We start from the raw sequence: 285460 nt of genomic DNA on the forward strand, positions 1-285460 counted from the left end.
TCAAACTGTCAAAGAACTGTCAAACTATCCATGAAGTCTCAAAGGATGTTAGGTAAGTTGACTTGGAGAAGGTGAGGACAAAGGGTGGTGGATGGGACATGGGGTGGCATGAATGGGTACTGAATTGGCATATGAGTAATAAGGACCATGGAGGTTGAGTAGAGCAACATAGATCGGCATGGAAGTGTGATGGATCACAGATTAGCATTGGTTGGCATGGATGTGCACAGGGAGTGGGTGGTTGAATGTAGACACTGAGGGATGAAGATTGGAAAGATGTGCTTTTAAAAAAACTGACACACAATGCTGTAGCCCAGGGCCTTGCACCTAACCTGCCTCTGCACCCAGCAACCTCCACTCTCATTCTGGGATCAGCCATCCTGAATCCCATTCCAGCCCACACTCCCCTTCCCTGTCCCCCAGCCGAAAATCCGACGTGCAGGTAGCCATTTTTAAAGGTCGGGTTTGCTGAGCTGGAGTATCTTGAAACTTTTGATCCAGGAATGAAAATCCAAGGCTGAAAATCACAGAAAGTTCAATATTAGTTGCCTTATGAAAGAAAATTCTCTTTCAGTTTCCCAGCACCACTCTTTTACCTCCTTGTTGACAGCTTAAAGTCCTAGTCAGTCAACACAACACTCTTCCAGCAACATCATTTCAGCGTTTGATAAATGAATGCCAAGACTTCCTTTAAGCAGTATTATGCTGACCCTACTTATAGCAACTTGTTAAAATGTTGCCCATTTAAAATCTTGGAATGTTCGGTAACTTGAAAAACAAGAGTTGTGATTGCCAACAGCATGGTACCACTGAACCCTCACCCTCTCAGCACTTGCTGCCCTCCCCAACACTGATACGTGAAAATAATCATTCTCTCCAGAAATGTAGGAAAACACACACAATTGTATTGAAAACAGCCTTCGGAGAAGATGGGGCAGGCACCTTGCCGGTAAAAACTATAAAATTGCTGGAGACTGAGTCCCGATGAATCTCAGACATGGCTCCAGATTTTTGTTATGATGAGAAGTGTTCTCTTGTGCAAAAGTGGCGAATGCACAAGAAAATTCTAAGTGTCACCCTCCCCCCCGGACATTGCACTGTCTACTCTTGAGCGGATGAGACTGGAACCAGACTGGGGTTCAGACAGGCATAGTTCAAACTGGTGAGGCCAGCTGCCTCCATTGGAGTGGGATTTTCATAGGAGAGGAGTGTGAAACCTGAAGTGTGCAGAGTAGACAAAGTAAGAGCTAGCCTGAACTTGGTGGATTCATTTAGGTAGCCAGGATACCTTCTTGGAGATGAATTGTTAAATCTGCCAATGAACTGTCTCAAAGCTGTCAAAAAACTGTCAAAGCTGCCAAGTTGCACATCAGTCAGGAATGCAGTTTGTGAACTGTGATATGGCCCAGATTGCAACACGTGATCCCAACAGGAGAATTCATCCTCGGTTCCTTGTTAATATTTGAGCTTCCCTTTCTTTTCTTTTTTTTAACGTGAGTTGGCAATTCGAGCGATTCATGACAGAAAATTTAAAGTTCTCGTGCATCATTTTACCAGATAATGTGGAGTTTGCACATTCTCCCTGTGTCCACTGGGTCTCTTCCGAGTGCTCCAGTTTCCTCCCACAGTCCAGAGATGCGTAGGTTAGGAGGATTAGCCTTGGTAAATGCAGAGGGTTACAGGGATAGGGGAGGGCGGTGGGCCTGGGTAAGATGCTCTTTCGGAGAGTTGGTGCAGACTTGATGGGCTGAATGGCCTCCTTCTGTACTGTAGGAATGCTATGGATTCAATGGGTATAAATACTGCCACCCTATCATTTGTTTCTATTATTACCATTGATCACTTTGAATCCCTTCAGCTAGATAAAAACTGGTTTCACAGAAACCTTCACAGCAATAAGCAATGATATTACTTCATGCTGATCATCTTAAAAGTTAATACTGCATTACCTGACACTGCGCGTTCAATGTGACAAACAGAGTGGGTTAGTTACTGGCCCACTGTGAAAAATAATCCCATCATGCAGGGCCTAGACCAACCTTGCGTTCTCCACTACACCCCCACACCACCAGCCCCTCTCCCCCACCCCACCAACCCCAATCAACAGTCAACATTGCAAGTGTGTAAAGAAATCAATGCGAACAAAAATAATTTGTAATTACAGATTAATTTTACAGGAGAAACAAGAACATTATGACACTGAATGTATCAGAAGAAATGCACTTTATAATGAGAAACAGAGTTTTGTTTAAATGGTGATAGTTTGAGAAATGTCGATCTACAATGAGACCTGGGAGTCATACTCACCAGCCACTGAAAGCAAGCAAGTAGGTTCAGCAAGCAGTTAGAAAGACAAATGGTTTGTGGGCCTTCATTGCACGATAACTTGAGTACAGGAACAAGGATGTCTTATTGTAGCTGTGCTGAGCCTCGGTGATACTTGCCATAGAGGAAATGCAACAAAGATTAATTCCTGAGATGGAAAGATTGTCGTATAAGGAGAGATTTGTTCAATTGTGCCTGTGTTCACTGGAGCTTAGAAGAATGAGAGAGAATCTAATTGAAATGTATAAAATTCTGACAAGGCTGGACAAACTGGATGCAAGAATGTTGTTTCCTTTGTCTGGGGTCTAGAACAAGGGATATATCCAGATGTATAACAGCTTGGTATGGCTCCTGCTCTATCAAAACCGCAGGAAACTACAAGGGGTTGTGAATGAAGTCCACTCCATCACACAAACCAGCTTGCCTTCCATTAACTCTGAGTATACTTCCCGTTGTCTTGGAAAAGCAACTAGCATAATCAAGGACTCCACACACTCCAGATATACTCTCTTCCACCTTCTTCCATCGGGAAAAAGATACAAAAGTCTGATATCACATACCAACCAACTCAAGAGCAGTTTCTTCCCTGCTGCCATCAGACAGAATGGACCCAACTTGCATTAAGTTGATCTTTCTCTCCCTCCTAGCTATGACTGTAACACTACATTCTGCACCCTCTTCTTTCCTTCTCCCAAATGTACTCTGTGAACAGCATGCTTTGTCTGTGTGGCATACAAGAAACAATACTTTTCACTGTATACCAATACATGTGACAATAATAAATCAAATCAAAAAGGGGTCACAATCTTAGTTGTGCAGTTGACTATCATTGAAGACTTTGGAGGTCACTGAATATTTATAGGAAGGAAATACTTCCATTTCTGGGCTCTAAATTTGCCAAGGGGAATGGGGAGAGAGTGGGAGAATGGTGTTGAGATAGAGAATCGGCCATGATCATATTGAATGGTGGAGCAGGCTCAAAGGGCCAACTCCCGCTCCTATTTTCTATGTCTTTGCTTCTACGTTAATGCAATATTGTGTGTTTCTGTGACAGTTACTAGATGATTTTATGTGCAATTTGTACAATCAATAATTATTGCAAGAGGTTTGGCTAGGTTAAATTCGGTTTTTTATATTATTTACTCATTCGCAGTTTTGGGATAGTCATGTAGCTGTACAAATTTATAAAAGATGTTTTGAGAAAGACTGCAATGGAAGTACAAGGAAAGCCACATGTTGGTTATAGCAGCAAGTGTGTTAAGAAATCTGAAAATCAGTGGCTGAAAACAAAAAAATCGGCAATGTTTTTGTGCCGTGCACTTTTAATAATCTGTAGTGAAATGAAAGTACTTTCAAGTCACTTTTCATAGATGCACTTATAAGTCTTCAAATGGGTAGAAACATAAGTTTCCCTTTGTTTAACCTTCTAATACCGTCAAGACGGTGGGCTAATGCATTTGTATAAAATCAATAAAGTGACTTCAGCATTCAGTTAGTGAACTTAAACCTAATCCTAATAAATTCTACATTAACACAACATGGTTTTCCCAATGAGATTTGTTCTTCTGTGGGGACTCTCAGATTAAGAGGTTCTTGAAGAAGAGAAATTAATTAAGATGGGAGGAAGAAGCTGCACTTGAACAGAGAGAATGCAAGTTCCAGCTGTAAAGCTTGCTGCATCTGCCTTGGGTTGAATGACAAGATCACAAGTAATCTGCCAATACTGCATGGTGTCTCAGCAGCCACATATAGGTCCAGCCTGGGCTTCCTGATCTACTTGTTTGAGGTGTTGGAGTCTCTTATTTCATCCTGTTCCTCTCCCTGATATTTTGTGCAGATTGTTCTGGAGAAAGAGAGGGTAAAAGATTTTCCAGTCCCACTCACCATGGGAGCGGAGATCCCCACCGAGAGGTTGAGTGTGACATGTTATAAAAAGTTAGGTGAACAAGTGTCAGTCTTGGGTGTACAGAAGCTGTGTGAAAAGATGTAAATGGAATGAGGATGGGAAGACAATCTATATTACAACGTGTTACTAAATATTTATACCACCAAAGTAGACCATTCATTCCTCCTGAGTTCCCTGCGAGATTTTTTAATAATTACTTTATATTCATGGCTACAAATCCAGTCTCACCACAAATAGAAAAATCTAAAAAGATCTGTGCGCATTGTGAAGTGAGGAAGAAGTATTGGTATGAGTTGTTGGTGCAGATTCCAGAATGTGTGAAGCTGATTGGGTTACAATTTGTTATTAAGAGGGGATAATGAAAGGTCTATGTTCAGAAAGAAGTATTTTTGTATGGCCTTGTTGTGAGGAATGACAAGGAGGGGTGGTAAGAAGTGAGAGTGATGGGGGAGAGGGTGAAAGATGATGTTGGGCGATGTGGTAGAGTGAAGATCCGTGCTTGTTATTCATTAATCCTCCATCGACATCGAGCCAAGTCTGAGGGTTGATGCTGTTGGTGGTAACCCGTCAGCCAGTTCTGTGCAGCTTTACTTTACAGTATCCTTTGGGATGTTTTAGCATAATGGAATGAGTACTTCTTTCCTGTCTCACTCCCTCAACTAATCCTCCAGGAATGCATCAAGATGCAGGAATGGGGTGAGGAGAGTAACCCTTGAACTTGCCTCTGCAGTTGTGAACTGGAAACTGCCAGCGTAGATGTAACCTTTCTTTCAGATATGCTTGATTCATCGAATGATTCTCCATATGAAGAATTGAAGATTTTGAAGAAGATGCCTCATTTGACTTAAACAGCTGATAGGACAGTGACCTGCTGACATGTGTTACTTACTTTACTTTCATTAAACCTGAATGGCTTGCTTGATATTGACACGAACTGATCCTTACTGATCAAACTGTAATTATTTAATAAGGAACACTTATACTATTAGGATGGCAGAGGAACAAAGAATTTAGGGGCACAAATACACAGATCACTAAAAGTAGTAACACAGCTAGAAGTAGGTAATCTCACAACACCAGGTTAACGTCCACAGGTTTATTTGGTAGCACAAACTTTCAGAGAATTGCCACTTAATCAGGTGAGTCACAGGCTAAAAAGGCCATAAAAAAAAACAAACACCAGAGTTTATTTCTGGAAGGATAGAATTGAAAATAAGTCATATTAAACATGCACAGAACTGAGGTTAGGTCCACTTAGAGTGGGGCATTGGAAAAGGAACAATAAAGATTTCCGCTGATGATACCACAACCGACAAGTTATAACTATCAGGAAAATCTAAACAAACTGGCTTTCTTTTCTCTAGAACAGGAAAGGCTGAGGTGGTAAAGAGTTGGCAGGATTTCTGAGAAGGAAATTTTTCTATAGAGGTCATAAATATGATATGGTCATTAATGAATTCAGTGAAGAATTCAAGAGAAATTTCTTTACTCAAGGAGTGGCAGTATGGAATGCGCTACCACGGGATGTGGTTGAGTTAAGTAATATAGGTGCATTTAAAGGGAAGATAGACAAATACGTGAGGAAGGAATGTGAAGTACGCTGATAAGATTAGATGGAAACAGATGAGAAGAGAAACATGTGGGGCACAAACACAGGAATTGGTCAAATGTCTGTTTCCAGCTATGAACTCAATGTAACTTGATTAAGGTTTGGTAGAGTTTATTTAGACTTTAAAGAAAATATTCAGCTTTTATTATTACATTTTGAAACTTTTACATTCTGATGCTATTTTTAAGATGGAGTAATCGAGGGCTAGAAAGGGAGGAAGTGCTTCCATTGACAGTAAGATTGAGAACCAGAGGGCACAGATTTAATGGGCAGAAGAAGCAATGAAGATATGAGGGCAAGGGTTTTCATGTACCAAGTGGCTGGAATGCACTGCCTGAGAGTGTGGTGGAGGTAGGTTCAATTGCATAAATATCTGGAAAGGGAGAATATCTGCACGTTTACAGGGAGAAGGCCAGGGAATGACACGAGATAACTGCTCCTTTGGAGAACCAGCACAGACATGATGGGTTGAATGGCCTCCATTCTATGAATCTGTGGATCCAGCCATATGTGGTACTTGGGCTTTCTGGGGGCCTGAAAAGAGAAGGATGTGTGTAAAGATGAGCTTAGAGTATGATTTCAAGTTTGTAAAGCCTTCAGTCTGGAATATGGAACCCAGGAAGATCGTTTCATGTTGCACTTCTGGGAAACACATTTTCATACGGTGAAATATTATCTGAGGCCTTAACATCGCAAACCTGACACATTATATCAACAAAAATGTTAACAGGAGTGCAAAAAGACATGTTATTCTAATTCTACAGTCTGATTTAGCTACATGGAGATTAATTAATACCTGAGAGCAATATCATGATATAACTAAGTTAACATCTCTAACTAGGAGTGCAAGTTGTATGAATTCCAAAACTAGATTTCAATCACTCTGCGGTTATCAGTTATTTACATAATCTAAACTCCGAACTTCATGAACTGACGTTTCTTTTAAAAAAAAGCCTTTTCCAGAGAATACATACACAAACTTTGTGAAGTCATTGTACAGTTTTAACACATACTCTGGCACATTGGTCTGGCTGTGCACAAGGAATCTGAGGAGTGGCGGTATAAGCCATGAGTGGAAGTCATTTGAGCGGCATGATACGTGGATTGCTGGGATAATTAAGGTGAATGTCAGGAAACTTTCAAGGGCTCCTCCTACCTGCAGAATCGGGTTATTGTCTTTTGTAGCCACAGTAGTAGAAATGGACTTGTTAATTTAATGTGCCACTCTGACCATAGGGCGTATCAGATGTATAAGGATAATCACGTGGGCTATTGAATAGAGCTTTGAATTGCTTGGTTCTTCTTGAACTCTAAACAGAATACTTGATTGACATACATCTCACAGATATCTCACCCACGTGTAAATTATGGGAAGGATTTAGCTTCATTTCACTGAGGGAATTCTTTCTTTTGCTGCTGAGATGACACAGCTAGTTCAAGTACAGTAGGAAGGGTCTTGCTTTTCAGTAGGCAAGCCCATCGGAAATGGACCTGGCGCTTTAGAGAATGCAGTAAGAAGTCTCACAACGCCAGGTTAAAGTCCAAGCCCTGACTCTGATGCAACACTGTAGCATCTCTGAGAAGTAAAAGATGTTACAGTGGCTGTGAGATGGGTGGTAGGCTTGTGGCTGTGAGTTGCAGACTGGCCTCTGGCGGTGGGTCGCCCACGCTAAATTCTCCCCTAGTGTACATGAAGAGCAAAAGGCAAATTGATTGAAACAAATGATCCCGAGGGATCTTGATAAGGTGGATGTGGAGCGGATGTTTCCTCTTCTCAGGGATAGAATTAGGGATCGCTCCTTAAAAATAAAGGATTGTCCACTTCCTGGAATCCCTACAGTGTAGAAAGAGGACATTTGGCCCATTGAGTCTACATCGCTCACAATCCCACCCAGGCCCTAACCCGATAACCCATGCATTTACCCTAGCTAGTCCCCCTGACTCAAGGGGTAATTTAGCATTGCCAATCCATCTAACCCGCACATCTCTGGACTTGAAATGGAGGCGAGGATTTTTTTTTCCTCAGAGGGTAGCGAGTCTTTGGAATTCCCTTCCCCGAAAAGCAGCAGAAACAGAATCTTTGAATGTTTTCAAAGCAGAGGTGGATAGATTCTTGTTAAACAAGGGGAGGGGTGAAAGGTTGTTAGGGGTGGAGGGAGATTACAGTCAGATCAGCCATGGGCCAGTGGGCTAACAAATGGCAGATGGAGTTTAATTTAGACAAATGCGAGGTGATACATTTTGGTAGATTGAACCAGGACTTGACTTCTCAGTTAATGGTAGAGTACTGGGGAGAGTTACAGAACAAAGAGCTCAAGGAGTACATGTTCATAGCTCCTTGAAAGTGGAGTCACAGATGGACAGAATGGTGAAGAAGGCATTTGGCATGCTTGGTTTCATCGATCAGAACATTGAATACAGGATTTGGGACATCTTGTTGAAGTTGTACAAGACACTGGTAAGACCACACTTGGAATACTGTGTGCAATTGTGGTCACCCTATTATAGAAAGAATATTATTAAACTAGAAAGAGTGCAGAAAAGATTTACTAGGATGCTAACAGGACTTGATGGATTGAGTTATAAGGAGAGGCTGGATAGACTGGGACTTTTTCCTCTGGAGCATAGAAGGCTGAGGGTTGACCTTTTATAGAGGTCTATAAAATAATGAGGGACATAGACAAGATAGATAGTCAATATCTTTCCCCAAAGATAGGGGAGTCTAAAACCAGAGGGCATAGGTTTAAGGTGAGAGGGGAGAGATACAAAAGTGTCCAGAGGGGCAGTTTTTTCACACAGAGGTGATGAGTGTCTGGAACAAGCTGCCAGAGGTAGTAGTAGAGGCAGGTACAATTTTATCTTTTAAAAAGCATTTAGATAGTTAGAGGGATGTAGAGGGATATGGGACAAATGCAGGCAATTGGGATTAGCTTAGGGGTTTTAAAAAAAATAAGGGTGGCATGGACAAGTTGGGCCGAAGGACCTGTTTCCATGCTGTAAACCTCTATGACACTACGACTCTATCTTATTGAATGGTGGAGCAGGCTCCAAAGGCTGATTGGCCTACTCTTGCTGCTTGTTCATATATTCGTATTAGCATGTGATTAGGGTGATGGATCTGCAGGATGAAATGTTTTGGCAGGCCCACCAGAAACCTGGATTGATAGTCGGAGAATGAAGGAATCCAGCCTGGTATCAGGTTTTGCTCAGAGGCAGGCAATCTGCTCCTACCCAGTTTGAATCTATGATAAAAGTAAACATATCCCCACCCCAACCCTCCCAGCTACATAGTTTCATACTGTTTAAACAAAAGGTTTCATTTTGTGGTCTGGGGGCAGGATTTTCTGGCTGTGCTCACCCCAAGCTGGAAAAATCCCACCCGAGCTCAACAGACCTTCGCATGGTCCATGTCTCACCCACTAAGATTCCTGTGGTGGGCAGAAAATTCTGCCCTGAGTCTCCATTCAGGATAAGCATAAATTCAAGTTGATTTCCAAAGAAAAGTCAAAACCTGTGGCAGCAACGTACACAGCAGCTGATATTCAGAATGAAAAGCCTCTGGTATAATTCCTGGATCTCAATCTTGTTTGCCTCAATATCAGGAGAGGAAGGAATACTCAGATTGCAGGGATGCGTGGCCTGCTTACACAATTGGCCAGTTATGTTCAACCTTAGCAAATATCAAAAGTAAACATGTGACAACTGATTCATTGGAAAGTTAGGGCCAATGATTCCTCAACTCACCCAAAGGAAGACTGTGTGCAGATTTTGTTTGGACTCATGGTGATGTGCAAAAAAAAAGAGGAGTCATTGATTCCGTGTTTGGAGGTCTGTGGCATAGTGGGTAGCGTCCCTGGCTCTGAAACAGAAGTTCTTGGTTTAAATCTCATCCCAGGACTTGATGGCCAAGGAAATTCGTAACATGGCCGGACAGGTTGAGTAGCAACCTTCAAGTCCTTCCAACACGCCAATTTCTGGCAGCAAGAGAGACGAGACTCCTGGTCAGCCACGTTTGATGTGGAGTGGTGCCTCTCAAACTATAAGCCCCTGGTGACTGACTGGCGACCTGTTCCAGGAATAACCAGCTATGGGTACAAACAAAAGGCTGCTTTATTGCACCACGAGGTGTGGGAAGTCAATTGGAATTCCTGGTCTAATTTATAAGGACAGGCTTTATCAATTGTGCTTTTGATGGAGAACATTGCAAGCATACTCCAATAGTCTTTCATCTTTATACGGCACAATAGCTACATCCAGTGGTACAAATGCACGACAGCATCTCCTGCATTATTTTGCTTTTAGCTTTTGCTTTGTTGGTCATTCCAAACTGATTCAGATTGGTTTCACTTGGTGTTGCCTAGTTAGAATCCTAACTTAAAAGAGGAATTCCTGTAGCAAGGGCGTCAATCGAGGTCTCATTGGTGGCAGCAGCTCAGAGAGGGAAGTGAAATGAAACAATAATACAGACATTAAGAGGGAACAAAATCACCTAAATTCTTCTGCTTCTGGTTCTTGTCCATGGAAAATAAACCCTTAAGTTTATTAGATTTTAGGGCAATCTTGAAGAGGGTTTAGAGAGTCCTTCGTCAATGTTTATATCATCAACGTGCTCAAAATAAATGTTACAAATTGCTTTGACATCTGACCTGTGAGCGAGCTGCCATGTGGCAGCCATTTATCTTTGCATTTCAAACGGGTTCTCCAAGGAGAATTTTGTAGTCATTGATCAGACAGTGCAGAAAAGGCCCAACGAGTCTACACCAACAGTAATTACCACTAACGGCGCACTAATCCTGCATCTGTCCCATTTCTTTGATTTTTGAGGAAGAGATGAGTAACCAAGGGATGTCAGTCTGGGTTGACAGCAGCAGAGGGCTGCAAAGCCCATCCCCATCCCCAGTAACTCCATGCCAGAGTATACAGACTGAAACATTCCTATCAGCCTCTGTCTAAAGACCAGTGCATCCGATGGCCCTGCTTCACAAGGAAACTGTCCTCCAGTTACGTTGCTGCCAGTGACTGAGAAGGTCATAATCAGCCTTAGCTGTTAGATAATTCACCGTGGGCTGCTGCTGGGTTCATCCGGAACACGAGGGAAATAGCAATGCAGAAGTGTAGAAACCTTGGCTGCCATTCTCGCAAAAGCACTGATTTGGCGGGAAAACTGTTCCAGATCCCGACTGTTTTGTCAGTTTAGCCTCTCATCTGAATCTCCGCACTCGGTGCACTGAAAAGATCCCAGTTGTGAATCTCATTAAAAACCCAGGGGGTGGGGCCTATTTGCGCCGGAGTTTGACAGTTCTGGAACTCTGTGCGAGCGCAGTGGTCCGGATCTGTCAGACGCCCCGTTTGCTGGCCAGCTCAATCACTAGCCAGCCCAGGACACCCACAATGCTGTCTCTCCAGCTCCCCGCCCCCCACCCCCCCCTCCCCCCAACCCCACCGGGCAGACCACCTCCACCCAGCCCACCCCAACCGCTGCTCTCCCTCCATCCCAGACTGATCCTGTCTGCAGAGCGGCAGCAGGATCCCCCAACCCCACCAGTTGCCCCTCAGCCCTGCCCACAATAGGCCCCAGCCCCTTTGCACTGCCCGATGCCTGATAGGCAGTGCCAAGGTGCCCCCTGGGCACGAGCACTTTGCCCCTTGGGCAGTGCCATGGGCACAGGCTGGCACTGCCAGGGTGCTCATACCCAGGAGGCACCACCTCCCTGCCACCTGACCCCTGCTAGGGGGCCCCGATTGCCCCCCCTCATTCTAGTGGGGTCTCCCCGAACGTGGGGAGCTAGTCTGAATCCCACCAGAATGAAGTACTTCTGGCGGGGTTGGAGATTCAATAAGTTCCCGATAATTACTTGAAAACATATTTAAAATACATTTAAAACAGATTTAAATTTCATACCTGCCTCCCCGTCGGTTTCCAGCGTGGCCTGACCGGCGACTGTTCGATGGCTCTGGGAGACGCGCGTGCATTCCCAGTATGTGCGCAAATCCCGGAACAAGGCTGGCAACACGCATCTCCTCCTGCGAACTGCCAGAAAAGTTACGGGTCGCGATGGGACAATCGCGGTCTTTATTCACCGGCAATTTCATCTCCTTGCAAATGGACAACTAGCAGGAGCAACTCAACCACTAGGGTACTGCATTGCACAACGCTGGCAGGATTCTCCATTATTTGTACACTATGCATTGCCTCTTTGGTCAATAACGCCACCCGCCAGGATTCTGTTTCCACATTGGGCTGCTCATTTGCAGCTAGCTAGCAGAGCTATTACGCAAGTGAATGCTCACTGGCCTGGGGACTGCTGCAAAAACTTTGACAGAATATTATGGCACTACTGTTTGAGCCCGGATCAAGAGTGACAAGACTCAGCAGGATCCTGGAAGAACAAGCCTTTTCTCAGGAAACACGGTTGCTCACATCAATGCAGCATCCCAATGTGTACAGTAAAATGGCAACCACTTGTCCATGCGTGTGGTCACTGAACATACCAGTGGCATGTTGAAAGTATGCCTCTGTTGAAACGGCTGGATTAATCCAGAGGTGTCCTGCAGTGTGGCATTTAAGAGCTAATGGTTGAGTGCTGTATGTTTAAAAAAGAAAGCCTCACAACAAGGCTTCCTTGTGGAAACGCCAGAGGAAGAAAACCTCTGGCAAGAGAAAGAGGAGCCACAGCAACCTGAAGAGGATAGAAAGGAGGAATTCCTGCAATCTCCTCTTGGCCACAACAAGTGGCCAACAAATATGTCGTCCTTTCCTCCTCTCCCTGGCCTTGCGTAGATGTGGAATTTGAGATTGCTGCATCCCTATGAAACAACTTTAGTACAACCTAAATTTAATGTGTCACTCTAGTGTCTACACGACAAGTATTTCTTACCAGTTTTCTTCATCTTTGTGTCAATGGATGAATTATCTGCTTTTAGCATTTGTGTTGTATTATTGCTCAGTGTTTCCTTATGGAAAGAGCATGAAACTGGTGGGTGCTGGAATAATATGAGATCGAAGTGGCCCTTATCCTGTTTCATGGTGACTCATTTGCATTGGTGGATTGGCATCCTGACTCTGTCACTTTTTGGACACTCGTGCAGAAACTGGAGGTGGTGGTGGGGGTCGGGGGGGGGGGGGGGGGGGGGGGGCGGGGTCCTTCATGTGATGCTATTCTGACAGACACTATCATCATCCACATCATTCCCACACTGTTAGTATTACCGATCTGCAGGAAGCGAGTTTATCGTCGTGGGATGTTTATCTGCAACCAAAGTCCAATCCTTTCTGTGCACAGAGGGATGGTTCTCTCGAATTTGGCACCACTATAGCAACAATCTCAGCATCTGTTGTGGAATTGTAAATTGCCAATTGGATTTCATGTAATCTGGGAGCTGGGTGATGTAATCATGTAATCTGGGAGTTATTTAACAGGTTTATTCTGGCGCTCAGCGTCTTCCCACCAGGATTTCATGTGGACTTAAATCTATCTTTTGGTGATTGTCATTCTCGTACTCATTAGTAGCAGAGGTAATGCATCTGGATACTTCATTCCTGTCTCATCGCACAGTTTGCAAGTTCAACGTGCCATTATTCCATTCTACAATACAGGCAGTGTGGTTTCTGTTTGATGTCCAATGCTTTACACAATTCCTTTACTACATTTCCTGTGAAGAGTGTCCCTCTTTTGCTATTTAAATGTTGTGACAGTCCATATCTACAAATAACTTCTTTTATTAAAATTTTAGCAACTGTTAGCACGTCTGCTTTTCGGGTTGCAAAAGCCTCCATCCATCTTGAGAATATATGTACTGTTATGAGAATATATTCCAATCCATTTACTTCTGGCAATTGTACAAAATCATCTTGTGTATCTACAAATGGGCCTGCAGCCTCTGGTAACACTGCGTCTGTGGTCTTTGTTGCTTTCCCAACATTAAATTTTTGATGTTTTGTATCCTGCGCAATATTTTGTAGCCATTGGTGCAAATCCAGGTGCAGCCCAATATTTCTTAATGATGTCTATCATCCCTCCTTGGCTCAAGTGGGTAATATCGTGAGCAGTACTTGCCAAATATGGGAGTAGATGCGGGAGTGTTACAAGACGACCATCAGAGGCACGCCAGACAGTTTGTGAGTCTGGGGTGCAATCTGTTGTTTTCCATTTAGCCTGTTCAGTTTTTGGAGCTGAATTTTGCACTAGGACTAATGCCTCTAATTCTATTAGGGGTTCACTAACAGGTGCCAAGATTATAACGGGACATAACTGTGGTGGGGGAGTTAACAACACTCCTTTGGTTGCCTGGTCTGCAAGGTATTTCCATTAGAGATATAATCGGAGCTAGACGGGTGAGCCTGACATTTATAATCGCAATCTGAGAGGGTAGTTGCACAATGTTTAACAGGGCTTTAACCATGGGCCCATTCTTAATAGGAGTGTCTGCAGGGGTTAAATAGCCCCTCAATTTCCATAAGGTACCATAATCACGAGCTACTCCAAACGAATAACGGGAGTCAGTAAAAATATTAATAGATTGCCCCTCCATGAGGGTGCATGCCTGGAGTCAAGGGGAACTGGGGGGAAATCTCTCCAGTGATTGGAGTCATACCTAGTAAAAAACAAAAATGTTGAGGTGGTTTGAGGTCAATCACTGCAGGAGTACTCGGGATATTGTCCTTGGCCCAACTATTTTCAGCTGCTTCATCAATGACATTCTTTCCATCATATGGTCAGAAGTGGGAATGTTCACTGACGATTGCACAATGTTATACACAGTCCATACCCATATGCAGCAAGGCCCAGGCAACATTCGGATGTGCGCTAATAAGTGATAAGTAAATTTTAGTGCCACACATATAACAGACAATAACCACCTCCATCAAGAGAAAATCCAACTATCTCCACTTGACATTCAAAGACATTACCAAAGCTGAATCTTCAACCACCAACATCCTGTGTATTACCAGTGCCCAGAAATTGAGCTTGAACAGCTATATAGACAATGTGGCTACAAGAGCAAGTTAGAGGTAGGGAATTCTGCAGAGAGTAACTCGCCTCCTGACTCCCCGAAACTTGTCCACTATTTACAAGGCACAAGTCAGGAATGTAATGGAATAAACTACACTTACCTGGATGAGTGCAGCTCCAACAATACTCAAGAGATTTGACACCATTCAGGACAGAGCAGCTGGCTTGATTGGCACCAATCCATCACCTTCAACATTCATTTCCTCCATCACTAACACACAATGGTAGCAGTGTCTGCCATCTACAAGAAGCACTGCAGAAACTCACCAAAGCTCCTTTGACACCACTTTCCAAACCTACAAATTCTACGAGCTTGAAAGACAAGAGCATCAGGGTCATGGGAACACCACCACCTTCAAGTTATATGCTGTCCTGACTTGGAAATAAATCACTGTTCCTATAGTGTTGCTGGGTCAACATTCTGGAACTCCTTCCCTAACAACACTATGGGTGCACCTACACCTCATGTCGTGGTTCATGAAGGCAGCTCACCATAACTTTCTCAAGGCCAATTAAGGATGAAACAAGATATGCTGGCCTAACCAGCACTCCCACGTCATATGAGAAGAACCTGTTCACAGATCTTCAGCTTGACCTTCTCGAGAACCACTTACAGACCTGACTACAATGTTAGACCAAATGCAGCTAAGAAGGAGGAATTCCGGGGGCGAGGTGAGTGTGACTGCTCTTGATATCAAGACACCTTTTAACCCAATGTGATATCAAGGATCCCTAGCAAAAATGAGGTAATTGGGAATTTAGGGAAAATTCATCCCTATTTAGAGTCACACTGAGCACAAAGGAAGATGTTTGCTGTTGTTGGAAGTCAATCATCTCAATCCCGGGGGATTGACGACATTGCTGTGAGAATTCCTGAGGGTCCTGTCCTAGACCCACCCATCTTCAGCTGCTTCATCAATGACCCTCTTTCCATCAAAGGTCCATAACATCTGAGCTTCAGGCTTTCATATCTGGGGGCGTACCCCAAAGATGTGCTGTAGGTCCCATTCCCATCCTGGGGATTCCCACATAAGGATTGCTTGGTAATTGCCTGGGAAGATTAAACTTCCACTGGGGAATTGGCCTGCAATGGGAACTATCCAAAATGCCATGTGTGGATTGTTTGACCTGTCAGACAGTAATCGTTACTCAGAAAATGTTCATAGAACTAAAACCACTGTTAACTTCAGAAAAACTAAAGTACTGAGCCATCCCACCCCATGGCACTTCCCCCACACCCCCACAACCCTTCATGGAACCCCCAACTACCCCATCCACCTCCTGCCCAACTACGCACCTGAGCACTGATGGGATCTCTGACTACCCTCATGACCTTCACAGGATGCCCTGAATACCACCCCCCCCACCTAGCTAACCCTCCACCCCATCTAACCGTGCAATCCCATCTGACTGCCCTCCTCATCCCCCCAACTTCAACACCCCCCCCATCCCAAAGTTTGAACTTCTCCATCTTGTTCCTCTGCTTTGACTTGTCAGCCTCTCTCCCCATGGCCACTACTGTGCTCACTATGCAAGCATGGTCCCCAACCACAGCCCGGGCTCAACCCTGAAGCCTTCCTAAGGGACTGTAACATTCCCAGGAGTGGCTGTCATTTTCGTTGGTACTGATGGGACAAGAGAACTACTGGCCATTTAATTGTCTGGCCACTCATTACTACTTGGGTAGTTTGTCACCTTGTTGGAGTGGGAAGGGGGTTGGTGGAATGCCTGCTCAAAGGCCTGGATATCAGGAGGGGATTGCCCACAGTGGGGTAACTCTGTCCTTGCCTCCGACCCCAATTTAATTTCCTTATGTTTTTATCTCTAGGTTACTCAGAATACACTGACAATGCCACTACGCCATTGCTTCCCAACTCATTACTTTAGGGGTCGTATTCCAGGCTCTGCTTGCCAGAGAATAAGTGGTTAGAATTGTTTTTCTTTCACAAGATGTGGGCGTCACGGTCTAGGCCAGTATTTTTATTATCCATCCCTAATTGCCTTTGAGAAGGTGGTGGTGAGGATTCCTCTTGAACCCCTGCAGTCCATGTGCTGTTGGTACACCCGCAGTGCTATTAGGGAGGGATAATTCACACTTCCATTCTTTTTCATGGAGAAGGCAATTCATAACACTTGAGCTAAAGCCATTACAGATGGTAACCTCCAAAACTCCAGCCGTACTTCCCAAGAGGAAGAAGTTTGGTAGATTCTGGGGTGGGAGCCCATGGAGATGGTCAGAGATAAGAAAGTAGAAGGGTAGGTGCCAACTGTAAAATTTCTTCTTTTGCATCCAATCATAATCTGCGCTGACTATCTCATAAAAGACTTTAAAATAGTATTGCCCAATAGAAATCACTGGTTAGCTACCAGTGACACCATTTTAGCCACATGCCCCAATTACATGCGAAAACACGAAACATTCACACTATCAGGTGAATGTACTTCACAGACATATTTACTTAGCAACCACATTCTGCCATTCAGTAATAATGGAAGTAACATGTTCGCATGGACCAGAAAACAGTCCCACACTTTGCTTTCCCCATTTCACCAACAAACATACAAAAATCCATGTGACTATAAGTATTGAGATTATGGGCTGAATGTTAAGCTGTGGCTGGGGTCCCTGTTCACTGATGTGAAAGTCAGTGGCGCGTCCACCTGCGCTGGGTTTGCCAGGCTGTTCAACCTATCAAAGGTCCTGAAGTGGCTTGAGTGAGGTTTCTGCCCAATTTCAAGAGGAAGTTCTGCCCCATGCACACTGCATGGTGACAGGCCTGCCTTTGAGAAGGTGGTGGTGAGGATTACTCTTGAACCCCTGCAGTCCATGTGCTGTTGGTACACCCACAGTGCTATTAGGGAGGGATAATTCACACTTCCATTCTTTTCCATGGAGAAGGGAATTCATAACACTTGAGCTAAAGCCATAACAGATGGTAACCTCAAACTCCAGCATTACTCAGCCGTACTGAGTTAGGGAACAATCATTCACAGGTCATTAACTGTCCACATAAAGGCATCAATTGATTGCGGGAAGGAAGGCTGACTATGGGCCTTGCTCCCAATAACTTAATTCTGGTGGAGGTGGAAAGGGTTCAGGCGCGCCATCTCCTGGCTAAGCACTCCAACCTCCAAGCTCGCCACTGGCAAGTGCATAAAATTCCATCCTACATTTCATGTGAGGCTTTCTGTATGGGTGAATGAATGGAACGCGAAGGTTGGGGAATCAAAGGCAGCCATGTTTCTTCATGGATTTTGAAGATACACGAATCAAATACAGTGAAAGGGGTTTATTATAAGTGGCAGAGATTTGTTCTGTTCCCTTAACTTGCTTGGCCTGGTATGGTAAACAGACCTCTTGCTTCACTGCATGACCATATGTAGTGTGCTGCAGTAAGAGTTCATTACCCTGAATATTCACACCGACCAATACAACTTCCCTTCAGGCCCTTTGGAAATTTGTGTCAAAGAACTGTTGGAGTGAAATCAAAGTTCAAGGACACAAAATGGTTAGCTGGCACAAAATGGACTCTGGGAAAAGACATTGAGAGGCACTGACTTTGGGCACAGACAGTACACAAAGAGTTAAAACCTGTAATATTTAAATTACTGCAGGGAAACACCTTGAGGCACCTTAAACTTGAGATAAAAGCAGACCCAAAACAATGAGTTTAATAACGAGATCAGCCACACACGGGGGGACTTAAATACATAAATCTGTATAACAAGGTCACCCATTGATAGGGACATAACTACATAGATGTATCTACTCCAGGTACAACGATGTGATAACTGTCAGTGTCCGTTCTTGTATATGTATAACGATGTGCTAACGGCTATTGTCCGTACTGTCTATTATCTAACAATGTATAAAAGATGCTCAACTACCATTGTGTAGTTGAGAAGGTGACTGCCTGTACTGCGGAATGCCAGCGCTTCTCCCAAAGCTTTGTCCAAATAAAACTGTTCGTTAAACCTCCAAATCTGACATTGAAGTGGTGACTTTCCCATAACAGAACAAAATATACAAAACACCAGAACTTGAAGTTGCTGCTGCTAGGTTTTTTTTTTAAAAAAAAGCTGATACTGACCACCCCCTCCCCACCTCAAAAACTGACAACTCAAAAAAAATGTACTTCTGAGAAACAGCCTGAGTAAAGGCCGATGGCCAATGTTTCTGCAGCACGAGTTTTATTTGTGTTTTAAGATCATGTTTACAATCTGTTTCTTTTTCTGTGTAGACTGAAACCAGTAAGGCTCACATATTGCTTGTGAAGAGAACGCTTTTAAGTACAATGGGACAGGAATTTACTGTGGTTTAAGCTGTATTTATGTTGATGCTAGCGAGAGAAAATAATTATTCACAAGTGCAATTTTCTCAGTGGTTGTTTGAGAATTATTTAAAATGCACTAAGATTTGCCATTGTTTTCTCCATTGGCAAAGTTAGCAACAAGATTTGCTGCTGAATGCTTTTCTTATCGAGTTGAAAATTGGTTATATTTCTAATGCATTTAAACAGTTAACAAGTTGTGTGTCCAGCCGGCTTGTTTAAAAGTTAATGATTGCTGCTAAACAGTTTGCACGAATGCGTGTTATAACTGATCCACCCAATCTTTCCATACTTCCAAAGCCAAGCTTTCATCTTTGTGTAACAATTTATGGCAAACTTCCTCAATACAGAGTTCAACAACTGTTTGCTATTATTTAATGCTGTGATTGCCTGGTGTTGCTGAGGACTCACTTCTGATTGCTTAGTACCCTGGAAACGCATTATAACAAATTAATTTCTTAATAAAATTGTGATTTGTTTCCCAGAGCAAGAAGCCAGCCCTAAGCGTTGTGTAACTGGAGGAAATTGGAGTAATTAACTTTGCAATTGGCTATAATTGTCAGCGTAGCACGCTGAGTGGTGTGTCTCCAAAAACCTGAAATCAGTATTTTGACTGATATTCCAGTGCAGTACTAAGGGAACCACAGAATCCCTGTAGTGCAGAAAGAGGCCATTCAGCCCAACTCTTCGAAAGAGGATCTCACCCAGGCTTCCCCCACCCTCCAATCCCTGCCCTCCCCTCTTCCCCCACTCTCCCGCTCCCCCTTCCCCTGCCTCCCCCACTGACCCTTAAACCTCGAGAGTCCGACAGCAGTGAGCCAGTCCTTTGGCCACTAATTGGCCAACTTGGGGGAAAATTAGAGATGATTGACTTGACTATTCCCTGTTTGGAGCAGCCTCATGACTCACTCAGTTTGAGTGTGTCCTGCCCGTGATTGGGCAAGCACAGACTGGCAACACTTGATGGCAGATCAGTGTCAGAGAGGTGGGAGGTATTCAAGGAAAAGATGGCAAGGGTTCAGACCAAATCCATTCTCAGTAAGGGAAAGGAGGGAACCCACAAATCTAGACCCCACTGGATGGCAACCAGCACGCTGGCAGGTTAAGGCAATAAAGAGAAGCTTCAGAGGAGCTCTCTAACAAGGGCAGAGAGCCGAACAAGTTGAAGCTACACAGCTGAAATTAAAAAGGAAATTTGGAAAGACAAGAGAGGGCAGGGAATAATATCAGGAAGTAAAATCAAGGAATACCAAAAGCGTTTTATTTCATACATTAAGAGCTCAAGGATTTTTGTTAATATTTCACGGGATGTGGGTGTTGATGGCAAGGCCCATCCTGAATTGCCCGTGAGGGGGTGGTGGTGAGCAATTTTCTTGAACTGCTGCAGACCACATGCTCCAGGTACACCCACAACACTGTTATGGAGAGAGTTCCAGGATTTTGACCAAGCAGCAATGAAGGAAAAGCGATTTATTTCCAAATCAGGATTTTGTTTGTCTTGGTGATATTCCCAGGCATCTGCAGCCCATGTCCTCAGTGCTCAAGTTTGCAGGTTTGGAAAGTGTTTTGTGAAATGTTGCACTGCATCCTGTGGATGACGCAAGCTCTGGTGCTTTATGGCGATGATGGAGGAAGTGAATGCTGAAGGTGGTGGAAGGAATGCCAACCAAGCGAGTTGCTTTGTCTTGGGTGGTGTCAAACCTCTTGAGTGTTGTTGGAGCTGTTCTCACCCTGGTAAGTGGCGAATATTTCACTATGCTCTTGACTTGCGCCTTCTAGATGGCATGAGAGCTCTGGGGAGTCAGGAGGTGAGTTACCCACTGCAAGATTCCCAGCCTCTGACCTGCTCATATAGCTGCAGTATTAATACGGCTTATCCAATTCAGTTTCTGGTCGATAGTAACCTCCAGGATGTTGATAGTGGGGAATCCAGCAATGGTAATGCCATTGAACATTATGGAGACATAGTTGGATTCTCTTTTGTTGGAGATGGTCATTGCTTGGCTCTTGTGTGGCATGAATATTACTTGCCACTTATTAACCCAAGCCTCAGATATTGCCCAGCTCTTACTGCATATGGGCACATGCTCTTCAATGTCTGAGTGTGAAAGGTGCTAAACATTGTGCAATCATCAACGATCATCCCCAAGTTATGATGGAGGGAAGGTCATTGATGAAACAGCTGAGCACGTTTAGGCCTCAGATATTATCTTGAGGAATTCCTGTGGTCCTGGGACTAAGATGATTGAGTTCCAACAACTCCTACTGCCTTCCTTCATGCTGAGTATGACCCCAACTGGAGATCCCCAAAGCGGAGATCTTCCCTCTGATTCTCATTGACTTTAATTTTGCTACCTCGCCTTGATGTCACACTGAGAAATGCTGCTTTGATATCAGGGGCAGTTACTCTTACCTCACTTCACCTGTGGCATTCAGCTCTTCTGATGATGTTTGAACAAAGGCTTTAATGAAGTCAGGAGCTGAGTGGCCCTGGGGAACCCAAACTGAGAGTCAATGAGTGGATTATTACTAAGCAAGTACCTGATTGCTTGATTGAACTCTTGATGATCCCTTCCATCACTTTACTTATGATCGAGAGTAGACTGATGGACAGTGTTGGGTATTTATAGTAGTTATAGTGATTTATTTTTTATCAGCAGCATCAAATCTGAACAGGACACTGTAATAGGGTGGAACGTTGGCACAATGGTTAGTACTGCTCCCTCAGAGCTCCAGGGACCTGGGTTCAATTCCCGGCTTGGGTTTCTGTCTGTGTGGAGTTTGCATGTTCTCCCAGTACCTGCGTGGGTTTACTCTGGGTGCTCCAGTTTCCCTCCACAGTCCAAAGATGTGAGGGCTAGGTTGATTGGTCATGCTAAGTTGACCCTAGTGTCCTGGGATGTGTAGGTTAGCAGAATTTGCAGGGTAAATGTGTGGAGTTGTAGGAATAAGGCCTGGGGTGGGATTGTCGTTGGTGCAGACTCAATGGGCTGAATGGCCTCCTTCTGCATTGTGGAATTTCTATGATTTCTATAATGCATGGGTGACATCCTTGACAGTTTGCATGGGTAACTGGGCAGACTAGGTTTGCAGCCTATACTGAAAGCATCGTCTTTATAAAACTCCTTAGTTTGTTGAACACCCATGGCCTCCTAACCTCAATGCTGCCAACACCACAGGCAGTAATTGGCCGGGATGTATTTGTATTGCTTTCTTTTGTGTACAGGACATACCTGAGCAATTTTCCACATTGTCAAGTAGATGCTAGTGTTGTCATTGTACTGGAACAGCTTGGCTGTGGATGCAGCTAATTCTGATTCTATTGCCAGAATATTGTCAGGGCCCATTGTCTTTGCAGTACCCAGTGCCTTCAGTTGTCTCTCGATATCACGAGGAGCGATTGGCTGAAGACTGGCATTTGTAATGCTGGGACACTCCAGTGGAGGTTGAGATGAATTATCTACTCGGCACTTCTGGCTGAAGATGGCTGCAAATCCTTCATCCTTGCTTTTTACACTGATGATGCTGGCCTCCTCCATCATTGAGGATGGGGATATTTGTGTAACCTCCCCCCCTCCAGTGAGTTGTTTATAGCCATACACTCCTGCACTCTGCACTGAACCAGCATTGATCTCCTGGTTTGATGATAATGGTGGAATGGAGGAAATGCAGACCATGAGTTTACAGATTGTGGTTGTACACAATTCTGCTGATGCTGATTACCCACAGTGCCTCTTGGATGTCCAGATTTGAGTTGCTACATCTGCTCAAAATCTATGTCTTTTAGCATAGTGATTTGACTTAATTTGATTTGATTAATTTGTGTCACATGCATTGGGATGCAGTGAAAACTATTATTTCTTGTGTGTTATACAGGCAAGGCTTACTGTTCATAGAGTACATGAGAAGAAGGAAAGGATAGGGTGCAGAATGTAGTGTTACAGTCATAGCTAAGGTGTATTAAGATCAACTTAATGTAAAGTATGTCCATTCAAAAGTCTGACAGCAGCAGGAAAGAAGCTGTTCTTGAGTCAGTTGGTATGTGACCTCTGTCTTTTGTATCTTTTTCCTGATGGAAGAAGATGGAAGAGAGTAATTTATGTGCCACAGAGCATGATGGAGGGTATCTTCAGTTTGAAGATGGAACTTTGTTGCCACAAGGACTGTGCAGTAGTCACTTAGACTGACACTGTCATGGACAGATGCATCTGTGGTAGACAGGGTAATGAGGAAGAGGTCAAGTAACCACAGTAGCTATATCCTTTAGGACCTAGCGAGCTTATTCTAATTGACATTGAAGTTGTTCCCCACAGTACATCCTGGGAGCGGTCTTACCAAAGAAACTCTAAGTGCCAAATGAGCATGGAAATGGGAGAAATTTGTACAAAAATTTTTAAAAATCCAATCCTACCACACTCTGGTAAAAAATTGACAAACTTGAAATTCACCAGTAGGGGGAGTGAGATCTAAATCACCTGAAATCTGGTTGACAGCAGCAGAGGGCGCAATTTTAAAATAAATTGAAGTATTATAATCAACCTTTTTTTGATTTGATTTATTATTATCATATGTATTGGGATACAATGAAATGTATTGGTTCTTGCTCACTATACAGGCAAAACATACCATTCATAGAGTACAAAGGTGAGAAGGAAAAGAGAGGGTGCAGAATGTAGTGTTACAGTCATAGCTAGGTTCAAGAGAAAGGTGAACTTAATATAAGAAAGGTCCATTCAGAAGTCTGATGGCAGCAGGGAAGAAGGTGTTCTTGAGTCGGTTGATATGTGACCTCAGATTTTTGTATCTTTTTCCAACAGAAGAAGGTGAAGAAAATATGTCTGGGGTGTGTGGAGTCATTGATTACACTGGCTGCTTTTCCAAGACAGCAGGAAGTGTAGACATAATCAATGGATGGAAGCTGATTTACATGATGGACTGGGCTATGTTCACAACCTTTTGTAGTTTCTTGCAGTCTTGGTCAGAGCAGGAGCCATATCAAGCTGTGATACATCCAGAAAGAAAACTTTCTATGGTGCATCTGTAAAAATTGGTGACAGTCAAAGTAGATATGCTGAATTTCCTTAGCCTCTTGAGAAAGTAGAAGCATTGATGGGCTTTCTTAACCATAGTTTGAGCATGGAGGGATCAGGACGGGTTACATAGAAACTAAAAGCAGGAGTAGGCCATTTGACCCTGCTCTGCTATTCATTTTGATCATGGCTGATCACTGAATTCTATATCCTGATCCCCTTCCCCCCATATCCATTGATTCCTTTAGCCGCAAGGGCTATATCTAATTTCTTCTTGAAACCAGACAATGTTTTGGCCTCAACTACATTCTGTGGTGGTGAATTCCACACATTCACCATCCTCTGGACGAATACATTTCTCTTCACCTCAATTCTAAAAGGTTTACTCCTTATCCTCAAACTATGACCCCTAGTTCTGGACTCCCCCACAATGGGAACATTCTTTCTAATCTACCCTATCTAATGCTGTTAGCATTTTATAATTTCTGTGAGATCCCCTCTCACTTTTCTGAGCTCCAGTGAATATAATCCTAATCAACTTAATCTCGCCTCATAGGACAGACCTGCCATCCTAGGAATCAGCCTGGGAAACCTTCACTGTACTCGGATAAGGACACCAAAACTTCACATAATATTCCAGGTGTGGCCTCACCAATGTCCTATACAATTGCAACAAAACATTCCTGTGCCTATACTCAAATCCTCTCACTGTGAAGGCCAACTTATCATTCGCCTTCCTTACTGCCCGCTACACCTGCACGCTTACTTTTAATAAGGACTCCAAGGTCTTGTTGAGCATCCACCTCTCTCGATTTACACTCATTCAATAATAATCTGTCTTCTTACAATTGCTATCAAAGTGGATAACCTCACATTTATCCACATTATGCTGCGTCTGCCATAGAGATGCCCACACACTCAGCCTGTCCAAATTATGCTGAAGCACCTCTGCATCTTCCTTACAGCCCAGTTTCTCACACAACTTTGTGTCATCTGCAAATTTGGAAATAATACATTCGGTTCCCTCTTCCAAATCATTAATATATAATGTGAACAGTTGGCCCTAGCGCAGATCCCTGCGGAACACTACTAGTCACTGACTGCCAATCAGAAAAAGACCCACTTATACCAACTCTGCTTCCTATCTGCTAATCAGCTTTCTATTCATCTCAAGACATTACCTGCAATCCCACGCACTTTAACTTTACATAGTAAGTAGTCTGTTACCTGAGACCTTGTTGAAAGCCTTCTGAAAGTCTAAATAAACCACACCCACTGGTTCTGCTTGGTCAACTCTACCAGTTACATCTTCAAAAAATTCTAATAGATTCGTCAGGCATCATTTCCCTTTTGTAAATCCATGCTGCCTTTCAAATGTCAAGTTATGAAATAATAGATACCAGCAACTTCCTCAGTACTGACGTTAGCTCACTGTTCTACAGTTGCCTGTTTTCTCTTTACCTCCCTTTTTGAGTAATGGGGTTACATTAGCCACCCTCCAATCTGTAGGAACTATTCCAGAGTCCAAAGAATTTTGGAAAATAAGCACCAATGGATCTATTATTTCCAGGGCCACTTCCTTAAATACTCTGGGTGAAGATTATCAGGATCTGGAGATTTATTCCCCTTCAATCCCATCAATTTCCCTAAAACCATTTCTCTACTAATGCTGATTTCCTTCAGCTCCTTACTAACACAGGTTTCTCGCAACCATTCTGGTACATTACTCATGTCTTCCTATGTGAAGGCTGAAGCAAAGCATAAATTTAATTCCTCAGTCATTTCTTTATTCCCCGTTATGAATTCTTCCATTTCTGCTTATAAAGGGCCTACATTTGCTTTCGTCAATTTTTCTCTTTACGTATTTATAGAAACTTTTAGTTAGTTTTTATGTTGCCTGCTAGCTTACTTTCATACTCTATTTTTCCTTTCTTAATCAATCCCTTGGTCCTCCTTTGCTGAATTTTAAACTGCTCGCAATTCTCAGGCCTATTGCTTTTTCTTGCCAATTTGTATGCATCTTCTTTGAATGTGATACTGACTCCAATTTCCCTTGTAAGCGATGGTTTGGCCACAACTCGTTTACAACTCTTGCATCAAACAGGAATTAACTTGTGGAGTTCACCTATTTGTTCTTCAAATGCCTGCCATTGTCTGTCCACTGTCTTTTTCAGTAATGTTTCCCAGTCCATCATAGCCAATCCATGCCTCATACCATCACAGATTCAGGACCCTGGTCTCAGAATCAACTATATCATTATCCACCTTGACAAAGAATTCTATCATATTATGGTCACTCGTCCCCAAGGGTTCTCTCACAGTTAGATTGCAAACTAATCCTTTATCATTGCACAACAGCCAGTTAAAGATGACCTGCTCCCTTGTTGGATCCTCAACACATTGCTTCAGAAAAACAACCCAGATGCATTCCAGAAATTCCTCCTCTGTTGTACTGTGACTAATTTGACTCTTCCAATCTATATGCAGATTAAAATCACTCATTAGAGATGTTCATTTAACACATGCTTCTCTGATTTCCTGTCCAATGCTTTTCCCAACAATAGCACTTAAGTTTGGTGGTCTTTATATCACTTCTGCCAATGTTTTTTGCACCTTGTTGTTTCTTAACTCAACCCATGCAGATTCCACATTGTCCGTGCTAATATCTTTCCTCAATATTGTGTCAATATTAACTTTAATCAACAATGCAACTTCACCACCTTTTCCTTTCCATCTATCCTTCCTAAACACTAAATAGCCTTCATATTAGTTCCCATCCTTGCTCACCTTGAAGCCATGTCTCTGTAATGCCAACTATATCCCTTTACATCTACATGTGTAACTAAGTCATCCGTTTTGTTACAAATGCACCGAGCATTCAAGCACAAAACCTTAAGGTGGACATTTGTAACATTTGTTAGCCCTTTCCTTTTTTTCACTTGATCCTTATCTGATTTCTCTGCCTATCACTTTCCTTATTCTCCTGTCTTTTCCCCTTGCTCTTAATTCCTCTTGCTCTGAATCCTTGCAAAGGTTCTCATCCCCTCCCATATCCATTTAAATCCTATCCCAATCACTCTAGCAAGTATCCCCTGCAAGGATATCAGTTCTGATCCTGCCCAGGTTGTAGGTGATCTGGACACCTAGAAACTTGAAGCTCTTGACTATTTCCACTTCATCCCCCTTGATGTAAACAGGGACATGGCCTCCACTATGCTTTCTGAAGTCGACGACTATCTCCTTCATTTTACTGACGTCGTGGGAGAAATTATCGTCGTCACATTATTTCACTAGATTCTCTATCTCTTTGCTTTGTTCCATCTTGTCATTGTTTGAGATCTGACCCACTATGATGGTGTCATTGGCAAACTTGAAAATGGAGTTGGAGGGGAATTTGGCCAGTCATAGATGCATAAATATAGTTAGCGGCTGAGGATACAGTCGTGTGAGGCCCCAGTGCTGAGGATAATTGTGAGACAGATGTTGTTGCCTATCCCTTTTCAGGGGCAAGGCTGATTGTAGCGGATATCTGGTGACAGGCACGAACCTGGTTTCTCGGTTCTCTCGCGATCTTGCCGGCTCATCCCGCCTATCTGCCAGCGAGCCGCAATGGTAAGATTGCCCTCTCTGTCTCTTGCCACTTTTAGTGCTTCTTCCCAGTGAGGTTCAGCATGGAGCAGCACTGATTCATCAGCTGAGTAGGTGCTTTCAGTGGTAATCAGTGGGAGATTTTCTTGCCCACGTTTGACATGATATCCAGGGATGGTGACAGTGATGGTGGTGTCTGGGGCATTGTAAGGTATGACTCTGTGAGTATGAAAATGACAGACTAGTGTATGATGAGTCTGTGAGACAGCTCTCCCAATTTTGGTACAACCCCCCCAGATGTTTATAAGAGGACATTGCAGGGTGGGCATGGTGGGATATGTCCATGTTGTTTCCGGGTTACCAGATCAACGTTGGGTGATCTGTCCACTTTCATTCCTTTTTTCTAGACTTTGTAGTCATTTGATACAGCTGAGAGACTTGCTGGGCCATTTCAGAGGGCACTTAAGAATCAGCCACTTTGCTGAGGGTCAGGAGTCACATGTAGGGCAGACCAGGTAAGGATAGTAGATCAAAGGCTTGATCCAGAAAGATCCAACCTTATCCAAAATTAGGCACCATTTGACAATGAGTGATCAGGTGCTCAGGGATATTGTCAGATACTGTTTCCTTTCCTAAAGGAGATTGCGAACCAGATGGGCTTTTAGGATAATTTATTACAATTACTAAGAGGAGCTTAGTCTTTTTAAATCCCAGATTTATCAGCTGAATTTAATTTCCATTCATTGTCGGGATGGGTTTCAAACCATGTCCCCAGAGCAATAGCCTGGGCCTCAGGATTCCCAGCTTGATGGTGTTACCACCAGACCACCACCTCCTCACAGCTTCCCATTAGAGATCAGAAAGGTAACCCCTGTGTGGAGCGGCATGACTCTTAATCAATACTGTCGTAGTTCAGCCACACACTGGTTTCTGTCACCAACACTCTTTATTGTGCGCCAAAGGAAAAGGTTGTTCCTCTGGTTCACAGTCAGGCAGCCTTCACCTCACAATCTACAACAACTCTGGTCTGGGTAAAGTAACAGGCGCCAAACTTCTGCCGGCTGCTTCCCATTGGGTGATCCTCTGCTCACTCAATAAGGCAGCTCATACTTCACGAAGCCCATAAGTGGATCGATCGATGATCCTCCGTGGCTATCAGTCCCGATCCTGCTCAGGTGATCTGTACACCTAGAAACTTGATGAGCTCCTGTGCTCATCATAACATCCTTCTCCCCTTGGGTACATGTCTCTCCCAGCACCTCAGCTGCGAGGATGTCCTTTTTGGGATTTGGCACTGGTGGGGCTGGGTCAGGCAGCATATACCGAAAAGGGGACCTTCTTTTTCAGAGGGAGCTTGGCAGAGTTATCTATGTGGGTTCCTCCTGGGTTCCATTCCAGCCCGAAGGCCCACTTCTTCAGCCTTCATTTCAGAGTCCATACCTTCGCTATCTGGAAGAGCCAATACAGAGTCAGCTTCAAGCTGAGGGCGAGCACTGGCAGTGGCTATCTCCCTGGCCCTGAGGAGGTCAAAGTGCTTCTTTCGGATTTTATCCTGAACTTTGATTTGTAAGATACTTGTCCTGTTTTCTCCATAATAATCCCAGGGACCAATCCAGGACCAGCCCCAGAGTTCCTTACGTGAATCAGATCACCTATTGCAGAAGTTCTTTCTGCCCTTGTGGAATCAAAGTTTCTTTTTGGTTTTCCTGCTGAGACTCAACCCTGTCCTAAGTTTGGGAATAATTGGTCTGATCTGGTACAAAGCATTATAATTCAGGTCAGAAACTCCAAAGTGTTTAAGAACTCCGCTTGGATCGTAGATTTTGCAATTTCAATTTGGCTACACTGAGCATATGAGCCAAATGATCCACTAGGGAGTTTTTGTCAAACAATGTTTATTTAAGAATACAGTTAACATGTATCAAAAGTAAATTACCGATAGCTTTTACCAATTACAAACAAGAAAAAAAGCTTTTTAACAGCTAAACACTGTTCCAACCAAACAAACCCCATCAACAAAACCCTTGCCACAGTTTTAGGACAGAAAATACAAATGCTCATATGATGCTAGAACTTTGTCCTTTCGTTAGATGTTGCAGTTCTCTTGATACAGACAGATAAGCTTCCCAAAACACCAGGGAGAGAGGCTCTAGGTACTAGCTAGCAAAAGCATCAACAGCAGAATTTTCACTCCAGGAAGGCTAGAAGGCCCGCTTCCAGCTAACCACAGAATTTCTATTACCAGGAATGAGAAAAATGCTGCTTTCAGTCTGACGTCTCCACCTCTTCTCAGCTAAAACAGCTGCTCAAAACTGACAATGAAAGAGCTCCTATTAACTGACCTGTCAATCAATCTTCCCCTAACAATGCAAAGTCATAAAAAATTTCAGAAAATACCTGAGGCCCAGAGTAAAAATAAAACAAAAACAATCTAAGCCACTGAAGTAGCAATCAAAGGACTTTTAGTAGACCGCCCGGCAACACAAAAACAAGGCTGTTTAACTGTATGTGTGTTTATGCATGAGTGTGTGTGTATACGTGTACGTGAGTGTGTGTGTTTGTATTCACGTGTGTGCGTGTCAGTGTGTGTGCTTGAGTATGTGTGTCATATGGGAGTGTATGTGAATGTTTGTGTCAGTGTGTCTGAGTGTGTTGTGTATGCATGTGTGTGTGTCTGTGTGTATGTGAGAGTGCGTGTGAGAGAGCGTGACAGTGTGTGTGAGAGAGTGTGTGTGTTTGTGTGAGTGCATGTGTGTGACAGAGTGTGTCTGAGTGTTTGTGTGAGTAGGGTTTCTATGAATGACACCGGTTGTTTCTTCCCTACCATTTTTGAAAGTTTGAACCGCCCGTTCTCCCAGTCCGTGTGACAATGTGATCAGAGTCACCGGGCCCCGGATCCCCGTGTAATCACACACACCGGGCCCCGGATCCCCGTGTAATCACACACACCGGGCCCCGGATCCCCGTGTAATCACACACACCGGGCCCCTGATCCCCGTGTAATCACACACACCGGGCCCAGGATCCCCGTGTAATCACACACACCAGGCCCCGGATCCCTGTGTAATCACACACACCGGGGGCCCCGGATCCCTGTGTGATCACACACACCAGGCCCCGGATCCCCGTGTAATCACACACACCGGGCCCCGGATCCCTGTGTGATCACACACACCGGGCCCCGGATCCCTGTGTGAACACACACACCGGGGGCCCCGGATCCCCGTGTAATCACACACACCGGGGGCCCCTGATCCCCGTGTAATCACACACACCGGGCCCCTGATCCCCGTGTAATCACACACACCGGGGGCCCCGGATCCCCGTGTAATCACACACACCGGGGGCCCGGATCCCCGTGTAATCACACACACCGGGGGCCCCGGATCCCCGTGTAATCACACACACCGGGCCCCGGATCCCCGTGTAATCACACACACCGGGCCCCGGATCCCCGTGTAATCACACACACCGGGGGCCCCGGATCCCTGAGTAATCACACACACCGGGCCCCGGATCCCTGTGTGAACACACACACCGGGGGCCCCGGATCCCCGTGTAATCACACACACCGGGGGCCCCTGATCCCCGTGTAATCACACACACCGGGGGCCCCTGATCCCCGTGTAATCACACACACCGGGGGCCCGGATCCCCGTGTAATCACACACACCGGGCCCCTGATCCCCGTGTAATCACACACACCGGGGGCCCCTGATCCCCGTGTAATCACACACACCGGGCCCCGGATCCCCGTGTAATCACACACACCGGGCCCCGGATCCCCGTGTAATCACACACACCGGGGGCCCCGGATCCCCGTGTAATCACACACACCGGGCCCCTGATCCCCGTGTAATCACACACACCGGGCCCCGGATCCCCGTGTAATCACACACACCAGGCCCCGGATCCCCGTGTAATCACACACACCGGGGGCCCCGGATCCCTGTGTAATCACACACACCGGGGGCCCCGGATCCCTGTGTAATCACACACACCGGGGCCCCGGAACCCCAAGTAATCACACACACCGGGGGCCCCGGATCCCCGTGTAATCACACACACCGGGGGCCCCGGATCCCCAAGTAATCACACACACCGGGGGCCCCGGATCCCCGTGTAATCACACACACCGGGCCCCGGATCCCCGTGTAATCACACACACCGGGCCCCTGATCCCCGTGTAATCACACACACCGGGGGCCCCGGATCCCCGTGTAATCACACACACCGGGCCCCGGATCCCCGTGTAATCACACACACCGGGGGCCCCGGATCCCCGTGTAATCACACACACCGGGGCCCCGGATCCCCGTGTAATCACACACACCGGGGCCCCGGATCCCCGTGTAATCACACACACCGGGCCCCGGATCCCCGTGTAATCACACACACCGGGGGCCCCGGATCCCCGTGTAATCACACACACCGGGGGCCCCGGATCCCCGTGTAATCACACACACCGGGCCCCTGATCCCCGTGTAATCACACACACCGGGGGCCCCTGATCCCCGTGTAATCACACACACCGGGGGCCCCGGATCCCCGTGTAATCACACACACCGGGCCCCTGATCCCCGTGTAATCACACACACCGGGCCCCGGATCCCCGTGTAATCACACACACCAGGCCCCGGATCCCCGTGTAATCACACACACCGGGGGCCCCGGATCCCTGTGTGAACACACTCACCAGGCCCCGGGTCCTCAGGTAAATACATACCTGCGCGCGCATATGGGGCCCCGGACCCTGTGTAAACACACACACACACACACACACGCACACCGGGCCCCGGACCGTGAATAATACAGTTCCAACAGTCATGCTGGTGCGTGCTGACGTATGTATGTGCGTGTTGGCGTAGTGAACGGTCCCTCAGTCGGTGCCGGAGCCGCGGAGAGGCGGTGGTGGTGGGCGGGTGTACAGTGCCTGGCGGCGGATTGGGGATTGGATCCGCTGCACGGAGCAGGTAAGAGAACCCGGGGGAGAGGAGGGCCTCGGAGAGGCGCCTCACTCACACAAAGAGATGGGTAGAGTTTGGCAGCAAGCGCACAGGGACTGCTGCGGGAGGGCGGCGAAGGAGCAACCCCCCCCTCCCCAGAATAACCCCCCCTCCCCAAAGAATAACCCCCCCTCCCCAAAGAATAACCCCCCCTCCCCAAAGAATAACTCCCCCTCCCCAAAGAATAACCCCCCCCCTCCCCAAAGAATAACCCCCCCCCTCCCCAAAGAATAACCCCCCCCCTCCCCAAAGAATAACCCCCACTCCCGTGGAATACCCCCCCTCCCCCAGAGTAACCCCCCTGCCCCCACCCCCCTTTCTGGAATAATCCTCCTGCGCACCCCCCCTCACCCCTCTGGAATAATGCCCCTGCCCCGTTCACCCCCCTGGATTTACCCGCCCCACGAAGAACCCCTTCTGCTCCCCTGGAAGAACCGTGCCCCCCCCCCCCCCCCCCCCTCAATGCTTGGGAGTAACGCCCCATCACCCTGCACCCTGGAGTAATGCCACCCCCCCCCCCCAGCACTGGAGTAATGCCCCATGCCACCCTGGATTAGTGCCCCCCCCCCCACCCTAGGGAAGAACCCACTCGGGCACCGAAATAACGCCGCCATGTGTGCACCAGAGTAACGACCGCCACGGCTCTGGAATAACACCCCCTGCCCCAGGAAATAACCCCTCCAAGCCCCTGGAATAAACACACCCCTCCCCCCAGAATACCCCCCCCCTGGAATATCCCCCACCCCCCACCGGAATAACTTTCTCCCATTACCCCCCCCCTCATTGGTATAACATCCCCCCCATCCTCCAGAAAACATTCCCCCCCTTTCCACTTTGGAATAATATCCCTCCCCCACTGGAATAACCCCTTCCCCAAGAGCTTGAGATACTCAGTTGCATCTTCTTCTGCACCGGATCTGGGATGAGTCTTGTGGTGTCTGACTTCAGTATCATTCCCCCAAGGCGGATATTTTACTTTTGAAAATGCATTGTATTGAAGCCATTCTGGATTTTTGTATTGTGTATGATCCATTTTAAACTGGTGCCTAAAGCAGTAAGAATTTGTGAGCAAGCCTGGTTGTGAGATGTTGCGAACTAAACATGTTGCTAATTAGAGTGAAGCAATGTTTGTCCCTTTTGTTTTAATGATGAGTCTCTCACCAAGTTTTCTTAAAGTCAGTGGTTCAGTATGCTATTTTGAGTTGATTGAACACAAAATAATTCATGATGTAACATTGGCTAAGAATGAGACAATTTTATTTGAAGAGTTCAAGTTTGAGCATTGTTTGCCGAGCATCTCTCTGTTTTGAGTGTGTTTAAAGTTTATTTATTGGTGCCACAAGTGGGCTTTCATTAATACTGCAATGAACTTGCTGCGAAAATCCCCTAGTTGCTGCACTCCGGTGCCTGTTTGGGTACACTGAAGGGTGCGTAATGCTTATAAGAAAGAATTCCATTTGTAATACATCTTTCACATCCACAGGACGCTCCGAAGGGAGTTCTAAAGGAGCTGCCACTTAAGCAGGAGCCCATGTAGATCATTAAGCACAGCACTGAAGGAGAGTTGGGATATAGCCTCAAGTTTACAGAAGGAGAAATATGGGAGGCCAGCCAGAACTGCAGTGGAATAGTCAGGTGCAGTAGTAATATAGGTCTGAAAGAGGGTTTTAGCTGCAGATGAGCTGAGGCAGCGTTAGAGGTGCAAATAGAGAACTCTTACCATTGCTTTCAAATCCCTTCGTGGTCTTGCCCCTTCCTGTTTCTGTAATCACTGGCCCTGTAGTGCTTTGAGATGTCTGCACTCCTCCAATTCTGGCCTCTTTAGCATTAGTGTCTGTGTTGCACCCCCCCCCCCCCCCCCCCCAAACCGTGTCTGTGTGTTCTCTCCCCCCCCCCCCCCCCCCCCAATTTTAAGCTCTAAAATTCCCATCCTAAAGCTCTCTGCCTCCCCACCCCTCATTCTTCAAGACATTTCTTAAAACCTGCCTCTTTGATCATGTGTGTTGCTATCACGTTATGTGATTTGGTGTCAAATTTTGTTTACACTGCTACGAAGTACCTTGTTCAAGGTGCTATATGGATACGAGTTGTTAAAATTGGAAGTTCTGTGGTGGACCGGGTATGCGGCACCGGAAGGGGCTACTGAGATCATGACTGTCCATGGAGAAGTTTTAAGACAAATATGAGAATTTAAAATGAGGTGTTTGGAGATCAAGTCAAAGCAACTTATTTCTTCCATTAACCTACCTTTGTCAGGCAAGTGAAAAACATCAGCGGCTTTAAGGAAAGTTCATCAAATAGTTTTACGTGCAGTTTGTGTTCTTGTTGTAGTGCCTTGTTCATATAAAATGTGTGCAATTTAATCTGAAGTTCTATCACATTATGAACTCTGCTTGAGAGGGTATCCTGCAGTTTGTGGTTTGTTTTTTCAGTGATCTCATGAGTAATAATGGTATTTTGTCTTGAGTTACACCCAAAAATACTTTATACTTCTGTGAAAGTGGCAGTTTCACTACTTAGCTACACCCTTTGTAAGAGTTCAGAGAACTTTAAATAGTCAGCCATAATTAACAGTTAGTGAAGATGTTTCATTAGCTTCCAGAACTCAGGAGTATTGTATTGAATGTTCTTGCATTGTTGTTGCTGGCCTTGAAGTAGTTCAGTTAAACCTAATGTTGTATGCCTTTAAGATCCATTCTAGGGATGTGGACCTTGCTGGCAGGACTGTCATTTTGCTGCTTAACTGGATTGAACAATATATGCTTGAGCTGGTGAACTATGTACTGAAGTGCAGTGTCCCAGAATTTTGACCCTGCTACCATAATGGAATGGTGATAAAATGCCCAAGTCAATATGCTGTATGACTCGGAAGGAATCATGGTGTTCGCCTATGCTTTGCAGCCTTTGTCCTTGTACATTTTGGATATTTGGATTTATGATGTCATAACCATTCTCAAATTTTCATGCAATATTTGAATTTTTCTAAACAGTTTGCAAAGAGGTGATATACTTAGTGGATCCTTTTCCGGCCTGCTTTAGTACAGATCAGTATTACTTTATAAACCTGACTATTATTGCAAAGAGAGACATGCTACCAAAGCTTTTCATCTTGCACTCATCAGGACAAACACAATAATGCTAACTTTCAGACTACCAACCATTTATACAACAGGAGAAAAGAATGCTGATTGGTTGGCAAGTTGACTCTGGCTGAGATGTTGCCATGGAGAAAGCAGTAGGGAATCATAGCTCCCCTATATGTTTGTAATTTCTAGCAACCATAAATGAGCCATGTTATGAACTTGACAGTTTCGTTCTTAGTGTAGCCATAGCACATTGCTAGTTGTTCAGCAAGTGCTGCCCAACTGTGGAATCACATTTTACAGTAGATGTTTTGCTGTAGATTTTGCACCATGGTAATGCCTTGCCAAAGTTGACTTGCCAAACATCATTCTTTTCTGTCATATAAATAGTTGTGATTATTGTTGGCATTTGTTCTGATGAGAGCACGATGAAAAACTTTGGCAGGATGTCTTTCGCTTCAGCACGTTCAAGTTCTATACCACCAACTCCTAATATTATCAGACATATTAGGAACAGCTGTATGCATTGCATTCCCTCAAGCTTGTTATTCTGATCTGCACCTCAATTCTGTTTGCTTGCATTTGCTATATCTTGATGCCCTTAAGCGAACAAAATTCTATCAATCTCACTTCAGGAAAATTTCAATTGACCAGACACACCCTCTCCCCCAAAAGGTGATGTATTAGATTTTCCTCATATCGGCATTGGCTCTTTTGCTAATCACTTTAAATCCATGTCCTCTGGTTCTTGATCCTTTCACCAATGGGAGGAGTTTCTCTACTTCTGTATAGAGTCCTTGTGATGTTGAACACTTATGAAATCTTCTCTCAACCTTTTCTTGAAGAAAAACAACCCCAGCCTTAACTTATCCTTGTACTTGAAGTCCCTCATCCCTGGACTCTTGAGTCTTTTCTGTGCCCTCTTTATTGCCTTCAAATCGTTCCTAAAGTTCAGTCTTCGGTTGGATATTGTACTCCAGTTGAGGCTGAACCAGTGTTTTTACAGTGTTTCACTATTCCTTTCCTGCTTTTGTACTGTATGCAGAGTACAGAATACTGTATGTTTTCTTAACTATCTCAGCATGTCCTGCCACCTTCAACAATTTGCGCATACGTAAATCCAGCTCTATTTGTCCCTGTACCACCTCAAAATTGGAGAGGGGAATGTGAGGAAGACTAGGCGACTGAGTCAAGGAGTGACTGACTAGATTGCTCTGTGGGGACTTAGCTTAAACTTAATGGATCAAGAATGATATGCATGTACTGTAAACCTAATTTAAACCCTCGTCTTATTGAATTTCCTCTAAGTTTGGCCCCTAGAGTTTTAACTTCACTTTCCTGGCTGTTGTTCATATCCCTTAGTTCCCTGAGAAACCAAAAAATTGTCCATCTCACCCATGGGTATCCACAACACTTTGGCATAAAAAAAATTCCAAAGTTTGAATAAAGAAATTTCTCCACATCTCCATCCTAAATCATCAACCCCATATCCTGAGGCTCCGTCCCCATGTTTTAGATTCCCCGACTAATGGAAACGATCTCCAGGCATCCACCCTATCAAATTTCCACCCTATTGTGTGCCTTAAAATTTTCCAATGAGAAGGTTTCTCGAAAATTTTGAAGGCACCCAATAGGGTGGAAATTTGATAGTTTCTCATTCTTCTAATCTCCAGAGAACATGGGCCCAATTACTCAGCCTCGACTGTCATCCAAGGGGACAATTTAATGAACCTTTGTTGTGCTACCTTGTTGTATCCTTTCTTAATGTGGAGATCAAAACTGTGCATCGTACTCAAGATGATCTGGCCAAAATCCTGCACACCTGTTGCAAGACCTCTTTATTGTATTCCAATCCCTTTGCAATAAAGGCGAGCATGCCATTTGCCATCCTAATTGCTTACTGCATCTGCATGCTAACTTTGTTCCTTTTGCCAGAATGTCCAAGTCTTTTGGCAAGTTCCTCACCTTTTAAAAATATTCTGCTTTTTATTCTTGTGACCAAAGTGGATAACTTCACGCTTCCCGCTTCAACTTCACGCTTCTGCCATAGATAGGTTGCATAGTAACTAACATCGTTACTCACCTAATCTGCCTCTATCTCCATGCAGCCTGTCTATCCTCCCCACAGCTTGCAATTCCACATGGTTTGGTATCACCAGCAAACTCAGAGGCATTACTCTGTCTCTTCATCTAAATCATTAATATAGATTTAAATATCTGAGATGCCAGCATGGTTCTCTGTGGCACTCATGTATTCTCTGTCTGTCAATTTGAAAAGGCCCAGCTTATGACCACGGCTTTCCATCTGTTAACCAATCCTCTGACCACAACAATGTACTACCCCTAACTCAGTGACTCGAATTTTGCATATCAACCTTTTGTGTGGTACCTTATTGAAAGCCTTTGGGAATCCATGTGTGCTACAATCCAGACTCCCCTTTATCCTACGAGTTACATCCTCAAAAATAAATTTATCAAACAGAACTTCCATTTAGTAAAATCATTTTGATTTTTTTTCTAAGTCTGGTGTTATGACTTCCTTCATAGATTCCAGCATTTTCCCAACAATTGATGTTAAGTTAACTAGTCTGTGATTCATTGCTTTTTCCCTCTCTCCTCTCTTGGAACGTACTTTAACATTTGCCAACTTCTGATCTTGGGAAATCATTCTTGAAATTAAGGGAGTTTGGAAAAATCATAGCTAGCATGTCCCTTATTTCTACAGCTATTTAATTTGTAACTGTAGAATGCAGGCTGTCAAGGTCTGGAGATTTGTCAGATTTTAATCTATTAAGTTTCTTCAATATTTTGTCTGATGTTAATTACTCTAATATTTCTCACCTTTTAGATCCTAGGTTATTGTCTGTTGCTGATATGGAACTTGTGTCTTTCACTGTGAAGACAGACACAAAATTATTGTTCCATGCCTCTGTCATTTCCTCATTCCCCATGATAATTTCTCTTGCCTCTGCTTCTAAGAGATTAATGTTTACTTTAGCTACTCTTATCCTTTTTATACACTTGTAAAAGTTTTCCAGTCTGTTTCTGTATTTCTGGCTTGTTTATCTCCATTCTAAATGTTCTGTTTTAATCAAAGTTTTGGTGGCTCTTTGGCTTCTAAGCCACTTCCAGTCCTCAGACTTGTTACTTTTTTTGTTGCAGCATTCTTTTAATCTATTACTATCCTTAATTTCCTGAGTGAACCACAGGTAAGCCCACCTTGCTAAGTTTTTGTTCTTCAATGGAATGTATTCTTTTCTCTTTAAATGTTTTCCACTGTTCATTTACTACCATACCCTTTTAGTCTGTTTACATAATTAACCATAACCAGACCTGCTCTCATATCTATGTAATTGGTTTTGCTTATGTTTAAGATTTGTGCTTGCAATTGGAATATGTCATTTCCAAACTTAAGTTAAGTGGTATTATGGTCACTATTTCCCAGTGGATCTTTTACTATGACAATTACTAATTAACCCTGCTTCACCCCTTGTTGGTTTTACTACCTATTGCTCCACGAAACTGCATGAAAACATTCTACAAACTCTCCTTCTCAACCAGTGGTTCCCACCTTTTGTAAATCGTGGCACATCTTTTATACAGTAAAATAGAGGCATAACTTCTCCTTTCTCCAACTGAACTGCCCTCAAATAAAAATCTCAAAAAAAGGGGGATTAACAGGATAAATAGGTGGGGTTATGAAGATGGGGCATGGGTGGGATTGTTGTTAGTGCAGGCTCGATGGGTCAAATGATCTCCTGTACTGTAGGGATTCTATGAACTTCTCATTCTAAAGTCAAATCACTATCTAATACAATTTTCATTTGTTTAAGCAGTTTACAATGAAACCAGTTGCATGCCAAATATAATTTGTTAATAGAAAATGTAAACAATTTAAGTGTTTCCCATTACTGTTTTCAGTTTTAAGTCTGTAGTTCTTAATATGGAGCACAACTTGAAAAAAAGTTCAGTTTCTTCTAATACTGTGAGCAGCATCTCTAGATCTGGGGAAGAACTGATAAGAGGGCAACTCGCAGGTCTTTTAATGACAGCTTTTAAGGAATTATCCAAATGGATCACATACCTGTTCAAAGTCTCCCATATTTATGGTGGGGAGAAGTGGCATTTGAATACCTCTTATAGAGTTTTAAGATGAGTGAAGATGAGGCTGAGTATCGTTTGGCCACCAGCATTTGCTGATGCCAGCTTTTTAACGTTCAGCTCTTTCAAATAATTGAATATATTGAAGAGATGCAAGCTTAGCACATCAAAAATCATGCATGGTAAATGTTTGGCAGTTTATACAGAGCAAAAAACACTCTCCTGTCTGCGTATGAGCTTCGCTTTCTTTCTCCTGAGGTTGTGTTTTTATGGCCACCTTTGAATCAGAGCAGAATTCTTCACTTCTCTACAGAAACTTATCCATGGCTGTGTATATCATGTATTGCACGTGAATCTTCATCTAGCACTGTTTCCTTTTTATCTGAGTGTGCATTTTTGCGTAAAATGAGACAATGCAAAACACAATCAGTGACCACACCGATTGTAGTACAACGACCTTGTTTCTGAAGCAGCATTGTCCAAGAGCAATTATTTTTTTAAAAAGGGAATTGAATAAAGGTACATTGTTTTTAAATGATGTCTCAGTATCATTTTGGAGCAATAAAGGCGGTGTGAAAGCTCAATGCTAGGAAAAGAGCAAGATAGAGGGGATGACAGTTTGGAGTAATAAAAGTAGCAACTGAGAGCGAGAGTTTAGGGTTCTCTCTGATTAGCTGGCACACTTGGGCAGTCTTTGACACACCAGTGTGCTGCAGCAGACTAGTTGGGAATTGCTGTTCTAGACCATTCTTGCCAATTTAATTGTCCCACTCTATATGAAGATTAGTGATCCCCATAATGATTACAGTTCCTTTGTTACAGGCTGTAATAATTTCTTGTTTAATGCTCTGCCCAATGATATGACTATTCTTAGAGGGCTATTAACTTCTCCGACCTGTGTCTTCTAAATCTTGCTATTTCTAATTTCCACCCATATGGATTCTACTTCATTGTCTTCAGAAGCCAGATCCTTTCTCTCGTATAAAAACAGAAAACGCTGGAAAAGCATCGCAGGGTTTAAAAGTTTAAAGTTTATTAGTGTCACAAGTTGGCTTACATTAACACTGCGATTCAGTTACTGTGAAAATCCCCTAGTTGCCACACTCCGGTGCCTGTTCATGTACACAGAGGGAGAACTTCACATTGCCAATGTGCCTGACCACATCTTTCGGACTGAGTGACTTAGCCGATGAAGGGGCAATCCTCTGAAAGCTCGCACTATCAAATAAGCCTGTTGGACTTTAACCTGGTGTTGTGAGACTACTTGTGTGCCTAGCCCAGTCCAACGCCGACATCGCCACATAATGTGAATTGTGTCCTTATGTCTGGTTATTGTAGTTTCATGTATCTGCGTTTACCAGATAGCGGAAAGCTAACCCTGGCCTTGCATTTCTTTTTGGAATCAAAGTTGAAAATCAAAGCCCCCCCTCCCACTCCTCTTTCAATGCACAGGAATAAAAGGAAAGTGGAAATCAGAAATTGAAATGGGATTGTAAATGTAGACCAAGATGTCATTATTAAAGCTGCCTCTTCGTTAGAAGCCTCCTTGAATGTAAGATGATTGGGAAAACTGCGTAACAGTTAAATTTGTCAAGAGAGTTGAAAAGATAAGGAGAACAAGGAAACATCCAATTAATATTTACATGACTTTGAAAATCTCCCTTCGCTGCCTTTATTTGGAGAGGTAAAATTCATCACGGGGACTATTCTCAACTATATCCAATCCCATACATTCCTTATCAGTCTGCTTCAATGAAGTATTAAACACAGCAATCCAGATTTACACTCTACTCACCGTAGAAATCATTGAATTAAATTCAACAAGAAAATGGAATTTATTCCATAACTCAAAGAAAAATTGTGCTTTGCATTGTGTTTATTTGAAATATCATTAGAAATAGTTATGCAATGGGAGGGTTGAATGACTTATTCCTATTCTTACATTCCTAGTATGACCATTGTGCCTGCTGCACAGTCTGTTTTAATCCTTAGAGTGGACGAATAACTGAGTAGATGTCTTGTTAGTATAACCAATATTTATTTAAGAGACACAATCAATAATCACCCATCCAACCAACAATAAGTTATCTTTACAGAAAATACTAGGGTTCAAGTCCAACGCAAGACCTTGACTTAACTTTCCTTGACTGGCAAGTACCCAAGCAGATATTGGCCTTTATCTGCCTTTGTTGTCCACTCTGGCTCTGGTTTTCCTTCTCGGGTACGGTGGCCCTCCTCGTGCTAGTCGTCACTGCCAATGGTCACCGGTGTGGTAGCTAGTCTGTGGGGTTAGAGAGAGAGAGAGATTCTTGGTTGTGCAGCACCCTTTATACCCTGTTGGGTTTTGCACTCCTTTTGGCCATCGCCAATCAATCAATCCTGATCAATAAAGTCCAACTGGGTGCTGTCACACCAATCTCTCGGTTTGTCCCCAACAGCCATGTCCGCAGGTGCTGGGGGCACATAGGGTTCACACTTCCCTCCCAAATAAGGGGTCATGGCAGCCCTTATGTCTGGTAAACAACCCAGTCTGACAAAGTCTCTGTTGTCCTGGAGATGACCCATATCCTGTGTATTCACCCGTCTGGATTGCAGTCTGTTTATCTCTGTCTTTTAGGCTGCAGCCTGTCGTTTTAGTTCTTGTCCAGTTGTCCCAGAGTGCTTTACACTTTGCCGTTGTAGATGGCCCGTTTGGCTACACTATAAAATAACAAAATAGCTCATTAAAGCACTTAAGATGCGTTTGAAAACATAGCTCTTTAGTCCTGATATCTTGTGTGCTTCTTGTCAAATTTGTTTGCTAACACTCCCGTGAAGCACCTTGGGATTTGCCACATTTAAAGGTCTTAGTTAACTATCGGTTGTTAATATAATTGAAGAACATTTTCTTCTTGAATGAAGACTCATTTTCTCCTGTATACAGTCTTACTTGGGATTCCCTGAAATTGACTGTGATTTTGCCGTCCAAACGTGACGATAGTATTCTGCCACTGTAGTGGAGCAGTGCATCAAATGACACACAGCATTGCATAGCTGACAGATGCTGAAAGGCAAACCTCACATTTTTAACCCTGGGGCAGGAGTCTCCTTCCCCTTCACTACGCTAGGATCTTTTTTGTCAATGGGATTTCCTGTTGAGTGCACCCCTCACCATCAGGAAATCTGCAGTAGGGATATTCTGTTGGCGAAACCATAAGATCTCACTGGAGAAACGGTATCAAGGTTTCGGTGTATATATCTAACATTTTACAAAATTTGACTTAAGATGTAAATAACTTTAAAAAGATTAGAAGTTTATAGTGCAGATGAAGACAGCCAAGCTCATCATCCTGTACTACCAATCCAAAACAACACATTATCTTCCCATAGCTCTGTCTTCCTGTGTATTATTAACTAGTATTATTAAATTATTGACTAATACTTATTAACTAGACCAATGGTCTCTATTCAAATGATTTTCTTCTTTTAAAACTTTCCGTTATCGGTTGGCTATTTTTGCTCTGAGTTCAATAGTAAATTTGCAATATTTCCTGAAGATGAAAGCATTTATTTCTTTATCTTCTATCTTTCCCTGTTATTTACCAACTTTTTATTTCTTCTCACATAAATTTTATAATTCTTGCTGAAGCTGTTGTCAGATGTGGCAATATCCAGGGAGGCTTTTTGAGTCTCCAGTGGTCACCGTGGAAAAAGCTGTTCATCACAATTATCCAGATCTGGTTTTCTCACCATTTTCAATTGCAGTGCCTGAGATCAATATCCATTGTCCCTCATCAGCATCCCCACCTGACCTGAGCACAAACATTAGTTCCTCTCAATAGTATAAAAAAGATGCTGTGAGCCCCAATAATGCAAAAAAACTATCAGCCCCAGACACATCTTCAATTCAATTAAAAATCTTGAATTGTTTGGACTTTCTAAATGCTGAAATTGGAATTTTGTAAAACTATGTTTGCTATGTGCTTTTCATTTGTTTAATTTTCTACCTGAAGCATGGTATATGAAGTATTGTAGTTCCACATGGTGGAACGTGGTGAAGTTGTATTTTCTCTGATGCATCTTTCATTCCTTTACTATCCCAGGTGAAAATTCTCAACGAAGCATATAAGGGAAGGCCTATGTAGACTTCTGAAGACAAGCCACAAGCCAATTTAATGGGTAAGTTTATAGTGTTTTTTTTGGAATGATTTTTGAAATTTCTGATGACTTATGCGTTAGCTATTCACATTGTCCTGGGTGGGAAAGGGCATTTGGTAGCTTGAAACTGTGAAGAAATTATTTGGTTAAATTTGAATGCTAGTTCAGGAAAGATAGAAATTTGATTGCTTGAAATTTGGCCGCTTATTCATCACTCCTTGCGCTTCTTTGTTTTGACCATTTTTAGTTAATCAGATGTTCATGAGTAACTGTTTCTTTTGAAATATTTGTGTTGCACTTTCAATTAGGCTAACAAATTAAATTTCTATAGCAATCCACAAGTACAAACAGTTCTTCCTGGTGGGAAAAGGAACTCTGGTCAGAAGGGCAGTAGAAAATGTGTGTTCAGGACCAAGGTATTTTTTTTGAAGACAAAGATTAGGGTGACGGTGACTGATGAGTGGTTTGTAAGAGAGCATCCCAATTGATGGACACAGACACCAGTGGTCACAAAGTACGGGTCAAGATGTGTAAAGTGAGTGGAAGAAGACACATTGTAGAATCCCTACAGTGCAGAAGGAGGCCATTCAGCCCTTCGAGTCTGCACCATCTCTCCAACAGAGCACCTTATTCAAGCTGTATCCCCTAATCCAATGTAATTATCCCAGTAATTCCCCTAACCTACACATCTTGGGACATTAAGGGGCAACTTAGCATGGTCAATCAACTTAAACTGCACATCTTTGAACTATGGGAGGAAACGGGACCATCTGGGGAAGCCTATGAAGACACTGGGAGAATGTGTGGTGTTTGCACAATCACCCAAGGCTGGAATTGAACCCAGGCCATTTGGTGCTGCGAGGCAGCAGTGCTAGCCACCTGTGCCATTGTGCTTATTGAGGCTGTAGAGGATGACTGAATTAGGATCAGATGAGAACATAAGGAAGCTGAAGGCATGGTTGTGAAGCTTAGTCCATTTGCTGAGTCATGAGGTTACAGTGAAGCTTGGTGAGGGAAGGTGAGTGGAATATAGACCCAGCTTGGGTACAATCTGTGGCTGTGCTATTTGGAAGGGTTCAGATTTTACATACAAGGTAGTAGATGACATCAGCAACGTTGTTACAGAGCAGGAATTGAACCTACATATCTTATTACAGACAAGATGCATTTTTGTTAGTGAACTATCGAGAATTTCCAGTAACCTTTTTAAAAAGGTAAGTTATTTGATGATGCTTCAAGTCCTCACATCCAGGCTGACACTCCAGTGCAGTACTGAGGGAGTGTCTCACCATACCATCTTTCAATGAGACATTGAACTGAGGCCCTGTCTGCTGTTTCAGGTGAATGTAAAAGAGCCTGCGACACTGCTTCGAAGAAGATTGGAGAATTATTTCTCAATCAATGTCACAGAGCAACAGATGCTCATCATTATGACATTGCCTTCTATACGAGCTTGCTGTACACAAATAAGTTGCTCCATTTGCGATGAACTTCTTTCACTGTGCAATGCTTTGGGATATCCTGAGGTGATGAAAAGCATGATGAAAGGCATGTTTCCTTACTAGCTAGGGAAATTGGAAAATGACGAATGGCTGCGCAATGAAAGAATACCTTCTCCAATGTTTTAGATCACATAGGTGAGAAGACCAAAACTGCAAACTTTTCACTCAACTCAAACTCGTTTAGTTCCTTTTTGTTGCCTGTGTATTTGAAATGCTCCCCTACCCTGGCTCCTGCCTCTTCCCTCCCTATCACCTGCGCTGCTATGCACTATCCCAGTTAGTGTTGTGGGACAAACAGTTTCTGGAATCCTGAGTGCTTTGAAAGGATGCAGGCTGGCGTTGACACTGAGTAAAACAAAGAAATCCCACAACACCAGTTTAGACTCTAGACTGGTGTTGTGGGATTTCTTTCTGTTTTACCCTAGTTCAACGCCGGCTTCTCCACAGATTGACACTGAGCACCAGCATTGTATTGCTTCCCCCATCACTTGGGTATCAATTGGGTTAAAAATGAAGAGGAACATGGTAAATGCTGGATAACATCAGCAAAACCTTGAGGAGAGCATAGAATGACTCCATTCACTGGCCATCTTTGCTTTCACCATGCGATGATTTTTCTTGCTGTTTGCCAAATGTTTCATCTCTCAGCGAATTGAGGAATATGGAAAGGCAGATTTGAGGGGCTGTATGGTCTTCCTCCTATTTCTGAAGTTCATGTAACATTATTATGGTTGCTATGGATAAAATGTTTGCATGCTTTTAAATTCTCTTACTCCAACAATGTCAACAAATTGTCTGATTTCAGTCCATTAAGATATCCTTCATGATTCTTGTGAATTTCAAGAGATCACAGTTGTACCCAGTACAAGACTTCACTTTCAAAGGACCAGGCAGCATTACTTAAGATTGTTATCCTCACTTGTAATTAAACCTAGTCGGCAAGATTTCCAGTGGTGCTGTCTAATTTGAGTCTGATGGCAATAGCTGTTTTTATTCTACTGGACTGAAGTTTAGAATAGCCCAAGTTCTGTTTCTGTACTCCAGACTGGTTGTTAAAGATACAGTTAAAGAAAATAAAAGTAAAGAAGAAAAGATTTGCATTTGTAACATTCCTCATCACATACCTGAAGCATGCCTTTAAAAATGTTCTATGCAAATTGATTTGAAGTGTAGTTGCTATGTAGGTTAATATATGCATTTGTGGAACAGAGATTCCCAATTACAGTGAAACACAACCAGTTAAGCTTTTTTAATGCAGTTGTAGTGACTGAGGGGAGGAATGCTGTTGAGGGCACCATGAGATCTCCCTGCTTCAATTTGAAAAGGGTCGTGAGTAAGCCTTTGCATTTGGTTCTGGAGTTAAAAATGGATATGTGCTGGTTTGAAGTCAGTAGTCTCGTTGTGAGCTGCATTGAACTTTCAAACTGTGATCACTGACTATTCCCTGCACCTGTGTGCATACCTGTGTTAATAGATAAACCTAAAACTCACTGGAAATGGCAATTTAATAGTCCTTTTGCCCAGATGTGCACCAGTTGTTTTGAAGCATTGCTTCATGATTAATTACATTCAATTTCATTCACATGAATTCAAGTGCTTCATATGGAAACAGTGATGATAGTCGCCTTGATCTTGGCCAGGTGTGTCAGGAGCTAGTGAATCCAACCATCATTTGTAATTGGCCCATTCTTATTTGGTAACCTAATCCTGAGCTTTCACCAAAAACTGATGTTGAATTTTTCTTTTAACTCAAAATTATTATATTTTGACTGACTTCAGGAATACTATTGTTGCATATTGGGCTGGCTTGTGCATCTTATTTTCGTGTAGCATTTTGGTACACACGATCACAACTCAGCCATCCAGTTTGCCCCCAAAATCTTTTTCTTAATGTATCATTGAATTATAGGATAATATAACACAGGAGGCCATTCAGTCCTATGATTCTATGTTGCTGGCTCTTTTGATGAGTAATCCAGCCAATCCCACTCTCAGGCCCTTTTCCCCTGTGTCACTGTGTTATTTTAGCCTTCAAATATTTATCTAGTTCCCTTTCGAAAGCGGCTATTGAACCCGTCATCTTATTAAGCAATGCATTTCAAATTGTTTTTTATCCAAAGAAAGATATTGCTGGAACAAAATATGATCACGCAGTTAGAATATGCTATAGCTGGATTCCTGCAATTAGTAAAACCTTTGACCAAGTTAAAACATGTGGCTTTGATATTACTTTAAGAGGGAGTTCACAGAGACAAAGTGGCTGCTCAAATATATTACTTAATTACATTTATTTTTAAGTGCATAGGAACAAGATCAGTCTATTCGGTTCCTCAAATTTGTATCAAAATTTTATTCTAATAGTTGATCTATGTCTCAACTCCATTTACCTGCTTTTGTTTCATCTACTTTCACCTCTGAATAGAAATCTATACACCACAGTGTGAAAAATTTCAGTGCACCCAATATTTCTACTGCCTTGTGGGAAAGAGTTTTCCATATTTTTTCAACTATTTGGAAGAAAAATCTTTCCTGATTTTGTTTCTAAATAACCTTGCCCTAAAATTAATCTAACTCCTTTGGTAAAAGCTAATGTTTCATATTTTTACAAATGTTCCAAATGTTGGCATCCACTCTTTATAAAAAGGAAATATATATGAATCCTTATGATAGCTTAAAAATGTTTTCTATGAACTGTCAAAAAAAACTTTGTGTAATGCAACCGTGTAGTTAATCATCTTGACAGATTAGTTGATCTAGTCTCATTCAATTAAATTTGATTGGAAGGAACTTGGATGATTGTAGGAAACTCCTTTTACTGGAGAAATGAAGGTAATTGAAATGGATAAAATAAATATATATGCACACCACTGTTCTGTGTCCATTCTTCTTTTGCACTTTTGCTGCTCATTAGGTTTCTGTTCCAGGAAAGGTTATTGAGAAAGTACATTTGCAAAATGAGAAAATGGATACCAGTGAGTTTTGAGCCTCTCTTGGGAATAGTATAGGAATCTGATTTCCATTTTGGGGAATGTTATAGGGTATTTCAGAGCAGTGTAATGAGAGCAAAAGATTTTAAAACAGAAGAAAACAACAATATAAAAAGCAAAATGGTGGAGAGGTGAAGTGGTCAAAGGGAAGCAAGCAAATATGAAGGAAGAAGAAATGTAATTTACAGATATTTTATTTCTGCGTTACAGAGCAAGAAGGTAAATGGGACCCGCAGAGACAAACTGCCTTGTAATTTCTTCTTTGGCGAATGTAGAGGACACTTGTGCACATTGGCTATAGATTGGAACAATTGGGCCACGTCAGGTTTGTAACAGCTTATTTAACAAGTTTGATTCATATCAACCACCTTTATCATAAAAAAATCAACACGAACCATTACTTCCTGATGATCTGTTAATTAGTACATATGTTGTTTCATGGAACCAAAGTCACAGACAATTGGGATTCCATGGGTTTTTCTCTCAGTTGCAAAAATAACTAGCTTAAATCTCACTTGTGATATTAGAAAACTAATGGTAAAATTGTAAGCAATATTAGTCACAAATCATTGATTGAGCAGTCTTTAACCTTTTCACCCTTAATACTAAAGAGCAAGCTGAAAATTTATTGCCCTGTAAGGCTTATGAGGTGCCTAAAATTTAGCTTTAAATCGAACTGATCCAAATTATATTAACTTGTCAACCAACCATCTTGCAGAAGAGACAGTGTACTATTGCACGAATAAATATGTTGCAGAATGGAATTGTGGAACTCACTTTGTCCCAGAAACAAAATGGAACAAACTCATGAGCCAACATTTTATAATTAACACATTTCTGGTGACACAATTAACATAACCTTAGGATTGTCAAAAGTATGCTCCAGATACTTGAGTGTATTTTACTAACCATACAGAATTACTTGCCCAATGAAAATAGGGGAAGTTCAAGTGTACTTTAATAGCTTCAGCTGAACTTCACTTTGTTCAAATTAACATTATGTTCAATGTGCAAGAACAACACAAGTTGGCAGGGTTAATATACAGTTGGATTTGTTGCATAGCTGACAAGTTAATAGCTTTACTTAATTAATCTGGCATGTTTAAAGTCTACTATGGTGTATTGCTGATTAGCTCGTAGCTGTAACAAAATAAATGATTGATCCTATACAATGCTGTTCTTTTCAATCAGCCTGGCCTCCCTCAGAACTGTAGCTTCTTGCTCAATCTGGAGCTCTCATTATCTGCCTAAATTTTTATATCATAAGGATAATATTTGAGGCATTTAATTTTACAAGATGAATTTATCTTTCCACCCTACTCAACTAATAAACCAGTCTGAGTAATGCCTTCAATAAAGGATTCACCTTCTAGTATCCATCACCTTAAATAAACACCGCAAAGAGGCAAAATGGATTCCAAGCAATATTTAAAAGAAGATAACAGAAAACCTCAAATTTGAGGTTTTGTTCACTCATGTTCAACAATGGGATGTTATAGTGATAAATTTCTTTCTGTAGACGTGATACAAGTTCCCTCCTGTGTCGTTTGACTCTCATCTTTCCTCTCATACACATCTATTATATCTGGACTGGAGCTGGTTCTAATTGATGTTTCCATTTTCTCTGGGAAGCTGAACTCTTGCATGCAAGTGATACATATAAATATTTTCCCATGTTTTTGGCTCAATTTCTGAAAGTTAAGGTCTTGCTGTTAATGCTTTCTCAGCTTAGAAGTCTTGTTTTATAAGCTATCTCTTTTCTTTAACCTTCTGAACCCATCTTCAGATACATCTAAGTAACTCTGAACTGTTCTCATGCTCCCGCTCTTGTAACTGTTTTAGTTTTGGCGTCAAGCACACAATCATTTATATACGTAATTCTGTAAGGTTCTTTAATTTCCAACTCATCAGATGGGATCAGTTTGAGTGATATGTTTTATTGCAGTGTTTCGTCTTTACCTTAAAACAGATCAGCAAAGCCTGTTGAGCTAATTATCATTAGGCAAAGAAAACAGGTGGCAGCTGCTGTTTCCTCCTTTTACTTAACCATTTTAAAAGAATAACAGATATGAAGTAGATTCTTAGTGCGTTCCTCCCAGTCTTGCTTATTTTGTATAGGCAGCACGTTCTTTGTTATCTCTGTGTGAGTGGCCTTGACAGCTGTGGTCACAGGCTGTGGTTGAGCTCTACTAGCTGTGGTTTTGAAAGCGGCTTTGCAGTCAGACTGTTGTGTGAACTGCTCACGAGTTACTTTGATTTTTTTCTCTGTTTTCTTGAGTTTGATAGAATTGTTGGAAATCCCACTTAGTAAGCTATTTCTCAGTGTCGATCCAGTCATAGTAATTGCCTGCAAAGAAGAACACGAAAAATATTTGTTTTTCCTGATCTTTGTTTTCAAAGCTAGGCGTGTACTCGTGACATATGACTGATCGGATTACTATTACTTCATTTTATCTAGCTTTGAAAATATCTGAAGAAGAGAAATAGATTCCAAACTGTGGTTGAAAAATTCTTGGGCGTTCATTTAAAACATAGACTTTTACAGGCCAAGAGAGATGAAACATTAGTCTGTAGTTTAGGGAGGGAGCTGCAGAGAACAGGACTGAGACTGTTGAAGTTCCAAGTCTTGAAGTCTTTGGGCGGCACAATAGCAGAGTGGTTAGCGCTGCTGCCTTGCAGCACCAGGTTCAGTTCTAGCCTTTGATGACAGTGTGGAGTTTGTATGTTCTCCCCCTGTCTGCGTAGGTTTCCTCCAGGTCCCCCAGTTTTTTCCCACAGTCCCAAGATGTGCAGGTTTGGTGAATTAGTCATTCACCCTGTAAATGTGTGGGGTTACAGGGATGGGGGTGGGTGGGTGAGTGAGATGGGCCTGGGTTAAATGCTGTTTTGGAGAATTGGTGCAAACTCAATGAGCGGAATGTCCTGTTGCACTGTAGGGATTCTGGGGAAGTCTTTGTCAAGAATGATGGTGTACTGTGGGTTTCCTTCATGTCCCTTTCTGAGGTTTGCACTCCCTCTGTGCACCACGTGCTCTAGAGTTCAAACTCCTACAAATCTCTACTCTGCTTCTGTGTTTAACTGTCTTGCGATGTCCAATCATTGATTCTTTTGTTCTCTCTTTTCCGCTTTTCGTATCGACACCTCTTGCCTTTGCTCGTTCTCATGCTGTGGTATCGATTGCTTCAGATTTACTCTCAGCTGAAAACTCAATCAGTGAGGAGGAGGCTATTTTAGCCCATCATGTATGTACTGACTCTGAGAAAGAACGCTGTACTTCGTTCCATTCCTCTGTTCTGGATTTTTCAAATATATATCCCTTTCTCTTTTTAAGAGCTATTTAGGTTTTCGTTTCTCCACTTGTTTTGGTTGCTACATCTTTCCAAAAAGAATTCTCCTTGAATCTCCTTGCTTTTCTGGTGATAATCTTAAATACATGCTCTTCTCTTACCAATTTACAAACCAGTAAGAATAGCTTATTCCTGATTAAAACCTAATTTTGAATCCCTCAGCATACTAAATTAGTAGTCTGTGGTTGAAGCTGTCATTTAAAATGTTGTTTCTGTTCCTTTAGTTGAAAATAATTTTGAAAGAGTATGAAGTTCCTTGCAAAATTTTTTTTCATCTTATTCAGTTATGTGCAAGAGGTTCTGTGGAGTAGTACCTTGGTTGTATTTTTTCAAATGTAATAGGTTATGACAAAGAAACATTGTCTACTTTCTACTGTTGCGTAGAACACGGAGTATTGGATTCTCATTATATATCATATAAAAATAATTCCACCCGTTGGAGCCATTCCAATGTTCCACTGCCTCACCTGATACTGATTTATTGCCGAGAATTAGTCCATGAACTGTTGCTGTGCCCCCTTGCACACTTTCAGGTTAAAATTTTGCCAGAAATCAGGCCTTGGACCCATTTCTGTGTTATTACGTTCTTTAACTTGAAATGTGCCGTCTTTCTTCTTCCTTTTGCCACTGCTCCTTTTCTCAAACTATTTTTTTCATTAACTAAACTTCATAGTTTGTGGTTTGCTCTCAGTCTCTCCCTGTTAAATATCCAGAGCTTGTTGCTTGCTTCATAATTATTGTACCAGTTCTTTTCAGTTTCATATTAAGTACATTTTGGGTCACCTCTATAACATTTCCTACTATTTAGTGCATTTTAGAAAACTGTTTAGCATCCACTTTAATAATACGTTTTAACGTAGCCCTGTTTTCATTTCCTCTTCGGCAATGGAGGCTGCCTGAAACCTTTTCTATTTCTTTCCTTTATTTACTGAATGCATCCTGGCAAAAGCACATTTTATTAAAAAGCTGCTTCCTTTTATTTAATAAACTCCCATAAGCCCATTCAATTACTTCAGAGCTTGGGGTAATTTTTGCCAGAACCGAGGAAATGAAAGGCTGATTTGATTTGATAGGTGTTTACAATTATGATGGAATGAGACAGAACATAGATTAAGAACAAAGAGGCTTGTTTTAAAATGGCATATCAGAGCCAGGACATTAGCCTGGTCTTTGACTTTTATTTTTGTCCAGAGCTGTTGAGAGTCCTACAGTGTGATTTATGTGTAGTGACATTTAAAACAAGTTGTTTTCCTTCAACTTGCTATTTTATCTGTTTAGTCACTTTGAAAGCTTGTATCAAAGACTGCAAAGATTTTTCAAATAAAGCCTGTTTGAGATTTTATTTAAATGTTGAGAGAGTTTAAAAAATTCTTCCTCAAGATGTTGACGCTGGCAAATAGGTCAGGCTTAAGCGCTCTTGAGAAGATGCTGGTGAGCTGTTTCCTTGAACTGCTGCTGTCTGTTTGATGTGGGTACACCCACAGTGCAGTTAGGAAGGAAGTTCCAGGACTTTGACCCAACCACAGTGAAGGAGCTGTGATGTAGTTTCAAGTCAGGATGATGAGTGACTTGGAGGGGAACTGGATGGTAGAAGTCGAGTGCTTTGAAAATGTTGTTGAGCAAGCCTTGGTGAGTTACTGCAGTGCATCATATGGATGATGCACACCACTTCCACTGTCAGTGGTGGAGGGCAAGAATGTTTAAGGTGGTGGATGCCAATCAAGCAGGATGCTTTATCCTGGATGGTATCGAGCTTCTTGACTTTTGTTGTAGTTGCACTCATCCTGGTGAATGGGATGTATTCCACCCTCATTTCTGACTCGTGCTGCTAGTCAGGCTTTTGGGTGTTGGGATGTGAGTTACTCACCATGGAATTCCAAGCTTGTCAACTGCTCTTGTAACCACAGTATTTATGTGAATGGTCTAGTTTGGTTTATGGTCAATGGTGGTCTCATCATGGTGATAGTAGGGAATTCAACGATGGTAATATCATTGAATGTCAAAGAGAAATGATTAGATTCATTCTTTTTGGAGATGGTCATTGCCTGGCATTTGTCTGGCATGAATGTAACTTGTAACTTACCAACACAAACCTGAATCTTATTCTGGTATTGCTGCAAATGGGCACTGACTTTTTCAGTATCTGAGGATTTGTAAATCATGTTGAAAATTGGGCAATCATCAATGAACATTTGCACTTCTGGTCTGATTGGTGGAGGGAAGGCCATTGATGAAGCAGCGTAGAACACTATCCTGAGGATCTCCTGCAGCAATGTCCTGGGACTGCGATATTTAACTTCCAACAGCTACAGCCATCTTCATTTGTGTCAGGTATGATTCTCACCAGTGAATAATTTTCCCTTCCAGTTCCCATTGACTACAGTTTTGCTAGGGCTCTTTGATGCCACACTCGGTCAAATGCTACCTTAATGTCAAGGGTAGTCACTCTCGCTTCATGTGTTGAGTTCAGCTCTTTTGTTTTTGTTTGAGTCAAGGCTGTTAAGAGGTCAGGAGCTGAGTGACTTGGGTGGAATCAAAACCAATTGTCAGTGAGCAGATTACTGCTGGGTAAGTGCCACTTGATGGCAGTGTCAGCAACACCTTCCATCACTTAGCTGATGATCTGAGAGTAGACTAATGGGATAGTAATTGGCGGGGTTGGATTTGAGTGCTGTTTTTATGAACAGGACAATTTTCTAAATTCTTACCCAGGTGCCAGTGTTATAGCTGTGCTGGAACAGCTTGGAGCACAAATCTTCAGTGCTATTGTCACAGTTTTGTCAGACCCCATAGCTGTTGCAGTATCCAGTGTTTTCAACTGTTTCTTGATGCGTGGAATGAATTGAATTGGCTGAAAACTGGTATCTGTGATGTTATGGACCTCAGGAAGAGGCCAAGTTGGATCATCCACTTGACACTTCTGGCTGAAAATGGTTGCAGTGCTTCAGCCTTGCCTTTTGCATTGATGTTCTGGGCTCTCCCATCATTGGGCATAGGGATATTTGAAGAGTGCCGCCTCCTCCTGTTAGCTGTTTTATTGTCCAGCTCACAACTGCATGAAGTAGGGCTGCAGAATTTACATCTGATGCATTGGTTGCAGTTTTGTTTAGCTTGGTCTGTTGCATGCTGCTTATGCCATTAGGCAAACATGTAGTCTTGTGTTGTAGCTTCACCAGGTTGATACCTCATTTTTAGGTGTGCCTGATGTCATCCCTGGTATGCCCTCCTGCGGTGTCCTTGGAATCAGGAATGACTCTAATGATAGTATGGTAGGGAATAAGTTGGGCCAGGAGGTTACAGATTGTGGTTGAACACAGTTCTGCTGATGATCCACAGTGCCTCATGGTTACCCAATCCAAGATCTATTCGGAATCTGTCACATTTAGAACGGTGCCACACAACGTGATTGAGAATAACCTCATTGTGAAGACAGGACTTTGTCTCCACAAGGAGAGTGCAGTGTCACTCCCACCAATACTGTCATGGACAAATCTATCTGCAACAGGTAGACGGGTGAGGATGATGGCTGCAAATGCAGCTTTATTTTGTTGGCTCCCTCACCACTGCTGCACACCCAGTCAAGCAGCTATGTCCTTGTGGGACTTGGTTTCGTCAGTACCAAGCCACTTTTGCTGAGTACATCCGAGTACATTCTGTGCCCTTACCATCTTCGCTGCTGCTTCCAAGTGGTGCTCAACATTGAAGAATATCGATTTATTATCTGGACAAGGGGGACAAGGTAGGGGGAGGCTGCAGGGTGGACTTCATGAGCCCTGAAGTCATTGTTATGGAATCCCAGAGTAACTGTCTCCTGATTATATACCACTGTGCCACCATCTATCAGTGGGATAGGACATATCCAGGAATGGAGATAGTGGTAACGGCAAAATACTGTGGATGCTGGAATCTGAAACAAAAGCAGTAAATGCTGGAGAAACTCAGGTCTGATAGCCTCTGTGGAGAGAGAATACAGCTAATGTTTCAAGTCTGGGTGGCCTTTTGTCAGAGCTGGCGTTATACCTAATTTTCTGTTAGGTATGATTCCATGAGTTGCTTGACTGCTCTGTGGGACAGCTCTCCCAGTTTTGGCACAGAATGTTGGTAAGGAAGACTTTTCAGAGTCGATAGGGCAGGGAATGCCATTGTTGTTTTTGGTGCATGGGCTGATGACAGTGATACATCCAGTTTCAGTCCCGGAGTCAAGCAGCTGTGGGGTCTGCAGGGCAGCTAAGGACAGTAAATTTCCTTCTCTAAAGGGCCAAATGGGGTTTTCATGATGCTGGGCAATGGTATCATGGTCACCATTACTGAGACAAGATCCCCTTCAGTTATCACAGACTTTAATAATTGTGCTAACTTTTTTTCAATTTGAATTCGAAATCATTGATTCATTTCCATAAAAAGTTTTGCCTCTTAATCCAGGAAATATGTCAAATGAACTCAGAGTTTTAAAGTCATTGAATGAAGTTGTGAAAATCTAAAAATTGAATCAAGATAGGAGGTTTTGAAGGGTTGTTTTACTTCAGGTGCATAAATTTTCTTTAAACTTGATAAACTGCAAGTAATTTGAAAGATAGACTTTGCTTGCCAACAACTGTTCATTATTTTAGTTCGCTTGTACAGGCAATAGCTTTCACAGTGACTAAATGGAGCTCACAGCTCTTTGCTGTATTTTGCAAGAGGGCAGTCTTCAATGATGAGTCATTTATCGGGGTGCACCACATCTGCAGCCCGAGTTCCCTGCAAGGCCCAGCTTATGCTGATTTGCTGCACAAAGGCCATGGCCAATGCGGAAACATTTGAGGACTACCCAGTGTAGCCACGGCAGATTGAAGCTGGGTGGACAGGCTGTGGGATCTGCAATGAGGAGGTGGTTTTTAATAGCGGTGTGTTCATTCTATTCCTGCTGCCGTTGGATCTCTTGCTTCCGGAGGACTTCTGTTATTATTCCTTTGCATGGTGGACTTAGCCATATAAGCTAGCCTGATGAGAGGCAAGCAGCAGGTAGACTGGTTAGATCCTTGTGCAACAACAGGCTTGGGTTGATGTAAACCTTCTCCAGGAGCTTTCTTCTTGTAATCTCCCTCCTTTTGTGTGATGGTGGGATGTTACTCAGGACTGGGAGCCAGGAGAGTTGAGTAGATAAGGTACCTGAGATAAAATGCATTGTTGTGTTGAACTGGATTTCTGCAAGACTGTTGTAAGATGAATTGTACCATACTGGTGCGCAATACTCTGCAGTGGAGTAGACAATGTTAAGACCCTTAAGGTTTCAAAATCTGCATCCCATGAGGAGTCAGAAAGTTTGCTGAGAAGGTGATTTTGTGTTTTGATCTTTGCTATTATCTTGCTCAGATGTTTTTTGTATGTCATTGTTTGGTCAAGGGATATTATTTATGATTCAATCCCTTGCCATTCAGCCAGCAGCAACAAAACAGTCTCAATTATATTCCATCCTCCACAATGCTAGCATCAAGAGGGAACTCAACATCTCTGGTTAATTTGATTTGATTTATTGTCGTATGTATTAACATAGAATGAAAAGTATTGTTTCCTGCGCGCTAGACAGACTGAGTATACTGCGAGAAGGAAACGAGAGAGTGCATAATTTAGTGTTACAGTCATAACTAGGATGTTGGCAAAGATCATCTTAATGCAAGGTAGGTCCATTTTAAAATCTGATAATATGGTAAACAATCTCATTAGTGCTAACTGATGAGGTGAGGCATGTCCAGGAACACTGAGTTTGCTGGTGCATTTTTCTCTTGGAAACATTCAAACTCATGTTGTTATATCTGTTCTCGCAATTGGCAAACTGAGAAATCCATGACATCCTTCCCACATTCCGTGAAGCTCTAGCTTCCCCTCCACAGAGACACCTGACCACAAATTTCACAGTTAATGCCAAATTTTGGGACTTATCCCGGGACAATTTTCCCAACACTACAAATGCCCAACATTGCTCTCTGTACTGCAAAATACCACTCTCCTGTACTGTTAAAGACATGTTGCTTGTCCCAAGTTACATACTTCTTAACTGTAGATTTTCAACTTTAAAGTAAAAGATAAAAAATCAAATTCATAGACCACATATATTTAAGAAAAGGCAATTTATTTATAGTTTTCATTGAATATTGGGTCATGAATGTAGTCCAATCCATCACGCAAACTAGCCTCCTATCCATTGACTGACTCTGACTCTGATTCTGTCTGCGCTTCCTGTTGCCTCAGCATAATCAAGGACCCCTCGCACACTGAACATTCTCTCTTGCACCTTCTTCCATTGGGAAAATCTGAAGTCACATACCAATTGTCAAGAACAGCTTCTTCCCTACTGCCATCAGACTTTTGAATGGACCTATTTGGCATTAAGTTGATCTTTCTCTACATCCTAGCAATGACTGCAACATTACATTCTGCACTCTTGTTACCTTCTCTATGAAGGTTTGTTTGTATAACATGCAACAAACAATACTTTTCACTGTATACTAATACATGTGACAATAATAAATCAAATCAAATTATAGAATTGAGTCTTCAAACTTTTTAAGAATGTCAAAATATCATGTTGTAAGAACAGAATTTTTGTCATGTCACCATTAGTTAGCCTTGGTGTAATGTGCTGCATGGTCTAACACCAGCATTATTATAAAGCAGCATCACCTCTGATTCCACTTTCTGTAAATAGCGTCAGATTTTATATTTTAAATTTTGTGTGTGTACTTTTTCTACCTGTCACATTATAGACATCTATGACATACACTGTGTAATGAGAATTTCTGTGTTGCATTCAATAAGAAATTTTCACTTGTATTCTCTAGCATAACTTACTGCATCCATCAGCTGGATTTTATCTTGCAACGTATTTGAGTGAGGGATGGGGTCAGAAACATCCTGACAGCTTGCTGGAAATCTGGAAATAAGAGCAATGTCAGCCGCTGCATTTCTGTATCATTGCTGGGTTTCCTGACCAGTGCGTGTTATTGGGCATTATTACTATTCATGAGGTTTTTAAAGGGATACTGCAAGCATGCAACTTAATGAACTTTGGAACTGAGAGCACAGCAGAAGGAATAGGCACAATAAAGCCCATATGCTCAAAACCTGCACCTCATTTTAATGACATCTCCTTAGATGTGCTGCTCATGGCTGAAAGGCCCATGGGTAGATATTCTTCATGATGAGAGGAAGACGTCTGCAGGTAAAGCATAATCAGATTGGCTGGAGGCTTTCCATGAAGTCAGCAGCCGGAATTTGATGCCACGCTCAAGAATTCAATACTGAAAGTAGTTTAATGACATAAACAGATCAGGAAAGGTGATCATAGGAACATATTCAGTACATCCTGATATCTCGGTGTGCATCACTCCAACCCCCTTATTCAGGCTTCTCAAGGATACTTCAGCATATCACTGTTCAGACATATGTCCCTTACAGATACACCTACTCTTCTCTGTCTGTGCATTTCTTCAAGTCCCCATCTATCCATCCACAATTGACACTTGCCCTTAGCTTTATACAATGTCTTATCTCTCACTTGTAGTCTTCATCAGCAAGTGTTTTCCATCCATTCAACACATGCTATTCCTGTCACTCATAGGCTTCTATCAGAACGATGTTGGGGGGAGACAGAGAACCAGAGGTCGTTTTCCAGCCATCTCAGAGGAGATGACGCTGGGCCACAGCCTAACTATCAGAAATGGGGAAATGGCTCCTTTCCAGCTACTGGCTGACAGAAGCAAATATCAGATAGTCACGCAACGTGCAATGCTCTCTCACGTTGACGTGATGTCACAATGAATGAAATATGATTATTCTTATAAGACAAACAATTAAAAATATTCTTATGATAATAGTTCTATTTTAATTCATTCATATGAAGTGAGTATTGCTGTCCATCCCTGAATGCCCCAAGAAATTTGTGAGCTACCTTCTTGACCTGCTGTAGGTACACCCACAGTGTTGTTAGGGAGGGAGTCCCAGGATTTTGATCCATTGACAATGGAGAAAAAGTAATTGAGTTCCAAATAAGCTTGGTGTGCATCTTGGAGGGAAACCTGCAGGTAGTGGTACTTCCACACATCTATTGCCCTTGACTTTCTAGTTGGCAGAGTTGCAGGTTTGGAAAGTGCTGTCAAAAGAGCTCGTTCCTGCAATGCATTTTGTAGCTGATGCACACACTACTGTGTTTGAGGGAGTGAATATCAGAGTTGCAGGATGGAGTGCCGATCAAACAGACTGCTTTGCTTTGTCTTGGATGTGTTGAACTCATTTAAGTCTCCCTTCACCAGAGCTGCTTTCTGGTAAAAGGAAAGTATTCCGTCATATTCTTGGCTTGTGCCATGTAGATGGGAACAGGATTTGAGGTGTCAGGAAGTGAGTTACGCAAAGCATTCCTCAGTCTTTCACCTATTGCTAAAGCTGCATATTTATACGGATGGTCAAAGTGGCCTTTGACTAGAGTTAGGTCTCTAGTCAAAGGCCACACCCATGATATTAACGTTGGGCAAGTTAGCACTGGTAATGTAATGGATTATTCTGGGGGAATTGTTACATTCTATTCTCTTGGAAATGGTCATTGTGCTTGTATGAATCAAGTGTCACTGAACAGCAGATCAGCCCAAGTCTGAATGTTGTCTTGCTGCATTCAAGCATGGAATGCTTCCGTATCTGAGGAGTTGTGAATTGTACCATTTACCCTGCAATCAGTAGTGAACATCCATACTCCTGACCTCATGTTGGGGGGGAAGTCCTTGAAGGTGATGGGCCACGGGTATTACTTTAAGAGCCTGTCTTTAAGAAGTGTAGTGATGTCCTAGAGCTGAGATGATTGGCTTCCAACAACCACGGCTATATTCCTTTGTGTCATGTATGATACAATCTGGTGAAGATTTTTTTACTCTGATTCCCATTCATTTTGATTTTTCTTGAGGTTGCACTTGGTCAAATGCTGCCTTGATATTCAGGACAATCACACTTAGTTCTTGAATTCATCTTTTTTGTCCATTTTTGTTCTATGCCTGTGATGAGGTGTAGCGGTTAGTGGCCCCATCAGAACCCAAACTGAGTATTGGTGAACAGGTTGTTGCTGAGTAAGAGCCACTTGACGGTGGCATACAGAGTTGGCAGGAAAAACACTCAAAATTTGGAGATATGGCCTCTCCAGCAACAAAAAGATTTAGACTGCAATGTTTGCAGCCTCAGGGAGCTATGTGTGAACTCATCCAGTGCTAACCACATAAGACTTTTTTGCCTTAGAACAGAAACTGCATTTTAGTAGGGGATAATCCTTCTTTGTATAATCTTATCTTTTTGCAGACCAATGATTACACTTGAAAATAAATGCACTTCACTGTAAAGTGGTTTGAGATGTCCTGAAATTATGAAGGGCACTATGTGGGGTAGGGCCTGGGTGGGATTGTGTTCGGTGCAGACTCAGTGGACCAAAGGGCCTCTTTCTGCACTGTAGGGTTCTATGACTCTATATACATGTACGTCTGTTCTTAATGAATAGCATATCTTCTAACCTACTCTACACAATGTCACAAGAGATGCCAAAGTATTTGATTTATGGTGACCGCATGACGATGGCAAGTTAACAATTTTCCACCTTGGGTTGCATTTGCAGCTTGTCAGTATATATCTTCCAAGATGGCTTCACTTCAAAGTAAAAGCAAGTCATAATACTTTCTGAATTATATAGAATGATCATATTCACAATGAGTCCTGCAATTAGTGTGCAGCACATGAACTCTGCAATCAGTATATAGTGCTGTTAACATAATGAAACACCCCAAAGTGTTTTGCAGGGGCACCATCAAACAAGGCACAACGCCAAACCACAGAATATGTTAGGTCAGATAACCAGAAGCTTTGTCAAAGAAGTAGGTTTTGAGGACGGTCTAAAAGGAGGAAAGTGGGGTAAAGAGATGGGGTGTACTAGGGAGGTATTTGAGAGTATAGGGACTAGACAGTTGAAGGCACAGCCACTAATGGTGGAGCAATTAAAATTGTTGATGCACAAGAGGTCAGAACTAGAGGAGTCAGTCACCTTGGAGGGTTATGGAACTGGAGATGTCAGAGATAGGGAGGGGACAGGCCATGGAAGTATTTGAAAACAAGGATGAGAATTTAAAAATCTAACTTTTGCTTCATTGAGACCCACTGTAGGTCAGTGAGCACAGGGGTGATAGGCAAACTGGTCTTGCTGTGCTGTAAGATACAGGCAGCAGATTGGATTGTCTCAAGTGTAATGAAGGCAGAACGTGTGAACAAAATAGGAGTGCATTGGAATAATTGAATCCAGAGGTAGTGAAAGCATGAATGATGGTTTCAGTGGCAAATGGTATTGAGCTGTGGCAAAGTCAGCTGATACAGAAGTGGAATAAGCATTCTTAGTGATAGCAGGAATGAGATTGGAAGCTAATCTTGGTCAAATGTACCACCAAAAACAATGGCATCAGTCTTCTCGATATTTAATTGGAGGAAATTTCTGCTTATCCGGTATTGGGCATCAACTAATTAGTTTTGATAAATTAGCAACAGAGGAGGTATCATTAGAGATGGTGGTGAGGTCGAGTTGGGCATCATCAGTGAACACAGATAAACTAAATCAGTGACTTGTATTCTGTCGCTGAGGGTCAGCAAGTGGATGAGAAATAGGGACCGAGGATACATCCTTGGGTGACACCAGAAATAATGGTGCAATAATAAGAGAAGCTATTGTAAGTGAGTCTCTGGCTATGATTAGATAGATGATAATGGAACCTGGTGGGACCACATTGAGATTGCTGTGTATAGTATGGGAGGAGTAAAATGTGACCTGGTCCAATTTGACAGAAAGATTAGAAAAATAGCTATTATTCAAATGGAACGCAATTGCAGAACTGAGGCACAGAGGGATTTGGGCATCCTGATACGTGAATCACAAAATTTTAGTGTGTAGGTACAGCAAATGATGAGGAAGGCAAATGGAATTGATATCATTTATTGCAAGTGGAATGGAATCTTAAAGTAGGGGTGTTTTGCTACAGTTGCAGTACTTGGTGAGACCACATCTGGAGTACTGTGTAAGGTTTTGGTCTCGTTTAAGACAGGATATAATTGCAGTAGAAACAGTTAAGAGAAGATTCATTTGACTGATTCTTGGGGTGGGAGTTGTTACTATTGAGGAAACGTTGGGACGGGTTGGGTACAAGTCCGTTGGAGTTCAGAAGAATGAGAAGTTTTCTTAATGAAACTTCATGGGACTTGACAGGGTGGAGCTGAGAGGGTGCTTCTCCTTGTGGGAGGGACCAAAGCCAGGTTAAAACTAAGGGGTCTCCTATTTAAGATGGCAATCAGGAGAATGAGGCAAATTGGGTCGGGGATGCAAGATAGTTGAGTTGGGTCACAATCAGATAAGTTTTAATGTTATCAAATGGTGCAGCAAACCCAAGAGGCCAAATGGCCTACGTCTGCTAATTTAGATGTCAAGAGTAGCACCACCCATGTTCCCACCCCCTTCTGAAGCTAGGTGCAATATCTGTTTTGTAATGCAACTGTCTTCCCTTTGCTCTTTCTTCATTCTTGGCTCAATGATATTGTGTCCTGGAAACCAAGTCCACCATTCCATTGCTCTTTGGACTCCTTGTTTTCATTACACATGCCAGATCATCTGAGTGCTGGGTGTGCCTTAGCTGCAGCCTAGAACGAACTATGTTTCAACCTGGAAATGGTGCTGGAAGGCAAAATCTAATGCTAACCGATCTGGGGCTGTATTCAGAAAAGCAATTTGAATATTTTCCCTTAATAGGTTAGGCTAGATTAATCTCAGATATACTTTCTCAGCAGTTTCCTACATTGAACTGCAAATATTACTTTTCTGTCATTACATATAGCATATGGCCTCCTTCTGTACTGTAAGGATTCTGTGACTTGATATTCTTCAGCTTACTGTGAATTTTGCCATGGGCAGGTTGTACATGAGTGAGGTACGCCGTGGCCTAATCCAATATTATTGTATTTTAAAACGAACTATGTAATATATTTATGACAAAATATTGTAAAATGGCTAGTTACTAATTAAAGTATATCCTGTTTTGCAGTGACACTTTCCTCATGGCCCACAGCAACACCCTAGCAGTTCCATTACTATTTTTGATATTGAAGATCTTCAGATGTGGAGCTGAAGGTATGTGGTGCACTTGTGTAGAGTGGTTCAACATTGGCCTTATTCCTCACTATTCATACCTTCCATACATACATTGGATCTAAAATCAGGTTACAGATGAGCAGAATTGGATAAGTCACACCTTGTGTGTATACATGGGCTTGATATGGGTAATATTATAATATTGATTTTGTAACTCCTGTACTGCACATCTTGACATTAGTTTTGATGGTCTGAACTCTGGCTTGTATTTTCACATTAAGACTTTCACTGTAACAAGAAGACTAAAAACATTGACTAATGTAGGAAGAAGCTATAAATTTAAGTTTCAACTTTCTTTGTGTGTTGTGAAAGATGAATCTTGTGTTAGGTATCATTTTTGAGATTCCGCAAAATAGAGCTGAGAAGTCTAAGCCCTGTTTTGTATATATGCATTTTACAACTTTGAAGTGAAAGACTGTTACCAGTAATTTAGGGAAATTTTTTAAAAAGTGGGATAAATAGTGCTTAGCAACAAGGAATCAGAGAATGACCTAAAGATGTAAAAGGTGATCCAGAAGGCCAAAGCAGTTTTACAAAAAGTGCTAGAACAGGCAGGATGAGAAAGGAACATAGAGCAAGTTCCAGGAAAGTCCCAAAATCAGGCAATGTGCAGGAAGGTCTCAAGATGATAGCTTAATCAAGGAACGAGGACGGGGATCGTTCAGTGAAGTTGCAGTAAGGAGCAGAGAAAAAGCTATGGGGAGCAGAGTCAAAACGTACGGGGTTATTGAGGAGCCAGAAGATGCAAAGAAACAACCAAAGATTGGTGACTGCTTAATATGGGTCTATGAGTCAGCAGTGTTCTATTGGTGTGGCTGAGTATCTGAGAGTGTGTGGAAGATGAAGCTTGAAGCATGTGGCAGTCTAGGGGAGAGGAACTTCAGAAGAGATTGGAACCCTGGGTTTGGATCCTTGTTGAAGACATCTGAGTAAGAGCATCATTTGGGAGAAGATTCCAAATCATTGTTATTCAAGAGTGGAGATTGGAAATCTGTTGATGAGAGATCCATAGAACTTTCTTTGGTGGTATATGTCACTTGGTTTTGGGGTGTACCTATTAGTACATGTTCTGTAAATTTACTGCAGATATCAGCGTGCAAGATGGAAGCTATAACTTAGGTTGCCTGATGATGAATCTGTATATATATTGGAAGGTATAGATGGGGTGAAGGAGTAGCATCATATAGATGATCTTTTCTAGTTTAATATTTTACATTGTTAAAGGTCACTCCTGTGATTCATGTTTCTAAACAAAAAGTAAAAGGTAGGATCTATCAAGCAAAGTTCCATCCCAGGATCTGACTTCTCTAGTCGTGATATCAACTGGGATCGTAAAGTGGGGGCTCGTCCAGGATTTATCGTAATAAGGTAGCAGAGAGACCATGGTCTCCAGGGGATGAATCAATTGATGTAATTGTAGGAGTTCATCAGGGTATTGTCCTAGGCCCAACTCTCCAACTGCTTCATTAATATCCTTCGTTCTGTCGTAAGGTCGGAAGTGGGGACATTTGCTGATTGGTCAATGTTCAACACTGTTCATGACTCCTCAGACTCTGTCCAAATACAGCAAGCCCTGGACAATATCTAGGCTTGGGCTGACAAGCGGCAAGTAACATTTTCTTCTCTCATGTGCCAGGCAATGACCATCTCCAACAAGAGAGAATCTAACTTTCATCCCTGGACATTCAGTGGCATTACCATCACTGAATTCTCCACTATCAAAATCCTGGGATTACTATTGACTAGAAACCGAACTAGACTATCCATATAAATGCTGTGGCTACAAGAGCTGGTTAGAGGCTGGGAATCCTGTGCTGAGTAATTCACTTTGTGATTCCCCAAAGCCTGTCTATTATCTACAAGACAGCCAGGAGTGTGATGAAATGCAGTCCATTTGCTGGATGAATGGAGCACCCAATAATCAAGAAGTTTGACACTATCTCGGACAAAGCAGCCTGTTTGAATGGCACTTCTTTTACAAACGTTCTGTCCCTCCATCACAGACAAACAGAGGTAGTCATGTATAACATCTATAAAATGTGCTGCAGAAATTCACCAAGTTTCTTTGCGCAACACACTCCAAACCCATGACTACTACCATTTAGAAGCACAAGGGCAGTAGATACATGGGAATGTCCCATTTGGAGGTTCCCCTGCAAGCCACTTACTATCCCGACTTGGAAATATATCACTCTTCCTTTACCGTCACTGGGTCAAAATCCTGGAATTCCTTCCCTGACAGCACTGTAGGTGTAACTGCAACAGTTCAAGAAAGTTGCTCACCAACACCTTCATGAGGGCAATCAGGAGTGGGTGATAAATGTTGGCCTAGCCGCAAATGCCTTTAAAACTTTTTTTATAAAAAATGAATTGGGTAAGGTTCAGTTGCAAAAGATGAAGCTTGAATTGGAAGCAAAGGAAAGAGAAGGGAACTTTAAATGAGAAAGCCTAACCTCTAGAAAAAGAAGTTAGCATGGGAAGAAAGAGAGCAGGAACAAGGGGCAAGAGAGAAGGGACAAGAAATACTGGCTTAAAAAGTTGGAATTTAAAAAGGCGGCCTTAGATGTAGAAGAAGGTTTTGATGATTAAAAAAGAACCTCCAACCCAAAACCCAGTTGGGAGTTGTTTGACTTTGTGCCAGCAGTCCCACAGTTTAAGGAATAGAATGTAGGGGCATTGCTAATTTCGTAGGTACCTTTTCAAATGAAATAGTGGCCAAAAGAAGTCTGAACGTTGCTGCTACCGAGTAGGTTGGTTCGTAGAGCTCATGAGGTATATGCGTTTCTTACGGAAGGGCTGTTTATAAATTATAGTGCAGTGAAAAAGGCCACCCTTGTAGCATATGTCCCTGAGGTTTAGAGGTGGAAATTTTGAAACGTGTGGAAACAGTCTAGGCAGATCTATAATCTTTTAGAGGGTAAAGCAAAGTCATTTTGACTATTGGATGTGGGCATTAAAAGTAGAAACAACATAAAAAGCTCAGGGAAATATATCTGCTGGGAGACTAAAGATTCACTTCCTCCTGTAGCTAGAACATATTCAAAACCAGAAGGTTAAAACAGCTAACCAGGCATTGGAAGTGGTTGATAATTATGAACTGGTCCATAGATTCAAACTCTTTTCACCCCTACAAACCCAAAAAGTTTAGATGCCTGGGAAGATGAAAGAAAAAACAGTTAGAATCCTACAGTTCAGGATGCCATTCAGCCCATTGAATCTGCATCAACCACAATCCCATCCAGGTCCTATCCCCACAACCCTATGCATTTACCCAAGCTAGCCTCTCTGACACTAAGAGGCAATTTAGCATGGCCAACTCACCTAACCCACACATCTTTGGACTAGCCAGTTAGCCAGGGAGAAGCTGGGATAGCTGCAAGTTCCCAGTATGTTCCTGCTCAGTCCAGAAAGGATGGTGTTGTGGATAGAAGTGACATTCAAAGTTTAAATGTTTCCGTTGTAACAAGCTGGGGCATATTCAAGCGAATTGCTAGAAACTAAAAAGGAGACCTGTTGCAGCAGTGGGAACCATAAAGGAATCCTCTGGAAAAGTTGCACAAGAAAAGGAAATGGTTAAAACTGTAACAGTATTACAGGTAAAACATGTTCTGTTTCAACCTACAGGAAAAAGAGGTAGATTCAAAATAGTCAAGAGAATTCTTCGATGACTTTTTCTAAAGGGAGTCAGTTGTTTAGAAGTGCCGTACGTTCTCTTTCAAAGGGAAGAGTGTATCCTTACTCCTCCAACAAAATAAGTAAACAGACCAAAGTGTTGAGAGATACTGGGGCAGCTCAGTCCTCGAATGGTGGCTGATTGTCCAATTTGTGTTTGGACAGTTTTATGAAAGAAAAAGCATTGAATAGGGATATTAATGGAATTTACAAATGTGTTTCTTTGTCACTTAGTTCAGGTGGGAATTACTCTTAGATGACCTATGGGAAGGCTAGATTTTATTCTGGGTAATGATTTGGCAGGTAGCAGAGACAAAAATGTGGTGACTACTGTATTGCAGTAGGCAGTTTATTAGACTGATCTTAACCAACTTTTAAAAATTACTATGGCTAACAATGAAACACTTCCTGCCGATAGCAAGTAATTGAAATAAAACTTTAATATAGAACTTTCGCGGATAAAAGAGGAGTTTGTGAATGAACAACAAGAATTGGTGAGAACAATTGAAAATCAGTCATGGTACAACATTTGACTGAGGGTTTGAAATGTCTAAATAATTAAACTTGTGGAAGCAAACCACACAAAGATCAGTTTTCACTTAAAACATGATGAAATTCAAGCATCAGAAGCCACTATGAATTATTGGGGAAAATGGCTTCTGCCGGAAAAGGAATTGTTGGTAAATAGAATAATTGGGTTGAAGGCATAATTTAAAAAACAAAACTGAACTATTATAATTTTGTTGTGAAGCGTAAAGGGGTTCTCGAATCTCAATGCAATTGGGAGGAAATTAAAGAGATTCACAGTTCTGAGGTTCTTGTGTTTAAAAATCATTGCCGCATTGTGATCTTGAGCAAAGAGCTGATCCAAGTAACATTACAGATGTCGCAACCTCTGTTATGGGCAAAAGGAAGTGTTTGCCGAATTGGAAATTAGTAAGTATAAATGAAAAGGACTGAAATTGCAAAATGATCCTTCCAGATCAATGACCAGAGACACTGACTTACAGATGCTTGCCAATGTCAATACACAAGGGACAGCAGCTGGAATCTAGGCAAGTGGGCAGTTTGCAAAAGACCATTTAAGATTTGCAGAGGGGTGGAATAATTCTTTTAATTATGTAAAAAATGTTGCAGGGTTAGAATGTATTATGGAACTCCAGATGGCGAAAGTAATTGACATGGCTCAAAGACCAGTGGAAAAGACCTGTCTAAAAATGGGATTGAGAGATACAACAAGACCATATAGGCGGCAGGCCGGTATGGTGGTTAGCACTGCTGCCTCACAGTGCCTTAGTTCAATTCTGGCCCCTGGTCACTGTATGTATGGAGTTTGCATGTTCTCCCCATTGTCTGAATGAGTTTCCTCCAGGCGCTCAACCACCCAGCAAAGATGTGCGCATTAGGTTGATGGGTTGTGGTAAGTTGCTCCTTGGCATCAGGGGTTAATTTTATAGGGTAAGGGTAAATTTATAGGGTACGGGGCTAGGCCCTGGGTGGGATTCTTGGTGCAGACTTGATGGGCCGAATGGCTCCCTCTGCACTTAGGGATTCTATGATTCTGTGGTAAGTTCAAAGCTCAGACCAAGCAAGAGTATGAAAACCTTTTGTGTGAACATAAGCTTCTTAACAACACCCTTGAGGTGCTAAAAGAGATTTTGATCAGAGGAAATCTGCTGAGAGAATGCTACCTTTTGGATAGATACTAAAATGTTTTTAAGAAAATGTAAAAGCTTTCATAGCACAATTTGGAGAACAGAAGGGAGTTCATGTGTCCCTCCACGTTTTTATGGGGATAGTGCCATGCTGTGCTGCTGGTAGGGATAATTTTTAAATTAAATTGTTCTCCACTTAATGTATATCCTAAGTCCTTCTGCAGGGATGAAAAGAACAGTATTTAGAACATAAGAACTAGGAGCAGGAGTAGGCTATCTGGCCCCTCGAAACTGCTCGTTGTTCAATAGTATCATGGCTGATCTTTTTATGGACTCAGGTCCACTTACCTGCCTGCTCACCATAATTTTTAATTCCTTTACTGTTCAAAAATTTATCTATCCTTGTCTTAAAAACATTCAATGAGGTAGCCTCAACTGTTTCACTGGGCAGGGAATTCCACAGATTCACAATCCTTTGTGTGAAGAAGTTCCTCCTCAACTTGGTCTGAAATCTGCTTCCTCTTACTTTGAGTCTATGCCTCCTAGTTCTAGTTTCACCTGCCAGTGGAAACAACTTCCCTGCTTCTATCTTATCTATTTCCTTCATAATCTTTTATGTTTCTATAAGATCTCCCCTCATTCTTCTGAATTCCAATGAGTATAGCCCCAGTCTACTCTGTCTTTCCTCATAACTGGGATCAGCCTAGTGAATCTCCTCTGCACCCCCTCCAATGCCAGTATATCCTTTCTCAAATAAGGAGACCAAAACTTTACATGGTACTCCAGGTGTGGCCTTACCAGCACCTTTGTGCAGCTGCAATATGACCTTGCTGTTTTTCAACTCCATCCCTCTGGCAATAAAGGACAAAATTCCATTTGCCTTCTTAATTACCTGCTGCACCTGCAAACCAACTCCTTGAGATTCCTGCACAAGGACCCCCAGTCCCTCTGCACAACAGTATGCTGCAATTTTTTATCATTTAAATAAGTCCATTTTGCTGTTATTCCTACCAAAATGGATGACCTCACATTTACCAATATTGTACTCCATCTGTCAGACCCTTGCCCACTCACTTAGACTGTCTATATGCTTTTGCAGACTTTCAATGTCATCTGCACACTTTGCTGTGCCACCCATCTTAGTGTCATCTGCGAATTTTAACACACTATACTTGATCCCCAACTCCAAATCATCAATTTAAATTGTAAACCATTGCAGTCCCAACACTGATCCCTGAGGCATATCGCTAGTCATTGATCGCCAATCAGAAAAACACCCATTTACCCCCACTCTTTGCTTTCTGTTAGTTAACTAACCCTTTATCTATGCTAATACATTACCCGTAACACTGTGCATTGTTATCTTATGAAGCAGTCTTTGGTGCAGCACCTTGTCAAATGCCTTCTAGAAGTCCAGATACATTACATCCACAGGTTCCCCACTGTCCACTGCATATGTAATGTTCTCAAAGAATTCCCCCAAATTAGACAAACATGACATTCCCTTCATGAACCCATGCTGCGTCTCACCAAGGAGACAATTTATGTCCAGATGTCTCGCTATTTCTTCCTTGATGATAGATTCAAACGTTTTCCCTACTATAGAAGTTAAGCTAGCCTGCCAATAGCTACCTGCCTTTTGTCTACCTTCTTTTTTAAACAGTGGCGTCACATTTGCTGTTTTCCAATCTGCGGGAACCACCCCAGAGTCTGGCGAATTTTGGTAAATTACCACTAATGCATTTGCCATTTCTTCTGCCATCTCTTTTAGTACCCTGGGATGCATTCCATCAGCACTTGTCTACCTTTAGCCCCATTAACTTGCCCAACACGACCTCTTTCGTGATAATTGTTTCTAGGTCCTCACCTGCCATAGTCTTCCTGTCATCAATGTTTTGTTATTTGTGTTTTCCACTGTGAAGACTGACACAAAATACCTGTTCAATGCCTCAGCCATTTTCTCACTTCCAGTTATTACATCCCCTTTCTCATCCTCTAAAGGACCAGTGTTTACTTCAGCCACTCTTTTTCGTTTTACATATTTGTAGAAACTATTTCCGTTCAACTTTGTAAATTTTGTCTAGTCCTCTTCTTTGCCTGTTGAATTGCCTATTCCAAATGTAGGTGACTTGGTAGGGCACAGGAAATACACATGATGCCTGGGTATTTGATGCCGTTTTCACACAGTTCTCCCTTGGCTTTGTCTGACATACGGAGCTCCTTCACAATCTCTTTCAAGTTCTGAGTTCAGCCAACTCAGCATTGTTTTCAATTTTTCTGGGAAGCTGGAACTGATTTTATTCCTCCGCAAAGGAAAAATGCTAGGAATCAAAAATGCATTAGGTATAATAATCTAATATTTCAGTTCACTAGACTCCCCTTTTCATTATTTCAAACTAATTTAAACTGTCTTGATCTTCTGAAGGAATTTATTCTTTTAGGTCAACAACAAATTTCCTTACAGAAAAAATTGAACTGTAAATGCAAGGCCTAAGTTAAGAAAAACATAGACTACACATTAAGTAGAAGGAATTTATCTTTCTCATAATGAGCCAGTTGTTGATATTTTAAGCAAATTAGCCAACTCATTGTGGCAAACTTGAAAATAATGTTCCATGCAGAATATTATAAAAAGTGATTTAGATATGAGACTAACACCCATGTTAAAATATTTATGAATCATTGCCACCCCATGTATATACTAAAGCATTTTTGTCACTTGCATAACCCTTCTTAATCATAAATATTGTGTACACTATTCACACGATGTGCACAATATCCGTAGATTGAAAGGAAGAAGACTGAACTAATTTTGAATTTGACATGGGGTGCAGTCATGCAAAGTTCATGATCGTTAGCAGTTTCTTTTGTATATTGACCAATAGCAGAGTAGGACCAATGTGTCATAGAATCTCTACAATGCAGAAGGAGGCCATTTGGCCCAAAGAGTCTGCACCCAGACCCTAGCGCCGTAATCCCACTTACCTACCCTGACACTAAGGAGAAATTTTTCATGGCCAATCAACCTAATCCACACACCTTTGGCCTGTGGGAGGAAACTGGAGCACCCAGAGGAAAGCCTTGCAGACACAGGGAGAACATGCAAATTCCATACAAACAATCACCTGAAGCTGGAATTCAACCTGGGCCCCTGGTGCTGTGAGGCCACAGTGCTGCTTCAAGCTGTGTCCATTCGTGAAACTTCATTGAGGACCTAATTTTTAATATTACATCTTTTCTTGAATTTTGCAGAAGCATCATGTTGTTACCAAGCACGAGAGTATCCGACTTGCAGAGACGCCTGTGATCAGGTATAACTTTGATAATTTTTAAGTAATCTTGATAAACTGGCTTCAGACACTCCTCTTCAACTGAGGTTAAGATGATATAGTGATAGTTATTAATTGATTTTCTTTTCTGTGCCTCTGATTTCCACCTGGCCTCTGCTGGCTACCCCTTCAATCCATATATCTTATCTTCCTGACGTGCATAATACTTGTAACTTTGTACTCATTGCTCTCAAGTTAGCAGCTGAACTCACCAGATCCTGTTGGGATCTTTGCAACCTCTCTTAATACCCTAAACCTGTGCCTCCTTCAACCTTGCAATGTTATAGAATGTCCTTTGCTTCTTTGACTCCGGCCTTTTACATCCTCTCTCAACTTCAGAGATAAATTCTCCATGGCCCCACAATCTCTAAGACTCACTAAATTGCTGTCATTTGCTACATCCCTTTCCGTGTTCAAAAATACCATTTTTATTTAACTGATACCTCTAATTCTCTACAATTGCTCAACATCTGTTTTTGTCCTTGTGAAGTGTCTTATGAAGTCTACCAAGTCGAAAGTTGCTATATGTCAAGTACAGTCACCTTGTGATTCTGACATGGCTTAACTACCTGTTGTGGCAAAGTGTAATTTATGGGCTAGAACCAGAAAAATCACCCTGCTGGCTGTGATTGTAACAAAAGCTAAAATGGTTCACTAATGCCCTTCAAGAAAGGACAATATCTGGTTGACTCTTGATGTTCTTGGAATATCCTAGCAAGCCTCTCGGTAATACCAGGGCAGTGCTTCCTGCAAATGTTAGAACGTATGTCAAAGCAGGGCATTAATAAGGTCACCCTTACCTTTATGGAAGTAAATATAATAATTGCTTTTTAAAGGATAATTTTCCCTGTGTTTAGGGAAGTGCAATCTGGTTAATCAGATTGACAATTTGGAATTTCTTTTCTCTCTTTTCCTTTCTTCAAATTCTGTATTCTAACAGCGCTTTGTGAGGGGGTGGTGGGGAATTCAAACTTTCCAATCATCTTATAATAATATTTCCCAATCAATAGAAACAATCTTCCATAATTTGGGAAAACCTCTATTGATTTCTCTTAAACCTCAGAGTCCCACCTTGGTGAAAGCAGTGTTTTGTTAGGTTTCTCTAAAGTCCCGGTATCACCTGAAAATCTTTCCCATAACTTTTCCATGATATTGATATCCTGCTTATAAATGTGCCCAGAAGTAGGTTATTCGGTCCTGCAAACCTGCTCTGCTGTTCGATAAGATTATGACTGATCTGTTTATACGTTTCAAGTTCTATATTCCTGATAAGGTTTGGTTCTTGTTAGGCAAGGGAATCAATCTAGCGCTGCCTTAAAAATGTTCCACACCTCCACCATCTGAGGCAGAGTTCCAAAGTTGCACAGCCTCAGATTAAACATGCTATCTAAAAGGAGTGACCCCTGATTTTAAAACCCCTAGTTCTGGACCCACTCACAAGAAGAAACATTCTTTCCACGTGCACCCTGTCAAGACCATTCAGGATCTTACACACATAAGAACATAAGAACATAAGAAATAGGAGCAGGAGTAGGCCATCCAGCCCTTCGAGCCTGCCCCGCCATTCAATAAGATCATGGCTGATCTGTTGTGGCTCAGTTCCACTTTCCCGCCCTCTCCCCATAACCCTTAATCCCCTCTCTTATCAAGAACCCATCAACCCACTTCTTAAAAATATTTAGCGAGGCAGCCTCCACCACTTCAACGGGCAGAGAATTCCAGAGATTCACCACCCTTTGAGTGAAGAAGTTCCTCCTCAACTCCGTTCTAAACTGCCTCCCCTTTATCTTGAGGCTGTGCCCCCTAGTCCTACTGTCTTTTTTGAGCGGGAAGAGTCTCTCCACCTCTATCCTATCCATCCCATTCATCATCTTATACGTCTCAATGAGATCTCCCCTCATTCTTCTAAACTCTAACGAGTACAAGCCTAGTTTATTCAGCCTCTCCTCATAGCTCAATCCCCTCAACTCCGGTATCAGCCTAGTAAACCTCCTCTGCACTCCCTCCAGGGCCAAAATATCCTTGCGCAGGTGCGGCGCCCAAAACTGCACACAGTACTCCAGCTGCGGCCTCACCAATGCCCTATACAGCTGCAGCAAGACCTCCCCACTTTTATATTCAATCCCCCTCGCTATGAAGGCCAGCATCCCATTCGCCTTCCTGACCACCTGCTGCACCTGCAAACTGGGTTTTTGCGACTCATGCACAAGGACCCCGAGGTCCCTCTGCACCGTCGCCTGCTGCAGTTTTTCGCCACGTAAGTAATAGTCCTTCCTACCATTCTTCCTACCAAAGTGGACCACCTCACACTTGCCAACATTAAATTCCATTTGCCATTTCCCGGCCCATTCGCCCAGCCTATCTAGATCCTTCTGCAGACTCTCCACACCCTCCGCACAATTTGCCTTTCCCCCAATCTTGACTTCAATCAAGTCACCCATCACTCTTCTAAACTCCAGTGAAAATGGTCCTTCGTAAGACAGCCCAATCTAGTAAACCTTGTCTGAACCACTTCCAATGCATTCATATCCTCCCTTAAACAAGGGGACCAAAACTGCCCACAGTATTCAAATGTGGTCTCATCAGGACCCTGTATAGCTGAAGCATTGCATCTTTGCTTTTAACTACATGCAAAGATCTCGGCTTCATTGTAAACAATGTGTTACACCAATTTAACATTAATTTCCTTTAGATTAAGCAGTCATATAGATTATAGATTCATAGAGGTACATAGCACAGAAAAGGCCTTTTGGCCCATTGTGTCTGTGCTGGTCAAAGACAAACCACCTAACTATTCTAATTCCATTTTCCAACACTTAGTCCATTGCCTTGTATGCTTTGGCATCTTAAATGTTATGAGGGTCTTTGCTTCCACCACCCTTTCAGGCAGTGAGCTCCAGACTCCTCCACCTTTGGATGAAAAAGTCTTTCCTCACATCCCCTCTAACTGTCCTGCTCTTTACTTTACTTTAAATTTACACTCCCTATCACGATCTATTACTTGCCTATTTATGGCCACTTCAACCTGTATTCTCACATTTAGTGATCTTTGGGCCTATATTCCTAGAGCACCTTGTTCTTCTGCTGGGTCTAATTATTTAAGGATCATTGTCCATTAAAAATGTTTTCCAGAACATAGTTTACATTGCTATGCCTTGACCCCCTCTGATCACTGCACTAATCTGTCTGTATTCTTCCATATGGTTCTTCTTAGTTTGATGTGTCCTGTAGTTTGTTGCCACCTATAAACTTCGACATTGGCCTTTGAAACCATTAGAAAACAAAAGATGTCTTTATAGAGAATATTGAGTGTTAAGTATAGTTAAAGAACCTTCTTGTTGCCTTTGGGGCAAAATGTCATGCAAATATACTGTGATTCTGTCTTATCTGTGAACAATTTAAGAACAAAAGCACATAAGAAATAGATCAAATGGCTCTTCCATTCCAAACAATCGTGGCTGATCTTGTGCCTCAACTCTGCTTCCCTGTCTCTTCCCCAGTTTCTTTGAAACCTTCGATCAAACATCTATCTATTTTAGCCTTGAATATGTTCGACAATGGTGCATTCTCAATTCTCTGGGGTAGAGAATCCCAAAGATTAGAACTCTTTCTTTCTATTCCTGCTTGAAACTTGTTACATATCTTACCTTTTCTGTTTATAACGAAAGATCATCAACCTGTAATGTTTCTCCTGGCCTGAGCATTTCTAATATTTTCTGTTTTTATTTCAGATTTCCAGCATCTTCAGTATTTTACTCGTTGCATCCAAGTTCCCTCATCTTTGTCAGATTATATTTAATTTGTCATTGCCATACTGACGGCAGTATCAGACACACAGGTTATTTTCAATTAACTTCAGAGTTCAGCTGGGCAATAAAGTCTGCTCCAGAGATCTTTTATTTCCTGTAGGTTCTGTTGTACGATTTTAGAGCGCTTACATTTTGTTTACCACTGTGATGCTCATCGTGCAGTCCTTTTTACTCAGCGCTATTGCATATGATCCCATGGGACATTTGATGTGGGTCAGTTTTACAGATTACTGTCTGTACAAGTTCTTTTGGGCCAAAGGTTATAGGCACATTCATGACTCATTTTCTAAACGCTACATTTGTTAGTATTTAAATATTTTCCAAAATACATTCTACTTCAAAGGATGATATTTAGAAGCAAAATGAAGTCCAGATGCTTTGTGAAAGCCATGCAAATTGTTGCACTATTTGATTGGAAAATAAAGAGATTGGGGGCTTTGTCCAGTGACAGAGTGAATTTTTAATCCCAAGTCTTTCTGTTTTAAATCATAAACATAAAAATTGCCAAGATATAACGTCTGTGCTCTTCATGTTCATTTTTCCATGAGGTTTCAGATTATTCTGAATTCATCTTGAGCTTTACTTAACCCTAACAGTTGCTTATGTCTGTACTGGCACCTGGCGTCCGGTTTCAGTGTTTGATAACTGGGTCTGGTGTCAGACCCAAAATCAAAGTAGGTCTCTTTGCTGATTTGAGTGAAGCAATTATCACAATAGTGTAGGTAGTAAATTAAGATCTAATTTTTAGAATAATCAAATTTCCATTCATTTTATAAATGTCAACATTTTCATAAAATTGGAACTTTTCTTGTAAATTTTTAGCTACCTTCCCTTTACTACTCCCTCACATTGATGCTTAGCATTTGTGCCAGCATGAATAAGCAATGATCTTCCATCATAGAGCTGTAAGCCTAATGCTCAAAGTGGAATGTGTGATGCATTTGTTACAAAAATTATTAAAGAAACAACAAGATAAACTTAGCTCACGAATTACTGGGTTTCAATCTGGAAAAGAATTTGTAGTATTTTCTACAGGACCATCTTGTGAGCGTATTAATAAAACTTCATGGAGTGTGGGAATGCATGTTCTGTTTTCTACATTCTGCTGTGAACCAGAGAATGAATGATCATTTCTCTTTTGTTCACTCACATTTTTTGTGGCAAACTAAAAATGATGGTTGCAGAAACTTAGGCCTTCCACTTTGACCACAGCTAAAGTGTCTCAAGAGGTGAGGGTTTTGTTTCACCCTTAAAAGTCTTTGAGATGAAAGAGCGAGTCCATGCATTATTTGTGCAACCTTTTTTTTACTATTTATTTATTGGAACAAGCGATGGATCTTGCAAGCTGTGTTCTGTTGATGTTTCAGGCTGAATATCTGTTTTGAAACTCTCATCCTGCACTTGACCTTGTTTTCTTTGGATACAATTTCCATTCCCTATCAACTGCCAGTATGGGTTTTCCACTTGCCAAACATTTCTAAGCCCTAATAAGTCAGCGTTTGAAGATTATAACATCTGCGTGTTTCTTTTGAAATGTTCATTGGTCTTGTAAATTGTTATTCTCCAACAAATAACTTATTCTCTTTGAACAGTAAAGTTGGCATATATTTTTCTTAACCCCTCGCTCATCAAAATTTTGAGGGGTTATATTTTCATGTCAGATGATATGTCATGCATGGAGGCAGATTCAGTGGAGGCATTCAAGAGGGTATTAGGTGTTTCTGTTCAAGTAATCAATGTGCAAGGTTCGGGGAAAGATAGGAGAATGGCATAATGCTCATTTGGAGAACCAGTGCAGACAAGTTGGAACGAATGGCCTACTTCTTGTCATAATGATTCTGTAATGCCTACAGAAAGTAATCGCCTTATTACATCTCAAACAACTTCAGCTTCTCAGGTTCTTTGTGCAGTCAGCTGTTGAGATATAGGAGAAAGTGTTTTGAAATTTTTTCGGGATATTTCCAGTCTGCGGTTCATGGGGACTGGTCTCTGGTGGCAGGAGGGCTTTGCAGCACTCTATTAGATTATTTCCTATGTTCCTTTCGATTGGGCTTTGCCCAATCTTTGTAAGATTGTCACTATATTTTTAGAAATAATGGATGAATACAACTGGAAATTTAAGGGAGGAAAGGGATCAAGTGTCAGATGTGTGATAGTGTTTTGGAAACTAAATTTTAATAATTTTAAAGAGCTCTTCCACTAGCATCTCCTTGTAACTATCAAGCAGTTGCTGATAGATCTTTGTTCATGAAAATTGCTAATCATTTTCCATGGACCAGCCTGTGGCAGTCATCTAGTCTCTGAAGTACAGGGCTTTTCATGGAACTTGCTTACAAACTTTCTGGTAACTTGATTATCATGCTCTTGCTGTTGACTCTGATTTTTGTATCAGCGTGATAATCAAATGACCAGATAAAATTTGTAAGCATATAGTCCTGCCATTTTGTAGTCCTGTAGCCCTCTGAGAACCCTTTGTTCTTCAACTCTGACCTCTCGTACAACATCAACTTGTCTCCTCACAAGGGAACCCAGATTACCCTGCAAACTTTATCTTCTATTTGATAAAGCCTTTCCTCTAAAGCCCATCTCTATTTTATCTGCTGTTGTGCTTGCTGAGAGAATTTTAAAGAGAGTGTTATACTTCCAGAGCACTGTTGTGTGTTAACAAGATCTTGCAACTTGCTTAAAACAAAACTTTTTTGTTTTATAATAAACAATCTTACTGAGTTTATTAAAAGAGGCCTGTGTTTCTTCCTCTGGGTACCAGTAGAGAAGACAACAACTGGCAATTTTGGTGAGTACATTGAATCACAGAGTAGTGGGGCCAGATGATGCGTGCACTCCTTCTGCCCTGGTCGTAAAATGCATAAAACATGCAAACTGTTTTGCTGCTGCATCGTGCTTTTGCCATGCTTGATGCCATTGCGCTGAACTTGCTTGGGAAATTGTCATCATTGGTAAGAACAATATGATCCACCATAAACTGAACCCACTCAAAACTTGTTCTTTCTATATACAACACAACTTTAAAGAAGTTGACATGATCTCAGAAATAGTGCCTGAAGAAGTCATTTGCTCCTTCAAGTCTACTTTGCCATTCTTTCATGAGGTAATAGCATTGCTGGAAACATCAGCATCTGTTGCCTATCCCTAATTGTCCTCAAAGATGACACAATGGTTTGCACTGCTGCCTCACAGTGCCAGGAACCCGGGTTGAATTCTGGCGTTGGGTGACTGTCTTTGTGTGGAATTTGTTTTAGGATTTTGTGATGGTGAAAGAGCAGTAATCTGGTACCATGACAGGCTGGTACGTGGCTTGGAGGGATCTTGCAGTTGTTGGTGTCTCCATATGTCTGCTGCACTGGAAGGTGTTGTTATTGGAGGGTTGCTAAGTTGCTGCAGTGTTATCTTGTAGATGGTATGCATTGTGCACCAGGGGGCAGCTTTGTCCTTGATATGCTTTTTTGGAACTGCACCCATTTAGGCAAATGAGAGTATTCTATCACATGCCTGACTTGTGCCTTGTAGATTGGATGGGTAGACTTTGGGGAGTCAGTGAATCGCTCAGCACAGAATTCCCAGTCTCTGAGCTGCTATTGTTCTCACAATACTGACTGGGTTAGTTTTGGTTAATTTGATGATGATGATGAGGGATTGGATTCTGTCTTGTTGGAGATGGTCATTGCCTGGCACTTACGTTGTGTTCAAGTTACTTGCTGCTTGAGCCTGAATGTTGTTCCAGGTCTTGCTGCATGTTGACACAGACTTCAGTATCTGAGGAGTCACAATGTTACTGAGCACAGCAGCCATGAGTGAACATCCCACTGCTCGTCTATTGATGGAAAGAAAGTCATTGATGAAGCAGCTAAAGATAGCTGGGTCTAGTACCTGAGGAACTTCTGCAGTCCTAGGCGTGAGATGATTAGGCTTCGACAACCACAACCATCTTCCTTTGTGCTCTCCAATCTGTGGCAAACTTTCCCTTATTCCCATTGACTTAAATTTTGCTGCAGCTCTTTGATGCCACGCTTAATCAAATGCTGTTTTGATGTCGGTGTTGTCACTCTTGACTCACCTCTTGAATTCAACTCTTTTTTGTCCTATTTGGGTTGAGGCTATAGTGAGGTTTGAGTGGCTCTGGTACTGAGCCTCAGTGAGCTGGTTATTGTTGTGTAACAACTGCTCGATAGCAATGTCAATGACACTTCCGTGGTAATTGAAGACTGATGGAGTGATAATTAATGGGATTGGATTTGTTTTGCTTTTTATGGGCAGGACAGATCTGGCTAATTTCTCTGGTTAATTGTTGGGTAAATGCCCATGTTATAGTTGTGCAAGAACTGCTTAGCCGAAGGTCAGGCTAATTCTGGAATACAGATCTTCTACAGCCATGGTATTGTTGGTGCCCATACCCTTTGCTGTACCCAGTGCCTTTTGCCATTTGTTATTACATGAATGAATTAAATTGATTCAATTAAACTGGCATTTGTGATGCTGGAGACCACATGAGGAAGCCAATATGGATCATCCGGTTGCACTTTTGATTGAAGATGGTTGCAGATGCTTCAACCACATCTTTTGCACTGACCATTGAATCATAGTATCCCTACAGTGCAGAAGAAGGCCTTTCGGCCCATCGAGTCTGCGTCAACTCTCAGACAGAGCATATCACCCAGAGCCAGTCCCCCACCCAATCCCCATAACCACCTGCATTTACCATGCCTAATCCACACAATCTACATATCTTTAGTCAGTAAGGAGCAATTTAGTATGGCCAATCCACTTAAGCTGTGCACCTTTGCACTGTGGGGGGGGAAAAAAATCAGAGCACCAGAGGACACACGCAGACACGGGGCAAATGTGCAAACTCCACATAGTCACTCAAGGCTGGAATTTAACCTGAGTCCCTGGAGCTGTGAGGCAGCGCTGCTAGCCACTGTGCTACCGTGCCTCCCTGGTCAACGCCATCTGCAGTGGTGATATACTGCCACTCTTCATGATGGGTATTGAAGTTCCCCAACCCAGAATACATTGTGTCCTTGTTACCCTCAGTGCTTCAACATGGAGGGGTACTGATTCATCAGCTGTGGAGGGAGCTCTCATGAGGTAATTCTTGGGACCTGGACTCAATTTTGGGGACTGCCAGGACAAATTCCTCCCGCCCCTATACAACTGTGTTGTAACTTCTGTCAGTGGAACAGCACATAACCAGGGATTGGCTGTAAGGTATGCTGCAATGCGTATGAATGTTTCGAGCTTGACTAGCCTGTGGGTCAGCTCTCAAATTTTAACACAAGCCCCAAATAAGGAGGACGTTGCAGAGGTTGCAATGGCAAGGTGTGCCATTGCCAAAACTGATGCCAGGTGGTTTGTCCAATTTTATTCCTTTTCAGTTTTTCTGTTGCAGTGTGGTACAAATGTATAGCTTTCTGGACCATTACAGAAAACAATTAAGAGTCAACTAAATTGTTGTGGGTGTGGAGTTATGCCAGACTGTAGATTTCATTCCTGAAAGAATATTAGTGAACTAAATAGGTTTTTGTAATAATCTGGTAGTTTCATGGTCACCGTTACTGAGACTAGCTTTTAATTCTAGATTTATTAATTAACTGAGTTTAGATGCTGCCAGCAGCTGGGGATCAAAATTTCTGATGAAAGGTCAATCTAAAGCATTGTCTATCTTTCTTCTAAAGTATTTTCAGCATTTTCTGTTTATTTCAGATTCCAAGCATTAGTAGAATCACTCGCTTTGTAAAGTTCCTTCAAAAACTTGACTTCTGCATGTGTTGGTTAGCAAACAAATACAGCTATCCTGCTCCATTAATGTTGAATTTTGTTTTTATTTCAAATTTTCACCTTCCACAGTATTTGTTTTTGTAAGCTATCCTGCTATTAGTGTTTAATCTGTCATTTTAAGGACTAGACTAGTAAATTGTTCCTCTGTAGGTTGTCCTATATTTCAAAGAATAGACTGGAGTATTTCAAATAGAGCAACAGTCTTAAAAATGGTTTGTACAGATTGAGAAGGGGAAGTTCCTGCCTAATAAACTGGAGCAGGAGTATGGCATTTGGCCCCTCAAGTCTGCTCTGCCATTCAATGTGATGGTGGCTGATCCTCTACTTGAACACCGTAGTCCCACTTTCTCCTGTACCCCACTCTTTCCCTATATCCTTGATGCCTTTAGTGTCTAGGAATCTAAATTTCCTTCTTAAATATATTCAGTGACTCGGTCTCCACGGCCTCCTTTTGTAGAGAATACCAAAGATTCACCTCCCTCTGCCGAAATGAGTCCTCATCTCAGCCGTAAATGGTCTACCCCACATCCTGATTTATAACCTCTTCTATCGCAGTAAATAGTGGAAGTCTTCGTAAAATTCAATCAGGTAGTGCACCAGAAGCTATTACGCAAGATTTGGACTCAGATTGGAGTAATATGTTAGCATGAATTGAGAACTGATGAACAAAACGTAAGTGGGAATAAATGGATCATTTTTGTGATGGAGGGGTGTGGCGGAGTGCTTGAGACACATAAGAACATAAGAGCTAGGAGCAGAAGGAGGCCATCTGGCCCCTCAAGCCTGCTCCGCCATTCAATAAAATCATGGCTGATCTTTTTGTGGACTCAGCTCCACTTACTTGCCAGCTCACCATAACCCTTAATTCCTTGACTGTTCCAAAATTTATCTATCCTTGCTTTAAAAATATTCAATGAGGTAGCCCAAATGCTTCACTGGGCAGGGAATTCCACAGATTTACAATCCTTTGTGTGAAGAAGTTCCTCCTCAACTCCGTTCTAAATCTGCTTCCTCTTATTTTGAGCTTATGTCCCCTAGTTTCACCCACCAGTGGAAACAACTTTCCTGCTTCAATCTTATCTATTCCCATCATAATCTTATGTTTCGATAAGATCTCCTCTCATTCTTCGAATTCCAATGAGTTTAGCCCCAGTCTACTCAGTCTCTCCTCATAAGCCAACCCTCTCAACTCTGGAATCAACCTAGTGAATCTCCTCTGCCTCCTCTCTAGTGCCAATATATCCTTTTCTCAAATAAGGAGACCAAAACTATACCACTTCTCCAGGTGTGGCCTCACCAGCATGTTATATAACTGCAACATAACCTCGCTGTTTTTCAACTCCATCCCTCCAGCAATGAAGGACAAAATTCCATTTGCTGCCTTAATTACCTGCTGCACCTGCAAACCAACTTTTTGAGATTCCTGCACAAGGACCCCCAGGACATCTGGGTGACTTCACATTTACCAACATTGTACTCCATCTGCCAGACCCTTGTCCACTCACTTAGACTATCTATATGCCTTTGCAGACTTTTGGTGTCCTCTGCACATTTTGCTCTGCCACCCGTCTTAGTATCATCTGCGAATTCTGACAACTCCAATTCATCTATGTAAATCGTAAACAATTGTGGTCCCAACACTGATCTCTGTGGCACACCACTAGTCACTGATCGCCAACCAGAAAAACACCCGTTTATCCCCATTCTTTACTTTCTGTTAGTCAACCAATCCTCTATCCATGCTAGTACATTACCCATAACACTGTGCAGCTTTATCTTATGTAGCAGTCTTTGGTGTGGCACCTTGTCAGATGCCTTCTGGAAATCCCAATGCACCACATCCACAGGTTCCCCATTGTCCATTGCACGTGCAATGTTCTCAAAGAATTCCACCAAATTAGTCAAACATGACCTTCTCTTCATGAACCCGTGCTGCGTCTTACCAATGGGACAATTTATATCCAGATGTCTCGCTATTTCTTCCTTGATGATAGATTCTAGCATTTTCCCTACTACAGAAGTTAAGCTAATTGGCCTGTAGTTATCTGTACAACTTGTAAAAACTCTTTACAAGTTGTATCAGTGACTTGGGGAGTTATATATAATAAAGTAGACGATCAACCACGTTCACACTAAGTGGTAGAACAGACTCAAAAAGCAGGATGACCTATTTGTCCTTTTTATGTTCAACTAGGAAATTTGAGAAAACATTTCAAGATCAATCCAACAAGAATGTTTTCTATGTTTGATTATGGGTCTGTAAATCCGTGAATCTGATTAGTCACTGCTTGTAACGTTGGTGCCAGAGGTTAACTATGCTCTGTGTGGATAATTTGGACTTCATCATAGGGAGCATAATGAAATTCACAGGTTAAACTAAAAGAAGGGATTTCAGCTGGTGTGGGGAGGAATGATGAGTTAAGTGCAGATGGAATATAATGTGGTCTAATATGTTTTGGAAGGAATATTAGTACGTGCTTGGTGGAAGGATGCAGAGCTGTGAAATTGAAATACTTCTCAAATTCTTTGTAAGTGTCATGCGGGTAGACAAAGCCAGAAAGGAGTATTGGCTTTGGGTTCTCATGATTGAAAGGATTAAAACCATAGAGAAAGGAGATTGTGTAGATTTGTGAGGATTATAGGATCCCAGGATATTGAGACTGAAGTTATGTGGAGACTAAGCATAGAGAATGAAATTACCAAGTGGGAGCAAAACAGATAATGGGCTACAGAAAAGTCACAATTTTTTAGATCCATGAGCTTTGTCAGAAAATCAGCTGTTTGTACATAATTAAAAATGTTGCATAGGGTATGCTCTTGTCCATAAACCATTCTTCCCTCTTGTCACTTGTGGATGTTTTGACACCATGTTAACTATTAGAAATTGCTGTGTTAACTTTTCGCATTTGCTTTGCAAACTTCTTCAGTGATTGCACTTTTGCTGCCTTCTTTGTACATCTTTGCTCATGGGCAGTGCTATATATAGGCAGTTTACTGGTATTATAAATTTGTGTTATAAGACAGCCTACCCACCTTCCCACCATTGATGAAGGAGTAAGTTGTTTACTCCATTGTGCAATACTGCAATAATTTTAGGATCTTTGCGTTAAGTTTCCATGGGATAACTGTCACTGGCCATTCCTGTAAATGGGTCTCATATCTTCTTCTACCTTATCCTGCCCAATATCTAGGTAACTCATGGTAAGACGCAGGAATTTCAACAGAGAACCCTTAATATGTACACCACCGATTTGGAACGTATCGAATAATGCTCCCTCAGAACAAATACACATTTTTATTAGGTTGTGACTATCAGGACCAACAAGAATTTATATCAAACGAGGTTTGTACGGTATTCAGATTAAAACTGTCCATATCATTCTCTCCTTGATAAAATAATAAAGATGCGTTTACTTTATCCTGTACTTATATGACTTTAACCTGCCCATTTTCTTTTTTTGTACCAAGCAAATTTGTAAAACGGATGAAAAGTTCAAACATAGGCAGAAGTTCCACTCTACTTTCCTGGGCGAGCTTATCCACAGAGATATGATTCTGATTCCTGTGGGCAGGTGGTGTTTTTCTGCCTGTCAACTTTGAATGTTTGACGAGGTTGAATTTTCATAGAAGCAAAAAGTGACTGATGACTGCATCCTTCTTAATAACATTAGATCATTAGCTGTCCATTAATATTCAATGGATAACCAACAGTTGAAAATAACAACAATATCTGATATCCATCACAATATCTGTGATGGCCCAGATCAGTTAAAGCCTGAGAGAGCCCATATGCACCTTGTGGTTATTTTGACCAATCTAGGATCATAGCTTTTCCATAGTGAAATGGGCTTCAGTGCATACCCAATGCAATCTTAGATATAAGGAGTCCAAATTAAAAATATTATTCCACTACAACAGCTTGCATTGATTGATATGCCATCTTTGCTGGAATATAATATCGCAAGGCATTTTGCAGCATAATTAGACAAAATTTAACACTGAACTACATAAAGAAACATTAGGAAATGTGACTAAAAGTATGGTTTAAAAGAAGTCCGTTTTTAAAGAGCATCTCATCGAGGAGGGAGCTGGCGAGGCAGAAATGTTTAGCAACACTAGGCAGGGGAAATGTACTATCTTGTTGTGTGCATAATATCAACATAACCATAAAGCAATTTATTTTCCTGGTCAGTAGGGGCCAGTACTATGTATGTTGAGTAGCTCTCAAAAATGTGCTTGATAAAGGAAAACTGGTCTTCCTATCATTTAAAAGCTCAACTTGAATAAAGGAGAACTGCTGTTACTATCATGAAAAGCTCCATTTAAGTGAAGACAATTGCTTCTTAAATACTGACAGAATTGTAAACTTCTAAAAACTAATTTTTCTTGACACCAAGGGCATGTTGGACTGACATATGCCCTGCATACTAAAAAAACATGCTTCCTTTATCAGGTTGTCTTCAGCTGCACCACTTTTGTTGGGCTTCATTTGAAAAGGCACGTTTGCAGAAAATAAACTCCAATTTAAATCATAGATATGTAAATCCTTGTATATTAAGTAAATGTACAATTTGCTTAATTCATTTCACAATATTATTTTGCCTTCAGCTTACATCCACAAAAAGTGAGTCTCGGCTGAAACATCTCCTGCAACGGTTGCCCGGCTACTGTCCGGAGTCCATGGTAAGAGGAATGTGATGTATTATTCTTAATTTAAAACTATTAATTTACTTGCTACAGGTTGTTGCCAGTGCAGGAATGTTGCACTGGTTTGAGACATCTTTTAGTTAAGATTAATGTGGAATGCAAGAATTTTGTTACACTGACCACATTGATTGTTGACCGCCAAGAGAAATTTTAAATTGATTATCTAAGTTACGTGAAGTCATTTGCAGCTGCAAACGCTTGATAAGTAACCAAAACACATTTTTTAAAGGCCTCAAAGATTTTTAATTTTTTTTCAGCTTGAATTCTGGGTTTGCATTAACTCTTCTTTGCCTGGTAAGTGATGTTGCTGAGTCACTTGAAATGAATGAATGAATGATCACATAACAATTTTTATTTATATGACACTTTTAACATAGTCCCAAGCTACTCCACAGGAGTATTATCAAGCAAAGTTTGACACCAACTTGGGTAGGAAAATATTCAGGCAGATGGTTTAAGAAATTTCCTAATGATAAACAGAATCTTAGGAAGGGAAATGCAGAATTTAAGGCACTGCTGGCTGAAGATGTGACCACCAATGATGGAGTGATTAAAATTAGGGCTGCTTTGAGATGCCAGAATTGGAGGAGTACAAATATCTTGGAGGGTGTGGGGCTAGAGAAGGTTAAAGAAATGGGGAGGAGAGAGGCAGTGGAGAGATTTGAAAACCTTGAACTTTTAAATCACAGCTTTGCCCAAGTGGGAGCTGAAGCAGGCTAGCAAGTAAAGAAATGATGCGTGAATAGGACTTGGTGCGAGTTCATACACGGGTAGCAAAGGTTTGAAGGATCTTCAGCTTATGGAAGATGGGAAGGCAGCCAGGAGTACATTTGCAATTGTTACATCTAAGAGTTACAATTGTTACATCTAAGAGTAACAATTGTAGAGATGAGCTGAGTTAGGAGTGAAGTGGAGTGACAGTATGGAAGGTGAAATAGGCAGACTTTTGGTGATAGCTCGTGGTCAGAAACTCATTTTGGGGACACTAAGATTCCAAATGCTTGATTCAACCTCAGATAATTGCCAGAGAAAGAGACAAAGTCAGTGGTGAGGAAACAAAGATTGTGACATCTAATATTTAGTTGGAGGAACTTTCAGTTCATTCAGTGCTGGATGGTGAACAGGGAGTGTGGCAATTTAGAAGCAGAGTTGAGAAATGGTAATACTGTAGAGCAAGGTATCGTTTCTATACTTTTACTGTTTTATTGGATGGTACCTCTGAGGGGCAGCATGGAAACAAGAATTGTGAGTGAAAGGACAAGGATGAATTCTGGTGGACACCAAAAGTAACAGTGCTGGACCAGGAAGAGACATCATTGCGGTGATATTCCGGGTGTGATTGGGTAAGAATGGAACCAAGCAAGTACAATAGCTCCCAGCTGGGATGCAGAAGAGCGAGTCAATGGAGAATGGTGTAATCAACAATGTCAAATATTGTCCAATGGTCCAGAAGAATGAAGGATAGTTTACTGTTGCTACAGTTTCATAGGGTGCCATTTGTCACTTTGATAAGAGCTATGGCAGAGGCAGAAATACATTTGAGGGGGAAAATGAGTCTTGGAAAAAATAGGTGATGACAGCACTTACAATGCATTTAAAGATGAAAGAAAGTAGTGTGCAATATCAGCTAAGATGGAAGTCTGGTGGAAAGCTGAATGGTCAGCAGTTTAGTGGGAATAGGATTCCGGGGGAGGGCGTGGATTGACAGGACAAAATGAATTCTGAGAGAACATGGATGGAGATAAATGTGAGATCAGACAGAAGGAAGAGGGAATTATTATAGGAAGCTTGGCCTGTTGGGCTGGGGAATAAAGCCAAGTGTCAATGAGAGCTCAATAGATAGTCTCAATCTTGGTGACAAAGAAGTCCAGGAGCACCTTGCACTTTTTGGAGGTAAGAGAAGGAGATATCTGCATGGAAAGGTAAAGTGAAAGGACCTTGATTTTTAATGAGCAATTGGGAGTTGTATCTGGTATGATGAATTCCAATCTTACTATTTATTAAGTTGAAACATTCAGCTTTAGAGCTTTCTGTTCTGCTGAAAGCTATGAGAACAAACTGTTCAACTTGTTTCATTACATGCTTCTTAAAATTAAATTATTACTCCTTTGAGTGGGTTTGCACTTGTTTCGCATCTTCATCCTTATGTGTAGATGGGACTTCACTTTGGTACTGTACAGAGTTGCAACTTTGGATCATTGTGAGATGAAATGTTGCACTAAAAGGCAGTGACCTGTGTGGTAATAAACACCTGTGATAATAATGCCTTGTCAAGGGGGATGAAGTAGAAAAGATCGGGAGCTTCATGTTTTTAGGTGTCCAGATCACCAACAACCTGTCCTGGTCCCTCCATGACAACACTATAGTTAAGAAAGCCCACCAACTTTCTCTGAAGACTAAGGAAATTTGGCATGTCACCTATGACTGTCACCAACTTTTACAGATGCACCATAGAAAGTATTCTTTTTGATTGTGGCTCAGCGTGATGTGGCTCCTGCTCTGCTCAAGACCACAAGAAACTACAAAAGGTCGTGAACGTAGCCTAATCCATCACGCAAACCAGCCTCCCATTCATTGACTCTGTCTACACTTCCTATTGCCTCAGCAAAGCAGCCAGCATAATTAAGGACCCCACGTACCCAAGACATTCCTGCTTCCATCTTCCTTCAGGAGAAAGATACCAAAGTCTGAGGTCACATACCACCCAACTCGAGAACAGTTTCTTCCCTGCTGCTAGACTTTTGAATAGACTTACCTTGCATTAAGTTGATCTTTCTCTACACTCTAGCTATGACTATAACACTACATTCTGCACTTTCTTCTTTCCTTTTCTATGAACAGTATGTTTTGTCTGTATATCGTGCAAGAAGCAATACTTTTCACTATGTTAATACATGTGACAATAATAAATCAAATCAAACCATATTAATTTAAAGTCCTAGGATTTCTTGGTGCAGTTGTCAGTCAAGTTGTGCAAGTTGGGTAGCACAGTGGTTAGCACTGCTGCTTCACAGCTCCAGGGTCCTGGGTTCGATTCCTGGCTCGGGTCACTGTCTGTGTGGAGTCTGCACATTCTCCTTGTGTCTGCGTGGGTTTCCTCCCACAGCCCAAAGATGTGTGGGTTAGGTTGATTGGCCATGCTAAGAAATTGCCCCTTAGTGTCCAGGGATGCGTAGGTTAGAGGGATTAGTGGGTATAATATGTAGGAATGTTAGGGGTAAGGCCTGGGTGGGATTGTGTTCAGTGCAGACTCGATGGGCCAAAGGGCCTCTTTCTGCACTGTAGGGTTCCATGATCAATGATCTACTTCAGTAATAGGGAAGGCAAGTTGTGCCTGGACAGAGCTTAGAGAAACACAGGAGCAGGCTGTTCATCTGCTTTAGCTTGTTCTGCCGTTCAGTGGGATCATGACTAATCTATTTCCTCTATTTTCTCTGTGATGTTTTGGAAACTTCAATCAGATCATCACTGAACACCTAAATTCCAGAGAATACAGCCCTAATTAGTATATTCACATCTCATAATTTAATGCTTGGATTCTAAGTACTGTTCTGCTAAACGTGTGCTGCACTTTGTCCAAGGCCAGTGTATCCTTCCAAAGATATAATGCTGACAACAACTTGATAGTATTCGAGATGTAATCGAACCAGGATTTTGTATCAGTAGTCGGAGCATTGTTTCCATCCCCTGGTATTCTAGTACTCTGCCTAATAAGATCAGAATACTGCAAGCCTTCTTTGTTTTTTGTTTTTTTATAACTCATGCACCTGAATTCCCAAGTGACTCTGGACTTCCTATTTGCTGATTGATGTCAGATCACCAATTTGGAGGGCAACTGACTTGGAAAGAACTAGGTATCCTCTTTTGCTGAGACAGCATCTTTTGGGATGTTCCTCTCCTATTTTTTCACTAAGCAATTCTGTGCTCAAAAAAAAGTGAAGGCACCATTGCATTTTGTCTATAAGATGATCCAGTGACATAAAGAATATATAAAAATTCCAGTGGTGAATTTTATTTTTGCAAACATGTTTCCCCTAGATTGCCAAAATAGTAACAACCTAAAAAGTAGGAACAGAATCAGAAATTGCTGTTAATACTCAACAAGTCATTTGATATTTGTGGAGAGAAAAAAAGCTTGTTTTGAATAGTTTACCTTTTGCCAGTTCATCCATTAACATTGATTTTCTTTCCACAGATATTGACTGACCTGAGTATTTCCTGCCCTTTCTGTTTGGTTTGTTTTCAGCATCTGGGCTACTTGCCTTTTATAAACAATGGAAATGTCCTTTTTTGGGTTTGAAGGTGTATTTGATGCATTGTAGGATGACATTTAAGTTCTCAGTTTGTAACTGTATAGTTCGTATTTTCTCATAATTATATAGAATTTTACAGCGCAGAAATAGGCTATTCAGCTCAGCAGGTCTATTCTGGTGTTTGTGCTCCATACAAGTTTTTTCCTACTTTACTTTATCTCTTTCCGTTTTTCTATTCCCTTCTCTCATATGCATATCTTTCTTCCAGGCACCAATGTCAATCCCTTCAACCACTGCACTTCACAGTGAATTTCACATTCTTGCCACTCTCCTCGGAACATATGAATTGCTAGACCAAAATAGACAACATCCAATCTAGTTCACCTACTATTATGCTATTTATACAATATTATGATAATGGCATTGTTGACTATTTATGATCATTGGTCTGTCTATCAATTCGTCTACAACAGATCAAGAAACAAGATGTGAAAACCAGTTGTGGAAGCTTTGCTCTCGATAGGGTTCAATGCCATATGTTTCTCCCACATATGCATTAAGTATATGCCATAACTCAAGTTATTGATGCACTAGAGCCTGTGACTCAGTTGGTAGCATTGCCGGCCTCTGAATCAGTGGCCCCAGATTCAAGTCCCATTCCAGGAATTGTTTGCCATGGAAGGAGCATTCACACAAGTGCAAAATCCTTTCAGTGCTCCTTGCTGTTTTTCAGGGGAGATAAGAGGGTGGTACGGTAGCACAGTAGTTAGCACTGCTGTCTCAAAGCGCTAGAGACCCAGGTTCAATTCTAATTTTGGATCACTATCTATGGGTTATCTCTGGGTGCTCTGGTTTCCTGTCACACACCAAAGATATGGGTTAGGTTGATTGGCCATGCTAAATTGCCGATAAGTGTCAGGGGGACAAGCAAGGTAAGTATGTGAGGTTACAGGGATGGGGCCTGGGTGGTGCAGGCTCAAAGGGCCGAATGGCCTCCCTTTTCATTGTACGGATTCTGTGAAAATGGTGTAAGATATGCAAAATAAACAAATACTTTATCCCAAAGGACTCTGCAGATATTTATCCAGAATCTTTTGTGGTTGCCTTCCTCATTGGCCTTTGTATCATTGTCCTTGATGCTGCTTCTCTGTTTTGCAATTCAGTTCTCAACCCATCCTAACCTCCTGAACAGACACAAGCTCCTGGCATCACGTGAGCTGAAGAAAGCTGCGTGCAATTCAATTTTCTAGTTTTATTTTGAGGCTTCCTGCTGGCTTTTCCAACCCTCTTGGATAATTGTTAATTTCCCCACTTCATGAACTCATTCTGTCTGCCTGGATGCTGATCCAGACAAGAGGATAACATAGCAGGGGTAGATTAAAGCTTTGTTAAATAGTAGCAGAAAGGAATAGTCATTTAAAACATTCAAAATAGAATCTAGCCAGAGTAACTGATAATCTAACTCGACCTAAATACAGGACAGTAGGATTAAAAATGCAATTTGACCCTGTTAACCATACATCCCTTGTGATCTGTTTTAATATTGCTGCTCCCTTTCCGCCTGTGCTGTGGTGTGTTGCTGCTCCTTATCTAGAAATCAATACATCCTGTGAAAACAATTATCAGTGTGTCAGCTCTTCAGTTATTCATGACACATCATATGGAGCACCACCCTTATGTTCCAGGGATCTGAACATTGTTTCAGAATCCTGAAATGTTTGTTTAATCAGGTTGCTATCTCTTCAGCGTGCCTCTTCTTAGCCTGGTCATTGGGGAAAATGGGATTTATGTATTAACATTCCAACCACAATTTGAGAAATAGCCTATATCCAAGGAACCAGCTATGAAATTGCTAGCAGTGAGGAGCTTAAATTCCATTAAAGGGCCTCTGTTTGAGACAAGTGTTCTCAGTTCTAAGAAAATTGACTTCAACAGAAGTATTCACATTAATATTCCTGAATAGATGCATTGGCTGAATCTAGGTTCTCTGGCTGGCATGAAGGAATTTGAGATCGCTGTTAACTAGCTTGATATATTTTTGAGCGTTCAATCAGGGACTGTAAGACTCTTCAGCAAAGTTTCATTTATTCAAAATTTCATCCTCCTGATAAGCTAAGGTTACAAACCAAACAAACTTAAATCAGGAAAATTATATCTAGTGATTACACTTCCTGAGTTTAATCTTCCAAGGTGAATCCAAATTCCCATTACAATTTGTTAATTTATAACTTTCCTGACCGCAGAGGAAGTGACTCCTATTTCAAGAATTTCCTCAGGCTTCTCTGCTAATCTGGGTATAGTACTGAGCAAGTAGATATTTCAGTTGAGTGCTTGTATGGTGCCTTGGCTGCATATTAACTACAAGCACAACCATGAATAATGAATAAGAGCTCTAATTATTCACCCTGATAGTTGTGTCTCTGATGCACAAATTATTAAGTTTGTTGTTTGAGATGTGTTTTGCACTAAAATATCTAACCAGACTGAGGTGGCATTACTAGATGTCCAAAGTTGAAATTTAAGAAAAGAAAAACCTGGTATACAGGAACTGCAGCCAACCTACAATCATATAAAACATAAATTACACGAGTTCGGATGTGGCAAAACCAACAGAATTGGGCTTGCAGTTCATTCAACTGCTGGACGGTTTGTGGTTACTACTTTCCTAGTGTAAGTATATTGATGGGTATACATGATGGACACACTTTTTAATAACTTGAGGTTGAAAGAAATTTTTGCTCGGAGCGTATACTCATCCAAACCAAAAGCTTTGTTTGTAGTTGGGCCGTAACATTAATTTACAGTATTAGGGAGGTCTACTTGTGTGTTCCAAGTAGGCTCAGTAAGTCAAATCACTGTGATTGGGCATTAACCAGATATCGTGCCATGCAACTAGATGATGTGCCACCAGACCCCAAATTTTGGAAACACAGGCCTGGGCAACACCAGTGTCGTTTAGCAATGAGAAAAGAAACATGAAATACTAAATTGGGTCCCACAATAGTGTTCCTGTGTTTGTCATTGTGTTGCTGCATTCTCAAAGGGATGGCAGAGGAGCACCTGTGCACACACAGGATGCAGGAGGTACTGGGACAATGGTGCCTATGCGTCTGGGTATGCAGCATGATCAGGAGATGGAGCAGAGGCTGCAGCGAGAACATGTTCTGTGTTATCTCTTCTAAATTCGACCCGGAATCCTACATGTGAGACCATTAGATCTCCTGAGGCTATGCTGCCAGGTCCTCAAGCCCAGATTCTAAGAACTAATCTTTGCGGCCACCTCCTGCCATTTCTTTCTGAAGGTGGACCTCAAGATACCATGGTGTCTCTCCTCCAACTCACCTACACCACTAATTCTTGCAGTGTTGTCTCTATCACACTGGATCTATCTGGCCAACAAAATTACAACTCCTGCATGTCCTCAGTTATAGAAAGTCTTTGTTATAATCAAACATGAGCTCATGTTCCTTTTGGCATAAAACTACAGAACTTGCCACAATGTTATGATACTTTATTTCAACTGTGACGTAAATTGAAACTAACTACTTACACTAATTTCTACCATTACAAAACCCTATCCCTGCAAGGTCTGGTAGTGAATGTCGGAGGTTTGTTTCCCCTTGAGAGGCAAAGGCTGAGAGATTTGATTTATTATTGTCACATTTATTAGTATATAGTAAAATATTATTTTTTGCATGCTTACAGACAAAGCATACTGTACATCGAGAATGAAAGGAGAGAGTGCAGAATGTAGTGTTACAGTCATAAGGTGTGTGGAAAAATGAACTTAATGTGAAGTAGCTCCTTTCAAAAGTCTGATGACTTCAAAAGTCTGATGACAGCAGGGAAGAAGCTGTTTTTGAGTTGGTTGGTGCATGTTCTCAGACTTCTGTATCTTTTTCGGGACGGAAGAAGGTGGAAGAGAGTTTGTCTCGGGCCCTTGATTACGTTGGCTACTTTTCCGAGGCAGTGGGAAGTATAGACAGTGTCAGTGGATGGGAGGCTAGTTTGAGTGATGGACTTAGCTTTGTTCATGACCCTTTGTAGTTACTTGCGGTCTTGGACAGAGCAGGAACCATACCAAGTGGTGATACAACCAGAAAGAACGCTTTCTATGCTGCATCTGTAAATGTTGGTGAGAGTTGTAGCAGACATGCCGAATTTCCTTAGTCTTCTGAGAAAGTGGAGACATTGGTGGGTTTTCTTAATTATAGCACCAAAATGAAGGGACCAGGACAGGTTATTGTTGATCTGGACAGTGAAAAACTTGAAGCTCTCGACCATTTCTATTTTGTCCCTATTGATATAGACAGGGGCATGTCCTCCACTCAGCTTCCGGAAGTCAATGACTATCACCTTTGTTTTGTTAACATTGAGGGAAAGATTATTGTCATCACACTAGTTCACCAGATTATCTGTCTCTTTCCTATACACCTTCTCGTCATTGTTTGAGATCCAATCCACTACGGTGCTGAGGACACAGCCTTGTGGGGCACCAATGTTGAGGATGATCACGGAGGAGGTGTTGTTGCTGATCCTTAACGATTGCTTTGGTTTAGGGAATTCAGGATCCAGTCGCAGAGGGAAGAGCCAAGCCCCAGGCCATGAAGGTTGGAGATGAGTTTTGTAGGAATAATGGTGTTGAAAGCTGAACTGTAGTTGACATATGGGAGTCTGGCATAGGTGTCTTTATCATCTAGGTTTTCCAGACTTGAGTGCAGAACTAGGGAGATGACATTTGCTGTGGACCTGTTGCAGCGGTAGGCGAACTGTTGTGGATCCAGGCAATCTGGGAGTCTGGAATTGATTTACGCCATGACAAACCTTTCTAAGCACTTCATAATGATGGATGTTAAAGTCACCAATGATCGTCATTAAGGCACACTGCCTGGCTTTTCATTGGTATGGGATGATGGTCATCCTCTTGGAGCAGATAGGAACCTCAGATTGTTGTAAGAGAGGTTCAAGATGTCTGCAAATACCCCTGTCAGCTGGTCCACACAGCATCTGGGTGCTTGTCTGAATACCCCATCTGGGCCTGTTACTTTTCAGGGGTTGATGTTCGAGAAGGCTGATTTGACGTCTGTGGTGATCTCTGATATAGGTTTGTCTGAGGCTTCTGGGGTGGAGGGCATGCTCTCGCTGATCTCTTGCTCAAAACGGGCATAGAGTGCATTAAGCTCATTGGGAAGGGGTGCACTGGTGCCAGCGATTTTACATGCCTTCTGCTGATAGAAGTCTATAAAATTATGAGGGACAAAGGTAAGGTTGACAGTTAAAATCTTTTTTCCTAGAGTTGAGATATCTACTACTAGGGGGCATGCACTCAAGGTGAAATGGGGGAAGTTCAAAGGAAACGTGAGGGACAAGTTTTTCTTTGCATAGTGGGAAGTGTCTGGAATGCACACTGCCAGGGGTAGTGGTGGAGGCAGATATGACGGGAGTTTAAGGGGCTTTTAGATAAGCACGTGAATATCGAAGGAATAGAGAGAAATGGATCTCGGTGAAACAGGATTAGTTTAATTTAATGTCATGTTTGGCACAGCATCATGGGCTAAGAGGCCTGTCCCTGTGCAGTATTGTTCTATGTTCTATGTCGGTATGTCAAAAGATATTAGTGCCTGTATGAATCAAAAATTTGCAGTGTTGTATGTACATATCTATTGCAGTTGATCTTCCATTTTAAAAAAAATTTCGACCAACAGCCTGAAGTGGCACCTGGCCCATGCAGTTCATAGGATTGCTTAATAGCCTTTGTTGGTGTTTTTGTTGCATGCATTATTGACATGATTGAAATTTGATTGGACTTTTTTCCCTCCTGTTTGAGAACTGGTTTCGTTTTTGTCTTGCCATCTAACATTCCCTCATCCACCATGCACCACTGGATGGTGATCTGGAGACCCCCTGGTGCATGGGCACTCCTGCCAATTGTTGTGGCCTCAGTAACTCAGCATAAAGTTGGACCTTACTTAATTTGTACACTTCAACACCACATTATTTGCATCTTTGTCGAGCCATTGGTTGATGCAACTTTTGAATATTGCAAAATGCATTGTTCTTAGCTATACTGTATTGCACAACTGTGCCACCTGCATTCTCGGAACATTCGCATCTTTTATTTTCATCTGATGTTTTACATCAAATATTTCAATTCTTTGTCATTTCAGAAGTTATCAGGCGAGAATTTCCAGTCTCGCTCATGGGGCATGGTTTTACAGCCTTGCTCAAACAAAACCAGAAATTCCCACCCGAGGTCAATGGTGATTTCTGTTGTCCACCCTTTGCTCTCTCGAATTCCGTGGTGGGTGGGGTGGTAAATTCCAGCGATTGAGTCAACTGCTAATGCTGAAAAACAAGCACTGGAGTTAAAGTACCAAGAACACCATTGTTTATCTTATTGTGTTTCCAAAACACACGCGTCAGTTGTTTTTAATCCTTTAAGTTACTTTGATTCTTTAAAATATGAACAGCAGTCATCAAATTTAAATGTTTTTTGGATTCAAATTATAGGAGCACCAAAGAAAACTGAAGGTTGGGTTGGCCTGGGGTGTTGTGAGCTGGCCATTGCTGGAGAATGTCGACGTGCATGTAAGCAGGTAATTTGTTTCAGCTGTTTATGGATTTAGCATTGTAATTCAGGGAAGAACAAAAATACTCTCTCTCGATTTAGGGAGGAAGTATTTGTATTTATGTACAACAAGACAACAGTTTATCATGTCCTCACAACATCCAAAAGTGCTTCACAACCAGTGAATTACTTTTGAAGTTAGTCACTCTTGTTACGTAGACAAGCGTAATTTGCCATAAAAAGCAGATGTGATAGATGGTCAGTTTAGAAGATTTTGCGCTTGTTTGTTGAAGGACGATTGTTGATAAGTACGCTGAAGTTGCGGGTGGTGATCCACCTTGATGTCAGCTGACAACATACGTATTTGACTTGTGCTTTGGTCAACACACACCAGTCATACAGACACACCCAAGTTGGTTAAGGCCATTGAAGGGTACAGTAGTGTGGTGTCCAGAAAAAGCTGCCTCAAATACCGCTCTAGAACTTTAACAATTTGAATTCAGTTTAATAAAACTAGAAATTAGGATTTTCTATCAGCAAGCAATGACCATGCAACAACGAGAGTTTTCGAAATGCATTTGGTTTACTAATCTTCTTCAGGAAAGTAAACCGCCCATCCTGCAAGGTTTGATGCCAGTCCTGCATTAATGGCTGACTCTTAACAATCTTCGGAAATGACATAACAAACCATTCATTTAGGTCATCATGTGGTTGGGGAAACTAAGGATGGAACAATGAATGCAATTTATCCACCTTCCAAGTATTAGAAAATAATAGATATACTCAGCAGATTCAGCAGCATCCTGTGGAAAGAGAAACAGTTAATGTTTCAGGTCTTTGAGCTTTCATCGGAAGTCCTGCCCTGTTTCCCCATTCTCCTGGAGCACATCATCAGGTGATTAACTTGCACCAATCAACACCATTACTTCTGGTAGGAGAAGACTCCATTTTCACCAAAATAAACCCCACCCCCCAGGATATCTTCTGGAACTTTGAGACCATTGCACTTTGTTTTGTCATCCTAGATGGCACAAAAGTGAGCTCAAAATTCTGGTCCCCTTTGTTGGCAATTCCCTCAGAGCTTAGGTACCTAGTCTGGGGATTCATAATATGGAGATGACTGCTATTGATGTGAATGGTTCCATGATGTTGTTTACCAGGTCCTGGATCTCCTCTGAGCTCCCCAGATCTGCACTCTAGTCCTACTCATGAATTTATAAAAGATGTATGGTTGTGAGGAAATAGATATAGTTTTAAGAAATTTGTATTTGTTTTGTGGCTATTAGAAATAAGGTATAGCTTTATGTAAGTTTAATTTTGTGTTTCTGTATTTGTGTGTTAAGATTCAGATGCCTGCATTGTAATGAGGGCTTTATGACATTAAAACAGAGTTTTAAAAAAACTAGGTTGTTACTGAACAACTAGAGACCACATTGAGATAGCAAGAGCACTTGAGTGAGTTTGGAACAAGTTAACTCAAAGGCAAGGAGATTTCCACAGCTATTGCCAGTACAGGCACAGTACATTGTACTGTATAATACAGCGGAATGGAAAGAAAATCCCAGAAATTAAAGTCTCCGAAATTTGGGAATGGGACAGAGCAAGGTCACAGGAAGACAGTGAAGTTGAAAAAACAAAGAACAAGAATCTGAACAGTGAAGTCGAAGTTAGGTGCAGAGAAAGGGCTCTGAAATAGAGACAGTTGCAGGAAGCAGATTTAAAGTCTGCTTGCGAGAAGCCAGACATCCAAGGTAATCAGAAGGTTAGTGGCTCCTTATTGTGGACCTGTGAAGTAGTGGTGTTCTGTTGGCATGAGTATCTGAGGGAGTCTGTGGAAGGTGAGGCTTGAATACACATTGTAATCAGGGCAGAGGAATACAGAAAGGAGAGGTGGAAAACCTGGAGGTGGATACTTGGCAATCGAGAAATTTTGTTTGGGAGAAAAATAGAAGGCATGTTCGTCAAGAGCAGAGATCAGAAATCTTTGCGTGAAAGACAGAGTTCCAGTCAGACCAGTTGGCTCACAGTGTGACAGATGTCCAGGGAGGAATTGATGAGAAATCCACAGAGATTGCGTTCAGTGACATCTGTCTTAGTTTCAAAGTAAAGGGTGTCTGACCACATTTCACCTATTTGTATACATGGATTGTGTATTTATCAGAACATTAGCGTATAAGATAAATTTTGTAATTTGTGTCATCCTTAAAAACCTGTATATATCTGTAACGGTATAGTTGTGATGAAGGAGCAGTGCATTATAGTGAGTCTTGCATAATAAATGTTTTATTCCTTTGTTAGAAGTTCACCAGCAGTCCTGCGATTCCATGTATTTAAACAAAAATCAAAGCTAGGAACTAGCAAGCCAGGTTCCATCCTGGGATCTGACTTGCCCAGTGGTAACATGAGCTTTTTTAAAGTGAAGTATTGAATGCACAGAATTCAAGTTCTGCCAGCTGAATCCTCTCCACCCTTGCTGTAATAAGTCACAAAATTTGCCATCCTAATCAAGAAGCCCTGGCAAATCAGTACTACCCCTCTCCTCTTGTTCTGCTTGGTCAGTAACAGGACCATTTCTATGGTACAGTCAACAAAGCAAACGTATATGAAGTTTTAATGGTACAGAAAATAAGTCTACACGGAGGCCTTTGCAAGCTCTCGACTAGCAAATTCCAGTGCCTGAAAACATCCTATCCTGCCACCTTAGAATTTATCCTACCTCCCATTTGGGTTGCTGGCATGGGAATGTGAACTGATATGTTCAATTAAAAAGGATTAGCTTGTGTTCTTTAGTGATATGTGCTGATCATCATGTAGTTGTTTTTCCACTGCTGTTGGGACGTGAAAATAATGCTCTGGAGATTAAATGTGAATGTTCTGATGTATTGTTCATACTGGTTATGAATATCTCCCAGAAGAGGTCAGTGTAATTCTGTGCTGTTTGATACCAAATGCACTGGTTTGATGTTTAATCAAAGACTTCGCAACTGTTTGCTATTGAATATTCAACATAAGTTGTTCTGTTGATCCAAGCTGGACTCCAACGCATTTTATAGCAGCAGCGGTGTGCATTCCGGACATAGTGCAGTGCCTTACAAAGCCTTCCTTTGCCAAATTGGCATTGTTTGTGGAACTGCCACAAGAAGCATTAGCTTTTTTGCATAACTTCTGGTAAAACATAGTTGAAGAAGTAGGGAAGACCTTGAAGCTTCACATTTGAGTAAGTTCTTGTAAAGTTTGAACCTTTTGTCTGGATGACATCCTGGCTAGTTAGCAACAATTCTTCTGTTCCGACTGGAGCTTCAGCCTTCAATTCCAGGCTAGGACTAACTGCGTGGAATTCTCACTGTAAAATCCTGTGGACCAGACTTCAACCATCCAGCATTGTCTTTGCCTCCCAGACACCGGAATAACTGGGTGGCCATGCTGTTAAAATGGTTTGGAGCAAGCAATGTTTCAGAACAGGAGATCCAGGCCATCAGCGAGGAATATCCTTCATGTTTAGAGGATGAGCAACGGTGACTTTGATTTGTGGTCATTAATGGGTCACAGCTGTTCACCTACCTGTTCACTGCGGCCCTCCTTAAACTCGCCTATGAACAAGCTTTTAAATGCTGTTGCACTGGCAAATTTGGACAAGAATTGGTTGAAATGAAATGTTTAAGTCCATTTTGATTAATTGCACATTACAGTGGGATTTTGTTTTGGGTGCATGTAAATGTGATTGATTAGATCCCAGATAGTAAGCTGTGGCAGTCATTAATTGTCATATTTAAACAAACTAAAACTGTGTGCATGCCAGAATATGAAGCAAATGAGTTGTTGTTTTAAACATGATGTTATAATCTCTGAAGCCTGTTTAGACTACAGACATTTTAGCTTTAGACAAACATTTAAAAATCAATTATATAACATATGCAGTAGCATCTGTCATGACCTTGGGCCATCTTAATGCACCCAATATGCTCGTGGCGTTATGTTCGAATATTTTTCATGCAAATTATTGATTTGTTTTATCTGCAATGTATATTATTTGTTATCATGTACTATTTTTGTTTTATTTTAGGCTTCTTCAAAGAATGACCTTAAGAGCTGCAGGAAGGAATTTGAGGTCTGTATAACAAAATACAGGATAAATAATGCATTTCCTTTTAAATTTAGCAGTGAACGTGTAGCTTTCCCAAAGCTTAGCAGCCCTGACAGAAATGGGGATAGCAACTGCCAGCACAAGAAGTGTCTTTTATAGTATTCTTGGTGGACCAAATGGGAATGGAGTGGTCTCTGCACCCTCTCAGGGATGTTTGAATTCTCATCTGCTCTCTCTATCTTGCCCTAAGAGTGTCTCACCCCATGCTTCCCTCCACCTCTTGCCCCATGCCTGCCCCACCCCCTCTTCATACACCACTGCACCCTGTCCTAATCTTTCTCTCAATCTCTTCTGGTTTCCTGGGATTGCTCCAAATACTTTTGTAGCTTGGAAATTGGCTAGCCTGTCAGAGTGACTGGGTGTCAGGTAGGAAATGTTGGTCCTATGTTAATTCAGCAGGAATTTGTGACCTTGCTGTGCTTTTTCACACCACCATGTTTCCCCACATCTTCCCTATCTGCAGATCAATCCTGTAATTTTGCATTGGACCACTTTTTTGATCTATAGATAATACTTAACATTTATATGGTACAAATGGCATCTGTTATTTGTCTGCCCAATTGCAAAACCAGTCTAAATTATTTGAAAAATATTTCTCTGCATCTTGTGTCTCCCCACTGCTTTCTCTCTGTTACAGTAAGTCTAAATAACTACAATTTGGTTGTGGCTCCCAAGTTATTTATGTAGAATGCAAACCACTGAACCCAAGTAGTGATCTTTTACTGTGCTGCTCAACTCTTCTCTTGCCCTCCCATTTGTCCTCATTGTTACTGGAATACTTAGCTCTTTTTAATCCATTTCCTTCCCGATTTAGTTTTATACCTTGTATTCCTGCAACTTCTAGTGCTTTGCAGTCATTAATGTGGAACTTTGTCAGAAACTTTCTGGAAGCCCAAATGCACTTTGGCTTGAGGAATGACATTTCCTATTTTCAAAATAATAAGGAAGTTGATTAGACAATTCCATGCCTCCTAACTCCATACTGGCTACACTATTCCATTTTATTGCTTGTTACCGATGATCAGCTAATGGGTAACTAGCTATTTGTCAGTTTTGTGACCTTTTAGAAGTATAGGTGTATGAAGCCCACTGCAGGTAATCACTTTGAATTTCTTACTCAGAAGTTCTGTTACACATATAATAAATGCAGTCTACCACAGCATGCAGATTTGAAGGGCAGTTCACAGAGGCTACAAATGTACATTCACTAAACAGAAAAGTGCGGAGAAGTAAATTATAATGTGATTGAATTGTTTAACAAATAAAGTGCAACAGTTGCCCAATTATCATCTTGTGGACCTTTGTTACAACTTTCCAGAAGATGGAGGTTGGTATGTATGCATTTCTTCATGTAATTCCTTAAGGGTGGCACTGCTGCCTCAGTGCCTGGGACCCAGGTTCAATTCTGACCTTGGGTGACTGTGTGGGGTTTGTACATTCTCCCCATGTTTGTGTGGGTTTCCTCTGAGTGCTCCCGTTTCCTCCCACACTCCAAAGATGTCCAGGCTGGGTGGATTGGCCATGCTGAATTACCCCTTAGTGTCCCAAGCTATCTAGGTTAGAGGTTTAATGGGTAAATACATGAGATTACAGGAAAGGGCCTGGGTGAGATGTTCTTTTGGGAAATTCGATGCGGACCTGAAGAGCCAAATGGCAGCCTCCTGCACTAGGATTTCTATGATTCCATTGAAATAAACGAGATCTGCAATACCATGGCAACAGAATCATCTGCCTCACTGCCCACTGAGCTTTCTATTGTGAATTTGTTTCACCTAAGCTTTGCATAATGTCAGATAACTCCTGTGTTTCTACATGTAAATATTAAGTGTGTGCCAACAGTGTGCATTCATTCAATAACCTATTAATTGCCCTTTTTACTCCAGATGCTTAAGCAATATGAAACAGCAACTAGGCCACAGAATTGCTCAGTTCCGGGATCACACTTTATGAAGGATGAGGAAGTAGAAAAGATTTATCAAAATGTTACCAAGAGATGAGGGACTTCAGTTATGTGGAGAAACTGGGAAAGCTTGGCTTGCTCTCCTAAGGAGCGGGTTCAGTAGTAATATTCAAAAAAGAATTGGATATGTACTTGAAGATAAAATGTTTACAGGACTCTGGAAAGAGCAAAGGAGTAGGATTAAGTGGATAATTGAATAGTTCCGCAAAGGAACAGGCAAAGACACGATGGATCAAATAGCTTCCTTCTGTGATGAATGAAAACATATGTGAGGACAGTGAGCAATGTGCTTTTTTTGAGTATTTTTAATTTGACTGTTTCTCTGAAACAGAAATAAACTACAGCCTGATAGAATGAATTATATTTTGTTTCTATTCTGATAATGCAGAATCTGCACAGTACCCAGTTGTTTTGTAGTCTTGGAAAAAACCTTACTGAGGCTCGTTAGTCAGGGTTTGACTACCTGTACATTCAAATCAATGTTCTCTTTCATTCCTTTCAGTATATCCCTGGATTTAGAGAGTTTGTCCCAAGAGAATTATTAGTTTGAGTTAACTCTCTCCGCCAATCTTGAGTTCAGAATCAAAGAACATACTGGTGATATATTGAAAATAGGAAGAAAAAAGTACATGGGAACTCTCTTGTGAGATGACTTGGATCCTCAACAAATCATCTAAATCAGATGTAACTCTCCCAACAATATTTCAAAACAAGGATGATGAGTTAATAGTTAATCCATAATACTATTTGGCCTATCAATCTTTAGGCGAGGGGAATGTTTCTTTCCCCATTCCTATTATTCACTGGATCAAAGAAGGAAATATACCATTATTTTTAGCCATTGGTTCACCAAGAGATGATATTGGTTGATACTTGCGGTGTCTACAATCCTGGGAAACTGACAGTTCTGCAGTATATTGTTTAATCTGTCTGAAAGAAGTGCTGGTTAGGTGCATTGGCCATGCTAAATTCTCCCTCCGTGTACCCGAAAAGGTGTCAGAGTGTGGCAACTTGGGGATTTTCGCAGTAACTTCATTGCAGTGTTAATGTAAATCTACTTGTGACAATAATCAATCAGCAATGGCTCCACAACCAGATTAAGGTTTAATTGCCTGAACAGATTTCACTGCTTTGTTTCAGGCTCTCTCAATAAATTCCATGGCATTTTTTATGCTCTTCTGTTTGACTTTAGAATATCTGTTTCTTATTAAAATTGTACTTTTTTGTGCAAAATTTGTAATTTGTTAACTGGTCTTGTTTGACATTCAACAACTGCAGTGGTGAATGCATCTCTAAATACTGATTTCCAAGAAGTCTCAGTTGGCACTATTCCAGGAAGTAGTTTTAGTATAGAGCAGCAGCTCTACACTGTACAACAAACAGCGAACACCTCCATTTTATGATGCAGGGAAGGTCATTGAAGTTTCAGTTTGAACAAATGCTCTATGGTACATAACTTCCAGTTAGATTTCAAAAAACAAGAGGTACTCTCCTAACAACCCTTTTGCAAAAAGTTATGGACGACAAAGTGCCATGAGATGAACATGGATGGAGCAGAGTTTAAGATATTTCAGGTTATCAAAAACAGAAGGAAGGTTTACAACAGCTTTATTGAATGAACTGATTTCACTTCACATTGTACGTCCAGCTCACAAATGCCTTCTACAAATCAAACAAGGTGTCCAACAATTAATTCTTCCTCTAGTCATAATTCTCTTGACTGACGTGTGGAATCCAACCTTAACTAATGTAGGTTTTCCTTGGGGGATAGTAAAATCAGACAAACAGTATTTAACACAGGATATGTAGAAACAAGTTTGTGAATTCAGTAGTGGATACTAGAGTCAAATTCAGTCCTATGTTCTAATTTTCCAAGAATCAGAGGAAATGCCAGAAAGAAAATATTCATCTTAAAGGTATATTAGTTAACCTCCATTTTGATTTGTTCTCTATAGTTGTGTTGAAAAGGTAGAAATATACGTCCGATCTCAATGGTGTTCATGAGGATGAACCATTTAAATGGGAGATTGCAGATGAACTCTTTGCAGGGGTAGTCACAAGCAAAAGAAAGTTGAAAGAACACCATCCAAGACAAAACAGCCAACTTGATTTACACACTAACCGCCACCTTAAACATTCACTCCCTCCACCACTGGCGCACAATGACAACAATGTGCACGACAGCAACTCATCTTGCCCTCGGCAGTACATACGTGTGACCTCTGTCACCTAGAAGGACAAGGGTGGCAAGCATATAGGAATACTACCATTTGCAAGTTCTCCAGGCTACACACCATCCTGAGTAGGAACTCTAGTGCTGTTCCTTCACTAGGTTTGAAATCTGGAACCCCCTTCCTAACAACATTATTGTATACCAACAGATGGACTGCAGCAGTTCAAAAAGGCAGCTCACCAACGTCTTCTCAAGGACTTTTAGGAATGAACTATCTTATTAGCAATTCTTGCAGCCTATGAAAGAAAAAAAAACTTCAATAGTTGGTGTGCATTTGTTGCTGATGTTTTAGCACTTCGAAACTTTCGTCATGGATAGCTACCATTTTGTTCAGGTCATACATGCAAGAATTATCTATACTTAATTAGTTCTCCAGTACATGAGAAATACTAATTTCCACTATAAGCTTATATCCTATTTTTGATTGGGTTTAATTTTATTCAGCTTATTAAGATTTCGACTGGAATGCGATTTGCACTGGGAGCATTTTGATTTTGTGTAACATTTCAAATCTGTCTGTTGGATCCAATTTTTTTTGATGGGGGCGCGGGGAGGAATGTGTTTAATGTCTTGCCAGTTTACTCCCATCTCTGACTCCCTTGAAGGTGTCAGTTCCCTTTGGGATATGTTTCCAGTGGTAATTCTACATTGCTATGTGGAAAGGGCTCTGATTGCAGCATCGCCACTGAGTCAGAAGATTAAGAGTTTAAGGCCCATTTCACAGACTTCACTGTGTGTTCTATATTTGCACTTCAATACAGTATTGAAGACAGCTACACTGTTGGAATTGTCCTTCACTTTAGACATTAAACCAAGGCCCTCAGTCAGATGTAAAAGATCCCATCATGCCTTTTGAAGACGAGCAGGGAGATTCTCCCTGATTTCCTGCCGACCATTTATCCTTCCGCTAACGTCTAGAATAACAAAGTCTGACCATTTAATTCATTGCTGTGTGTAGTTGGCTGTGACGTTTCCTACATTATAGCAGTGACTTTTTTCCAATAAACACTTAATTGGCTGTGAAGCACTTGAGGATGTACTGAGGTTACTGAATAGCCCAATATAAATGCAATACTTTTTTTCAAATGGCTACTGTTGACGTGAGTCTTTGTTATGTTGACAGGATTATTCTACTGTGAGGAATCACAGCTGAGTTGAGATCAATGTGGATCAGGAACTGGCCAATTTCCTCTTGTTTTTTCTAACTGAGGACTGCTGAGTCCAATTTTGGCACATATGGCTAGCTGAATGCATCAAGAATTAAGCCAGGGATCTTTGTGATTGATATGACTCTCTGGATAAACCTTTGAGTCATTGGAAGAACCTGCTAGACCAGTTATGGTCTCTAATCTTTTAACAACTGCTCTAAGCCAGACGTAGTCAGTTGGCTACTTGAATGCATTCTGCAGTGGAAGGTGCTGCTTTGTTTCTGGAAAAGGTAATTTTGCCTGTTCCAAGGATACCACATTGAATTAATATTGATAATGTGGCTTCTTGAAGCTGTCATTCACCTTGGCTAAGCATTACCATTGGTCCATCATAGCTACAGATGGTACTATCTTTGCTCCGTGTTTTAGGAATTAATGTCTTTGTCTGAAGCTTAGTTCCCATGAAAGGGCATTATTTTGAATAATATTGCGGAAGTCTCCGGTTGGAGAGAGTGATAGCCATTTTTCTTCATTTGGCATACTCGTATTGTGGATTCCTCTTCACTCTGGACATCCTTCACCCATTGTGCTTTCACTCGTCTGTGCTCCCAGGCAGGGACTACATGCATTCATGTCTTTTTCTCTTTGTCGATATATAATATGACTGAGAAAATTGGTCCAAAATTGGTTTTCTACCCAGCATAAGCATGAGATATCACATGAAGGGATGCGGCGAATGTCAACTGACATTGAAACATGCTGATAGCCAAATTTTTCAGTGTGGTTACCTGTTTACATAAAAAGCAAACTATGTGGCTGCTGGAAATCTGAAATAAAAACTGAAGATGCTGGAAACATCAGCTGTTCAGTAGGAAGAGGGAAAAAGGATTAATGTTTCCAGTTGATGACCTCTTAGCAGAAATGCAGTTTTCCAAAAACACGGGGTGGAATTTTCCCAAAAGATGGCTCTCATTTTGGGCAAGGAAACTGGTGTGATTCGCGCCAGACATGTCGGTGCAAATCAGATTGTAATTTTCCCACCCAGGCATTTTCGGGGGGGTGGTGAGTTTTGCACTGGTTGAGAGGGGCAGGGCCTAAACACACTGGTGAGCCCACCTTCACAGATCAGTGCTGTAATCTCAAATTAAAATTGAGGAACCCCTCCCCAACAAAGGTTGCCAGCATCATGGCCTTCCCAGTGGGTCTCCCTTCATGACGTTCTTCATGAACCCACTACTCCCTCCCCCCCAGTTTCATGGCCGCCCCCATCACTTCATAACCCTGCTTCCTTCATGGCTCCCCTACTTTGTGCCCCCTTTCATGACTGCCTCCACTTCATCTCCCCCCCCCCCCGCCCGCCCCAAATACTGCTGCTGGCACCCTGCTAGTTGCTCAGCACTGCCAGGCTAGGACAACCAGTGGGCTAACGCAGCCATGTCCCCAATCACCGGGGGCTTCAGTGGCCTCTGATCTCGCTGCACCCAGGGTCAGAAAATCCCAGGAGCAGGGAAGATATGGCCTTGAACGAACTGTACGTATTTAAATTCTCATTTAAGGGCGGGAACCAGATTATGTCTGGGAGTGGTAATTAGGAAGATACTGACTATGTTTGGCACTGGCGCAGAATGCACTAAACGATCTGCAGTTTTCCAGCCCCATTCGAACGCATTCTGTTTCGGGCATGACACGGCTGGAAGATCACAGCCATAGTCTGGTCCTAGCTCAACTCCAGCCATGCATTGGGAATGTTCACTTCATAAAATAAAATGAAATAACTTCTTAAAACTATACTGGCAACTCCTATTTGTGATCAATTTGAACATGCAGCTTCTTGCAGTGCTCTTTTAACCTCTTAACTTAATCATGTTTATTTTTATTTTGGCTTGCATGGTTACTAGATTTCCTGATAGGGTGACACATTGTTGGTTTCACATTTTGAACAGATATTTATAGGATCACCATAACAACAGCTATGGAAAAATTTGATTTTTTGATTAACTTCTTGTAGCTGATATCTTTCCCACCTTCCCCTCATGCAATGGTACTGAAGTTATATACCTACCTTTTGTGAACTTCATCAATCTTTGTGTTCAGATATATCTAAAGGTGCTCACTAACCTGGGAAATTGTTCATCCTTTTTATCAGTCTTTGTTACCTTGATCTGTTAGTTCAAGATTGGAACTATTTTTACAAAGTAATGCTTGAACTGACCTTGATGTCCCTAAATTGCTTACTTTGCTAGTCATATAGAAGTTACAACTAAGGAAGGGTATTAATTCATAACCATTGGTATAGTTTTCATACAAGTTTTGTAGGTGGAGGTTGAATTGCATTCAAAGTTCTCTTGTTCTTTGTTCTCTTTCTGATCTAACACATCTTGGGCTTTGTCACTGTTCCTGTCTACAGTCATGTACTTGTTCCAACATGATTGCTCCGTGGCCAGTTCCAGTCTGGAGCTGAGGTCACAACAAGCCTCTTGTATACATGCTGGGAAGTAAAGTCTACGTGACAAAACTGGTTACTTAATGCTAAATTTGCACAAGAGATTACTCACCTCTGTGTGGAGATTGAACTCTGTTCAAGATAGTAAAAAGTCTCACAACACCAGATCTATTCAAGATGATTAGGAAGACCATACCTGCAGCAGCTCTATCTATTTGGTTATGTTTTAATGCAGTGTTTTCCTCCTCTTGATCTTGTTCTGGGGCTTGCTGGTACCTCAGTTTGTATTTTATTATCTTGCATTTAACATAAGGAAGATTTGAGGGTAAGGAAAAGACCATGTGGCCCACCAAAGTGCACACTTCTGGAATCCAAATTCTCCCACCTCAATATCCAAGTTCATTTGATCTATCCTAATCCTGCAGAGATTTAGTAATTCTTCATCAAGCATTTCTGATTTCATGCGTGCTTTGGATAAATGTGTAATAAATTCATCTCAATGTTTAAATTCTTTTTTAAAAATTAGCTTGTCATCCTGCAGTCTTGTTTTAATCAGTAAATAATTGAGGATCACTTCCTCGATGTACTGTTTTATGGGGAGGAAAAAGGGAACTGATTCTAGTAAGATTTGAAGTGCAATGATTGTCGTCTTCTTGGTTATGTGCAGGATAACGTAAGTTAATGAGCGAAGAGACTGCAAATAGTAAAGCATCTTTTTCAACATAAATTTAGTTCAGTTAAAGGTAAAAAAAAACTAGGTCAGAAACTCCAAGGTGTTTTATGAAGTCAGCCGAGATCATAAGTTTTGCACCTTGAATTTTGGCATGGGTAAGTATAAGATGTTCCACTCCAGATTTGATTCAAGTGACCCATTAGAGAGCTTTCTAACAAAGTTTATTTATGAGTATAGTTAACATAAAGTAAGACAATTAGCAATAATTTCTACTAATTACAAACGAAAAAAAAAACCCATGATATTGTATAAACCTTAACAGCTACGAATACTGTTCCAACACAATATTCTTACCAACATACAGCCCAGGTTTCAGTCTAGCACAGAAAATATGTATTCTCATGTGAATTTTGCAGCTCTGCAACACCTGAGAATTAGTCCTTTGGATGGAGAATTAAAACTCTGACTTCCCTGTCCTGCAACTCCCAGTACTCCTCACAGCAGAGATAGAGCCACTGCTGGCCTCTAGCTCGCAAACCATCAACAGCAAAATTTTCACTCCAGAAAGGCAAGAAAGACTGCATTTAACTAGCTAGTAGAATTTGTTACCAAGGACAGACAATGAAATACTGCTTTTCAGTCTGGAGTCCAACAGCTTCTAACTAAAACTGAAAGTGAATCTTTGGATTTCTCTCTGAAGAAACCATTTGACCTTGACTTGCCAAACAATCTTGCCACAACAATTTAAAAGGATTGTAAACTCGTAACACTCCAGGATATTGCATTAGGCCCAAATTAAAAATAAATACAAAAGCCCATTATACATCTTCAACAGACATCATGGCAACGATGCAATAAAAAACAGCAGTGAAACAGAATTAAAATATATTTCTTAATGCCACAGTAGTGTCACACTATACTTTTAAAGACCTACTTTGCTTTCCTCCTGGCTATTTCTTTTTAAGCAGTGATTGGGAATGAATGATGATGCAAGCGAATTTCAGAAGCAGTAATGAAACCAAATTAGCATCAGTGAAAAGATGATAACAGACACCTTGTAATTCAAATTGTTAGTTCAGCTCCCTCAAGAGTGGGCCTAGTATTTACCACTGCCCAGCACAGAGAAATTCAAAACAATGTGTAGAAACATTTATTTCTGTCATTGTCCCATGTGAATTAGAAACTTCAGTCTCATAGTCAATCCTCTTCAACTGTAAAAGGAATTAAAGAATTATTTAAACAATATAAATTTGTTTTGTTGAGGCTAACATGGAAGCTATTTTGTATATTTTTGAATTATGTGTTAAATGTGGTGAAATAGTTCCATAATATTCTCTTTTTCTGAAGTAATCACTTTTAAACTGTTAATGGTCAAGGCAAATGTGAATGTTTACACTGATTTAAACTGGTTATATTTTTTATAGGTGTTGGCTGTGACTGCTTCAAGATCTCCCCTCTCTCTCTGAGGTCTTTTATCACTACTTTCTCCTCTAGTGCAGTCCTGTCTTTTTATCAAATAGTTACTGTCCTTACTATAATTTCTGCTTCTCTTTGTTCTTACAACCCAGGCATCTGTTGACACATTCCTATGTTCTGCTCAAGCTGCATTTGATATTTTGGTTCTCACATAGCTGTGATCATTGTTTGTTTTGTAATTATGTTTAACTTTGCATATATTACATTGACATTCACTTCTAATGTTTTCATTTGAAATAACGGAGTTTTAGTTAATGTCTGTAAAATGTAGTTTAATATACCAAATATTTATTTTGTTGGGGAGGTGGACTTTATATAGTTCTTAAAAGAATGGCTCATCATTTTAAAGTTTCATATGTAATGTTTATATACGTGGCACAGTGTTAGCACTGCTGCCTCATAGTAACAGTGTCTGAGGTTCAATTCCAGCCTTGGGTAACTGTCTGTATGGAATTTGCACGTTCTCCCTGTGCCTGTGTGGGTTTCCACCGGGTTCTCTGGTTTCCCCCAAGTGCTTGGGTTTCCTCTGAATGCTCTGGTTTTCTCCCACAGTCCAACGATGTGCAGGTTAGGTTCATTGGCCATGATAAATTGCCCCTCAGTATCAGGGAGATTAACAGGGTAAATGCATGGGGTAACGGAGGTAGGGTCTGGGTGGGATTGTTGTTGGTGCAGGTTTGATCGGCCATGTGGCCTCATTCTGCACTATATAGGAATTTGCACTTGAATTTTTTTGTCAATTTTGGAAATTTAAAATTTGTCCAGGTCACTGCAGGGTGTAAGTATCCGTTTTGGCTGAAGCGCTAAGGCATTAATGAAATGAGCCTTTTTTTTGGAAGTGGTGGGGGGCGGGTGGTGAATTGGAAATAGGAAAGAGGTAACAGAGTGAAAGCTTCATCCATCCTCTGTTACACATCTCCAATGACTGGCTTGAAAATAGAATTGCTAATGCCATGGCAACATCCACCTCGAAGGAGGTATTGGTAGAGAGATTTTAAGAGACAGATTTGTGTGTGAAACTGATCTTTTCAGATGATTACTGTGATTGCAATTATTAATTTGTGTCTCTTTTTTGTATTTCAGACTGCTTTTTTCAGCTGTGTGAACAGAAATGAAAGTAAGGTCATTTTTACCCTAAAACTAGGAAATGATGCTGATAAATGAAATACTGAGTTATTTTCATATTTCTTTAAATATATTAAAGTAGAATGCACTCAAATGGTGATTTAGTTAATTTAGTACCCTTAGAAGTCAACAGTAGAGTGGTTAGCACTGCTGCCTCAGAGCACCACAGACCTAGGTACGATTCCCGGCTTGGGTCACTGTCTGTGCGGAGATTGCACGTTCTCCCTGTGTCTGCGTGGGTTTCCTCCAAGTGCTCCAGTTTTCTCCCACAGTCCAAAAATGCTTGTTAGGTGCATTACCCATGCTAAATTCTCCCTCCAGTGTACCTGAACAGGCGCCAGTGTGTGGTGACTAGGGGATTTTTACAGTAACTTCATTGCAGTGTTAATGTAAATCTATTTGTGATGCAAATCAGTAAGCTTAAGCTGTAATGTTTTGAAATCTGATGTATTAAATATTGTAAAAGGCAATATATGAAAGATTATGTCATGAAAAAACATAAGGGGCAGTGCTAAGTTTGCGAAAAAGTGTAATATTTAGAATAAGGAAAGATAAAAGCAATGAAATCTTGTCCTGATTCTGTAAATCACAAGAAAGAAAATCTCATGAGGTGTACAATGACCCTGCAACTTAGATGACTGTAGTAGATTATACCATAGAATCCCTACAGTACAGAAAGAGACCATTTGGCCCATTGAGTCTGCACCAACTCTCTGAAAGAGCATCCCATCCAGGCCCTCCCCTCTGCCCTATCCCTATGATTCCATACATTTACTATCCTAACCTACACATCTTTGGACACCATGGACTGAACTAATGTCAAGGTGAGATGGGTTTTGTACCACAACTGGATTTTTCTGAATTTTCTAAGTTACTGCCAGCGCATCATTCACTTAGGTAATGCATAGTACAGCATAACTGTAGCAATAATTAATCATTTCTCTCAACTGTTGGCTTGTACTGCAGAGGGATGACATGAAGAGTAGATGGCAGGATAAATTATTCAAACTCAAAATATTGTTTCCTAAGTAATATTGCTCAGTGCACTGATCTTTGAAGCACTATGGTTGATTACAACCTTAATTCAGAGATCATTGAACAAAGAATATAGGACCTTTAGCTTGATACATGAATTAATATTTGCCTTTATTATATTACAGAGGGATCCTTGTGTTGCAGCTATGCAGGCCGACACACAAATTGTAGAGAATATTGCCAAGCCATTTTTCGTACAGATTCTTCTCCTACACAGTCACAGATTAAAGCTGTAGAAAACTACTGTGCATCCATTAGCCCACAGCTTATTCAATGTGTTGACAACTACACTCGCTCATACCCAATGAAAAATCCGATTGATAGTAAGTATAAATCTTTAAAATTACTTCAGTCATTCTTAGAGCAGATGCTGTCTAGTAATCACTTATAATTGCCTTTGTTTGGTGGAGCGCATGCATGTCTGTGTTATCACCATAGGGGCCCTCCATTCAGATGGCAGCTGCTGTTATTTCTCTTCCATTTGCTCAATAGCCCATCAAGCCCTTACTCTTTTCCTGAACCCCCTTCCGTGTCGAGATTGTCTCTTGTCTCTCATGGATGAGAGACACCTCTTTCCTTGATCCCACTTCCATTTCTTACATTGTGTTGCATTGCAAATGTTTTTTTTCTTGAACCATTGTTTTCTTCCATTCCTCAAAGACTCAACTCTTCTATTCTTTAAATTTATCATTCCGTCTCTAGCTTCTGTTTCCTTTACATGAATAGGAAGTCACCTCCCAATGCTTGTCTTATCCACAATCTCTTGTTTTGAATCTTTCCAATCAAGTATTATTCTTTCTCCAGCGTAGAAATTGCCATAAACGCTCATGAATGAAATGATATGTGACTGTGACCTTGTTGCAAAATTTCTTTTCAATTTTTCTGCAGCCTTTGTGATCGATCCCACTATTCTCCTCCAATATTTCCTTTGTTGCCCAGCTCAGTAGGATTTGTTTCTCTTGCTTCCACTCTTAATTGTCTAGTCATAGTTGTTTCCATTACCAGCCCAGCACTGTCACCTCATTAGACCCAAGATCTGGCTGTAGATTAGCCAGAATTTGCTCGAAATTTAATTACAAAGACAAGTGACATTGCCCTTGTCCCCACTGAAAATTCCATACCATCACCACCATATTCACTCCTGGCCACTGTCTCAAACTGAAGCAGACTTTCAGCAATCTTGGCTTCCTATTTTGATTCCCTCATCCTTACCTGTCGCAAAGACCTCCTTGATAATATCGTCCACTTTTCTCACTAACTTAGCCTATTGCAACTGTATTCCCCCACTCGTGCCTTTGTTGCCTCCAGAATAAAATATGCCAGAGCCCATCTTCCAGTCTGTCAGTTTCATCTTAATGAAAACTCGTTGTCCATATCACACCTTTGCATCAAGTCATGCTTTCCCATCATCTTCCCCCTTGTTGACCTACATTATTTCAGTCTAAGGTGAAATAAAGCCTGAAGACGTGGCTGATGTTTCGCCACTGCTCAGAAATAACTATTCATTTCCCTTCTCCAGCAGATTGTAAAACCTTTTGCAGGTTAATGTGAAGCAGGATAAACTTGTAGCTTCCCAAAGGGGAAAAAAAACAGTAAAACGATACTAGTCCAAACTGTTTTTTCCTTCTGGGTTATAAGGCTTGTCCAAAGCAATGTTCTCCCTCGTTTGGAGCTTCTAGCCTCACATAAGAATAGCTTTGTTTAGTCCAGTGTAGGGTTCAGGATCCAGCTGTGAAATGGCTTCATGGTGAAAAATGGGGAAACTTTGGAAGGAGAGAGGGAGGGATAAGAAGCCATTTCCACCAGTTATTCAACACCCTGTAAGGGGATACTGCTTTGGCATTGCATGCCAACAAAATCATGACGACTGACTGTCTCACAGGAAAGCTAATGTCTGTTAAGTAAATTGATGTTTCTGAGAGGTGCTTACTGGGACTGGGTATGCAAATACATTCGTACATGTAGCATTTGATGTTTAGCTTGATTTGGATGCAGAGAAACAGGAGTTGCTGCTGAAGGTCTGCATTCCTGAATCATGAGACTACAATTTGATATAGCATTCTATGTTCCAGCTGTGATCATGAAGATAGTGATCATGTACTTGCACCTTGTTGAGTTATGCTGTTCATTCCTCCTTTTGAAAAGAGGACAACTCAGCAACTGCAGTTTGTCCTGCGGAACTCTAATCTGCTTAATAACTGACTAGTGATTACTCCCCTTGGAGGTGTTGAGAAGTAGTAGAACCTCTTCTGACATCAAGTTGGTCTGAAAATAACAGTCATTATTTGCAAGGAAACCTTGCATTTATTTTAGCACCTTATCATGCAATGTACTTTGTACCCAAATAATTACTTTGCAATAAAATCTAAGCAATCAAATCAATGCAAAGTGGAAGAGAATTCAATACTTGAGCCAGATACTTCAGTGTCCAGACAGCTATTAATAACTGACCACACAGCCTCTCATTAATCAGACCTGGATTAGTACACAAATCAATGGTGCCAGCATTGGCTCAGTGATAGCGCTCTCACCTCTGAGTCAGTGCTTCTTGGGTTAAAGTCTTAATCTGGGATGAGCATATAATCTAGCTGGCACTTGGTATAGTACCAATGAAGAACCTACACCATTAGAAGTACTATGTTTCTGATAAATCAAGGCTCCAGCAATTGTCTTGGATAGATATTAAAAAAAATCCCTTGACACATTCAATGAAGAACAGAGCCGCTCTCCTGATGTCCTGACCCAAAAAATCCTTCACCAACCCCACCAACAAAATTATCTCATAATTTGTAACATTGTTGTTTGTGGAAATTTGCTATGTGCAAATTGGCAGTTGTGTTTCCTACAACATTGACTACAGTTCAAAAATACTTATTTGGTTAAAACACTTTGGGATGCCTGGAGTTCATGACAGATGCTATATAAATGCAAATATCCCTTTCCTCGACTGGCAGCTAACTCCTTCCTTTTTACCCTTTTCTCCCTTATGTAACCATGCAAGCCCAACAAAAAGATTATTTTAGCTGGACAAGTAGGGGACGGCTTACCAGTATTCTGTTGGCTTTAGCTGATCTAACTCCAGCATATGTACACACACTTGGACATTTTGATTCCTTAGTCTCAGCTCTTGCCAATTGGGCTCTGTGGGGTTATGCCCCTGTCAGCACATCCCACATCAGTTACATGAAACCTATTTAGTAAATCTTAGGCAAGTTGCTGAATTAAAATTAAAAAGTTCTTCTGTTCATTGTCAGTATTTCATGGTTCTCTGAGAACATTATTCCAGATATCCAGGATCCTTCATATAAGGTGTGTGCTGTATCACTTGTAATTTAATACTACTTTATTGAGAAATGTAACATAAATATCTCAATAAAAAGTGCAGTAAAGCTAAATAGTACTAATGAGTTTCTAACTGTTTAGGTTTATATTGCTGTGACAGAGCAGAAGACCATGCTTGCCAGACCACATGTCGAAGAGTGCTGATGACAAAGTCTACGGATCAAGAAATTGTTGATGGACTTATCGATGGGTGTAAGAAAATGCCACTGCCTCAGGATCCACTCTGGCAGTGCTTTCTAGAAAGCTCTGGACCAGGTAACCCGGATAACAGCACAAATGGGTTGCCTGCTACAGCTGTTGATGGTGCTAAATTGCACTGTTGTTCTAAAGCAAATACTTCAATCTGCAGGTTGGTATAGTAACTAAAAAGTATTTCATTTTGTATGTCTGGGCAGCTTTGATATTCTAATAGAAACTGTTTCTCAAGAAATATAAGTTTGAAGAAGTACGAGCCTTAATTCCCATTATTACGTTTGTCTCAATGGGCAAAGTCAGATTTGGTGAAAAAAATTCCTTGTTTGCAGTCCTTCAATTAGCTGGAAATTTTATGGACCCAAAATTTGTGCAAATTAACGTCAATCTCTAATCTGTTTTTGGGTGTGACTTTAGTTTGGCTCCTATGATGTGTGGAGGCTGCCTGAATTAGAGAGGGAGTATCTGCCTCATAAGGTCATTTTCATTCTTCAAACAATGTGCATCCTTCAAACTTCACAACCTCTTTCAAACATTGATTTGAGCCTCTCTAGGGATTTTGTTGTGAAATTTATTGTAGATCGGCACAAGGTTGTGAGTTGCTTTGATTTATTATTGTCACATATTAGTATACAGTGAAAAGTATTGTTTTGTGCATGTTATACAGACAAAGCATGCTGTACGTTGAAGGAAAGAGGAGAGTGCAGAATGCGGTCATTGTTAGAGAGTTTAAAAGAGTTAAAATGCAGTTTTAGAAGCATTGAATGAGAGTAAAAGATAGAAGTAGAGGGTATGTTGGGCACAACTTGCAAGAAATCACCTCGCTCTGCGCCATCTTCTTGGAAGATCTTCTCAGTTGTAATGTGGACACACATTTTTCATTGCACCCCAGTGAAATTCCAGGATGTACATTGGAGCAGGCTTCAAAAGCCAATTGCCAGATCTAATCCAACTTGGCTAAGTTTCTATAGTGTCTGAAGAATGAACACGCAATAAGTAAACTTTTCAGTTGCAGGCGATGGTAGCCTTAGACGAGTGTAAATCTCAGTGTATTCTGTTTTGTAACCCTCACAAGAAGTGAAAGTATTAGACCAATTTTGTACCATAGAGCCTTGAATTTCTCCATTTAATGATCTTAATCCAATTACTTTTCAAATATTATGAGATTTCTGCCTCTACACCTTTTCAGGTGGTTCCAGACTCCCATTCCTCTCTGTGTGAAAACATTCTCCCTTTTATCCCCTCTAACCTCCTATCTCTTACCCTAAAACTGTGCTCTGGTTATTGGCCCCTTCCAAAACTGGGGGAATCGTGCCCAGAAGGTTTAATCTCTTCACAAGCTGTTTTCTGTCAGACCAGTCAGATAGTCTCAAAAGCAGAATGTTGCGTATGCTGAAAATCTGAAATAAAAACAAAAACGTTGGTAATACTTAGCAGGTCAGGCAGCATCTGTGAAGAGAGAAACAGAGGTAGTGTTTCAGGTCAATGACCTGTTTGCAGAATTGGGTAAAGTTAAAGATGTCATCAGTTTTAAACAAGGAATGGGTAAGATAAGGAGGACTTGTGATAGGATGGAAGACAGAAAAGATGAAACGACGCAAGAGTTAATTTTACATTCCCAACCAGGTGATGGGGCAAGTAAAGAAATGGCGAATTGACTCATTTTTGGAATATTGTGGGTTGTTTGATTTTTAAAATGTTATTGACTGTTTTAGTAAGTAGTGGATTGGCTCAGCTGCTATGTTGGAATTAGATGTAGCTGTCAAAATATGAGCAGTTTTCAGAGCAGGTTGTTGGATGTAGATTAGTCTGAAGCCTCCTCAATGAGATGGAAGTTCTTTGTGAAATATTTATTATTTTCACTTTATAGTTACAGAATATCAACCAGGCAGTGAAAATCTCAAAGAAGAACCACGTCATTGTAATAACATTGTGTGAACATTGAGGTCCGCATTCTCCTGAGTAGCCTCTTGTTTTTTCTTAAACTGCTCTGTCAGTGCTGTAGTGGTTCTCATTCTCTTGACCCTCTTCTGCAATCACCATTTCCTTCACACTGCAGTGTTTCTAACCCCTGATGATTCATGAAGTCACTGATTTGTTACATTATGCTTCTCTCAATTTTTTTCAAATTGTTTCTTCATCTTTTTCCTGATTGTTAAAGTGTAACGAGACAAGTGTGAAGACTTTGTACAATGAAGAGCACAAGGTCAATTAGATTTTGACCATCCAAATGTCGGCTAGTGTTTTGTTAGAATATTTTGAACTGCATAATATTAGGAGTGGTAGTTATATGTTTATCACAGCAATGATAAAAATGGATCCAAGGTTGGGATTATGGGTACCACGCAAAGTTTATTCCTGTGAGCATCAAACTCAATTAGTTACTTCAATGTTAACACAAAGTTACTACAATGATGTCGTTCTGCCTGGTTGATTTTCTATAACTACAAAGTGAAATAAATAAGTATTTCATTAAGAACTTCCATTTCACTGAGGAGACTTCAGGCCAATCTACATTCAACAACCTGCTCTGAAAACTGCTCATACTTTGATAGCTGCATCTAATTCCAACTGAGACAATCCGCTGCTTAACTTTTTCTCCATTATGCTGTACTGATACCAATATGTTAAGTCCGAAATTGACACTTCTGCGTTTGAGGTGAGCAATTGAGTGATTCATGGAAGAAACATAATGTGCAGTAATGTGTATTGGCTTAAGTGCAGATTTTCAAACTTTAAGATCATTTTTAAAGAATTATTTTTCTTATTTTGGCAGGGACCTGTGTATTAAGTTGTACAGCACCAGGTGGGGAAGCACAACTCACTGGCAAGAATTTGATAGGGTCTGTGAATATAACCCTCTGGAAGCTGCCATGTTTACGTGCCTGGCTGATGTCCGAGAACCATGTCAGCTGGGTTGTCAAGGTCTCAAATACTGTACTAATTTTAACAACAGGTAAGAATCTCCTTTTGGTGACTTTTAAATCTCCAAGCGTTAACCCTGTTTATACGTCTTGTGACTCTTTCTGAAGTAAGTCGTCCTAACAGCCCTTAACTACATTTATTTTTACAAGCGTGTTGTGAAAAAATTTTAATACTGGAATGGGCAGAGAAATAGGATTATATGGAAAGCATTTCCAAAGAGTTTTCTGCACAGCAGATCCTGAGGTTCTATGCAATCTGAATGTGCCTAAAACTTGTTGACCCTACAAATGGTTCCATGTGCTCCAGATGGTGCTGCAGCATTTCTGCTCATGCGGTATAGTTAAAGATGAAACTTTGATGTGGATAACATGCCAAATGCACTCAACTTAAACTTTTTGATGAATTAATGCTGGCAAGTACAAATCAGTGAGTTAACCTTCTGACTTGTAAATGTCTTAATCAGAAGGCAGATTGTAGCTGTTGTATTTTCTATTTGGCTGGAACCTTGTCTGCAAACATTCTCCCTCATTTGTTTAACTCCATATGTAGCTGGAAATTGTGGAAATGCCATAGGTTGGGAGGCAGAGGCGTGCAAACGGAAGTAAACCGGGATTATTGACCCTGTCAGAAGGTCATACTCTGGGCATCTGGTGATCTTCCTCCAATTTCCTTTGTTAAAATTTGACTTTAAAGCAGCCTTCAATTCTGATTATCTGTTCTCAGATGGTGAATTGTTTCCTGTTCCTGCCCCATTCAGAGTCATTTTGCTCCGTTTTTCAGTATTTCTAGTTAGTGAGTGGAAACTTCAAAAAAGTCTGCTCCTTTTTGCCAGACCTGACCCAGGGAAAATAGCCCCTGAATTTCATGCAGAAGAGCTTTGCTACTAAAATAGCTTCATCATCTGTTCAGCTGCTTGGTCTTTGTTGGCTGGTGACAATGAAGAGAAGGCGTCGTGTGGTTTGAGCAGCAATCAAATGAGGACATTGGCTCCAGTGTTATGCAGCCTTTGACGTTGTACAAAGAAGTTGTTTGAACATCAGAGACTGCTTCAAAAGAAGCTGACTGATGCTGACTGTGGCTCTGGCTCTAGTATTGATCTGCCAATGCCAGAAAACTCAGACCTGAAGATTCAATTAAAGTGCTCCATCCAGGGATCAAAATAAACATCTGCTTTCTTCAGTTGTCTGGGTGGTTGAGGTTGTGAGGCAGAGACTGATAGCCAAGTTCTGCACACATGAGGACGGTCTCAACAGGGATCTTGGGTTCATGTCGCACTATCTGTAACCCCTGTGACTTGCCTGGGTTTGCAAAACCTCGCTCACTGTACTGTCTGGAGACAGTACACATCTCTTTCACCTGTGATCAGTGCTCCTTCCACTCACATTGTCGGCCACTTTAGGACTTGAACAGCAGGTTAGGTGTAGAGATTCGCATTCGAATCAGTAATCTGTAAACTGCCTGTGCTTTGTATGCTCTGTCTGAGACCAGAACACTCCACTCACCTGACGAAGGGACAAACCCCGAAAGCTTGTGAGTTTACTATCAAATAAATCGATTGGACTTAAACCTGGTGTGGTCAGACTTTTTACTGTGTTCACCCCAGTCCAACGCTGGCATATCCGCATCATGGTTGAGGTTGTGTCACAGATTACAGTGACTACCTGGTATTTAGAACATCACTCAAACAGACCAGGATTCCAACATAGTATTAATATAACTGTTCAGTCATGCAGGAGTTCAGGTGCTACCTTGTGAGCATGTGTGAATGAGTGACTGAGTGTGTGGGTGTGTACTTAACTTTATTTTCCCATCAAGTCCTTACACCTTCAATGGCAATCCTGCTACTTCACATAAACATGAAGGCCTAGGTACCAGAACAATGTTGGTTAAGTTTGCTAACAACCCTAAAATAGCAAGTGCTGTTAACAAACAGAAAAAATTACAAAAGAATTTAAATTAGTTATCCAGCTATGCAGTCAATAGTAAATAAAAATTGTAATTGGGAGGCATGCCTTATGAAGATAGGTTGAGGGAGCTGGGACTCTTCTCCCTGGAGAGACGAAGGTTGAGAGGCGACCTGATAGAGGTTTATAAAATGTTGAGAGGAATAGATAGGGTGGATTCTCAGAGGCTATTTCCCCGGGTTGAAATGGTCGCTACGAGAGGACACAGATTTAAGGTGCGGGGAGGCAAGTACAGAAGTGATGTTAGGGGTAAGTTTTTCACTCAGAGGGTGGTGAGTGAATGGAATCGGCTGCCGTCAGTGGTGGTGGAGGCGAACTCGCTGGGGTCTTTTAAAAGACTTCTGGATGAGTATATGGGATTTAGTGGGATTGGGGGTTATAGATAGGTCTATGGATTGGTAGGTGTTGATGTGATCAGCGCAACTCGTGGGCCGAAGGGCCTGTTTGTGCTGTAGTGTTCTATGTTCTATGTAATTAATTGCTATATAAGTGTGTATATATATCAGTTGGAAATGTGTGCTATTAAATTTACAATTGAAGGGTTAGAATCAATACATGGAGACTTGGGGACTAATCAGTAATGACATGTCAAATTAATTGTCTCTGTCATGTTCCTATTACTATTCCGTGGCTTCATCCATGTACTTGTTTCTTCAAACAAAATCATTCACGTGATGTGGGTACTGCAGCCAAGACCAATGTTTATTGCCAAACTCTAGTTGCATAAAGAAGATAGATGGACTGTCTTTTTGGACAACACAAAGGTTTGATCCTGCTGAGTGACTTGTGTGGCTACTTCAGAGGACAGTTAATAATCAGCCACACTAGTGTGGTAATGGAGTCATCTACAGGCCAGACAGGGTAATGGTATGTTTTCCTTATCCCTTGTACTCAGTGCCATGGTCTGTTGATTGTATAACAAATGGGATTAGTTGTATTCCAATGGACTTTGATGGGGACTCAGAAAGAGACAGAATGTGTGGTTGTTGATGCACTGTGTGCAACGTGTATTTTAAAATAAAAGCAGTGAGTTTGGAAAGGCTAAGCTCCAGTGTTCTACCCTTCACTTTTAAAAGCTACCATGTTGGAACTCAAATAGGTAGTGAAGAATAGGACACTGAACCTAGTCTTTATGTGGTTCACTCCCATGTTTTGTTCTTACTTGCTATGTACTGAAATATGACTTCATCTGCAAAATATTTCGTAATATTACCTGAGTTCTTTGTTACTCTAATGACATTCTACAATTAATACGAGCTCTTTTGCGTTTCCATTTAGGATAGTAGTAACAACTTTATCAGGCCATGAGATTTGAATGAGTTTATTAAAAGGAAAATGAAACCATGGTATATGGTCAATATAGCAGATTTCACTTAGTTACAAAATTTTCATCTCATTCTTTTTAGGTACAAAAATATACACATTAGAATCATAGAATCCTACAGTGCAGAAGGAGGCCATTTGACCCATCAAGTCTGCACTGATCACAAACCCACGCAGGCCCTATCCTTTAAGCCCATATATTTACCCTAGCTAGTCGCCCGACAAGGGGCAATTTAACCTGCACATCTTTGGAGTGTGAGAGGAAACCAGAGCACCCGGTGGAAACCCACGCAGACACAAGGAGAATGTGCAAACACCGCACAGACAGTGATTCAAGTCGGGAATCGAACCTGGGTCTCTGGTGCTGTGAGGCAACAGTGCTAACCACTGTGCTGCCCAACTAAATTATTTACCAACACTAAACGCGGGTCACTATCCGTAACCAAGTTATATGTAGGTTTCATCACATTACTACAGGATATTCATCAGTACAGTGGGCCAAGAAGAAATGAGGACACTGATGCTTATTTTAACCTTTAGACATTCAAAATTGATGTTCAGGTGTTTTTCAATGTTGAATAAGTATATCAAAATACACTGTTCACTCTGAACTCTAAACTCTACCCAGATATCCGACCCAAACCAATTTGTAAGTCATCAAACTCTATCTTAATGTAACAGATTTTGGGACATAGCCAGGAGCCTAGTAAATGGTTTTGATTTGTTTTGTAATCAAAATATGTTTGATAGGCTATTACACTGATGTGTATGCTCTTCATGTAGACAATAACAGTCAGCAGAGAGCCAGACAGCTGCAAAACTCCCTCAGCAGGTAATACTGTGGCCAGTTAATTCTCATAAATGAATATCAAAAACAGACTTTCTTTGGATTTAACTCCCTCTATTTCACAGTTGTGAAGAATTTTTTTTTCATTTTCATGGGACATGAGTGTTGCTGGCTGGCCAGCATTTATTGCCCATCCCTAGTTGCCCTTGAACTGAGTGGCTTGCTAGGGCATTTCAAAGAGCAGTTAAGAGTCAACCACGCTGCCGTGGCTCTGGTGTCACATGCAGGCCAGACCAGATAAGGATGGGAGATTTCCTTTCCTCAAGGACATTTGTTAACCAGATGGATTTTTCTGTCAATCAGCAATGGTTTCTGATAATTTTTATCAAATTCAAATTCCACCATCTGTTGTGACAGGATTTGAACCCAGATCTCTAGAACATTAGCCAAGATCTGGCTTAATAGTTTTGTGATAATACTACCAGACCATCGCCTCACCTGCAAATTTGAATAAGTTTAATTGTAAGAGATATAGTCACCATGAGATAGGTAATCATGCACTAGAAAGGATGTGAAAATGAACAATTTTTTACAAGTTAAAAGGGATGAGTTCTGAGGAAAGATTGGAACACGAGAACTGTTTTAGATTAACCCATGGTCTCAAGGGCCTTGAGTTGGTTATAGAACTTTAAGGCTATTGCCCCAATTCTTTGGAAAGTCCCTAATGTATTAATATTTTAGCTTTATGTTGACATGATGTGCCATGTCATTGTTTTACATTCTGAACTCCTATGCCCATATTTTTAATGAAAATTTCTTGTGTAATCTTCTCATGCTACGCGCACATTCTTCTGCCAGTTAAGGTCCTGGAGCGCCAGCATTGAACAGGACAATGCACAGCCAGTGTTACATGTTCGCAAAGGCATTTCTATTGTGAATATAAACGTAGGAATTTACAACAGAAATATGAAAATACGAACAGTAGTGTAGAATTCCTGCTTTGAACACAATCAACAATCTGGGTGCAAATTGCACCCACAATTGTGCTGCTTTTGAAAAATGTTTTATTTGCCTTTTATGCTCATTTTCATTTGCATTTCATCAGACACACAATTTGCCTTGAATTAGTGAATTGAACAATGCTTATAAATGTGGCTTTAAAAGTTAATATATTTGTGTGGTAATTGGGTGCAATTTGGTTAATACACATACATCACAAACATCTGTGTATGTCACAAATATATAATCACTTTCATAAGTCAGCCCAGTACCTGTGAATAATTCAATTTTTAATGACTGAAAATTACTTCAAAAATTCATAGCACCATTTACCAGTTATATTAGGGTGTTGTAACCAGTTTCTTAGCAAACTTAAGATTACATTTAAAAGCTTTTAAAACATGTCGATTAGAACCCTGCACTCAAAAGAATTAGTTTAATTTAAGAACCTCCTCAGAGGCCTTGCAAAGCACAATTAGTGAAAACTCCCAAGAGTGTGTAATTCAACTGGGGACATGGCCAGATTGGTAAGACAATATTTTTAAAATTAGTGTAAAAGATTGTGAAAACTCGGTATACATTGAATAGAATTTGTGCTTAAAATTCTGGGATGTATTTTTGTGTGTGGCATGTGCTATTTTCTGGAGAATTGTGCCAGAATAAAGCCAGTGCACTCAATTCTATCCCAGGGTGTATGATTTTTGCAATGAAAACTGAATTGAGTTGGCAGATCCTGGTCTAATTCTCCCTCACCTTCTCAACTTATTTCTACTAATGATCACACAGTCTCTACTCCTCGTGTAACAATCCAGGAGACCAATGAATGGGGCATTTTGATTTAAAATAGGAAATAAAAGTCAATTGTAAACCCATACAAGCCGTTGATTCCTGCAGATAGATGGGTATTTAATTTTTAAAGATGTGATAGCTTACCTGTCACAGTAGCAGTTGCATAATAGCTGCTGTGTTAAATTTGTTTAACAATACGACTACTTTACCTGGATGTTAGGCAGTTTTTATTCACAAATCATTCAAAATGCTGCCTGCAAGCTTTTATTTTTCACAGTAAATAAATTCATAGGGCGGAAAATATATTTGCGTAGTGTTAATTACAGCGACAGACTATATAGATTGCACAGGGCATACTGTATCATGGGGCATTACCTGTGCCATGCACAGAGGTGTCATCATTGATATTGAGAAATGTGGCGCAAAGCCTAGAATTAACAATTTGAGGCAGTATCTGTCCTGGGGAAACACAATCTGCTCAGCACTGCTCCATGCACCCTAGTGTGTAAAGTAAGGGTTTAAACAAGGTCCGTGTTTCCTAGTAAATGTATTCATTGAATTGCTTCTTGTGACTTTAATGTTTGGTTAAGGTTTTACTTGAAGGACTGTTCTCCCTCAAAAGCCTGGAGTTTAGAATCCATATTTTAAAAACCCATTTTCTAAAATCTCTAATGTTATGAGCTGCATTTGCAATCTGAATATTTGCAGTGCATCATTTCCAAAGGTGTGTTAGTACATTCATCTGTCTGTGCTGAAAAGAATAAAAGGGAGGGTCCAAGGGGACAAAAATGTAATCTTGTATTCTAGAATGAAGAATGACAGAAATATATAATATATTTTGCCTTGGTAGAGGGGACTGAAGAACTGTAGACAAGATCGTTTAGCAGTCAGAGCAGTAAAAAGATAAACTTTATTGATTATTAGGTGATTGCATTGCTGAATACTTCTAATCTGTTATTAAATGTGGCCTGAGGTTCACCATCTTAATTTCCTGCTCTGATCTTTTGGTATCCTACAATGCTGCAAAGCAGCTCAATGCAAGATTTCAAAACCGAATCTCCCTTCAGCCTGACTCGCCTTCAACTTGTTTCATCAAACTCTTGCCATAACTGGCTATCCAATTCAAAACTGATGTTACCCCAGTTCTTTGTAAGGAGAGGAAAGGCTTGTCAAGGTTTCTACACTAGATTTCTATCTGATGGTCATTGTTGGGAAGTGCATGTGTGTGGATGTTGAACGAGAACACTTCAACCAAATTCAAATAACCAGCCATTGCTCACTGTCCACAAAGACCTATTAAGAGAGGCATTAAAACACTTTGAGACAAGAGAGGAAAGTTGTTTTCAAAAGAAAATAACTGTTTTAATTAAATTGGGATTGTTTGTAACATTATTTTGTTTCTAACATAGCTCCTTTTTTAAATACGCACAGCTGTCCCATCTTGCTTCCATATTAAAATGTACAGCTGGTAGTTTGATGATTCAGGTCAGTATTTACAACAACGTCTAATCTTACTCAATGTTATCATTTGTTAAAATCCATAATATAAATTTGAGCCGTACTGCATAAAATTAACACAATATTAGGAGTTGTGATTGGTCTAGCTTAATTGTACCTTCTGGTTTTCTCCTGTGTTTCTCATCATTTGAAAGAAGCAAATTCTACTCTCTGAATATTTTTAAAGGAATGCTGTATTTATTTACAAATTATTAACAAAATAATTTCAGATATTTCAAACGTAGAACAGCTCATTCAGAGAATGTCAATAAGGCTGGCGAACTGGTCCAGATTGTCATTGAAAACATAACTTCAGTGTGGCACAAGAAAGGATCTAGGAGACAATGAAGGGGTTATCATTGGAGTTAATAATTGGCTATTCTGGAGAGAGCTGGTGAAATTTTATGTTATCTAGACCCACAGAATTATTCCGTAGTTGCAATACGCAATCGGACCAAGGAGCCAAGAATGACATGAAACTTTGGGAGAAAGGGACCATAAAGATGCCATTTATGAACATACCTGTGAAAAATATAAAGACCTGTCAACCAGAAATGTGGAAAGCAGTTGCCTGTTCATTACAAATCAAGCCTTGCCACAGCAAGTCTGGAGGAAGTATCTGCAAGTAAGTTCTATTTTACTGGAGCATTGAAGTGGAGTCTGACTAGCCACTCTAATATAATGATGTGTTTTTTTCATTGTGCCTTACAGATTCCTCATTTCCCGTTATATGTTTTACTAAGTTGAAGCAGCTAAACGCAAGCGGACAGTTAAAATAATTAAATAAATACCAGTGAGTTGCATGAGAGAGTTTCTGTTGCCTCATCATTTACCTTTTCAGAGCAGTACACAGTAGTGTTACTACTCCAATTGTTGCATCAGTTACTGCTTGGGAAAAGAAATAAGGCCACATGTAGCAAGCCACAGCAAACTGCTATCTTTTCTGGAGTAACTAGTATTCTGTCACTTCCAACTAAAGGCTAAAATGTAATTACTGATTATTATTAGAAGTGTTGAGAGCATAAATTACAATAATATTCAATGTAGAATTAAGACAGGCAGCTCCTTTAGTAATGTATATTTTTTAGACTGATATTTTGATATTGATAATCTTGACATTTTAACTTGGAATGCTTACTCGTAAAATTTGTGTATTTTTTGATCTTATGGAACCCTTCATCTGCGTGTTTAACCACAACTTCCTGTTGACTGCTTAATTACAACTTCCTGTAAATGGGCACTGTCCCTGTAATTTGGAAATCTGCAGCTTTGATATTCTGTTTTCACAGAGCTATGTATTTTGAGGAATTATCAGTGACCCATTTACTGCATTTTTTGTGCCAAGTTACCAAATTATCTTCAAAATATCAGTCCAGATGCTTCAGACATATGGATCAAATACATTTAGTAACAGTTAAATAGTTCAAGGCAGAAAAAACAGGCAAGTTGGAACAACACTAGAAATACTGCAGAGTATTGGGGCTCCCAAATTGTTTGCTCTAATATAGGAGGTTTCAAGAGTTGCAAAGTATTGGGGACTAAAGTACCAACAGGTATAATTTTAGAGCAGAATAGTGAGTCTTCCCTTAGCAGGGGCAAGAAGGAATGACCAAATGTAGCTGCGAGTCAAAAAAGGTAAAGAAGATGCAAAAGTTACCAACAGCAAAAGAATAGCTAGAATGTTTATGTGCTAAAGCAAGAAGAATAACGATTAAACCTAGGTGAGGAGAATCTATACTTTAGTGGCAACAAAATGTCACGGACTGAATTAAAACTGAGAGACACCAAGTTAAATACTTTTAGAAGAGTTAAGGAAAACAAAATGGGAAGCATGTGGTATTTACTTATGAGGACACAGATTTCAGCAGTGGAAAGGAATAATTTTACCAGTGGTAATGTGCAGATAGTGACTGTGGTTGGAGTCGCAGGATAAAATAATGCAGGCCATCAAATTGCCAGAAAGAAGCAAAGGACACCAATAATGGAGGCCTTGATTCGGAGTTCAATTATTTGAACATAAAAGGGAAGAATTTATGGATGTATTCAGTGCTGTTTTCTGAGTTAGTGCTTAAGTTGACAAGAAAAGATATAGTAATGAATCTGGTTCTTGAACATAATATCTGGAGCAGGTCAGCAACAGGAAGGGAGGAAAAGAAATGGAAACGAGCAGTCAAAATATAATTAGGGATAAACAATCAAAATGTATTTAATGTTAAAACAGCCAAAAAGAGACCTGATTATTTGGAAAAGAAGAAATGACAAAGGGATGAAAGACTTGACCTGAGTAAATTGGAGAGAGAAATTAACTGTAGGACAGTGGGTGAATGGGAAATATTTAACTCTGAGTTTAGTATAGCACAGCCTGCAGTTTGTTATGCTTTCCCATCAACCCATTGAAGCCTGATTTGGTCATTTCTGGTCAATACCATATTGTCTTGATATAAGAATTAATTTAAAACATCCCAGTGACTTCTCTCCTTCTCATCTGACCCTTTCAAGGGACAGAGTACAAAAACAGCATTGCATTAGTCTCCAGGACTGCCATTTGCAATGATGATGCAAGTTTTCTCATAAGGTCTCTTGCAAGTATTATAAACATTATCTTGGAAAAGGAATTGTCCATGATTTGATATGATTTATTCTTGCCACATATATTAGCATGCAGTGAAAAGTACTATGTCTTGCGTGTTATACAGAAAAAGCATACCATTCATTGAGAAGGAAACGTAAGAGTGCAGAATGTAGTGTTACAGTCATAGCTAGGGTGTAGAGAAAGATAAACTTAATGCAAGGTAGGTCCATTCAAAAGTCTGAGGGCAGCAGGAAAGAAGCTGTTCTTGAGTGAGGTGGTACGTGACCTCAGATTTTTGTATATTTTTCCCAATGGAAGAAAGTGGGAGAGAGAATGTCCAGGGTGCGTGGGGTCCTTAATTATACTGGCTGCTTTTCTGAGGCAACAGGAAGTGTAGACAGAGTCAATGGATGGGAGGCTGGTTTGCGTGATGAATTGGGCTACGTTCACAACTTTTTGTAGTTTCTTGCAGTCTTGGGCAGAGCAGGAGCCATACCAAGCTGTGACACAACCAGAAAGAATGCTTTCTATGGTGCATCTGTAAATGTTGGTGCAAATCGTAGCTAACATGCCAAATTTCTTCAGTTTTCTGAGAAAGCAACCTCTGAGGCGTTGGTGGGCTTTTTTAACTAGTGTCGGTTTGGGGGCACCAGGACAGGTTGTTGGTGATCTGGACACTTATAAACTTGAAACTCTCAACCCTTTCTACTTCGCCCCATTGATGTAGACAGGGGCGTGTTCTCCTCTACACTTCCTGAAGTCGATGACAATTTCCTTTGTTTTGTTGACATTGTGGGAGAGAATATTGTTCCCGCACCAGTTCACCATATTTTCTATCTCATCCCTGTCGTCTGTCTTGTTATTATTGAGATCATTCATGTACGTATAAGGAGTATAGTTGGGAGCTGAGAACACAGCCTCGTGGGGCATCGTGTTGATGATGAACGTGGAGGAGATATTGTTGTCTATCCTTACTGATTGTGGTCAGTGAGTTAGGAAGTTCAGAATCCAGCACCAGAGGGAGAAGTCAAAGTCCAGGCCACGGAGTTTGGAGATGAGTTTTGTGGAAATAATGATATTGAAGGCTGAGCTCTAGTCAATAAATAGGAGTCTGACATAGGTGTCTGTTATTTCAGCATTCCAGGACTGAATGCAGGGCCAGGGAGATGGCATCTGCTGTGGACTGTTGTGGCGATAGGCAAACTTTAGTGGATCCAGGTAGTCTGGGAGGCTGGAATTGATTTGTGTCATGACTAGTCTTTCGAAGCACTTTATAATGATGGATGTCAGAGCCACCAGACGATAGTCATTGAGGCACACTGGTTTTTCTTGGGTACCGGGATCATGGTCATCTTCTTAAAGCAGATAGGGACCTCAGATTGTTGTAAAGAGAGGTTGAAGATGTCTGCAAGTACCCCCGCCAGCTGATCCGCACAGGATCTGAGTGCTCATCCGAGTACCCAAACTTGGCCAGTTGCTTTCTGTCGGTTGACCTTCAAGAAAGCTGCTCTGGCATCTGCAGTGTTGACCCCAGATACAGGTTCATCCAGGACTTCAGGGTGGAGGGCATGCTCTCGCTGACCTTTTGCTCAAAACGGTCATAGAATGCATTGAGCTCATCGGAAGGTGTGCGTTGGGGCTGGCGATTTTACATGCCTTCATCTTGTAGCCTGTTATGTCTTGCAGACATAGTTGGTGGGGGGCGGGGGGTCTGTGTGGCTAGCCTGGGTCTCTAGCTTGATCCGTTACTGTCTTTGGACATCCTTGATGGATTTCCTTAGGTTGTATCTGGTTTTCTTGTATAGGTCAGGGTCTCCTGTCTTGAACACCTCAGACCTGGACTTCAGAAAGCAGTGGATATCCCTGTTGATCCATGGTTTCAGTTGGGGAACACATGGATTTGCTTCTTTGGCACACAGTCTTTTACACACTTACTAATGAAGCCAGTTACTGTAGTGGGAGTAATCCAGTGCAAAAAGATAGCAGTTCAGCATTGACTGTCCATTACACAGTTGACTGTCTAATATAAACCAAAAAGATCCTTTTGTATTACTCAAGAAAAATACCTGCATTTATATTGTGCCACTCATGACCTCAGGATGCCCCATGATACGTTAAATTGAGTGGAGGCCTTGTATCACAGAAAATGTGGCGGCTAATTTGCTGACAAGCTCCATCAGACAACACTTGAGATCAATGACCAGATAATCTGCTTTTGTGATGTTGGCTGAGGGACAAATATTGGCTAGGACTTTCCTGCTCTTAATATAATTCTGTGAGATTTCAAGAGGGCAGACAACTTTTGGTCTAAAGTCTTGTAGGAAACACAGCTTCATTGACCGTTCAGTACTCCCTTAGTACTGTTTTGCAGTGTCACTCTATATTTTGTGTACTGGGGTGAAACTTGAACCCACAACTTCGCATTCAGTAGTGGGAGTCCCATCTCTGAGGCAGGCCACCAGACTCTTTAAGCCTGTCCCGCCATTCAGTATGATCATGGCTAATCTGTGCTGGCCACGACTCCTTTTCTGTGCCATTTTCCTGTAGCCCTCTATTCCTCAATCTATCAAAGATTTATCCACCTCCACTATAAATACTTCTAATGATCCAATCTCCAGTACTTTTGCAGCAGAGAATTCCAGAGATTTACTATTCTCTGCAGGAAGAAAATTCTACACACCTGGGTTTTAAATCACCGGCCCTGTATCTTGTAGCTACATCCCCTTGTTCGAAACTCACCCGATAACGAAAACGTCTAACCGTCTCCCCTGTCAAGCCCCTTCTGGATCTTTAATGTTTGAATAAGGACACCCCTCGCTCTTCTAAAATCCGTGGAATACAGACCCAGGGTATTTAATCAATCTTGACAGGAATTCTCATCCTAGGAATTAGCCTGGTGATCTCTTTTGAACTACCTCCAATGTTACTATATCTCTTTTTAAGTAAGGGGACCAGGACTGTACGTAATATTCCAGGTGAGGTCTCACCAACACCCTGCACATTTGCAACTAAATCTCCCTGTTTTTAGACTCCACCCCTTTTCAGTGCAGGCCAAAATGCTATTTGCCTTCTTAATTACTTCTTGGATTTGCTTACTAGCTTTTTGTGATTCATGCACTAGAGCACCTAAATCTCGATGCATTTCACTCACTTGCAGTCTCTGTCCATTTAGATAATTTGCCTTTTGATTCTGCCTGCCAAAGTATATGAACTCACACTTCCCTACTTCCGCCCAGTCACCCAATGCAAAGGGAACTAAAGCGTGTGATTCCAGTTATTGCATTTAGGACATAAATGGTCTTGAACTTCAATCAGTTTTTTGTTCTGCTGATCTTCAGGAAGCACAACTGTAATGATTGGGATGTGAACAGATTAAGTGTTAGTTACATAGTCCTGCCTTGTGTGGTGGCACCATCCTGATGCAAAAAAAGTCTTTCGTGATTGAGACATTTCAGCAGGTTAATGGTCGAGTCTCTTGATGACACTGCCCAAGAATGCTTGCATTTGTTTCAGGAAATGTGACTAAGTAGATGTACATTTCAAAGCAAAATGTATTCCATTGCTGGTGTCAAGGCAGTAGAAATAAGAGCAAAGATAAAACAAAACTCTAAATCCTCCAATTTCTTCAGAGTTAGGGTATGTGTAATATGGAGTGGATCTGTTGGTGTCTAAGAGACGGAAGGCAAGTTGGAATTTGGGGTGAAGACCTTTCATCAGAATGCAATGTTGACGGGGGACCTCTTCTTTCTCCAGATGGCGCATCAGTCTTGCTTTGCTAACATTTTCTGCTTTAATTTCAGATCTGATTCTGTAGCTGCAGTATCACTATTCCCATATTGTCTCACTTTTGTTTATCTCCTATGACATCTTATCCTCCAATTTTTACACACTTTATTCTTTTTGTGTCCTTCCATCACCTCACTTTGATATCATCTATTATAATCCAGGTCAGAAACCTCAAGGTATTTTATGAAGTCAGCCTAAACCATAGGTTTTTGCCCTTTGAATTTGGCTAGGGTGAGCATGCAATGCTTCATTGCAGGTATAATTCAAATGACCCATGTGGGAGCTTTTACCAAATACAGTTCATTCAGGAATACAGTTAACATACTGAAAGAAAATTAGTAATAATTTTTACCAATTACAAACAAGAAAAAAAATTGTATAAACCTTAACAACTAAATGCATTGTTCTAACTAACAAATCCTGTAAACAAGTAGGATTAGCTCAGGAAGTTCTTATGCTCACGTTTTGCTGTTGGATTCTACAGCTTTTTTGACACTCACAGGCTAGCTTGAAGTCAGAACAGCTTCCCAAAACACCAGAGAGAGACAGACAAAACCTTCTTGCAGCTTGAAAAGTAGAACAACTTCTGACATTGAACCAAACTGAAAGTAAAACTTAAAAAAAAAACTGTCCCACCTGACTGGTCAATCAATCTTCCCACAACACTTCAAAAGGGTTTGTAATCTCAAGGTGTACGAGGCCCAGATTAAAAGTAAACAGAATCCCATTTATCCCATTTAAACAGCAATAAAAGGATCTCTAAATAGGCAGCCAGTGCCACAGTAAACAAAAACAAAGCTGCTTATCCCCCAATACTAAGGGACAAAGCATAGAACATGATTAAAAATTTCTTAAAGGCATGGTAGCGTCACAATCTAAAGGTTTTTTAATGCTAAGCAGTTTGCTAAATGTTTAGCTGTTAAGTTGCTCTCTTTGACAGGTGCATCTATTATAATCTCTTTCTCCACTCTTATTTTTCTTTTATCAATCTTACTAAAATACCTCTTTTAGTAGGCAGCTCTGATGAAAGGTGCACGCCAGAAAGGTCATAACTTGTCTTTACACTTTACAGATGCTAACTGACAGAAATAAAGCTGCAATTATATGAAGCCTTGGCGAGACCACATCTGGAATACTGCGTACTGTTTTGGTCTCCTTACAAAGGGAAGGATACTTGCCATCCAGGGAGTGCAATGAAGGTTCATCAGACTGATTCCTGGGATAGCAGGCATGTCCTATGATGAGAGATTGAGGAAACTGAGGGGCAATCTTATTAAAACATACCAATTTCTTTCAGGGTTCAACAAGGTAGATAGAGAAGAATGTTTTCCCTGGCTGCAGGATCCAGGGACACAGTCTCAGAATAATGGGTAGTTCTTTTAGGACTGAAATTAGGAAGAATTTCTTCACTTAGAGGCTGATGAATCTTTGGAATTCTCTCCACCAAAGGACTGTAGAGGCTCAGTCATTGAATATGGGGCAGCATGGGGGCACAGTGGTTAGCACTGCTGCCTCTCAGTGCTAGGGCCCAGGTTCAATTCCAACCTTGCGTGACTGAAGCACATTCTCCCTGTGCCTGTGTGGATTTACTCCCGTAGTCCAAAGATGTGCAGGTTAGGCTGATTTGGTAATGTTAAATTGTCCCTTAGTATCAGGGGGATCAGCAGGGTAAATACATAGAGTTGTGAGCATAGGGCCTGGATGGGATTGTTGCTGCAGGCTCGATGTGCTGAATGACCTCCTTCTACACTGTAGAGGTTCTGTGATTCTATGTTCAAGACAGAGATCTATAGGTTTTTAGATATTAAACACTATGGGGATGATGCAGTAAAATGTGTTGAGAAGGTCAGCCATGATCTAGTTGAATGGCCTACTCCTGCCCCTATTTCTTATGTTCCTAATTTGTTCAAATTATTCAAATATGTTCAAATTTCTTTTCAGGATACAATGTATCTGATAGCTCATGAATTTTATTTTATCATGTTCCCTCTATAGGTCAGACTGCATAGAAATTCTTACAAATTGTGGAGACCATAGTAAATTTCCAGCAGGACAGACTGCTGAAACTATTTGCACTCTCTTGTCTCCAAGTGATGATTTAAAGAATTGCATTCCACTCAAAAAGTACCTTGGTATGTATATTGGACAAGAATTTGATCACTTTTGTTTTTTTAAAAGAAACTAAAAGTAAGAGACAGCTTGCATTTACGTAAATGTTTTCTAACATCCTCAGAATGTCTGTGCTTTACAATCAGCAAATAACCTTTAGAAGTGCAGTCACTGCTGTTGTGTAGGCAAATGCAGCAGCCGTATTTGCACATAACAAGATCCTGCAAACAGTAAATACACTGTATGATTGGTTAACATTTTCATAGTGGTGATTAGATGAATGCTGGCCGGGTTCCCAGGAGAGCGTTGTTTTCTGGAAATAGTGTCATTGAATCTTCAATATTGATTCGGACAGCAACTTGTCTTTATGTAACACTTTTAACATGGTACAGTGTCCCTAGCTACTTCACAAGAACGTAATCAGGTTAAAAATGATATCAAGCCAGAGGAGTCGCTATTAGAATATTTAGATAAAAAGCTTGATCAAAGAGACTCTTATTAAGGAGGAAAGAGAGGTGGAGAGTTTAGGGAAGGGAAGCTAGTACAGATATGCAAATGGTTAGATTTTTGTCATGTTTTAACAATTGAAGAAATGTTTGCAGGCTAAGGCATAAAGCTGTTTCTCAAATACGACTTTGTCTAGAATAATATTTCCTTAATTTCTGCTTTAATAGCGAATGTACTTCAAAAATATTTCATTTTAAGCTATAAAATGTGTTGGGATATCTTGAGAGCATGAAAGGCCCTATATAAGTGCAAGTTCTTTTTTAATTTGAAGAGTTCTCCATAATACTGAAAATGTATTGGATAAAGAAACTCTCTTATTCGAACAAGCGATTTTTTTTTGTGCGTTTGTGGCTTGTGAATGCATGGCTTGTATGCACAAGTGTAGGGTTGGCAGTATTGTGTGCATGCATGTGTGGGTGGGTGCAGTGTGTGGGTATGGGTGGGTTGTGAGTGGGGGTGGGTGAGTTGAGTGGATTGTGTCTGTGGGATTGGATGGGTTGTGTGCATATGTACACGTGTATGTAAACCTCTGTGCTTTTAAAACCCCATGGTCGATCTAATGGGTTTTCCATGGGTAGGATAGAATAAGTGAACTCTTCCCAAAGTATATCTCAGCAATTCTCCATTATTGTATGTATTTTTGACAGCTCCAAGCCCATTTCATAACATTGTTGAAGAGGTGATCCATCCATGTAATCCAAATGCCTGCCCCAATAACCACGTATGTGAGGTAAATCGAAAGGGTTGCCAGGCAGGACAAGACTGTCTTCCTTATCTGTGTGTCCCCGGTGAGTAATACACTTATGAAGTAATTGAGTTTCTTTCTTTATGTTGAAGTTTCACTCTTGCAAAAAAGCATCTGAAGTTGGGCATTGTTGAAAACTATGTTAATCTCTCCCTTCCACCTGAGGTGTGTTTTGTAGCAACCTTAAGAGGTTTTGAATGTCAGTTGCTTTTCTGGACTTTATGCTCTTTCAAAGGGTTATTTGTTCACTCAGAAAAGATATGTTACTACTCCACTTATAGGTGTAGGAATCATTGCTTTTCATACAGCTGTAAAGGCTTTATGTATTAGAAGCTGAGGATGGAAAATTGGAGGAAAGATTTTTACAGGAAATTTGAGTTGGCATTGATGGGACATTTGCTACAGCTGATGTGACCACATCTGAAATATTGTGTATGGTTTTGGTCTTATTTAAGAAAGCACATTGATGCGTTAGAAGCAGTTCAGAGAAGATTCACTTGACTGATACCAGGGGTGGGAGTGGTTGAGGAAAGATTGAATTGGCACAGCCTGGATTCAGAGTTGATGATCTTGAAACATAGAAGACTCTGAGGGAACTTGACAAGGTGGATGTTGAAAGGATGTTTCCCCTTGTGGGAGAAACTAGAACTAGTGGACATATTTTAAAAAGAAAGGGTCTCCAATTTAAGACGGAGATGATGAGAAAAATTTACTTTGAGAGTCATTACTCTTTGGAGCCCTGTTCCCGGAGAGTGTTGGAGACACTGAATAATTTTAAGGCAGTGGTAGATATGACTATGGATGTTTCTCAGTTATTGAGTCTCATGTGAAATGTTTATAATGTTCAATAACATTGCAATACAAATTAAAACCTATTCCAGGTAAGCAGCAGAATTTAATCTGCAAGATAATTTACAAAGATAGTACAACTTCACCTAGTGCTCTGCTTGAAAGGTATACATTGGATTATAGTTCACTGAAAATGTTAAGTTCCAAGTCAGAAAGAGAATAGGATTCTATTTAGAATTTTCTACACTATATTGTACTCAAAATAAGGCAAGAACCATACTCCATATCAACTCAATGCCGAAAGTTGTTTTGTCCTCAAAATCTTCTAGTTCATTCTTCAACATTTGTTAGTTAAGATATCCTGTTGTCTTGGCTCTGGTTCTTTCCAGTATGAGAACCAAAGTTGCTCAGATGCTCGATGAGACACAACAATCTATACTGGTTGTTGATGATGTTCCACTCTGAGAAAGAGAGGATGGAATTTAGAAATAGTCCAAAAAACTAAGGCATCTAGAACAGAACATCACACAAGCTGAAACCTGTACTTCCAAGATACCTTTGCTTTCTTGGTTATCGAGCATATTTCAAAGTTTCTCCACTTCTTTGCCAAATGTGCACGCTTGTGAACGGCTGCATTATATTCTGACAATGTGTAAAATTCTCCTGTGGAGGGGAAGGGCAAGAGAAAGGCAAAAGGTCATAAGTAATCCTTGTTGTCCCCATTGGTTTTCCTTGCCTATCTCATGAATGTAAATCAGGTTGTTGGAAGTGACAGTCTGGAAAAACTGGGGAAGGATGAAAAGTGCTTCCCTTCAAGATCCGTGCTTTTAGTACTCCCAAGTCTTTGCCAATGTGTGTTAATTCATGTTGGCACCCACTAACATTGTTCTACTTACCTGGCACTTCTTTATATAGTGAGCTGCAAAGTGGTTCTATTTTTTTAACTTGCATTATTAATTATCATGTACTGGCTTTAATATATAATTTGATAGAAAGGTAAATTAATTTTACTAAAATTGTACTTTAAGTTGAAATATTGAATAGTCAGTAAATCCAGAAGATGCATTTCACTAAGCTTGTGAATGGGATCAGTGACAGATACTGAGTGTCAATACTGAGAGGGAAGATGATGGCCCAGATCTTCCCATCTGTAATGCTATGGAGGCTGACTGCGATGATAATTGTGACATTTTGCACCCATGGGGCTGGGTCTTCATGTCCTAGCCACATCAGAGATGCTATGTTACAGCCATTCACAGAACAATGGCAAAGAAAGGCAGTGGTGGAGTTATGCCTCCTTTTGATAACACCAGTTACAATGTTTGGGTAAGTTTTTGTAGGAATTGAGGGTGTCATTGGAGTTGATGGATGAGTGGGTGTGTGGAGGGTGAGTGAGTAGATGGGTGAGTGGGTGTGTTTGGAGAGATGGGGTGACTAATTGAGCAAGGGGTATGTGTTTGAGTGTATGAGCATCATTTTATATCATTTGAATTTTAGTTCTTAAGCAATAAGCATTTGTAAGTGGTGGTGACTGGTGGGTGAGTGGATGTTTTTGCGGGGGAGAACTAAGTGTTTTAGGGGGGACAGTAGGTCATGGGATGGTAAGTGGCCAGATCCAGCGATGGGTCATCAGATGGGGGAACATTGGGATGTGAGAGGCAGTGAGGTTGGATTACATTTTTATTCAGAGTTGCTCCGGAAATTAAACGGTGGTAAATGTCGCCTGTGTTTCCAACCCTGAGCTTGGTGTTGGAAAAATTCATGTTGTGTCTCAGGTAGTGCAGATCAGCTCATCGGAAGCTTAATTTACTGGGAAATCACAGCATCTAGACTTGCGATGGATCCTGAAGCGCCGCAGTTGGATGTGCCTCAGCATTCGCTACTGTTGGTATAGTGGGGCATTTATTTGTGAATCTCCTCATCCTCTCTCTCTCCCTGCACCACCACAACTCCCCAGTCTTTTCCTCACTTTCTCTGTCACCTTCAGTTTCTTTTAGCCCCCAGAGAAGAAAATCAAGCTTCATGCAACAATGTAATATATGATCAAGCTTGATCAGTCTTAAAGAATGCAAACAAGACTTTGTAATACAGCTGTGAATATGTATTACAGGGATAGTAAAGTCACCACTTTTAATTGTTCCTGATTTCAGTTTAGCTTCAAAGTGCATATGCAAATATGCCTTTATTTGAAATTTATAGTCATGTTTGTATTCCAAACTCCTTAATTACTGACTATCTGCGCATTGAGGGAATGTGAATTTTTGTTTCAGGATGCAAACTGGGAGAAGCTTCTGATTTCCTTGTCCAGCAGGATACCCTGATTCAGCTTCCTCTGGCAAGTGGAGAGATGGGTTGTTACAGGGTGTGCACTTGTGGTCCAAGTGGACGGTTGGAAAATTGCTTAGAGATGCCATGTATTGACGTGCAAAAAACCTGCATTGTAGGAGGCCAGAGGAAAAGTAAGTTTTTCGATTTATGTGGGTGCATATATACCATAAGTTATTTAGGAATGTATCACATGAACAAAACCGTGAAAAATAGATTTGCAGATGTGTTCAAGACATGATGCTGGCCCAGCTGAGTCCCGAAGCAAGCCTGGGATTGAATTTATGAACAACCCCATTGTTAATTTAGTCTGTGACCATCACTAACTACATTGCTAATGCTGTAAAGAAGCAGGGAGAGTTTTGTGTACAGTTCATATGGAAAAGAGTGCAATATTTGCACTTTTAACTTGGGTCTTTATAGTACTTAAATAAAGTGACGTAAATTAATGGCTTTGCTGGAGTTTGGTTACTACTTTCAGATATTTAGTGCAACATTTTCGCCTCACGGAGAGCAGTGCAAGTCAGGAAATTGCCTGGCTTGCTCTACCCCCCTCAGGAAATAACGCCCTATCAGATCCTATTCACTCTGGCAGGGGCAGGTGTGTGTATAGCCGAGAGTTGGGCCTTCCATTCCCCTTGTCCTCCGCCGCCCCTCGTCCCCTGCTGCCCCCTAGCACCCCCCGTCTTCCTCCTGCCCCACAGCTCTCTGGCACATTGTCTCAGTTGTTTTCTTAAATTTAGTGCCTCACACCTCCCATTCGCTCCCCATACCCACATGGTAGCCATGCTTTCCCGCCCAGCATTATAGTTCTCTAGACTGTCCTTTTGCCCACCCATGCCAGCTGTTAAGATCCAGGCCAAAAACTCCAAAGTATTTTGTGAAATTAGCCAAGACCCTAAGTTTCGTATTTGATTTGGGCTTGGGTGAGCATAACGTGTTTCACTTCAGGTATGATTCAAGTGACCCACTAGGAAGCTTTGATAAAAGTTTATTTGAAAACAGTTAAATTATATTAATAAGAATTAGCATAACTTTTACCAGTCACAAGATTTAAGTATGACACAATGTAATTCCTAACCGCTGCTGTCTGTGTTGTTCCAAGTTAAACACCATCCCACAGACATATACCCTTCTTCAGACTTAGCACAAAATAAGTGTGCTCACATGATGCTGGATTTGCAGCTTTTACCACCAATTTTTATTGGTCCTTTGAACGTTGGATCAGCTCCCTGAGACTCCCAGTCTTGGAACTTGCAATAAGCCTCGAGAGAGAGAGTTTCAGAAAGACACTGCCTTCTTCCACCAGCTTCTGACAGCAACTGAGATGACACTAAAAACTTGTAATGCTCTGTTTTTAAAAAAAAGCTTTCCCCAGGCATATCACATGACCTGTCAACATTCCCAAATCAAACTCCACTCAGCAATCCCCAAAGGACCTTTATAAACCCCAAACACTGTATTTGTCCAGATTTAATTCAACATGATATCAATTGTACTGCCTCAGTAAGAAGTACAGAAAACCGGTTACAGACATTGCAGTGCCAACAGCTTGCCAAGGACTGCAGAAATATCCTGCAGAGAAACATGATTAAAATACATTTCTTAAAGGCACAATAACATCACATAACTCACCTATCCACCATTGGCAGACGTCAGGAGCCATGTTGAGAAGAAGTAAGATATAATGGTTGCAAATATTTATTATAGCCTTCACTACAGTAATACAATTCCATTCATGAAAGCCCAATCAAACTTTTAAATCCCTTCAAGTACTTAATCCCTTATTAGAAGGCAAATGGAGTTTTATTCAGAGCCCCACATCACCACATTGAAACCAATCTTTAAAAACCTTTTAGACAGCTCAAACAGGTCATTTATCAATCTCTGAACATGGGATCTCTATTGAGATAATGAAAGGTTGTGGAAAGCGGCTAAGCATTAATAATGATTGCCCCTAGGAAAATATCAACAAACAGGTGTTTAACAACTCAAACAGGCCTTTTTTTCTAATTTTTAAAGGACTAGCGACTTAAATAACTTCACAGCTCGACAATTCTACGGACCTTGTTCGCTTATCACAAGCATTTACGTGTCTTCTAAAAAATTGACTCCCACACAGTGGTTGAAGCCTTTACGTAATGCAAGTTGGATGTTTGAATTCAACACTGAATTGAGATGGCCCTTGAGTTTGGCTTTCCCTAATGTGAGAGTCAAACCAACCACTCTTGTCCCCCTCTTTTGCCCTATTGTGGAGGTGAGACCCCTCAATCTGGGCCCCACCCAGCAACCATTGTTAAAAGTTAACAGCATCTCCATACTTCTGGATTTTAAGCCTTTATAAATTCTTAGTATTATTTGAACTTAAATTCTGATTGAGTTCATTTGAGATTTTAACCATTTAGATAGCAGCAGACAGTTTGATGAAGTAACTCAGGAAACCTTTAAGTTGTGGATCAATACCTATTAAAGAGAGGGTGGAACTTGACAAGAATATTACGACTCTTGCTTTTCAGCTCAAATTTGGGTGTAGGTTGATACTTGGTCTCTGATCTCTCCCCATAACTTCTGCTTCCTCCTGCACTGCAGGCACTTGCTATGCATCTTGCTCAGTGAAATCTGCATGTTAACTCAGTCCAGGCCATAGTGTGATTAATGAAGCTATTGCATTCTAATTGCTCTAAATGAAATGAGGCTATTTATTCATGGGCTTAAGGGTGCATGATTGATCTGTGATTGGTCCAGGTTGGTATGATCAGTTTCTAATTGGTTTCTTGAGGGTGAAGGTCATCGATTTGATGTCATTTTGTATTGTCGCCTGACTGATCCTCTTAGGTGTCAGTTAATTGTGGGACTATCCCTCCCATTAACATTTGTTTATGACTTTACTTAAGCTAAAAGAATGTTTCATGATGTCTTCTGAGCCTATTCGTTCAGGATGGAGGAATATGTTGTTATGCCCTCACAATTGAAAACTTGAGCTCATTGTCTCAAAACTTCACTTAATTACTAAAGCAACCCCCGTCAGTGACTGTTTTGTACATGTCATTTGAAGGTTGTGATTATTTCTGTCTGTGGTTACTTGGAATAAGTTACTTTTAAAACAAGGATAGAGTGGTAAAGCTGCTTAGAACCTTAAAAGTAAGAGGTTTACAAAGTACTAATACAAAATATCTAAAGCATACAAATGAGAATGTTTTTGACGTCTGCTTTTACTTGAGGTAAGACCACATGTGATGTCTGGGAACATGGTTTCTTTGGTCCAGATGTCTGATTGATGTAGAACTTTAAAACAGACCCATATCAATGTGTTTATGCTGAGACAACTGATTTACTTTGTTTTTGTTGCTTCTGTCAGTGTTTGGTACAAGTCAATTAAGCCTAAAGAATAGGTTTTCAAAACTTATAAAATTACAGGAATTAAACAAGGTCTACAGAAAATACATGTAAAATCCAATGCTTGTAAGTGATTGGTGTGCTAAATATAACACAACACATTCAACTAACAGATGTCAACATTTAAAAGATCTCTAAAGTCACAAAAGCTAATTACAGAATAAAAATGGTTATATACTGTGAAATAAAGTGACTTTCTTTGAACATCATGAATTAAACTGCTCTAATCTAATGCACAAGAATGTTTTAACACTTGTTTTTCTTTGCACAATAAGACTTTGAATTTAGAGAATGGAACTAATGATTTTAATTGTGAAGGAGGTGGATGATTCCATACCAATGGTTGTTCAACCTTGACATCTTGCATCACTGACTTGAAGCCATATATTCTTCATCCGTTGTCAGTTTTGATTTGAGATGCTAAACCCAAGTCACGTGATGAACTAGTTTCCCAGAACTCAGTATAACGCCATATTATTTGACTAACACTGTAACTAACCTACAAACTACAACTAATTGTAAATAGTTTTCTACACTTTGTTCTTTCTCTGCCAGTGACTTGAGGAATAATATTAATGGAGAAGCAAAACTGAAAAGAAATTGTATTTCTATCACCTCATTATCTTGGAGAGATTGTGATGACCAAAGTCACTGGGTTCGGTACAAATTCTAGAAAGAACAAACTCGATTAGGGACATGGTTCACAACAATGAATTCCTTTTTGAACAACAACCACTGTCGACATTTAGACAGTTTCTGCTGCTCTTTTTATGCGCTCACGTCTCTCGAGTGGACTTTGAGCCCACGACCTTGTGAACCAGGCCAGGATCGTTTACCATTGAGCTAAAGCTGACACCTCCCATCCCATAGCACCTCACATGCTCTTAATTAGAAGCGCCATAGCTGTTCTAGTATCTGTTGTCTTGCATATGTTTGAAGTAAAACTGAGTTTTTTTATCCCTTGTTAATTATATAGTCAAACCTTTCTGAATAACTGATAACACTGCTTTTGTTTCTCTGCCTCACAGGTCATGGAACATCTTTCAAAGTGGACTGCAACACATGCTCATGTTTTGCTGGGGAACTAATCTGTTCAAACCGTCAATGTTTGAGTGAACACAGTTCTCGGCTAGATCGGAATATGTTTACAGGTCAGACTTTTAATGAGGTCGTTATACTGTTAGAAGTTGGACTAAATAAAATAATTTATTACCATTAAGTTTTTTAGATTTCTTATGTGCATAATAAATCTAGTTGAGTGTAACTAAGCGAACCGCTGAATATAGTTTTTCATGACAGGAGCATTTTGCGGTTAACAATTATGCAGTGTCATTGTAAAGATTAAAGTAACTTATATGCTAGGTTCTAATTGAGGTAACTGTCCATGTATGCACTGTAAACCGGAAGCTTGTCTTGATGTCAGTGCATGTTGCAGGTGCACTAGTGCAATTCTCAATCAATTTACCAATCGCCAGTAAAGTTCCCAAAATCAAAAAAAAATCTTTTATGCTGTGAGGAGAAACTGAAAGAACTATCCAATAAATCCCACTAGCCTGTATTTTCCTAAAACTTTGTAAATTTCATGTTTGTTATATTCATCCTTATTCATGAAATAGTTTACTTTGTTCCATCATAGAATCCCTACAGTGCAGTAGGAGGCCATTCAGTCTATTGAGCCTGTGCTGACTCTGAGAGTATCTTACCCAGGCCCTCTTCCCTTGTCATATCCCCGTAACTTCATACATTTACCATGGCTAATCCATCTAACCTACACATCTTGGGACACTAAGGGGCCAGCACACCTAACCTGCACATCTTTGGATTGTGGGAGGAAATCGGAGCACCTGGAGGAAACACATGCACACAGTCACCCAAGGTTGGAATTGAAACCAAGTACCTGGAGCTGTGAGGCAGCAATAATAACTACTATGTCACCATGCTGCCCTGGTTGTAGTCTGCAGAGTATCTTCTCACTGTCTGGTCCATCTAGGCCTGATTTATCTCCCCCCTTTATTTGAATTGGATATGCTCTTAGAATCTACAAGACCTCTGGCACTTGCTCACCTATCCAAGGAAGATTGAAAGCTTGTGGCCAAAGTGCCTGCTATTTTTCCCTTGCATCCCTCAGCAAATCAGGATATCCCATTTGGATTGGATGAATTTTCTTTTTGAATGTTACATGCCTTTTAGGAACTTTCTCTTTATTTTCACCCTATTAGCTTTTGCTTTTCCTTTTCTCATTTACATTGGTAACATTCTCGCCTTTGGTAAAGACAAAGGTAAAGTACTTTATTTTAGTAGCTCATCATATGCTATCTGTCTCCATTTTTCTCTTTCCTATTTGGCCCCATCTTTCGTTTAACCATGTACGTACTTCAAGTTTATAAAATACTTCAGTGTTCCTTCCGTTTTGTTACCTGCTAATCTTTTCTCATACACTGACTTTACCCTTTATTTCCTTTTTCAATTCTCCCCTGTATGTTCTGTACTGTGTTAGGTTAATTGGATATAACTCTCAACTCACCTTTCTCTGTTTCATTTTAATCACAATTGTTTTAGTTATTCATGGAGAGCTAGCTTTGGCTGCCCTTCCCTCCTCATAGGAGTGCCTAGTTTGTACTCAGACTATCTCCTCTTTGTTAGCTTCTCGTTGGTCATTTTTTTTTTGGCTGATAATCTTTGTTTCCACTCCATCTGGGCCAGATTTCTTTACAACCCACTGAAATTAGCTAACTTCTGGTCACCTTTGTATTTTTGTGTCCTTTTCCCTAACTATGCTAAACCTTGACATTTGAGATCACTGTTTCCTAAATACAGTCAATGTTAGACATACTGCATTTTCTCTGCTTCATTCTCCATAATCAGATGAAACATTGATTTCTTTCTCATTTGATTGCAAGCAGTCCATATTAGTCTATAATCTATGTTAGAATAATTTAAGTTCTAACCTATTGTTACTTTATTGTTTCACATCTTTCTGAAATGTATCTGCAAATTTGCTGCTTCATCTCCTTCCCACAAATTGCTGATCTATCACCACAAGGCCCTCAGCCCAGAACTGGACTGGCCCCAAATTATGTCAGTCATCTATTAACGATATTGATTTCATACTAGGAAATGACCTCACTGAGATAAAATCCTGCTATTTTCAGACAATTTAAAACATGATGAAAGTTGTATCAAATACATCATGGTGCACAGAAATCCAAGACTATATGACCTCCCATTTGGGGAAATTACAGTTCCAACCAGACTGGTGTCTCTAAATCAGGACCTCAGACTTCTGAGATTAAAAAGACACTAAACATTCAGGCTGAGAACAGAGACTGTAAACCTCACATGTCAAAGCAAAATACAGCAAGGGTGTTCCAGGCTGATGGAGAACCAAAGAAAGACTGTCCTTGAAATCAAAATCAAATCCTGAATCTAATGCTGATACTGTGAAGCCATGAGGATGAATTTGAGTGTTAGGATGTAAATTAAAAATTCAGGATGAAGAAGCTCTTGCTCCTGTGAGAGAGAAGTTGAGCAAGTTTGTGCTGATTGAGGAAAATAATTTAAAATAATTTGTGAATTGACTTAAAAAGATATCTGAATTGTTGGACTTAATATCCATGGGACCTTAATGAGATTTTTAAAGCAGCGAAGGAGAACTGTGGTGCTACATTTAAACAGAGGGAAACTATTCTGTTTCAATCTAGGCAATTAAAAATCTTCAATTGTGAAAGGAGACTGGAGTTAAACAGTGTGGTTCATGCTGTTTAAAGGTCAACGTTCTGTTGAAAATGTAGCACTGATTTTGTGATACATTGAACTCACATGAGAAGAATTGTGACGGGGGATTTTGTCTCGATTTACAGTTTATACCTAATGGAATGTGAAAATTACATGGATTGTCAGTTAAGGCACCTCCACCAGTGTCTCAGCTCTCGTAGAACACCCTGATCCCCCACCTTGTCCAGACCTTCACGGCAGGCTGTCCAATAACTTCCTTCACGAGAGTTGGTCACCCTATTCAACTATCTTTCAAATGAGAATTCATTTTGTGTCTGGTTGTTTCACTTTCTGTAGTAAATCTCCTTTGTCTTGCTGAGTGAATTTCATAGCGTCTCTGTATCCTTTGTAAAATTTGGCAAGAAACGCATTGTCAGATATAAAACCCATGTGATTCACCTTGCCTTGGAAGTGGGCTTTCAAGAGGGAAGAATGCATAGGAAGCCAATGCAGGACACAGTTCCAGATTTTCCTTAAAAGAACATTGAATCTGAGAGCGAGAGAGCAGAGAGAAAGAGGCAGTGACTCTCTCTGGTTCATCATGTAAGAATGTGGATGGGAGTTCGTGCCTGTATTGAAGAGAGCAAGTTTGTGAAGATATAAACAAGACTGAAAGATTCACCTAACTTTGGCTAGAGGGATTTCCACAGATCGGAGACAAGTTGTTACCTGGCTGCAAAAAGAAAAGATAGGGAGCAAGCCCTTGTGAATTAACAATCAGTTCAGACTGGTTCCAGGAGGATAGAATGTCTACTCAGGGACAAAATAAACTGCAAGTGTGGAAAGAGATTTTTGATCACTTTAAACCAGGGAATTTTTATCTGGTTTAGAATGTAGGTTTTCTTTATAGAATCCCTGTAGTGCAGAAGGAGACCATTCAGCCCACCAAATTTGTACTAGATCACTGATAGAGCATTTTACCCAGGACCTGTGCCTGTAACTCCACATATTTTACTCCGTTAATTCCGGTAACTTATACATCTTGGGATACCAAGGGGCAATTTAACTTGGCCAGTCAACCTAACCTGCACACGTCTGGACTGTGGGAGGAATCTGGGGCACCCAGAGAAAACCCTCATAGACATGGAGAGAACATACAAACTCCACACAATCGCCAAGGCCAGAATTCAACCCTGGTCCCTAGAGCTGGAAGGCAGTAGTGCTAATGCTGTTGTTTATGAAATAGTGTTTACTCAATGTTGCTTTTAGTTTTTATTTACAGTAAAACTCTTATTTAAAATCTTGTCATGCAATTCTTTTAAATTGGTCACTGGGAATCTGAATTTGTTTTGTAAAGTTATCAGTCTCTTGGGGGGTTCATAACAGGTATCTGGTCAGTTTGAGGTGAAGTGCTTGGGTTGGTTTCATGGTACTTTGAAATTGTTCCTTGGATGCAGGAGACATGCAAAATTACTGAGCAGTCCAGCAGGTTGGAAGCAGTGAGCAATTTCTTTTTAATGGAAAATAATTTTTCAGAAATATGACCCTTGTTGATCAAATGCATGTCCATCCTGATCAAAGAAAAACCTGCCACAAGTATGGCTATTTAATATCATACAAACATTCTAATAGGAATGATTGCATAGTAGTTATTTCATTTCAGGTGCAGTTATAAACTCTTATGATTTATGTGGCTTCCTAAACCCCCTCAATGAGAATGCTGCCTTGTGGACTGTATGTGATAGCTGTCATTCTTTTGTTACATATCTTCATTGTTATCCATTAATTATCAACTAATTAAATTTTTATTAATTATATCACAGCCATCACAACAACGTCATGCTCAAGTTAACTTGTGTGTGTGTGTGTGTGTGATCATATTTTGTGTCAGTGAGCAAAGAATAAAATAATACATTTGGACAAATACCATTTCTGTAACAAGCATGAAAATTTATAACAAAGAATGTTCACCAAGCAAACTGTTCATAAAATCTTTTGTAGGTCTTCCCTGTAACTGTGCTGACCAGTTTGTACCAGTTTGTGCCCACAACGGACGTACCTATCCAAGTGCTTGTATTGCAAGATGTGTCGGAATGCAAGACAATCAATTTGAATTTGGACCCTGTAAATCCAAAGATCCATGCACTCCTAATCCATGTTCCAAAAGTCAAAGGTACCAACTTTTTGTTTTGATGATTTGGCTTTCAACCTATCAGTAGCTGAAGAAGATCCATGGAAGATTCTGAGTGTTGTAATTAATTTGATCAAGTTAATTACAGTACCTGAAATCTTCCATGGATCTTCTTCAGCTACTGATTGGTATGGGTTGAATTTTTGTTCTGCAGCTGCATTTTGGAAATGTGTGTTTACAATAGTTTACACAGCTACTACTTTTTGTGTTTAATCATTTCCAGTGATCTAATTTCCCTGATTACCATGCTCAAATGAGTGAATATTCAGTGTGATGATTTTTGGGGAGCCAAGAGCTACCGTGGGTGGCACGGTAGCACAGTGGTTAACGCTGCTGCTTCACAGTTCCAGGGACCTGGGTTCGATTCCCGGCGCGGGTCACTGTCTGTGTGGAGTTTGCACGTTCTCCTTGTGTCTGCGTGGGTTTCCTCTGGGTACTCCGGTTTCCTCCCACGGTCCAAAGATGTGCGGGTTAGGTTGATTGGCGGTGTTAAAATTGCCCCTTATTGTCCTGAGGCGTGTAGGTTAGAGGGATTAGTGGGTAAAATATGTAGGGATATGGAGCCTGGGTGGGATTGTGTTTGGTGCAGACTCGATGGGCCGAATGGCCTCTTTCTGCACTGTTAGGGTTTCTATGATTTCTATGATACTCTATGAATAGTTATGCAAGGGTTTTCCTTGAACGGGCCAATACACCTCGAAACTCTGTCACGAGTAGTGGGGCATTGAGGCTCAAGAGAGGAGTGGAAAGGATATCTAGCTATGATGATGCTTGTAGGGAAAGAATGTGGACAAGGCCACAGTGGGGTTCAATTTTGAATTTGAAACATTGAGAGCCAAGGAATGTCTGAGGTGATGGGCATATTGCTGTCTATGGAGGATGCCAATCCAGCAAGGGGAGTGTTAGAACATTGAAGTCATGCAGTGCTTAATACACGTATAAGGATTTGTGTTGAAGGCAAACACTATCTCAAATTCAAAATTAAGTAGTCTTGATAATGGCTCAGATCAATCCAAATAAAAGATTATGAACATTTGGGTTTAGCATGGGAGGGTGGTAGGGGAGATGAATGGAGTCCGTTTCAAGGGAACAGGGGTAAAAGCAAAATATTAAAAGTGCTGGAGAACGGAATTAAAAGCAGAAAATGCTGCAAAAACTCAGCAGATCTGGCAGTGTTGGTGAAGAGCAAAACAGAGTTAATGTTTAGAGTCCAATATGACTCTTCAGAGCTCATGGAAGAATCATAGAATCCCTAAAGTGCAGAAAAAGGCCATTCGGGCCACCAAGCCTGCACCGACCACAACCCAAACCAGGTTCTATCCCAGTAATCCCACTTATTTACCCTACCAATCACCCAACACTAAGTGACAATTTAGCATGGCTGATCAATCGAACCCGCACACCTTTGAGCATGTGGAAGAAACCCACACAGACATGTGGACAATGCACAAGCTCCACGCAGACAGTGACCCAAGCTGGGAATCAAACCCAGATCTATGGTGCTGTAAGGCAGCACTGTGACACTGTGCTGCCCAAGGGAACAGGAATTGTGACAGGCGAAAGTGTTTTTCTCATGTCAGCAACCTTTTGGCAGCTGAAGGAAGAATAGGTGCCGACAGATTTTTTTTTTGTGGGTCAGTGAAGATTTAGTCTAATTTATTGTCATTTCTATTGTGGCACGCTGTTGCATGTTGCATTTACGAACATGCATGAATGTGAGGTTGAAGTTCATCTCTGAATCAAATGTGAAAATAACGTTGAGAATATCCTGTCTTAATCTCGGACTGTTACTAGGGCGAAGGATGGGAGCCTGTAGTTTGAGAATAGAGCAAAGGCAGAAAACAGTGGTTTCCACTTCCCAATACAAAAAACTCTGATTCTTGTCTATCAGAAAAAAAAGGAAAACTTAGATTTTCTGTAATGCCTCAGTTTCTCATCACATCTTAAAATACCTCAAACCAGTGAAACATTTTGGAAGAGTAGTCAATGTTGTAATGTAGGAAACCCTGTTTATTACTTCCCGGTTTCCACAAACAGCACTGAAATAAATGACTAGAGAATCTCTTCTGTTGATGTTTGCTGAGGGAAAACTGATCAGGACATCAATGCGAGAATTCCCCTGTTCTTTGTTGAGTGAAGGCAAAGCATCCTTACATTGCTTAAAAGAGCTACTGTGGCTCACTCAAAGATTGGCATCTTTCAGTGTAGTGCTCCCTCAGTGCTAAAATGAAATGTCAGCCTAGGTTATGTGCTCAAGACTTGGAGGTGGAGTTGAACCCGTGACCACCTGAATCACGTGAGCATGGAGCCAGAGCTGAGGCTGACACTTTAGATTTAATGTGTCACGTCGTCTGTGTGTCTGTTTTTACATCAGTTCGGCAGCAGACTGAACAATCACTGAGAGTCTTTAAAAATTCAGGAAATGGTTTGTGTAGAATATTCCATCAGAGCAGAAGTGACTGCAGCCTTACTCACAATTATTGAAGCTACGCTTAATTTCCTTTCGTAACCACCTGCAATTTTATTTGATAAATTATTTCAGTTTTGTTTCTGAAATTGTAAAAACCCTGTGCTTTTCAAAAACATTGACATTTTGTTTTCAAAAGGTGTATTCCAAAGCCAAAAGTTTGTCTCACTAGCATTGCTTTGCTTGACTGTGACCAGTACGAGTGTATCTCAAGATCAATGAGTTGTGACCTGCTTCCAGTTGAACCTGTTTGTGATACAGAAAATGTGGAACACTCCAATCGGTGTGCCTTGCACCAAAGATCCAAAACTTTGTCTTACATGGGCCCATGTCAGGTATGAATACAGTGATTTCACACTGCACTGGTCCTTGGATTACTTTGCAATCATTAGGTCTGAACTTTTCCACAATCCTGTGTTTCTACAAAGTCGGAAATTTGGTCCTTGCCAATTTGTTGGGTCTACTTGGAGCAACTATCAACCTGCTTCATGTATGCTGAGTGCACCAGAGTTGGAATAGACTAAAACGCCAGTAGATATTTCATCCAATCTTGCCTCTTTTACGACATTCTTTGGAAAGAAGGCTGCATTAAAACCATCCTCTCCTTGGCCTAATGTAGACCAAAGCTGGTGGAATCCTGTAATTGCAATCATGTCCAACCCTAATTTTCATCCCATTCCTGCCTGGCTCCTTAGCAGTCATAGTACGTTAGGATCTATGTTACTTCAGATTTTAATATAAGTCATTACTTCCTTAACACTTTTCTACATCCATCAAACTTTAATAATTTGTTATATGTATCCTTCAATTTAATTGAGTTTACTCATTTTAATTTCGTATAACCAGAGATTGTCATGCCTGTTACTTTTGCTTTCTTAGTCTTAGCTTTTTCTAACTGGATTGCTTAAGATTGTCTGATATTTGCAGTCAGGGAAAAGGTGGGTTTGCATAGGCCTCTGTTTGAGTTCAGTGAATGGACTCCTTATGTTGTGCAGGAGCATAACAAATAGGAATCGGGTAGGTCATTTCGAGCCTAACCTAACATTCAACATCATGGCTGATCTTTTACCTCAACTCCACCTGTTCTCGTATCTCTTAATTCGTTTGATACCGAAAAATCCATCAACATTTTTCTTGAATGTATTCAATGACTGTCCATCTGTAGCTTTTGAGAGTTGAGAATTGCAAATATTCAGAACCCTTTTGAGTGAAGAAAGTACTCCTCATCTCAGTCTTAAATGGTTGGCCACTGATTTCTAGATTCCCCAGCCAGAGGATACACAGGTTTCTCAGTCTCTCACCATCCAAAATTAATATGCTTTTTATTTTTCTTCCCAAAGTGAATAATTTCACACTTTGCCACATTTTAAATATATTAAAATCAAGCTGACGCCCATAATGGCATGAACCTGATTACATCACTGACGAGGGACAGAGAAAATCGGAGGACATGTTGTCGCCAGAGAGATTCAGATCTTGAGCCCCCACTGCCACTCGCACACATGGAGAGAATGGGCTCAGGACCCTGCTGACGGTCTGACTTCTGTTGACCATGGTTAGACCACATTCCCTGTTGGGGTTGTGTGCCTTAAAGAAATGCATATTTGTTGCAGATTATTAGTTCTTTAAATGCTAGCCTTTGCTGGTAACTTTCAGTAGTTTCCCAATCTACCTTGGCCCAATTCACCCCTCATAACTAGATAATTTACTTTCTTTTGATTAAAGACCCTAATCTTGGACTTAACTCTCTCACAATGTGGCCACTTACCTTGAGACCCAATTATGATAAGGTTATTATTTGAATCTTTCTCTACAGACAACAGAAGATTCAAATGTGGACTGTTCCCTGCTTGGTTCCTCACCATACCACTCAAGAAAACTATATATTCCATGAGCTTGTCTTCCACTGTAGATTTGGTTTATTAAGCCTCATGGCTACAATAGTATTCTTGTTGCATATGCTTCTGTTTATTCGGTTTTGTATTTTGCTGGCTATATTTGGGTCAGTTTTCTTCACTTCTACCTTTTTAAATCACTTTCTAATTAAATATAATGATAGAAAAATTGCTGTCAGAATAACAGGTTAGTAGCACTTGACTGTTCAGTGTACCAATCACAGCAGCTTCAGATGAGGATAGATGTGTGAGATTAAATGCAAAAACCGAGATGTTGCTGCCCAGAATCTACTGCCATGTGACTCCTTCAAAGGGATTGAAAAATGTACCGTTCCTGTATTTGCATGGTAGATATGCAGTAAACTCACCACAAAAGATAAAATAAAAATCTCCTGGTGTTAAAAATTAACCAGATGTGAAGTCTCATTCCAGCTTTCTCCTTTTTTTTCTTGTTCTCTCTGTTTTAATCCAATCTTCCTTTTGCCTTGTTATTTCACTTTTGGTACCTATTATGACTTTGAATTCATCTATTCAAGTTCACACTTCCGTTTTTAGACCTTACATTGTTCGTTCACAATCCTTCCATCTGATTGGTGAAAATGGTGCACAGTTGCTTGTCAAATCCCAGGTGTCCTGCAAATGTTGATGGACCACTTCTCAAATGGATTAATAGTCCCCCATCTAAATTATAATCCCGTGTAATGCTTATGAGATATCAATGTGATGGGTACGTGCATTCAAATGTGGGTATTTTTTAAAACTCCTTGAGTAAGGCTGAAAGTAACTGATGCCCTTCACTGGTCTTGTAATGCCGATCCACCAGGCAATCTATACGTTGCTTCCATCACTCCTTCAACTCAAGCTCATCTTGGTGTGATAGCCAGTCCGTTCTGCACTGCATTCCACCTACCAGCTGGTGCCAAATGTACCTTTGGCTATTTGCATATGTAGCAGAACTCAGTTTGAAAGCCACTGTTGTGGAGGGCAGCATGCCATTTTCACCTCACACTTTGTGACATGCAATCAATCATAGACTTATTCTTGCTCATTCAATTTCTCATGTTAAGGTTTTGAGCCCATGTTTAGTGAGCCACACTAACACTATAAATTGGGTTCCACTATTTTCAAAGCGATCTGTTCGTGAATTAGATTTTGTGTGGGTAATTTCCAAGGACCTTTAATTGGTCATGTTAGATGCAAGATGAAAATGTAATTATCTGCATCAAAAAGCTCATATTTATTGAAAACTTTGTTTTTGGTTTTATGTTTTCTGTGAAGGATGTTTGTGGACAGCAGTCTGTCTGTGGTCACAATGGTGAGACGTATGAAAATGTGTGTGCTGCCTACTCTGATCGTGTGGCAGTGGATTACCTTGGACCTTGTCAGGCAGTAGGCATTCTCCCCGATTGCAATTCTCACCCGGAGTGTTCATCTGTCACGTGTCCAGTGCTCCCTAGCGATGGATGCAAGCCTGTCACCCCACCGGGTAAAGAAAAATCTAACCTTTTGTTGAACTAGAAATTTAATTTTTTTTATTAATTTCGACTGAATGTTGACCTAAATCTCAACTCCCAATAACAATGGATGTTGTATGTTAGCGTGTTTGGGACTAAGAGTTAATGTAGGTCTGGAGAAACAGTACCACCCACATTATGATCTACAGAGTTGCATGGGAGTAGTAGAGGGTAGTGATGAGTCTGGTAGAAGTCAGCATGAATTGTCAGGATTGTATCTAGTACATTTGTATATAATTGTTTTATTAATCAGTAGTCATTGTCCTGCCATACAAGCCTCCATACATTTTCATGAGACGGCAAACAACCATATAACGTGGTGGCCGCAGGTCCATGACTCCAACATCCCTAAGAATGCAGAAGTTAAACTGCAGTCTGGCTTCAGAGAAGAGTGTCTAACTTGAAGACCTTGAATACACAGCTGGAGATTGCCTAAGAAGCTTCATTATGTAGAAGCTGAGGGGCAGATGAAAGATCCGCTATGCAGCATCGAAGGATTCCACCAGAGCACATGGAGGCTGCGAGACTTGATTGAAAGTAGAGTAAAGAGCTTTGCCAGATCACAAAAAAGCTGAAATAAGCTTTTAAATTCAGCAGAATAATCGGGCAGCACTGGCTGGCCTATTATGTAACAAGCTCGGTTTGAAGAATGCTACAGCCCAGATCCAATGTTGGCGCAGTAACACATGGCACGCAAGATTTTTTTTTGAAGCAACAGCTTCAGTTCGATTCTGCAAAGATCAGCAAAGCAGTTAATTGCCCTAAGCAATTTTCTGAAGAATTGCTTAACTTTGATACTGCTCTTTGATCATGACAGAACACACCAAATCCTAATAAATACAAAAGAAAGTGAGAAAAAAATTAAAACTGTACTCCCCTGTACTAAAAGGAGCCATGGATGGTAAATCAACACTATTAGAACAATCAAGTCAGCTGGAAGGGCCAGGTCATGTATAAAGTTGGGTGTTTTTAAGTTATATGATAGCATCAGGCCTGAATAGGAAAACAGAGGCTAAATAGGTGAATGCACTATTATATTCAGTTGGTCCAATCGTTGACAACATCATTACCAAGGGATAAATTAATCTTCTGATAACTTTGAATAAACCATGAAGTTCTTTGACACCTAATTTAACTTGAGAAACAATAAAATTTTGAAGTGAGCAAAATTTGATAAGAGAGCCCAAAATCCTGGGGAACCTGTAGACCCTTTCATGAATGTGTTGTACAGATTGGCTGAAAGCTGTGACTATGTTGACCTTAATTCAGAGCTTATAAGGGACCGAATAGTCATGGGAGAGCCTGATGATGCTCTTCAGATTTACTCCAGCCGAAAGAAGATCTGACTTTGGAAAAAAAAAATCCAATCATCAAAAGCCCGCCATCAAAACTGTTCCCATTTTGTGTGGCAAAGTTAAACTGTAGTACAAAATAACCTAAATTGTCCAGCTTATAAAGGAACAAAAGGGCAAGGAGACTCCAGGGTGAGTAAAACAATACCCAAGCAGCACTGGGGCACCAAATGACCCCACAAGTGCAATCACTGTATAGTTTTTGCACTGCAACCACATTTTGGGAAGATATGCAAGTCCAAAACCTAGAGATATGTGGAGGATTCAAACATAGATAATAGGTGCAGGAGTAGGCCATTTAGCCCTTCAAGCCTGCACCACCATTCAATATGATCATGGCTGAACATGCACTTTCAGTATCCCACTCCCCCTTTCGCTCCATAGCCCTTTAGCTACAAGAGCCACATCCAACTCCCTCTCGAACATACCTAACAAAACTGCTCCAACGGCTTTCTGTGGTAGAGAGTTGCACAGGTTCACAGCTCTCTGAGTGAAGAAGTTCTTCCTCACCTCAATCCTGAATGGCTTATCCCTTGTTCTTAGACTGTGATACCTAGTTCTGGACTTCCCCAATATTGGGAACATTCTTCTTGCATCTAACCTAATACAGAACATCCATTAATTCACCCTTGTCCACTCTACTGGTCACATCCTCAAAAAGATTTGTCAAGCACAATTTCCCTTTAATGAATCCATGACCGATCCTGTCACTGCTTTCCAAATGCTCAGTTATTGCATCCTTAATAATTAATTTCAGCATTTTCCCCACCATTGATGTCAGGCTACCTGGTCTACAATTCCTGGTTTTCTTTCTCCCTCCTTTTTTAGAAAGTGGGGTTACATTACTCTCCGATCCACTGGAACACTTCCAGAGTCGATAGAATGCTGGAAAATGATCACCAAAGCATCTACTATTTCTAGAGCCACTTGAGTACTCTGGGATGCAGAGCATCAGGCCTTGGGGACTTAACGGGTTTTAATCCCAGCAATTTCCTGACTAATAAGGATTTCTTTTAGTTCCTCCTTCATGCTAGACCCTCTGTCCCCTAGTATTTCTGGAAGATTATTAGTGTCTTCCTTAGTGAAGACACTTGTCCAGCTGGTCTGCCATCTCTTTATTATCCATTATGAATTCACCTGATCCTAACTGTCTTCACCAGTCGTCTTCTGTCACAAATAAGGCCAGGAGGCAAATGAACCATGCCAAGAAGTGTCCAATAATGCTTCTTTGGAGAAATCAAAGATCCTAGACTCAAATTTTGGAATGCTGACATATCTGTAGGTAGTTCGTTTAAGTATTTCAAGTTAGACACATGAGCCAATGTGATGGTTCTGTCTAGAACACTTCTGGCCATGGATGTCAGAGACACTACTGGGTGGTCCTGGAGAAATCCAATTACTGGTCATAGACATGATTCAAGAGCTGCAACGAGAGCATGATTCAAGAACTCTGTGGTAACAAGCAAATAGGAATTCTGTATTTAATCTACAATCAACTCTTTTCTGTCCTGAGCAGCAATGCCTGTATTGCCTTCAATCACTGCAAAGTGGCAGAAGACATCAGAACAAAGCTGTAATCATTGAATTGTATACAATGCTGATGATCTTGACTGAGACTTCCGTATGGAATTGCCCTCACTCTGTGCAGAGGCAGTTGTTCCAGCTCCTTTACAAGCAGCAGAAAATACTCTTTGGTCAAACCAGCCATCTAACCTCCAGAATAACACCATTGCACTTAGAACAGAAGATACCGAGGAGATGGAGCAGAAAGTTGAACTCGAATTTGAATCAGTCACTGCCACAAAATCAGGAAAAACTACAGCAGCAAAAATTGGAGCTTCAAACTTGCACTCATAACATGAAGTCGATCCTGGAATAGGAGAGAAGTAACCACCAACTCACCAAGGCAAAACTCAGAGGCACAAGTGCACGTGAAGAAACAAAGCACAGTAGGTGAAATCAAACTGTAGGTTGAGCTCAAGGATGAGGAATGTACAAACATGAAGAAAGTAAAACTTCACAAACATGGTGGATCCCAATGAACAAGAAATCCCTAATCCATTCTTTGAATGAATGGAGCAGACATCCTCTCTGATGGGAGAAAAATAGAAGGAAGACAGATTGTTGACAAAGAAAAATACAACACTTAAGATGTGCTAGAAGCAAACCAAATGTCAACATTTAAGTACTACAACAAAGTCAGGCAAAGCAGTTGAGACTACCATTTCCCCAAACTTGAAAAGAACAAGACCTGGAAGAGTCATAAACCTCCAGTCTGTCTGAATCTGTAAATTCAAAGTTGGGGGAGAAGTGGTAGCATGTAAAGACTCGGGGTGGGGGCAGGGGAGCAAGGGGGCTGTAGTATTCATGTGTTTGCGACTGTAAGGGTTAATGTGGGACTGGGGTAACAGTACCACCTACATCATAGCACACAAAGTCACATGGGAGTAGTAGAGGGTAATGGTGAGCCTGATGAATTCTGGTATGAAGATAATATCAGTGCAGGACTGTACCTGGTATAAATGTATATTGTTACGTGTTATTAATCAATAGTTATTGTCCAAAATGCAAACCTGTCGATCTTATCATGAGACAACATACAGCGGATATCTCAGCTAGCCAAATTCCATTTTATCACATTGCATGTAAATACTGGGTGGAACGCATGGAGAAGTATTTTGCAAAGCAGATTGTACTTAGCCTGATTGAATCTATCCATTTAAATGAGCCCAGGTTTCTCATTCGTTCACACCAAAAAGCACTTTAGTAATTATTCACTGCAAAAGTTTGAATGTTATATTGGTACATAGACATAAACTTGTTGCTACCCTTTAGGAGCCTGTTGCCCACTGTGTGCTGGAATGCTGCGGGTTTTATGGAGCAAAGATCAATTGAACAGCCTTGCTAAGGTAACTCATCAATACAGAATTAAAGCAAATGCCTTCGTTTTGACTTAGAATATAATTGATCAAAGTGATTAGTCTCTGTTGCAGTGCCTTTCAATAATATCTGTATCGGAGAAGCACAGCAATTATCCATCCACGCTCACAGGATATCTGTGCCGATCAGGACAGAGAGAGCCCGGCCTTGCTATCTCCACATAGTATTTTCTTTACATCAAATGTTCGATTGGGCGAAGTATCCTAAATCTACAATGGATTTCTATTAGCCGTGTTATTAAAGAGTTACTTTGTCTGTGTGGGGAGTGTAAAACAATACAACAATTTATGTATAGATAATTCTGGGAAGAGTAGGGCCAGCTGGTTACTCTTAAGGAAAGTCATTCTGTTGTTCAACAGCTGCAATTATATAGCTCAGTGTAGGGTGGGTGTGGATTTTGACTAGCAAGGACAAGAGTAAGCTAAGTGAGCTGGACTTTTTGTATAAGATGTATGTACTTGCAAGTTAATCACATCAGAAATTCCCCAATGCTTTGAAATGTGAAATATATATAATGCAAATTAAGAGCTTTTATTGTGTGATCTGAACTGGGTTTTTGATATACAAATTACGTATCAACTGCTCACTAGAAGGAGCAGAGATGTCACTTCTTTCGTAAAGAGTGGCTAAATAATGTGTCTAATGAGAGAGAATGTGGTGGGTTTTTTAAACTTATTCTTTCATGTCAAATGTCAGTTGGGCTTATATAAATGAAGCCAATCCAATATATTAAACTTAATTCAGTGGGAAATGTAGTGCTGCCAGGACCTGTAATATAGATTTGGTTTATCAATGTGTCACAGAGTCACTGTCATAAAATCCTACTGTGCAGAAGGAGGCCATTTGGCCTATCCAGTTTGCATTGACCCCAATCCCACCAGGCCCTGTCCCCATAATCAAATGCATTTGCCCTAGCTAGTCCCTCTGACTGTAAGGGGCAATTTAACATGGTGAATCCACCTAACCCGCACATCTTTGGTTGTAATCAGAACATATTAAAGATAGCACGACTTTGGGATTTTATGCACTATTTCCGATTCCAGAGTCAATATTTTTGAGTTGGTAAATTGAACCTACAAATCAATTGACTAAGTAAAAAGGCGTCAATGAAGATGCCGAATGATAACTTTGTTTTGAGGTTTTTATTGTTTGAAGTGAGGAGAAAGAAAGTAAATTCTTCATTTAAAGAATTCCATTGGTGGTACTATGTTGATGCTTATATAAATGCTGTGTTACTGATTAAGCAGAATTTACTTCCTAATAGCAATAGGAGTAGGCTATTCAACTCTTCATGCCTGGTCCAACATTCAGTAAGGTAATGGCTGATGTCCACCACAGCCTCATTTACCTCTTAATGCTAGGTACAGCTAAATGTTCAGAAGCTTAGTGTGTGGTGTTCATTTAAAACAAAAATGGTTGATTGTTATGGGAACGTTTGAAAATTATTTTGCAGTCTATTACTGGAACGATGCACTTTTTCATATCGTGCATTTATTTTTCCTTGCAGTTAAATGGGGGCAGGCCAGTGTCTGTACACGACATCATTTATGCTTTGCGTCTCCATGTTTCAGTGCCACAGTGTGATGTTTTTGGATATCTGAGTATAGAATCTGACCTTGTGATCCTCATAATCCCGATTGATCAAGATCCAACAACACTGCAAGTATGTTTTAAATATTGTGCACTTTTTTTAACTTTTTGGTTATGTTTTATACAATGCAGACAGATACAGTTGTTCTAAGGCAATATCCATTGCATTTAAAATACTTATCTGTATAATTTAATAATCTTGCATTTAGTATGTGAGGTGTGTGTCTTTTTTTTTAATGGTAATGGCCGGGATTCTCCCAAAAATTTGTAAGTGCCGAGTTTGTGTGTAAACTGTGGTAAATCAGACTGATTTTTTTCAATTAGGTTTTCAAAATCTATCTCCCACAGTCTGAGCACTGCAGAATGTCCTTGTGTGATTCACACCAAAAATCAGGAGGTGGGGCCTTCTCCTGCTGGAGAAGCCAGTAGCACAGCACTGAGCGGGTCACTGATCAGTCAGAGCCAAGATTGGCACATGCGTAGTAGCCCCACACTGTCAACCTCCTGCATGCTGGCCAGCTTAATCACTGGTCAGCACAGCAATCCACAATGCTGCCCCTCCAATCCCGCACCTCCACCCCTGATTGCTGGGCTCCCGCATGTCTCGATTTCTCAAGGGGCGCTGGGGGGTGGGGGGGGCGGGGTGCAGAGGCTAGTAGGTCCAGACACTTCAGTCCGGGGCCCGCTGATAAGATTAAAGAGATCAGCTCCACACCAGTTTCCAAGGCGGAGCTGATAACACCAGAAATCCAAAGGCCGTAGCACCCAGCGGGAAGCCTGCTAAACAGCTTCCACTGATGTCTCCCAGCAGCGCAGCGAGCTGGAAGAATCACCCCCAGTACACTGGAAACTGTTAAGATGTCACAGCTCCAAACGTGGTAACGAGGAGGGCATTCAGTTATTTGAGCAGCTTTTACCATTAATTTGGGTTATGGCTGATCATTGTTGGCATTTGTGCCCATTCCATTTTGCCCTTGAGAAGGTGGTGGCAAGCTACCTTGAAACATTGCAGTCGATCTCTTGTAGAGAATTCCAAGATTTTGATCCAAGCACGATAAAAGGATGACGATGTATTTCCATGTCGGGATGTTGTGTGACTTGGAAGAGAACTTGCAAGTTGTGGTGTTCCTATGCATCTGCTGTCCTTGTTCTGCTAGGTGATGGAGATTGCAGGTTAAAAGGTGGTATCAAAGGAATCTTGGCAAGTTGCTGCAGTGCATTTTGTCATTGGCAAATAATGCTGCCACTATGTGCTGGTGGTGGAGGATGGTTTGAACGTTTAAGACGGTGAATGGGTGTACATCATAGGTTCATTGGACATAAGGCAGTGATGGGCTTAAATTCGCACTTCTCCATCAGCTACTGATGAGATATTTGGTTTACGAAACATGAATGAATCAAAAGTAGTCTGATTCATTGAAACTAAGACTTGGGGAGGCAAGGTCAAACAGGAAGATATAAAGGAGCCTTGAGAGATGAATCAAGCTTAGAAAAGTGCTTTAAAATGTAGAATTGTGATGACCCTATCACTGATAAAGGGGAGGAGAGTTTTGTGGAGTAATTCAGTTATTGAGGAGCACAGGGCTTGAGGTGGAATAGCAGATCTATTATTAGCAAAATAATATCTATAAATAGCAGATCTATTATTAGCAAAGAAGAGGGTTTTGAAATTAATGAGTTGAGGGATGGGGTTACGTAGGTGTCAATGAAAACAGTGATAATGTATGGATGGATTTTAAAGTGCAATGGTGTATAGACATCAGAGCTCTGTGTGAGTTTAAGTTGATGATGTGGAGATGCCAGTGTTGGGCTGGGGTAAGAAGTCTCTCAACACCAGGCCAAAGTCCAACCAGTTTATTTGATAGTAAACCCACAAGCTTTCGGTAGTAAGCTTTTTGATAGTAAATCCCCAAGTTTTAAGACTTGAATAGCAAGTTAGCTGTAAAGATTCACATTCTAATCAGTGTTCTGTAAACTGTGTGTGCCTTTATTTGCCCTTCTTTGATCAGAGTTTAAGTTGATGCAGGATGGACTTTGGGAGGTCTGTTAAGATGTTGGGGAAGTTTGAGCCTGGAGGAGACAAAGATATGAATTGTCAGCAATCAGTGACCATACAGTGAAGGAGGGAAAAGAAATCAGCCAATATTGAAAAAGCGGAAGAAGTGGTCTTAGTGATGATTATGTGATCTAAATCTCTCACAACTCTGATTGTGGTGCACATCTGGTTTAGCCTGAGTGAGGAGTCATAGAGGAGCGTTGGAATTAGGGATTTACAGTTAGAATTTGTCAAGAGTTAAATTTGTCCTTTTTTATAGTACGGAGATGATGAAATGCATCACATGCAGTATTGGTAATGTCGCTGATCAGAAAGGCAGTTCTTGAAAATTTAAATCAGGCTTGTTTGTAAGTATTTTCTTGAGCAGGGTTTCTCTGATTATGGAAACTTAGAGTGGAGTTCTCAAAGTCCAACAGTAAGCTCCAGACACAGTGATCCATGTATGCCTCTTTCTACTGTGAAGAAGTGAACCTCTTGAACTTATTGAATTTCTCACAAAAGTCTTTGAGCTGTTTGTCTCTCTGATCATTTGTATTATTTGTCCTCATCAATTTCCGCAATATTCAACTGCACTTGGGCTTTACTGCTTTTACTGTTCCACTGCATTTGTCATACAAACTCATTGATGTTCAATATGCCTTAGTGCAGTGATTCTCCAATTGTGGTCTGTGGAGACTTTCCAAGAATAAATAAAATTATATGAAAGTAATAATGAGGTGAGCTCAGTGCAAAATAGAAGGCACAAGTAGAGTGCAACAAACAAGTAGAGTGCAGAAAATGCAGATGTATGGGATTGTGGGTAATCTAGGAAGTTGGATCAGGAATTGGCTATCAGATAGGAGACAGAGGGTGGTGGTGGATGGTAAATATTCATCATGGAGTACAGTTACGAGTGGTGTGCCTCAGGGATCTGTTTTGGGGCCACTGTTGTTTGTAATTTTTATTAATGATCTGGATGAGGGTATAGTTGGGTGGATTAGTAAATTTGCTGATGACACCAAAATTGGAGGTGTGGTAGATTGTGAGGAAGGGTGTCATAGTCTGCAGGGAGACTTAGATAGGTTGCAGAGCTGGGCCGAGAGGTGGCGGATGGAATTTAATGCGGAGAAGTGTGAGGTAATTCACTTTGGTAGGAGCAACAGATGTGTCGAGTATAGGGCTAACGGGAGGACTTTGAATAGTGTGGATGAACAGAGGGATCTAGGTGTGTGTGTACATAGATCCCTGAAAGTTGGGAATCAAGTAGATAAGGTTGTTAAGAAGGCGTACGGTGTCTTGGCGTTTATTGGTAGGGGGATTGAATTTAGGAGTCGCAGTGTAATGTTGCAACTGTACACTACTCTAGTGCGGCCGCACTTGGAGTACTGTGTGCAGTTCTGGTCCCCGCATTACAAGAAGGATGTGGAGGCGTTGGAGAGGGTGCAGAGGAGGTTTACTAGGATGTTGCCTGGTATGGTGGGGAGGTCCTATGAGGAGAGACTGAGGGATTTAGGGTTGTTTTCGTTGGAAAGAAGGCGGCTAAGAGGGGATCTTATTGAAACATATAAGATGATTAGAGGTTTAGATAGGGTGGATAGTGATAGCCTTTTTCCTCGGATGGAGAAAGCTAGCACGAGGGGGCATGGCTTTAAATTAAGGGGGGGTAGCTACAGGATGGATGTCAGGGGTAGGTTCTTTACCCAGCGGGTGGTGAGGGATTGGAATGCCCTGCCTGCTGCGGTTGTAAATGCGTCTAGTTTGGGGGCGTTTAAGAGATCTCTGGATAGGTTTATGGACGAAAAGGGATTGGTATAGGCTAGTGGGTCATTGTTTTTGTAACTGGTCGGCGCAACATCGTGGGCCGAAGGGCCTGTTCTGCGCTGTTATGTTCTATGTTCTAAACACCCCACCAATAATAGAGAAGAAAGTGCACCCACCTCACTGATAATTGTGATTAAATATCTGTTTTCTCAAACGTATTGTTAAAACACTCTTTATATCTGGCACTATTATGTTATGAGTATTATAAATTAGGTGGGGCTTTGTGATGACTAATCCATTTGAAAGGGGCACTTCAACCAAAATCGGTTTATAACGGCTATGATTCTCAAACTGAGTACTCATCCTATATGAAACACCAAGAGACAATCAACTTTTCCTGCACCTTTAAATGGATTAAACTCAACATCTGCAGTGGACTTTTTTTAAATTGCAATGGTGCACTCTTAACCTCTACCCTTGTTGGTCATGCATATAACCATCTGAGCTCTCAACGCAACCTTGGTTATCTGTCCTAATACCCATGAAACCATCCAATTCCAGCCTTGGCTGTATTTAATTTGCACGTTCTCCCTGTGCCTGCGTGGGTTTTGTCCGGGTGCTTTGGTTTTTTTCCCAAGATGTGCCAGTTAGGTGGATTGGCCTTGCTAAATTGCTCCTTAATGTCCCAAGACGTGTAAATTAGTGAGGTAAATATGTGGGGCTATGAGAATAGGGCCTGGGTGGGATGCTCTGTTAGAGAGTCAGTGCAGACTCAATGGGCCGAATGGCCTCCTATTGTACCGTTAGGATTCTATGGATTAGACTTTTAATTCCATCTTTTTTATTGAATTGAAATTCCACCATCTGCTGAGGTGGAATTCAAGCCCATGCCTGCAGAGCATTACCCAGTGACAATACATTCATTGGGTAACACATTTTGTGATGTCTTGTGATTGTAAAAGCCATAATGAGCTATTTCTTCTTATCTGTGAAGCATCTTGAATTTTTTTGCATTAAAGGTGCTATATAAATGCAAGTTGTTGTAAGTAACAATTTGATTTATTGTAACATTAATAATTAGACTCAGCATCTTTGCCATGGTTAGCGTGATCCAAACTGTTTCAAAATGTAATCTTGGACATTTTTAAATGTTTGCCATTGAGAATGCTTGAAATGTTAATCAGCTTTTATTATTTTCCAGATTGAGGCTTGCAATAAAGAGGCTGAGAAGATAGACTCTCTGATACAATCCGGTAGTCCAGCTTTAATGGCTCATGTTCCTCTGTCAGCACTCACCACCTCACAGGTGCAAGTTTCATTAAGGGATTCATCTGACTCTGCAAAGACAATCCTCTCCCCAGCTGCACTTTTACTAACCCTAGTGGTTGCTATGTCGGGGTTCTTATGATTCAGATCGACATTGCTTGTTTTTATCAGGACAGGTCTGTGTTTAACTTGCTATTGAGCTACAGGTGGAATGAATGCTTAATGGCTGAACTACAACTCCCCTTACATAGTAACTATAGAGGAAGGGAAGCCAATGAGCAACATAAAAAATTAACTTTATCTTCTAAATGCAAGTAAAATCCAAAATATATCTTTATACAAGCCTTTATATGAAGGGATTTGTTTATTTTATTTAAAATGAATGCAGTTTAAGTTAATCAGTTAGTTCTAGTGCATTTAGTTTTTAAGAACTACTCGATAGAGTTTGGATCTTGATGTGCAGTAGTTCACTAGTCCAGTGTGTAATGGTCAACTTGATAAGTGTAAAATTGGTTGAATTTGGTACCTTTTTAAGATTTTCACATTTGCCTTTTCAATCAGTATTGCATAAGTTTAGATTTATTTTTAGTGAGTTCGGTAATGCACAGTTAAACCTCAACAGAAATAGTTTTGTAATTATGTAATTTTATAATCTAGCGTACAGAAGTGGACTCTTTGGCCTAACTGGTATGCAGAAGTGTTTTAAACTCTATACAAACCTAATGCTTAATACCACTTTTCCCTGGAAACATTTCCTTTAACCTTCTTCTTTATACATCTCATCATCTAAGTTTATGCTCCTTGTCATCAATTTATCCTCTTTCACCATTTTGCCTTCAAACTCTCTCAGAATTTTGAACACGTTGCTTAGACACTCCTAAGTCTTCTCTGCTGCAGTGAACGTGTCCCTAGGTTTTAATTCTATCATCGTATCTCTGGGACATTCTGCTTTCACCCTGCTTTCTGTCCTTCGCCATCTCTCCATCATTATCACCTAGTTTACCCCAAATACCAGGGGCCTTAATCATTGCAACATGTTTCTTAGTATGTGAATTTCCACATCCGGTGCCTCACTTTAGCCTATAGGCTTAATTTTCGAAAGAATTTGAGTATATGTTTGAAGCTTGATCTACCCTTAACAAATCCATCTTGACTATGCTTGACTAGCACTTGCTTTTAATGCTTTCCCTATTTAGGATCTCGAGCAGTTTTCCTGATACTGATGTGAGACTAACAGAGCTATAACTATGTTCATCAACCCTTAGTGCTTGGCACAATTCCTATTCCCAGAGGAACTTTGTGAAATTATCTGTTACTTCAGCACTTAATCGCCCTTTGTTTTCTGAAATGTACGGTATCTAGGTTAGGATAATTGTCAATTTGAACTCATAAATCTGTTTAATACAGTTTACTTAATGTTTATACATTGAGGGTCCCTCTGCCCAGATTTTGGGTATTCTGTTCTTTGTCCTTTACAGAGACCAAAAACTTAGTATCTGTGAAGATACTCATTGTCGTTTAGAAGCTCCGTTGCGTTTGGTTCTTACACAAGTTACTGCTGCTTCTCCCTCTTTCAAATACTTGACTTCTTTGTATGCCACCCATGGATCAGTTGGTAGCGCACTTGCCTCGGAATTAACAGGTTCTGGGTTCAAATCCCACTTCAATGCTTTAGCACAAAAGGCGAACACTCCAATCCAGAATGAGAGTGTACCATATTGTTGGAGGTACCATCTTTTCTATAAAACATTAAACCAAGGTTCCATCAACCTGCTTAGGTGGGTATAAAAAAATCGTATGGCATTATTTCTAAGAACAGGGGAGTTATCGCCACCCCACCCACTCCTCCCCAATTTTGATTTTGAAACAAAATTCCATGATTCCAACAACACAGGAATCAGTGCTTCAACCCTCTTAATATTAATCTTATATTCTGCTTAATTTCTAGCAATATGGCCAACAATTTGAGTATGGAACGAGGGAAAGCCCATTTGGTTATGAAATCTATTCCCTCCACAAGCCATACCCAAAGTTTCAAATTCTGACGACTTAAAACTGCTCATCATCCTGATGGAGCTCGACAAACACAGCCAAAACTTTTGAGTTCACGAGAGCAGAGATGTTTACGGGTGCAATATTCAGATCGTTGAATCTGACAGGACAAATTGAGAAGGTTGTTCTTTTTTAAATGGTATACTAAATCTTTGAGCTTTATATAGAGGTACTGAAGCCATGAAATTATGCTGCAAGTTTTGTAAATCACAGGCTATGACCCCACTAGAGTGCAATCTGGACAGGATATCATTGTCTTATGTTGCAGAGGAGAGAAAGTTCATTGTAATGGTGAGAGGAAAGGGAGACTTCTGTTATGTGTTTCCTTTTTGAGCAGAGAAGGTTATGAGGAGATTTAACAGATGTTTTCAATCTTGTGAAGGATTTTGATACATTAGGCATGTAGAAAGTGTTTCGAGTGGCAGAAGAGTCAGTAACCAGAGGGCACAGATTTACAATAATTGATAAAAGAACTATAGGCAATATGAGTTTTTTTATGCAAGATATGATCTGGAATTCACTGCCTGAAAGAGTGGCAGTTCAATAACAGTTTTTTAAAGTGAATTGGATAAACATTTCAAAGGAAAGTGTTTGCAGATCTATGGAAGAATGTGGGACTAATTAAATAGTTGCATCAGATAATCAGCAAAAGCACAATGTGCCAATTGACGCCTCTGCTATATCATTCTGTAACTCTACTCAGTCAGGTGAAGTTTATCCCTGACCCTAAAGTGTCCAAGATACTAATCAAACTTCCATTATTCGAGTTGTGTTTTACAGATGATCTATTCAGAATCCCCTCAGCACAAAAAAATGAGACAATGTTAGAAATTTGGACCCCAGTAAAGATCTTCCCACGTGGGGTGTCCACAATGCAGACTCAGACACAGATGTCAGTAGGCCCTGGAAACTTCAAATTTAAATGGATAGAAAAACTGCAGGTCAAATGACTGCACACTTAAATTCCCATTGTATGTTGCCAGCAGGTAAAGTAGCACTTTAGGGGTGGGTGTTTAGTAAACTCTATCCTTAAAGCCTTTGTGGATAAAACAAAAGCAGCAAAGTGGACAGATGGATCCACAAAGTTGTTTAACTTGCTTAAATGTGTGCGTTATAGTTGTTAATCAACTGGTACATGAACAAATCTTCAAATTTAAATAATCTATTCTTTTGTTAAGTCAACAAATGCCTGGTGTTAACACAAATTTTGATGCACTAATGTGGTATTTGATGGCTGTGATTAGGTTTTTTTTGCAATTAGGTTTTATCTATGAGCTGTAAAGATGTTTATTCATCTTGGGTGTAGGGAGTAGAGTGACTGGATTTTTAGCCACATTAGTCACATCAGGAGGAAAACAGTAGTATGAATCGTTTGTTGAAGTACTGAGGATATTTCTTGATCATTTGGTGGTAAAGGAACTGTATTTTTAAACAAAGAAAAGTTTTTAAAATGAAAGGATTTTGAGCCACATTTGTTTCCAAAAATGAGGTGAAAGTGTTTAAAAGATTTATGCTTTCATAGAAACAGTTAATCTTTTTCCCAGGTTCAGGGCTGCCCTCAGTACTTTTCCATGTCCAAGTTGGTTTATAAAAATTAGCAAAAGGAAACGCATTTTTTATAATCAGAAAAAACTGCAGAATTAAACAGAGTAAAAATAAGTTAATGAAATATTTAAATCAAGGTTGGACTTGGACTTTTTGATAATAATGGTGAAGGATTTTGAAACATTGCCAGAGCTGTGACTGAAGTAAATGGTGTCCAGCTTTCTGGCCCAGAGCACGGGTATGTTACAGAAAATGTGATGCAGCATCGGACAAGGCAGCATCCTCTCCTCCATGTAAATATCATATTTACAGACACATTTCCAGTCTTGACTTTGTTACATAATGGGTGAATCTTTTTCCAGGATTTAAAAACTTGTAATTTCTTCACCCAGGGAAGATGGTGCTGTCATGGTAATGTCACTAGACTCGTAATCCAGGAACACTGACTAAAGCTCTGGTGACACACACATTCGAATCCCACCATGACAGCTGGTGGAATTTGAATTCAATTAATAAACTTGGAATTAAAAGCTAGTCTCAGTAATGTGACAGTGACCAATTATCGATTGTTATAAAAGCCCATCTGATTCACAAATATCTTCTAGGGAAGGAAATCTACCATCTTATCTGGGTTATATGTGACTGCAGATCCACAGCAATATGATTGACCTTAAAGGCTCTCTGTAGTGGTTTGTTACCGCTTGCTAGGTCACTTCAGAATCCAAAAAGAATGAAAGCGGATGGACCACCTGGCGTCAATCTAATATGATGGTGCACCTCGTCTTATCAACCCTGCAAAGTCCTCCTTATTTACATCAGGTGGTTTGTGCCAAAATCAGGAGAGTTGTCCCACAGACAAGTCAAGCAATGGCCTGACATAGTAATGCTCACCAGATCATAATTTTGAGACGGTGTCTCAGCCAACACCATCACCGTCCTGGCATGGCAGACCTTCAGACTTCAGAAGTTTTCTCCATCACCAGGTTCAGGAGAGAGGCTCTGAAGGCTGACGAGAGATGAGGGAACCCGATGTGAAAGTGCACCATGATTACCAAAGTTAGATAAAATACTGAAAGAAATGCAGAAACCCCACTTGCCTGATGAAGGAACTCCGAAAGCTAGTGGCTTGGACTTTAACCTGGTGTTGTGAGACTCCTTACTGTGTTTACCCTGGTCCAACACCAGCTCTAACTGATAAACAAATTAAGCAAACACCCTTTAAAGGGGGACCAGTGGAATTGTAGAATCCCTACAGCACAGAAAGAGGCTATTTGGCCCATCGAATCACAATCCCACCCAGGCCCCATCCCCATACAAAAGACAGAATGGTAAAGAAAATATAAATTAGATTATAATTTTGTTTCCAAGGCAGATGATGAGCTATAGCCCCTGCAGTGCCCACAGGAGGCCTCAAGTGTACCAATGGACATTATGCGCCTCCTATCTCCAGGGACAGTCGGCTGTGCAGAGGGGAAGACAGTGGGGCTGGGTGACCTCATCAACTGGGCTGTCTGGACCTATTCATGGTCACCTTGGCCAGGCCCACACTCCTCTCCCTTCATCACCCTCAGCACTGGGTGACCAAAGGTCATAGGCAAGAAGTCTCACAACACCAGGTTAAAATCCAACAGGTTTATTTGGTGGCAAAAACCACTAGCTTTCGGAGCGCTCACTGCTCCTTCATCAGGTGAGTGTTCACAAACAGGGCATATAAAGGCACAAACTCAATTTACAAAATAATGGTTGGAATGCGAGTCTTTCCTCCATCATGTTGTGTGGCACCAGCAACATAGAAAGCATAAAAACCCAGCAGTGCAGAAGGATGCCATTCGGCCCCTCGAGTCTGCACCAACAACAATCCCGTCTAAGCCCAATATCCATAAATGTGGAGCTAAATGCGAAATAGAATAGATTTTGAACAGATTTAGCAACTCAAATCTAGGAATCCATGAGTTTCTGTGGGCCATCAACAGCAGTGGAACTGTATTCAACCATAATCTGTAATTTCATGACCCAGCATGTTCCCCATTTGCCATTACCATCGCGCCAATGGATCAACCCTGCTTCAAAAGAAAGTGCAGGAGGACATGTCAATAGCAGCATAAGACACACTTAAAAATCAAGTGTCAACCAGGCGAAGCTACAGCACAGGACTATTTGTGTGTCAAACTGAGTAGCATATGATAGTGCTGAGTGATCCCACTACCAATGGATCAGATCTACGTTTTGCAGTCCTGCCACATCCACTCACAAAGATGGTAGACAACTAAACAGCTAATTGAAGGAGGAAGCTCCACAAGTATCTCATTCTCAACTTTTAGCACTGATGCATTCTCCCATGCATCAGTGCTAAAGGCAAGGCTGAAACATTTGCAATCATCTTTAGCCAGAAGTGCCAAATTGGTGACCATCTTGGCTTCCTCCAGATGTCTCCAGTGACATGTAGGCCAGTTTTCATCTAATTTGATTCACTCCGCGTGATGTTGAAGAACTCACGTCCTGACTCCTGCTTGTCCACCATCAGCAAGGCTCAAGTGAGGAGTGTGATGCAAAATTCTCCACTTGCCTGGATGAGTGCAGGTCTGACTACATTCAAGAAGGTCAACACCATTCAGGACATAGTAGCCTGCTTGATTAACCCTCCATCCACCACCTTTAAATACCCTTTCCCTCCACCACTGACACACAGCGGCAGCAATGCATACCATCTACAAGATGCATTGCAACAACTCTTCAAACCTTCTCAATAGCACCATCCAGATCCGTGACTCTACCACCTAGGACAAGGGAACGAATGCATGGGAATACTATCAACTGCAAGTTGTCCTCCAAGCCAAACACCATCCTGACTTGAAACTGTATCACTCGCTATTCCTTCCACTGGGTCAAAATCCTGCAACTCTCTCTCTAACAGCACTGTGGCTGTACCTACACCAAATGGCCTGCAGCGGCTTAAGAGTATGATTCACCACCACCTTTTCGAGGGCAAACAGGGAATAGGCAATAAATACTGGCCTAGCCAGTGACACATCCCGTGAAAGAATAAGTAAAGCTGACAAAGATATGCAGCTTGCTATAGGAAGTATGCAGATTACCATGATTTTTCAGTTTTGCTGCTGAGATATGTCACATCTTGGCTAAGAATGATTTTGTCTTTAATTTCATTTTGTTCTTATTCATTCATGGGACATGAGTGTCACTGGTTGGCCAGCATTTATTGCCCATCCCTACTTGCCTGAGGGCAGTTGAGAGTCATCCACATTGCTGTGGCTCTGGAGTCACATGTAGACCAGACCGGGTAAGGATGGCAGATTTCCATTCCCTAAAGGGCATGAGTGAACCAGATGGATTTTTCTGACAATTGACAAGGGTTCCATGGTCATCAGTTGAATCTTAATTCCACATTTCTTTTATTAAATTCAGATTCCATCATCTGCCTCGGTGGAATTCGAAGCCGTGCCCCCAGAACATTAGCTGAGAATAGTCTAATATCACTAGGCCAGCGCCTCCCCATATATGAAAACAGTTCATTGGTTCTTGAGAAGTATTAGAGGATCATCGTTACAGGATCATTATTGTTCTGTGGAAACAGTGTTACGTTGTCCTTGGACTCCAAACCCTGAGTTGTCCCTATGGCTTTTTAAATACTTTTGTTCTGAAGATAGAGCATCCAAGATTGTTCACCATGTTATATATGTGCCTTAACTGACTGATTTTAGAGCACTCCTCAAGATGAATACTAAGATTAGATCTGTTGATGACTGCTTGACATTTTTTAATGGTTTAATTGAAAACATGTCAATTTATTTTGTGATCCATCTTTGGAATTAAAATAGAATCCATTTTATATTTAATATTTTTATTATTTGTTCTCGTAACAGGAAGGTCTGCCACATATTGTTCCAGCTGTTTAATTTGTCCAGTCCCCTTTAATGCCGTCAGTCTTCCTTACAATAACTATCCAGCTACTCAGATGGTGTTCACAAACTTCTGTATTAGAATACATCCCCTGTAGCATTCCACCTTAGCTGCTGTTCTTTTGGTTGGTTTGTGAGCTTTCTTGAAAAGGTATTCTCAGGCTTCTTTGGAGCGGCACGATGGTACAGTGGTTAGCATTGCTGCCTCAGTGCCAGAGACCCAGGTTCGATTCCACAGCTGGATAAGACGCTCTTTCAGCAAGTCAGTGTAGGTTCGATGGGCCAAATGACCACCTCCTGCACTGTCGGGATTATGTGGTTCTCTCTGCACAGGTTTGTCAGAGTGCTGTGACATAAATTATAGAGCAATTATCTTATAATTGTCTGAAGCTCTTAGCACCATTGGCATGTAATGGCAGCTACTTTATAGATTGGCAGGCCAGTTGATAAACTTGTAACTGATCAGAAGCTCAGACCTTGGTTCTTCTTTATCACATGTCTTTATTAGCGAATGAAACACACCAGCCTAATTTTTAAAGAGTTGAAATGTAAGCTTGCACCGAACCAAGCTAATCAGGAGCTGTGAGATGACACCACATTTAACTCCTGCAATCAAACAGTCAATCGCAACAGACGTTGTCTGTAAAAATTCTGTAAATTCACTCAGACATTGAACAATAATAGATCTCGGCAGAACTTCACCTAATCACTCTCCTCATGCAAAGCCTTTTCCATTTATCATTTTTAAATACATATAATCACACTCTTGTAAATGCACTATATAAACATATTTAAATGTAAGTGGCAATCATATTCAAGTATTAACAGGATTCTCTATGTTCTCATTTGATAAACCTGGATCTAGAGCACATGGATTTTTGTTTCAGCATCCGTTTAGAACTTGGTATATATCAAAATATTGAATATTTTACCCTGTCTGACCAGTATGATGATGAATTGTAGCAGGGTAGAGATGCTGGGATTGTGAGGAGCAAAGATTTTATTTAAGCGGAATGTTTTGAAGCCAAATTTACTAACTTTGGTCTGTAGTAGAATTAATGAAACTGAGAAATTCGATACCATTTCATCAAAGCGTTTCTGGTTTTGATAGGTATTCTGATTTAATCATTCAATGACATGGGCTATGTGCAAAAAGTTCAATTTTCAGCAATACCTGTTGTAGTTCAGCCATAACTTGACGGCCACTTAAGCTGATGTAGTTCAAGCGTGTGTGCTTTTGTGATCATTGTCTTAAAAACCGTTTACATCTTAAATCAGTATTACAGCAGAAGATATCTTTGAAGGAAATGGTAACACATATTTTAAAGGGCATGAACAAGCTTTTAATAATAGTTTATAATTAGAGCATGCCATTCTGCATGTGTGATATATCAGTCCTGATATAGTGCTTAATTTTGCACATAGCTAAACTGAGCACTACATCACACTGAACACCACAGCTGAGGTTCATCTCGGAGGAATAACATCAGTTTCTTACATTTTAATGTGGACAATATCCTTAAGAATGTGGATTGAATTTGCAGACAGTTTCTGTCTTCCATTTGCCCAGTTCCATGATAACCACAATAAAATGGAACAAGAGCTCAGCACACCCCTGCTCTGTAATAAACCCAGTGAAGTACAAGGTACAAGACTTTAGTCTTGGCTGAGTTAGTGCAACTCTAGTTTGAGTCAGAAGGTCATGGATTCAAGCCCCACTCCAGACACTTGAGCACATAATCCGGGCTGACACTTCAGTGCGCTGAAGGAGGTGCTGTAGTGTGTATCAACATTGAACTGGGATCTCATCTGCCTGTTCAAGTGGCTGTTAAAGTTTTCTGGGGCACTATTCAAAGAAGAGTAAAGTCGTGCTCCCCATGTCCGAGTCAATACATATCCTTCGGCCTTTACTGGCAAAAAGCACATTATCGGATCATTTATTGCATTGCTGTTTGTAGGATCCTGTGTTTGTAACTTGGCTGCCACATTTCCCTACATAACAGGGAAACACTTCAAAAGTAATCCGTTGGCTGGGATGTCCTGAGAATGTAGGTGCAATTTCTTTCTTTCAACATTACCCAACACCAAATTGGGTGCCCTATCTCCGTGGGAAACACATAAAACTACATCAGACAGGAATTATTAGTTATTTTTATCGCCAGTGCTCATTTTTCAGGAAACCTTTCACTCTCGCTATTTTTGCTGATTTAAAAAGTAATTTTTGAACATTGCAACTGACTTGTAGTGGATTCCGCATGTAAGAAAATGTGGCTCTTTCATTAGGATTGTCAGATCATGGGGCAAAGCTGACAGCAAATGTAACAAGTTCATTCTCTAATTTCACAACTTGCACTTTGAGAGTTCACACTAACCAGTTTGTTTTGATAGAAATTGTAATTCTATTTTAAAACTTTAGAAGTTGGTTTTGATTGGGAGCATTACATTTAGCTATTGTTATCTTAAATAAATGCATGCCTACCAATTGCGACCAAAATCAATTCCAGTACCTCATTGTGCTTTGAAGAAAGAAAGTCTATTTACAATATTTGCAAAGAACGTTAATCCATTCACTTACTTTATTCCAAGAATTGTTTGAATATATAGAGGTAATAACAGTCAAAATGATTGTTTGTATGTAGCACTTTAGGATGTTCCTGTCAGATATGTTAAGCCATTATGATATGCATGCCTTTTTTCAAGTAATCCTTAACTATATGCAACCTTTTGCTTTTGTTATCATTTAACTATCATTCATCAATATTTCTACTTATAATGCTATCTGTACAGAAATGTGTCTTTAAACATCAAGTTGCAAACTTGGGTTGTAGTTTTGTCAATAGTTCAGGTTTTCAAAAATTTTGGAGGAAATGTTGCCCTGTGAGCCTGCTTGGCATTCACCCATTTGTTTCACCTGCTAATCAACTTTGGTCCACTCCTTCAATAGAAAATTTCTTCCCCCAAAATCTTCACTTCCAATTTCCCATACGCTAACCCTCTCCCCAATTCTATCCATGGTTTGTTCGTGAATTTATTCCTACTGTATCAATATTTCCCCTTCGCCTCCTTTACATTTATGTTTAGTTCCTTTGCTTTTTCCCCACTCTGACTCTGTGTACTAACTATCCTTGTGCAACCAGCAATGCATTGCAAGCTTTTCAGAGCCAAACATTTGTGCTAAAATATGTGCAACAAATGCCAAAACCAGGAACACAAATCCTATTCACCTGAAGGTTTTTGTATGAAATCGAATTGTCTTGTGTGAAATTGTAGTGGGTGCTTTTTAACAAGGCTTGTTCATGCTCCTTTAAAGTTTTGCTGCCATGAAAATTTGAATTGTAGAAATTGATTAGATGGAAATACATTGTCTGCAAATATTTGAAACAAGAAGTATTGAAATTTAGTCGAACAGGAAATGAAGGAGTGATTTTGCACAATTATTCACCAGTGCTGCCTTTTTAACATTTAATTGATATTAAAACATTGCAGAAAATGTATTTTTCTAAGTAGTCAGTGTGTTTGCTTTCAGTGAAAGGAGAAGGAACACGAAGGTAGGGAGTTTGATATTTAAAACGTTTTAAATATCATATTGTTTTTCTGTAGAGTACTTTGAATAAGTAAACTTTGTGAATTAAAATTTGTACTGCAGTAGTGAATATAGTTTTATCATGTAAGTAATTGATGCTATGAGTCTTTTCAAAGACAATTATATAAATATAACAACACACAAATGCAAAATCTAGTAATTTTCTGGATTGTGGCTTTGTTTTAAATGAGCAATGTGTTTTTTTTCTAGCAAGTGTTCTTTTCAGTCACATCGTTGCTCTATTTTTGTTAACGTTGAAAAGAAGGAAGCCATTTCTACAGTATGACAATCATTTAAATGTATAAAGTAAACTGAAATGTATTATTTTAATAATCCTTGAAAGATTAAAAATATTCAATGAAGTGTTTAATTCATGGGCTGGAGCTGAAATATTTATAGTGTATAAGCTATTTAAATTTTTGAAGGGTTTTGTTATACAACTTTATAGAGAAAGTGCCATATGAAAGTATTAATGCATGATAACTAATGGATCATCTTCAAGATAAACTGAAGTCCATTTTTAGAATGTATGACGATGTATTGTTGAGCTGAATGTTGTGTGCCATTTTAGCTCTTTTTACTCTTTTATTTTTGTACTTTGCACACCGGCCTATCTTTTATATGAAGTCATTTGTATATCTTCAGTATTATGTTGTAGGTGCCTTCCACAAGATTTTTTAAAAAATGGAAGGTGTACAAAAATCAGAGATTTTTGTCCAGTTTTAGATTTTGTAAACATGTAGGCACTTAATATTTTAATGTAGACCTCAATTTATCATACTACAAGGACTTGTTCTCCTTGGAAAATTATTAGTATTTATATTACACATGTAAATTCTATTAAAGGAAAAGTTTTAAAAAATTGAAAAGTGGTTTTGTTTTGATTTGTGTTCTTCATGGTCATCAAAAATGCTTATTTAGAATACTTACCTGTTTTCTCTACACACTTGTCCACAAGAAATAATGCAGCAATCCATTTTCAAGTATTGTTTATTGTTAAGTTACAGATGACCTCGCTGTTTAGGGCCCATCACTGCATTTAGACCAAGCCACAACGTTACTGTTGCCATTGGTTTTTACGTTCCATGTAACTGCGATCCTAATATTAACTGACATGGGAAGGCAGTTTGCAAGGATGTTACGAGCTGTGAAACAGCAGCATTGCGTGACACGCAGGTCTGGCCAATTTTAAGAGCCATGTGCCATTTCAGAAAAGCTTGCAGGTTTTTCGGTGAAATCACCTGTTTGTGGGTATGTTATACACACCACAGCTGAAGGGACTTGAGGAAGGAAGGGAATAGGTGACCACCAGGTAGTTCAGGAGTCCCCTGGGGTCCCGCTGACAAATTGCTACTGTGGTCATCAGTGTGATTCCAGGATGGTGTGTTATTGGTCTGGTGCCAGGTTCTGGGATGCCATTGAATGGCGGCAGGGCATTATGAAGGAAGAGGGTGATATAGCAGTGGATGTGATACATGTTGGTCCCAATGACAAAGATAGAAAGAGGGATGAGGTCTTATATCAAGAAATCAGGGAATTAGGCAGCAAACTAAAAAGCAGGACCTCTTGGATTGTAGTCGCTAGATTACTCCCCATGCCAGAGACTATAGTAAATAATAGATGAATGCATGGCTTAAGAATTGGTGCAGGAGGGAGGATTTCAGATTGCTGGATCACTGGGATCATTTTTGGGGAAAGTGGGATTTGTATAAGTGGGGCAGTCTACGTCTGAACCAGAGTGGGACTAAACACACTTGAGTGGTTTTGCTGGTATTGTTGGGAGGTGTTTAAACTAATTGGGCAGGGGGAGGGGTAGGTGGGAACTCTACAAGAGGGATGGTCTGCACCTGAACCAGAGGGGAACTAATATCTTGGGGGGAAAATTTGCCAATGCTATTCAGAGGGGTTTAAACTGATTCCGAGGGGGGATGGGAATCTAAACTGTAGCTCCAACGTACAGGAGGATGAGAACAGGGAGGTCATGGATAAGGTATCTAGTACAAAGTCTGACAACACCAGGTTTTAGTCCAACCGATTTATTTGATAGTAAACGCGCAAGCTTTCGAGGTTTCCCTCTTCGTCAGGTGAATGGAGAGTTCTGGCCTCTGACAGAGCATATAAAGCACAGACAGTTTAGAGATTACTGATTAGAATGCGAATCTTTACACCTAACCTGCTGTTGAAGTCCTAAAGTGGCCGACAATGTGTGTGGAAGGAGCACTGATCACAGGTTAAAGAGATGTGTATTGTCTCCAGACAGCACAGTGAGTGAGGTTTTGCAAACCCAGGCAAGTCACGGGGGTTACAGATAGTGTGACATGAACCCAAGATCCCTGTTGAGACTTGGGTTCATGTCACACTATCTGTAACCCCCGTGACTTGCCTGGGTTTGCAAAACCTCACTCACTGTGCTGTCTGGAGACAATACACATCTCTTTAACCTGTGATCAGTGCTCCTTCCACACACATTGTCGGCCACTTTAGGACTTGAACAGCAGGTTAGGTGTAAAGATTCGCATTCTAATCAGTAATCTCTAAACTGTGCTGTTATGTGCTCTGTCGGAGGCCAGAACTCTCCATTCACCTGACGAAGAGGGAAACCTCGAAAGCTTGTGCGTTTACTATCAAATAAATCTGTTGGACTAAAACCTGGTGTTGTCAGACTTTTTACTGTGTTTACCCCAGTCCAACGCCGGCACATCCACATCGTAAGGTTTCTAGGTCACAGCAGAGTATTGGCAGGCGGGAGGGTGGTTTGAAGTGCATATACTTTAATGCGAGGAGCATACGCAATAAGGTGGACGAACTTGCAGCCTGGATTGGTGCCTGGGACTTCGATGTTGTGGCCATTACAGAAACATGGATAGAGCAGGGTCAGGAATGGTTGTTGCAGGTTCCAGGGTTCAGATGTTTCAGTCAGAGCAGAGAAGGTGGTAGAAGAGGGGAAGGCGTGGCATTGTTGGTCAAGGACAGTATTACAGTGGCAGAAAGGACATTTGATGTGGACCTGTCTATTGAGGTAGTATGGGCTGAGATTAGAAACAGGAAAGGAGAGATCACACTGGGAGTATTTTTATAGGCCTCCAAAAAGTTCCAGGGATGTAGAGGAAAGGATTGCAAAGATGATCCTGGATAGGTGCGAAAGTAACAGGGTAATTGTTATGGGGGACTTTAACTTTGCAAATATCGATTGGAAAAGCTATAGTTCAAGCACGTTAGAGGGGTCAGTTTTTGTCCAATGTGTGCAGGAAGGTTTCATGATACAGTATGTAGATAGGCCAACAAGAGGTGAGGCTACATTGGATTTGGTACTGGGTAATGAACCAGACCAGGTGTTAGACTTGAAGGTAGATGAGCACTTTGGTGATAGTGACCACAATTCAGTCACGTTTACCTTAGTGATGGAAAGGGATAGGCATATACCGAAGGGCAGAAGTTAGAGCTGGGGGAAAGCTAATTATGAGGCTATTAGGCAAGATTTAGGATACATAGGGTGGAGTAGGAAATTGCAGGGGCTGGGAACATCTGAAATGTGGAGCTTATTCAAGGAGCAGCTGCTGCGAGTCCTTGATAAATATGTACCTGTCAGTCAGGGAGGAAGTGGTAGAGTGAGGGAACCGTGGTGTACTAAGGAAGTTGTATCTCTGGTGAAGAGGAAGAAGGAGGCTTACGTAAAGATGAGACGTGAAGGCTTAGGGCACTGGAGAGTTATAAATTAGCCAGGAAGGGGTTAAAGAGAGAGTTAAGAAGAGCCAGAAGAGGACATGAGATGACTTTGGCGGATAGGATCAAGGAAAATCCTAAAGCTTTCTATAGGTATGTTAAGAATAAAAGATTGGTTAGGGCAAGATTAGGGCCAGTCAGAGACAGCAGTGGGAAGTTGTGCGTGGAACCTGAAGAGATAGGAGAGGCACTGAATGAGTATTTTTCAACAGTATTCACGCAGGAGAAAAGTCAGTGTAGTCGAGGAGAATACTGCGATACCAGGTAGTCGACCAGATGAGATTGAGGTACATGAGGAGGAAGTGTTGGCAATTCTTGAGAGTGTGAAAATAGATAAGTCCCCTGGGCCAGATGGGATTTACCCGAGGATTCTCTGGGAGGCTAGGGAGGAGATTGCAGAGCCTTTGGCTTTGATCTTCATGTCGTCATTGGCTTCAGGTATAGTGCCGGGAGACTGGAGGATAGCAAATGTTGTCCCCTTGTTCAAGAAGGGGAGTAGAGACCATCCTGGGAATTATAGACCAGTGAGCCTTACTTCTGTTGTGGGCAAAGTTTTGGAAAGAATTATAAGGGATAGGATTTATAATCATCTAGAGGGAAATAAATTGATTAGAGATAGTCAACACGGTTTTGTGAAGGGTAGGTCGTGCCTCATAAACCTTATCAAGTTTTTTTGAAAAGGTGACCAAAGAGGTGGATAAGGGTAAGGCAGTTGACGTGGTGTATATGGATTTTAGCAAAGCATTTGATAAGGTTCCCCATGGTAGGCTGTTGCAGAAAATGCAGATGCATGGGATTGAGGGTGATTTAGCAGTTTGGATCAGGAATTGGCTAGCTGATAGAAGACAGAGGGTGGTAGTTGATGGGAAATATTCCCATCTGGAGTGCAGTTACAAGTGGTGTACCTCAAGGATCTGTTTTGGGGCCACTGCTGTTTGTCATTTCTATAAATGACCTAGATGAGGGTTTAGAAGGATGGATTAGTAAATTTGCTGACGACACCAAGGTTGGAGGAGTTGTAGACAGTGAGGATGGATGTTACAGTTTGCAGAGGGATATAGATAAGCTGCAGAGATGGGCCAAGAGGTGGCAAATGGAGTTTAATACGGAAATGTGAGAGGTGATTCACTTTGGTAAGAATAACAGGAGTACAGAATATAGGGCTAATGGAAGGACTCTTAGTAGTGTGGACGAGCAGAGGGACCTCAGGGTACATGTGCATAGCTCCCTGAAAGTTGGCACCCAGGTTGATAAGGTTGTTAAGAAGGTGTACGGTGTGTTGGCTTTTATTGGTAGAGGGATTGAATTTCGGAGCCGTGAGGTTATGTTACAACTGTACAAAACTCTGGTGCGGCCGCACTTGGAGTATTACGTACAGTTCTGGTCGCCGCATTATAAGAAAGATGTGGAGGCATTGGAAAGGGTGCAGAGGAGGTTTACCAGGATGTTGCCTGGTATGGTGGGAAGGTCTTATGAGGAAAGACTGAGGGACTTGAGGTTATTTTCATTGGAGAGAAGGTTATGAGGTGACCTGATTGAGGCATACAAGATGATCAGAGGATTGGATAGGGTGGACAGTGAGAGCCTTTTACCTTGGATGGTGATGGCTAACAGAAGGGGACATAGTTTTAAATTAAGGGGTGGTAATTATAGGACGGATGTCAGAGGTAGGGTCTTTACTCAGAGGGTAGTAAGGGCGTGGAATGCCCTGCCTGCAGCAGTTGTGAACTCGCCAACTTTAAGGGCGTTCAAATGGTCAGTGGATAGGCATATGGATAACATTGGAATAGATTAGGTTCGAGGGTCATCAGATTGGTTCCACTGGTCGGCGCAACATCGAGGGCCGAAGGGCCTGTACTGCGCTGTAATGTTCTATGTTATACTTAAATATATAATACAGATGGACAAATCTGAACTCCGTGCAAACTGACAGATTTGGACTTCCTGAGACAAGACAGATTAGAACAGGCAGAGACTGGAATACCCAGCAGACAGACTCACCTGCCACTGGCACATAGAGTCCCTGCAGACAGAGACTAACAGATGGATGGACAGATTTTAATGGCAAATTTCTCTTATTACACACCAGTGATGTCTTGGTACAGTTCCTCAGGTAGAGAGTTCAAGGCTAACTTGTTTCTGCCTCTGTGGTTTAAGAGCAAATGTTCTTTTCCCTTTGTTGGTATTGATGCTTTTGCCAGTCTGTCTTTAAGAAAATTCTGGCCCACAACTTGCGTCCTGAATCCTGGCTATTGGAGTTGTGCACTGCACATGAATGTCAGGACAGTACAAGTCCTGACACACACACACGTGTGCTGAAAGCATGCGAATTTTAAACTTCCGGTTCACTTTATTAAAGCTCTGAGGATTGAAACACTGCACTGAAGTCTCTCCCTAACTTTGCTTACTTACCCTAATGATAGGTGAATTTTTATGCTTTTTTACTTGCACACTTTTTTTCTGCTCTAGCTGCAGTGAGTAGGGGCAACAGACATTCTTTGGGTGAGTTAACGTTTTTGTAAAATTGTCCTAAAGATGTACAAAAAGTAAAAGATTTGTTTTTTAAAGTTCATTATGACATAGTTAATTCCATTAAAAGGTATATTCATTTATAATAAAGTGGATTTGCGGTGTCTGTGATCAGTTTCAGCTGAAGTCCATTTGGATTTTATGTATTCTAAGCAGTGTTTGTCCCAATTTTAAGAGTCACCTTTATGCAACAGTAATCCTTAGAAACTTCTCACGATGTAGAGTGAAATGAGTTCCACACTTCCAATGGGAAGTATGCAATTTAGCTATTTCAAACAATTTCGGAAAGTGTAATCCTTACAATGACATATGTAAGCTGATATGAACTGTGTCTGATTGGTACTGCAGAATTCAGTGCATTATTGAAAATCTGGAATCATGTTCCACCACCAGTGGTAATCACACTTTTAGCTTGGCTTCTTGAAATCACTGAAGTTCTTTTGAGACTTCAACGTAGACACAGCACGAGAAGGGTCAGACTACATGTAAAATGTACGAATAGTATGTCCAAACCTCCTTCTCCCTTTCGCTTCCCCTCACTCCCTTACCTCCTTATTTACAGAGAGACAAGAACAGTTGTATTAACAATTAATAACTTATTTTTATGTCAAAGCAGAAAAATATATTTTACTGCAAGAAATTTGGAAAAGATGAGGTAATTACACAAAATGTCACACTGCAGCTGCTAAAGTAAAATGTTTCGTTAAATGTTGATATGAGATCAAAGTTTTGTTTTTAACATTATTTCTGTTTAAATGTTTTCTGTTAAACTTCCAAATTTCTACAAATACTTTATTCAAACATCAATATACAACATTTAAATATGAAATGCTACAAATGCTTCATTGAAACATTAAAACACAACGAGAGAATTATAAATAAACAAGGTGGTTTAGATTTTCCACAGCCCAAAATGTGGACTCTCCTTTGCTCAAATTCATGCAAAAAGGTGTCCAAATTATGGTCCGAGAAGTTCTAACTTTCCATATTTTCAGTTTCCATCTTTTACATTAAAATGAGGACTTATAAGCATGTCACATGTTAAGTTATATAATAATGTAATGCAGGTGTGTAGGAACACATTACACACAGACAGACACGTGGACACAAACACACACACACAGACTAACAAACAAGGACTCCCTGCACACACAACAACACACCACTGGGGGAATTTTATTTTAAAAAGAAGGCAGTGTATTCTTTCCAGTGAGAAACCAGCGTGTTTCTCGAGGCCTTACGACACAGTCTAAAAAAAGAATCGGGGGGGGGGGGGGGGCGTGTTTCATGCTGACATGCCGGGTTTGGGGCCTCAACATGCCCCCAAAACCCAACTGTGTTGAGATTGGGGGCATCATCTTTAATGGGTGTCCGGATCATAACAAATAAACCTCCCCAACCCTACCCTCACCCTCCACGGACGGCTCAGAGATTCCGCTCCCCATCCCGATCAAAGTCAGCACTTCTTTCCCCAGACCACCTCTTCCCCCACCCCCATCCCCCACCCCCCAAATCTGGTTTAGTGCATTGGCCATGCTAAATTCCCTCTGGTACCAGAACAACAGGCACTGGAGTGTGGTGACTAGGGGATTTTCGCAGTGGCTTCATTTCAGTGTTAATGTAGGCCTACTTGTGACAATATTCAATAAACGTCCCCTGCGATTATCTACCCCTCACTGCACCGCCCCCCCCCCCCCCCCCCCACCCCCTGGGCCCTGGTCATCTGGTCGTCAGCCTTTTCCCCAAATGTTGGCCCCTTCCAATCTCCCCAGATCATTAGAACCTGCTCCCTCTAGAATCATAATTGATTCCCCCTTTTTCCTCCGATTATCGGCCCTTTACCCCGCATTCCACCCTCCCCCCCCCAACACAGAATGGCCATTGCTGGCACCCCCCTGTACCTATGTCTGCTCCTGGTCCAAAGCCAAGTCTAAATGAATCTCCCCCTGCCCCTCCCCCATGAAGCTCCCACTGGGGCCTGCCACTTGGCACAGGTTGGCATAGGCATGGTGTCAACCTGGAAGCGCCAGCCCGTGTCAAAAGGCATGGCCATGTCCCCCTCCTCCCGGGGGCTATGTTCATCTTTACACCCCCAGAAGACCACCATGTCCAGGTGAACCTATTGTAAATGCTGCCAGCTTGACATTACGCCGGTGCCCACTGAGTATCTGGCGAGGGGGAAGTCCCAGAGAGAGTGCTCGTTAATGACATGCTAATATAGTAAAATGATCTTCCTCGGGGGGGTACAATGGCATGTTTCACATTACTCCACCAGTGAGGGAGCTGGAAGCTCAGAAACTCGCTGGTGCGAATCACGGTTCCAAGACACTCCGGACTTTGAGTGTGTGTCACCATTCCTGAGGATGGACAGCAAGGGCTCAAAATCACTGCCATTTGTCAGACACACAGACAGAGAGACTGTCAGACAAGCTGAACCAGACTCCCTGCAGACAGACTGACAGACACACATGCAGACACACAGACGGATGGGCAGATACACAAAGGCCAAGACTCCTTGCCTTCAGACACACAGATTCACCCAGACTGTCTGAAAAGAGACAAAGGCAGGAACACAGGCAAACAAATTCACAGTCTGATAAACAGACTAGAACTTCATGCAGACTGACTGACTAACAATCAACTGTTCGACCTGTAGACAGACAAATAAACACATTCAAGCACAGTTAGACAAATGCGCACAAACACACACAGACTGACAAAGGTACAGACTGACTGAAACAGATTGGAGATTGACAGACTGAGACAAACTCTCATTTTTCATCTTCAGACAATCAGACACACACACACACAACTAGACACACAAAGGCACACAGACATGAGCAGAGCCAAGCACAGACAGACAGACACACTGATTGAAACACAGACAGGTACACATATACACTGACACACAAGTATATATACACCCATGGTCTCGCGCACACATATGGACAGGCACAGACACAGATAGGTGTGCACATCCAGACAGGCCACAACACACAACTCCAGTCAGACACAAACACCCAGAAATGCACAGACAAACACATCATCAGAATTGTTGTCAACAGTCTGTAACCTCAAGGACCAGCATAACCCCACTCTATCATTACCATTAATCAGAGGCTTAACCTTGGCTCAGTGAAGAGTTTGCAGGAGGGCAGGAGCAGCACTATGCATACCTAAACACAAGGTTTTGTTTTCAGATTATTTTCGCGACACACCTCTAGCTAGGCCAGCAGTTTTTATTACCCATCCCTAATTGTTTTCGAGAAGGAAGTGATGAGCCAAGTTCTTGAAGCTCTGCAGTCCATGTGCTGTGGTACTTCACAGTGCTGTTAGAAAGGGAGCTCCAGGATTTTGACCCAGTGACAATGAAGGAATGGCAATGTTCAATAAGCCTGGAGCAGATGGCAGCATACCACACCCTCTCTCCGCACCAAGTCCCAGCACCGATTCTGGCATGTCAGTGGGCACATGGGCTCGGTTGGTAGCGCACAGTGGTGAGAGCACATCACGCTTGCTTCAGTAGTTGGTGGAGGCAGAGAGTGTTCAGCGTGCCAGCATTTGGAGGAGCGCTGGAGACCAGGACCATGCTGAGTGTGAGGCAGATGAAGAGTCTTTCTGGAGATGTCAATCTGGTGGATAATGCTGAATGCCCAGTGGGATGCTCAGGGGAGAGCTGGCAGAGTTCCCTGAGGGTCTGTGTGCCACAGCTGTATTGAGGAGGAGTCTTTGTTGAGTACAAGTGCCACATTGACCCTGAGCACCAAGTGCCCAGTCTCATCATTGAGAGGGTGGCGACATTCAAGGAGAGACAGCTCCAGGAACAGAGTCAGGGGTTCAGGCCTGCAAACTGTACACAGGCAATAAGCTCAGTGCCAGTGTGGGAGGTAGGTGCCCATCCACCAAAGGTCTCGACCCTCATCTCTGTGGGTTCCTGTCACAGTGCCCTGGACAAGGGCAGAAGCTCCTCCTCCTCTGCCAGTCACTGCGCCATCTTCATAGCCTGCGACAGTGGAGGAGTGCCCAGCCATGTCGCTGAGCACACACACTGAGGTGGCACCTACTCAGACCCTAGACCAGAGAACAACTGCCAAGGTCATCTATGCCAAGTGGACAGCACAGTCAGCAGTCTGCCTCTAATACCAGTCAGTGAGGGGGGCACCAAAGCATAGCACCCACAAACACAAGGGTAAGACACAGCTATGAATTTGCACAGGTGTCTTGTGACTTTCTGGAAGTCAGTTCTGATTGGATGTTTTTTGTTTGTTTCACTTAAATATTGTAAAGAAAAATGTCTATTTTGCTCACAAGGCCTGAGTGCTGATGGATTCAATGTTTCATCAGTGCCTGGGGTAGTATTACTGGGGCAGTAATGCAACACTGGGTTCAAGGCATGTTGTGTGTGAGATGTTTGGGAAGGAGGCAGTGCCCTGGGGCTCAGATGGAAGGCAAGCCCTGGCAGTCTAGCTGATGGCACTGCATCAAAGCTTCCCTAGGGACTGGCCTCTCTGAAGATCCCTCATTTCAGTCTCTCCATCCTCACCGTTTGCCTGCCCAGTTTCTGCATTCGAGTCATCAATGGCTTCCTCCTCTAAGGCTGGTGCACCTCCCTCAGTGTCCCAGTGGTCCCCCACTAAAGACAGAGCAAGATTATGCAGAGCACAGCAGGTACTGATGGTGAGCGACACTTTCTCAGGCGGATCTTGCAGGGTATCCCTGCAGCAGTGCAGGCATTGAAACCTCATGTTTAGCAGATCTGCTGTCCTCACTCTCCCGCCTTTGAGGGGACAGGACAGCGATTGTATCTTTCCTCAGCATCAGGTGCCTGAGTGGCATTAGTGCCACCTTTTTCAAGGGCAACCCCTTGATACCCAACAACCATCCGTCAAGGCAAGCAGGAGCTGCAAACGGCCTTGGCACTTGAATGGCTCAGTACGTAGGCATCATGGGTGCTGCCAGGCTACCTCGCACAAACCTGCAAACAATTTGAACGTTCGTGAAGTGAAACCCTTCTTATTGATAAGGGCCAGCTGGTACATTGATGGTCAGTCAGGGGAAACCCGCAATGGGCGGGCGCAAGTCTCAGCCTTGGTCTGTCTTGAAATGGATGAATGTTCTCACTTGCCAAATAGTCAGCAGCTTGATACTGCTTCCCGGGAGACTCTGCAAAGATCACCCACTGAGCCCTGGAAAGACAAAAGTTAAGAGGAAGAGACAAAAGTTAAGTGCAACAGCAACCTTGAAAGCCATGGGCAACGGGTGTCCAGCCATACAGTTGGAGGCTATCTCTGGCCCAGCCTTGAAAGCAGAAGCCTCCTGTAGCACTGGACCTCAGCCGTGTCCAGGTAGTTGGAACGCTGTCTTTCTACCCTGGCAACTGGGGAATGGCATCTTCTGTGCAGATGTCCTTAAAAGTTTGCCCAGGTTTGAGTCAGGATGGTGAGTGACTTGGAGAGGAAGCTGTAAATGATGGCATTTCCATTCATCTGCTGCCCTTGTTCTTCTGGGTGGGAAAGGTTTTGGAAGCTGCTGTAGATGGTACGCACTGCTGACAATCTGCCAACACTGAATGCCACATCCATCGCCCACTGGCAGCGATTGTTGCCCGTGTACAGTTTGCAGGCCTGAACCCCTGGTTCTGTTCTGGAGCTGTCTCTCCGTGAACGTTGCCACCTTCTCAATGAGGAGACTGTGCACTTGGTGCTCAGGGTCAATGTGGTGCTTGTGCTTCACCAGGACTCCTCCATGACAGAGGGCATGGCACACAGACCCTCAGGGAACTCTGCCAGCTCTCCCCGAGCACCCCGCTGGGCATTCAGCATTATCCACCAGATTGACAACTCTAGAGGTGTAAATATTGAAATTGCCAATCAGGGGGAGGCAATGGTCTTGTGGTATTATTGCTAGACTATTAATCCAGAAACTCAACTAATGTTCTGGGGACGCAGATTCAAATCTCACCACGGCAGACGGTGGAATTTGAATTCAATAAAAGAAATCTGGAAATCAGAATCTACAGATGACCGTGAAGCCATTGTCGATTGTCAGAAAAACCCATCTGTTGTCCTTTAGGGAAGGAAATCTGCTGTCCTTACCGAGTCTGACCTACATGTGATTCCAGAACCACAGCAATGTGGTTGACTCTCAACTGCTCTCGGGCAACTCGGGATGGGCAATAAATGTGAGCCAGCCAGCGATGCCCAAGTCCCACGAATGATTAAAAAAAATCAAGTGGGCTTCTTTGTCCTGGATGGTGTTGAGTTTCTTGAGTATTGTTGGAACTGCATTCATCAAGGCAAGAGAGTATTCCATCACAGGCTTGTGCCTTGTGGATGGTGGACAGGCTTTGGGTGTCAGAGAATCAATTACTTTTTGTAAAATTGATAAACAAGTGATACTTTGTAACAGTTTGAATGACCCCTTTTCTCACTTTACTGATAATTGAGATTCGATTCAGGGGGTGGTAATTTGCTGGGTCCTGTTTCTTGTGTACAGGACTTGTCAGGGTAATTTTCCACATTGCCTGGTGGACGCCAGTGCTGTAGCTGTGTCGGAACAGCATAGCTGGGGGTGTGACAAATTCTGGAACACAAGTCTTCAGTACGAAAGCCGGAATGTTGTCGGGGCCATTGTCCTTGCAGGATACGTTGCAGTTGGACTGTGGGGATGTTCGGAGAGACAGAACTGTGGGGCTCTTGGGCTGGCCAGCAATCTGCAGACTGACAGTTGGGGGCTACTGCGCACGCGCAGAGTTCCAGAGCTGCCAGACTCCGGCCTCCTCGAGCTTCTAATGACGTTCACAGTTGTGACCTCTGCGTTGCACAGAGAGTGGGGGATTCGAGTCTGAACTCCCAGTGAAAGAGCAATTGTGATTTCCATTAGTTTTCCTGCAAATTCAGCACTTAGAACTTCTGTTGGGAGTATCGTCCCGTAAAGACAGACTCACAGACAGGCAGACACAACAGAACAAAGAACAGTAAGCACAGGAACAGGCCATTCGGCCCACCAAGTCTGTGCTGACAGATGCTTCTCTAATCGAATATTTTCTTGCCTCCACATGCCCTCTATCCCCTGTCTATTCATGTATCCATCCAAATGTCACTTGACATCTGCTTCCACTTGTTTTTCCGACAGCGTGTTCCAGTCATTCATCACCCTCGGTGTGGAAAAACCTACCCCTCTCTTTTAAACTTTTCCCCCTCTCACTCTCAGCCTATGACCCCGCGTATTTGACCCTGCGACCCTGGGAGGAAGACTGCCTCAGCCACAAAGACAGAAACCACGATAGACACAGAGGGCCCGGTTTTATCAAGTTGCGCACTTTCCCGGGAGCGAAAATTTGGTGAAGTCGGGCATGAGGCATGTGGTGCAACCCGTGCCGGCCTCTGCGCCGGTTCCCCCTTTACCAAGGCTTGAAAATGGCATGCGGTTCAATGGACTTAATGCCTGACAGGCACTTCCCCTCTCACCACCATGTTCGACCATCCAGAATGGGCATGAAACAGACACAGAAGTCTGATAGGAATCTGATTCAGGTGCTCCAGCTACTGAGGGGGTGAGTGCCGAAAATCTGACGGCTCTCTGCTTGAGAGCGGTGGAGGGGGGCGGGGGGGGGGGGGGGGGACAAGGTGTGGCTCGCTGCCCACTCTGCCTGTGGGGGAAGGGGGGGGGGGGGGGGGTGAGACGCCCGCGATCGGTCTGGATGGCGAACGGGGTGAGGGATAAGTGGGTCAGTAATATTGTGGGAGGTGGGCAATGGCTGTGGGGGGGGGGGGGGGGGGGCGCAGGAGCAGGTGTTATCCGGCCCGGGAGTGACGTGGTAGGGGGGGGGGCTGCATTCTCTCATCTTTCTCTGCGCAGTTGGGGGCGCCGATCGGAGCTGCAGGATTTCGGGCACGTTAAGCCCCACCCACAGGCTTGTCCCCCGCGATTCGGAACCACCGATATTTTTTCAGGCAGAGTGCGTATGGGGGGACGCCGGAGAACGGGTCTAAAAGTCGGATCTGGAACACTCCCAGTTTCAAATCCATCCAGCACTTCGAATCAGAATGGTGAAACAGGGCCCAGAGATTCACACAGACAGAAAGACAGAGACATGGAAGCAGACAAACAGACATTTGGCAGACTGATACTCAGACAGACAGGCACTCTCTTAGACAGACAGATGACCGGACAGACACTCAGACAGACAGACACTCAGACAGATACCCAGACACTCAGACAGACAGACACTCAGACAGATACCCAGACACTCAGACAGACAGACACTCAGACAGATACCCAGACACTCAGGCACTCAGACAGATACCCAGACACTCAGACAGACAGGCACTCAGACAGATACCCAGACACTCAGACAGATACCCAGACGCTCAGACAGATACCCAGGCACTCAGACAGACAGGCACTCAGACAGATACCCAGACACTCAGACAGACAGGCACTCAGACAGATACCCAGGCACTCAGACAGATACCCAGGCACTCACCCAGACACTCAGACAGACAGGCACTCAGACAGATACCCAGACACTCAGACAGACACTCAGACAGATACCCAGACACTCACCCAGACACTCAGACAGACAGACACTCAGACAGATACCCAGACGGACACTCAGACAGATACCCAGACAGACACTCAGACAGATACCCAGACACTCAGACAGACACTCAGACACTGACAGACACTCAGACAGATACCCAGACACTCACCCAGACACTCAGACAGACAGACACTCAGACAGATACCCAGACAGACACTCAGACAGATACCCAGGCACTCAGACAGACACCCAGGCACTCAGACAGACACTCAGACAGATACCCAGACGCTCAGACAGATACCCAGACACTCAGGCACTCAGACAGATACCCAGACACTCAGACAGACAGGCACTCAGACAGATACCCAGGCACTCAGACAGACAGGCACTCAGACAGATACCCAGGCACCCAGACACTCACCCAGACACTCAGACAGACAGACACTCAGACAGATACCCAGACAGACACTCAGACAGACACCCAGACACTCAGACAGACAGACACTCAGACAGATACCCAGACAGACACTCAGACAGATACCCAGACAGACACCCAGACACTCAGACAGACACTCAGACACTCAGACAGACACTCAGACAGACACTCAGACACTGACAGACACTCAGACAGATACCCAGACAGACACTCAGACAGATACCCAGACAGACACTCAGACAGATACCCAGACACTCAGACAGACACTCAGACAGACACTCAGACAGATACCCAGACACTCACCCAGACACTCAGACAGACAGACACTCAGACAGATACCCAGACAGACACTCAGACAGATACCCAGGCACTCAGACAGACACCCAGGCACTCAGACAGACACTCAGACAGATACCCAGACAGACACTCAGACACTGACAGACACTCAGACAGATACCCAGACAGACACTCAGACAGATACCCAGACACTCAGACAGACACTCAGACAGACACTCAGACAGACACTCAGACAGACACTCAGACAGATACCCAGACACTCACCCAGACACTCAGACAGACAGACACTCAGACAGATACCCAGACAGACACTCAGACAGATACCCAGACAGACACTCAGACAGATACCCAGACAGGCACTCAGACAGATACCCAGGCACTCAGACAGACACTCAGACAGATACCCAGACACCCAGACAGACATTCTGTGTCTCTGACGTGAGGCGTAGAGCGTGCTGCGTGTTGACGTCATGACGCCGCGGGCCGCAGCTCCGGGATCGGGATTTCGGGGCCGGAGCCTCCCAGAAACAGCGAGAGAGGCCGGGCCCCGAGAGAGAGAATAACCGAGAGAGAGAGAGAGAGAGCGCCCGGTCCGGGGGGAGAGAGAGTGAGTGAGGGGAGGGGAGAGGGAGAGGGACGGGAGAGAGTGGGGGGGAGAGGGTGGGGAGGGGGGATAGAGGGAGGGGGAGGGGTAACGGGGGGGATGGGGGAGACGGGGAGAGTCGGGGAGGGAGATTGGGGGGTGGGGAGAGGGGGGGTGGGGAGGTGGGGGGTGGGGAGGTGGGGAGTGGGGAGAGGGGGGGTGGGGGGTGGGGAGAGGGGGGGTGGGGAGAGGGGGGGTGGGGGGCGGGGAGAGGGGGGGTGGGGAGAGGGGGGGTGGGGGGCGGGGAGAGGGGGGGTGGGGTGGGGGGTGGGGAGAGGGGAGGTGGGGAGAGGGGAGGTGGGGAGAGGGGAGTGGGGAGAGGGGGGGGGTGGGGAGAGGGGGGGTGGGGAGAGGGGGGAGTGGGGAGAGGGGGGGGTGGGGAGAGGGGAGTGGGGAGAGGGGGGGGTGGGGAGAGGGGAGGTGGGGGGTGGGGAGGTGGGGAGAGGGGAGCCGGGGGGGGGACAGGGTAGGGTGGGAGATGGGGGGAGGGGGACGGGGAGGTGGGGAGAGGGGAGCCGGGGGGGGGACAGGGTAGGGTGGGAGATGGGGGGAGGGGGACGGGGGGAGGGGGACGGGGGACGGGGGGAGGGGGGGGGGACAGTGGGGGGGGATGGGGGGAGGGGGACGGGGGGAGGGGGACGGGGGACGGGGGGAGGGGGGGGGGACAGTGGGGGGGGACGGGGGGATGGGGGGGACAGGGGGAGGGTCCGGGGATGGGGTGGAACGGAGGGATGGGGGGGAGAGGGTGGGGGGACAGGGGGAGGGTCCGGGGATGGGGTGGAACGGAGGGATGGGGGGGAGAGGGTGGGGGGACGGCAGGGGAGAGGGGACGGGGGTACAGGGTGCGAGAGGATGAGGGAGAGGGAGGGGGGAGGGTGAAGGAGAGGGAGGGGGGAACGGGGGGGAGAGGGTGAGGGAGAGGGAGGGGGGAACGGGGGGGAGAGGGTGAGGGAGAGGGAGGGGGGAACGGGGGGGAGAGGGTGAGGGAGGGGGAGGGGGGAACGGGGGGGAGAGGGTGAGGGAGGGGGAGGGGGGAACGGGGGGGAGAGGGTGAGGGAGGGGGAGGGGGGAACGGGGGGGAGAGGGTGAGGGAGGGGGAGGGGGGAACGGGGGGGAGAGGGTGAGGGAGGGGGAGGGGGGAACGGGGGGGAGAGGGTGAGGGAGGGGGAGGGGGGAACGGGGGGGAGAGGGTGAGGGAGGGGGAGGGGGGAACGGGGGGGAGAGGGTGAGGGAGGGGGAGGGGGGAACGGGGGGGAGAGGGTGAGGGAGGGGGAGGGGGGAACGGGGGGGAGAGGGTGAGGGAGGGGGAGGGGGGAACGGGGGGGAGAGGGTGAGGGAGGGGGAGGGGGGAACGGGGGGGAGAGGGTGAGGGAGGGGGAGGGGGGAACGGGGGGGGAGAGGGTGAGGGAGGGGGAGGGGGGAACGGGGGGGGAGAGGGTGAGGGAGGGGGAGGGGGGAACGGGGGGGAGAGGGTGAGGGAGGGGGAGGGGGGAACGGGGGGGAGAGGGTGAGGGAGGGGGAGGGGGGAACGGGGGGGGGGAGGGGGAGGGGGGAACGGGGGGGAGAGGGGGGGGGAGGGGGGAACGGGGGGGAGAGGGTGAGGGAGGGGGAGGGGGGAACGGGGGGGAGAGGGTGAGGGAGGGGGAGGGGGGAACGGGGGGGAGAGGGAGGGGGAGGGGGGAACGGGGGGGAGAGGGTGAGGGAGGGGGAGGGGGGAACGGGGGGGAGAGGGTGAGGGAGGGGGAGGGGGGAACGGGGGGGAGAGGGTGAGGGAGGGGGAGGGGGGAACGGGGGGGAGAGGGTGAGGGAGGGGGAGGGGGAGGGGGGAACGGGGGGGAGAGGGTGAGGGAGGGGGAGGGGGGAACGGGGGGGAGAGGGTGAGGGAGGGGGAGGGGGGAACGGGGGGGAGAGGGTGAGGGAGGGGGAGGGGGGAACGGGGGGGAGAGGGTGAGGGAGGGGGAGGGGGAGGGGGGAACGGGGGGGAGAGGGTGAGGGAGGGGACCGGGAGGGGGTGACGGGGGGAGCGGGTGAGGGAGAGGACCGGGAGGGGGTGACGGGGGGAGCGGGTGAGGGAGGGAGGGGGGATGTGGGGTGGGGGGAGGGAAGGGGGGTTGACGGGGGATGTGGGGTGGGGGGAGGGAAGGGGGGCTGACGGGGGATGTGGGGGGGGGGAGGGAAGGGGGGCTGACGGGGGATGTGGGGGGGGGCTGACGGGGGATGTGGGGGGGAGGGGAGGGAAGGGGGGCTGACGGGGAATGTTGGGGGGGGGGGTGACGGGGGATAGAATAAATTTGAATCATTCAACATTTTGAAAGAAATATGTTTCTATGCTGTCTTTTCAGAATATCCCATTCTTTTACTTTAATATTTGTTATCTGGTCCAACTCCTTTTGAGCCGTATCATGACCCAAGAAACTTCAGATTGAGGGTTTAATTTAAATTAAGCAATGCTCTGTGGATGTTGAACATCTCTTCCTTTCTCCTTCCTGCTTCACCTTTAGTGATAAGTGTGTGGAGTTTTGGACTGAGGCCATCCATTGTGTTGCCTCTGGTCCTTTCCCTTTTCCCTGCTCACAAAGCTGTAATTTGCTCTGCACTCTCCTCTGACTCAATCCTCAATGCCAATGTTAACCACATTCACTCCTGTCTCACTCTATGGCTCAACACTTGAGTTCACTTTGTCCACAAAACCCACTTTCTGAACTGCTGGTGATTTCATTTCCTTTCTTGGCCCGTGTGGTAGATGGCTTTTAAGTGATTGGTGATGACAGAGTGGCCAAGGAGTAGCAATTCTCTGCTCAGAAAAGCCACCTGCAATGCCTGCTGTTCTTGCAAGCTACCACCTCATCACCAGCCTTCACCAAAGGACATGTTCCTTCCCAAAACTGGTCTCACCTTTCCTGCAGCTCCGTGTTTGAATCTCAACCAGGTTTCGGATCTGGGCGCAGCACGTGATGGTTTCTGTCATGTTAGCACCAAAATGGCAATGACCAGAGTCAGAAGTGACATCTTGTTTACTTGTCCATCACGATTATGCCTCCTTGAGTTCATTGCAGCCTTTCATATGATTAGTCGTTCAATCTTCCCTCCAACGTGCAGGTGAATAGTACTGCTGTTGCTCACTTTCACTTTTAACCCAGCTGATCATAGGCCCCCCCTAAGGATTTGGCCTTTAGCCCTATCTGTGTGCAGTTCCCTAGGCTACAACTGCAGACAAGAAGGTAATTTTTAGACATATATTGATGAAATGCAGCTCTTGCATGTCCTCATTGCTACAACCCACCACTGCCTCTGTGTTGGGAAACTGCTTTTCCAACATCCAGTTGTGGATGCTATTCTACCTCAGTTGAATTTTTGACCCAAAGGCTCTGACGTAAGGACACCCTGTTTTCATGTCGATAACTTCATCCACCTACTTCCCTACTCGAGTCTGCTACTGAAATCCCCATCCTGTGCCTCTTCCAAACTCAAATGTTTCAGTGCACTCCTATTCTCCCCCCTAAGTTCTCCCCCCTAAGTAAACCTCTACTCATCCATGACTTGGCCACTTCACCCATCCCGTGTCACTCACCCATCACCCCTATTTTTGCTGACTTGCAGTGACTTCTGATCACCCATTTGGCCAATTTAAAATTCTCTTCCATGCGTTTAAATCCTTTCAGCATCTTGCCCCTTGATATCTTTAACATTCACCAACTCTATAAGCCCCTAGCCATGAAAGCTACATTCCTCTGCCTTTGGCAATTTGGGTTGTTCCACCTTGTTTTTTCATTCCACATTTGGAGGCCAAGCCTTCAGCTTGCCAGGAACTAGGTTCTGAAAATCTTTCAATAACTTTTTGCACTTCCAAACCTCCAGCGCCCCCTTAGGAAGCTTCTGAAAGCTCCTATCTTTGACCAAGTTTTGGTTGTTCCTCTTACTAATCCCATCTTTATCTGAGTGTTTATTTTTGTTTGATTTTGCTTCTGTTTGAGATGCTTTTCCTGTTTTAAATGTGCTATATGAAGGCAGATAACTGTTGCAAAGGATTTCATGGGCAGAACCAGGATGATCGCCTGCAATCTTGAGCAACATTTACCTTTGAACTAACAAGTAAATAACTGGTTATTTATCATACTGCTGTTTGTGGGACGTTGCCGGATGCAAGTTTGCTGCTGTGTTGCTTTTTCATAGTAACTGCATTCCAATTTTCCTTCTTAGCTGTAAAATGCGCTCTCATTTCTCACTACTTCTCCATTCTCTCCTGTTTGCAAATGCAGTGAACTGGAGTTTGAAAGTGAAAGGAGAGAGAATCTCGTATCAAGTTTCTAGCCATAATTCCACCTTAGACACAACACTGAAATGGCTGTGATGATGATCACAAATTATATCCTTCTTGACTGTGACTGTGAGACGCACTCTTTTCGCATCCAGTCTGCAGCCTTTGACATGGCTGACCGCAGCATCGTCCTCCAACACCTCTCAACTGTTGCTCAGCTGAATGGGGTAGTCTTCACCAAATTTCCACTCTTACCTGTCCAGAGAATCTCTGCAGTGGCTTACCTGACCTCATCTGGTCGCCTGTGGCATTTCTTAAAGATTTAGGTGGTACGGTGGCATAGTGGTTAGCATTGCTGCCTCACAGCACCAGGGACCCAGGTTCAGTTCTTGGCTTGGGTTATTGTCTGGATAGAGTTAACTTGTTCTCCCTGTGTCTGCGTTGGTTTCCTCCTACAGTTCAGAGGTGTGTGGGTTAGGTGGATTGGCCATGCTGAATTGCCCCTTAGTGTCAGGTCAGGGGGACTCGGTAGGATAATTGCATGGGGTTATGGGGATAAGCCTGGATGAAACTGTGGTCAGTGCAGACTTAACTGGCTGAATGGCCTCCTTCTGCATTGTAGGATTCAGGTTTAAGATCTTAAGAGAGACTTAAGCCTCAGTTTTCTTATTTAGGTGAGTGTGCCATCATTGAGAGAAGGCTGACGTTTTTGATTGAAATAGATGTTTCAGATGTTGAAAGCGTATGTGCCTGTTCTCTGGCTGAACGGATGATCACCTATTTCCCATCCACATGCTGCTTCTCTGTGGCATCATCTCATAGTGTAGATTTAGAAGTGTATCCTGACTATTTATCATCGCACCCCTCAAATGCTGCTTTCTTCTGTGTTGTCAAGATGTTATCATACATCCAGTTCTCAATGAGCTCCATTTAAATATTAGCAAAACCAAAGCCATTGTTCTTTCTTGGTTGAAACTGTTTTGACTCTATGCTTGCTTAAAAGCTGAGCATCTTGGAAATCTTCCTTGGGCACTAGGCTATTCAGCCCATTGAGTTCATGCTGACTCTCAGTTGAGCAATCCATCTTAGTAGTGTTGCAAGTTTATTCCCTCAAATGCCAATCCAATTTTTATTTTAAAATCATTGATCGTCCCTACATCCATCATCCTCGTAGGCAACATGTTCCACGTCATTGCCACTCATTGTGTTCCTTATATCTTCCTCATACCTTGTCCAGTGCCTTATATCTGTGTGCCTAGCTGTTGTATGATCAGCTAATATTGCCAACACTTTTTGTTTTTTGCCTACCTTATCGAAATCTGTCGTCTTGCACACCTCAATCAAATCTCCCCACAATCTTGTTTCCTTAAGGGAAAACAAGAAGTTAACTTTATAGCTAAATTCTCTCATCCCTGGAACCATTCTGGTAAATCCTATCAAGGGCTTTCACATCTTTCCTCAAGTGTGCTGCCCACAACTGGAAGCAATATGGTTAGTTGTGGCCTAACCAGATCTAAATAAAGATTCAGCATAACTTCCCTGCTTTTATGCTCAAAGCCTCTATTTATAAAGCCCTAGATCCTAAACGTTTTGCTAACCACACTTCCGTGTGTCCTGCCACCTTCAAAGATCTGTACACATGAACCTCCTGCTCCCTTTGTCCCTTGAGAAATACCATTGAGTCTACGTTGAATCTCCCTATTTCTTCTACCAAAATGCATTGCCTCACTTCTTAGGTGTCAGCATTGATTTTGTGCTTAAGACCTGAAATGAGACTTAAACCCTGGGTTTTCTTATTTAGGTGAGTGTGCCACCACTGAGATAAAGCTGATACTTTTGATTGAAATAGATGTTCCAGATGTTGAAAGTGTGCATGTATGTTCTCTGGCAGAATGGATGATCACTAAAAGACACTGCCAACAAATGCAGCACTTCCTCAGTACTGCACTGATGTGCCAGTCCTGATTATGTGCTGAAGGTGTTATTTGAACCTGTATCCTTCTGACTCAGAAGCATGATGGCTCATTTGTGCTGTATTGTAAAATTGTGATTCAAAGGCAAGAGAACACCCTTTGAAGATGTACACAGGAAGCCAGGCATTGTATTGAAGTGGAACTTGAAATTGTTTCAATTGTTTGTGGAAAAACTGGCACCTGATCCAGTTGTATATTTTTCTATTAACGATGCACACTGTGAGGAGTAGTACAGTAGCTACCTGTTGTGTTGCCGTGTAAACTAAAAAGAACAGGCTGTTTCTCACGTCGAACTTCTGTGGACACTGAAGGGATAAAAGCAGAATAACAGTCAGAAATTGGGATTTGGGCAATTGAGGTAAAAGGAAAATCCAAGATGTGAAGTGGTTAAACCAGAGGAGTGAAATAAGGAAATGATTAAACCATGAGAAATGACAGGCAGACTAGGGTCTTTTACTCAGACCCAGTTCTTATACAAGTGGACAGAGTATAAGAAGTAAATTGGATGAGTTCAGGTGCAAATTCAATTTGGAAGGTCTGGTATGGTAGCCATTATTGAGTCACTGTTGCAAGGTGATCAATACTGGAAACAGAAGGGAAATATGGTAGAGGTTGGATGTAGCTTCATTGAAATCACCTCAATGATAAGTGATATTGGGTAAAATTACATAGAAAAGAATTGAAGAGTGTTGTGTACAAGACCCCTGGTAGCCGTTATTAAATGGTAGATTATATAAATGCAAGGATTAGACTAGCACCTCCTAATGGAAGAGTGGTTTTAATGGAATAAAAATGTGAAAATGCTGAAATTACTCAGGTCAGGCATGGAGTGCGGAATAGTTCATGTTACAGGTTATTGGCATTTCATCAGAATTGATGGTTTGAATGAGACCATTTTACTTTGCCTGTAAATTGGGATAAGCAGACTAGCACGTCAGGGCAGTAGTGGGTTTTTTGAGTTGGTCTGGGATCGTGTTATACAACATGCCTGAGAGCCAACTAGGGGATATGTCATATTCAATTTAGTAAAGAGCCAGATTTAGTTTACAGCATAATGGTGTATAGACATTTGTCTAATAGCAATCATAATATGATCACATACAACATAGTATTTGAAAAGGAGAAATGCAAAACAGCTACTAAGATGTGATTTCATCCTTTGCAAGGAAACCATACAGAGGTGCAGGAATTAGTGGTTAAAATGGGGGGCTCCAGTTTCACAATGGAGGAAAGGATGTAGTTACAGAAAGAAGAGGAGGACGGTGATAGAATTGAAGAGATTAGCATTGAGAGTGTGAAGATTTTAGCGGTTTCACCAGATATAGCAGTGAATTAATCTTCACACCCAAAGGAGATGTATTCAGACTGCTGTGTGAGGCAAGGGAGGAGATTGCAAAGACTTTGACAATTTTCAATTATAGGAAAGATGTCAAATGATTGGAAGACAGCTAATGTAGTACCGTTATTCAGAAAAGTAGGAAAAAAACACAGGCCAGAGAGTCTAAAATCAATGTAGAGAAATGATTGGAAACAATTCTGAAAGACAGAATTGATCTCTACTTGGAGAGGCAAGTGTTAGTCAAGGATAAATAGCGTAGCTTTGACAGCGGAGACCATGTCTAACAAATTTGCTTGAATTTTTCGAGGAGGTGATGAGAGGTTAAGATGAGGGCAGTGCAGCTAATGTTGTTTACATGGAATTCAGTAAGGCTTTTGACAAGGTCCTGCACGGAAATTAGATACAGCTCTTGGCTTAAGGGATCAAAGGACATGGAGGGAAAGTGGGATCAGACTATCAAATTTGATGATCAAAATGAATAGTGGGCCAAATGGCCTACTGCTGCTTCTATTTTCTATATTATCTTACCAGGTCAGTAATAGTGTAAAGGGCAGGGAGAGAAAAGAGTTTCTAGAGTATGTTCAGAAGAATTTTCTACATTAGTATCCTTCCAGTCCAGTAAAGAACATGGCATTGCTGGATCTGTTCTGGGACTAAGTTGAACCAGGTGGTTCAACGTGCCAGGAAGGAGATATTTAGGGACATGCTCATTGCATCATGGAGTCATAGAGTTTACAACAGAAATAGAGGTCTTTTGGCCCCTTGTGTGTCTGCCATCAAGCACCTATTTATTCTCATTCCATTTTCCAGAACTTAGCCTTATATGCTTTGGCATTCCAAGTCCTCATCTAAATGCTTCTTAAATAGTGTGAGGGTTCCACAGTTTTCTCTGCTGTAAGGAAAACAACCTCAGCCGATCCAGTCTCTCTTCATAACTGAGCCACTGCAGCCCAGGCAACATCATAGTGAATCTCCTGTCCAACCACATCCTTCCTGAAGTGTGGCGACCAGAATTAGACACAGTACTCTAGCTGTGACCTAATAAGCATTTTGTGCAGTTCCGTCATAACCTCCCTGGTCTTAAACTCCGTGCATCAGCTAATAAAAGCAAGAATTCCATATGTCGTCTTAACCACCTTATCTGCCTGTCCTGCTGCCTTCAGGGTTCTATGGACATGTACACCAACGTCGCTCCAGTCCTCCGTACTACCTAGTGTCCTACCGTTGATTGTGTATTACCTTGCTTTGTTCATCCTCCCAAAATGCATCACCTCACATTTCAGGGTTAAATTCCATTTGGCACTGTTCTTTCCACCTGACCAGCCCATCTATATCATCCTGTGATCTAAGGCTTTTCCTCTCCCATATTTACCACATAGGACAAGGAGCAATCCAGAGCAACAACAATCTTGCTGCAACTGTACAGCGCACTGGTGAGGCCGCAGCTGGAGTACTGTGTGCAGTTTTGGTCGCTGCACTTGCGCAAGGATATTTTGGCCTTGGAGGGAGTGCAGAGGAGGTTCACTAGGCTGATATCGGAGTTGAGGGGGTTGAGCTATGAAGAGAGGCTGAATAGACTGGGCTTGTACTCGTTGGAGTTTAGAAGGATGAGGGGGGATCTTATTGAGACATATAAGATAATGAAGGGGATGGATAGGGTAGAGGTGGAGAAGTTCTTCCCGCTCAGAAAGGACAGCAGGACTAGAGGGCACAGCCTCAAGATAAGGGGGGGGGTGCAGTTTAGAACAGAGTTGAAGAGGAACTTCTTCACTCAAAGGGTGGTGAATCTCTGGAATTCTCTGCCCGTTGATGTGGTGGAGGCTACCTCGCTAGATATATTTAAGACGCGGGTAGATGGGTTTTTGGTAGGCAAGGGAATTAAGGGTAATGGGGAGAAAGTGGAACTGAGCCACTTCAGATCAGCCATGATCTTATTGAATGGCGGGGCAGGCTTGAGGGGCTAGATGGCCTACTCCTGCTCCTATTTCTTATGTTCTTAACATTAGAAATAGGAGTAGGCTATTCAGTCACTCAAACCTGACTGATCTGGTTATGGCTTTTCCTGCTTGCCCCAGGATCTGGTTGTAGCCTGTTCTCCCCATAATCTGAAACTCTCCTAGTCAACCAGAAATTTATCAAACATGATTTGTCACAAAATACCATGTTGACCCGGCCTGATAGTATGATTTTCTAAATGTCCTGCTCCAACCTGGGGTCCAGGTACATAGATCATTAAAATAGATCAAGAAAACAATGAAAAATGCTGATGGAATACTGGCCTTTATTTCTAGAGTTCCAGAAAACAAGGGAGTCAAAGTTGTCTAAAATGCCATTTAGACCTTTTGTAGTTCCTTGCGGTCTTGGGCAGAGCAGGAGCCGTATCAAGCTGTGATACAACCAGAAATAATGCTTTCTATGGTGCATCTGTAAAAGTTTGTGAGAGTTGTAGCTGATGCACCAAATTTCCTTCGTCTTCTGAGAAAGTAGAGGCATGGCGGGTTTTCTTAACAATAGGTTGTTGATGATTTGGATCCTAAAAACCTGATGTTCATCCCTTTCTGCTTCATCCCTGTAGATGTAGACAGGGACATGTTCTTTTTCACACTTTCTGAAGTCAATGGTAATCTCCCTTGTTTTGTTGACATTAGGGAGAGATTATTGTTGCTGCACCAGTTCACCAAATTCTCTGTCTCATTCCTGCACTCAGTCTCGTCATTTTTTGAGACCCAACCCGCTACGGTGGTGTCATCAGCAAACTTGAAAATCGAATTGGAGGTGAATTTGGCCACCCAGTCATAGGTGGAAAAGGAGTATAGTAGCCTAGAGGGGCACCGGTGTTGAAGATGATCATGTTGTTGTCTATCCATATGATTGTGGTCTGCGAGTTAGGAAGTTCAGGATCTAGTAACAGAGGGAGGTGCCAAGGCCCAGTTAGTAAGGGTAAAATCAACCAGGCTTCCGACTTTTGATAGCTCTGTAAGGGCTGTCCCTTCCAGTATGACCTAGACCGACACTCGAGGCCTAAGGGGCATAGACTCTGACTTATTGGCTGCACAACAGATTTAGCCATCCGCTGTCAGATCTGCTGGTGACGTCATGGCCCTGGCTCTCTCCTAAAGAAATATGGTTCTGTAGGATCATCCTAGAGAATAAATAACATACAACTTATTTTCTCTGTTTCCATTTGTCATCTTAAACCACATTGCTGTCTGCTCTACCTCATTCAACAGCAAGGACAAGAAACTCATAGACTTCTTTGTCATTAGCTATCCATTTAGTTGCACCTACTGTATTTTCCTTATCCATTAAACTAAGCATGCCCCAGGCTTTCTCATGCACCCCTCACCTGTCTCCCTTCATGTTCTCTACAGGCTCATATTTAATATGAGGTCTACTTCATATTTTTTAACCCTCATTCTCACTAAGATGCAACTTCTCTTCCTCATACCCCCACGCTGGCCGACATTATAAATGGTTCCTATGACATAGGTACTGCCATCATTCTGCACAAAAGATCCAATTTGAAAATCCTGCTTTTGTAAATTAGCACCCCATCTCTGACCTTTTTCTGCTCAAATTATTGGATGTATCGCCTACCATCTTTCTGCAGCCCCATGTTTGAATAAGTCCAATCTTTGACCCATGCATAAATTCCTTAGCATTGTGACCGATTTCATTCTCTTACTTGCACTGTTTCAGGCTGAGCACAGTGTCTGTAACTTGCAGTTGCCACAGAGCTCTGTGTTCTTCTGACTCTGTAACCACAATTCCCTCAATCCACTGCCAATGGCCTATGGGCCCATGCTTTGAAATTCTGCACACAAACCTCTGTCCCTCCACTTCCTTTTAAATCTGCCTGTTTGACCAAACTTTTGATCTGCTAATATCTCTTTCTTTGGCTCAGTGTTGTTTTTTTTAATGCTTCTGAAGTGCCTTGGGATCTTTATCTATATTAAAAATGCAATATAAACATCCAGTGATAGCTTCAAAAGAACTACACCTTGGTAAACATTGCACAAAAGAACCTATTTTGTCTGGAGCCAACCACAGTGGTGTTAGTCAGAGGCTCCACTGTGGCAGATAAACCACATTCAGGGCTGGTTTCGTTCAAAGTTAGTGTGTAGGACAGTGTCTGTTTGTTTTGACATTCCAGGGTGGTTACAAATCAAGTTTGTACCAACTGCAATGTCTGATGGTATATTCTTCCAGCTACTGAAAAATGAGATCTTCATGGTGGCTGTGATCTATTCTAGTAACCAGGGCATTGTGATGAGGGTACTTAGTTTGAGCACAACATTTACACATTAGCTTGGTTGTACAGTGAGTGAGGCATGAGGTCCATCCATGGAGACCATCTGCTAAGTCTGCAATGAAGGACAGTATTGAACGGAAAACAGGAAATGTGATAGATGCCATAATAGAAAGATTTATGCAGCGTGGGTTGATTTGCAATGCCATTGTTTAAGTCCCTGTGTTTGTTGATAAGAAGATCTCATTTGAATGCAATTATCTTTGAAGGATAGTGAGTGTTCAGTGAGCAAAACGCTGAGTGTTTTAGTCGGAAGAAAGGAATGGTAGCATCCATTAGTCAGGACATGTTGATAAAATGATTGGGTGTCGCTATTTGCTCTTATTTTTGGCTCCCAAAGCAATTCACCAGCATATTCCTTTTAGGCATATATTCATTATCACATGAAATGTGTTTAATTTTAATATCTTAGCCCATTTTAGGTTAGAAACTGAACCATAAACATACAATTACTAAAAGTCATAAACTTTTGTTAGTTACATGCTGTCTGTCACAAAATAGGTGAGCCTTTTTTTCCACTTGTGCTCAATTGGTTTTGTTAAATAGTAGAGAAGTATTTTACTTAAGTTGCAATGCATCTTTCTGGAACCTGAGTTACAATAGTATTCAAATGACGGTGTCATCTGAACCAGAAATATACAGCATAAAAGGAGACCAATCATGTGGTGCCAGCTCTTTGAGGGAGTTATACACTTAGTCCCACTAGCGTTCTCTTTCCGTACACTGCTGTAGTTTTTCCCCTTTCCAAGTTTTACAACTGCAGTCTCAGAATCTCAGCTGTTTGGCCTTTGACCATCTCCATCCACTGCATTTCAGCAGCTACTGATTTACTCCATCACACTCTCGCCTCAACCTTTGATATCCTGGGTGTTGAGTTAGCATCCTTCCAACAATGAGAGATGCTGGGCAAGCAGCAAATAATCCATTTAGGTGGAGTATCTTTGGTGACCCTTTGCTATTGGGTGAATAGGCCAACCCTTGAGATAGGTTCAGCCATAAGTGTCACATGTGAATCTGCCAAGTGGTGGTGTGGGTTGTTTTCAGCATTGGTGCCTGTTGCTAAGCTGCAGTAGCTAGTGGTCATCATGACATTGATTGCCAGCTCATGAGAGATGTTGCCATTTCCCTTGTTTGTCAGTTATTGACTCCCAGTGCGATAGCTGATGTTTACAGTGTTCATGTCATGCTTGCAAGCATTCTTGAATGGGTGTCCCACTGGTCATCTGGTTCTAGCTACCTCACTGTACAGAAGGCCCTTGGGTATATGCCCATCTTTTATCCTGTGGAAGTGGCTGAGCCACCAAAGTCCCCTCTGTTGGATGAGTGCCACGTGTTTGGGAGCTCTGACTTTGAAAGGACTAGTGCCTTCGTGGTTCCGTCCTACCGGGATACACTCATACTCCAGCAGAGGTAGTGAAGAGGAAATTATTGAACTTCTTCTGATATATCACCTATATTTCACAGACATACAAGTTGCTGATTACACAGGCCTTACAAACCATCAGCTTGGTCCTAAAGGTCAGTTTAGCATTTTAAGAGTTGACCAATGTTGCTGCTTGCCCATGTGCGAATCAAGCTCGGCATCAAATGACAGATTGTCACTGTGTACCTGAGGCAACAGAATTTGCTAACCATCTGGAGTAATGTAATATTTAGTATGGTCAGGGGCAGAAATGCAAGCTTGTCCCATGACTACAGTTTTCTTGACACTGTTAGGGACAAGAAGTTACAGGCATGTATGAGACAATCCTTGAACCTTTGTAGTTGAATAGTCATGTAGGCGGTTAGTGTAACATCGTGAGGGGAGAGGAGTTCCCTGATCAGGATACAGTATGTTTTTATCTTTGCTTTAGGTCTTGATAGATTGTAAAGGTCAATGTTCTCATCCTCAATAAAACCATTATTTGCTATCATTCTTGTCATTCCCATTGTCTCTGCTCCCTTCAGTCCAAGGCCTCTTCGCTGTTATTCAGCTTAATGGAACTGCTCTCACCTGGTTACATTATTATCTATTTAATTGTAATGGCTTCTCTTTCCACTCCTGCAACGTTACCTCGAGTGCCTCTTTAAGACATTCCTTAAAACTGATTTCTTCGTCCAAGATTTTGGCCGGCTCGTCTAATTCTCGTTATGTGGCTCAAACTGTGTTTTGTAATGTTCCAATGAAGTGCCTTGGGATGGTTCATTATGTTAAAGGTGCTTTATAAATATATGTTCTTGTATCCAAGAAGTTAATTCCTAGAAACATTTGAATATTTCAGTCAACATAAATCTCAATCTGTGCTGGATATTTAGATAAGAAGAGTCATTCATTCACTAACAGGTAATTGTGCATGGCAGAACATCAACCTTGTGCTGGGAGGCATTTAAACATCTGTGACCTGATCCATGCAGCTCTGTACTTGAGCAAGGCAGGCAATTGCTGAGTTGAGACTATGTTGGAAATTCAGTGAACTGCACAGAACAACCCTGGTGCATCCCTGTGTAGTCAGTCCAGTGCAATTAGCAAAAGCCACAGCAGCAGGGTGACATGGTGGCTAACAAATGTAGTTTTGCTCCAGGAAACCTAAGAAGAATGGAGAGAATAAAATATGATGTCCCATCTAAACGAGTCTGTCTTTGTTTTGCAGTATCCTTTTCCTGATGGCCCAATGCAGCATCCTTCTACTTGTGCTTTTGGTCCCAAAAATCTTTCATTGTGGAGCTAAAGGTATGTAGCACATTTCTTATAAGCAGCTAAATATCCATTAAATCTTTGGTTCTAATTTTCATACTATACTGGATTTGTCATTCACTTATGGGTAAAGTTGTTCTCTCTTACTTCATTGTGGGATTCTGCAGGGATCTGTGCTATGGCCCTAACTGTTCACATTGTATATTAATGCTTTGGAAGAGGGACTAAATATATCATTTCCAAACTTGCAGATGATGCAAAGTTGGGTGGGAGGGTGAGCTGTGAGGAGGATACAGAGATGCCTCAGTGTGATTTGGACAGGCTGAGTGACTGGACATATGTATAGCAGATGCAGTATAATGTGGATAAATGTGAGGTTATCCACTTAAGTAGCAAAATAGGAAGACAGATTATTATTTGAATGGGTGTAAATTGAGAGAGGTGGATACTCAGTGAGCCTTGGTGTCCTCGTGCATCAGTCGCAGATACAGCAAGCAGTAAAGAAGATAAATGGTATTGTTGGCCTTCAGAACAAGAAGATTTGAGTATAGGAATAAGGATGTTTTACTGCAGTTGTATAAAGCGTTGAGGCCACACCTGGTGTTTTTTGTGCAGTTTTGGTGTCTTTCTCTGACGAAGGATGTTCTTGCTAAATAGAGAGTGCCTCAATGGTGTACCAGGCTCATTCCTGGGATAGCAGGTCAATCACATGAGGAGAGATTGAGTTAGGATTGTACTTACTGGAGTTTAGGAAATTGAGAAGGGATCTCATAGAAACTTGTAAAGTTTTAAGAGGATAAATTCAGAAAGAACATTTCTAATGGTGTGGAAGTGCAGAACTAGGGGTCATGGTTTGAGGATGAGGCAAACCTTTTAGGACTGAGGTGAGGAGAAATTTCTTTGCCCGAAGAGTGGTGAATATGTGGAATTCATTATCTCAGAAAATAGTTGAGGCCAAAACATTGTGATTTCAGGAAGGAATTAGATAAAGCTCTTGGGGCTAAAGGGATCAAGGGATATGGGGGAAGGTGGGATCAGAGTGTTGAATGTGATGATCAGCCATGATAATGAAGGGCTGAATGGCCACCCACTGCTCCAATTTTCTATGCGTGTTTCTATTTAAATATTGGGACACACCTTGAATGGTTGTGACTATATTTAAAACAAAACTCTTTCAGTGAGAGGAAAGTTCAGTTCCAGCAGATGTCTAATTAAATATAAATGGAATTTGCCTGAGATATAGATGAGTCCATCTAGTACAGTGGTTTATTTAGCCTTTTGGCACATGTTGCTTTTGGTTTGTGAAGAGCAAACACACTTTATTTACCATAGCCAGATTTTCCTGTGTGCTGTATGATTAAAGCCCTCCCTGCTGAAGGTGCATTCACACTCAAACAAATAAACAATGAAAACTTGAGTATTTTAACTGTACATGTATGTATACTGGAAAATATACAGTCTCTGAAAACACTTCTCTATTGCTTCGGAGAATTTTTTTCCCTTCAGAGAATTTGTTCCCTTCCTCTGTTTTGCTTGCTAGATTTTTGCTCATTCTTAAATCTTGTATCTTTTATGTCCTTCAGTAAAATGCTCATTGTAGATGGTAGAAGCAGGTGACACACAAGACTGCTCCACTGTGGGCAGAGTGGAGTAGTTGAACTATTTCTGCTCCACTGCAGGTGCCTCTAGTTAACCAATTACATGCCCCTTAAATGTATTGACCCTGAGAGCTCAATACTGCTGAAATTATTTTCCCAAGTGAGGTGAGCGTGCTTTATATCTTTTCAGACTATCCAATCTCCCCTAAACAGCTTTGAGTGGAGTAACTTGCTCCACATGAGACTACACCTGGAGTATTGTGTAGATTGAGTCCAGAGGTGAGTGGTTTGTCTTATGAAGAGAGATTGAGCAGTTTAAGTCTACATTCCCTAGAGTTTAGAAGAAAGAGGAGATCTAATTGAGATATATGAAATGATAAAGGGGATTGATAAAGTAGACAAAAGAGAGGATGTTTCCTCTTGTGGGGCAAAATAGAACTAGAGGTTACAGTTTTAGGATAGGGGGTAACAGAGATGAGAAGAAATTACTTCTCTCGGAGGATCTGTGGAACTCACTACCCTAGAGTGCAATGGATGCTGGGACATTGACTAAATTTAAAGAGGAAATCAACAGATTTATAATTGGTAATGGGTTGAAGGGTCATGGAGAATGGGCAGGAAAATGGAGTTGAGAGCAGTCATGATCATTAGCTGAGCGGGATCGAGGGGCTGAATTGCCGACTCCTCGTAGTTCTTATGTTTTTACACTAAGAGTCCAAAGACATGCGGGTTAGATGGATTGGCCATGTGAAATTGCCTCTTAGTGTCAGGGGACTAGTTAGGGTAAATGCGTGAGGTTATGGGGATAGGCATTGTAGTTGGTGTGGACTGGATGAGCTAAATGGCCGCCTTCTGCACTGTAGGATTTTATGATTCTCCTGTCTCCACTGTGCTCACATTGAAGATTCTGCCCCTACAAAACTTTGATGGTAGCATTTGCAGTAAACGTTTTGGTTTGCAAAGGATTAGCTGTGGTTCCAGCCTTTGTTGGACATAATCATCTTGTTATTTAAATAACTAAATACAACATCAAATGGCACGTGCTGAAGCTTCTAATTTTAAACCCTTCAATACATTTACCACTCAAAAATAACTGATCAATGACACTTCTGTCTTTGTATATACTCCGTATCACATTCATATGTCTTGGTCTCTACTTGAACGTTATCTGCTTCAGCTGCCTCTGTTTCGTCAGACTTGGTTTAATATCCAGTCTTGGGTAAATTGGAATTTGCTCAATTGTTACAAATTGATCGCACGCAGGGGGTTTCTGATTCTCAGTGTGTTCCTGGTCAAACAATTATACCCCTATAGTATATCAAGCCACTTCTAGGAGGTGATCCTTTACATTCATTGATGTGTTTTTTTTACAATCTCCTCTAATTACAGTGATGAAAATAAATCAGATTCTGCTGACAGTTCTCGTGTCATGGTCCTGAATCTTCCATGCACTGTTCTAAATCTCAAAAAGCTGTATACTTTTTATATCATCAATTTAGGTGATTTTCTTATGATTCCAAAGCTCTTAATCCAAAAACTTTGGAATTTAAAAAAATAGGATGAAGCCATTTAGCTCATTACACCAATGGCCAACTCTCAGAATGAACTAGCCATTAAGATCCAGTTCTTTCTCTCTATTCTGATACCCTTTCAATTATATATTTTTTTACCTGCTGGGAGAAGGCTATAGAGGTGAAATTAATACATCTCTACCTGCCCACATAGACTTTGTTAAGCATCCTTATTCAAATAAAAGGTGAACAGCATGCTCCTAGCATATCCCACAGTGATGCACTGAAACCTCAGCTGGAGATGATTGTTAGCACAAACCCCATTCCCGTATCACCAATACAGTCCGCTTCCAGAACCAATGGCTTACTCAGTGCAGTCTTGGTTTGTTCAGTCCTTAACAAAGTCTTTGGACTCCCTGCCTTCTCCATCACAAAGCCTGCTGAGTTCCACTTCTTTAACACAGCTCATCTCTGCCATGACCTTTTGAGTGTTGAAACCCTAACAAGTTCTCTTGTCACTTCCAGATATTGATGCGGCCAGTGTCTGTGCCCTCCTCCAGATTCCATAACTTCAGTTTGTCCAGAAGTATTTTGTTCTATCGTTCCTGTTCTAGGAGACCTAAACTAATCCTCCACTCCTGAGTACATCTAATTTAATATACTTGTCTTCAAGTCACTCCACATCTTCACCACATCTCATCTCCACAATTGCTTTCAGCTATATACCTTTTTTTTTATCTCTTTACACGCCATTCCTGTAAATCTGGTCTTTTATGCTCTCTCCCTCATCCCCATCCACCTGATGTTCAGTAGTAAACTGCTTGGGATTTAATTCCTGAATTTGCTTCTGAAACCATTCTGCTCTTCCATGTTTTTTTTAAAGTCTTATCACAGCCCATCTCTTTGGCTGAACTTTGAGTCACTCTACCTTATTCCTCTTTTCTTAGCTGGCTTCCCCTTTCCATGCCTGTAACTGTGAAAACACCTTGGGATGTTTTTTGATATTACACAAACCTCCTGCTGCTTGCCATTTAAGAACTCTTATTGAAAATAAGCACAAGGTTGTCAATATTCAGAGCCACTTGTGCACGCAGTAGTCTTATGACGCAACACGGTTTCATTAAAGGGAAGTCGTGTCTGACAAATTTACTGGAGTTCTATGAGGATGTGTCTAGGGCGGTGGATAGAGGAGAGCCGGTGGATGTGGTCTTTCTGGATTTTCAGAAGGCGTTTGATAAGGTACCTCACAAGAGGTTACTGCAGAAGGTCAGAGGACATGGAGTTGGGGGTAGGGTGTTAGCGTGGATAGAGGATTGGTTGTCAAATAGGAGGCAGAGAGTGGGGGTCAATGGGTGCTATTCGGATTGGCGGTTGGTGACTAGTGGGGTGCCCCAGGGGTCGGTGCTGGGGCATCAGCTATTTACCATTTATATAGATGATCTGGAGGAGGGAACCGAGTGTAGGGTGTCGAAATTTGCTGATGACACCAAGATTGGGGGAAAGGCAAATTGTGCGGAGGGTGTGGAGAGTCTGCAGAAGGATCTAGATAGGCTGGGTGAATGGGCCAGGAAATGGCAAATGGAATTTAATGTTGGCAAGTGTGAGGTGGTCCACTTTGGTAGGAAGAATGGTAGGAAGGACTATTACTTACGTGGCGAAAAACTGCAGCAGGCGACGGTGCAGAGGGACCTCGGGGTCCTTGTGCATGAGTCGCAAAAACCCAGCCTGCAGGTGCAGCAGGTGGTCAGGAAGGCGAATGGGATGCTGGCCTTCATAGCGAGGGGGATTGAATATAAAAGTAGGGAGGTCTTGCTGCAGCTGTATAGGGCATTGGTGAGGCCGCAGCTGGAGTACTGTGTGCAGTTTTGGGCGCCGCACCTGCGCAAGGATATTTTGGCCTTGGAGGGAGTGCAGAGGAGGTTTACTAGGCTGATACCGGAGTTGAGGGGGTTGAGCTATGAGGAGAGGCTGAATAAACTAGGCTTGTACTCGTTGGAGTTTAGAAGAATGAGGGGAGATCTCATTGAGACGTATAAGATGATGAATGGGATGGATAGGATAGAGGTGGAAAGACTCTTCCCGCTCAAAAAAGACAGTAGGACTAGGGGGCACAGCCTCAAGATAAAGGGGGGGCAGTTCAGAACGGAGTTGAGGAGGAACTTCTTCACTCAAAGGGTGGTGAATCTCTGGAATTCTCTGCCCGTTGAAGTGGTGGAGGCTGCCTCGCTAAATATTTTTAAGAAGCGGGTTGATGGGTTTTTGATAAGAGAGGGGATTAAGGGTTATGGGGAGAGGGCGGGAAAGTGGAACTGAGCCACGACAGATCAGCCATGATCTTATTGAATGGCGGGGCAGGCTCGAAGGGCCAGATGGCCTACTCCTGCTCCTATTTCTTATGTTCTTATGTTCTTATGTTCATTATTTGCTGTTTGTCATGTTTTACTGCATTTATAGCCAGCTGTTTAATTTTCCTTGCTCAGCAATTTTATCATGTTCTATTTGGCTATATAGACATGCTCATATGCCTGGGCTGTTCTGGTTGGATGGGTTGACAATTTGTCATTCTCTGTGTGGCATGTTTACCATCTTTTCCACTGGATCCACAGTGCTCAAGTTGCAAATTGATCGCACGCAGGTTTCTGATTCACAATGTGTTCCTGATCTAACAATTATACCCCTATAGTTTGCAAAGCCACTTCCAGAAGATGACCCTTTAATTGATGTATATTTTACAATCTTCTCTAATTACAATAATGAGAATAAATCCAATTCTGTTGACATTTCTTAAATCATGGTCCTGAACCTTCTGCACTCTTCTAAATCTCAAAAAGCTGGATGCTTTTTAAGTCATCAATTCAGATGATTTTCTAATGATTCCAAAGCTCTTAAACCCGAAATTGCAGGATTTTAAATTGAGAGATAAAGTAATTTAGCTCATTGCACTAATGGCCAACTCTTGAAACGAACTACCCACTAAGATCCAGTTCTTTCTCACTATCCTGATACCCTTTCAATTATATTTTTCTCTTACTGCATTTTAGGCAAAGTATCACATTCCAATACATTCTATTTCTATTGGGGTGGCACAATGATTAGCACTGCTGCCTCTCAGCACCAAGGACTTGGGTTTGATTCCCAGCTTGGTTCACTGTCTGTGTGGAGTTTGCACATTCTCCCCCTGGGTGCTCCAATTTCCCCCCTCACCCCAAAGATATGTGGATTAGGTTGACTGGCCATGCTAAATTGCCACTTAATGTGAGAAGGGCAGGGCCTGTGTGGGATTGTGATCAGTGCAGACTCGAATAACTGCCTCCTGCACTGTAGGGATTCTAAAATGTCCCTTACAATCCTTATAATTTAAAAATGTAGCTCTTCCATTTATGTTGCCTGCTTTATGAAATTCTGATTTTGATTGGCTCTCATCTACACACAAGTTATTCCATGGAAAGAACAGGAAAACCTACAAAAAAAAATGAAATTCAAATCATAATAGAAGAAATAGGAACAGGACAAAGCCATTTCAACTCTTAAAATTTGCTTTCCCATTCAGTAAGACCATGGCTGGTCTTCTGCCTGAATTCCACCCTCCTGCACTATCCCCATATTCCTGACATCCAGAAATTTTATCGATCTTTGTGAGAAATACACTCAATGTCTAACCATTCACAAACGTGTAAGAGCAAAGTAACCAAACTGAGAAGCAGAGCTGGAGTGGGCTGTAAATTCTTCACAGGAAGGAACAAATTGTTATGTTATTGTGCGTGTTTATTTGTTCTTGCGATCTGTGAGACACTACAGGAAAATGCTGCCATCGCTGGTTACCCTAAGGTGTAAAGAATCAACTGTGGTGGGGGGAAGCTGTAGTCATGTGTAGGCCAGACCGAGGGTAACAAATACCCTCCCTTATAATTTGGCAGCTTTCACAATCACCTTTTTGAGCTATCCCGCTATTTACTAAATTCATTAAATTTAGCTCCCCAAATCACTATGGTTGGATTCGAACTTGCAACTACTGGATTTCTGGTGGGAAATCAGCAATCACTAGGCTTTCATGTCCTTTGATGAATAATTGTTTATTCTTTGAGAAATGTAACTTTCGATGCCAGTTTTGAATGTTATTTTCATTCCATCATAGCATTAATTTCCACTGACATCCATTGATACTTAGGAACCACATCTCCAGCCTGGTCACCGTGTCAGTGAAATAGGTCAAATCTCAGGGGAGAGCTAAACGAAGATATGAAAAGAGTATTGGAATGACTTCCTGAGACAACATGAAAATCCTCTGCCTATATACGAGCAGTTTACTGGCTGGAATTGTAAAGGGTGACTGTCAAGTACACTGATTGTGGATGCAGTTGGGATTTCGGCGCACCATTGTGGACTATACTAGGAACTTTCCATTCACCTTTTATTTGAATAAGGATGCTTAGCTATGTTTGCGTGGGTAGGGAGAGGTGAATTAAATTAATCTTTACAGCCCTTTCCCAGCAGAGAAGTTTGACCAGTTTCAGTGAATGCAATAGAAATATGATTTTGCACTTTTCAAGTTAACTTGTGCACAAAAAGGTTTAAAAAATTGCATTTTATAAAAGTATTGTAAAAATTGCCTCTGGTCATTCTAACATTGCGCATATGTTCCCCTTTTCCTTGTGTGTAGAAGAAGACGGCTCAAGTCTTCAGTGCATCTGTGAGGGCCATACTTGTGGGACAGAGCCTTTTTGCAAGGGTCTATGGTGTTTCGCTTCAGCCACACAAAATGGAGAAGTTCCAGTGTTCCAGAAGGGTTGTTTCACGACCCGTAAGCAGGTTGAAATGTCCTGCAAGATCTCTCACTCGAAACGTTCTGTAGTGCAATGCTGCAATGAAAATCTGTGTAACAGGAACATGACAGTAATGCCGCCTCATTCACTAGGTAAGAATCAGGATGTCTTGATTCCTTTCAGCCTTGGGCTGATGAAATCACTCTTCAAAAGCATGTTTTGCTGGGGCACCTCTCCAGGAGTATTAGACTTTTTGAAAAATGAACTGTTACAATTAAAACCTTGCATCCAGCTGCAATGAATGAAAGGGTGTTTCCCAGTTTAAAATTCCCCGAGCTGTTACCAGAATAAATTGGTGTAATTTGCAATTGTTGTGCCCAAGAGCGTTGAATTGATAAATATTTTGAATGTTTAACAGTCTGGTTCAACAGCCATTTTTAAACTTGAAGATTATTCCTTTATGAAACCAACATTTAATGAATTAAATGAGTAATTACAAGAATATGAGTTTCGAATCAGTTGCAGCCAATTCAATTGACTTTTAAAACTCTTAGAACGTTTAACAGATGATTGCTGAATCTAATTTAATCATAGATTTCTGGCACAATAGTGGCAAACAGCATGATTTACACATTTTTCTGCAAGTCTGACAAATGTAAGCTGACATGAAAGGGAAAGATACAGTCAAAGGTGTAAATCTTCTCAGCCTAAGGAAAATGTGTAAATAAATAGTGGGTCTCTGATCTTTTCTCTGCCTACGTTACTGACATTCATTGCAATTTATGCAGGTTCTAAAATCATTTTAACCGCCTCTTATTTGAAGTCCAGAATTACTGAAACGCCTTACTGATGTGCAAGAATGTATGAACGTTATTGTACTGTACACTGTATGTATTCTACTTGATAAATTAAGCATCCACATGGAGATTATTACTCATGGTTTAAACGTCAGCAAAATCTCTGCTGCAATGATGTATCGCTGAGAGGGCAAACACGTTTCCGTTGTGCTGTCACTTTTGTCCATCCTGGGAAGCAATATGGAATAGTATATATGAAAGTTTTGCCCTTATCTAAGGAAATGCGACAGAGGCAACCACTCCCCAAACCATTGCTATATTACAAGAGATAGCATCTATCTCTTTTAGGTAAGTGGAAATTGGTTAAACAAAAAAAGTAGAACTGTCTCACAGCCTTTATATTTTTGTACTGAGCTGGACACCAGGATTGACTAGTAAGTTGATCATAACTGTGATCTAGTGATTGTTTCATAAATGGAATTAATTGTGGTAAGGTTGAGGCTTTTCTCTTTAGGAAAGAAGCTTAGAGATGACCTGATCATAAAAGACCTACAGTACAGAAGGAAGCCATTCGTCCCATTGAGCTGACGACAGTTCCACCTAGGCCTTATCCCGCAACCCCACTTATTTACCCTGCTAATCCCCTGACACTTAAGAATCAATTTTGCATAACCAATCAACCTAATCCACACATCTTTAGAATGTGGGAGGCAACCAGAGCACTCAGAGCAAACCCATGTGTATACGGGGAGAATGGGCTAACTGCACACAGTCACCCGAGGCTGGAATGGAAACCGGGCCCCTGGCGCTGAGAGGCAGCAGTGCTAACCACTGTGCCACCCTGATTGAGATCTTAAAATTCATGAATGACTGGGCAGCATAAATCTGGAGATTGAGTCCAAAAATGGGCAGACACCAAAAATACAAGATAGCTGCTCATAAATCCTACAGGGAATAATGTTGAGAAATGTATTTACTCGAGTGTGGTTGAAATCTGGAACTTGGTCTCAGAGGAAGTAATTGTGACAGACAGCTCAGATACTTTCAAATAGACAAGCATATGGTAAGTGTGGTCTGTACAAACACAAACAGGCGAGTTGGACTGAATGACTTGTTTCATTGCAGTATATTCTATGTAGCATCACTAACTTACAGTAGAAAATTTTAGTGCCACTGCCAGGATGTGGGAACCAGTCTATGCTATTATTTTCCCCACTCTGCCCAGGTTATACTGGTTGCCTTGAATTTCTCCTTGGGCTATACAACCTTTTGGTGTAATCTGACTGGAAATTTGTGATCTTTTAGTTTCTCCTATATATACATGAAAAACATACTTTTTGTATTGTAAAGGGTAGGTCATCCTGGATGAATCTTACTGAATTTTGAAGAGGTGATTGAAGTAGTGGCTAAGGGTATTGATAGCAAATTATTGACTGGCTAGGAAATTGGCAAAGAGACCAAAACTGTACACACTATTCCAGGTATGGCCTCACCAAGGCCTTGTTTAACTGCAGCAAACATCCCTGCTCCTGTACTTGTATCTTCTCACTATGAAGGCCAACATATCATTTGCCGTCTTCATCGCCTGGTGTACAAGGATAAGCAAATCTTGTTACGCACACCTCTTTCTCAATCTATAGCCATCTAGATAATCTGCCTTCCTGCTTTTGTGACCAATTTATCCACTTTATACTGTATCTGCCAAACATTTTCCCAATCGCTCAACTTGTCCAAAACTCACTGAAGCATCTCTGCATCCTTCCTCCTCACAGCTCACCCTCACATCCAGCTTTGTGTCATCTGTAGATTTGGGGATATTACATTTAGTTCCCTCGTCTAAATCATTAACGTACATTGTGAATAGCTGAGATACTAGCAATAATCCCCATGGTACCCCAGTAGTCACTGCTTGCCACTTGAGAAAAAGACTTAATTATGCCTATACTTTGTTTCTGTCAACTGGTTTTCTATCTATTTTAAAACACTACCCAAACCCATATGCTTTAATTTTGTGGGACCTTGTCAAAAGCCTTCTGAAAGTCTAAATCAACTTCATCAACGTTACTAGTTACATCCTTGAAAAATTCCAGTAGATTTGTCAAGCATGATTTTCCTTTTGTATATCCATGCTGACTCTGTCCGATCCTTCCACTGATTTTTTTTTCAAATGCTCTGCTGTTGAATCTTTTATAATAGACTGTAGCATTCTCCCCACTACTCACTTCAGGCTGACTGATCTACAATTTTTTTTTTCCTCTCCATTCTTTTTAAATAGTTAGGTTACATTAGCTCCCCTCCAATCCATAGGAAATGTTCCAGAGTCTATAGGATCTTGGAAGATGACCAACAATACATCCACTATTTCTAGAGTCATTTCCTTAACTACTCTGGGATGTAGATTATCAGGCCCTGGGGATTTATTGGCCTACAGTCCATCAATTTCCCCAACACCATTTCCCTACTAATACTGATTTCCTTCAGTTCCTCTTCCAAAAATCCAAAAATGAGTAGACACCAAAAATACAAGATAGCTGCTCATAATTCCTACAGGGAATAATGTTGAGAAATGTATTTACTCAAATGTGGTTGAAATCTGGAACTTGCTTTCAGAGGAAGTAATTGTGACAAACAGCTCAGATACTTTCAAATGGAAAATAGACAAGGCATATGGTGAGCGTGGTCTGTATGAAAATGAACAGGCTAGTTAGACTGAATGACTTGTTTCATTGCTCTATGTTCTATGTAGCATCACTAACTTACTGTAGAAAATTTTAGCGGCACTGCCAGGATGTGGGAACCAGTCTATGCTATTATTTTCCCCACTTTGTCCAGATTATACTGGTTGCTGTGTTCCCCAACGTTTTTGGTATGTTAAATGTGTCCTCCTTTGTGATGATGGAACTATTATAAATTCCCCTGTTTCTGACTGTAAGGGATCTATATTTGTCCACCAATTTTTTTCTCTTCGCATACCTATAGAAGCTTTTATAGTCAGTTTTAATGTTCGCTATAAGCTTACTCTCATACTCTATTTCCACCTTCTCAGTTCCTTTGTTCTCCTTTGTTGAATTCTAAACTGCTCCCAAATCTCAGTTCTGTTTTTTTTCTGCTCAATTTTTATGCCTCTTCCTTGGATCTATTGCTACCTCTAATATCCATTGTGGTTTGGCCACATTCTCTGTTTCATTCATCCGGTTTCCTCCCACAGTCCAAAGATGTGCGGGTTAGGTTGATTGGCCATGCTAAAATTGCCCCTTAGTGCCCTGGGATGTGTAGGTTAAAGGGATTAGTGGGTAAATGTGCAGGGATATGGGGTAGGGCCTGGGTGGGATTGTGGTCGGTGCAGACTCAATGGACCGAAGGGCCTCCTTTTTGCATGGTCAGGTTCTATAATTCTGTTGCTGTGGAGATGCCAGTGTAGGACTGGGATAGGCACAGTAAGTAGTCTCACAACACCAGATTAAAGTCCACCAGGTTTATTTGGTAGCACAAGCTTTTGGAGCACTGCCTCTTCATCAGGTGAACGAAGAGTTTGGTTCACAAACACGGCATATATAGACACAAAATCAATACAAGATAATGGTTGGATTGCGAGTCTTAACTAGTGATCAAGTCTTTACAGGTACAGACAATGTGAGTGGAGAGAGCGTTCAGCACAAGTTAAAGAGATGTTATCGTCTCCAGCCAGGACAATTAGTGAGATTTTGCAAGCCCAGCCAAGTCGTGGGGGTTATGAACATGAACCCAAGATCCCGGTTGAGGCTATCCTGTTTTATTAGCAAAGCAGTTTTATAATTTGGTTGCTACAATTTACTCCATTTATTAAATTCGATTTCCCAAACCACTATGGTTGGATTTGAACTTGTGACTGTTGGATTGCTGGTCAGGCATTAGTAACCACTGGGCCTGGCGATGAACGGCCCAGTTTCTTTATTTGAGAAATGTCACTTTAAATGTCAGTTTAGAACGTTCCATTTATTCCATCATGGTCTTAATTTCCTTTGGACACCCATTGGAAATTATGAACTGTGTCCTGTCGGGTCACTGGGTCAATGAAAAACTGTATCTCTTGTGGGAGAGCAAGACGAGGGTATGAAAAAATTGTTAGAATGACTTCTTGAGACAACGTGAAAATCTTTCACTTCAATAGAAACGTAAGAGGAACACTTCACTGGCAGATATTGCTGGCTGAAATTGTATAAGTTGACTGTCAAATATGTTGGTTGTAGATGAAATTGAGGTTTCTGTGCAATATCCTAGCAGTGTGCCATTTGCCTTTTATGTGACTAAGGCTGCGTAGCCATGTCTGCATGGGCAGGAAGAGGTGTATTAAATTCATCTCGACAACCTTTTCCCAACAAGTAAGTTTTGACCAGTTTCAGTGAGCATGATAAAAATTATAAAATCGTGTTTCTGAGTTTAATTGCGCACAAAGAGATTTGAAATGTTGAATTTAATGAAGTTTCCTTTGGCCAAATTAACTTCGTGCAATTTTGTTCTTTTTTTTGTGTGCGTGACAAAGAAGATAGCTCAAGTGTTCAGTGCATCTGTGAGGGCAGTACGTGTGGAACAGAGCCTCTTTGCAAGGGTCTGCAGTGTTTTGCTTCAGTCACACAAAATGGAGAACGTCCAGTGTTCCAGAAAGGTTGTTTTGCTACCCGTGAGCAGGTTGAAATGTCCTGCAAGCTCTCTCACTCCAAACATTCTGTCGTGCAATGCTGCAGTGATGACCTGTGTAACAGGAACATTACCGCGATGCCCCTTGTTTCTCCAGGTAAGAATGAGAATGTTTTGCTTTGTTCTGTGATCAACATGGGGGTCAATATATATATTGCTGTTTGCCTGAAAGCGTCAGTTTATTCCAGAAAATCCCACTCTGGTGTCTTAGGGTAGTGGCACACTTGCTGAGTGCTTCATAGATCGCATATCCCATGCCTCTGGATTACGGGTGCCGACATTGCCACTGTGCCATCTTTTTCATTACTCCCCTTCATCAGATTCTGCTGCAGCCGTGGGCTGTTGAAATGAAACATGCATTTTTTTACTGACGGGACCACAAAGGATAACATTTTTTTGAATAATGAACTGCAATACGTTACCCTATACTCAATATATTTCATAGCCTGATCAACCTGCAGTAATTGGAGGAATATTTCAGTTTTAAAAGCCCCTGAATAGCCTGAATGAATTTATGTAATTTACAATTGCTCTGCCCATTGCATTAAATTGATAAATATTTTGAAAGCTTAACTCTTTGATATTACAACCATTTTTAAACTTTGAGGTTTCTCCTTCAAGTAACCAATGTTACTACTCTGTAACAAGAATGAGTGTGGATTCAGTTGCAGCCAATTCATATGACTTTTTAAAACCTTTTGTGAGGTTTTAAAGATGGTAGATGAATGCAAAATAACCATAGAAAACCAGAGGTAAAACCATAGATATTTGACACAACAGCATGGTAATTTATTTGCTGTTTTGTCTTATGGATAGGATATTCCATACCAATATTGTGTTGACAGCGAGTACGGGAAATCGTCCAGTAAGAAAGTTATTTACTCTTACTCGGGTGTATTGTCTGAAAAGCACGTCATATTTCCCTTACTCAGGAGCTGATATTTTTTCTATTATTTGCCCTTTTTTGAATGGTTGATTAATTTTCCTACAAGTCTGACCAACGTACACATGAAAGGGAAAGATGTAGTCAAAGGTGTAAAGCTTTTCAGCCTAAGGCCTAAGGAGTAAATCAAATAAATAGTGGGTCTCTGATCTTTTCATTGCCTGCATTATTGACATTCATTGCAATCTGTGCAGGTTCTAAAATCATTTTAACCACCTCTGATTTGAACTCCAGAATTACAGAAGAGCCTTACTGCTGAGCAAGAATGTATGAATTGTATTGTACTGTACAATATGTGTTCTACTCGATTGTTAGACATGGTTTAAATGTCAGCAAAGTCTCTGCTGCAATGATCTTTACAGAGAGTGCAAACATGTTTTAGTTGTGCTGCCACTTTGATCCAGCCTGGAAGCCAGTATAATATAGTCCAACCTTGAAAGGTTGGCCTTTATCTAAGAAATTTGACACAGGCAGCCATTCCAAACCATTGATATATTACAAGAGGTGGCGTGTATCTCTTTAAGGTAAATGGAAATAGTTTGTACAAAAAAGTAGAATTGTCTCAGCCTTTGTAACGGTGTACTGAGCAATACACCAGGGTTAATTGCGTTACATTGAAATCTAGTGATTGTTTCATAATTGGGATTAATATTGGGTAAGATTGAATGAATAGGTTGAAGTACTTTTCTTTACAAAAGAAACTTTATAGTGACTGGTAGAAGTCTTAAAATTCATGAATGACTAGCAGGATAAATCTGGAGACTATCTAAAAATGGATAGGGCCAAAACATAAATCATAGAGGAAATATGAGAAATTTCTTTACACTGACAGTAGATGGGATCTGAAACTCGCCAATATAAGAAGTAATTGAGGAAATGGCTCAGATGTTTTCAAAAGGAAAATAGATAAGCACGAGAGAAAGGGTATAAAGAGATATGCTGAAAGTCTAGAGTAAGTAAATAGAACGATAGGTGGTGAGTCTGGACTATATGAACAGGAACTGAAGGGCTGCTTTTTCTTCTGTACATTCTATGTAGAGCCACTAACTTCCAGTGAGGAATTTCAGCTGCGCTGTCCAGATTTGGGAACCAATATATTCTGTTTTTGCCCCCATCCTGCCCTTGAATTTTCCCTTGGAGCGTACAACTTTTTGATGGAATTTGAATCACCTGATAAAAAAGATGTACTTAACAGCAATTTGATCATAATTGTTAATTAGGATAAACTAAGTTCAGGACCAAACATTTTTTTAAAATTTGCAATAAAAACCTTTGGAATTACCTGAAGGGGTATTAAAAGTGATGAGTGCAATAGAAGGACATAACAGGAGATATATGTTGAAGATCACATGATGAAACTTGAGGAATAATTTGGAAAATGATGCAGGGGAGCAGAAAATGTATTAAATAGTTTCTTCTTAATTGAAGTGTGGTCAAATTTCAGATAATCACTTTCCTCTGAAATCTCCAATCAAAAGAAACATCAGTAAAGTTTGTTAACAAAGCTCTTGGATATCAAGAGTTCTGAAAACAAATTGCAAGTTCCTGCCAAATGTTTCCGAGTAAAATCCCCAATATTTGATGCCCACATTTGAAATGTGGCAGTTACTCATCATAGATCCCCTACAGTGCAGAAAGAGGCCATTCGGCCCATTGAGTTTGCACTGACTCTCTGAAAGCACATCCCATCCAGGCCTTCCCTTCGGCCCTATTCCCATAACACCACATATTCACCATGGCCAACCCACCTAACCTGCGCATCTTTGGACTGTGGGGAGAAACCAAAGTCACCCAGAGGAATCTCACGTAGACACGGGGAGAACGTGCAAGCTTCACAGACACCCAAGGCTGGAATTGAACCTGGGCCCTGGTGCTGAGGGGCAGCAGTGCGACCACTGTGTCAACCATGCTGCCCAATTGGTCAGAATATAGTAACAATTACACATTGGCATTGACTTTAATCTTAAAGTTCACATGTAAGTGCATTATTTACTTTGGGCAGGAACAGCTTTACTTGTTTACCTGTAACATTTTAAAATTGAAATACACATGAACAACAGCTTGTTTTAAAAAATATATTTTATATTGAACAAAATTTTGCATTTGTAAAGGGTAGGCCATGCCTGATGACTCCGAGGTTTTGAAGAGGTAACTGCAGTAGTGGCTAGGGGAATTGACAGCAAATTATTGACCTGGTTAGGAATGGCAGGAGGTAACATTGGTACAGTAATTAACAGACCTGGTAGTCCAACAGAAATCTGTGTTTAGGTCTCAAGTATTCATTATTTATTAATGATTTAGACAATGGAGTAGGAAGTCACATATCCAAGTTTGCCAATGGTACAAAGAAAGGGCTGCTTTGTAAGCAAAGTGGAGACATAACATTACAAATTCATACTGATAGAACATGCAAACCTTTGGCAATTGGATTTCAATGTAGGCAAATGTGAAGCCATCCACTTTGAGCTAAAGATGAAAAGTACAGGGTACTTTCTGAATGTTGGAAAACTAAGAACAGTTATCAAAAGAGACTTTGGGGCGCAACTACACGGCACATTGGAATGGCATGAGCAGGTGAAGAAAATAGTCAAAATAACTGTTGAAATTCTGGCCTTTATATCTGGAGGATTAGTATACAAGTTGTTAGACATCATGCTTCCTCTTTGCAAAGCACTGGTTAGATAATTTGTGGAGTATTGTGTGGAGTCCTGGACACCACACCTTCGGAAAGGTCTTGGAGGAAATGCAGCATAGAATTGCCAGAAAGATGCCTAAACACCTACAGTTAAATTAGCATACAAGAACATGAGGAGTAGGATGAGGGGTAGGCCATTTAGCCCATTGAACCTGCTACCCCACTGTTCAGTAAAGAAATGCCTGGTCTGATTGTAGCCTCACCTGGCTTTCCTGTCAGCCCTCCTCCTGACCTAGACTTCACTGTAGACCAAATATCAGTTTAAATCTACCTTGAATAATATCACCTTGAATATGACCCTGTCTCCACTGTTCTCTGAGGTTGGGAATTCCAAAGTGTGATGACTCTTTGAGAGAAGAACAATCCCCAATTTAACATCCATCTTAAATGGGCAATTCTGTATTTTGGAAGTACGGCCTCTCATTCTAGATTCCCCGAAAAGGAAGTATTTTCTCAACACCAACCCTGTCAAATAAAGTGTCTCAGGTAAGGAACAGGGAGCGGAGGAAAGAAGAGGTTCTAAAGAGAGAGAGGACAAGGTGAGATCCCCAGTTAAGAAAGAGGAGCAGAAAAAGAGACAATAAGCAGGGCTACAGTGGACAGACCTTAAGTGGAGAGAGCTCAGGATAAGCCCTGGCAATTGAAGATTGGTGACTCCACACGGTGGCCTGTTGGAGTGAAGGTAGCAGTAGTATTCCTGTTGGCAGGTCCGAGTTATGCATTGTAAGTTGGTGCTGAAGTGCAGATTCATAAATCCACAGAAATGGAGAAATGATTGAAACCCCACAAAGTGGACATCATTGAAGTTGCCTGGAATTGGAGTGATGTTTAGAGAGAATTCCAAGGCCAAAGAAATTGAAGATTGAAAAGCCTCGGAGTTTCAACAAGACTAGTTGATTCAGTGTTTACTGACATCTGGATGGGTTGTTGCGAGATCTGTGTCTTGGCTGCATATGCTATTTATTCTGCAATGTGGTGCATTCAATCTGTTTGCCTCTTAAATATTATGTATTGAGTATACAATAGATATTGTAAATGGGTTTTCTATTTATAACCTTGTATATAGTAAAGTTGATTATTGTTTGTTTGAATGCTGTGGAGTTTTGTGGCTTTATTGTCTTAGCATGTGGGTGGTTCATTCAGGCTTTCAAATCAACATATTGTGGATTAATTGCTGAGGAAATAGATTTCCACGGTCAACTTTATTACACAGAATGGCTTTGTCAATTGCTATGACTTTTCTGGAGAGAAAAGATTTATCTGAGTGATTTGCAGTAATTAGCCAAGGCTAGAAAAATCACAATAGCAGAAATGTTGAAGAAGAGATTAAGAAAGCAGAGCATTTGGAATTAGAAGAAAAACTTGATATAGATATACACTAGCCAGGTTTAACAAGAATTCAGTTGTAGATGAAAAGGCTTGAGATAAAAAGAAGGAAAACAGAGAGAAATATAAAAGCTTGGAATGGAAAAGTTTGAACTTAAACCCCAGAGAGATGTTAGCAAGGGAGGAAAGAGATAAAGAAAGAGAGAACTCAAAGCGTGAACTGGCAAAAGGAAAACTTGGGATATGGGAGAGAGAGAGTCTGATAGTTCAAAAGTTGGGACCCACTCTGAGCTTTGATATAGTGAAGAGTCTTTGCATGGTGTCTAAATTCATTGAAGATAGAATTGAAAAGGTGATGTAACAAGGATTCTTTTTAATTAAAGGTACAATTTCTATTTTTTTCTGTTTCTGGCTGGATTTCCAAAAGAAAAATTGAAACCATTTAATGATAACGGAGACGATTACAATACATAACTTGCATTCCATTAGATGAAATAAAGACATACACTCAATCACCTCTTCTCTAACCCAACTTTGCAAATGTTCCTGAGATGAGACAATGCAATTCTCTGTTCTAAAACAATGACTGCACCAGACATGGACTAATATTTCTCTGGAATATGCAGCCAGCAGGGAACTATCTTTTTTAGCAAGCAGGAGCGAGGCCAAGAATGCTGTATTGAAACAGGTGGCTGAAACACTTTACCCTCCCTGTCTGTGTCTAGGAAGTGTTATGCCCAGATATGCTAAGTCACAAGCTTCAGAAGAGAATCCTACTGCGTACTGAGTTCTTTTGAGGACAAAATATAGTTGCATGCAAATTTCTACACTGAGGAAGGCAACTGCATAAAATGTCTGCAAGATGGAATTAATGCATCAAGACCAGTCAAGGAATAGCTAACCATATAGTCCTTTGTTTTATTATCTTCATGAGCTGTTTAAAGAAAACTCTTAAGTCCATCCTTTTGTTCTGCCATCTGTACTTGTGTGTGCATGTGCGCATTGCCTGGATGAACGTGTGTGCTGTATGAATGGTAGTTGTGATTTACCTGGTTTGTGTTAATTTGGGAATTGGTTTCAGTAAACTTGTTCTGTGTTTAACTTACCAAAACTCACCTAATTGTTTACAATCTGCAAGCGTAAATAATGGAACTCATGCCATATCAACAAAGCGTAGCCTCTCAACTTAAGAAAAAACCTGTTGCAGTCACACGTGGGGAGGCACAATGGGGGAGTCATTTCAGTCCTCCTCCTCCTGCTCCTCCTCCTGCTCCTGCTCCTCCTCCTCCTGCTCCTGCTCCTGCTCCTCCTCCTCCTGCTCCTCCTCCTCCTGCTCCTCCTCCTCCTCCTCCTGCTCCTGCTCCTGCTCCTCCTCCTCCTCCTCCTCCTCCTCCTCCTCCTGCTCCTGCTCCTGCTCCTGCTCCTGCTCCTCCTCCTCCTCCTCCTGGTCCTGCTCCTGCTCCTGTGGTTGTGACACACATTTGGAGACTTGAACCTGAGATTGATCCCACTGATGAGAGAATTGGATGGGCTAAGTAACTTGTTCCTGACAATTAAAAAACAACACATTGCTATATTTCTTGGATTTAGAATACGGAAGTGCTAGAATGTCCATATTTAAAGCCAGTACCCTTTTAAAACAGCTGGAGGTTACTTCCAATAATTTCAAGATTCTGTTCCTTGAGTTGAAAAGTGTGGCTAAGGAGCTGGAGTTAGTTTTGCCCAAAATCCAGAAAACATGATATTTTAAAACACTTCTGGTTCTGGAAAATTGCAACAGACAGCCTAGCTTTAGTGAAATTGCAACTAGAATAAAATCAGCTAGAGCTAAAGTTTCAAGCAAGGGAGAGAGAAAAAAGAAAGCAGAAAGAGAGGGGGATGAAGGAATGTGAGTTGGGAAGGTGGGGAGAAAAAGTAGGAAGAGAGAGGAAAAAGGGAGAGAGAGAAAGCTTTCTAAAGAAGACAACGTGAAAGAGAGATAAGACTCCATGTTATGCGTAGGGAGGTTGAAGCAATTGAGACAGGCTGGAAAGTAAGACCCCGTAAAGTCCAAGATGTCCCAGAGCCTGAAGAGGCTGGCAAAGCCAGCAGGGATGTACAGAGACTCAGGACAGAGAGGGGTTTCAGGGCCCTACAAGGGGCAATAGAACCCAAAGGGTTGAAGTGGCTAGGGAAAAGCTACTTGAATTTAAAAAGGTTGAAGCCTGGCCAAGAGAAATAAAGGGGTCAGATAGGACGTGAGGGAGTGAAATGGGCCAGCCAGGCAGGCTCTGATCCTGGCTAATGATTGAGATTGTCCACAAGCTCTCATCATGAAGGAAATCTTTCCCTAATCTGAACAGGCTGAAATGTATAGTAAGTGGGAGAGCAATAGGAAGCTGAGAAACTCGGGGACCCCTTCTCAGGCCAGAAAGGAGAGTTCTGAGGGAGGGAGTAAAGCCCAAAATCCCATATTTCTAGTGCTATGAGGCAGGAAACCTTTGTGCTTCTTGCTAGAAGTTGAGGGGAAAGCCCGTAGGATTTATTGAGGCATATAGACTCTACATTGATACGGAGAGTCAGGCACAGAGCATAGCAGAGAAGGCTATGACTCTGACCACAGCAGCAAGGCCCTGTTCTCATACCTTTGTCAGTGCATGTGAGTTTCATAAAGTCCCTCAGAGTTAAAGATATTGAGTGAAAGGTGAAGGTGTCCCATTTTCCCCAGAGCAAGGCACGTAACCCTGTAGTCATACTGAGGGATATTATAGAATCGTAGAATTTCTTCAGTGCAGAAGGAGCCATTTGGCCATCAAACCTGCATTGACAACAATCCCACCAAGGGTCTATCCCCATAACTCCACGTATTCCCCCCGCTGACAGTCAGAGATAACTTAGCATGACCAATCCATCTAACTTTGGAGTGTGGGAGAAAACCGCAGTACCTGGAGGAAACCCATGCAAACATGGGGTGAACATGTAAACTTCACACAGACAAGACTGGAATTGAACTCAGCTTCCAGTTGTTCCAGGTCCCTGGTGCAGTGAGGCAGCAGTGTTAACCATTGGGCCATCATGCTGTCTTATTTCAGAGGGGTGACATGATCTTTCTCTCAGAATGCAAGCCAAAGTGCTCGTAAAGGATGTTACAAAGAGTGCAACTGGCATGCAGCTTTATATTTGGACCTGTGACCATGGGAACTGTGCCTTGTTACCTTTAGACAGGCTGACCTGCTCCTCAGCAGTGACTTGGTGGAATCCAAGAAGGCAGCATCCTGAGTAGTGTTGGAGAAGACGAGATGGATGAGGTTAGGGAGACCGAGCAGCTGTACGAGAAAGTCCCTGACATTTTTCATGACTGTATAGTAACCCAGTCTGTGGCCAAACAAGGCCATCAGAGGAGGCCAAACAGGCATTGTTTGGCAGATGACCCTCCCGTCAGGTTATCCAAAATGTTTTTGGAGGTTTAGGAGAACCTAAGGATGGAATGAGTAAGTCTTCCTTTGTTGTGGCTCAGCAATCTGATCCACTGTTTAAAAAGCTAGCACAGAGTGCCCAAACCCAAGGTGAAGCAAAGTGAATCACAGAGTGCTGTTATTTTTCAAAATAAGGTACTGATGAGAAGTGGAGACCTTCTCAGAGACATGCAGATGAAGAGCAGGTAGTGAGATGTTGAGATTCCAAGGGGAAATGTTGAGGCTTGCCTGCAAAATCCTGAAAGCTGAATGTAGAATAATAGAATCCTACAGTGCAGAAGAAGGCCATTCGGCTTATTGAGTCTGCACCAACCACAATACCACCCAGGCCCTATCCCCATAACCTCATGCATTTACCCTAGCTAGTCCCCCTGACACTAAGGGGCAATTTAGCACGGCCAATCCACCTAACCCACACATCTCTGGACTGTGGGAGGAAACCGGAGCACTTGGAGGAAACCCCCACACACATGGGGAGAATGTACAAACTCCACACCGTGTGGGAATCATGTAGGTATAACTGATTCATCCTCCTGGAGGAAGATAGCCCCTACCATGAGGTTGTTAGCATTGATGGCTACTTCATATGCTTCATTGTACTCTGGAACTGGTAATATTGGAATGTTTGATAGCATGACTTTCAGCCTCTAAAGCTGTATGGGATTTCTCTGTTTACACCACATTCACAATTATCTGTCATAGGTCTGTTCGTGGGCCAATACTGAAGTTAATGACAAACTTGTTGGTAGAAACTGTGCATCGCTAGGAAATTCTTCCTGTTTCGTTGTTGGGATATGAAAATTTGTTACTGTCTGTACCATCACAGCTCTGGGCTGTCTTTGCCCCACCACGACCCTAAGTAGGCCAGCTGAGCCTTTACAAATTTGCTTTTTCCAAGACTCACCACTAGGTCAGCTAACTATAACCTTTGGAAGAGAGCTTCCAGTTCTTCTCGGGGCCTTTCCCAGGAATTTGGAAGATGGTTGAATGCGGAATTAAAAACCAAAACTGATGAACATTCATTGTGATAAGAGCAATGAAATTCTTGAACTTCGATGCAGTCTGAAGAACAGAAAAGAACAGCTGTACGGTTAGAAGAGCAGAACCTGAAAAGCAGATTAGGGATCAACCATGGAGGAAAGATTCCAAAATGAAAAGGATGATGCCCATGGGAAGTTATTAAACTTACATAAGGGTTCCGCAGTTGACTCAAACAGAGTTAACCAAAGTCATCAGAGCAGTTGCTGAGCCGAATGAAAAGATTAATGACATAGAAACAAAATTGGAAAATGAGTACACAAATATTTGGAAGAAATTGTAAAAGGAAAGTGATGAAAGTTCAAATTTTCAAGCATCTGCAAGAAAGATATAAACGTGCAGGGTGCTGTGGCGCATCTTTTGAATAAAAAACGACTTATTGAAGAAACATCCCCTGATGTAGGTTTATTCATCTGGTTGAATCAAAACAATGAAATAACAAAATCTTGAAGTCAGGCAAAGAATATAGTTTGCAAGGCAATTGTGAATCGGACATGCATGCATCCCTCAGCAAAGCGGGACTCACTGAAGGCATGTTTCCATCAACAGGGGAGAAGAATGAGAAGAAAACCATTGCTTTTCTCTATTGGAAACTTGTGCAAAGTTCATTTGTATCCTATAGCGTGGCAAATGTTAATCCGTACATGAAGAGAAGAAGACTACTATAGTATTGGTTTGCAGTTGCACCAGATAGGTTGAAAAATCCGTGGCCCAGAATAGAAATACAAGTCGGCTGTGGTGAATGTGTTTCTAAAGAAAACTTTACCGTATCCTCATTGTTTTTGATCAACCACAACAAGATTACTGGGAAAAAACGTATAATTTTTGCTGTTGAGATTAAAGAAAGTGTGTAAGTGAAAAGGCAGGTTCTGTGTTTTAATTCTGATATTTAATTCCTGTCAATCATTCTTGTTACATGTACTAGCTTTTGTTTTGGTTAAGCCTTTGTGCCATTATAGCATAACATAAAACAGAAAGTTTATCTGTACAGTTTATGATGAGATATTTGTTACATGTTTATGATGAATAATTGTGAAGAAATTGTAATGCCAAAATGAAGAAACCTTGACCATGGTGAGGTTCTCTTCTGCCAAGGGGGTCGTTGTTATGTGATCCAATTTACCCGTTCATGAAACATAACAGAAACAAGTTCCAGCAGCCTCGGTGTTCCGTGTACATGTGGGTCAAGAGCGGTGGTTCATGCACAGTCTGGTGTTTTTGTAATTCTTCAGGCAAAGCACTGACCCATTGTGCCTGCACAATATGGTGCAGCAAGTAATAAGGAAGACGAATGGAATCTTGACATTTATTGCTGAAGGAATAGAATACAGAAGTTGCTACAAGGCATTTGTAAGACTGTACTTAGTGTGGTTTTGAATCCCTGCTCGAGGAGGGATGTAGTTGTATTGAAGGCAGTTCAGAGAACGTTCACTAGATTGGTTCCAGAGATGAGAGATTTGTCTTGAGAGATCAGGCAGTTTAGGGCTATACTTTCTGGATTCTAGAAGAATGTGATATCTAATTGAGGTGTAAAAGATGATGAGGGGGATCGGCAAAGTAGAGGACGTTTCCTCTTATAGGCAATCTAGAATTAAAGGTCATAGTTTCAGGTTAAAGGGTGGTGGATTTAAAACAGATGAGGAAACATTCCTTCTTTCAAAGGGTAGTGAGTCTGTGGAATTCAATACCCCAAAGTGTGGGGCATGCTGGGACTTTAGAGTAAATTTGAGGAAGAGGTGCATGGATTTTTAATTAGTATGGGTTTGAAGGGTCACGGAGAACGGGCAGGAAAGTGGAGTTGAGGTCAAGATGAAATCAGCCATAATCACATTAAATGGTGGAGCAGGCTCGAGGGGCTGAACTGCCTACTCTTCCTAGTTCTTATGACTTTTGCAAATAAGAAAACCATGGTAATGTAATCAAGACTGAGACACCATAATCTGAAAGAGCCCTAAGGAACGGCCAAAGAGAAACTCCTGTTAAGGAGGAGCAGGGTAAAAGGTTGCAAGCACAAAAAGGGCTGTGATTGGCAAAAGAGGACTCAGGAGAAGGTTGATAACTCTGCTACAGGCCACACTGGGGCAAAGGTAATCCATTGGAATAGAAACCCAGGGAACAGAGTCTCAGGAGATTATTTTGAAAGCCTATGAAGTGGACTGCCATCCAAGCTGGAGCAACTTGTGGAGAGAATTCCAAATCTAGATAGAATCATGGAAACCCTACAGTGCAGAAAGAGGCCATTTGGCCCATCGAGTCTGCACCGACCACAATCCCACCTAGGCCCTACCCCCATATCCCTACATATTTACCTGATAATCCCTCTAACCTACGCAACTCAGGACACTAAGGAGCAATTTTTAGATGGCTATATCAAGGCTCCCTCGTTGTCATTGGGTCAAAATCCTGGAAGTCTCCTCTTAATAGTACTATGGATATACTTCGAACACCTGGGTTGCAGCAGTTAATGAAGTTGTTTCACCACCACCTTCACAAAGACAATTAGCCGCTGGCAACAGATGCCGCCTGACTTGCAACACTTGAATCCCATGAGAGAATAGAAACTAGCTGAGTATTAGGTGGAGGTAATAAGAAAGATGACATTCTGCTTTGTCAGACTTGGAACCATAGAAAAGTTCTGGCTCAGAATTCAGCCCATTGTGTCTGCACCAGCCAAAAAAGAAAATAAAAGGACATGCTGCTTATCTTAATCCCACTTCTAGCACGTCTTCCGTTGCCTTGCAACTTGAAGCATTACAGCTGCAGCAAATCCCAGTACCTTATAATAGTTGTGTTTCAGCCTCGACCACCAACTTAGGCAATGAAAATCTTTCCTTGTATTGCAGTTTTCAAGCCCAGGCAACATTCTTGTAAATCTCCTTTCTGCACTCTCTCCGGAGCAATTATGTGATGACCAGAACTGTGTACGCGATTCCAGCTTTGGCCTAACCAGCATTTTATTCCAGCATTACATTCTTACTTTTGTATTCAATACTTCATCCTATAAGGGAAAAGCATTCCATATGCCTTTTTTTAACCACTTTATCCAGCTGTCCTGCTACCTTCAGGAACGTGTGGATATACGCTCCAAGGTTTCCCACTTCTTCTATCTCTGAGTATCTCCCCATTTATATTCCTATGCTTTGTTTGCCCTCCCCAAATGCAGTACTGCACACTTTCCAGATTGAATTCCATTTGCCAGCTTTCTGCCCATGCATCCAAACATTTGTATAATTCTAGAAATAACAGCTGTGCTCTTCGCCGTAAAATACATAGCCAGTTTTTCAGCAGATTTCCCATTCACCCTTCTCTCATTTAAATCCGAATAATTAATATATACAACAAACAGCGAAGGCTCCAACACTATGCCCTGTGGAATGCCACTAGAATGGCTTTCCATTTGCAAACAAATCCATTGACTGTACCATTTTTTCCTGTCACTATTTTGGATCTAAGTAGGCATTTTTCTTTATGCCATGGGATCTCATTTGGAAAGTTGCCAAGTACTAATAATCTTAGTGATAGCACTTGGGTTATGTCAACAAGCAGCTATTGAAACTTCTAGAACAGATTTGAATTTCAACTCTCAGACACTCTGGCTGGAATTTTACTGTCTTGCCCACCAAGTCGGCACGGTAACACTGTGGTTAGCACTGCTGCTTCACAGCTCCAGGGACTGGGGTTCGATTCCCGGCTCGGGTCACTGTCTGTGTGGAGTTTGCACATTCTCGTTGTGTCTGCGTATGTTTCCTCCAGGCGCTGCGGTTTCCTCCCACAGTCCAAAGATGTTCAGGTTAGGTTGCTTGGCCATGCTAAAATTGCCCCTTAGTGTCCTGGGATGTGTAGGTTAGAGGGATTAGCGGGTAAATGTGTAGGGGTATGGGGATAGGGCCTGGTGGGATTGTGGTCAGTGCAAACTCGATGGGCCGAAGGGCCTGTTTCTGCATTGTAGGGTTCTATGTTCTAAAGTCAATCAAAGAGCGAGCGTGGGAAGGTCCGTTGACCTCAGATAGGATTTTATGGTTTCCAGATGAGCGAGGCTATAAAATCCTGCCCTTAGTGTTTAAAGAGCTGGCTATTTCAATAACTTGACAGTTCTTCAGGCATTATTCACCCTTCAAGTTCATTTCCATCCTTTCTGAAGATCCATAACTCCCACAGTGTGGGATAAGGCCCTCACTCCAATGAAGATGAAGTCTTTGAACTCCACGCTGAGTTTATATAGTCCTGCTGAACCCTCATATGGGAGTTATGCCATGCCCCTTTTCACCTACTGACAAAATGGAATCTGTCAGAAATAGGGGTGTGTATTTCGAATCCAGGTCCTACCCGTTTTTTTTTAATTTCTGGAACCTCCTCCACACTCTGAAAATCCACCTAGTGTGTCAGCTTATAAATAATTTAGTGAAAGCTTTTGGGATCTAAAATAAAGTAAACTGGGATTACTCAGCTGTGTAATATGCAGTTATCAGTCAATTCTAAGTGAATATGTATGATCAGATAGAGTCTGTAAAAAATTGAAAATGCTGGGAATATGCAGCAGGTCTGGCAGTATCTGTGGAAAGTTAATGTGACTCCAGAACTTGAGACAGGTAGAAATATGATTAATTTTATACCATTGGAAAGGAGAATGGGGAGGAAGAATAAAAGGAAAGATTTGGGATAGGGTAATAATGTCATGGAACAAAATGAGGATGATAATTATAGTAAAAAAAAATACATTTGCCCAGGATGAGCATGAATAGTAGAATAATGAGCAATCCTTTCCAAAAGCAAAAAAAGAAAAACTGGATTCAAACATGGGAAAAAATGGATCACAGAGTTCATGGTCTGACAATGCTGAACTCGAACCCAGAGGTGCCTAATTGGAAAATGAGGTGGTATTCATTGAGCTTGTGTTGAACTACACTGGAACACTTGGGCAGGTTAAGAACAGAAGACAAACATGAGAGCACCTGAAATCCAGCTGTTTGCAGTTTGAAGTTCTGAAAAATTGCAATTGGAATGCGAAATCCTTCAGTAATTGGATACTGTGGCTTTTGCACATGCCCTCACCTGCATTCTTTCAACTGTTAGAACTGATAACTACTAGTTAAAAAGTCAGTGTAAAGTCACAATAGTAATTTTGCATAATATCGCTGAGCAGTACAGTAATTCCAGACTAATGCTTACTTTCCAACAACAAAATTGTGCCACACAATTGTGAATGTTCATTCTTGATTTTTCCTTTCCAGTCAGCTTCCAGCTAGAAAGAACATAAGAAGCAGGAGTAGGCCATCTAGCCCTTCGAGCCTGCCCCGCCATTCAATAAGATCATGGCTGATCTGAAGTGGATCAGTTCCACTTTCCCGCTTTCTCCCCATAATCCTTAATTCCCTTGTCTATCAAAAACCTACCTACCCGTGACTTAAATATATTTAGCGAGGTAGCTGACCTGTACATTAATTCCAGGCCAAGATTGCCAAGCTTTTATTTGAATGAATGGGATGAACCTGTATTTACGTGAAGAGGGACATCCCTCTGGTTTCTGTTTTAATAAGTGATAGACTTGTCAATTAATTGGGCAGCTGTAGGTTATGAGCAGTGGAGTTCTGGATGACCTGAAATACACAGAGGGTGGAGAATGGGAAGTTATTCAGGAGAGCAATCAAATAGTTGCATCTAGAGTTGATGAGGTCATGGATTTACAGAAGCAGATTTGGTTATGTAGGCGTTATGACAGGCAGTGGCACAGAGACCAAAGTACACTACCTTTGTGATGAAAATTACATGGGGTCAGAAACTGAGTTTTGAGCTGAGATACGGATCAGATTAATTATGTTGTAGACGTAACAGATGAGCAAACTGAAGCACTGGTGAATGCAGGCTTCAGCTAAGAAGAGGCAAGGTGCACAGTTTAGATTTGACCGAGTTTGGTAACTACGTGGCCATGCTTTGGGAAGTAGCAGAAGCAGGTTCATGTGGATTATGTTGTGGGGAAAATGGGAGAACTGTTTGAAGCATGGTTGATTTGGAGGTCTCATTTTGGCAAATTTGTATCAAGCAACATGCAGCAAAAGGAGTTGTATGGAGATGAGGTGCAGATCAGCCTGTATCTGACTCCAAACCCACAGCAGTGTGGGTGACAACTTCCCCCTGAAATGACTGAGTAAGCCACTCAGTTCAAGGGCAGTTAAGGATGGGAACAAATGTTGCCTTTGCCAGTGATTTCCGCATCCCGTAAGAATTTTAAAAAAGTAGACAGGATTCCAAGCGACTATTTGTGAAACAGCCCATACAGAACCCTAGCCTAGATCCAGTTCCTTCACCCTTGCTCTTTGTTTTCCTACATATTGATTGCAGTTAGATCTAACACTTTACTCGAGGAACTTCTCTGAAGCACTATTGAAACGTAAAACGTATCTTCTCTTTCATATCTATATAGATGCGCATCTGCTGTTTGAAATTTTCTTTCTTTTAAACAAAATATTAAAACTGCCTGCAAGCTGTGACGGAATGAAGTGGATTAATTTTGTTTCTTTTTATGTTTCAGCCCCAAAAGGTGAGCCAATCGACTACAGTGTGGAGACATTAATCATTTTTGTAGTTAGTCCAGTGATAGTGCTGATTGTTTTGTCTGTCGTTGCTGTTCTGATTTGCCGCAAAATTCATCAGAACAGGATGCAACGGTTACATACACATGACACTGAAAATGGAGCAATTGATGGCCTTATAGCTTCCAACGTAGGAGACAGTACGCTTGCGGTAATCAGTTTTTTCTGTTTAAATTCTTTGAATCAAATGGAAATTGTTTAAATGCGAGCAATGTGTAGACTGCAGCTGCGTAGGAGAATGCTGTTAAGTGTAAAAATATATAATTAGTTCACTAAATTGCAGCATAGAACAAAGTTTGTTTTTACAATATTTGGTATGGAAAATATGGATGGGATAGTGTTTAAAGGCAAATGCTTTCAAAATAAGGTTCAAAGACCATAACATTAATTTCCTTTCTTGCAAATGAAATCCTTAAATTTGATTGTGCTCATTGGCATATAAATAGTAAAATGGTGGTAAGAGGAGTTTGGCCGATTAGGGACCAAGAAGGGGATTCGTGCAGGGGAACGTCCCTGAGGTACTAAATAAATACTTGCATCTGTCTTGCTGAGAAAGAAAATGATGCTCAGGTCATGCTAAAAGTAAAGGTAAAGTTGCCATAGTCCCTGGTGACCATAGGCTGCTCTCTCCTTTTGAGGGGGAGAGCTGACTGGTGGTGATTTCATCTGTGGATCACCACACCTCAGGCAAGGGGCAAGATTGAGAAGGCAGGGTCTTCATGAATAACCTCAGACAGTCCGGGAATTGAACCCATGGTTGGTGTCACTCTGCATCATGAACCAGCCGTAGAGCCAACTGAGCTGACTTGTTTAAAAGTGATGTAAAAATAAGCCCAGCAACTGTGGGTCAGTCGAGGAAACGTTTGGAAGTGATCATTCGGGATAAATGGATGTCGCTTGAACAAATGCTGATTAGTTAAGGAAAACCAGCATGGATTTGTCAAAGGCACACCATGTTTAACTGAGTTGCTTGAATTTTTTGATGCAGTAACAGAGAGGGTTGATGAAGTTGAATGGTTCTAAAAGGCATTTGATAATGCCACACAGTAAACTTGAGTAAAGTTAGAGCTCATAAATAATAAAGGGGGCAATAATAACATGGATACAAAATTGGCCGAGTGACAGGAATAAAGGGTAGTGATGAACCATGTTTTTTGGACTGGAGGAAGGTTTATAGTGGAGTTTCACAGGGATTGGTGTTAGGGCCCCTGCTCTTCCTGATGTATATTAATGACCAAGACCTTGACATACAAGGCAGAAATTCAAAATTTATTGGTTGTACAAAACTTGGAAGTCTTATGGAAGATAGTGTAGACCTTCAAAAAGACATAGGTTGGTGGAATGGGTGGATAAGTAGCAGAAGAAATCTAATGCAAAGAAGTGTGAACTTATTAATTCTGGTAAGAAGATTGCAGAAAGACCATACAAAATATAGGGTACAAATCTAAAACAGGCCCTGGAACAGAGGGACCTGGTATACATGTGCATAAATCATTGAAGATGGCAGGACAGTTTGAGAAGATGGTTAATAAGGCATAATAACATCCTGGGTTTTTATTAATAAGGGCATTGATTCCAGGCATGAGGAACTTGGGAAAATTACATAGAAGGTTACGTAGAAAGATTGGAGACGTCGAGTCAGTTTTCTTTGAGGTAGAGAAGGTTGAAAAGAGGTTTGGTAGAGGCACTCAGGATTATGAGGGTCCAAACAGAATAGGTAGGAAGAAACTGTTCCCATTGGCAAAAGAATCGTGATGATGTGGGTATGCCGGCATTGGACTGGCGTAAACACAGTAAAAAGTCTGACAACACCAGGTTTTAGTCCAACCGATTTATTTGATAATAGACTCACAAGCTTTCGGGGTTAGTGCCTTCGTCAGGTGAATGGAGAGTTCTGGCCTCAGACAGAGCATATAAAGCACAGACAGTTTAGAGATTACTGATTAGAATGCGAATCCTTACACCTAACCTGCTGTTCATTCTAATCAGTATTCTAATCAGTAATTTAATTTAATCAGTAAATCGCATTCTAATCAGTGATCTCTAAACTGTCTGTGCTTTATATGCTCTGTCTGAGGCCAGAACTCTCCATTCACCTGACGAAGGGGCTAACCCCGAAAGCTTGTGAGTCTATTATCAAATAAATCGGTTGGACTAAAACCTGGTGTTGTCAGACTTTTTACTGTGTAAAAGAATCGTGAACCAGAGGACACATCTTTAAGTAATTGGCAGAAGAAGAGATAGCAGTATGAGGAAAAACTTCACATTATGAGTGATCAGAATCTGGAATGCACTGCCTGAGAGTGTGGGGGAGACAGGGTCAATCGAGGCTTTCAAAGGGGAATTGGTTCTGCAGGGCTACAGAGAAAAGGCAGGGGAGTAGCACTAGGTGAATTGCTTCTTCAGAGGGCCTGCACTGACATGATGGACTGAATGACCACCTCTGCTTTAACCATTCTTTGATTCTGTAAAGTATTAGATTTGCGCTGCAAAAATTACAGGTAATTTTATAGAACCCTCCCGTAGCGCACAAGTCTTAGGTCGGTACCTTTCCCAAGTTAACTTCAATTATACACTTGGAGGACTAAAACTATCTGCACAGCCTTATGTTGTCATTCAGGCATGGCCTGGCCTACAGGCAGCTAATACTTTTGCACTATCTGCTGCTTAAATCCTGATCTCCAATGGACAGAACCTCTTGGGGATACCTTTTAAATCCATTTCATAATATTGCTGGCCTTTACATTCAAAGGCTACACTTCCAGGAATGATTTATTAATTTTCCACTGCCTGATTTAGCTACTGTTCTTTGAAATTTCTCACATTCGTCAAGTAGATTTAGTGAATTCACTTTGCTAGCGTTCATTGTATTTTTTTGTGCAGTTAAAGTTCATAGGGAACATAGATCAGATATTGTTCTAAATATTGCCAAGCATTTTCAGTACCAGGATACAACACAAGTTCCTTTTGGATGTAATTAATCTGTCACTGAGAGCTTCATCAATGGAAAGTGAAAACCAGAGGCTTTGTCACTGGGCAGAGTCGGTCCCTAAGCCTTCAAAATAATTGCCTAAGTCAATGTAATGCTGGATAGCAGACTTTGACAGAACTAAAACAACCCTTTGGAAACTAAAGCTACATAATTATATTACTACGCCCATCAGCATCTGCATTTGGTTCCAAACTGAGAAATTACGAAGTAAACCTTTAAATAAAACTTCAGCTAAGGAATTGGGAAGTGATTTCCTCCAAAAGATTAAGGGCTGGTTATGTCCCATTCGATATAGACTGGACCTTGCTTGAAGGTCTTATGGTGGTTTATTCTTTATTAAAACTGTTCACACTGAACCTTCCATGCTTTTGAATATTGTAAATGCTGTTCAGTGTAGTAATATTCAATTCCTTGTAACTGAAACTATATTTTCTATGGCCAAAAGAAAAGGCTGAACAACGTTAATATCTGCTTAGTTTCTCAGATTACCTGATGTAAAGGATCATGTAGGGTCCAGTCCCTAGCATCAAACTTCAGAAAGTTCCATTACTGGTAAAGGTTCAGAATCGATTGTGCCATTGCATACTTTCTGATGCTCTCTTTTTGAATGAGAGGCTTTTCTGTCTCTGTTAGTGTCATGGCTTTGGAATCAACATTTCTGGATCTGGTTGAAATTGTTCCTCAAAGCATAGTAATTCACCCCAGTGCTGAAACCATGCAACTTTTTCAATTCTTACCACAGCCCCTAACAGTGACCAGGGGCATGCAATCACTGACCATCAGGAGCTATTGGTTAACAATTTGAAACTGCAGTAAATCCCAAAAGTGCTCAAGTAAATACATTTCACTATGGAAAGCTCAATTTAAGTCTGGTGCACATTCACACAGCAGCTGTATCAACTTTCTGTACTGGAAAGTTATTTCATTACATTTTGAAGAAAATACAATGGTAAAATAGTTCAATGGACTTCTTGGCTTTAAATTCCTTACTTGACAGTCAACTCTGTTGACTTTGTGTCAGCCAGGATAGTCATGACCCTCGGCACTAAGAGGTGACCAACCATTACTCTGGGCCACTAGGATTCTGTAGATCTCGAGGCCAGCTTCTGCAACACACTAATGTTGTTTCTGTAAAAGCAAACTACTGCAGGCGCTGGAAATCTGAAGTAAAAACAGAGAATGCTGAATAAACTCAGGGATCAGCAGCATCTGTGGAAAGAGAAATGTTTCACATCTGTTTGACTCGTGAGCATCATATGAGCTCTAAACATAAACTGTTTCTTTCTCCACTGATGCAGCCAGATCTGTTGCGTTTATCCAGCATTTTATGTTTTAAGAAGTTTCTGTGACATGTCTGTCTAGGGTTTGACGGCACTATCTCAATATATTAAAAATGGTATTTTTTTAAAATGGTTAAGTAAGTAGATTTATTTAGAAAAATTTGGATTTTTAAGATCTTTTCAAGAAATCTACAGTGCTTTGACTTCCAAGTTCTTATATATTGTATAGTTTCTAGTTACAGATATCACTTGGCTCTCTCATCTGACTTTTCACCTAGTCAGGTGAGACAGCTAAGTGTTAAATATCTTCGTTAATAATAGCTGGTATTTTAAGTTGGAATGATATAACCTGATACAAGTCTTGTCATCTGCATTAAGTGGAATTTGATGAAGACCCATACATTTCACACCTTGCACACTTACCTACAGAACCGAACTTAAAGTTCCTGCAAAATTAGCTAATTAAGGTGCTGAGATCAGTGGTGCCATGTAATTCCTGCATCACATCTGGTAAGGTGGAATAGGAGGATCGAGCAAGTAATACAGTCTTAAGTTTTAAGAATAAATCATATTTTCCATTCAGTGATCTCTTTTGGTGACTGAACCCTGGTGGTTAGAACCAACATATAGCATTCTACATTCATCTCATGCCTCAGCTGACCTACCCAATTTCTTCCCACTCTGTCTTGGCATAATTTCCCTCCAAAGACAATAGCTGTGCAAATATCAATTCAGGCAGTTCAAATGTCGATATCACCATAAGGTATTATAACCATATAGTAATGATGACTGCTTCTAAATTAACAATGTTTTATGCTCTTCATTCTCAGGATTTGCTCGATCACTCTCGTACATCAGGCAGTGGGTCAGGGTTGCCATTTTTAGTGCAACGCACAGTCGCCCGACAGATCACACTAATGGAATGTGTAGGTGGGTAAAACAGGACAAAAACTGAGGCATGTTTACTTGAAATAGGTGATTTGACCCTGGCTACCAAGCAAGCAAGAACGTGGACGTTTCATTTTGCGCATTGGAATCAACCCTTGGCCAGCTGTATTGTCCTTTTGGAGGTTGTTGCTGATGTTCTTACTCATCAGCAGTTCATTTCACCCGACTGCCTTGGCAGGGTAATGCTTCGGGCTTCACGTTCTGGGCATTTGACTGACGAGAAAAGCTGGGTTTGTAGCCATTAAAACGTACTCTTAAGTTGCCATTTCCAAAATGGGTTGGGGAAACAGAAATAATTGAAGAAGAGTGAAACGCTTTTAATATAGCACAGTAACAACATAATAATAAAAGACTGGAGAGCAAGACTGTATAATTTGTTTGGTTTATTTTACGGCAGTTCAGCTGAAAACCTACAAAACTGATCGACCCAGGTACACAGGAATTTCCCTGGAAAAGTTTCACTCTTCATCATAAGATGACCAAATGTTTGCAGAAATGTCTTGATTTTAATTTAGCATGCCATTCTTCTGGAAAACTTTTATCTGATGAGAATAAATCCAAATATATCAAATTGAAAGGTAAAATGTGTGTCACACGCACAAAACAGCTTTTAACACATTAACTATTGAAAAGCCAATTGATATAATCCAGACAGTGAAGCAAAACACCTAGCAGACAACTATTTACACAAAGGTTTCCTTGCCCTAGTGCTGATGACTTGTGGGCAGAGCAGTTAAGCAAGCAAAACTGCAGGGTTTGCTTAAAAAATTAAAATAATAATGCTGGAACTGTAATTATTTAAAAACATGCTTACTAGGAAAGTCTGCAATGCAGTAAAACCTAACTTTGAAAATGATTTGTGCAAGCCTTTTCCCATGGAAGAGCCTGTCACAGCAACAGAGACAAGAATTGATTGTGCTTATGAAAACTACAATATTAATATATAGTCAGAGGTAAGGGTGACACCAGATAGCCAACACAAAATATCTGTAAAGCCACAAATTTTCCAGATTCCTCAAAATAATCAAGGTGGTTCATCACTGAAAGACACCTAAATCTCAAAACAAATCTTTCATGGAGGTGAAAGGTTAACAATGCGAAAGCACAATTTTGTGAAGCAGAGTGAAATGTTGCAGAGTAGTTCTGAACCTTGAAAGGACCTTTACATGGTAAAGTACATGCAACATGTTTACATGTGGCAACAAACTTGTGTACCATATTGTGTGCAGAAGCCTAGTTATGGTAAAATAGGTGTTAAAGATATGGGAAGATAGTTGTGCCAAATTTGGGGAAATTGCCACAATACAGGTACCTCTGACAACCAATTTGCTTGTTTCTTTTATCAGTTAAAGGTTAGAGCTCCGCTGTCTTGTCTTCCATATGTAAACATGTCAATTGCTTGACTCGATATCTGCAATTGTGACGCTCAGTTTTGTGGAATTGAGATTTATTTCCAGCATAATTGAGTTCAGCTGAGAACAAGAAAAACGTCTGATAACTTGACAAGTTCACAACGTTTCTATGATAACTGAATCTGGCTGTAATTTTTTGACTTAACATTCTCACAAATTGTTGGTTCAGACTAAGGAACTCGAAGGAGATGTGATTTCTACCCGCACAAAAGCATGTTTCAGGATCACGAATTATATCCAAAATACTAAAGTTTCCTTCTTTCTACGCCTGAAACAGGAAAGGGTCGCTATGGAGAAGTCTGGAGAGGTCAGTGGCAAGGAGAAAACGTTGCAGTGAAAATCTTCTCCTCCCGCGACGAGAAATCTTGGTTTAGAGAGACTGAAATTTATAATACTGTTCTTCTTCGCCATGAGAACATATTAGGTGAGAAATTGTTTATAAGTGATGCTGAGTATGAATCCAATTTACTTTTTGTTATTGACTGTAAAATTTAGTAAGGCAAGTTAGGCAAACAAAACTGGAAGAGCGACACCTGTTGCTTTAGATGAATATTCAACCTGCTGCAAGAACACCTCAGTAGCTACTTCCATTTAAAAAAAACGGAACATGTGGTAAACACTCAGCAGGTCCAGCAGAATCTGTGAAGAGAACTGAAGGCACGTTTGCATATGTTGCAGCTGAAGTCATAGTACAAGTGTCATCAGACAGTGGAAACCAAAAGGTGTTACGATCAGAACAGTGAGCTGTTAAACAGTGGTACACCCGCACACAATGCAACAAAGGTAGCACTCTGGTAGTTTGATAGTAGGCGAACTAGGACATTGTGGTTCTAGGCACAGGTTGTAGTCGAAGAAATATCCTCAAGGGATTGTTGACGTTCACCAGAATACAGTATGTAATATAAGATATGAATGCAAACCCAGCTCTTAAAAAGTTTAAGTTTTCTGGGCACAAAGCATGAAAACTTTGACTTACACCGATCGACAGTTCCCTTCCCTGCCATGCCATGGAAGAATCCCAACTTAAAAAGAAACACATCAGGGAGCAGGTAAAGACATAAAAATAAGCGCAAAATAACACTGCAGAAATCATGGAAAGACCAGCAGCACCCTGTGCACACATACTCAGAGCAATATATAAGCAACAGGGCAAATCATATCTTAAAACCTACCATTGTAAAACCAAGGAATATATATTATAGACAGGGGAAAGCAAAAATGAACCCAATACTAAATTCCACTATTTGCATTTTTCCAGTGCTAAGATACAACCATCAGTGTGGTTTCTGTTCTTTAATCGGCCATATTTCCTTAATATCGTGTGGCTTCATTGTAATCAAATAACGTCCGATGAACATCTATAAAACCATTTGCTGTACTTTGGAACCTGGGTGGTCTGAACTATGGGTCTTTGTCAGCCAATTTCCTATAGATTTGTGGACTTGTGGCATAACACTGATTCTCAATAAATAGTAATTTAATCATGTAAATTACCTGTTTATGGTTGTTTGGCCCAATGAGACTGCTGGTGCAGATACGATGGGCCCAATGGACAACTCCTACGATCGTCTCCTTGCGGTGCCATTATATTTCATACCCAAAAATAGATCTTGGCCAGATCTTTGCCACCACCCCATGTAATACAAAGTAAATGTTTGTTTAGCAAGCCAGGCCCCTTCTCATTTTGTGCCCTTCCAAATCAAAAATAGGATTGGAAGTCTTTGCGGCATTGCTTTCTGTATTGTTTCCAAAAACAGACAAAGGTAATAAGTAAAGCACGAGTCAGTGAAAATGCAAAGCCCTGGAAGGATGTGAGCAGATGCTGCAGTTTGCAGCACAGGGGTATGAGCAGAGTTGAGGGTGGAGAGATTACCTTTTGAACATGCATATTCTTCAAAGAGATAAAAAGTGCAGACACTAACACTCCACGTTCATCTCTCTGAAACAGTTGGAGGGTGCCGGGTGGGGGAAGCAGATATGCCACACAAATGACGTGTCAATTGGAAAGGAACATTCTGACAAAGAGTAATAAAAATCAAGTATAGCAGTCAGTTTGATCTATCTGGTTGCTGCTTAATTCCAAGCTTTAATAAAGAGCATACTGATCTGGTCTGATATGTAAATTTGCATCAAGAATTAACCTCAACACTTACCAGATGACAATCTTCCAAATTAGGAAAAAAAGTATTTTTTCATTGGGAGAGAATATGGTGGTGAAGTATGTTAAAATTGAGTGAAATCAATAAATATCATAGTTAAAGAGAAAAATAGGATGCGAAGAGAGCAGAATATTCAAACATTGATTTTTATACTTGGTATACAAGTTCTTTGTACATTAATAATACAATTCTTGTGTAAATTACTTCATTAAGTTAATGCTGCTATTTTGGCTGTCATGGTGCATAAATTGAAAACCAGGCTGAGTATCTGTTTAATGAAAGTTTTAGAAGACCAGGTACAGAGTAGAGATACAATGAGAAATCGTATAAAGAAAATAAATGCCATAGAAGAAATGAAGGGCTCAACTAAGCAAGTGCAAATGACAAAAGCAAGGACACTTGACGTCTTGCCAACTTTTTAAAAAGCTATTTCACAGCACAATAGCATTGTGAGCAAAGGGATGCAACAAGATACTCAGCACTGATCTACATGTTTTTTGTTTCTTTTGATACCTTGCATATATTGTTCTACATCTCTTGTTGCACCTTTCTCCAAGAATTGGAAAAGAAATGTGTGTAATATAATACAATCAAATATCCATTTTGACTTCCTTTTTTTTAGGTTTCATTGCCTCAGACATGACATCAAGAAATTCTAGCACCCAGCTTTGGCTTATCACTCATTATCATGAGAATGGTTCACTCTACGACTATCTACAGCGAAATGCAGTGGATACTGTAGTTTGCCTGAATTTTGCCTTATCTATAGCCAATGGTCTGGTGCATATCCACAATGAAATATTTGGGACTGAGGGAAAGCCTGCAATTGCACACAGAGATCTGAAAAGCAAAAATATCTTAGTGAAAAAGAACCTGCATTGTTGCATTGCTGATCTTGGTGAGTATTAGTCCTGTCCTGTCTTCAGATTGTTTTTAAAGTACAGTTTGGCAAAAATGCTATATTAATTAATTTCTGTATTTGCAGGGTTAGCAGTGACGCACTCTCAAACAAACAATCAATTAGATGTTGGGAATAACCCTAAAGTGGGCACAAAACGATATATGGCACCCGAAGTACTTGAAGAATCTATTCAGGTTGATTGTTTTGATGCCTACAAGCGTGTAGACATCTGGGCATTTGGACTTGTATTGTGGGAAGTAACTAGGAGGACATTCAGTAACGGTGAGCATTACACTAACCAATCTTCCAAATCTCTCTCTCTCTCAAGGCTAGACTTCTGAATCGAGTTGAATTCAAGAAAAGTAAAGTAAATTAATTGAAATTATAACCTTTTCTCTTAAGTAAGCAAAATACTGGTGAGTTTAAATATTGTTAAAGTTGAACCTTTATACGGTTTAGAGTTGCATATATTCAGTAACCTACTCAATATTGTAAAATCTTAACCAGCAAGTTATTTCAAGCTAATATTCTATAATCAGGGATCAAAACTAAAAAGTCCTCTTCCCAAAGGATCCTCCATGGTTATGGTTCTTCCACCATAACCACTGGAAATTTGCTGGTTCCGCCATTGACCATGGCCTGTAACTCTGAGCATGAGACCCTTACCTGGGCCTGTAGTGAGTTGCAAAAGAGTAGGAGCTACCATCCTGAGGTATCTCTGCAACTCTAATTTCAGGAATGTGCATCTACAAATGCAAAGCAAGGGCTACATGGATGTGCATATCTGTAGACTTCATGGAAAGGCATTCAATTGAAGATTGGATGTAGAGTAAGAAAGACTCACCTTTATGTAGGTTTTTTTTATCTTCAGGGTACCCCAAAATGTTTTATAGCTTAATGGATTACTTTAAAGTGTAGTTACTGTTGTAGAAAATACAGCAGCCATTTTGTGCACTGCAAGGTCCCCACAAACAGTAATGCGACAATGGCAAGGAAATTATTTTAATGATTTTGGTTGGGATTTAAATATTGCCCAGGGTAAAACTGAGCCGAAGATACTGTATAGAAAATAGAAATCCTGGAGTTCAATCTCTGTATGTCTATACTTGTTTGTTTTTAGTTGGAGTCAGCAATTGAAATGCTGGCCCAATTTTCTTCCTGTCCAAGTTCAATATTAGTATTCCTGATGTCGCCCTGGTAAGATCAACTAACTCAGCACAAAACTCAAATTAAATTTGGATTTACACAATTACGCTGAGCAAATCAGTCACAACGATTAAACCCACTAAAGCGTTGAGAGCTGTGTGCAAATATCTGATGTTCACTTGGCAATTGTCCATACATTTAAATAAGGGGCATCACCTTCAGAGCACAGGACTTAGGGAATAGGTCATCCAGCCCTTCAAACCTGTTCTGTCATTCGATAACATCACAGCTGATCAGACTGTGGTCTCATTCTACTTTTCCTGCATAGCCCTTGGTTATCAAAATCTACCTAACTCTGCCTTGAATAAGTTCAATGACTCAGTCTCTCTCCACTGCTTTCTGGGGAAGGGAATTCCACAGACTAATGACCTTCAAAGAAAAAAAATCTTTTAATTTCCATTTCAAAAGAGTGACCTCTTATTTTAAAACTGTGCCGATAGTTCTGTGAAAGGAAACATCGTCCTTGTATCCACCCTATCAAATCCTCAAGATCTTATCTGTTTCAATAAGATCGTCTCTCATTCCTTTAAACTTCAGTGGCAATAGACACAGCCAGTTCAGCTTTAAGGTGGGACATTTTTGGGCAGTTCTTTAAAATGGTAATGCTTCTTCAGACTTTGACCCTTCACAAACATGAGAGAATAACTCTAGACTGGACTGTGGACTTTTCTACAACTATTATTAGTAAGGTTCAATATCATCAGAGGGCAGGTTAGACAGGATGAATTCTCTCTCGCCCAAGATGGAACCTCTAGCTCCAGCATGCACCTCATCATGAGTCTGGCAGAATCCTCTGGTGTAATTGAGCAACTAAGCACCTTTGTCTCAGGAATATCTTAATTTCCAAATGATCAAACTTTTTGTTATTGTAGCATTGTCTGCTGGTGTAAAGTTTTAAAAATACACCATTTCAGAAGAACTTGGGATTTCTGCTTAACTACCAATCATTATCACAAGCAGTGGTGCAGATATTTCTAGGGCTGTCACTGGCAGGAAGGCCTGAGGCCACACCATGACCGCCCTTGGAAACCTGTGGCTGGAGGCATCACCCAGCTTGAGAACCCCAGAGCCAAAGGCACTGCCTGCTTTGAGAACCCAGGGGTTTCACCTGATCTGAGAACTCTGTCATCGAAGGCATGCCTGCCATGTAAGCCTGAGGTGCCTGGTGCATCATCTACCCTGAGGAGCCTGGGGCCAAGGACCTCACCCACCCGGAGATCGGGGGCTTCATCCACCCTGAGAACCCTTGGGCCTCGCCTAACTTCAGAACCCCAAGGTCCTGGGATATCACACCCCTTGAGAGCTAATCAGCATTGGATATAGCCATCTTGGTCCATTTTATATTGTCAGTTATTTAGGATAGTTTTGCCACTCTGTCTTCCAAATTTGATGTGTTTAGAAATTTAATTCTTCCTGCTTTTCCAGGTATTGCTGAAGAGTATAAACCTCCATTCTATGATCTGGTACCAAATGACCCTAGTTTTGAAGATATGCGAAAAATTGTATGTGTGGAACAGCAAAGACCAAATATTCCTAATAGATGGTTCTCGGACCCTGTGAGTTCAAATCCTTCGTGGTGTCATTTCATTTGTTATTTACCCTTTCATTCCAGCTTTCTTGTTCATAATGCCAAGTCTGTTCCATCCACTTTTCACTTCAATATGCCCTATTCATGCATATTCTGGGGCATTGTCCCCTCCCAGGAGCAGCATGATGGTGTAGTGCTTATCGCCGTTGCTTCACAGCTCCAGGGACTCGGGTTCGATTCCAGCCTCGGGTGTCTGTTTGTATGCAGTCTGCGTGTGTTTCCTCTGGGTGGTTCGGTTTCCTCCCACAATCCAGCAACATGCAGGTTAGGTGGATTGGCCATGCTAAATTGTCCCTCAGTTTGTGAGTGAGTACGCACCATGGAGAGGCCGCTTCTGCTCAGGTAAGTTAGGTGGTATAACATTAAGACCATGATCTTTGCCCATGGCAACCAAGTCCTCTGTGGGTTCGATATCCAGTTCTGCCATGACGAGCAGGCTTCCTCAGTGATGGTGCTCCTTCATCCTAAAGTACAATTCAAAGGGGTGTTTCATCTATTTCTCCAATTGTTTATTGCAGTTGGTAATTACCTCCCTCTTTCATTTCAATGGAGTCATTTACTTTGCTCATGGAGTAGTTAGTTGCCTTCTTGATGCTTTGACACATGTCCTGACATTCCCTGTGTCGAAGGACATTTGGATATTATGGCATTGTTGTAACCAGTAGCCGTTGTGTCTTTGGACTTCAAGTGGCTCTTAGTGCATTGAGTTTTCTCACTTGGATCTCCCTTGTAATTAATGAGGGCAGGTCACTTGGCTTCAATAACCGGTTTAATTACAGTGATGTTAGCTTAGAACTAATCAGCATTTATACTCTCTTGCTTTGCATGTGTACAGAGAGTGACATTGTAGATGATGTCTAGATGTATATTCCATTTCACTTCTGCACTGGGGGGGAATGACAGAGAGTGTCTGTTCAATCGAGTCACGGAATTGTTGATTCTTACCTGGGTAGGCAGTATGGCTGACATTAATACAAGGATGCCATTTCTGCTTTGAATTAAAAACCTTCAAGGGTTGAATCCTAAGCCTGATGTACACCAGGTGTGATCTATATCACATTCAGCTCTGTGGTTGCTGTGTGTATTGAGAATGCTATTCAGAGAGCAGTCTATTGATGATCAGATCCAGTTTCTGCCAGTGCCGTGATCTTGGCATGATTTGTTCAGAAAATGTTAGTTACACAAAGTTCATGATAGCAGCGTAGCTCAATTAGTCCAAGGGTCATGCCTTGTTGTCTTCCATTAAAATCCCCAGCGAGGTAGAACATTAGCACAAGAATTAGGAGCGGGCTAAGCCCTCAAGTCTTCTCCGCCATTTCAATAAGATCATGGCTGATCTGTTGGAGTCTCAAACTCAACTATCCTGTCTGCCCCCATAATCCTTGACTCACTTGTTGGTCAAAGACATGGAAGCACAGATACTCATGAGGTTAACTGGTCTTAAGTGCAAAGCATTTGGAGTGAACATATTCTGAACCATTCATAAGGTTTCTGTCATTGAGAATAGCAAGTTCTTAATGCAAATCTTACACCTTCCCCTGCTAATGTAATGCTTTTCTTTCTCAATCTGCTGTGTGAGTTTGCACTCTTGAAGGGAGATTACATTACTATTCAGCCTATGAAATTCCATGTAAATCACAGCTGTCTTGCGTATTATTGACCAACTGCAAAATGTCTTGTCACATCTGGTGTACGCGGTCCTGACGTTCATGCATGCCAACCAAAGAGTTGGCACTTCTTTCACTTTGTTTCACTTGTTTGCTTGGTGCAATGGATTTTGTTTACGAGCCAAGCAGAGACTCTTAGTTCTCAGCACCTGTTGAAGCAAGTGGACAGTGAGATGCCCACACCTTATTGGTCAGGGGCTCCCTAAAATAGGGGCAGTTGACTAGTGAGACATGGTGATCCCTCCCACCATCGAAGACAGCCCATAGCTTGCATTCCCTACATCGCTCGAGTTGGGCTTATCACTGGGATCTGTTGTCTCCAGTGTTCTGTTAATGCTCTACAGCGAAACTATCAAAGCACCTTCCTGTAGGACATCATGGGAAAAGTTATTTGCCCATCTTGCCCTTATCAGACTGAGTGAACCCATCTACCTTGAATCCCAGTGTGATTTCAGAATTGGAAGTTCTATAAATGGCTTGATCTTCAGTCTGGCAGCTGCAAGAGAAATGGCATGAACAGAGGAGGCCACTATATATTGCCTTTATCGATCTCACTCAGGTATTCAACCAGAGACCCTCTATTTAAGAGGCTGGAGAAAATTGACTGCACTCCTATGCTGCTCAATGTGATCTCGTCTTTCCCATGTCAGCATGATGTGTCAGGACAACATCGAAACTCTTTGCAATCCAGAGCACGATCAAACGGGGATATTGTTATCTTTGCTGCTCTCATATGCCTTTGGGTCATCTACACGGGGGTTTGCTTGACATGCCAGAACTGATAGAAAGCTGTTAAGCCTTGCTCGCCTGAAATCCAAGACCAGGGTGCACCAAGTCCTCATCAAAGTTGCTTTACACTAATAGTGCTGCACTAGCAGAAAATGGGCAGAATCCTGACCACCAACATCAGGAAGACAAATTGTCCGGGATGTTGCCGTACTCTCATCCATCAGCGCTGACAGTGAGAGACAGCGGAGGTTGTTAATAGCTTCACATGCCTAGACTCTGAGATCACTAGCAAACAGTCACTGGTCCTGAAATCTGTAGCTTTGCGATGCATCTCAGATGTATCCTCAACAATATGGCATGGTTGCGCAGTGCTTAGCACTGTGATCTCAGCGCCAGGGATGCAGGTTCAATTCCAGCCTCATGTCACTCTGTGTGGAGTTTGTACGTTCTCCCCATGTCTGCGTGGGTTTCCTCCAGGTACTCTGGTTTCCTCCCACAGTCTAAAGATGTGTAGGTTAGGTTGATTGGCCATGCTAGATTGACCCTAGTATCATAGGATTAGCAAGGTAAATATGTCCGGTTATGGGAATAGGGTCTGGGTGAGGTTGTGGTCGGTGCAAACTCAATGGCCGAATGGCCTCCTGCACTGTAGGAATTCTGTGATTCTAACTCTTTGCGGGACATGGACATGGTCACCAGCTCAGATGTCCTGGAGCATGCTAATTCCATCACCCATTGCTGAGCCAATGACTTCTGCACTGGCTCATCCACATCCATTGCATTGGTGGCAGCCATATACCTAAAGAGCAGCTGTACAGTGGATTGGTTATTTGGTCATAACCTTCTGGGCTTTTAGCCCTTCGCTACAAGGACACATGCAAATGAGATATGAAGATGGCAATATTGATACTGACAAGACATCAGTCACTGATGGCCACGACCTCTGGAGGCTGATTATTTGCAAAGGCACTGGAAGCAGTGAGCAGAAACGAAAAGTTCAGCTGGCTGAGGATAGAGTGCAGGGAAAACAGAGCCCACTATCTTTCTCTGCAGCCAGATGCAGCAGAGACGGCCGTTCCAGAGTTGGGTTCCTGAGCCACAGAGGTAATGCTCAACACAGACTTGACCTTTGAAACACAAACCATTATCTTACAAGCAGGCAGGGAGCCACGAACAGTATTCATACCCCCACTCTCCATCTGGGCTTGCAGACCTACCCTCCCCCCACTCTCCGTCTGGGTATGTGGACCTACCCGCCCCCCCCCCCCCCCACTCCATCTGGGTACGCGGACCTACCCTTCCCCTTGCTCTCCATCTGGGTACGCGGACTTACCCTTCCCCCCGCACTCCATCTGGGTACGCGGACTTACCCTTCCCCCCGCACTCCATCTGGGTATGCGGACCTACCCTTCCCCTTCCTCTCCATCTGGGTACGCAGACCTATCCTTCCCGTTGCTCTCCATCTGGGTACGTAGACCTACCCTTCCCCTTGCTCTCCATCTGGGTATGCGGACCTATCTTCACCCTGTTCTCCACCTGGGTACATGGAACCACCCTCCCCCTGCTCTCCATCTGGGTATACGGAACTACCCCCGCCCCCCTCCGATCTGGGTTTGTGAACCTACCCTCCCCCCTCGCCATCTGAGTACATGGACCCTCTGCTCTGGACCTCAATCATGGCCCCATCACACAGAAAAGCTCTAGGTTTAATCACAGCAAAGTGACTCCAAATTGTAAAATGTACAGACCAAATGGTAAACATGGTGATAGTCTTTTTAACTTTCCACTTGAAGTTGATGCATAAACTGATACTGTTTTGGTGCACATAACATTGTAATGTGTACAAATACTAGAAATTTAGAAAATGCTTTTGTTTTTTTATTGAAAAATTATGTGTATCTTAGTTTTGTGACGAAAGGTTGTCTGTATCTTACATTATTCTCATTCCTTTCTTTCAGACTCTGTCTGCTCTTGCCAAGCTGATGAAGGAGTGTTGGTACCAAAATCCCTCTGCACGGCTCACTGCGTTACGCATCAAAAAAACTTTAGGAAAAATAAGCAATTCATTAGAGAAAGTGAAAATGGACTGCTGAGCTGAAGATGAGCACTGATGTTACCACTGTTCAGTAAATATGACCAGATCTGCAGGATAGAATGACACGCAGATTTCAAACTGCCCATTATTCTGCTTTCGCAGCCAATACTTGGACATTGTCGTGAAGTGGCAACAAGGACGCCATGGTTTGAAATGGCAGATGGATCATTCTCTTTAACCAAACCACTTAACCGTGGCTGTTCTGTTTGATACAGATTAAATCAGGCAGCAGCTTCATGTTCACCTGGTGCTCGCTAAATTTGAGTTCTTTTTGGAAGGGGAAGTTTTGCACTAAATTTCTTTTTTACTTTTGCATTGCTGTACAATTAATCATGTAAGTTGCAATAGCCCTGACCTGTGTATTGATCTTCAGCCAGTAAAATAGCATGCAGTTTTTCATCTGAAGAGGTAAGACTTAGTTGCTTTGTTACATGAGATACTTGAACCATCCAATGGTTATTGTATTTGAATATTAAAATATGAAAGTGCTCCTATCTTTTATGTGAAAGGAGCACATATTCACCAACTAATAATGGTGGTGCCTTGGCATTTATGAGCTACAGTTAACTTGTTTAAAATTCAGTTAAACAAACGGACTAAGGAGTACTTTCCACAGTAGTATCTGTTTAAAACTAATGTTTATTCAAATTGTATGCTTTGTTGTACCCAAGGTTTAAAATTATTTTTTATAAGATATTTTATCATGGTAGGAAGTAACATTCTTGTCATTTTGATTTGCTGTTTGGAACTTGAATGTTTCCGAGGGCTGGGGGGAAAGACATAGGAAACAAAAAAAAGACTTAAGTTAATCTGTGATTATACTTATAGCTAACTACCGTTGAACAAGTGTATGGTTTTTCTTAATATGCAAGTGCCCAGCTATTTAACTTCAACCGTCAAAACACTATTCCATGATTAGTGTTTTCTTGAAAAGTTAATCACGCTAAGTAGAAAAAAAAACAGAATTACTCATTACAATCATGTACATGTTGTCAGAACACTAAAAGGACACTCGTGAGACCATTGTACAGGAAGGGAACAACAGAAACTAACGCTAATTATTTGTGTGTAACCTCATCAAAAAATCTGGAAATTAGTCTCAAAAATAGTTAAAAATGCAATGTCCATTGAAGAGAATTGTTCCCCTGAAATACTGTAACACTAACCATGTGTGCAAGTCTTTAATGTAAATGTATGCAACCTGCTTTGCCTTTTGTTATTGTGTGTTTTAATTTGTGCAATGGGCCTCGCAGAGCGCTCGATTTATTATGTAGTTTTAAACAAAAGGGCTTACTGGGCTATTTTATAAGTGAAAGTATGTTGCATTTGTAGACAAAAGATTTTAATTATTTCATTTGGGACATCTGATTAGCTTTACCATTTGGTGAATTATGCAACGAATAGCTTATACCATTCTTACACTGTAATACTTTGCAGTACTTCAGTGTTTTTCAGTTTTTGGAACAGCAATAATTGAATATTAAAACCTAGTATTCCTGAAATTGTTTACGAACAGAAAAAGCATTATCTTAACCTATAATGGCAGTGATGTAATTAAAGTCTGTACTACACTCATAACCTGGTTGCAGTGTCTATTTAACAGTAATTCCTGAAAAACAGATATTTATGAGCAATATTAAAGCTACTGTGTCACTTACATTTTTAGCAGTGTTGTATTCTACACTGCAACAACTATGGTTTAAGTTTGTGTTCATATGTGAAGAAAAATATCATTTTAGCCTTAATCCTTAGAAAACTGGTGCAATTTTTCACTTTTTGAAAAAACATCGATGTCAAAAAATTTCAGTTAAATTCAGAAAATACTAATAAAGAGATGTCCTATGTGTTCCTCACTTTGGTATTTGTTTATATTATTCAGCATCAGATGCCTCGCAAAATCATTTTGCAGTTTAATGAAATTTTCTTTATGATGCTGGGAAGGTTCAGTTTGAGACTCTACCATGTTTTGAAAGCTACATCATTAATAGCCATTCTGCAAACCCTGTTGAGAAACAAAACAGATACAAGCAACAAAAGAGCAAACTATTTCTCTCAAAACCAGCTACAAAAGAAACCAGTATCAGGCACCAATTTTAATAAGAACATAAGAAATAGGAGCAGGAGTAGGCCATCTAGCCCTTCGAGCCTGCCCCGCCATTCAATAAGATCATGGCTGATCTGTCGTGGCTCAGTTCCACTTTCCTGCCCTCTCCCCATAACCCTTAATCCCCTCTCTTATCGGAAACCCATCAACCCGCTTCTTGAAAATATTTAGCGAGGCAGCCTCCACCACTTCAACGGGCAGAGAATTCCAGAGATTCACCACCCTTTGAGTGAAGAAGTTCCTCCTCAACTCCGTTCTAAACCGCCTCCCCTTTATCTTGAGGCTGTGCCCCCTAGTCCTACTGTCTTTTTTGAGCGGGAAGAGTCTCTCCACCTCTATCCTATCCATCCCATTCATCATCTTATACGTCTCAATGAGATCTCCCCTCATTCTTCTAAACTCTAGCGAGTACAAGCCTAGTTTATTCAGCCTCTCCTCATAGCTCAACCCCCTCAACTCCGGTATCAGCCTAGTAAACCTCCTCTGCACTCCCTCCAGGGCCAAAATATCCTTGCACAGGTGCGGCGCCCAAAACTGCACACAGTACTCCAGCTGCGGCCTCACCAATGCCCTATACAGCTGCAGCAAGACCTCCCTACTTTTATATTCAATCCCCCTCGCTATGAAGGCCAGCATCCCATTCGCCTTCCTGACCACCTGCTGCACCTGCAAGCTGGGTTTTTGCGACTCATGCACAAGGACCCCGAGGTCCCTCTGCACCGTCGCCTGCTGCAGTTTTTCTAGTCAACAGCAGTCAACATAGACTTGGAAGGGGGGAATTGAACCTAATCTTCCTAAAATAGATGTGGTGTAGATTTGCAAAAATGATTTTTCTCGAGTTTTAAATGTAAGACTTCTGTGTTGCATTTAAAGTCGTAGACTCCTGGGTAAAATGTCAGGGTAGGAAGATTTACAATAGAGGATTTACATCAAGTAATGGAACAGGGCAAGTGCTGAATGAAGTGCCTCAGTGTTGAATGGTTTTCATATGCATTAACTTACATTTTGAGGCACAATACTAACTTACCAAATTTACAGATTTTATTAAACTGATTTGCAGACTTTACTAACCTTGACCACTCACGCGAGAATTAGAAAATAAGTTGCGCTAAACATATAAATGGACAGAACATTGGCAGTTGGAACAAAATGTGGCCAAAAGTGAAGTGCTGCACATTGGAGAGGGAAAAATAAGTGATACAATTACTTTATGAATGCCATTGATACAGATAAATCTTGCATTCAATCGACATGTTCAGCCAAAGCAGAGTAGTAACTTTGTTTTTAATGAAAGCTATTTACTGTTTTAAATTGTTTCCAGCTAGTTGAAAGTTGATGATGCTTAATCTATTCTCAGGTTGAGCTTTTTGTCTATGGCTCACTGAATATTAATTGAACTGTCCGACGAGGTGAAGTGCTCCATCATGTCAGTGTTGTTGTAATTAACATTTGGTGGTTTCCTGTGATCATTTTTATTTGTTTTCTTGGTGTTTATGATGAGTCCAATTCTTTCTGCTTGAATGTGGACTGAGATGTGAGAACTCCAGATGCTGTGTTAGAACGCAGAATGGTTGTAGCGACTGGTTCCATGAGTTTCTGCAGTCAGGTAAGATTTCACCTATTTTTGTTGTCACCATTGACTAGAGGATAATCTTGATTTGAAATGGTTCTATGATGGTCTTTGCTCCATTAACTGTGGACTTTGCTGATGGTCTCCACAAAGGAGACAGCATAACAGGGCTGCAATAGCTTAATCCACAAAGACAACACAACCTGATGTTACTGATGTAAAGTGGTTCTAGATGTGGGTACTAGATGGCATCTTTAAGGATCATCGTGAGAAAATTTTGAGTCCTGTTCTCAGCATGACACCAGCTCAGATAGTATATATTGCTAAAAATTGACTGAAGACAATACTGATAGTACTTTTGGGTTAATAGGGTTTTTGTGAATTTTCTGCCCTCTTAAGACATTGACTCCTTGCTAGGACATGATAGCATGGATGCTGGTTGTCTTCCAGCACTCTGTGGATTTAAAGGTGAGTTCTGACAGGTAAGTAGACCATTAGTGTCATCAGAACAAAGTCTGATCTTACTCTTAATTTGCCATCCACACACACACGTGCACTGATAGCCAAGTGAATAGTGGCTCAATGTCGAGGCATGTTGGACACCTTCAAACCCCAAAGGTATAAAAATTCAAGAACACATCAAGATCTTAAAAGAAAGGGTTCCCAAATTAACTGAAAAGGATGAAAATTTCTGAGATGATACTGGACTAGGAAAGGCCCAAGAACTTAAACTGGGAATCCTATCCATGAAAGGAAATACACAAAGATTCTGGGTTTATTCAAAGTTGGATGGAGACGTAAAGATGGGAGTAGATATGTAGAATCCCTACAGTGCAGAAGGAGGCCATTCAGCCCATCAAGTCTGTGTCGACCACTACCTCTCACATCCACCCCGCCAATCCCCCGGCACGATCAACTTAACCCTCACGTCTTTGGATTGTTGGAAGAAGCCAGAACACCCACGCAGACACAGAAGAATGTGCAAACTCCACACAGACAATGACCTTAGGCAGGAATTGAACTGGGGTCCCTGGCGCTGTCAGGCTGCAGTGCAAACCACTGTGCCACCATGCTGCCCAGCACAGGAGCTACTGTATCACTTCCTCAAGAAAACATGATCAGAAACTTAAATGCTTACCACTGAAACCTTCAAATGTAATCCTGCGATCTTATGCAAGGTAGTACTTCCACTGAAGGGATGTATCATAGTTCAAGTAGAAGTTAATGGCACACCCGCAGAATTGCCTCTGCACTTAAAGGGAAATTTTCCTGCACCCTTTGGAAGAGCATGGTTACACAAAATCAATCTTAACTGGGGAGCAGTTAGCCAGTTGATTCACACCAAGGACACGCTACCAAAACTTATGAGAAGTATAGGAAGGTGTTTGAGAATACAGTAGGATCCATGACTGGAGTGGAGGCAAAGCTTAATATCAAACCAGATAGCATCCCGAGGTACTTGAAGGCAAGAACTGTGCCTTGTGCAATTAAACGAAAAGTAGAAGTGGAACTAGAGAAATTAGTAGATGATGGAGTGACTGAATCTATAACAATGTTGTCATTTTATATTAATGATTTGGATGAGAATTTAGGAGGCATGGTTAATAAGTTTGCAGATGACCCCTAGATTGGTGGCATAGTGCACATAAAGAAGGTTATCTAGGATTGCAACAGGATCTTGATCAATTGGACCAGCGAGCTGAGGAATGGTAGATGGAGTTTAATTTAGGTAAATGCAAGATGGTGCATTTTGGTAGTTCGAACCAGGGCAGGACTTAGTTAATGGTAGGACTCTGGGGGGAGTTAAAGAACGAAGAGATCTCTGGGTACAGGTTCATAGCTCCTTGAAAGTGGAGTCACAGGTAGACAGAGTGGTGAAGAAGGCATTTGGCATGCTTGGTTTCATTGATCAGAACATTGAATACAGAAATTGGGATGTCTTATTAAAATTGTATAAGACATTGGTAAGGCCACACTTGGAATACTGCGTACAGTTCTGGTCACCCTATTATAGAAAGGATATTTCAGTACAGAAAAGATTTACTAGGATGCTACTAAGACGTGATGGTTTGAGTTATAAAGAGAGGCTGGATAGACTGGGACTTTTTTCTTTGACGTGTAGGAGGATATGGGCGATCTTATAGAGGTCTATAAAATAATGAGGGGCATAGATCAGTTAGATAGTCAATATCTTTTTCCAAAGATAGGAGAGTCTGAAACAAGAGGACATAGGTTTAAAGTAAGAGGGGAGGGATACAAAAGGATCCTGAGGGGCAATCTTTTCACACACAGGGTGGTGCATGTCTGGAACGAGCTGCCAGAAATAGTAGTAGAGGCAGGCATAATTTTGCCTTTTACAAAGTGTTTAGACAGTTACATGGGTAAGATGGGTATAGAGAGATATGGGCCAAATGTGGGCAATTGGGACTAGCTTAGTAGTTAAAGGGATGGCATGGACAAGTTGGATTGAAGGCCCTGTTTCCGTGGTGTAAACCTCTATGACTATGATGAGCGATTAAGTAGTCCTAATTGTCCCAATTATTAAATCTGATGGCTCTGTACATATGAGGGGACTTTTAAGATGACGATAAATCCAATACCGAGTGTCGACCAGCTCCCCTTGCTACTAGTTGAGAACTAGTCACTGGACTGGCTGGTCAGCAGTTCAGCAAAATAGACTTGTTCCAAGCATATATCCAGATGAGAATGGCAACCGAGTCACAACCACTGCTAACGATTGTTACCCACAAGGATTGTTCCGATAGAAGCACCTACCATTCGGAATAACGTCAGCAGCAATCATATTCCAGAAATCAATGGATCAAATCTTATATGGCGTTGCAAATATGCAGTATTATTTGGACAACATTCTAACCACAGGCAAAACTTGGAGGAAACACTGAAGTGCCTAGAGAAGTACAACCTCTGAGTGAAGAAAGAATCTTTTTCCTCGCATTGATTTCATCTGTTGCTAAATCGGGAGAGGGGACCGGGGGGGAAGAGGGGTGTGAGGAGGAGGGGTAGGCTGGGGGAGAGGGGGGGGGGGGCAAGGGCCCCTCAACAGTGATGGCTTAATAAAGGGTAGCAACCAATCACCAAAGTATTCTCTCAGACAAACCAGGAAACTAAAAAATGTCAAATCCCTTAATGCAAAATTTTCAGATAGCAAAACTGGGGTATACGTATAGGATTCAAGTAGAAAGGTTTTTTGAAAAATGTGGGTAATATCTTATAATGAAGAAATATAATAATAAATATAAGATTACTCTTTCAGGGCCAGTGAAGTTGTTTGGCAATATTTGTGACTTTACACGTTAAAACCCCAGTTGCACCTCATTCAACAAGATTTAATCTTTTCAAAGGTTTTCACAGTGACAAGCGTGCGAGCTCTGGTCAGTTCAAAGATTTCCCAATGGGCGCATTCTCAACACTCCAATATAGCAACCTCAGGACGCATGTAGAATCATTGCAAGAAATTATTAACATGTACGGTACTGAAGTTCCTTCAGTGAAGCAAAGGTGACAGATGCCATCATCATTACAGCAAGTTCTGGGCTAATAATGGCAAATTTCACAACATGGTTTGATGGGACAAGTTACTTCTGAAGCTTCTTTCATTCAGACATAATAGAGAGCTACCAGACAAGAAAAAGACAGAATGGCTCCATTTCCCTCATGGAGGCCACAGTTTTCTTCAGCTGCATTTTCATGTGGTACACAGCCCTTTATTGCGTTCTTTTTCTTCCTCCTTTTATTTCCCTTGGGAGAAAAACCCACTATTCTCATAAAACAAAAATGCTGTAGTGTTCCATTGGGGCCACTTAAGTACCAGGCTGGCGAGAAAGTAATTTAAAAAAAAAGAAAGCACCCTCATAAAGCAGTAAGTCTAATTTTAGGCTTTTTCAAATCATCTGTGATCCCTAGCAATGCTAGTCATCCATTTTATGTAGGCAGATTCCTGACTCTGTACTATTCCCGACCCAAGTCCCAGAAATTTTTTTTGATACCACTCAGCAGCCACTGAATTTGTCATCTTGCGAAAGGCACGGCAGTTGGTTTACTTATTGGCTTGGTGTGGTCTGCATAGGGTTAGCTTTCCAGATGTCTTAGATTGCAAAGCAAACCCTTGCTATACCATCCCGGTATGCTACCAATCTCAACCAGCCACAGTAACCAATGTCACCACTAGATCATATGATATAGGAGCAGAATTAGGCCACTCAACCCATTGAGTCTGCTCTGCCATTCCAGGGATCATTCTTGTCAACCTCCTCTGGACCTTTCCAAGGCCAGCACATCCTTCCTTAGATATGGGGCCCAAAACTCCAAATGGGGTCTGATCAGAGCCTTATACAGCCTGAGGAGTACATCCCTGCTTTTGTATTCTAGCCCTCTCGACATGAATGCTAGCACTGCATGTGCCTTCCTAACTGCTGACTGAACCTGCACCTGAACCTTAAGAGAATCTTGAACAATGACTCCCAAGTCCCTTTGTGTTTCTGATTTCCTAAGCATTTTCCCATTTAGAAAAGTCTATGCTTCCATTCGTCCTTCCAAACCTCACACTTTTCCACATTGTATTCCATCTGCCACTTCTTTCCCACTCACCTAACCCATTCAAGTCCTTCTGCAACCCCTCTGCTTCCTCAATACTACCTGTCCTTCTACATATCTTTGTATCATCTGCAAATTTAGCAACAGTGCCTTCAGTTGCTTTCTCCAAATTGTTGATGTATATTGTGAAAAGTTGTGGTCCCAGCACTTACCCGAGGCACACCACCAGTCACCGGCTGCCATCCTGAAGAAGATCCCTTTATCCCCACTCTCTGCCTTCTGCCAGCAACATCCTGAGTGGTGGCCTCTCCGTGAATGTTCTTCTGTTTGATTAAATCAACCACTTAATCCTCCACAAACATCTGCCTACCATGTTGCATTTCTCTCTCATTGTACCCCTCTTACCAGTGACCCATTCCTTATATCTGGGAGGTACGAGGTCAGATTTCACTACACACGTGGATAGCATATTGGTTCTGGTTCTGGTTCTTCTGCTAACCGTGTTTGCTGCCACTGTCCCCATATCCAATAGAATCTCTACATGCAACTAAACCTTCATCGACATTAGAGCCATCTTCATATGACTGACCTCATTCTTTGGCTGAAGTTAAAAATTTCCCCCTGTATATGTAGATTTTGGCACAGCTTTTCATACAACGATGTCTGAGAGGATGGCCCAAAAGGTGGTAAGAGTGATTGTAGAGAACGTGGAGTGTATCAGAAATTGAATTAATCAGAGAACAGAAAGTCATTGTGGATGCAGCAAACACAAAGTACTGGAAAATCACAACAGGTCTGGCAGCATCTGTAGAGAGTGAATAGAGTCAACGTTTTGTATGTGGGTGAAATTTTTGTCGGAGAGTTTGAGAATGATGAGAGGGGATTAATGTGGACTCATTATTGGTTACATCTGAAGAAGGGAATAGGAATGGGAAAAAGGGAATTTTGTACTTAGAATTTGTGCAGGAGTTTTGCAAACCTTATCTGTTTGTGTAGGCTTGTGTCCAGCTAAACATAACTAAACAGCTGCAGATGTTGAAGTGCGATAACAGCTAGTTGAAAGGCGGGACAGTACTGAGATGACCAGGACCACACAAGTTACACAAAGGAAGAAATAGCTGGAAGAACTGCAATTGTGACTGGACCCGGGACTGCGTCATGACTGGGACCGGGAACCATAATGTATAAATATCCACACTGAGTTGTATTTGGGGAGAAGTCTGGCAGACCACTTTAGGAACCAGCTTCTCCCAAAAGCTTTTGTAATAAAGCCACTGTACTTTGACTCACTCTCAGCCTCAGAGGTATTATTTTACCGACAACAAATTGGCGTCACGAACAGGATTCTGTTTGCGGACCCGGTTGAATGGCCACAACCAGGGCACCGGAATAGAACACCGAGCCTAACAGAGTGCATCAAACTACAGTGGGCAATCATCTGTGATGAGAGAATGTGGAAGTGGAAGACACCTGAACTGAACGTATGTGGACAAGGAGGCATCCGTCTCTAACACACAGCCTTACACTGGTTGTTAAGAGGAGTAGCCCCCCTGTGCGAAGGTCAGGAACTTGAAATGGGTGTAGAGACTGGAGAAAGAGGTGCCAGGGTGTAATGTTCAGTTGTGAACGAGAGAGAAACTGTCTGAGCGATTGACGGAGGGAAAAGAAAAGCTGGCTTAATAACACAAGCGGTGGTACGGAGGGATCGGATCAACCCTGACAGGTATCACTGGACTCTGATAAGAGCTACCTAGGAGTGGGAGAGCGAGGAGGGAGAATAAAAGATTCCAGGTGGTGAGTATAAACTTATCGATAATATGGCGGAATCACAAGGACAGTGGGGACCCCCGGGATTCCTGATAAACCAGTACATGACTGAAAGAGACAGACTCATTAAACAGGTGACAAAAGGGAGGTGGGACCCGTCTCACCCTCTAGATCAACAGCATAAGTGGTTGGAGAGAAAAATAGAAAGACAAGACCAAGAAAACTGGAATTTTGTTGGTGCACCAACTAGCTGGACTGATTAAGCAGGTCACTGTCTCTAGTTAAAAAAAAGGGCCGATGATAAGGAAAGAATCAAGACATTAGAATCACGTTAGAGAATTGGAAAAAAGTCAAACATTAGGGGACCCTGTATTCCGGTAGCCAGATAATAAAGCCCATGATGCCAGTGGGAGATTTTGAACCCAAGGAGGAGGAGGTTCATAACTCAGGGAGGTAGTATAAATGCCTCCACTGCCCAATTTAAGCCCTTCACCCCAGAGGAAAGACACCACTAAAGATTTCACTGAGGAAAGGAGCAGGCTTCTCCCAAAAGCTTTTGTAATAAAGCCACTGTACTTTGACTCACTAACAGGCTCAGAGGTATTATTTTATCAACAGCACATCATTGTCTTGTGATGGATTTTGATTTTATTATTGTCACATGTATTAGTGTACAGTGAAAATTATTGTTTCTTGCGTGCCATGCAGACAAAACACTGTTTGTAGAGAAGGAAAGGAGAGAGTGCAGAATATGATGTTACAGCCATAGCTTGGTTGTAGAGAAAGATTAATTTAATGCAGGGTTTTAAGCATTTTTAAACATTTAAATTTAAAAACTCCCCTTTCATTTTCTTGGCTCTAGTTTGGGAGGTAGAGGGAAATTGTGACTTCAGAACTCTCTTCTGTGACCTCCTCAGCCCTTGCAACACCCCAGTTATTTTCCATTTCATCTTTAACATAGCTTGTCTATCCTTCCTGTACTAGGATGCCTAAAACAGTAAATTCCTGCAGCTTCATTTAGGTCTTCTAAAAGTTCAACAGCATATTTCCTTGCTTCTGTCTTCTTTTGCCCACAGGTACAATACCAATCATTCTATTTCCCTATTTATATGGTGTTATATTAGTGACCAGGACTTTGGTTTACATGGCACAATTTCAAAATTTGCAGATGACAAAGTACAGCAAATTGTGACCACATAGTGATTGATGGACACGTCACCAATGAAATTTAGTGCAGAGAAGTGGCATATTTAGGTAGGAAGAACAAGGAAAGACAATATAAAATGGATATAATTCTAAAGTGGGTGTGGGAGCAGAGAGAGCTGCAGTCTTGAAGGGAGCAGGGTATGTTGAGAAAGCAGTTATTAAAGCATTTGTCACCCTGAGCTTTATAAATAGAGGTATAGGATACAAAAGCAAGGAAGTTATGATGAATCTTTATGAAACTGATTAGGCCTTGATTGGAGTATTGTGTCCAATTCTGGGCACTGCACAGTAGAAAGAATATAAAGATTTTAGAGAGGATGCAGGAAAGAATGGTTCAAGGGATGACGTACATAATATTTTTAAGAAGCGGGTTGATGGGTTCTTGATGAGAGAGGGGATTAAGGGTTATGGGGAGAGGGCGGGAAAGTGGAACTGAGCCACGACAGATCAGCCATGATCTTATTGAATGGCGGGGCAGGCTCGAAGGGCTGGATGGCCTACTCCTGCTCCTATTTCTTATGTTCTTATGTTCTAAACATTCCACTGATTGGAAGATTCCAATGGTGTGTATCGATGAGGGAATTGAGCTGACAGGTGACAAGATGATTGATGGGGATAGTGTATGCTTATGACATTTGGGAAAGGGAATAGGAGAGGTTGGAGGTGGCACAATTGTATAGTCACTAGACTAGCAATCCAGGAGTCCTGAGTTTGAATCCCACAGATTTTGGGATCTGCCATTGTGGTGATGACAGATCATGATGACCATAAGACCATAAGTCAATTGGCATAAAACCCATCTGACTCACTAATGTTCTTTAGTGAAAGAAATCTGTCATCCTTACCTGGTCTGGGCCTACATGTGACGATGTGGGTATGCCGGCGTTGGACTGGCGTAAACACAGTAAAAAGTCTGACAACACCAGGTTTTAGTCCAACCTATTTATTTGATAATATACTCGCAAGCTTTCGAGGGGTTACCCTCTTCGTCAGGTGAATGGAGAGTTCTCCCATTCACCTGACGAAGAGGGTAACCCCTCGAAAGCTTGCGAGTATATTATCAAATAAATAGGTTGGACTAAAACCTGGTGTTGTCCTACATGTGACTCCAGAGCAACAGCAATGTGGTTGGCTCAGCTGCAACTCAGTTCAGGGGCAGTTGGGCAACAAATGCTGGCCTTGGTAGCAACATCTACACTCCTTGAAAGAATTTGAAAAGCAACAGAGAAACATCTGGGCTACTGGTGAATGTATAATTGAAATGACCACAGTGTGTGGCAGAGGTAAAGAAGATAAAGAGGTTCTTAGTTTGTATTGATAACAAACTTACAGAATGGGCATATAATTGGTAGATTAATTTTGAAAAGTGAAATATTAAAATAAGGCCATGTATTACTTCAAAAATAAGCATCTAAGTGGATTGCAGGGCAAAGAATATAGGAGTACAAAAAGATAATCCACTAAAAATAGCAACATAAGTCAATCAAACTGTTATTAAAAGCAACCCAAGTAGCCAGGTTTATTTCTAGAGGCTCAGAATTGAAAAGCAGAAAAGATGCTGGAATGTTGTGAACAGTTTTAGTAACCATATTATAAAAATGGCATTGGGACACTAAAGATTTAGAAAGTTGATGCCAAAACTGGATGGTACAACTTAGTGAGAAATTGTTTCCTTTGAAAAAAGAGGCGAGGTCTTTAAAAGCAGACGCTGAGAGAGTGTTTCCGCTTGGGGGAGAACAAACCTAAAGCCCATCATTAAAGTTTTATCATTCGTTTGTGTGCCATGCCCAAAGACAGGTACTTGTTGTCAGTTGTAGCTCAGTTGGCAGCACTCAGTTGCGTGGTTCCAGGTTCAAATCTCACTACAAGGTGTGAGCACAAAAATCAAATCTGAGACTTCATTTGGAGCTGTTTTCTGAGCAAGGTTTGTCAGTGGGAATTTGCCATTACTTTGATTTTCATTTCCATTGCAGGCAAGGAAGCAGGTCCCAAGTCTCCCACAGCTGGAATGAAAGCCAAAGCCATGTTGTTGGTTACGTTATTCTGAACCATCTGCTAGCCATCTAGCCAACTGAGCTAACTCACAGCCGCTGCTCACCCCCACACCCCTATGTGAGATCGTGAGAATGAAATCAAATAGGGAACGTAGATGAAACGTCTTAATGCAGAGAGTGAGAAGAATGTGGAACACACCAACACAGGGAGTGTTTGAAGCAAATAGTACAGATGCATTTAAGACAAATGTGGGCAAACGATGGCCTGCAACTCCAGCACTAATGAATACAACGTGCATCGAGTGCACTTCCATAACTGCCCCAATCAACATCAGGAACAGTGACAGTAATAGGCTGCCTTTGATGCCAATGCCATTCACCTACGTGACGATAATTTCCTGATTTGCTCGCTGTTCGTTGAAGCGACCGTTAAAGATGGCGCCCGGAACATCAATTTGTTGATTTGATGGTAAGTGATATGGCATGGAACCCGCACCTGCAATTGTTTTTCTCTAAGTTTGGGTGGCACGGTAGCACAGTGGTTAACACTGCTGCTTCACAGCTCCGGGGTCCTGGGTTTGATTCCCGGCGCGGGTCACTGTCTGTGTGGAGTTTGCACATTCTCCTCATGTCTGCGTGGGTTTCCTCCCACAGTCCAAAGATGTGCGCGGGTTAGGTTGATTGGCCATGCTAAGAAATTGCCCCTTAGTGTCTCGGGATGCATAGGTTAGAGGGATTAGTGGGTATAATATGTAGGGATACGGGGGTGTAGGGCTTGGGTGGGATTGTGTTCAGTGCAGACTGGATGGGCCGAAGGGCCTCTTTCTACACTGTAGGGTTCTATGATTCTATAAGTGCTGCGCTTTATGGTGGTAGAAAGCACCATTTTCATTGATGAGCTCAATGCCATGTTCCCCTTTGCCAATATCGGTGAAAATTTTGTCCAGTGGTATAGCAGAGAGGCTAATAAAATTACCTTGGCAACCAAAACTTGCTTTGCATTTGAACACAGTTTAAATGCTGCCCTATTCATTCTTAGAGCAAGGTCAGGTGCTCTTGACCTTGCTATCAGTTGTTTCACTTGCATGGAAGCCTACATTCCTGACTCACACATCGTGATGTTTACAGGCTGAGCATCTGTCCTGCTTGTGACAGAACTCCTGTACTCACCCAGTCTCCGTGAGCTCAATTACACAAATAACTCCCACTGTGCAATTATCTCCGGCTTTGAAATACTAATTCTTGCCTCTCAATTTACAGAATCAGCCAGACTTGTAAACAATGATGGAAAATCAAAGCATCTTAAAAATGAGACAATGGTTTAAATAGTTAATACAACGGCCTTTGCATCTCTGAGTCTAGGTGATTTTATTCAGTGACTCGACAGAGATAGTTTGAGAAAATAATGTCCTGATGAGATTGAGTATGTACAAGTTGAGGTGGCGTGGTTGTGTAATGGTAACATTACTGGACAAGTAATCCAGGGGCACTGCAAACTAATGCCCTTGTGACACTCTTACAAACTATGTGGATGTTATTCGTGAGGGTGTCTGTACTTGAAGCACCAGTTTGTGGTGGTATATATTTCTGTTGTGGAAAATTGTGAAGAGTTACCTGAAACCCCAGTGAGAATACCAGACCAGCCATCGTGTAACAGTGACTAAAGACCATTTACTAAATTAACGATAATACACTCAACTAGGGCAATAATACTCGAAGACAATTAAATATACGCATTACTAAACACAAATATATATCAAAATTACTCCTTGTTCCAAAATATATATTGGTGATCCTTAAGGCTTTCTCATTCCCAACAACATCCAAGTTAAATAAATCTAAAATCAAATCCAGCATATATTTCCCACATAATACAAGACGAAGGATCAAATCTTTTCGGAGTCCAGCGAAGATAGTTAAACTACCTTGGCTCTAAGACTTGATGGATGTAAACTGGCCTCTCAGGAACTTAGATGTCACAATGCCTGCCTGCTCCTGAAAGTGCTGGCAATTATAATCTGGTTCCCCTTTGATTCTTCCTTCTATGTATTTGGGCTGTCTGCATCTCTCATGTTCCGTGGCTTTTAAAATTAGATTCTGTATAACTCCACTGATCATTCAGTTATCTAGGTAACTGTTTCCTGGTGATGTGGCTATTTACACCAGATTCTTTCTGGATGCCTGCTAACCTCATTAACGTCATTAAGAAAAGTCATATCTCATCACCCCTTAAGTTTATTTATTAGAATTACAAGTAGGCTTATATTAACACTGCAATGAATTTACTATGAAAATCCCCTAATTGCCACCTCTTGTGCCTATTTGGGTACACTGGAGAAGAATTTAGTATGGCCAGTGCATCTAACAAGCATGGCTTACAGACTGTGGGAGGAAACCAGAGCACTTGGAAGAAACCCACGCAGAGATGGGGATAATGTGCAGACTCCATGCAGACAATAACTGACGACAGGAATTGAGCCTGGGTCCCTGGCACTGAGAGGCAACAGTGCTAACCACTATGTAACTTTGAGTGCTGGTTACTACTGTCACTAGGCAGGTTTTTACCTGTTGTTGGGCAGATCATATCCTATCATTCCTTGTTAAATTCTTGTTCTTGCTGTTACTAGGTAGATCCATTACATTACACCCACACCAAAAAGGGAACTATGCCAACATACTAAAAATCAATGGTTTGGGGGAAAAGGATAGATGGTGGCGTACTTGAAATGGCCTGGGTTATACGCTCGGTCTCTCAGGACTGGTCTGTGAAACAGTTAATGACTTGCACTACTTTTCAGGAGAACTGAAGGAAAATTTACACTCAGTCAATTTCAGAACATAAAGCGATTTTGGAACAACTTCCACTCACTCTCTTCTTTAGCATTGAATCTGGAGCTTCCTGAGTTGGTGTGTTCTTTATCTGAGCAGTTGACCTTCCGTTTTTCTTACAGCAAAACCAAAACCAGTTTTTAAATATAGTTTACCTGGCAGTTTTTTCAAAGCCATAAACCATCACGTGACTCTTTTGTGAACAGTCCACCAGGGTGAAGATATTTCCAGCTTCTTCAAAACTGCTTAATTGCCTTTTCTTATAAAGTGTAGAATACCTACAGTGCAGAAAGAGGCCGTTCGTCCCATCAAATCTAACCAACTCGCCAAAAGAGCATCCATTCCACCTAGGCCCTCCCCTCTACCCTTTCCCCATGACCCTGCACATTTACCATGGTCAATCCGCCTAACCTGCACATCTTTTGATTATGGGAGGAAACTGGAGCACCCAGAGGAAACCAACACAGACACAGGGAAAACATGCAAACTCCATCATAGAATCCTACAGTGCAGAAAGAGGCCCTTCGGCCCATCGAGTCTGCACCGAACACAATCCCACCCAGGCCCTACCCCCATATCATACCCACTAATCCCTCTAACCTACGCATCCCTGGGCACTAAGGGTCAATTTAGCACGGCCAATCAACCTAACCCGCACATCTTTGGACTGTGGGAGGAAACCCACGCAGACACAAGGAGAATGTGCAAACTCCACACAGACAGTGACCCGAGCCAGGAATTGAACCCAGGACCCTAGAGCTGTGAAGCAGCAGTGCTAACCACTGTGCTACTGTGCCACCCAGCTGAAATAGTTCCTCCAGACAGGAAAACAATATGAACAACTGGGGTTTGGTGCTAGCAATGGAGCACTTTCACCATTTGGAGAACCGTTGGGAGGTCCTTGCGTTATATAGATTGGGCTACTCAAATTGGAAATGACAGTCAAAAGAATTAATTCATAGAGTGCATCTGGGATGATCCCTTGGAGTAATATGTTATAGAGCCCGCTGGGGATCAAGCTACTTTGGATCTGATAATGAGGTAGGTTTAATAAATGATTTCAAGATTAAGGATCCCCTGGAGAGTACTGGTCACAGCCTGATAGATTTAGCATTCAGTCTGTGTGTGAGAAAATTGGGACTGACATATCAATATTAAACTTTAAAGAAGGGGAATTACAAAGGCATGAGGATGGAATTAGTGAAGTGGGCTGGTCAAATTGATTAATATGTAAGACAATAGATGAGCAGTGGCAGACATTTAGCAAATAATCCATGATTCCCAGCAAAAATACATCCCAATGAGGAGGAAGAACCTATCATGGATAACTAAAGAAATTAGGTCGATTATGAAATTAAAAGCGGAAACATTTAAGCTGGCAAAGATTAGTGGGAGGCCAGAAGTGTTGGTTAGATACAGAATGCAGGAAAGATGGACTCAAAAATAATCAGAGAGCAGGAAGTAAACTATGAGGGCAAACTAACGAGAAACATAAAAACTGATACTAAGAGATTTTTAAGTACATTAAAAGGAAGAGAGAAGTAAAAGAAAGCATTGATCCCTTAGAGAATGACTGTGGGGAAGTAATTATGGGGAACAAAAATCGGCAGAAGAGTTAAGTTGAAATTTTGCATCAGCCTTTACTGTAGATGATATTACTATTAAAATGGCAGCACGGGCTTGTTGGGCCAAAGGGCCTGTTTCCTGTGCAGTGTTGTTCTTTGTACTAGCGTCCCAGAAATAATAAAAAAAAAGAGGAAGGAATTAAATAGTCACCATCATCCGAAAATTAGTTTTAGGCAAATTAATGGGGTCAAAGACTGACAGGTGCTCTAGACCAGACAGTTTGTGTCCCAGGATCTTAAATGCGGTGGCTCCAGAGATTGCGGATGCATTGGTATTCATTTTCCAAAAATCCTTAGATGGTGGGATTCCTCTAATGTAACTGTTCAGAACTTTAGCACGTCCTTCAGCGTGTATTCCTGACCTCGGAATGTGCCGGTCTGCAGCATTGGGTTGTGGACAACTGTTTACACTGGAAGACCAGTAAGTTTTGGGCAGACCAAAGAAGGCCTCTCGCCGAGTTGATGGTCTTCCAGCCGCAGTCGATGTTTACCTTGGCGTACATCCCTGGGACGTTGAGGATGGAGTCCTGCATCAGGGAGCTGCTTAGCATCAATCTCAGCAGAAACCACTGCATCTTCTTCCAGAAATGCTTTGTGCAACGGTACGTTCCAGACTGAGGTCACTTCTCCATCACTGTCACCTCGTAGGCAATGTACGAAGGAGTGAGACTCTGGGCATGCCGGAAGGATCTGGTGGGGAGATAACATCACAAGCTAAGCTTCGCCTTGGTGCTTGTTTGAAAGTTCTGGAGGTGAGGCATTATTGTTTATTGTTCATTATTCCTCTGTGATTGTTCATTGTACCCAATCCATTACATGAAGAGGAAGCCCAGCAATGTGCACAATATAATAACTGTGATCTAACAAAAATGATCTCCATCATGCATTCTCCTTGAAAGAATATTCTTCAATACTTCAGGAATCCTCTGTATGATGTTATTTTTTTCTAACCTTCCCCTTTACAATCTTGGTTCAGATTTTAAATTGCGACGTTGTGCTGACTCCCTCGAACATGAAAAGTTAGTCATTTAATATTCAGCTCATTAACGTAGTGTCAGTCGTGGTTCAGTTAATAGCACATCTGAGTCAGAAGGTTCAAGCCCTGCTTCAGAGGTTGAGTACAAACAAGTATTCAGGAGATGGTGCAGCATTGATGCTAAACTGAGGGGCCTGACTGCCCTCTGAGGTGGCAGTAAAAATATCCTGTACCCCTACTTTGAGGAAAAGCAGGGGTTTATCATAGGCGTCCTGACCAACAGCACAAAACAAAATTATCTCGTCATCGTCCCACTGCTGTTGTGAGTTCTGCTACCCGCAAATTGGCAGCTGCGTAACTCTAACATTGCCTGCAGCTCTTAAACTCCACCCAAAGGAGTTAAACTTCACCCACAATTCTTACGCCCTGTTTGTAGACTGAGTGGGCACGTGCAAACAAGATCACATGGCTACAAAAGAGGTGGGAGTGCGAGAGTTAACCCTGGGAGCGTAGGCAGAGCAGAAGTGTTGAAGTGGCTTCTAAGCTGGTGACTAAAACATTCTTTGCTTGAAAGTCCTTGTTCTCAGTGATTCAGGAATCCAACACACCTACACCACCTACAAGCTTTCGTGTAATTGTACCCATGCTGCTCACAATCCATAACTATGACCTAATTAATGTTCTTTTTGACAAAATCATCATAATCTCTCCACTCTCTTTCTTCCTCCATGCTGACCATGAACAGCACCCGCCTGTTGTTTTTCCAAACTGTGCCAATTATGTTTCTTTACGTTGAGCTGTGTCTGCCACCTATTGGTTCACAACACTCATCTGTCAAGCTCTTCTGTAATTTCCTATTCTCCTTTGGCTTTGTGGCTTAATTTGAGTTGGAGTGAACCCCTCTTTCCGGGAAGACCACACACAGGCGCCGTGTGCATTATTGCTGGATTTAAGTTGATGTTGTTCAACTTAACCCTTTTTTGGATGTCGGTGCTTGATTCTCATCAATGGCCGATCCTTGTTCGTGAAATGTAAACGGGCAAGAACGAAGTCAAATTCTGGTTGGGTTAGATCAGATTACTCCTTTCTGCTATTTTAACCCCAGTCACAGCTGCCCAGTAGAGGTTATAAAATCGAGGCTGGGTGTTATTACTATAAATCCAAAATATACCTAACTGTTCAGTCTGAAGACTGATCTATGAATCCACTATGAATAATTTGCTTTGTTATCAATTAAGGATTCTTTTTGTTCATTCACAGTTTGATGCTGTGCAAAACATCTTGAGTCCAGCACTGAGATGTCTTTTGACAAATTTCAAGATCTATTTAGCTGAACAGATTCTTTCTATCAGCCTGCAGAGAATCTGATCAATTTCCAGAACAAATTTTCACATTTTCTCCTCGCTTCGCCACATGTTTTCGTCATCAGTAACTGACCTGTTTGTAAAATCCACTCAAGTCATCCCTGCTGCAGTTTTCAATGATGAAGTCATCTGACATAGTCATAATGTGGAGGTGTGATTTGGGCACTGGGCCCTGAGCCCATTATGTGGTCTGCAAGTAGTTGAGTCGGCAAGAAACTGAGCTAAGAGCCGAAATAGATTGACTGAGTGAAGGTTTGGGAGCTATATTAGAATGTGCTATCAATCTGTACACCACCTCAGTCCCCAAAACCTGTTCACCATCTACAAGTCAGTTCTGTATCGCCTGTAACCCTAACAACAAGAAACTACACTGTCAGCTACCTCAGATCAACAGCAAAGCTTCCTACAGTCAATTCCCCACATGTGCCAAATTATCCTGATGTGGAACAGGGAGGAAAACAACAAGGGAAACTTCCACCAGCATAACAAATCACCAGAGTCAGTTCTCCCAGTCACAGAGGCGAGACAGGAACCTCAGGGGACAGGCAGGCGTTTTATAAGACAATAGTCTAACTAGAAGCCAGAAAAGAAAACCCAATGCGGTAATTGGAGCCAAACTAATGCTTCCTGGGCCCTGCTGCAGTTACTAAGTCCTTCCGTAGTCTGAGGTGCTGGTACTTACGATGAGTCGGAGAGGCTGTGGGGGTGGCAGGTGTTCTCTCAGATTTGTTGCCAGGATTACCACACTGTCTCGCTCTCTCTGTGGGTTAGTATTAGGTTTACGTTTTGGCGCCGATGATGTAATCAGGCTGCGGCTTTTGCATGTTAATTTAAGCTCCTAATTAAAAACTTTAAGCACAGCGTTGAGTGCAAGTTGGATAAATCTGCCAAAAGGAGTGGCTTGCTAAACAGGGTTACAACTCAGATTTAGAAAGGATAGAATTCTTCATAGAATCCCTATAGTGCAGAAGGAGGCCATTTGGCCCATCAAGCCTGCACTGACAACAATCCCACCCTATCCCTATATCCCCACATATTTAACCTGTTAATCCCCCTGACACTAAGGGGCAATATAGCATGGCCAGTCAACCTAACCTGCACATTTTTGGACTGCGGGAGGAAACTGGAGCACCCAAAGGAAATCCATGCAGACATGGGGAGAACTTGCAAACTCCCCACAGGGAGTCATCCTTGGCCAGAATTGAACCCAGATGTCTGGCGCTGTGAGGCAGCAGCGCTAACCACTGTGCCATCATGCTGCCCATTTGGCGCAAAAGGGAAATAAAGTGCTAAGTAATTTAAACCAAGGGCCAACAGCAATAACTGAAAAACATAAATGAACAAATAGTAAAGGGGATAAAATTAAAATGAACTAAATAGAGTAAGCAATGTTAAAGGGATCGAAATAAGTCTGGAACACATAAACAATATGTAAGACTTAAGAGAGTACTAAAATAAGAAAGTAGGTAAACAAGGGCAAGATTAATTACTTAATCAAAAATTGAGTTACATCTATCTATAAAATATAATCTAGGTTTCAAGTACTTCTGCTTTGTCCGGAATTAAATCATTACTAACAAATATATAAATGAATACTAAAAAGAAGAGTGATTTGAGGTTCTGGATAGGTTAAAATTCAGTAAGAAGGAAATATTGCAAAGGCTGACTGTATTTCAAATTGATAAGTCACCAGGACCAGATTGGAGGATGCTGAGAGAAATTGGGATGTGGGAGATCTGACTATGATCTCAGATGCAGAGGTGTTGCTCGTTGAATGGAGAATTGTAAATGTTACGCCTTTGATCAAAAAAAGATGCAAGGATAAAGCTAACAACTACAAGCCAATCAGTTTAACCTCACTGATGGGAAAGCTTTTCGAAATAATAATCAGGGACAAAATTACAAAGAACAATACAGCACAGGAAACAGGCCCTCCGGCCCTCCAAGCCTGCGCCGCTCATCCTTCTAACTAGACTATTCGTTTGTATCCCTCCATTCCCAGTCTGTGGCTATTCAGATAAGTCTTAAACGATACCAGCGTGTCCACCTCTACCACCTTGCTTGGCAGTGCATTCCAGGCCCCCACCACCCTCTGTGTAAAATTCGTCCCTCTGACATCTGTGTTAAACCTTGCCCCCCCTCACCTTGTACCTGTGACCCCTTGTGACCTGGGAAAAAGTTTCCCGCTGTTCACCCTATCTATGCCCTTCATAATTTTATACACCTCTATTAGGTCGCCCCTCATCCTCCGTCTTTCCAGGGAGATCAACCCCAGTTTACCCAATCTCTCCTCATAGCTAAGATCCTCCATACCAGGAAGCATCCTGGGAAACCTTTTCTGTACTCTCTCCAAAGCCTCCACGTCCCTCTGGACGCAGTACTCCAAATTACCCTGTCACTTATAGATTAATTTAGGAAAGCCAGCAGGAGTTTGTTAAAGGCAATTTGTGCATAATTTATTTGATAGAGTTTTTTGAAGGAGGCTCATTAGGCTAATCCTGTTGTATATGGATTTCTAAAAGATGTTCGATAAAATATCACATCAAAGGCCTGCCATCAAACCAAGCAGCTCGATGATATCATCTGCGTAAATATTTAAAGTTAACAGTAACTTGTGAGGAGGCTGAGGAATGAAAGGGAAAGTGACAGCGTGTAATGGATGGTCATAAAAACAGCGAATGCAGGAAATACTCAGCAGCTCAGGCAGCATCTATGGAGTTTCAGGTCAATGACCTTTCATTGGAGGAACACTGGATGCTCAGCCATTGAAAATATCCATGACTGACATCGATGAATTTCTGGACACAAAGGTGTTCAATGGATATGGGAAAGGTTAGGAAAGTGGAACTGAAGTAGAAGTTCAGTGATGAGCTTCCTGAATGGCAGATAGGCCTCCTTTGCCTATTTTGAAGTTCTTATTCCAATCGGTAGAGTAGGGGAAAGCAAAGGGAGATAGAGGAGAAGATCCCGTAGATGCTGATCCTATCCAACGGGTACAATGTACTTAATGACTGTCAGGATAAGGAAAAAGACTGTGGGGAGGAGAGCTACAATACTGATGAAGGCCTCATGGAGCACAGGACTGCCCGTAGGCTGGAGGAGCAGAATAGAAATGGAGAAGTTATAGGGGATTCAATGATTATGTGGACAAATAGCATCCTTTGTAACTACAATTCTGGTGCCAAGGAAATATGTCAATGTGATTGGGAATGGAGGTGGAAAAGGAGTGGGAAGATCTAGTTGTCATGTCAGATGAATGACATGCTAGTTGAGAAATCCGCTGATGGGCTATTTAATACTGTCTACCACAAGCCTACCTTCACTGATCAACATACACGTTAGCATTCATATAACTCCATGGCTATGAGATTAGCCTTCTCAGCAACCTTGTCAGTAAAAGTTAAGTTTATTTATTAGTCACAAGTAGGCTTACATTAACACTGCAATGAAGTTAGAACGTAGAACATAGAAAAACTACAGCACAAACAAGCCCTTTGGCCCACAAGTTGCGTCGATGATATCCATATCTACTAGGCTTACCTATAACCCTCAATTCTATTAAGTTCCATTAAGTGACTGTGAAAATCCCCTAGTCGCCACTCTCCGGCACCTGTTTGGGTACACTGAGGGAGAATTTAGCATGGCCAATGCACTTAACCTACATACCTTTGGACTGTTGGAGGAAACCCATTCAGACACAGGGAGAATGTGCAAACAGTGACCCAAAGCCAGGAATCGAATCCCTGGTGTTGTGAGGCAGCAGTGCTAACCATTGTGCCATCAAGCTGCCCCAAGTAGGGCCCTAGCCATTTGCTCAGCTTGCAAGCTTGATGCAGAAACGGAGATAATCTGAACTATCCTGCGGGACAAAGACTTCTGATCAGATGATTGTTTGCTGCGTACTGCACAACCTTGTAAATGGGCAACTGAAAAGTAGCCGGTTTAACTTACTCTGGAAAGGCAAAGTATCTCAAAGATTTGAACAATAGATTAAACAAGCTGTTTCATGCTTCTAGTATACAGTGGCTCGGCGAGCAGTGCTCTCAGGATGCTACCATCCATCAGTTTTGCCAACCACACAATTGACAAGCATTGTGTCTGTAGGTTAGTGCTGGTGTGATGCCGGGTAGATGGGTCATATGTCCCACATTCATCTGGTTGGTTGTAATGGGCAGAGTACAGATTGTACTTAACAAGACTGTGCTTGTAAACCACCCCTCCCCCCCCAAAAAAAAAATGTCCACTGTTAGATGTGATTCTGCAATTGGACAGCACTTGTTGAACAATCAGGAGTGTGCTAACAGCTAAACCAACAACCAATTTGAGACAATCAGCTGAATTCGTATAATGGCTCTTTTACTCTTGTTAGAAGCATGATTATGTAGGGAGTCATTCTCTGCAACCAAAAGGAATATGTCCAAGCCTTGCACCTTTTCTGAATTATCATGGAGCTTGAAGAATCTATAATTTCTTGCTGCTTTCTCCATGACAATGCTGCAGCCAATCAGAGTCGATTTGCCATTCAATCAGAACACTTTTCTCCTGTTGCTGTTATCATTTGAAATTTGGCATTCTTGTATTTGTCCTGATGAGTGCAAAACTAAAGCTTCAGCAAAATGCCTCTCTTTGCAATAATATTAAAGATGGAAGATGGAAAACATGTGAAAGAACAGGCGCTAGGATTTTCCAGCATCACATTGAAGGCTTGTTTCAGGAGGTGGAGAGAAGACATAGGGTGGTAAATCAGGAGGTGATCCAGACATACTTTTCAAATAGCCATTGAAATCAATGCAAAGATATGAATGAAATGCCACAAGAAGTTCAATGACCTCACATGATTTGTCAAGACCCTCGAAAATACAATCACTATCCATGTTCTATTAACTACACAATTAGCCTCGCACACTGTTCAATGCACCATAGCTGCAGCCCTCACCTACAATTTATCTCCATCGATTACAACATATACCTAACATTCATAGATTTAGCTCACATTCACCCATCCAGCACTGTGACAGCTCACATCTTCCACAAACTGTCAGATATTCAACCGTGACAGCTACCACGAATGGGCAATAAATGCTGGCCAGCCAGCAACATCCATGTCCCACGAATGATTAAAAAAAGGTGTTGAAACGGCTCAGAGAATGGCATCAGGATGGGACCCGCGTGTGGTGAGTCTCCAGGTAGAAGTGTCCCGCAGCCAGAGGGCAAAGGAATTGTTGAGTTGTAGAGAAGTCAGATGAGGACAGCAGAAGAAGGCTGATGGAGAGGCACAATGAAATATCCGGTGCAGTGGTAGGTCTGCTAGAGAGGCTATGACGACTGTCAAGGAGCGTGGAGGAGTCTAACACCAGCTAACTGCAGATTATGCATTTTGAGAAAGTGGTAAATGAGAGATTATCCACTTTGGCAGCAATAAGAAGACATTATTATTTGAATGGTTTGTAAATTGAGAGAGCTGGATACTCAGCAAGCAGGTACAGCGGGGAGTAACGAAGGAAATGTTATGTTGGCCTTCATAGTGAGAGGATTTGAGAATAGTGATAGGGATGTTGTACTGCAGTTGTTGGTGAGGCCTGAAGTATTATGTACAGTTTTGGTGTCCTTATCTGAGGAAGGATGTCCTTGCTATAGAGGGAGCGTAACAAAGGTTTACCAGACTGATTCCTAGGATGGCAGGACTCATATGGGGAGAGACTAAGATTCGGATTATATTCACTGGAGTTTAGAAGAGTGAGAGGGGATCTCATAGAAACTTACAAAATTCCAACAGAATTAGACAGGATAGATTCAGAAAGAATGTTCCTGAAAGTGAGGGAGTCCAGAACTAGGGATCATAGTTCCAAGGTAAAACTGAGGCGAGGAGAAATTTCTTCACCCAGAGAGTGAGGCATGTGTGGAATTCACTACCACAGAATGTAGTTGAAGCCAAAACATTGGGTGTGATTTGAAGCAGAACTTATATTTGGGTCTTGGGGCTAAAGGGATATGGGAGGAAGGTGGGATCAGATACTGAATTTGATGATCAGCCGTAATCATAATGAGTGGTGGAGCAGGCTCAAAGAGCCAAATGGCCTACTCCTGCCTCCAATTCCACGAACAACCATGATGCAACATTTGACATCATATCTTCCATTGCAGTACAAGCAGAAACAACCCAACATGTGGGTGTTGCCACAGAAGCTCAGGCTGAAAGCAAATGAGTTCAGACTGTTGTCATTATAGCTGCAGGTGACCACTGTTCAAAGGGGCTTGAAGGATGTGTCTACAGTCCAACGGTACGCTACCATTAAAGACTGTCAGTGGCACCATGGAGCACGTACTTATTGTCCTCTTTCAGGATGGCAGCATCTACTCTCCCACCACTACTACCCTCCTTACTGTTGCCAATCATCTGCCCAAGTTAAGGTGATGCAGTCCACAGTCAGGCCTTCCAGGGTCAGGCTTGTTCTAGGTGGTCCAGCAAGGTCAAAATTCTCCACAAGTCATGCTGTAGCCACTGGGCTAGTGTCGACCAGGCAAAGACACTCAGAACACAGGCATTTGGAAATGCACAAGTTGATTTTTTTTATGCAGTATAGCACGATTCTAAATGTATTTTGGAATGTTTAACATACAAACATAGAAACTAGGGAGAGGAGTAGGCCACTCGGTCCCTCGAGCTTGCCTCGCTATTCAATAACACCATGGCTGATCTGATTGTAACCTCAACCACACGTTCCTGCCTACCCCTGATAATCTTTCACCCCGCGCCCCCAACCCCAACCCCCCACTTTCCTGTGGAGAATCTATCTACCTCTGCCTTAAAAACAGGGCTCCATAGGAGCTGATCACACCCTTGGAGGATATTTCTCCTGTGGCCAGGCACCAATTGCACATTTGTTTCATTGGAACCTTTTCTGTTACTGAAGCTTCCAGGCCAATCCCAGGGAGCTCTGGTCATTATTTGCATGACATCAGTATGCCTAAGGGAGCTCCTACATTGTTCCCAAGCCACAGGGACTTTTAAAGCCATTGGCGTTTTAAGTTCTTTCAAGTTTTTTTTTTATTAGCGTCACAAGTAGGCTTGCATTAACACTGCAATAAAGTTACTGTGAAAATCCCTTAGTTGCCAGACTCTGGTGCCTATTTGGGTACACTGAGGGAGAATTTAGTATGGCCAATGCACTTAACCAGTATGTCATTCAGACTGTGGGAGGAAACTGGAGCATCCAGAGAAACCCATGCAGACATAGGGAGAACGTGCAGACTCTGCACGGACAGTGACCCAAACTAGGAATTGAACCTGGGTCCCTGGCGCTGCGAGGCAGCAGTGCTAACCACCATGCCACCCAAAGTGTGATAGAGCACATCTTTGGTGTCTGTAAACAAATACTTCTGCTGCATTGACTGCTCGTCAAGGGCCCTGCAATAGTGGGCGGTGGGAGGGATGGGGGATTGAATGTTCGGAGAGAGAGCTGCGAATGAGTTAGGGAGGGTATATTGATTTGTGTGTGAAGCCCTGTGTCAACTCGCTTGCGTTGGGAGGAAATACAAAATGATCTTGGCAGTGGGAAGGAAGAGGGACAGCGATGCTGACGGCGCACGGCAGGAAGATCATTTTATCGCAGGTAATTAAACCACAACTTTTAGTGATTCAGTGTTACCTTTGTGATGAAGTTGCGGACACACAGAAATCAGGAGTCTTCACTTCCCTGACCAGTTAAAGCTGGCGGTGAATGGGTGAGACGTTCCTTGGGGTGGAAGGTTGAGTCAGTTGGAGCTGCCTGCCACCATTCAGAGATTGTGTTGGTGGAGAGAGAAGAGGCTGAGAAGCTTCGCAGGGGAGTTCAGTTGGAAATTCGGGGCCACTGAGGGGAAGACAAGGGGTTACTGGGTGTGGACAAGTTCGGGGTGATCTTGGAACTTAGCGACTCTGGAAGAGGCCAATCTTCCATGGGGTGAATTTTTCTGTTCCGCTCCGCCACGTGAATTGTAATGGATGAAGAGTGGACCATGGAAAGGTACGCTGAACTTGGGTGGGATTTTCCAGTTTTGGGGCGAGTGTGGATGAAAAATCCTGCCCAGTATGTTTTTGGTGAAGACCAGGTTGAGGACACACCCTTGCTAGAGTGCTGACCTCTATTGCACTTCTGGTGGCAAAATCAATCTCATCCATCAGGAGTTCCTGGAGCCTTTGGCAGACTAATGCCGCAGAGAAAAGATAGAACAGATGGCATAAGGCACAAGGGGGACGACTTGTGGAGGGAGCAGATAATGAGGCCAATCAGGAAGAAATCAACTGTCCATCAGTCGGACAAAGATCATTTCTTCTTTGCAGAGTTTATCACTCCTAGCTCGACTACCTTTCAAATATCTGAAAGACTGAGAATATCTAGAGAAGTCAGTGACTGCTCTGTATTCCTGCAGGACAACCCACGACCAGGTGGCACGCTGGCATAGTGGGTTAGCACTGCTGCCTCACAGCGCCAGGGCCAGGGTTCAGTTCCTGGCTTGGGTCACTGTCTGTGTGGAGTCTGCATGTTCTCCCAGTATCTGCGGGGGTTTCCTCCGGGTCCTCCCAGAGTCTGGAAGACGTGCTGGTTAGGTACATTGGCCGTGCTAAATTCTCTCTCGGTGTACCTGGACAGGTGACGAGGGAATTTTCACAGTAACTTCAATGCCGTGTTAATGTAAGCCTACTTGTAACGCTAATAAATAAATTTAAAACTACGTCTTACATTGTACAGATATTGTGCACCTATTGATGCACCTTGTCACCCTCTGGTTTGTTGTAGCAGCTCAGATAGAGTTTGTAAGGTGGCCTGCTGAGAATGAAGGTGTAATGACTGTTATTAGGATATTGGACGTTGATCTAGATGATGCACTGCAGTTGATCGCACACCAACCTGACACTGAAGGAGTGGAATCCCTTTTGGTTGCAGTACATCTAGAGTTGACATGTGATGCCTACAAAACAACTTGCTTGCAGTCAGTGGCACCATGGGGAATCTTGCAACCCTCACGAAACGGCATGCTTGTTTTCATCTACTTCTGCCTGACAGGAATATTCCCAAGGAATACAGCACCTCAGTGACTTGTTTTGTGCAACAGTGACAGCAAACTGGGAGCTTGTTGCAAATATCACCTGCTGTACCATAGCGGGAGCCAGGTGCGTAGAAGTTTATTGTGGTGGTCACATTCGCAGCCAGTGCTATCAGGCTCTGAGGCTGCACTAATGGCTGTAGCAGACGACAGGTTTCAGTCAGGACATCCTCAGTGAAGGAGATTGTGGCAAGAGAACTGCTCCCTCAACACCATTGCACACGTGACCCCCTTCTCAGAATCCTTCTCCCTCTCCTTTTCCTCCTACTTCCGTCAGCTTGTCCTGCTACGAGACACCTCTGGTCATTTTATCTATCGTACTGTAATCCGAGAGGAACATATACTCCTGGTCTGAAAGGAAATCATTTCAGCAGAATCCTTGACGTTAAGATAAAGTCTGCCAGCGTGTACCACAGCACTGTCTGTAATACTGCATTGTAATTTTTTAAGGTTCACTTTAAAGATTTCTGACAGACAAGGGAATTAAGGGTTATGGGGAGAGAGCGGGAAAGTGGAACTGATCCACTTCAGATCAGCCATGATCTTATTGAATGGCGGGGCAGGCTCGAGGGGCCAGATGGCCTACTCCTGCTCCTATTTCTTATGTTCTTAAAAATCCTCAATGTTCCTTTAATTTTAAACTTGGCATGAAGTAACATGAATAAAGTAATTTACCCAAGTTTTACAACTTTAAACTATGCTGGAAACATTTCTACAATCGGAGCGACAAGAATTAACAATCAGCATCGAACCTGAAAGTTGTTAGCATTCCTTTAAATAGCACTGATGGAGGGGGGGGGATTCCCCTCTGCTGCTGAATGCGTGCGGATACATACCATGTTCAGAAATGATGTGAGCTGGAGCACTGAGCCCCAAAGTCAGTATTACATGCTGACTGACAACACGATCTCCCTACCCAACATAATTCCTGTGGACTCTCCCACCCTATCACCACCCTCACCAAAACCCTATCCCACTGCCGTTGGCGGCGCACGACAGGATGTCATCCAGAAGGCAAAATGATCCTGGTCGTTCCAAAAGAGCAGACACTCGGGACACAAATTTCGCAGTCAAAAAAATTTGGGATTCAAAGCATTTCTGTTAAAAGACGAATGTTTACATAATTCAGATTCAGTGTTGAATTAATTGAAGTCGGTGAGACATCTTTGACGAGTATGCAGGCAAAATTGTCCAATTATTTGTTAATTATTTCATTTATTACATTTTTATAATT

The 285460-nt window shown here is 41.8% G+C and overlaps 2 protein-coding genes across 4 annotated transcripts; both read left to right on the forward strand.

Annotated features, from left to right (window-relative positions):
• Positions 1-32722: 32722 nt before the first annotated feature.
• reck (reversion-inducing-cysteine-rich protein with kazal motifs) lies at positions 32723-178923 on the forward strand. The gene is made up of 24 exons (XM_080193594.1): positions 32723-32776; positions 44076-44151; positions 48830-48944; positions 64053-64138; positions 72739-72797; positions 87029-87103; positions 87385-87421; positions 97891-97976; positions 102012-102056; positions 113109-113142; positions 114311-114508; positions 117609-117876; positions 120496-120675; positions 128419-128628; positions 136357-136493; positions 137625-137765; positions 140782-140970; positions 145261-145383; positions 149948-150119; positions 152744-152939; positions 155778-155985; positions 160201-160274; positions 161813-161968; positions 166893-178923. Exons 4-24 carry the CDS (start codon positions 64066-64068, stop codon positions 167097-167099), a joined length of 2868 nt encoding a protein of 955 aa, XP_080049720.1. The 5' UTR covers positions 32723-32776; positions 44076-44151; positions 48830-48944; positions 64053-64065; the 3' UTR covers positions 167100-178923.
• Positions 178924-208742: 29819 nt separating this feature from the next.
• Positions 208743-257003, forward strand: LOC145346423 (activin receptor type-1-like). Of its 3 annotated transcripts, none has more exons than XM_080193595.1 (10): positions 208743-208816; positions 216550-216804; positions 221972-222223; positions 238113-238324; positions 243276-243375; positions 245083-245229; positions 247587-247862; positions 247950-248147; positions 250497-250627; positions 255014-257003. In XM_080193595.1, exons 1-10 carry the CDS (start codon positions 208750-208752, stop codon positions 255146-255148), a joined length of 1773 nt encoding a protein of 590 aa, XP_080049721.1. In that variant the 5' UTR covers positions 208743-208749; the 3' UTR covers positions 255149-257003. The 3 variants fall into 3 exon arrangements, with proteins under 3 accessions (XP_080049721.1, XP_080049722.1, XP_080049723.1); XM_080193596.1 differs by having other exon boundaries at positions 221975-222223; XM_080193597.1 differs by lacking the exon at positions 216550-216804 and having other exon boundaries at positions 221975-222223.
• The last annotated feature ends 28457 nt before the right edge of the window (positions 257004-285460 follow it).

Source organism: Carcharhinus amblyrhynchos, chromosome 8 (assembly GCF_965287045.1).
Source record: "Carcharhinus amblyrhynchos chromosome 8, sCarAmb.v2.hapA, whole genome shotgun sequence".
Lineage (NCBI taxonomy): Eukaryota > Metazoa > Chordata > Chondrichthyes > Carcharhiniformes > Carcharhinidae > Carcharhinus > Carcharhinus amblyrhynchos.

What these genes read in the sequence shown, in the direction of transcription:
- LOC145346423 (XM_080193595.1), top strand. Translation starts at nt 208,750, where the DNA reads ATGGCCCAATGCAGCATCCTTCTACTTGTGCTTTTGGTCCCAAAAATC. An exon ending in CTTTCATTGTGGAGCTAAAG is followed by an intron (nt 208,817 to 216,549) that starts GTATGTAGCACA and finishes CCTTGTGTGTAG; the next exon opens with AAGAAGACGGCTCAAGTCTT. An exon ending in GATGCCCCTTGTTTCTCCAG is followed by an intron (nt 222,224 to 238,112) that starts GTAAGAATGAGA and finishes TTTATGTTTCAG; the next exon opens with CCCCAAAAGGTGAGCCAATC.
- reck (XM_080193594.1), top strand. Translation starts at nt 64,066, where the DNA reads ATGGCCCACAGCAACACCCTAGCAGTTCCATTACTATTTTTGATATTG. An exon ending in GCAGAGACGCCTGTGATCAG is followed by an intron (nt 72,798 to 87,028) that starts GTATAACTTTGA and finishes TTTTGCCTTCAG; the next exon opens with CTTACATCCACAAAAAGTGA. An exon ending in CTGTGTGAACAGAAATGAAA is followed by an intron (nt 113,143 to 114,310) that starts GTAAGGTCATTT and finishes ATTATATTACAG; the next exon opens with AGGGATCCTTGTGTTGCAGC.